The following is a 243,793-nucleotide window of genomic DNA, read 5'->3' on the forward strand; positions in this document are numbered from 1 at the left end:
CCAATGGCTTTTCATGGCCACAACATGAAATGGTCCTTCGAACCGGATGTAGAAGCCGGTACCTTCCGACGGAATACCTCCGTCTTTGAGAGAGCGGATCGGGAAGCAACGTGATGTGAGCGAGGCATGGAGGAAGCAAAAAGCGAACAAGAGAGGATGAAACCGAATTCAGCGAGTGAATACCAGAGGCTTGAAGCGCTTATTTACCTCCGTGGATTGGCGCAGCGCAACATCCAGCGAGTAAATATGGTTCTGAAACGAGCCAACCAGGAGAAAATTGGTCTAACTGCAGCTCAATTGAGAGTGTATCAACGAACTGTCGAGTGCTCTAAGGCTGAGTACTCCAAGCACCACCAAGATATCATCGCACTGTCGTCACCAGCCGAACGAGAGCAACAGGATGACAGTTTCTTCGAGTTCGCGGCTCTTTATGAAGAGGTGTCCATGGCAATCGAGAGTTGGCTTGAATGGATTCGAGCACTGCCAATACAACAGCCACAGCCTGATAGTTGCCAGCAACAATTGGTCCCCCCAGAAGAGGCGAGTCTTCCACCGCAGGATCGCAACAAGGTCGAGCGATCCAAGCAAGCGGATCCAGCAGAAGCAAAATTCATGCCAGGTTCAGCAGCTCGGGTTCGCATTCCAGCAAGCGAGCCACTGACAAGCGATGTGTCGCCGAACATTGCTGATTCGAACGTTCCAGATAGTTCGTCGAAGGTTCCAGAAAGTTCGTCGAAGGTTCCAGAAGGTTCGACGACAACCACCAACAGGGACTTTATGCCAGGTTCAGCAGCTCAGGTTCGCATTCCAGCAAGCGAGCCACTGACACGCGATGTGTTGCCGAACACTGCTGATTCGAAGGTTCCAGAAAGTTCGACGACAACCACCAACCAGGACAACTTCTCACTTTCCGGTGGGGAGTATGTTCAGTCCGACAAGCGGACTGAGAAGAGAGCGAGAGGGGATGAACGCGAGAGGAGCGCCAGCCAATCAGCGAGCAGCAGTCGACGGGGCGAAAATATAAAAACGCGCGCTCCCGCGCTTTGCGTCATCAGTTTTTATTCAACCACCATCGCGGCAGCATCGGTCCAGTGGAGTGGTCGACACAGGAGGAGGCGAACCAGCCAAGAATGGTCTAATCCTAGACCACCGGAAGCAGAGGCAAAAGTTGCGTGCCAGTAACAGTGCGAAACAAGTGTAAATAGTAAACCGAGAGAATAAAATGTTCCAGTACTAAATTGGTGTTGTTCCTCTGTGCTTCCTCCTCGCTTGCTTCCGATCCAATCGGCTCTTATCAGAGCCCCCCTTAGGAGAGTTTAGTTTGGGATCACTGCAAGCTAGTGATCAACCGGCCTTGGCCTCCAGGCAGCCAGTCCGAGGACCTGCCTCCACTGGTGAGACAACCACCAGGGGTTGTCTAGAAGAGGCTCGCTCCCGCAGGGGGAGTGAGTCCCACCAGTGGTCGTTTTGCCAAGCGCCGCACCCTACAGTCCAATGGCTTTTCATGGCCACAACAGCTAGTGTTCGCCTCATTAATGTCTGGGAATCAACCACTGCAACCCTGAGCCCTCGACACTAACCTCTCTCTCCGAGAAGCCGCAAATAAGCTGGGTGTATCGTCTACAACCGTGCATCGAGCCAAAACACGAGCCGGACTATCGACTTACAAGAAGGTAGTGACTCCAAATCGCGATGATGAACAAAATACGACGGCCAAAGCGCGATCCCGGAGGCTGTACACGACGATGCTGACGAAGTTTAATTGCGTGGTAAAGGACGACGAAACCTACGTCAAAGCCGACTACAAGCAGCTTCCGGGACAGGAGTTTTATACGGCAAAAGGAACGGCTGTCAACCAAGAAACTTACGTGAAAGAGTGTTTGAATAAACGTCTGCTGCCTTTCCTGAAGAAACACGGTTGTTCCGTACCGTTTTGGCCGGAGATGGCATCTTGCCATTACGGTATAAAGGCCATGGAGTGGTACGCCGCCAACAACGTGCAGGTGGTTCCCAAGGACAAGAACCCTCCCAACACGCCAGAGCTCCGCCCAATTTGGGAATACTGGGCTATTGTCGAGCGGAACCTAAGAAGACCAAAAAAACTGCTAAGGACGAGCAGCAGTTCAAGGCAAACTGGCTTTCTGCGGCGAAGAAAGTGAACAAGGTGGCTGTACAAAATCTGATGGTAGGGGTTAAGCGTAAGGCCCGGCAATTCGGATTTGGAAAAGCGAAAGTCTAGCTGAATATTTTGCCTGAATTTTATACTAATTAAACTTGAAAAAGAAATTTAATTTGATTTTTTAAATAAACGATTTCACCGATTTACACGCGTTTTCCCTTGACCAAATTTTGATCGTTTCACCCTTTAGTGTCAGATTATCACTTCTGATTGGATGAGGAGTATCAGTTCCTAAGACGAATTTGTACGTGTCGAAACCATGAAGTTTTTCAAAACTATCTTCGAATTTTAGACATGCAGCCTAATTGGCCTTAGTCTCTAGCCAGCATAAAAAATCCGAGTCTTAAAACTGAACATTCAGCCGTCATCTTCTATTAAGTTCCAGCTTCCAGAAGCAGATATGATAAAAAAAATTTGTTGTAAATGTTAATTTGGAAATCAGATTTCAGATCACTAAGATGCGCCTACATGCAGCGATCTTCCTAATAACCTGTGAAACTTATCTGTTCCCTACACCTCCTCTTGTGGTCAAATCACGAGGAGCGCTGTTGACATGTGCGCAATCTTGACCTCCGGCACGGTCCTCCGTAGGTAAAAGATCACCGAATTTCGTGTGTGTGAACTGAACTCACATGTCACGCACCACAATGTGTGCGGCCGGCAGCGGCATTTTCATTGCTTCGTTCGAAATCCGCGCACACCTGCAAGGTAACTGCTTCTTCTTCTGATTGATCAAAGTCGTTTGCTTTCCTCAGACCTCTTGTCGGAACCCGCGAGCTTGGGGAAACATCCTTGGTTGGTTTGTGTGTGATATGACGCCTCTTTTTTCGGGCAGTTCTTTTGTTTGGCTACCCACCACAACGGAATGAATCCGCGTACCCACACACAAACACATACGAACATAAATCCAGCTACGAAGATGAGCTGGAGTTGTTAAGTAGTTGCTCGATTTTGACTATGGGATGCTGCGCTCTGCGCCTAGGTAGAAATGCTCTTTCCATGGGACTATCCGATTGCTGCCTATGAGTTGGAAAAGCACCGCAAAACGATGATGAATATGATGATGCAGCTCGTTGTCGCCCATTCGTCGAAGTCTCCGTTGGGAGGACTGGTTTTTTTCATTCGTCTGTTATTTTTCGGGGGCTGCAGCCTCTCTTCGACGAAAGATCTCCTCCGGGTTGTTGTAGCGACGCGTCGTTACCGTGGCCGACCCTCGGCCGACACCCTGGCAGAAGAGTCTTGATGCTTTTTTTCGGTATTTTTTTTTTTTCGTTTCATCTCATGCTGCGACTGCCAAAGGGTGGGGATTTAACTATATATTTATCGATACTAACAATGGACTCAATGCGTCAGTCCGTCGTCTGATCTTGTCCCAGTGATTTCTAGTGATTTTTGGGCTTGGTTCTCCTGATTAGTTTGATCCTTACACAAGTGTTAACATGAAGATCCTAGTGGTAAGTGTGGTTGGGTTTAGTGATGATACAAAAGGACATTTGGCTGAGAGTGATGGACTTAGATGAAACATCCAAAAAAGGACTCTTGGAAAAAAAATCGAAAGTGCTCTACCTAGAAGTGAATCCAAAAAGTGCTAGCCTCCTAATCAATGTGCCTAATTTATCTCCCGCAAAGGTCCTGGCTTACGTGGCCGTTGCTTCGGCTCGACCGGAAGCTCCCCTGCATCATGGCAGCGGATACAACTATCCGGCCCCGCAACCGATTGCACATGCCGCGGCAGCGGGCTCAGCTGTAGCATTCGGCGGCGGTGGTGGTCATGGCCACGGCGGTTATGCCGGTGGGCATGGAGCTGCTCATGCCAGCTCCCATGGAGTCGCTCATGCTGCTGCTCCTGCTCCTATTTACCATCAGCCGGCTCCGGTCTATCAGCAACCTCAAGCTCAAGCTTTCAGCCAGTCGGGATCCTCGGCTAGCAGCTTCGGTCAGGGTGCCAGCTTCGGCCAGGCTGCCGGATTCGCTTCGTCCTTCTCGGCCGGATCGGCCCAGGCTTTCGGTGAGTGACATGTGATTCTAGAAGAGGGAAACTCAAGTGGTCGTGTTTGAGCCGTTCAAATGTCGATTCGAATGCTGACGCTTCATTCAGTGAAATTTCCGGATATATATTCGGTTTCTGCTGAGTTTTCTATGGATGTGCTATATTATCCTGCAAGTGGTTATGTTATTAAATCATCTTAAATCTAAGTTATACAGTTTAAAAACGTTTTAAACTGTCTATATTATTTTTTGTGATTTTTCCAAAATGTACAAAATTGTGAATGCAATCTAAGAAATTTCCGTAAATTTTCTTAAAAATTCCCCTGAAGAATGGGTTCGGAGATATCTTTAACTCAAAAAGTTATAAAATCTCGAAAATAGACTGAGATAAACAAATTTGCTTAAGCTTTTCTTTCGATATAATCTGATGAGTCCATAAAAAGTTTAATTTATGATTTTCGATTTTGTATAAGGATGTTGGAAAACTTAAACCAGAAACTCACTGCAATTTTTTAAGCAAAGTATAGCTTACACATTCTAAACGAGTTTTTTGGTTTAACAACTAAATGTGGCAATAGATTAATCCATGAATTGAAGGTTCGCGTTTTTATTCAAAAAAAATATAAATTTGAGCGTTTCATAGCTTGAGAACTTGCAGGGATTTTAGTGAGAACTTTTGTCCTGTACTCTCCCTATTTTTAGTTAATATTCATTTAGTGTCTGGTAGCGAAACGCTTATCGTTAGTTAGTAGTCAAATTTTGTTAGAAAATGTTAGGAAATTTATTTTCGCGACTTTTATTTGATAGATAAAAACTCCAGCTAAGGAATTAGTCAAGAAATTAGTCTGCCTTAAAAACTGATCACTAATTGGTCGGCTAATTTGTTAATAGTTAATTTATTTCTAACTAAATATTTGGTACACCAACGGAGGAACAAACTCCACCAAGTGCAAAAAATCAAACTAGAGTGCTTTTTTCTCACCAGGTGGTGGCTAGACTTACTAGCTCTTAGTTCACAGAAAATAGGAATTAAAAAAAATTGTTAGCAAAGATACGCGGACTAATTTACAGTTTTATTCTAGACACTGTTTTCTCTCGCATAAATTCACTTATCGATCAAGGAAAGAGTCAGTAGGCTATGCTAGTACATGCGAGTTGTGATTTGTTTAGCAGGATTGGTTTCTGTGTGAAAGTTGAAAATTTAGATAAGATAAGGTGAAAAATGAGGTAATGGTGAGTTCAATATTGTTAGTCGAAGAACTGAGCTAGCCGAAAATCAAAATTTTAAATATTTTACATATTTGTCAATTTTGACATACCTTCCATTTTTAATTTATTGAAGTATTCTATTTTAAAGTCATTTTTTTTTGTTCTCTTTTATGTTATCTTTGGGATAGTTGTTTTAAACTTTGTGTTGTTTTTTTTCAATACTTGATTCAGGTCATTGTACTAACAAGTCATTTTTTAACTAAAAAAGCAACCGAAAACGCTTAAAAGATGTTAAGTAGCTATCGGAATATTGGTACATATTTAAACTTTTCTTTTACAGTGGTTGAATAACAAAGAATCTAACAATTGCTTTGATTCAGAAATGTTCAACCAAGTAGGCTTACAACCAAGGTTGCCGAAAATATTTCTGTGTTTTTTCGAAAAAAAAAATCTGACTTTCTGTGATTTTACTCAGAAATTCTGTGATGGTTTTCTGTGATGGGAACAGTATTAATTTCTTTGAAAAGTGATGAAGAAATGAGTCTTTTTCACATTTTACTTAGGAAAATTCAGTTGACATTACCAATCTTAGCATGTTTTTTGCAAAACAAAGTAAGAAATAAAAAATTTTGGTGAAATGTGAAATCTGTAAATATTTCCAAAATTCTGTGTTCTGTGTCACAGATTTTGGGATAAAAATTTGCTGAAAATTCTGTGAAATTATAGATTTTTCTGTGATTTCTGCAACCTTGCTTTCAACACAGATTAGATTAAAAATACGTTTTTGTTATATTTGTCTTTCCGTTTTAATTACTTTTAAGGACCACACTCGTGGAATGTAAGTGAACCAAGTGAACATCCCATAAAACAGGTACAAAAACCGGGGAACTGAAATGAAGGGAAAAAACTCGCCAATGATCACACAAATTGTGCAGCCAATGATTGAATTTGTGGTGATTTGTGGCAATTTTTTAGAGAAAATTAGAAGGTTTGAGTTAAAATTAGAGAAACTAGTGCTCAGAGAGAGTGAAAATGTGCAAATTGTTGCAAATTGTTGCAATTTGTGAAGCAGTTGTGGAATTTTGATCATTACCACTCCAAATGCAAAGGATTCTCTCTTGATTTCAATCCCTTGACTAAAACGCTTACTCAGCGCCATCATTGATATGAAGTTTGTTCTACGCAACTCAAAATTTAAGTTCTTATTGATACTTTCAAGTTCCAAAACAAGTCTTAATGATCTTCTATTCAGCTTCCAGCGGCCTCTTAATTCAGATTGCAAAAAAAATGCAAAATGAGCAAAAAATCTCTCTCTATCTCAACTGAACCCTTGGCTTCGGTTTATATCACCTTCTTTTGATTATTAACTGTGTTCTGTACCGGTGCCGCCATGATGCCACGCGCTGGATTCAAAACTCGACTAATTGCTCAATTGCTTCTTTCCTACATTTCCTACATACACACACTCAATTGATAAATTACTTATTGAAAAAAAAACTTGCCGGCTTGGGGATCGAACTCCGCTCCGACCTTCGTGGTGAGAATCGAACTCGCTACCGCAAGACCAGGCCTAGATGTTGTTCTAACTGAAACTAAAACTCGAAGTGGTGATTAGATTTTTAAAGCACATCAATGCACTTTTTGTGACTTACCAAATCCCGTTTTTAGCACTTTTGTGCCCTTTATGTGACTTACCAAATCACGTCTAGAGCACTTTTGTGCCCTTTATGTGACTTAAGTCCCATATAACGTGAGTATAGATGCAACTTTTGCAACTTTCAAGTTCGTTAATGAGTACATATAGTTCACTCATGTGAATTGGGGAAAACAAGTCACATACAACGTACATATGAATCACTTTTGCAACTTTCAAGTTCATTATTGAGTACATGAAGTTCACTAAAGGGAATTGGGCAGTTGATTCTCTTCGTCAGCCAATATGTAACTTTCAATGCCTTCATTCAAGAAAATATGTTACTTTTGGTTGCTTGGGAATGATCTCACTGATGTTTCTGTGTTTTGTTTATCCCTTCATCCTTCACATTTGGGGAACACACTTTAGATTCATTTAACCTTATAAAAATACGAATGAGGATACTTGATTCCTCAGCTATATCTCTAAACTGAAATGTCTGATATAGATCAAATGTTCTAGAAAAAAATGCCAAACAGACCAAAACAACAAACCTTCTATCTAAAAAAAAAACTTGAAAAAAATATTTATTGAGTTACTGCACTTGGTATGAAAAATGTGAAAAAAATGTTATTTTAAGATCTTTTTTTATCATTTCAAAATGTTTCCTAAATACACGAAAAAATTATAATAAAAATATTTATTCCAATTTTTCGAACATTTGAGAATAATATGAATTCTTAATGCCATATTTTCAAAGCAATAGTAAACTCTCAATTTGTTTAAGAAAAAGTTTACCAAAATGTATGTTATGAGTTCAATTGAATTCCTCCAAATATATATATATTTGATGTTAATCGTTGATAAGCACAAAATTATGAATAATTGTCCAATGACTTATATTTATCCAATAATTTCCTGATGAGAAGGACTCGAAAAAGTGCTTTTATCAGAAAATTAGAAAATTGCACCTTTAAGTAAAGAATTTAGGGTAATAGACAAACTATTAGAATTCTTTTTGTTTGACACTTATAAACTGTGAAATCAAAACCAATATGGCCAAAAAAGTCAATAAAACTTTTATCTCCGGATTTTGCTTGATCTTTATCTTCTTTAATAAAGGATCAAATCTTCTTTAATGAAGGATCAAGTCTCACTTTTTAGTCCCACGAATCAATCTAACTATTACAGCATATAAACTTGAAATTACACGTTGTCAGAAAATGCAAAAGACTACGATCTGCAAATTTTTTTTAAAAAGATATGATGTAAATATAAAAAGGGATCAAGTATCCCCATTTTCCCCTACAGATGAATGGCAGGGGAAAAAAATCGATCGCTGCAAGCCGAGAACAGTAAAACTACATTTGTGCCAGGTGGTTTTGTAAAAAATCAGGACACCACAAAGAAAAAAAATCAGGATTTTTCCGGACATCTTTGAATTTATGGAAATAAAATGCAGCTCTGCTCAGATTGCATAAACAAAGACGAAAAACAAGTGCTTTCAACGCCTTAACTAATGCAACAGATGTGATTAGCTACTTGGCCTGCTCAATAGACTGAGTCGATTTGGGGTCATTTTTGAATTTCCCAAACCCTGGGGTCTTAAAAGCTTCGTCTTGGTCTAAAACTCATCCATGATTTTTTGCAGAATTTTTAAGTAACGTTTACATGAGTAAATTTGAACTTTTAGGTTTGTATGGGAAAATTGAATATTTTGTACTGAAAAATCAACATCGTTTTTGTTTCGTCTGTGGAACCGAGCCAGCTGATGGTTTTTGTGCCAATTTATAAAATTCCAAAGGGAAATTTTCCGCTGAACAACTTTGTCGAAGACCATAACTCCGTATCTTATTAGGCAAAAAAGTTATTAACAGTTTAATAGGGGTATGTCTTTTCGCATTGATTAACAGTAAATTCAATTGACATCACTGCTTGAGCCTCGCGAAGTATGGTATGAAAAGTAGTCATGCAATACCTCGATAGGCACCCTGCAGTGATGTCAATTGAATTTACTGTTTATCAATGCGAAAAGACATACCCCTATTAAACTGCTAATAACTTTTTTGCCTAATAAGATACGGAGTTATGGTCTTCGACAAAGTTGTTCAGCGGAAAATTTCCCTTTGGAATTTTATAAATTGGCACAAAAACCATCAGCTGGCTCGGTTCCACAGACGAAACAAAAACGATGTTGATTTTTCAGTACAAAATATTCAATTTTCCCATACAAACCTAAAAGTTCAAATTTACTCATGTAAACGTTACTTAAAAATTCTGCAAAAAATCATGGATGAGTTTTGGACCAAGACGAAGCTTTTAAGATCCCAGGGTTTGGGAAATTCGAAAATGACCCCAAATCGACTCAGTCTACTGCTCAATTCATATCGAAAAACACCCTTTAAATGTCATCTGAACCGACGATTACCATCGGCTAAACGAGTTTAGCTATTTTTTTGCAAATTTGTTCTAAGTTTTCATAGATTTATTAAAATTTTGATTAAATTTGAGATGTCTTTTGAAAATCAGGACAATTCAGGACATTTTAAAGGTCAATTTTTTAAAATCAGGACAATTCGAGAGTTTTTGAAATATCAGTACGGTCTCTCGAAACTCAGGACACCTGGCACCACTGATTTGTGTAGACCATATAAGGGCTTAAAAACATTAGAACTGATTTCTCCCTATTTGTTTTAGCGTTGCTAGACTACAAATCACTCAAATTTTTAACGTTTAACCTAAAATGTAGGGTAACATGCCCTATTATGCGCCACCTAAGAAAATCGCTGATTTTCTATGTATTCCTCGAACAAATTGTGTTAAAAATGGGTGTAATCGTTGAAGAAAAGTGTTTTCTACAAATGCCTATGATTTTTTGTTACTCAAATTGCTATAATTGCTTCAAAAACTTGATTTTTAAAAACCTTATTCGAAGCCACAGAACAAAACAGTGTTGCAAATACGCGCCGCTGTGTATTCAATACGCGCCTTGCAGCCGAACACTCCCGAGAGCAGCCGAAGACCGAAAACACACCAATACTTACAGACACTTTGACTGAAAAGAAAATCAAAATGGACTTATCAAAATTTACAAAAAAATTAAAAGTAGATTTTTTGGGCTGAATTAACGCTCAAAATATGGTTTTAGACTTTTTGTTCATTTTCAATGAAAATTGGCCTTTTTGAAAAATTAATGCTATTTTCAGCCTACTACGGTTGGCGCGTTATAACGAGCGCATAGGCCGTGATAGAACATACCCATAAAAAGCATACCTTAGCGAGTTCAGTATGATTTTTTAGCATAAAATCATAGTTTAGATTCTCCTCTATCGATGTGTCAGAAAATATTGTCTTATTCGTTTTTCTCTGCTTGATGACACCTTATTGAAAGTGTTTAAAAATTTAGATCGAAATTAAGAAAAACCTAAATTGTGAAATTATTACGACACAGGGGCATTTTAACACTAGAAGGACCGGCAAATTGAATATACCTATTCGGACCGTGACCAGTCAAAATGACTGGTAAAGGGGAAATTTTTTCTATCAAAATATTTTTAATTTTTTTCGTTTGAAATTATTTTGTTATTAATTCGATAACATTTTTGTTATAAAATTGAAATATTTTTTCACCATGGGTGCCCGGAATCACCTCAGTTTGGCATAGTTGACGAATGCGTGTATGTTATAAAATGAATATGTCGAATAATTATCAGAAAATTGAAACACATTATCAATCTTACAATAAAAACATGTTAGATGGCTATGGTTATTGACCATGGGTGCACGGTTTCACTTCAGTTTTGTTTTAGTAGATGTTTTCTAGCATCCATCGCTCTGAAGTTTTTCAACCCGATGCCTATAAATTATACCTGATACTGAAGGTTTTGAAGCATATTGTTTATATAAGTAGAGCAATTTACCATGGGTGCACGGATTCACCGCCATTCATCCAAAATCAATTTTTTTGCATGTTAAAGGTAAAGAATAAAGACTTTTAAAGATTCAAATGAAAATATGTGTTATATACATGGTTTTCCACTATGGGTGCACGGATTCACCGTGGGGTGCACGGATATTGGACTTTTTGTAATTTTTTAAAAAGCATTATTACAAATCTTAGCTAAACCAAAGTCGAAATCATGTCTTTCATGTTGAGACATAATTATTTAAAAAACGATTTTTATTTTAAGCTCCGTTTTTTCATTCCTTGAAAAGAAATATTTCAATTATATATTGAAATAATAAATTTTTTTATTTATTATTAAAAAACAGGTTTTTGCCATCGTGTATTTATCTGATAAGATCTGATCAACATCCAAGAAATTGGAAAACGGTTATCATGGATCGAGTGAATTTTAGGAATTATATGCATCAAGTTATGTCGTGCGACGAAAAACAGTGGAAATAAAAATAATGAATCGACATGGTCAAATGTACACATTGATTTGTTTTTCCTTAAAAGTTTTTCGATTGACTAATGTTGCATTTCAAATGCCTATCATATCTAACTCAAAAATATTTTGTGTTCTGAAGCAAGTTGAAAACTATTTATTTCTATATAATCAACAACGGCGAATTTACAGTCATTCCGTGCACCCATGTTGAAAAATCTTAGCGCCAATGTGGTCTATCAGATAGACTGGCGTGAGTCTAGTCTAGGTATGCCAGGTGTACTGGGTTCGATACCCGGTATCGGCAAGAAAACTCGAGGTTTCAAACCCCGTAAGTTGCCGACAGGTAAGATGTGTTTCCTCTTATAATAAGAATGTTCTATCAGTTGCCAGCTGGTCAGATATAAACACGGGTGCCGGAATACCTGTAAGGGAACTTGAATTTGAAATTTGTCGAACCTAATAATTTAAGAATGCATGTGAATACATACTTGGGCAGAAACTGCGGTGAATCCGTGCACCCATGGTGGATAACCAACGTATGAAGAATAATCAAATATAAAAAAAAAATCATTTAAATTGTTCAGTTTCATAGACATAAGGTCTTCTAATTTGAAAAATAAGTTCACAATTCATAATTATTTTACTCATACTAGTTCAGTATAAAACAAATTTATCACCTAAAATTACTCGATTACTCGAATGGACATGTATTAAAACTAACATAACTTTTACAAATCTTGATGAAATTTCGTCAAATTTTGATAGAAAGTTCGATTATAGTTGAGCAATAAAACAGAACAAAAAAAATTGGGAGTCAAGTGCTTGAAGCGCCACACAGCGGTCGATCCGAGAACTTTTTCTACAAATTTCCATGACTTCGCATCGAAAATCAATAATTTCATAGCGAATGACACACTCCTGCCCACCATAAATCAACTAAGGCTCTTTGTCTTGAATGTAGATTGCAAATAAAACCAAAAGCAAGCGAAAAAAAATTTTCTTGTTTGAGTTATAGGTTTGTGAATTTTACCAGTCATTTTGACTGGTCACGGTCCGAATGTCCATGGCGAAATTTTTTTCGCTTATTAAAAGAGCTAGAAAAATAAAAAATACACAGTTTTGTAGAGATTCAAAATTCATGAAAAGTCGTATTTTTTTGCGAATTTTTAGAGCGTAGTGTTGAAAAGATATTCAACAAACAAAGTGTCCCACCAGTCATTTTGACTGGTGCGGTCTTTCTAGTGTTAAGGAAAAATTCATACTTGCCATGACTAATCACAGTATTTAAAACAAATTGGTAATATTTTGCAGGCTTAAAATGTTTCAGATTCTTCGAAACAAGGGTGGCGCGTATTAGCCATATGGGGCGTTATATGAACTTTTTCCCTACTGAATTTGACAAAATGAAACTTGGTGACCTTTTTTTTGGTCGCCAGGTAGAATTTGCGTTTATCCGCAGAATTCCTATAATTTTTTTTTCGATAATCCGTAGGAAATGCTAAAAATCTGCTGATTTCGAGCATCGATCCGTAGATCTGTAGCAGTGCTTAAATTCCGTAGATCTACGGAGAAAGCCGTAGATCTGGGAACTTTGAGGCCTCCCTCAATTAATTTATGTATGTCATCTATAAGGGACAAAACTACTTCTAAACTTTCACACACTCCTCACAACAAGTGCTTTCCCCAACATCCCCAGACCTCCCAACGAGAATAAAATTTAAATTCAATGTGTAAACACTTCGTTTCCGCAGCCACCGGTTGCAACCGTTTTTATTCGGAACTCACTAAATTTTCGGAACTTCCGGTGGACACTTTTGCACTTTCTTCCAGCTTTCACTTAAAGCCACTTCTAGTTAATTATCGACTGATTTACGTACTGAAATCAAAAGTTTTGTTCAATTCTCACGGACGGAAAGAAAAACGCGTGCGATTAGCAAAAGTCATCGCCTACCTCTCTAATTTGGCTTCTTCAATCTGATGCATGAAAAATATAATGAAATGATCATTCAGTTGTAAGATTTGAAAGTGATTCTGTCTACATTTGAATGATCCGTCACTGTTTTTTTTTTCGGATCACAACACCATTTTTAAGCTTTTATCAGTTTAACATAGTGTTGTGTTGTACATAAAAAACATAAAATATTGTTTAGGATTGTTTTTTAACTATCATCAGACAAATTATTCGTGGTGTTAAAGTGCATTTGCATTAAGTTTTTTTTTTATTTTTACACCACAAGTGCTGCATTACAGGAAATTTAAAACGATTTTTGCACCAAAATGAATGACCCCACTTCACCAAATATGACTCCTTTGAATAAATTTTCTCGATCATTGATGATGATGAGAATAAACGAGTACCGAATTCCTAAACTGGTCACAAAAAAAATCTTATTTCTTTGTATTTAGCACGAAAGTCTAAAAAGCATACAATTCCCGATTTCTCCATGATTGGTAATATATAAACGGTTTTGCAAGATTTTTAACAAACTTTAAGGAAAACATAAAAAAAAATATGTGTCTTTATAGATAAAGGTAATTTTTTTTTCAAACAGTAGGTTCGAATGAATATCAATTCTGACGAGTTAATTCAAAGTTAACGTTGTTGTAATTTGTCTTCCAATTTATTGACCACTTTGTAGATTGGTTTTGCGAAAATAACTTCTTGCGATCTTGTAGAAACTCGTAGAATAGCCTCAAGATTATTATTCATTGCTTGAAACTTTATCGGTCAGTAAATTCTACATTTTTTTATCATGAAAATTTATCAACAACTAACTGGTAAAAATACCTAATTTATCTTCTCAAATTCTCACCAACAGCCGCCCCCCAACAGGCCATAGTCCAGAAGCACATCTACGTGCACGTCCCACCAGCAGAGCCCGAACTCCCTGCCTCGCCTCAGTTCATCAGCCAGGGCCCTCCGCGCAAGCACTACAAGATCATCTTCATCAAGACACCGAACGTGCAGCCATCGGCCGCCCAGATCGCCCTGCAGCAGGCCCAACAACAGGAGAAGACCATCGTTTACGTTCTGGTCAAGAAACCCGATGACCAGCAGGAGCTGAACATCCCACAGATCGCCGCCGCCCCACCAAGCAAACCGGAAGTCTACTTCATCAAGTACAAGGCCAACAAGGCCGCCGTCGGTGGAGCCGGTGGTCTTGCTTCCGGCATTGCCTCGGCCAGTTCCAGCTCGAGCGCCTCGGCCAGCAGTAGCGGCTTCGATGCCGCCATCGGATCGTCCGCCGCCTCGGCAGCCGCCCATTCCCACGGTAAGTGACGGCGACGCCTTTGTAGAGTGGGGTCAACGAACCTTCTCATCCCGACGAGACGCACTTGATCTTCTGATTATTGAGAGTTCCCCTCTCAAGAGAAGTTGATCTGTTTCGTCTGGAATTCGTTCTTACGCTTCGTACGACCGGCTTCCTAACTGTGGTTCAGGTCCCGATTACGGCATTGAAGAACCGGTTTGTCTTTGTTTTCCGTTTTCGCTTTTAAGCGAAGGAAAGCGAAATCATGATCAACAAAACAGAAGAAAAATGGGATCGCGTGTAGGAAACCGGCAAGAACGTTTCGATTGGTTAGTGGAACGGTGTGAGAATTCCACCTGAGCGATACCGTTAGAATCCATGGAAAGCCTTTTATGATTCCATTACGGTCGGGAGATTTATCGATTGATATTATACGGTATTGAAGGGTTCACGTTTTGAAGCACTTAATCCGTTACCTCGATAAAGTGAATTTCAATAGACGTTTTTCAAGAGTCAACAGTTTATTGCAACAAAACGAAAGCGCTCGAAAATTGACATTTCCAAATTTTGACACCTTAAAATCCCTCATCTCACTTACCTGTCAAACTTTAATCATAACCTTGGCAACGTTTTGTGTTTACCCGCCGCCATATGTTATTTGCGTGGTAGTGAAAGTTATGAAGTGTGTTATCCCCAACGATCCCAATGAGGGAGGTATTTTGTCACACCAACATATTTCTGTGATGTCTTAACGAGAGAAAAAACGGGTTGGTCCAGTTGGTTTTGTCATCGTTCTTTTGTTTAGCCATCCTTATGACATCACACGCAAAAGTCCAGGCAGGGGAGATGCGACGATTTGTTTTGTTTTCTTTCCGCTGAGGCTAGTTTACACGATTATGTAAACGAAACCGGCCTGGGAATCGAAGTCAATCGATGCGATAATACAGGCCCTCTTCCGCCTACAGAGAGACTCACCCGCGCTGGGTTACCGGGTTTTATGGGGTTTAACGGTAAACCTTTGTTGAGAGATTCGATTTCAAAGGTTTATGATTTTTTTAGTGGATCGTTTATCAACCTTTAGCACCTTTAGCGGGTTCAGGGCGTTGATGTCACTCGATGATCGACCTTTTTGGGATTAATCAACTCGAAAAACCGGTTAACCTCAGACGATTTTTTTGAAAATTTAAATATCCGCATGCATCAAGGTGACTCACCTTTGTTTCGGGAGGATTTGATTGCAAAATCTTTAGGAAGAGAAAGTGATCCTTCGAAGAATAAATCGAAACTCCTAACGAGTTGTTAGCTGTAGAAAAGCAATAATCGCTCAACTTTAGAAATTGAAAACTGAGTGAAGGTCGAACTACAGTGGTAAACTACAAAAAGATTCCAAATTGAACATTTTAATTTTAAAAGAAATATCGCGAAAGATCAAGGTGTTCGAAACAAATTTAGGATATTAATGCCAATTTAAGGTGATCTTCTTTGAGATTATTATATTAGCTTATGCTAATTTTGACATTTGCTCCTTCTGAGATCTAGATAAACTTGTGAGTTATAGGGGTTTTACGCCTGCGGCCAAAGTTTTGCGAATCTGAAATATGTTTATTTTAAAGAGAGGGTCCCCAAAACTTCTTCACTTGGAACGCATCCGAAGCCATCTGCATAATCTAGAAACACACTCCAAAAGACACGCTTTGGTGACAACAAATAAGCCTGCTACGATTTGTACCAGCTGTGTGTGTTTACCCATGGCCAACTATTCGCACCACTGCCATGAAAAATGTGCGGCAAATGACAAAAACTGTTGTTGGCTTAACTTTGTTATGACAATTTCACTCCTCACGCTTTGGAGTAACCTCTACAATTAGTCACCGGTCCTCTTCCTCATTATGATTTACACAGTATTTACACACCTTTGGTTCGACTTTTAAGCCATTCAAACTCTTATTGGTTTTCTTTCTTCCTTACATCTCTTTTCATGCAACCGGTGCAAACATCCAAACAAACAATCGCAGCTGGTAGCATCACGACGCAATACGGTGCCCCAGGTGGTCACCCCGGATATCCATAAGCGATCCCCGCTCGAAGCCGGGAGGAGATTGGCGAAGGTGCAAATTTTCCTGCACCCAACACATCTCCCCCTCACATCCACCCACTAGTTATTCTAGATGAGCGCGCTGTGTTTATCGATGATTTACGATGAAAATGATGATGACAACTCTGGATGAGAAGATATACCTCCGTATTCTGCTTTAAAACTAGTCTAAAAAAAATTAATAAAAACAAACAAATTCGACGTTACCGGTGCCGAGTAGACCCACCGCCAATCAGCTCTAAACGAACAGCGAAGCGGATCACACCGAAACAAATGACAGATGATGCGGTAAAGGTGACATTTGAATCTAATCAATTACTGCCTTCGGAAAACCCGGTAGCCATTTTCCTTTTCTTAACGGTGACAAGAGAAAGATGGCTCCAGGGTTTTTTTTTCAAACCCGCGGTGCTACCTGGAAGCGTGAAGACTAAAAACATAAACTGATTTATTTAACTACTCAGAAAAGACGCTGACATTTTTTCGCCTTTAAGTTATTGAAGGAAAGTTTGTGGAGTGAAAATTGACACACAAAAGTATGCAGATTGGGGCTCGAAGCATCCCTCCTCCCCCCAAATAGCTGTTAAGAGACTAGATGAAAACGATGAGAGAGAGAATGATACAAACTGTTGTTTATATTTAAGAAATTTGTGTAAGTAAACAAGAAAGTAAAAAATAAAAATAAATAAAAGAATGATTTTACAAAGACAATTTGAAAGAAGTTTTTATTTTTGCTCTGAATGACCGATTTTTCCTTTCATTGGTGTTTTAACCTTTTAATCGTTTTGCTTGGTATGTATGTCACGCATAGTCGCGGATTCTACTAAGCAGGTTGGCGTGAAAATTGGCGATGATAAGTTGTTCGGGCCGGGAATTGTTCCGATGAAGTTTGAATTCAGTGAAACTTTTGTGATTCGTGGAAAAGTTTAAAAAAAAAATGGTAGGTACATATGTGCGTACATGTTTTTTTATGAAAAGAGAAAAAAACATTTTGGTTGATGAAGCTTTCAAGAGCCACTGTTTGTCACATGAGAAATCAATCCTCCAGAAATCTACGTGGAGTCAACACTACAGCATTTCGTTTAGAACATTTTTATTCCATAAACTCTGGGGTAAAACTAATCACAAATATTTCCTCACTTTACTACGTAATCCAAAGATGATTTTGAGGCAACTTTTTTTTGAACTTATATGGTTTAGTTCAGGCATGTCAAACTGGGGGTTTGCGGGGCGCATGCGGCCCGCGGCCATGGTCAATGCGGCCCGCGTAGCCCCGTCTTAAATTGTCACATTAAAACACCACTGACACATTCGACCGTGACGTGAAATCGCTTTTCCGGACTTTCCTGCACTGTTTTCATTCTAGAAGTCAACCAATTTACTAGAAAATGAAAAAAATTTAGCAAACGGTCGCAAATTAAATTTCCTTCAAAATGAATATAATTTGGTCATTTTAAAATTTACTTTAAAAATTACTTTTGTGACGTGAATTCACGCTAGAATTAGCCATTTCGGACTTAAGTGCATACATCTTTGATTTCCTGTTCTCTCTGTGGAAATAGAATATTGGTGTCTTCGAATGAGTTGTGAAAAAAACAATTACCCACAATTTTATGTACGTAGCTTTTCAATTGAACAACAACGAACGAAGTTATGCTTATTTGAAGTTGTGACGTGAATTCATTCAGTTCAAATAGAACAGGGTAGTTGACTGAATTCACGTCACGAAATATAAAGTTATACTGAACCATTCCTTGTTGTCTTCAAATTTTATGCGCACTTTCAAAAACGATATTTTTTTGTTCTGACTTTTACAATCATAAATTTTCAGTACCTGCACCTAACTTTTTGCTTATTTTGATTGGCACTTGAATAGCAACATTTTTCAATCATTTTGTATTTTTATTTGAAAACAATGAACTTGTTAAAAAAATCAACTAAATAATGCTAGATTTGTAAAAATCCGACCATCTGGAGGGTCAAAACAGTTTTCAGAGCACATTTTTCAAATAAAATTTAACAAAAAATCAAATTGTGTGACGTGAATTCACTCATTCGCGCTGTTGTAACTCAGCTAGATTCCAACCGATTTCTATAAATTTTAGAGTTTTAGAATCGTCTTATAACTTTCAAAGAAAATTAAATTGAAAACTTCACATTTTCGTAGATGACGGAAAGAATTAAAGAAACATAAGCTATCAAAGAACGAAAGAACATAAGCCGTAAATATCATGAATTTTTCGAAAAAGATACAACGGCTCACCGACAGGACTTGAACCTGCAATCTCCGCTTCAGTACAACGGCGCGTTAGCCAATTCCACCACGGTGAACGTAACGTGCCTAACGCGCCGTTGTACTGAAGCGGAGATTGCAGGTTCAAGTCCTGTCGGTGAGCCGTTGTATCTTTTTCGAAAAATTCATGATATTTGCGGCTTATGTTCTTTCGTTCTTTGATAGCTTATGTTTCTTTAATTCTTTCCGTCATCTACGAAAATGTGATTATTTTCAGGTACAAAGATGTACCAAACGATTTCATAACATCAGTATTGATTAAAAACTTCCCTTTTTTGTGACTTGAATTCACCCATTTGCGACCGTTTTTGTTCGCTTTTCAAACCGACTACATTGGATATAAACAAATTCTTATTTCTGCAAAATGAAGCCGGGTTTTTTGGCTTTTGAACATACTGAAAATATTTCCAAAAAAAAATCATCTATATATTAAAATTAATGATTTTGTAAAAGATGTCAACACCACTTTTTTCAACAAAAAACTTATTTTCAAAATCATCTAAAACATGTGTAAAAAAAACTTTTTTCTCTTTTTTTGGTTGGTTTTGTGTGGTTTGAATTATCAAAATTATAGACAATTTTAAGATTTTTTGATACGCGAACGGATAAAAATCACTTTTGAGTGGTACAAGCGCGTGGAATGTTTCCACTGATTTTTATGTAAAATATGTAAGGATGATTTCGACAAACTACGAGATGTTATATTACAGTATAATTTACCTTTGGAAAAGCCAGCTAGTCTAGCAACGGATAGTGCACCAACTATGGTTGGGGCAGAAAATGGTGTTGGTGCAAAACTGCTTGCGAAAATAAGGGAGACCGATAGCATTTTCAAATTTGCTAATTTTCAATGTATTATTCACCAAGAGGCATTATGCGCAAAGCAATTAAAGTTCCAACATGTGCTTAAACCAGTTTCAGATACTATAAATTTTCTCCGTTCCTGGGGCTTGAATCATCGCCAATTTTCGACATTTTTGGAAGACATTGGACATGAATTCGATTGTGTTCCCTAGTACGCTAGCTTTTCTGCCACAAAATTTTAAAAAGATTTTTTTTGCTACGAGAGAAGTGCGATGCTTTATTAAAAGCGAAGTACATTGAAACAGCCACTTCAATGTATTTCGCTTTTAATTAAACCAAAATTTTTCCGCTATTTGCCTAAACGCTACGTTGAGTTACGAAAATTTGTTGCCAAAATTCTTGCTATGTTTGCAAGTACCTATCAATGTGAGCAGTTTTTTCCATAATGAAAGCTACAAAAACTCCTCATCGTTCGAGAATATCTGATACAAATTTATCATCAATAATGAAAGTGTCAGTGACAAATAAACTTCAACCTGATACTAATAAACTGGTATCTCAGTAAAGATTTCAAGCATCAGGACAATAGATATAATGCATTATAATATTAGAATGTTAAACATTAAAAGCTTTAATAAAAATTTATCGCAAAATCTCATTTCAAGTTAACTTATAACTATTTTCCATTGTATTGTACCTAATCTCCGCGAAAATAATATGTTATGTTTTCTAACTGCGGCCCTCTACGTCATAGAAAATTTTCAATGCGGCCCGCACACTTAAACGAGTTTGACATGCCTGGTTTAGTTGTATGAGCTCCCAATGAAGAAAGAAAAGAAAAATTATCAAGATGAGATATTTTGATGTTCAATTTTTTGGTATATTGATGAGTTAAAATTTTCTACTCGTAGGGTGTTAAAATATCTCAAATTTTATCAAAAAGTCTATGCAACTGTATCGTCAGGAAATAGATCACGGTCACAGCTTATAGAAAGTTCACTTCATTTGAATTTAGTCCAATAAATAATACTTTATTTTCAGGAATCCTTAGACTACAATTTTATTCTCAATTCACTTTATATTATAAACGTGCCTAGATGACAGGTTTGTTCGATAGTTGGTAGAGAAGAGAAAGGAATAAGAAAAAATTCTCTCTCATCGTAGGTGGGAAAACTGAATTTTCATGACAGGAGCTTAAATTGCAGTTGAAGAGATGGATTCTAAACTTAACTCTAAAATGTTGTACGCTAATTCAAATTGTGTACGTAACATAGAGCCGGCCACCTGAAATGTTACATTTTAATTCATTCTTATAACGATCACTGTATAAATTCATTCATCAATTTTATATCCTTGAAGTTAGTTGCATCGTCGCTCGATGAAAACTCTTCATCGAATGGTAGCGGACATATCATGGCTACCGAACGCTTGAAGTTTCCAGCTGCGAATCGTTGTAACTCGCGTGATTCTGTCTTCTCCATGATGAAGTGTTTCGATGCGGGCAAACGGCCAGCGTACGGGCGGCAACAATTGGTCACGAAGAATAACTATTCGACCAACCTTCAGGGTAATCTTTTTTATGTCCGTAGGAGTGTAGCGATGCAATTTTACCAGATGTTCGTTGGTCCAATGATTCCAGAAGAGTTGAGTCCTTTGTTGGATCAGCTCGTACCGCCCAAGTCGATTTTCAGGAACCTTCTTGTAGTCAGAATCAGGCAGAGTCATCATTGGAGCTCCTATCAGGTAATGTCTTGATGTCAAAGCAAAATCGTTCGGATCATCAGATAGAGGGCACAATGGTCGGGAATTCATACATGCCTCTATCTGAGCCAGCGTCGTTACCAGTCCAAGTAAAACTGATGGTTTTATAAAACTCCTCAAGCCCCTCATAAAACCAAAACTTTGTCTAGTAGCCTGCTATAAAACTTTAAATGTTACTTGGGCAGGTCTTTGTAATAGAGCGAAAAGCTGCCCACTTGTCGTAGAAGGTGTTTCTTGGCGAACTTAACCGCAGCCTCCCTAAGTCCGCCAAAGTTGGGAGCTCTGGGTGATATCAAATGCCAAACAATCCTAACTGCAGCGAGACTACTTTGAATGTTTTCGACGTCAGCACGGTTGTGGAACATTTTGAATAAAGCGTTTAATTCAGACTTTGGTTCATAGAAATTCGACGCATTATCAGAGTAAATGTGCTGAGGATAACCACGACGGGACATAAACCTTCGTAAGGATGGCAAAAAGGCGTCGGTGGTTAAGTTTCCCACTAGTTCTAATGCACCGCCTTGGTGCGGAAACATAAGAATAAAGCTACGTAGCCTTTAGTTTAAGATGCGCCCGCGTCGATCCCCAACCAATAAACCAACCTGTTGGTCAATTACCATCCCCTCGCATAACCCCTGGTCGTCCGTTTCTCGCTGTGGACCAGTCTATATCAAATCTTCAAACCGTCGCGTCGGGCCCGATGGTAATTGACCAACAGGTTGGTTTATTGGTTGGAGATCGACGCGGGCTCATCGAAAACAAGATCTTAGAACACTCCTTACTGCTCTCTTTCCATTCATTGGCCAATACTCAGATCGAATTGTGGCCAATGTGAATGAGACCCCTCCGTGGACTAAATTCGATGATAACTCAATTGGCTGAAGTGATGGAAACCAGATAGAAGAATGGAGTGTGTTTTCTCGAACGGTTCTTGAGAGTTCCTCAGCCGACCACCCACTCGAACAATGCCAAAAGGGTCGAGGAATGGGTTGAATAACTTGAGGCTGGATTTATTGGATTCCAATTCGAGCCATGAGAGAGCTGTTGGATTTCTGCTACTCGGTTAGCAATAAACGTTTTCCAATTGCTAGCGGGAGATCTAATCCAGCGGAGGGCAACCATCGAACCGGACCAGAATCTTGACGAGGAAATATTTAGTTTAATGGCAATCGTGAACTTTCTTGTGTAGTTTAGCAGCATCGTATGCAGCACATAGCTCAAGTCGGGGGATACTTCTTTTCTGAAGAGGAGCTACCCTAGATTAAGCTGCAAGTAACGAAACTTTCAACTCTCCATTAGGTCCGATTGATTTGCCGTAAAAGGCAGGCACCATAAGCAGTTTCTGATGCATCAGCGAAGCTATGCGGTTCAATATTTTGGTCGAAAAATGCAACTCGATCAATTCTTAAATAAAAAAGGCATATCTTCCAAATACCAAGTCCAGGAATTTTGAAATTCCAGTTGCACTTCATCATCCCAGTCTAAAGACAAAGTCCATATTTGATGTAGCATAACCTTTGCACGAACTATTATTGGGGCAACAAATCCTAGAGGGTCGTATAATCGAGCGATATTAGAGAGCATGTTCGTTTTTTTTATGAGTCCTTCTTTCATTTGAGGGCAAAAATCAAATCTGAATTTGTCAATCAGCGGTTCCCAGGATATCCCCAAAATTTTAATTGTTTTTTCCGGATCAAATTTGCGGATGGTTTGGGTAGCAAGATTTTCCGGCGCAATCCCTTCCAAGGCTTGATTTGCATTGGAACAACATTTTCGTAGCGGAAAACCTCCTCTCGGTGTTAACTCATCCATTTCTATACGCAGCTGTGTGGCCTGTGTGGCGGATGCTGCCCCACTGATGAAATCTTTCATATAGATGTCTTCAACGAGGGCTTGAGCAGCAAGTGGAAACGAGTGGCCTTCGTCGTCTGCAAGTTGCTTGAGAGTCCGGGTGGCAAGGAAAGAAGATGGGGCTAGACCATACGTAACAGTGGTCAACTCAAATTTGGATATGGGTTCTTGTTTATCAAAACGCCACACGATTCTTTGGAGAGCTCAGTCTTCGGGGTGAATATCTGTCGATACATCTTCTCAATATCAGCGAGGAGGGCAATCTTGTGTTTCCGAAATCGAATAAGTAGGCAAATGAGCTCGTTCTTGGAGCACAGATCCAAGCAAGAGCGTATCATTTAGAGAAAACCCTGTTCTGTCTTAGCGGAGGCATCGAATAAGCAGCGAAGTTTTGTTGCCGTACTTGATTCTTTCATTACAGCGTGATGAAGAAGATAGAAAGTTGTCGGTGGATCAACGTCGTCAGTTTCTTATTTGCACATGTGGCCCAATTGTAGAAATTCCTCCAGAAATGTGTGGTATTTAAGTTTAAGGTCAACATTCCGATCAATTTTTCTCTAAAGGCTCAAAAAACGACGTATAGCATTTCCAAACGAATTGCCTAACATTTGAGAAATGCCTTCTTTTTAAGGATATTTGACAACGTAGCGTCCCGAATCAATTCTGTTAACCGTATCGCTGTAGAAATTTTCACATCATTGTTGAGCTGGGGACAATTTTACTGAATCCAGACTTTCAATCTTCCAAAATTGTTGAAGGGTGTGATCAATAGATTCGAGGGTTGAAATGTGGCATATAATATTGGAATTTTCTTCTTGCGTTGTCGATTTTCTTGAAACTAACCAACCAACTACAGTCTTTAACACCGCGGATGGACTTCCGAGTTCTATCCGGCCACCTTTCAGGAACGAGTAAAAATATTCGTCTCCGATAATCAAATCGATCTTCTGCCTTACATTAAAGTTGGGATCTGCGAGATAAATATTGTTTGGGATCTTCCACGAGATTAGTGGTGAATGGGAGATGAGATGCTAGATTGCGTAAAACTGTACAGTCCAATGGAAACTAAAAATAATTTGATCTAAATTTGACCGTAGTTGAAACAGAACAAACTGCTCGAATTTGGGACTCACCTACACCGAATATGGGGGCCCCATAATGGTGCTATCGATAAGGTTTCGGGTAACCGAAGTTTGTTGCTTTTTTTCTGGGATTTTTATCCTGTTGGATGATTCATCCCTAATGAAGTTTGTTGCTCTGCTGTTCACGCATAATATTACATTGGAAGCCCGAATCCAAAAATGCCCGCGCAAAGTGCAAACCGCCATTTCCATCTATTACGTGAACTACTACCGTGGATAGGAGAACGTCTGCTGCTTGGGAAATTCCGACCGAGTTTAGGGACTCTGTTCCAGTTAGGCCACTAGAAGTTGAAGGAGATTGGATGCTGCTGTTTGTGTTCGATGTTCCAGGTGATTCGAATCCGGGGTGCAACAGTGCATGGTGTCACTTTCGACAAATACGACATGTGTATTTGGACGTGCATTTACGTGCAAAGTGATCATTGCGGAATCAGTTGCTGCAAATTTTCTTTTCTTTGACCAAGTTCAGACGATCAGAAAGCGACATTCTTCAAAAACTGGACATTGAAAGAGTGCATCATATTGCTTGCATGCCAAACAACCTGCATGAAAACCATCCGTACTAGCATAAGTGTTGATCCTTGAATTAGATATTTGTTTTTGAATTTTATCTACCGAAATAAATTTTGCATTTTTATCCACTGCTTGTTCTGAGTTAATCGACAATGATTCGAGTGTCCGAATTTTCCTCTTTGCCTCTGGTCATCAACTCGTGAACAAAGTAGTGGGACCAACGAACCACATCAGGATTCCGTAGGTTCATAAATTTGTTTTAGAATTCTACTACGGCTCGAAGATTTCCAGCATTCTTTCCGAAAGTTTTAGATTGCACAGTGATTGCTTGCAAATGCTTTTTCTTGAGCAAATATTTATTGGAGTGCCAATTAACAAGCGATTCCCAAGCCACGATATAGTTGTTGGCACTGATAGTGAGTGATTCGATAAGCTGCAGTGCATCCTCTTTCAATGCAGAACGTAAGTATTGCAACTTTTGAATGTTAGGAATCTCAGCTGATGTGTGAATGAGGGAAATGAATGAGTCATAAAAGGTCAGCCAATCGTTCAAGTCGCCATCAAAGCTCGGAAGCGAAATCGTTGGAAGTCTCATATTTGAAACATGGGGAATTGGTTGCATGGGAATTAAATTTTGGGAATCATCAACCGAAACAGGGAGTTTCTTATGCTTATGCTTATGATACATACACAGCCAGATCTTGTCAGCATCCCGGTGAGTAGTAAAAGTACATTTACTACTCATCTTAACATGGCCGGGCCCACTGTGCAGTATTGAACGCAGAGACAACTGGAACACAGGGAGGAAGAAACGTGGACAACAGTACCATACGTTTCCATGACTTTAACTAAGATTTTAACGTTGGAAGCACATATGCTAAATTTTATGTGCTCCTTGATGATGGTCCCTGTGGATTCGTCCTTCTATGGATGGAAATGAGGTTTTTCTGCACAGAAATCCAAAACCCCATTGTAAAGGTAATATTTTCTTTCAATTTCCTTATTTTTTTCGTTTGACTATTATTATTTTTAAACTATAATTTGAGTATTACTGTGAATAGCATCTAATAGTAAAAAATTGGAGTTTAGGATTTCGGTGCAGTATCATTTCTGGTCATTGACCTTGGATATAGCGCCTTTGCTCGCTCAAAAACTATTTTCCTTCACCTCTCACTTCTACACCACCTAAGATTGCCTAGTGCTAGTTTTTCTAAATATTGCGCTCCTATGCCAATCAAAATTCATTAATTTCACAATGGCTGGCAAATAGTTGTACTCTCATCCTCCTTAAATTCCCCCATTTCACAATGATCTTTTTCCAACCCCGTCACTTTAACCCTCCAAAGCCGTTCGGGTCAATATGACCCGAAGCGCACATTTCAAACATCTTTATCATCATCCCAATATACTGATTAACTGGTAGTTTTGACAGACCAAGTATGTTCTATGAAAATAATGATCAAATCAACGCCAAAAAACTAAAATTTGAGTTTTTAAAATCGGTTCATTGAGAAATGAAATACAGCTAAGCAAAGCCAAAACTGGATGTCGTTTTTTTAAAGTAAGACTTTTTCTACCGGAAGATCTGTCATAGCGGTAAAAACTTTCATTGAACCCCAACATATCTATACATTGTCGGATAGATGGATTCTTGACAATTTCAAACATCAATGAAATAATTAAATACAGAAAAGCTGTCAGAAGTTATGAGTATTTTAAAAATAAAATTGATTTTTCGGACTTTTAACTTTCTGAACCAGTTTCTGAAAACCTGGTAATACATATCGACTTTATTTTGAAATATTGAGTAATTAGAATAAATTACCTACACAATGAATATAATATCATCAAAATCGGTTAACATTAACAGCCAGGAGAACGAAATCAAATTACAACTCATATTTCCCCGAAACGGATATTTAGCGAACGGCTTTGGAAGGTTAACAGAACCCTTCCCACATAAATAACACATAAAAAGAAAGAATCTTCACTGGTTTCTTTTATTTATTGATAAAATTCAGAAATTTTGCGGACGGATGAAAGAACGCGTGCGTTGCGTAAAAAGCCGAAACAGGGAGCTTCGACACCAAACTACCTTTAACTCGAAAATATTGTTTTTCTACCTTTGTCCGTACAGCAGAGTTTGCCGAAATAAATTGTGGGGAATCATCTATTTCTTCATACTCGCCTTGAATTTCCTCGAAGGTTTCCATGAGTTTATCCAACTTGTCCAGACGTAGTTTAGACTCGTAAATATCTCGGTCCTCGCCGTAACGCTTCAGGAAGTCCTCAACACGGTTGATGGCATCCAGTAGGTTCTTCCGCTTCAGTTCCTCTTTGAGGAGTTTCTTCTCCGCGGTGCTCATGATGGCCGTACTTGTCGCAATTTGGATCTAAAACGGTTTAAGATCACCGGAAAGCACCTTTCGGAAAAATAGGAAAATAGTTGGACAGACACTCACCTGTGGCTGCCAAAGACAGGCCTTGTATTCATATAAGCAGGAACTATCGGGAAACCCGTTGAACTAAAATGACCTCCAGCGCTCGACAACAGTTGGGCATTGCGATTAAGTTAACCTTGATGAATGATGAATGATTTTGGGCTATGGGATTTCAGGTTTTCTACCGACGGCAACGGTACAGCTTCTCTAAGGAGGATGGATCCAGAAAGAATGAGGCGAACCAGGTATTTGAAACTCTTGATCACGATATCTTCCGGCAGTTGCCACGTGGAAATAACGAAGTTGAGTTTTGGTCTAAAATTTAAAAAAAAAATGACCCAGAAAGTAGCACAAATTTCGGAACAGTTTTGGAAACGTACTCACATGTACTTTTAGGAAATTATGCCTTGTAATATTCAATAAATCCGGATTCCAAAGGATTGGTCCCTCGGGTAGGCTTAGGTTCAACCGATGAAGTGAAGTTTCACAAGTGTCCAAGTTTCCGTGAACCTGGTCAAGGCACCAATTATGTATCGTCAGGAAATAGATCACGGTCACAGCTTAGAGAAACTTCACTTCACTTGGATTTAGTCCAATAAATAATACTTTATTTTCAGGAAACCTAGAACTACAATTTTATCCTTAATTCACTTTATAGTATAAACGTGGCTAGGTGACCGGTTTGCTCGATGGTTGGTAGAGAAGAGAAAGGAATAAAAAAATGCTCTATCATTGTAGGTGGGAAAACTGAATTTTCATGACAGGAGCTAAAATTGCCATTGCAGAGTTAGATTCTAAACTGAACTCTAAAATGTTGTGCGCTAATTCAAATTGTGTACGTTACAGCAACCATAATTAAATAAGATCGATCGTTGTTATAATTTCTAAAAAAAAATTATAACTCATCCAGATAGGAAACATGAACTAAAAATCTTATAGGAGTTGCATGCAAAACTAATTGTCGATGAGATTAGAGATTCGAATACTTCACTTTTCCAATCCTTTTCTATCTTACCAGCTGCTTGTCTTTGCCTACTGCTCTACCTATGCTTGTTAGGAAGTGAATGTTTATTTTCGTACTGATTCTGCATATGTCAATGCAGGCTGCTTGCTTATTATATTTTTATCAAGCGCACAAAGACAGGCAGCCGTTTGGATGCCATAAAATTGACCAATGGGAAATTATATAAGTTTACCTGATGTATTGTAATTTAGAAGGGTTTGAATTCGACTGTTAGAATTTGGAAAGGGATACCCATCAAACATTTTTGTAGGTATATTTCGCATTGGACAATTCCTCCAAAAACACCATTTGATTTTTAGCAATCTGGTTGCGCTGCAGGTCGTATCGCAGAGGGAACTACAAGGCAGTTTTCTCTCTTATAGTGTAGGAGAATAAATTTGGCGAAATAGTCTACAGAATCTGCGAACATCACGAACTTTTCACCATATTCGATTCAAACCGACTGATTAAAGTTTCTCAAATAAAAAAAGAAGCCGACTTCAAGTAACATTTTAAAGATCGTCTAGTATTTGGTAGAAATTGCGATTCACCGTAACGTTTTTAACGACTTTTCTAATGCGATTTTTTTCGGAATCTAATTTCGATTCTTACTATGAACCAACAAATGAATGTTCTTTTTACAAAAAAAAATTACAACACTAAGTTATAACAAATACGTATAATTTTCAACAATTTCCTAAATATGAATCACTAGCAGCTATTACACTATCTTACCTATCGAGTATTAAACAAACGGATTATCAACAAAACTCATCATTTCTTGGCACAGAGAAACAGACGTACACACTTGGAAAAAAATAACACCAATCAGGGAAGTGGTAGGTATTTTCACCCAAGTTATAGCAGCAGACCGCGCCCGTAAGCCCTATGCGATTGGCGTGTAAACTGTCATTTCATTTTCTATCAACACTAGGGGACCTTTGGGGGGTTATGAAAAGATGTGAACCTGTGTTTCAACCAAGGATCCCTGCCACAGCCCTCTACATCATCAACGGCTGCAGGGTGAACAGCTTCAGGAACCTGTGGTAGATGTAATCGGACAGGATCGATCTATAGCGGGACGCCGTAGCTATTGCTGGGCGCTTGGATCGAATTTGACCCATCGCCGGGAGGTCCGTACTGGTCGGCTGGAGGTCCTCCGAGGGAGAGGGAAGCACTTTCAGGATACGGGCCACCTGCATTCCCTTCTTGTTTCTGTTAATACAAAAAATTAAAAAAGAATACCCCATCATAAATTGTCAGTCTTCAAAGTTCTCTCAAAAGCATGAATACAGCATTCAAGCTGAATAAAACAAGTTTATCTGAAGAGCGGATTTTCGTCACCTGCGTTTTGTAGCGGATGAAGTAGACTTCGGGCTTGGATGGTGGAGTCGGGGCTGGCGTTGGAATGATGATCTCGGCCGGTTCGTCCTGCTTCTTAACCAACACGTAGACCAGGGTCTTTTCTTCGTTTTGAGGTAGCGGTGGAATCACAGGGGGAGGTGGTGTTGCCTGCACTGGAGCCTTGATGAATACAATCTTGTAGTGCTTTTGTGGGGGTGGAACGGAGATGGGTTTCCTGTTGGATGAAGGTTGAAATTGATGTCTCATCAGTAATTGTTATTTTACTGAGACTACTTATAAGAAGTAAATATAAAAATATGAACATGTGAATCTTTCGACATCTGTTCATCTCATTGCATTTCGACGCATGCCGCATTAGACTTTCATTATTGTAAGCAGGAGTAAGAGAAGGTACCTCTATCTGTGGTCTATTCTTGGGTCTGATTTATACAAGAATTGGACCAACGAAATTAGATTCAAGCCAGTAAAAAAAAACAGGCAACCCCACTACTATTTATTCCATTAACTGTCAAACGGTTTAGAACTGCCTCAAATTGGGTTAAAATCTCATCAGTTTTGGGAAAATCCTTATACCAGTTCCAAAAAGAAACAGTTTAAACTGGTATAATGGACCACGCATGCGGTTGCTTGGCATTAAATTCCTTATCGCTAATTAGTTCGCTACTGTTTTGTTAACAATTTTATTTGCTCACGAAATTTCTAGTGAAACAAGGAGTAGGGTGATTTGCCAATCGTTGCACAGCTAAGCACATGATTTTGGTATTTATGCTGTATTTTAGTCATTTCAACCAAATTCACTCGATTTTTTTTGTCGATGCACTCATACAGGATTGGTCAACAAGATCCCACGGTTCAAGCGTTTGAAAAAAGTGACATAAAAATTTAAAAAATCATTTAAAACAGCTTGTCTTTGCCCAATAGTTGCACAGGCAAATTTTGCGTCGTGCATAATGTTGTCCGATTTTTTCCAATGGTTGCACATTTCGAAAATCAGTCACCATGAGGTCGAATAGGCTGATTTTTTTTAACAGAAGCTTATTATGAGAACTTCTAGTTCAAATGCAATCTAATTTTTAGACGGCCCCTTATGAGGGGGAGGGGGGGGGGGGGGTGTTCCATATAAACAGTCCAATGCACTTTCCAATTCCAATTCGGGCCCAAAAAAAAACACAAAGCCGCCGGTTTGAGTGTCTGGAATAGCATCTATCACATGTGAAGTTTTCTCAGAAACTCAAACCCACCTCTTTATTTACCCAAAGCCATTTGAGTGGAGGTTAAATAACATAATTTGACCAGTGTTGAGCCTTTTTTTTAAATGTCCTACACATAAAATTTTATGTCTTTAAAATCCCATAGAATGAACTGAAAGGTATTTAATGCTTAATTTTTAAGTGGCTATTAACAGGTCAAAAGATTAGAGAACGTGATCTGTTTGGCGCTCTTTTACTCTTATGAAGAAGATGCGATTTTATAAAACAAATGTTTAAGGACTCACTTGGAAGTCGATCGATTTTTACATAATGAATCTCAAATTAAAACTTGAAAATGGACACAACCACGCCCAAAGTTTCAGATCGTTTGACTGATTTATGCTCATGATATACAATTTTGTATGAGAATTTTGTTTTCGAAAAGCTAATTGATTTAAATATCTTTTTAATATAAGTGAGTTTATTTGCAATTAATGTAACCTCTGTAGCATTTCATCAATCTTCAGGAAACAATCACATCACATAGAAATGCTTCCCAAGAGTTTTCCGGCTGAAAAACTGTTTTGAATTAAATTAAGTTTTACAAAAGCTATGACTGTTTATTTTTCTGGATGATAAGGGCCAAATAAAGCTTCACATAGATATCTCCAGTGACGGCAACTCGACAGCAGATTCGAATTCCTGAGAAAATTGCACGTCAGATAAGTAATATTTCGGGTCTTCCAACCTTCGACTTCTAGTTTTTGGGATTAAGGGTCGTAGTTTTCCTCCTGTGCAATATTCTGACAATATTCATAACAATATCAAGGGGATCGCTGATGACATGGAATAAAATTCTTTTTGATTTGTCGTCACGAGATAAGAGAAACAATTATTTTTCAGAACAGCTTTTAGATTCTTTACATAAAATGTTGAGTAAATGGTCTAAACTTCATTTTTAAGATTTGAAAAAATAGAAGAAATATACTTATGGATATATAAAGTGTCTTTGAATTATAGAATTAATTATTAAAAATCAAAATTGAGGCAAAAAATGTGAAAATTCTAAGTGGACGTAAATATCCACTTATTCAAAAAAAAAAAAAAAACATGCCATATCAATACACAATTTGAGTTGTTTTAGTTGCATGTAGTCAATGAACGTGTTCAGTTTTGTATGACAATTTGTATGCAAGAAGAACTTTTCGCATATACAAGAAATTCAAATAAGTTCGAAATGAATTTTGTTTCAAATTATTGGTTTTTCCCATTCTTAAGATTAATTGTTTGCCAGCATGAGAAGAAGCAAAATATTTCATGAAAAAAGTAATAAGCATTTCGAAATAAAAATTTGTGATCCATTGAAAAGTATTGTAAAATTGCAGGATTTGCTTTCTGAAGCTTTCAATAATTTCATGACATGTTTTTGCGAAAGTTTTAAATCATCAAACTTATTAGCTATGCAAAGCAGTATAATGCGATTCTTATTTTCAGCTAGTCAACCAGTTTTAAAATTAGCTGTCAAAACACTAAAATTTAAAAAAAATATTTACCTATTTTGAATTTCTTGTACTACAACGAATATCATTTCTAGGGTACAAGATAGGTTTAGTTTTTGTTCACATGCAATGCATTGCAAGAACCAAGAAATATTTTAAATCTAATATATAAAGATGAGTTGGACTATATATGTTTGTTTGTTTGTATGCACCTTATACAAATCCACACCGCTTAACCAATCAGTCTGAAATTTGGTACAGAAATGTAGTTGGACCAGGGTAAGGTTTTAGTAATAGTTTTGGGCCCCTCCCACTTAAGAAAAGGGACCCTCCCATACAACTTTCGTTTTTATTCCCAAGAACCAAAAGTCATGGCACCCATTTTGGCAAACATATTATTTTTCCTTTGGCGGGGTTATTTTCACCATCACCATGGGCCGGGCATTAGAAACGACCATCCAGAGCTCACGTGTACTGAGAGCAAATCAAAGCTTGCTGAGCATTTAGAATTTGGAAGGGAACATTTTGGCAGGTGTTTTTGTACATTCTACTGTTCAAAGCACGTGATACCGGTACGAGATATTTGGATGCAATAATATGCCTACATTTTGAATTTACAAATACAACTAGCCTGTTAGGAATAATTGACTGGAATTTTAGTAGCTTTCAAAGTGCTCTTCACCACCGCTGGGGGGCTTTGAGGGTCTACAAAAATATACAGTGAACTGAACAGTGAACAATGAATTGACTTTTTAAGCTGAACAACTATTTGGGCTGAGTGTTGAAAAGCTTATGAACCGATTTTCATAAATCCCAGCTTTTAAGATCCAGTCATTGTCATATTTTTGGGATTTTTCACTCAGCCTATTAGTTAGCCTTCGAGGAATTCAAACGGGGTTTAGAAAATTGATTAGGAAATTAAATCTCAGGTTTTGAGTTTTATACAATTCCATTCCATTGGCCAATTTCTAACTTTTGAGTCATTTTTGGTCATCAATGTGACTTGACAACATTGATCACTTTTCACAATAATTAATGGGATGATAGTGTCCAACAATGGAAACATTGAAATATAATTCAAATTAAATCTATTTCATAACATTAAAACGGTAACTTCGGTTCAGAGATTGTTTGTTTTCGATAACTTCAAAACACTGTTTGTGGAACTTTCAACATTTGAGAACAAACACTCATAAAGCAGTGTGATTCTAAAAAGCACACATACAATTGAAAACATGCAAAGTGAGTTTTCAACATGGTTCAACAAGATTCGAAAGTCTTTTTTAAAAATTTCTTAGTAAATAAAATTTGAATATACCATTGTACAGGGAAATCATCCAACTTGATCTCCAAAAGAGTCTTTTATTAAATGGGGGATGTGAAAATTAAAAAATAAATCAGTTTTATCAGCTGAAGATATCAAGTAAATGCTATTCAAGCTTCCTTAGAAATGGTGGGTGAAAAAATGTTTGTTATGATAGGATGAACAAGTATTCAAGGGAAATAGTTTTAAATTTCTTTAAACACAAACCTCATAACTAAAAATTTTTCGAAATTTTGAACACGAGGAGAACAATAAATAATCTCTATCAAAACCTAAAAAAGACTAACAAAACTAACAAAGCTATCATGATCTAAAATTGGCAAAATTTCTTATATCTAATGATCAATTCAAAGTTTCCAAAATTTCGGAAAGTCCAACGACTCATTTTGATTTACATTTTATGTGAACCCGAGCAAGGCCGGGTAAAATCAGCTAGTATACAAATAAATGTTTTTTTTAACTTTCAGTACATCTCTGATGGTTTTCGAATGAAAATTTGGATTTTCCGTACAAGCCTCCTTACTAATTCAAAACACGTTGTTATAATTCAGGACTTAATCAATCGCTTCCAAAATTTTTATTGCTATTTTTAGCTGTAAAAACAACCAAACAAAGTTATTGGAGGTTTACGAATTAATAAATTTGAAATTTCCAAACAAATTTTACAGCGGAATTATGTACAACAATGGGGCAGGAGGATATTGAGCGGACCAATTGTTGCACGATCCAACATATTTTCTGGTTAAGTATGAATCATAATTTTTTTTCAAAATCATGGTGTTAAAATTGTCCAACAAACGTTTCGTATAGAAAACTGATACGAAAAATGTTTTGTTCTGACGTAAAACCTTATTTGCCGTAGAAGGAATGTTAAGGTTTTTGTTAACAATTAGCACAAAAACCGCGCGAAAAAAACAAGAAAAATCAAAACTGTCATAAGATACACACTTACCAGCAGAAAATATCACAAAAGCCTCATTTCATCAGAAAACATTCCGAATTACACGATTCGGTATTATTTTTGAGGAAAAGTTGAAAAACAGCTGAAATATTGACAATTTAAGTCATGCTGTGCAACAATGGGTTAGGGGACAACGATTGGCAAATCACCCTATACAAACTTCACTAGGTGCAATTATTCAAGCAAGAATGCTGATGAATGTTCTTTCCCACAATGTTATGAAGTTTGTTTATCCGCATGTTCTCCATACATTAAGTTGAAAATATAATACATATACTATGTATTACATGCTGTCAAAAATGTAGTGGGAAGGAGCAGGGTTGGGGTGTCATTTAAAAAAAAACAGCGTTGATAAGAAAAAATCTCGTTTTTCAACTGCCCAAGTTAATTCCATTCACGATGTTCAATTATGAGACCTGAACCTGACATTGTCATAACTTTGTTTCAATACTAACCAATCAATTGAGTTGCGGATTTTCATAGGTGCCTAATTTAGAACTTATATTTAGCATTTCTAACTTTTTTTTGTCATTTTTTTGCAAAATAACTTCTAGTAAACGAAAAAAATGTACCGCTGACAATACGGACTGGAAGCAAAAATGTTTGAGAACATAACAAAAATTTTAGTGTTTTTTTAATCGTTGAAAAGTTGTAATACTTTTTCATTTGTTCAAGTTCCGAGTATTTGAAAAAATAGGGGTATAAGAGCGAACCAATGGATTCATAAGATAAGCCAATAATTAAAACACAAAAACCATACGACGTATTACAGGACACGATGACTAACTTAACGAATTAAATTTACCTTTTTTTTGTCGACCGGTTTCGGGCTCGATGTTGCCCATCGAAAAAATTCTGTGTTTTTGAGAATAAAAAAAACTGACTTTCTGTGATTTTACTCAAAAATTCTGTGATAGTTTTCTGTGATGATTCTGTGATTTCATTCAAAATTCATTGGGTCTTTTTACATTTTATTTAGGAAAAATAAATCATTACTGATTATCATACTTTGCTAATTCAAAGTAAGAAATCTAAATTTTATACTGACCACTCATTCTAAACTCAAATATTCTGTAAAATCTGTGAATATTTCAAAGTTTTGTGTTCTGTGACAAGGAATCTGTGATGAAAATTTGCTCAAAGTTCTGTGAAATTACAGATTTTTCTATGATTTCGGCAACCTTTCGTCGGACATTGTCCTGTAGATGGCAGGCGCGGTCCTATGGGGGGGGTGATCGGGGTGATCACCCCCCCCAAGCGGCAAAAAACCGTTACGAAAAACTCGCAAACGTTGGATTTTATATAAAAACTTAGAACTCTTCCTAGTAGGTGTACTTTCGATTTCTCAAATTTTTCCACTCCGTGGGGGTGTTTCTTCAAAAAAAAGAATTTATTAATCACTTAATAGCTTTAAATTGAAAAAAAAGTCGGTCCGCCCAACTAAAACAGCTGTAACTTGCAATTCCCTGGAACGGATTTCCCAAAATAACTTTCGTTAAGGTACTCAGCGTTGAAAAGAATTTGCTGACCATATACGCTACCGGCCATAAGCTTGGGATCATCCCCTCAAAAACAAGAAAATTTGTTTTTTTTTCCTGTAGGGGAGAGCCCACTGCGACCAGTAGTTGATCTATTGTGGTGTTTACTAAATTTGTTTGGTCATATCTCAGTCATCTTATGACATATTGCATTTCTTTTGATCTCATTCTAAAGTCGATGATCAAAACCTTTTTTGTATGTTTTTAGAAAAATGTATGTTAACTTATTATGACTTCAACTTGGGTTAAAGTTGGAAAATTTCCAAAATATCACACTTTATATTTCAACCCGATCAGTTCAGGGTTGGGTGGACCGAATTTAAAAATTCGAGTTGCATTTGAATCGTTTTTTTTTATAACCGTCAAAACACATTGTTTTTCAATTTTGTGCTATAAATTTGCATAATGTTTTAAACAGATAAAATAGCTACTTAAGTTATCGATCAAAAGTTTGGACTCACCCCTCAGTATGGTGTATCGGCAAAAAGTTTGGGATCATGCAAAACATGCAATTTAATTTCGTGCGTATCTCTGTCATCAAACAACGTATAGCTTATCTGAAAAGTTATATTTAATGCTCATGAGTTGTTTTCGCTTTTTGGATATTTAGTGAAAATGTTTTTTCAGACTAACTTCGTTGAAACTTTAGCTATAGTTTGATCATTTTTTTATAATGTTCACCAAATAAATGGTATGTTCAATAAATACCTGCATCTTATTTGGACCATAACTTTATTATCTTGCGAGTTATTGCAGATCGGTTTGGCTCCATGTTTGATGATCAACATATCTCGATCCTTGACTTGAGCATTTAAGTGTTGAATTGCCTTTGGGGCCGTTCAGATACCACGTAGACAGAAAAAAAATAAGATTTTTACCCCCATCTCCCTCTCCGTGCACAAGTGTGGAAATTTGGCAACCTCTACTCCCATCCCCCAAATGTTCACCTGGACAGATTCGATTTTTGTTGAATACATCTAATACTTCATTTCCATTTCATGTATGTATGTATGTATGTAGATAATCCACCATGGGTGCACGGATTCACCGCAGTTTCGTCAACACATGCGCTGAATTGCATAATTTAGATAACTAGTTCGGCAGACCTTCAATGCAAATCACCACATGCCCAACCCCATGGCTTCGTGTGAACTGTTATGGAATGAATGAGATATGTGTGAATGTAAGTATCATTTGGATGAACAAGTCAATCACTTACGCAACCGTTATAAGATTAATGACATTTTTAATGTTAATAATCTAGGACAGGTATTACGCATACGTTTAGATACCTGCCCAGTTGTCAAGTGATTGGTTGTTCTAATATTTTTATACAATAAAACAACAATCATTGAATTATACAATCTTACCTTTTTATGCATCCCAAATCTAACGTTTTACCTTATCTTACCAATATACAGCTTAATTCTTACCGCAGCTTTAACCTCAATTCTGTTTACCGGCCAAATCCATCTTTTCTTAAAAGCAGAATATTTTGAGAAAAACGTGAGACCTTAAAAACTAACTGGGACAATCTAGATGAAGTATTTGAAAAAAAAAATGCCTTTAACCAAATGTTGGTTGGAGAAAAAATACGTTAGGGGCCGTTCACATACCACAATAACTAATTTGGAAAAATGCATTTAAATGGGATGGGTACACCGTAACGTTATCAATAATAGAAGAAAAAAAATGCCATTGATTGGCTGGAGAATCCGTGAGGCACAACATGCACCCACACGCCACTGAACACTCTTCTGCTCCTCGGAACATTAGATTGTTCTAACACTGAATCAATCGAAATTATCAATTAATCCACTGTACGAACCCTACAACGATTCAAAGAACAGAAAAATATTCGGCAACACACACGCACACGGCACCTGTACACGAAACCTCGAAAACCACGAAAACTCATAATGGGACTTGCCAAAACAAAATCCCTCCGACCGGTAGCAAATTTAAAAAGTCAGCGATTGCTGCGATTAACCACTAAAAGAAATGACCGAAAGGACCGAAATGACCTGGTCGTTGGGAAGCAGATGAATTTTGAATATATGTACCTACAACACAACTATAAAGATTGGGATTGCTACGATCTACCAGTATGAAATTATTTTGTTGGAGGATAGAGAAAAACTACTAAGAAGAAAACAAATGGAACGCTCTCACCGATATTCTGCCCTCTTACTGCTTTCGCCCCCTTCCCTCGTATGTTACGATGCATTTCAAAGTGGGCGTTAACACATATTCCGCCAGCACCAGTCCGGTTCGCTTTGCACTAATCAATCAGGGGTCACATTTTCTCAGGTTTCATTAGTTTCTCACGTATTTTCCCCCTTTTCTTCCAACATCAATAACAACAATTTTTAAAGCGACGATTTTTCAAACAAACGAAACATTTTTTTTTGCTTTTGTTTCGAATCGCGAACCGAGCAAAATGTGTAAATCTCAACTTATTAACTTAAACAAAATCTAGCTTTCCTCTTCTCCTCTAATGGTTTATTGTAGACATTTTTCTACTCCTGATGTATTCGTCTCTTTTGAAAAAACATTAATACTGCAGTGTTAAAAAAAATACAACTACGACTCAATACAATTAATTTTAACCTATTCAAATAGGTTCGAATAGTTAAGACTCTTTAAGAGATTTTATGAGATTGTTTTCCTTGTCTGCATTGACCGAAACTTCAAAAATCATCCCTGTTATGTTCTACTGTAAAATATGAAATTTAATTGATGGTGTATATGTTTTCAAAGTAGTCGAAGATTCCTTTGAATTCAGCTACAGTAGGAAGGAAGGAAGGAATCTTCGACTACTTTGAAATCATAGTTTCATTCAGCTAAGAGGTTCTTCAAACCTTTGATTATTAGTTGTATATGTATTATGATGTATGATGTTTGTATACACAGCAAAAAAAAGTGTTTCTATATTACATCAAAAACGTGCACTTAACTTGAGTCGCTAAAGGTAACTAACTGTTTTGATGTACAAAGCTACTGCACGATTTTGATGTAAAAAAAATTACACTTAAAATATGTATCGCAGAAGACGAACTCGAGCACGGAGATAACGTTGCCGTTTCCGTTTTTTTTTTCTCTAAATTTGGCTAAATTTCATGCAGTTCGTTTTTTACAATATTATGTGACGTAAGAGTTCAACTAAGAATCAGTTTCAGGCTGTAATTTCTATGCGTATAATGGGATTGGAAAATTAAATCAGATTGAAAGACAGCAATAAAATTTAAAGAGATGATTTTATTTCTTTAATATAATGACAAATTTAAGAATCTCACAAAATTCATTGTTAGAGTTTGTGGTGTTTTTTTTTGTTTTTGTCTTCAGAAAAACATTTTCTTTTGTCAACTTTGTTTTTGAAACAGTACTTTTCTTCTTGAACTGTTTGAAAACGGGAAGCTTTTTTAGTTAGGTCTTAGAAAGAGAAACCGTACAAAACAGAGCCTAGCATAATCCTTTTGAAATGTTTCACAGTTTGATAATGGGCTGCCTTACTCGAACTGAAATTGCCAAGGTATTTGGGCATTCTTCATTCAACCTTGTTTCGTTTTTCTGGGATTTGAACGATCTCACGTTATATTTCCAGCTTTACGCACGCATCCCTGTTTAAACAAGGGATACGACACGTACTCTTTTAAGAGAACATGTATTTTTTTCGATCGAGTATCGAGCGTACTCTTCTTATTGAGAAAATTTACCAAATGTACTCTTTTTTTTTTAATTAAAAATCAATATAAAATGTGTTTACACGATTAAATAGAAAAATATAATCCAAGTAGGAAGATCTATGCGCCTGGATGATATGCAATACTAGAGCAAAAGGATAGGGGTTGTCGATATATTTCGTTTAATCCGACGCAACGGTTGAAAAGTTAGCAGTGTGTGGCAATTTCATCGAAGACACCTTTTGAAACCATATTGGGGGTTTCAGTTTATTTTATTTAAATTTGACTTTCGGATATCCAGGGTGGCCACTCAAAATCAATTTTTAATTTCCCGCATTTTTCCCGTTTTTTTCCCGCATGATCTCACGAAATTCCCGCTTTTAAACAACAGAAAACCAAACAAAATTCCGAATATTCATTTTTGAAGCCATATAAACGAAAATCGATTAAGCTTTCTTTTAATGGTAAATGATCTTTAAATGATTTTTGTTTCAGTTATGTTTACCAATTAAACTGCAAATCATTAGATTGAAAGCCGGGTTTTTTTTCAATTTTCTAAAACTATGTCACTCGATTCGAAAATGTTGATTATCATTTTTAAATTTTATTTGTATGTCATATATTTTTAAATATTTCAATTTTTTCGTCAATCAAGCTTGCCTCTCTCTGAGCGTCGAAAAGCACCTTCAATTTTTTCGCTTCCAGTTCCTTACTCTCCTTTTCTGCCTGTCGCTATAGTTATTTTTCAGGTTTTCCTCCATTTTTTTGCTTTTAGGGACTCGACATATCCCGAATGAGAATTGAGATCATGCATCCTGGCTTAAAGATTTCGTTATCGTTATATCTGTAACTCCCCCTGACCCCATGATAAGCCTCTTTCCGTATCGTCGCGTTGCCATGAGACAAAATTAGAAATTTTCTGCAATAAGGTCGTTAAATTGGAGAACTCCTTTTTTGATTCGCCCATAAGTTCCATCCAAAAAATGTCCAATCGTTGTGTTTTTCTTCGATATCCCGAAATGATGTTTTTATTGAAGATATTGCACACAATTGTCCGAATTCGTCCTTAATTTTATCAGCACAAGCTCTACTTAAGTGTTGCTTGTCAACAAGTACTTCTAGGCACAGCTCTAAACGTTTTTTGGCAATATCTGGATAATGTGCAATCACATCGGGATTGGATAGGATAAGTCAAGGGAGATCGTATTACCATTTTATTCAAAAATCCACTGTAAAACGAACTACAGCTATTTCTGAATACAAGGATATCCTTGTCGGAAACATGACCAGACTCTTTTGCTTTCTTAATTGCCGATTAAGTTGAGAATCCAATTTCTACGCTTCTAGGAGGTAGGAGATTTATTTTTGTGTTCTATAAGTGTTTTTGATTTTACGTTTAGTCGTTCAGGTCTGGCTTTACAACTTTCTCTATTAATGCTGTTACAAGCCCGGTTTATCCATCGAAGAGAAACGGAACCATCGGTGCGTCTGTCTGATACTCGCGTAAAAAGGACTCAACAGTCGAAGCGGCCGTAAAAAAAACTCAATTTTGGTCCCAGCGAATTATCATCTACAGCTTTAGCAACAATGTCGAATACCTTCGACCGGAAAATCGCTTAAAATTTGAATGATTTTCCTTAATATTTTTCTCCTCTTGTTTTTTTTACCTCGTCGACAAACCGTTTGAGGTACGGTAGCATTTTGGCAGCACGTTCTGCAACGCGTTCATTTTCCACCCAGCGAACGTCACAAAATTTTAACGGAAATATTTGAACCCGTTACTGCAGTATAATCTGCCCTTCTAAGTGGAATGTTTTTTAACAGCCTATACAACGTCTTCAAAAATTCATCGAAATTTCATTCACTTTTCCTCAGTCCCTCCTTGAACGCTTTATTTACAGTGTGAAGTCCACAGCTTCCCAAGGTCATTCGAGCGCGTCGACGATAAGAATGTAGAACCAATATACCTTGCTTCAACTAGGTTTGTGTTCCAGAAGCGCATACTAATATCCATTTGTTGCTTCTGCACAATCTTATTTAACGTTTCGTCAAATCCTAATACCAACTCGCTACAATTCTGTTGTAAATTGAAAACTTCATTCAAAAAATAGAGAGCAATACCGTGTGGAATCAAATAGCCTATTTTTGTTCTTCCCATTTCTATTCGATTAGCAATCTGGCTGTTCGGGAACATCCTTTTGTTGTTCAATGAAGCAAGTTCAAACTAATCGAAACAGTTCCAGTTCGGCAGGAGGATTCGTTTCGACCTGGTAGAAATCGGTCGAAGTCAATTGGAAAGCGACTGGTGATCAACTGTCAATCCATTTCCACTTGTTTCGACCTATTTCGACTGAACTTCATTGAACAGATTTTCACTGAGCCAAAAATTCCCGACTTTTTGAAAAAAATCCCGGCTTTTTCCCGCTTTTTTCCCGTTGGATTTCAAATCCCGTCTTTTCCCGGATGGGTGGCCACCCTGGATATCAATCGAACAGGGGCGCAACGAGCGAGGTGGTTAGACCAAGTGGAGCGTGATCTGGCGAACGTGGGGTGCCCGAGAAATTGGAGAACGGTTGCTATGAACCGAGTGAATTTTAGGAATTATGTTCGTCAAGTTATGTCGTGAGACCGAATACTATGTAAATAAATAAATAAATTTCGGATATCAATGAGATATTTGAATATTTATTTTATTTCAATGATTTTAACATCCCTTAGGACCCCTTAGCGGCGCCGGCCCTAATACTTCATTTCCATTTCATGGTTTAATTTTCATTGCAAGCTCCGATTTGTACAGAATGCATTCTCAAAAGCCCATATTTTTTTTTCTGAATTAAACACATCGAAACTGTCTTGACAATTTAAATTAAAAAGATACATTTAAATTTCAGAAAACTTTTTTTTAAATAATTTCTCATTTTGGAACGTTTTTGAAAAAAAATGAGCTTTGATTGTATTTGCTTTGACGTAGCAAAAATGATCGATTTTGATTTATTGATATTAAACGATTCTTCTTAATTCAAACTTAATTTGATAATTTTTTAGATATTTAGAATTTTAATTTACATACTTTTTCGTTTGAAAAAGAAATTAAAATTTTAGATAAAAAAATGGAAAATTGCCAAACACGTCAAATTAAAAAAGTTTCTTTTTTTTAAATAAATTATTAATTCTTCTTTCTAAGGCTTATTTGCTGTGATATTTTACGTTTTTCATAAGCTTTTATGCACTTATACCCTTTTGGCTCGAAGAGCCTCATACATTTTCAGCCGTTATCACAATTAAACAATTTTAATAATGATCAATAGTTTTTATAAAGTTAAAATTAAATTAATAATAAAAACTACATTTAAAATGTGAAATTAAGATTATTGGTTGAAACTTGATATCAGTTATACTTCAAATTCTATACAAAGCTCGAAAAAAATTTGTGTTTTCCACCAACTTTGATTAGTACTTTGACTCCAAAGCTGTAAGAGGCTCACGTTACCTGCGGATGTACATATGTGACTGCAGTTTTCACGCATTGTTTGTTTTCTTTGCAAAAAGTGATAAAATTTTTTTATCTATTCTATCATTACTTCAAAAATATTACTCACAGTGGTATTTTCGGCAGAATATTTGGTGATGCAAACAATACTTTTGAACACATTTTAAGCTAATTTACGATTTCTCATGTTCAGAATATTTGTTTCACTGAATACTTGAAAAAAGCCAATAGTCGGTATTCGGCTGTTCGCACTATTCGGTAAATCTCTAATGATATCTATTCAATTTTCGAAAAAATACTGAAAATACTACATCTGAAATAGAGGTCAGAAATTTATTTCCAAAATCAGTTTTAAAAGCATAGGCTCCAAAAACTAGCCTTTGGTTTAATTTTTCCCAGGGGAGATAAAACTAATCCGTCATTCCCGACTATTTTCTCGGAAACAAGGCCATCGCTCAAGTTAAACCTTCGAAAGATATTTTTCTAATTTGTGACCAACAAGGCTGGATTTCAGGATTCACACCAATAATATCGCCGATACTGTTTTTAGCTTATGTGCACAATAATATTTAAAACGTTGAGCAGAAATTTAGCTTGATGATTTAGGTTAAAAATCCACTCTGCATCTGAAAGTTCGGTTATTTTAATTGCAAATCATTATGTCTCAGAAATTAACTCTTTATTCAATTCAAACATTATAAAAAAAAGTTTGAAAATATTGACAGCATGAAGAAAACATACGACTTTTCACTTTTTTCATAAGTAATTCGTTGCAATTTAGTTACTTTTTCTGTGGAATCAGCTTCAACAAAATTAAAAATCTAGTATGAGAGCTTGAAATTCAAGAAAAAAAACAAATAAATATGGAGTTCCAAAAGCTGCATACCTAAGAATATGATTTTTATGATCTTATTTAAGAATTAAATTTAAATTGAAAAATTTAAGAATTTGAACAAGAACTAAAAAAAAATCGATACTTCAGAAAAATAATTAAATGTTCAGTCTTAAATTTATATTAATTATTAACAAACTTATCTAAAATAATTGTTTTGGAATCGTTGCAAAATGAGAATTATTAAAATTTTAGTGAAGGTCATAGCCTGATATGAAAATTCCCAGTAACAATATTGTGGATAACTTGGAGATTTTTTTTTTACATTTTCTTCTACGAAAATGTGTGTTCAATTTTCATTTGTGAAATGACATTGATATCAGAAAATTCTTTAAAGAATTCTTAAAGTTATGAAATTCCAAACTGCCAAATGTAAAAATTACTAAAATGATCTTTTTATCAAAACTTTTTCGCAGTGATCATCTAAGATTCGGAGAAAGGATATCAAAATAAGAATTTTGTAAAAAAAATGTTCACTATTTTTCTTTAATTTCCAATTTTGTCAAATAACAAACACACTACCGACCTTCTCCAACACCCCCCCCCCCCCCCCTCCTCCATCTCCTACTCTGTTTCTTAAAATACACGTATTTTCGCCAGATATTTACGATCCTTTTTATTGCCTGATTTTTAAAAATTTGGAAAATCACCCCCCCCAAGAGCCAACTCTAGGACCGCCCCTGGTAGATGGTCAACATCGTGCCAACTTTTTGTGATTGATTTTGACAGCAAAAGTTGAGAATTTTCATAACTTTGTTCTTGATTAAATTTATTGAAATAAAATAATTGTGCATCATATATTGTGCATCAACTGGAAGATAAGGACTAGTTAAACTTTGAATAGAAAGTGTCATTTTTCCATAACAATGTAGTTACTAGAAGAATATGATTGCGATCTAGATAACGTTGATTTAAATACTCTCAAAATAGTCAATAAAATGTTTCAATACTTCGAAAACACAAAATATTATGGAAGATTTGTTTCAAATACAGGAAGATCAACGCATTGTTTACATCGAACTGCATTCGAATGATGTGTGCTTAGTAAAGATGCATTCAAGGGAGTTTGAAAAAGCATTTTTTTTTAATTAAAAATTAAAAATCAAAGATAAATTAAAGGGTTTCTCCATTAAAATAAAAAAAAAAGCAATAAATGAACAAAAATTAAGCTTTCTTCATCTTCGCCTTTTTTTCGGTGAACTTTTTCTAAGATATCTGGTAGGTACCAAACACGAAAAATTAAATACCTAATTGAAAGTATTATATATTATATTTCATGTATTAGCATATTTCATGTATTAGCAAAGGCAACCTAGTTATTCACGAGTTTTGCCCTAACTGCTGTCATTGTGTTCGTTTATCGATTTAGAAGTTCACCACTTTTGCCCAAGGTTTGAACCTCAAGCAAGCGATTGCAACCCGTAGAAGTTTGCCCCCGTGCCAGTGAAGAAATCGCAAACGCTAATGAAGTAAACTAAATTTTTTTGATTTAATCATTTGTTGAAAAATTAACATCAACAGATCGCACTCCAGCAGAAAAAAAGAAAGTTATATTAGGACAAATTATTTTTTTTAACTGATAAGGTTTCGATGATATTATATTTATGTTTCGACTATCTGTTAACAATATTTCAAAATTTCAAAATTCTTCAATCTATATTTAGGTTCAAAAAATGTTTATGAAGTCTAAACAAAACTGGAACTGAATATCAAAATCACTGTTATAACAGCATAAATCGGTATAAGAAAGACCTGCATTGAATATACCTATTTGGACCGTAAATGGCTGGTAAAAAGGAAATTTTTTATAACATTTTTTTTTTACTTTTTTCTTTTGATATTATTTTGTTACTCATTCGACAATATTTTTGTTATAAAATGGAAAAATTTGTTCACCATGGGTGCTCAGAATCACCTCATTTTGGCATAGTTGACGATTGCGTGTATGTCATAAGTTGAATATTTAAAATAATTATCAAAAAATTAAAATACATTGCCAATCCTGTTAGAAATTTATGTTAAATGATTACAGGTTTTGACCATGGGTGCACGGTTGCACTTCAATTTTGTGGTTTTTCACTATGGGTGCACGGATTCACCGCATTTTCATCAAATATTGCATTTTTTTTTTTGAAAAAGTATTTTGACAAATCTTATAACTATAACGAACTGAAAATGCGGTGGATCCCGTGCACCCGTAGTGAAGAACCATGGATATTACACAAATTTTCTTTCTAATCTATTATTATATGCTAGTTTAATGGTATTGCGGTTAACGTTATAATGAAAAATTCTTGATAGAAGAATTACAGATATGAAAGAAATGACGGATAGATAAAGCAGATGCTTATTAGAAGAAAATTTATAGGTGTTGAAAATTGAGTCAAGAGCATATTTTTACGAAAAGCTTCAATGGTGCGTTTTAGACTCTTTGTCCCACATCAATTGAATGGCTGAGAGAAGTAATAGCGAGAGGCGCAATTACGTTCACCCATACATCCAACCCGATGGATTGGCGAAGCACGTGCTTCCCAATCGGACAAAAAAGTCTAGACCGCATGACGAGTGACTATTCGTTAAAAAAAGAATACAATCATTTCTAATCTATTAATGCCGTTATTCTTTACCTTTGGCATGTAAAAAAGTTGATTTTGGATGAATGGCAGTGAAACCTTGCATCAATGGTAAATTGCTCAACTTAAAGAAAAACAGAAGATAAAATGGAGGACGGTTGAATTTCAGGAATTGTGTTCGTCAAGTGTCATATCGTGAGACAGATTACTAGAAAATAAAATGAAAACTATACCAAATCTAAACATGTCAACCATGTCTCAATATGAATTTTAAATCAACCATTTTTATTTAAAGTTCCGTTTTATTCGTTTCCGGAAAAAAAGTTTCAATCATATCTTGACATTATATATTTATTTATTATAATAATTCAGGTATTTCCAATCGTATATTTATCTGATAAGATGGTAATTGAATCAACATCAAGGAAATTGGAGAACGGTTGGCATTGACCGAGTGAGTTTTAGGAATTATGTGCCTCAAGTTATGTCGTGTGACGGAAAACTGTGAAAACAAAAATAATGAATCAATATTGTTGAATTCCTATGTCGATTTGTTTCTTCAAAAAAAAATTCAAATGAATAATATTGATTTAGTCAAAATGCCGTCCAAGGAAGAAGAGCAGCGTATCAAAATTTTGCTCGCGCATCGCGAAAATCCGAGCTACTCGCACGCAAAGCTGGAGAAATCGCTAAAAGTTGCCAAATCAACCGTTACAAATGTAATTATCTAAAGTGTTTGGGGAACGTTTGTCGACAGCCAGGAAGTCTGGATCGGGGGGAAATCGAAAACCGGAAGCCGCTGAGACGACAAAGAGAGTTGCCGGTAGTTTCATGCGAAACCCTAATCTCTCTCTCCGACATGCCGCACATAAGCTGGGTGTATCGTCTACAATCGTGCATCGAGCCAAAAAACGAGCCAGACTATCGACTTAAAAAAAGTTAGTGACTCCAAATCGCGATGACAAACAAAATACGACGGCCAAAGCTCGATCCCGAAGTTAAATTTCGGATATCAATGAGATATTTGAATATTTATTTTATTTCAATGATTTTAACATCCCTTAGGACCCCTTAGCGGCGCCGGCCCTAATACTTCATTTCCATTTCATGGTTTAATTTTCATTGCAAGCTCCGATTTGTACAGAATGCATTCTCAAAAGCCCATATTTTTTTTTCTGAATTAAACACATCGAAACTGTCTTGACAATTTAAATTAAAAAGATACATTTAAATTTCAGAAAACTTTTTTTTAAATAATTTCTCATTTTGGAACGTTTTTGAAAAAAAATGAGCTTTGATTGTATTTGCTTTGACGTAGCAAAAATGATCGATTTTGATTTATTGATATTAAACGATTCTTCTTAATTCAAACTTAATTTGATAATTTTTTAGATATTTAGAATTTTAATTTACATACTTTTTCGTTTGAAAAAGAAATTAAAATTTTAGATAAAAAAATGGAAAATTGCCAAACACGTCAAATTAAAAAAGTTTCTTTTTTTTAAATAAATTATTAATTCTTCTTTCTAAGGCTTATTTGCTGTGATATTTTACGTTTTTCATAAGCTTTTATGCACTTATACCCTTTTGGCTCGAAGAGCCTCATACATTTTCAGCCGTTATCACAATTAAACAATTTTAATAATGATCAATAGTTTTTATAAAGTTAAAATTAAATTAATAATAAAAACTACATTTAAAATGTGAAATTAAGATTATTGGTTGAAACTTGATATCAGTTATACTTCAAATTCTATACAAAGCTCGAAAAAAATTTGTGTTTTCCACCAACTTTGATTAGTACTTTGACTCCAAAGCTGTAAGAGGCTCACGTTACCTGCGGATGTACATATGTGACTGCAGTTTTCACGCATTGTTTGTTTTCTTTGCAAAAAGTGATAAAATTTTTTTATCTATTCTATCATTACTTCAAAAATATTACTCACAGTGGTATTTTCGGCAGAATATTTGGTGATGCAAACAATACTTTTGAACACATTTTAAGCTAATTTACGATTTCTCATGTTCAGAATATTTGTTTCACTGAATACTTGAAAAAAGCCAATAGTCGGTATTCGGCTGTTCGCACTATTCGGTAAATCTCTAATGATATCTATTCAATTTTCGAAAAAATACTGAAAATACTACATCTGAAATAGAGGTCAGAAATTTATTTCCAAAATCAGTTTTAAAAGCATAGGCTCCAAAAACTAGCCTTTGGTTTAATTTTTCCCAGGGGAGATAAAACTAATCCGTCATTCCCGACTATTTTCTCGGAAACAAGGCCATCGCTCAAGTTAAACCTTCGAAAGATATTTTTCTAATTTGTGACCAACAAGGCTGGATTTCAGGATTCACACCAATAATATCGCCGATACTGTTTTTAGCTTATGTGCACAATAATATTTAAAACGTTGAGCAGAAATTTAGCTTGATGATTTAGGTTAAAAATCCACTCTGCATCTGAAAGTTCGGTTATTTTAATTGCAAATCATTATGTCTCAGAAATTAACTCTTTATTCAATTCAAACATTATAAAAAAAAGTTTGAAAATATTGACAGCATGAAGAAAACATACGACTTTTCACTTTTTTCATAAGTAATTCGTTGCAATTTAGTTACTTTTTCTGTGGAATCAGCTTCAACAAAATTAAAAATCTAGTATGAGAGCTTGAAATTCAAGAAAAAAAACAAATAAATATGGAGTTCCAAAAGCTGCATACCTAAGAATATGATTTTTATGATCTTATTTAAGAATTAAATTTAAATTGAAAAATTTAAGAATTTGAACAAGAACTAAAAAAAAATCGATACTTCAGAAAAATAATTAAATGTTCAGTCTTAAATTTATATTAATTATTAACAAACTTATCTAAAATAATTGTTTTGGAATCGTTGCAAAATGAGAATTATTAAAATTTTAGTGAAGGTCATAGCCTGATATGAAAATTCCCAGTAACAATATTGTGGATAACTTGGAGATTTTTTTTTTACATTTTCTTCTACGAAAATGTGTGTTCAATTTTCATTTGTGAAATGACATTGATATCAGAAAATTCTTTAAAGAATTCTTAAAGTTATGAAATTCCAAACTGCCAAATGTAAAAATTACTAAAATGATCTTTTTATCAAAACTTTTTCGCAGTGATCATCTAAGATTCGGAGAAAGGATATCAAAATAAGAATTTTGTAAAAAAAATGTTCACTATTTTTCTTTAATTTCCAATTTTGTCAAATAACAAACACACTACCGACCTTCTCCAACACCCCCCCCCCCCCCTCCTCCATCTCCTACTCTGTTTCTTAAAATACACGTATTTTCGCCAGATATTTACGATCCTTTTTATTGCCTGATTTTTAAAAATTTGGAAAATCACCCCCCCCAAGAGCCAACTCTAGGACCGCCCCTGGTAGATGGTCAACATCGTGCCAACTTTTTGTGATTGATTTTGACAGCAAAAGTTGAGAATTTTCATAACTTTGTTCTTGATTAAATTTATTGAAATAAAATAATTGTGCATCATATATTGTGCATCAACTGGAAGATAAGGACTAGTTAAACTTTGAATAGAAAGTGTCATTTTTCCATAACAATGTAGTTACTAGAAGAATATGATTGCGATCTAGATAACGTTGATTTAAATACTCTCAAAATAGTCAATAAAATGTTTCAATACTTCGAAAACACAAAATATTATGGAAGATTTGTTTCAAATACAGGAAGATCAACGCATTGTTTACATCGAACTGCATTCGAATGATGTGTGCTTAGTAAAGATGCATTCAAGGGAGTTTGAAAAAGCATTTTTTTTTAATTAAAAATTAAAAATCAAAGATAAATTAAAGGGTTTCTCCATTAAAATAAAAAAAAAAGCAATAAATGAACAAAAATTAAGCTTTCTTCATCTTCGCCTTTTTTTCGGTGAACTTTTTCTAAGATATCTGGTAGGTACCAAACACGAAAAATTAAATACCTAATTGAAAGTATTATATATTATATTTCATGTATTAGCATATTTCATGTATTAGCAAAGGCAACCTAGTTATTCACGAGTTTTGCCCTAACTGCTGTCATTGTGTTCGTTTATCGATTTAGAAGTTCACCACTTTTGCCCAAGGTTTGAACCTCAAGCAAGCGATTGCAACCCGTAGAAGTTTGCCCCCGTGCCAGTGAAGAAATCGCAAACGCTAATGAAGTAAACTAAATTTTTTTGATTTAATCATTTGTTGAAAAATTAACATCAACAGATCGCACTCCAGCAGAAAAAAAGAAAGTTATATTAGGACAAATTATTTTTTTTAACTGATAAGGTTTCGATGATATTATATTTATGTTTCGACTATCTGTTAACAATATTTCAAAATTTCAAAATTCTTCAATCTATATTTAGGTTCAAAAAATGTTTATGAAGTCTAAACAAAACTGGAACTGAATATCAAAATCACTGTTATAACAGCATAAATCGGTATAAGAAAGACCTGCATTGAATATACCTATTTGGACCGTAAATGGCTGGTAAAAAGGAAATTTTTTATAACATTTTTTTTTTACTTTTTTCTTTTGATATTATTTTGTTACTCATTCGACAATATTTTTGTTATAAAATGGAAAAATTTGTTCACCATGGGTGCTCAGAATCACCTCATTTTGGCATAGTTGACGATTGCGTGTATGTCATAAGTTGAATATTTAAAATAATTATCAAAAAATTAAAATACATTGCCAATCCTGTTAGAAATTTATGTTAAATGATTACAGGTTTTGACCATGGGTGCACGGTTGCACTTCAATTTTGTGGTTTTTCACTATGGGTGCACGGATTCACCGCATTTTCATCAAATATTGCATTTTTTTTTTTGAAAAAGTATTTTGACAAATCTTATAACTATAACGAACTGAAAATGCGGTGGATCCCGTGCACCCGTAGTGAAGAACCATGGATATTACACAAATTTTCTTTCTAATCTATTATTATATGCTAGTTTAATGGTATTGCGGTTAACGTTATAATGAAAAATTCTTGATAGAAGAATTACAGATATGAAAGAAATGACGGATAGATAAAGCAGATGCTTATTAGAAGAAAATTTATAGGTGTTGAAAATTGAGTCAAGAGCATATTTTTACGAAAAGCTTCAATGGTGCGTTTTAGACTCTTTGTCCCACATCAATTGAATGGCTGAGAGAAGTAATAGCGAGAGGCGCAATTACGTTCACCCATACATCCAACCCGATGGATTGGCGAAGCACGTGCTTCCCAATCGGACAAAAAAGTCTAGACCGCATGACGAGTGACTATTCGTTAAAAAAAGAATACAATCATTTCTAATCTATTAATGCCGTTATTCTTTACCTTTGGCATGTAAAAAAGTTGATTTTGGATGAATGGCAGTGAAACCTTGCATCAATGGTAAATTGCTCAACTTAAAGAAAAACAGAAGATAAAATGGAGGACGGTTGAATTTCAGGAATTGTGTTCGTCAAGTGTCATATCGTGAGACAGATTACTAGAAAATAAAATGAAAACTATACCAAATCTAAACATGTCAACCATGTCTCAATATGAATTTTAAATCAACCATTTTTATTTAAAGTTCCGTTTTATTCGTTTCCGGAAAAAAAGTTTCAATCATATCTTGACATTATATATTTATTTATTATAATAATTCAGGTATTTCCAATCGTATATTTATCTGATAAGATGGTAATTGAATCAACATCAAGGAAATTGGAGAACGGTTGGCATTGACCGAGTGAGTTTTAGGAATTATGTGCCTCAAGTTATGTCGTGTGACGGAAAACTGTGAAAACAAAAATAATGAATCAATATTGTTGAATTCCTATGTCGATTTGTTTCTTCAAAAAAAAATTCAAATGAATAATATTGATTTAGTCAAAATGCCGTCCAAGGAAGAAGAGCAGCGTATCAAAATTTTGCTCGCGCATCGCGAAAATCCGAGCTACTCGCACGCAAAGCTGGAGAAATCGCTAAAAGTTGCCAAATCAACCGTTACAAATGTAATTATCTAAAGTGTTTGGGGAACGTTTGTCGACAGCCAGGAAGTCTGGATCGGGGGGAAATCGAAAACCGGAAGCCGCTGAGACGACAAAGAGAGTTGCCGGTAGTTTCATGCGAAACCCTAATCTCTCTCTCCGACATGCCGCACATAAGCTGGGTGTATCGTCTACAATCGTGCATCGAGCCAAAAAACGAGCCAGACTATCGACTTAAAAAAAGTTAGTGACTCCAAATCGCGATGACAAACAAAATACGACGGCCAAAGCTCGATCCCGAAGGCTGTACACGACGATGCTGACAAAGTTTGACTGCGTGGTAATGGACGACGAAACCTACGTCAAAGCCGACTACAAGCAGCTTCCGGGACAGGAGTTTTATACGGCAAAAGGAAAGGGAAAGGTTGCAGATATTTTCAAGCACATGAAACTATCAAAGCTCGCGAAGAAATACCTGGTTTGGCAAGCCATCTGTACCTGTGGCTTGAAAAGCAGCATTTTAAAAGCTTCCGGGACTGTCAACCAAGAAAGTTACATGGAAGAGTGTTTGAATAAACGTCTGCTGCCTTTCCTGAAGAAACACGCTTGTTCCGTACTGATTTGGTCGGATTTGGCATCTTGCCATTACGGTAAAAAGGCCATGGAGTGGTACGCCGCCAACAACGTGCAGGTGGTTCCCAAGGACAAGAACCCTCCCAACACACCAGAGCTCCGCCTAATCGAGAAATACTGGGCTATTGTCAAGCGGAACCTAAAGAAGACCAAAAAAACAGCTAAGGACGAGCAGCTGTTCAAGGCAAACTGGCTTTCTGCGGCGAAGAAGGTGGACAAGGTGGCTGTACAAAATCTGATGGCAGGGGTTAAGCTTAAGGCCCGGCAATTCGGATTTGGAAAAGCGGAAGCCTAACTGAATATTTTTCCTAAATTTTATACTAATTAAACTTGAAAAAGAAATTTAATTTGATTTTTTAAATAAACGATTTCACCGATTTACACGCGTTTTCACTTGACCAAATTTTGACCGTATCACCCTTTACTAGTTTAGAATAAAAGATGTTTATAACCTAAAATTACTCAAATTACTCGAAGTGCATGTATTAAGTTTAACACAACTTTCACAAAATTCGAAGCAATGTTGACAGAAATTTTGACAGAAAGTTTAATTATAGTTCAGCAACAAAACTGAGCAATAAAATTGAAAGTCAAGTCCTTGAAGCGCCACACAGCGGTCAATCCGAGAACTTTTTTCACAAATATTCATGACTTCGCTTCGAAAATCAATAATTTTATAACGAATGAAACACTTCTGCCCTCCATAAAACAACTTGAGATCATTGTTTTGAATGAAGATTGCAAATAAAACTAAAAGAAAACGAAAAAATTATATCATGTTTGAGTTATATAGGGCTGTGAATTCTACCAGTCATTTTAACTGGTCATGGTGAAATTTATTCCGCTTATTAAAAGAGCTAGAGAAATAAAAAATACACAGATTTGTAGAGATTCATTTAATATTCATGAAAAGTCGTATTTTTGTGAATTTTTCAAACGAAGTATTTAAAAGATATTCAACAACCAAAGTGTCAAACCAGTCATTTTGACTGGTGCGGTCTTTGTTCTGTTAACCATCAATCAATCAATTCAAAACTTTGCTTAGAAGAGATTGCGGATTTCGCCGACAATTTGTTCATTAATATTCTACGTTGGCGCTATGGCAAGTACGCTTACATTAATTGAATTACAATTGAATGTTTAAAAATTAAAAAGCAAAGCGCCTATTGTTTTAGAACACGATGCGATCACAAACAAAGTTGCCTCTTAAAGTGAATAAACTGTCCGATGCACCCACCTTGCAAATGAGTGAACAAATTGAATTGTGCTTCCAATTAGTTTCGTCGGAACTGTGACAAAAAACATAACATAAGAATAAAAACAATACGCTGCTAAGTACTGTCGCCAATTTGTATAAGCTTATCTGCGGCAACTTCATCGTTGCAATTACTTGCACCTCCCACGCAGCTCATCCACTACACCTACTTCTACTTCTAATGTGCAGCTATTTTTTTTTATGAATGGACGCTAGCATAACTGAACGCTTTTGCGAGCTTTTGCTCTCCAGCGGCGATCGGAATTGAGTCATAGAAACATTCTTCAACAAACCGTCTCTACTCCGCACAAACCTGTGTGAAAAATCAATCTCTAGGCTCTTTTGTTGGTTCATTTTGTTCAACAAGTGGTAAATTTAGTTTGAATGCGTAAAAAAACCTGGTTTCTCCGAGAAGCTATTAACAATTCAAGATCATAAATGTCTTCCCCAACACCTATTGGAGTGCACCTATTTGTTCGTTCTCGGTGCATCATGGGTTTGGCAATCCACACCACACAGGTACCGCAGAGCTCTGAATTTGTATTCAAATTAGTCACTTAAAAGTGCAGTGACCACGCAATTCTAAGCTCGTAGTCTCCGGTTCAGGGTTTCGAAATTTCGTGAAGCCGTTTTTCGCTTCATCTTTAAACCAAATCTTGGTGGTGTGCATTTCTATCTTGGTGCAGCTCGAAACCTAAGCCGAGGTAGGTGTCGAGTTAGTCAGTGGGTTTTTATCTAATAAAGTTGAATTATTGCCACTGGATTGGTTTAGGAATAAAACTAAACTGGTTCTGGGAAAGATGGCATCATAGCAGAGCATCTTTAACGACTGAACACCAGCCACCAGCCGATCGGTGGCTGTCAAGGTTTTCTAGTTTGCCAACTCCCTGTAAGATCAAGATTTATAACATAACTGCTTTATAATGTACCTAATATGATAACATACAAAACGAAATTTTATTGAAATCGTTTTGCTAAAATTTTAAAATGATTGGTTTCCTTTTTACCATTTTCTAATTAAGCTATTACATTTCAATTTAGTCAATTCTAGAAATGATTAAAAAAAATTTTTTTTTTGCTTTTGTAGAATAGTTTCAAAACTTTGTAGAGCCAGGGTTAGTTGCCCTACTTTGAACTGTTTAACACGATTCAATTTTTTTTCATTCAGGCGATATCTGAATCGGGAGCAAACCTTCGCAACATAGGCCTCTAACATTAAAGCCCACGCCTTCGACATGGAAGCCTTCAGAGAATCAGCTTGAACCCCATATCAAATGATCGAGGGGGTTCCAATTCGGACTGTTCGAAGGCCAAAGATCCTTCGGTGAAAATTTCATATTCTTCTCCAGCCAGGTTTGGGTCCGTTTCGAGGTATGGTATGGGTTCCATCTGGTTAAAAAACAACATTCTAAATAGGGTTCACCAGAGTTTGGCCGAATCCACGGAAGCTCTTGATTCTTCAAAATGTCTATGTAAACTTCAGTTTTATTTTTAATTCCAGCTTTTATGAAATCAGAAGTTATTTTCAATCCTCCGGGCGCGGGATGCTTGGTAGTACACTTGAATTTCACATTTTCTGGAACATCCATTAGCCTTCAGGGGTGAAATATACCGATCCGATCCGTACGCTTTGACTTTCCCTTTGATGATGCATTTAACCCTTGAATGCACACCCGATCAGAAGAGCAAAACAAAATCATATCAAATGAGATTTTTTTTTAAAGATTTTTTTCACATCAAAATGAGATATAGTTTAGTAAATATCTCAAATTATAACAAAAAGTCTTAGCTAAACTAAACTAAAACTAAACTAAATTATATCACCCTTTGATAGCATTTTATCAAAATTATAACTCGATCAGCAGATAGGATATTGACCACCAAAAGGCAAAAAAAAGTCTTGAATAGAAGCTTTCATTCAATGTTCGCTTTCGGGTAAACCTGTATGTATTCCAATTCATCTGAATGACACTCGAAGTCGACAGCCTGTCCATCAGCACGAATCCCTTGTCAAATTCCAATAGTCCTATTCCAATTCTTCAAGTAAACCCATAGAAATTTCCGTTGTCCAGTTTTTTTCCACGTTAGATCGGCTTCCGATTGTTTTTTCCAGTTATTTTTAAATTTACAAAAACATGCGATTTTAACCCTACCAAGAAAAAGGGGTAAGTTGTTTTTAATCAAAAATCAAATGGAAACGTTCGAAAATTAAAAGTTTTTGATATATTTGCAATAATTCTTGGTTTTGTTTGGATTAAATTTTACAAAACTGTTTTTAAAGAAGAAGCACAAGAGTGCTGCAAACATTTTGGGGTTAAAAACACCAAAAAACTCTACTAGCTCGAATCATAAAAAATTTGTGTTGGATGGTTGAGATTTTGAAATTAACAAACGCCTGATGCAAAACAATCATAATCCAGCATATGCAAACGATAAGGTGAATCTTTGATTTGCATTTTGATGCATTTAGCTCAGATTGGTTATGAAATTAAAAAAATATTAATTTAAAAAAAATGATGATTTTCCGAAAAATATTTCACACCAACATTGTTGGTATAGGACAATAAAAGCAATATAAAGTTTGTCGGTGATATCGTTAAGCCAATCCGTCATACTGGGTAAAGATTTTAACGGCATCGAAAAATGTAAAAATTTGAACATCCATTGCTCGATTTTTTTGAATTTTCTATGAGAATCAGAAACTTAAAAAAAACATCTCACGATGTGAGAACATAGGTCATCATCATTTTGTTATCATTAAAATTTAATGATAACTTTGTTGCATTATATTAAAATGAAAATTGGAAAAGTGTTGCATCGAAGACTGCCGTAGCTTGATGCCCCGGTACTCAAACAGTGCACAACGGAAGATTTTGGTCCAGATGGATTCACAGCTTTAGTTGGATTAGAGCTTTGCGAATTTCCCAAAATCGACCATTGTTCAACTGTAAAAAGCTATTATTTTCGCTTTTGGAGCTACAGGGTCAAAAGTACCAGCCTGCCAAACTGACAGGTCTGTGCTGAAGAATCATCCCATTCAATCCATCTTGTAGGAAAAACCCCTCAGCTTTGCAATGTGGTACCGGAGATGACCTACGGGGTGTTCAATAAGTTCAAATACAGTTTTTAACCAAATGGTGTGGTAAAGCCGTGCGTAGCATATAAATTTAACTTTTTTTAGAGTCATTTTTTGCTATTATCAGACAAACTATTCCTGGTGTCGAAGAATTAATTTTCATTAAGTATTCGTTTTTTATCAGCCTTTTCACACCACAAGTACTGGTACAGGCAAAAAATCCAATTTATTGACCAAAATAAATAGTTTACAGGTCACCTAATCTGCCTCCTTTGGACAAATTCTCATGATCATTGATGATGTCGAGAATAAACAAGTACATACAGAATTCCTAAATTTGTCTCATATAAAATCTATTTTTTCGTATTATGTGTGAAATGTCGAAAAAGTAGCTACGTGCAAGCTGATTTTCATCACAAAGCTTATCAACGTGATGGAGCATAGAATAATTGCACATCATAAATATATTAAAACCATAAAATATGTGCTTGTGTAACTTTTATTAAGTTTACATTTGTCAATGATGGATATTTTGGCTAATTTTGCATGTAGTGTTTATTTTTATATGTCATTTTTCGCAGAATAATACAGGTTTTCAGAAATATTGGCTTAAAATGAAAAGTGCCTTGCCCTTTAAATATAGCCCTCTTGGGTTGGTTAGTTATATCATACATGTTGTCGAGAATAAACAAATACAGGAAACCTATTTTGACTCTCTATAAAAATCGTCAGCATTCTTATAGGGAACGAAATTTCAACAATAGATGAGCGTGCCGCTTACGGTGGACTCGAGAAACCGCTGAAGTTCATATAATTGGTTTAAGGTAAAAAATTTCCTAAACAAAAGGTGTGATTGAATTACCTTTCCAGTTGAGTAAAACAAAAATCTGGCCAGTGGATTTTGAATTACCGTTATTTTTATTTGTATTCGAACTTAGTGGCACTGATAGGGTCTAGACCATGGGTGGCCCACATTTTCAATAGGCAGGTCAAATCTTGGATATAAGATTTGGTCGCGGGCCAAACAAGTAATTTTTCTCAGATCTTCCAGGGAAAAACAGAATACCGTGTGTGACCCAGTGTGATGGATTGGCTTAATGATATCACTTACAAACTTTATATTGCTTTTATTATCCACCATACCAACACTGTTGATGTAAAAATATTTTTCCGACAATCACCATTTTTTTAATATTTTTATAATTCACTTACCTGTCTGGGGAAAATGCAACAAAATGAAAATCAGTACTAAATCTCCTAAATCTCGTTTCCATATGCTGGGATATGATTGTTTTGCATTATGTGTTTGTTATCATTCAAATTTCAGCCATCCTAAGATTTATTTTCATGATTTAAGCTAATAGAATATTTGTAGTATTTTTTACCGCTAAATGTATGCAGCAAATTTACACTTTCTCCTTAAAAACATTTTAGATAGAAAAATGTAAAATTTAATTCGAACAAAACAAAAAAAAATACTGCAATTGGGGCTTCATGCGTTATGACATCATAAATGTTACAAAAACTATAAATTTACAAACGCTTCCATTTGATTTTTCATGAATAACAGAGTTCGTTGCAATTTACCCCTTTTTCTTAGTAGGGTGAAAATCGCATGTTTTTGAAAATTTAAAATAACTGGTAACACCAATAATTTTTCTGACTACGTCAATTTGGTGTCCCATCAACCTTAAAACTTTTGACGTACAAGAGGTATGATTATCTGTAGGCATTAAGATTTTAGAAGCCATTGAAGTTGAAAAGTTTTGCATGTTGCCCCAGTGGACGGTACGCTATATAAATTTAAAGTTTCTGCATATGCCTGTTTGAAGTACAGATTAATCTAATTAAAAACTTTCGTTCCATGTATTTTTACGAGTTTTTTCAAGCGAATAGAAACCATCACTATAAATTCCATGAATGTCAAATCGCCGCTCATTTCCAAAGTTTACCGGTCTTCCTGAAAAATTTTGTAGGTGTTCCGAAGTAAATTTAAAAAAAACATTACATGGAATGCAAAATTGTTCCGTTCATAAGCTCTCGGCATTCAAAAGACTATTTACTAAAAGTACTTATAAGCACGGACTTCCTGAACTCTTTCGAGTTGAATCTAAAAATTTAGCCTTTTTTTGCACAGAAAAATAAATAAATTTCAGGGCGCGCTGCATTGGAGATTTGTCGAACATAATAATCTAAAGAATGCATGTGAGCACATACTTTGGCAGAAACTGCGGTGAATCCGTGCACCCATGGTGGATTACCAACATACAGAAAAAAAAATTAAATTTCAGTGAAATTTTTCACAATTGGAATGAAGAGTTAATCACAGTAAATTTATTTTACGAAATTATTTTATCGGCTATATCGGTGAAATTTCATATTCTTTGAGAAAGAATATTTAAGAATTTAAAGATTATAGACGGATAGAAGATTAGAATAAGGTGAAAGATGTTGAAAATGAGCGGAAGGGTAATTTTAATTTGAAAAACTTTTCATCACACTTCATCGTTTTGTTCCTCACGGGCCTACTAGGTACCTTGCAGTGGTAAGTACAGATAGAATTGTGCAGTTCGTTCGTACTGCAAGTCTACCTCTTGTGGGACGAACCACGCTAGGCCTACTATTGTGTGGTGAAAGAAAAATGCAAATTAGCAAAATTAGCTTTTATGCACCCTATACCCTTTTGGCTCCGAGGGCCTCACATATTGCTTCAAACTTCCAGAAAACTCTTAATTCATTGTTTAGTTTCCTGGACAAATACTTAAACTGATTGATGTGTTCATTTTGATATCAAATCATATATCTTAAATTTTGGTAAAGAAAATTCTAAATTCATCATTAATTTGCATTATGGACAGGGTTCAACACGCAGGAGTGCGTCCAATGAGAAAGAGCAAATAAAACGCAGCTCTTTCGTTCTCGGTTCACGGGCACATTTGATTGCTCGAAATTCTCTCGAGAAATTTGCGACCAAAACGCAGATTGAAAATTTTTGAGCAGAGCGAATTCGCGCGCGGCTATTCGAGAGCGCGAGCGGTTCGGAAACTGCGTTTGCGTTTTTCTGCCGCGTGCGTGTAGGAACACCGAGCATCTACCGAGAGGACACGGCGGCTCACCGGACGGCGCGCGCGGCTCTCTTTAGCACACGGTGTGTTCGCCGTGTTTTCGTTATTAAGGACCGACGGAATAATCTCTGCGAATAATTAAATCAATAGATATGGTAAAACAGATAGAAGCACGCAATAGCCTTGAGAGGAGGGTTATAACAATCAATGTTACAAGTTTTAAAATACATACTAGTAATAGTAACTAGCACTAGTAACTATGAAAATTTTACCATGCAATAGTGAAATTTCGCGAAAAATGCCAAATCAAAGAGCTTAACATAAGGAATGTTAAAATGAATGTCAAAAATATTCTAGCCACTAGTAATAGTTACCAGCACTAGTAACTATGAAAAATTTACCATGCAATAGTAAAATTTCGCGAAAAACGCCAAATCAAAGAGCTTAACATAAGGAATGTTAAAATGAATGTTAAAAATATTCTAGCCACTAGTTATAGTTACCAGCACTAGTAACTATGAAAATTTTACCATGCAATAGTAAAATTTCGCGTAAAATGCCAAATCAAAGAGCTTTACACAAGGAATGTTAAAATTAATGTTAAAAATATTCTAGCCACTAGTACTAGTTACCAGCACTAGTAACTATGAAAAATTTACCATCCAATAGTAAAATTTCGCGAAAAATGCCAGATCAAAGAGCTTAACATAAGGAATGTTAAAATGAATGTCAAAAATATTCTAGCCACTAGTAATAGTTACCAGCACTAGTAACTATGAAAATTTTACCATGCAATAGTAAAATTTCGCGAAAAATGCCAAATCAAAGAGCTTAACATAAGGAATGTTAAAATGAATGTTAAAAATATTCTAGCCACTAGTAATAGTTACCAGCACTAGTAACTATGAAAATTTTACCATGCAATAGTAAAATTTCGCGAAAAATGCCGAATCAAAGAGCTTTATACAAGGATTGTTAAAATTAATGTTAAAAATATTCTAGCCACTAGTAATAGTTACCAGCACTAGTAACTATGAAAATTTTACCATGCAATAGTAAAATTTCGCGTAAAATGCCAAATCAAAGAGCTTTACACAAGGAATGTTAAAATTAATGTTAAAAATATTCTAGCCACTAGTAATAGTTACCAGCACTAGTAACTATGAAAAATTTACCATCCAATAGTAAAATTTCGCGAAAAATGCCAGATCAAAGAGCTTAACATAAGGAATGTTAAAATGAATGTCAAAAATATTCTAGCCACTAGTAATAGTTACCAGCACTAGTAACTATGAAAATTTTACCATGCAATAGTAAAATTTCGCGAAAAATGCCAAATCAAAGAGCTTAACATAAGGAATGTTAAAATGAATGTTAAAAATATTCTAGCCACTAGTAATAGTTACCAGCACTAGTAACTATGAAAATTTTACCATGCAATAGTAAAATTTCGCGAAAAATGCCGAATCAAAGAGCTTTACACAAGGAATGTTAAAATGAATGTTAAAAATATTCTAGCCACTAGTAATAGTTACCAGCACTAGTAACTATGAAAATTTTACCATGCAATAGTAAAATTTCGCGAAAAATGCCGAATCAAAGAGCATTACACAAGGAATGTTAAAATTAATGTTAAAAATATTCTAGCCACTAGTAATAGTTACCAGCACTAGTAACTATGAAAATTTTACCATGCAATAGTAAAATTTCGCGAAAAATGCCGAAACAAAGAGCTTTACACAAGGAATGTTAAAATGAATGTTAAAAATATTCTAGCCGCAAAAAATAGTTACCAGCACTAGTAACTATGAAAAATTTACCATGCCATAGTAAAATTTCGCAAAATTCGCCAAATCAAACAGCCTTAAATAAGAATTGTTAAAATGCATGTTCAAAATAATCCAGCCACTAGTAATAGTTTCCAGCACTAGTAACTATGAAAAATTTACCATACAGTAGTAAAATATCGCAAAATTCGCCAAATCAAAAAGCTGAACATAAGGATTGTATATGCATATTGAAAATATACTAGCCACAAGTAATAGTTACCAGCACTAGTAACTATGAAAAAATACCATGCAAAAGTTAAATTTTGCAAAAAACGTCAAATGAAAGAGCCTTACACAAGGATTTTTAAAACGATTGTTGAATATATGCTAGCCACTAGTAATAGTTACCAGCACTAATAACTATGCAAAATTTACCATGCAATATTAAAATTTCGCGTTTTTTGCGAAATTTTACTTAGCAATTTTTCATAGTTACTAGTGCTGATAACTATAACTAGTTGCTAGGATATTCCAACATTCATTTCGACATTCTACGCGTAAGGCTCTTTGATTTGGCATTTTTCGCGAAATTTTACTCGTTCATGGTAAATTTTTCATAGTTACTAGTGGTGGTAACTATAACTAGTGGCGAGAAAATTTTTAACATTCACTTTAACAATCCTTGTGTAAAGCTCTTTGATTTGGCGTTTTTTGCGCAATTTTACTTTTCCATGGTAAATTTTTCGTAGTTACTAGTGCTGGTAACTATTACTAGTGGCTAGAATATTTTTAACATTCATTTTAACAATATTTGTGTGAAGCTCTTTGTTTTGGCGTTTTTTGCGAAATTTCACTATTGCATGGTAAACTTTTCATAGTTACTAGTGCTGGTAACTATTACTAGCGGCTAGAATATTTTTAACATTCATTTTAACATTCCTTGTGTTAAGCTCTTTGATTTGGCGTTTTTTGCGAAATTTCACTATTGCATGGTAAATTTTTCATAGTTACTAGTGCTGGTAACTATTACTAGTGGCTAGAATATTTTTAACATTCATTTTAACAATCCTTGTGTTAAGCTCTTTGATTTGGCGTTTTTTGCGAAATTTCACTATTGCATGGTAAATTTTTCATAGTTACTAGTGCTGGTAACTATTACTAGTGGCTAGAAAAAATTTTAACATTCATTTTAACAATCCTTGTGTAAAGCTCTTTGATTTGGCGTTTTTCGCGAAATTTTACTATTGCATGGTAAATTTTTCATAGTTACTAGTGCTGGTAACTATTACTAGTGGCTAGAATATTTTTAACATTCATTTTAACAACCCTTGTGTTAAGCTCTTTGATTTGGCGTTTTTTGCGAAATTTCACTATTGCATGGTAAATTTTTCATAGTTACTAGTGCTGGTAACTGTTACTAGTGGCTAGAAAAATTTTTAACATTCATTTTAACAATCCTTGTGTAAAGCTCTTTGATTTGGCGTTTTTTGCGAAATTTCACTATTGCATGGTAAATTTTTCATAGTTACTAGTGCTGGTAACTATTACTAGTGGCTAGAATACTTTAAACATTCATTTTAACAATCCTGATGTAAAGCTCTTTGATTTGGCGTTTTTCGCGAAATTTTAATAGTTCATGGTAAATTTTTCATAGTTACTAGTGCTGGTAACTATTACTAGCGGCTAGAATATTTTTAACATTCATTTTAACAATCCATGTGTGAAGCTCTGTGATTTGGCGTTTTTCGCGAAATTTTACTATTGCATGGTAAATTTTTCATAGTTACTAGTGCTGGTAACTATTACTAGCGGCTAGAATATTTTTAACATTCATTTTAACAATCCTTGTGTTAAGCTCTTTGATTTGGCGTTTTTTGCGAAATTTCACTATTGCATGGTAAATTTTTCATAGTTACTAGTGCTGGTAACTATTACTAGTGGCTAGAATACTTTTAACATTCATTTTAACAATCCTGATGTAAAGCTCTTTGATTTGGCGTTTTTCGCGAAATTTTAATAGTGTATGGTAAATTTTTCATAGTTACTAGTGCTGGTAACTATTACTAGCGGCTAGAATATTTTTAACATTCATTTTAACAATCCATGTGTAAAGCTCTGTGATTTGGCGTTTTTCGCGAAATTTTACTATTGCATGGTAAATTTTTCATAGTTACTAGTGCTGGTAACTATTACTAGCGGCTAGAATATTTTTAACATTCATTTTAACAATCCTTGTGTAAAGCTCTTTGGTTTGGCGTTTTTCTCGTAATTTTACTATTGCATGGTAAATTTTTCATAGTTACTAGTGCTGGTAATTATTACTAGCGGCTAGAATATTTTTAACATTCATTTTAACAATCCTTGTGTTAAGCTCTTTCATTAGGCATTTTTCGCGAAATTTTACAATTGCATGGTAAATTTTTCATAGTTACTAGTGCTGGTAACTATTACTAGTGGCTAGAATATTTTTAACATTCATTTTAACAATCCTTGTGTAAAGCTCTTTGATTTGGCGTTTTTCGCGGAATTTTACTATTGCATGGTAAATTTTTCATAGTTACTAGTGCTGGTAACTATTACTAGCGGCTAGAATATTTTTAACATTCATTTTAACAATCCTTGTGTAAAGCTCTTTGATTTGGCGTTTTTCGCGGAATTTTACTATTGCATGGTAAATTTTTCATAGTTACTAGTGCTGGTAACTATTACTAGCGGCTAGAATATTTTTAACATTCATTTTAACAATCCTTGTGTTAAGCTCTTTCATTAGGCATTTTTTGCGAAATTTTACAATTGCATGGTAAATTTTTCATAGTTACTAGTGCTGGTAACTATTACTAGTGGCTAGAAAAATTTTTACATTCATTTTAACAATCCTTGTGTAAAGCTCTTTGATTTGGCGTTTTTCGCGAAATTTTACTATTGCATGGTAAATTTTTCATAGTTACTAGTGCTGGTAACTATTACTAGTGGCTAGAACATTTTTAACATCCTACATTAATTCTTATAACCTTCCGCCAAATCCCATTGCGCGCTTACATATATTTTAACTATCCTGTTGATAAAATCATACACACAGATTTCTCAATCGGCACTGCAAACAGAAACACGAACGAAACACAAGGCCCTCACTCGAGCCCGTGCGCGCCGCCCGGTGACGAAAAGAGGGCCGCCTCGGACCATTCGGAGAGCCGCCGCGCGCTGCATTGTGAGCCGCTGCGTCCTGTTCTTTGAGCCAAAAGAGAGGCCTCACCCGCCGCTCGATTAGGACGCGCGAGAGCTAGCCGTGCCTGTTTGACTCGGCCGCTCGCGCAGATTTCGGATAGTGCATCTCGTCGACGAGAACGAGGGGAAAAGATTGAGCGCGCGTGTTTTTGTTTCGAGCGAGAGCGCGTCAACGGCCAGAACGCAAACGAAGAAGTGTTTCGCTCGAGAGGAATGGTTTGCGTGTGCCGCGCGCGTCTAAAAGAGTGCGTTTTGTTGAACCCTGATTATGGAATATAAATTAATTACTGTCAAGCCGCTCAAATAACGTAAATGTAGTATTATTTTTGGATATCTGAATTTTCCAAGTTATGCAGCATACACGGGCTTAAAGTATAAACTAAATTTTAATAACTGAATTCCGGCAAAGTTTATGATATGCGAATAGATTAAAAGTTGATCTATGGCAAATGTCACAACTGATTTATGGAATCGATTAAAATAAAAATGAACAATTAAGGACTTAAAATATACGATCTCTAACCTAAAAAAATTCTTTCATATTTTCAGTCCAAAAATTCTATCACTTAATCACAGATGACGCCTTTAACACTGATTTTACCGAGATTTTTTTCTTTTTAGTAGAATTTTTGAGAAAATACATTTCAAAGATTATCGAGCATTGCAATCTAGAATTAGTCTCCAGTAGAAGTGATAGATCAGGGGTTTTCAGATCGTGCTCCGCGGAGCACTTGGTGCTCCGCGAAGCTTTTGAAAGTGTTCCGCGACGTACGCAACGAAAATCATAAACCACCTTTGAAAAACTCTGATAATTTTTTATCGTTTCATTTTTATCGAAACATGAGAAAATAAATTTTACAAGGCATATAGTACGAACGAATAAATTTAGTTTACTTTGTTTTTACTGGCGGCTGAATCCCTGCAGGGATGTTGGCAAAGGAAGGTGGATTGTCAAAATGCACTGCTTTGATCGAACAACGTTGTGTTGAAGGACTGAGTGTGCAAAACACTTAATGAGCTGTTCTTGCGCCGTACTTGCCGAGCTACCGATTGGAAAAGCTGAAGAAGCGCATACTATTGCTGAAAACTTAATCAAATCTTGTATTCAAAAGTCGTCCGTATCATGGTTGATAATAAAATAGTGGAATTGGTAAATTCGATTCCCATTTCATGTCTGACAACACGGTTTCTTGGCGAATTTGTGACATGGCTGAAGCTGTTGAGAGCGATTGAGAACTTCAAAATTCGACATGCCGCTTGCCAAATCCACAGATGTAGCAGGACTAGCAATTCTGATGATATTTGTTCGCTATCAAGGTTCTGAATGTTTCGAAGAATATTTGTTCCTTTGCAAACCGTTGCCAACTTCCACGTCGGGGGCTGAAATTTTCAAGCTAAATAATTGATGATTATGTTACGGACAACAATATTCCATGGGAAAATTGCATAGATGTATGTATGGACGGTGCGAAAGCTATAGTTGGAAATACTGGCCAAGTCTTGAGCCGTTGCCAAGATCAAATAAAAGACCAAAAGTTGCGGTAGTATTCATTACATCATCGACATTGCACTCGCTATGAAGAAACTATCGTCATCTTTGAAGGAAGTCTTGGACGAAAGCATAAAAATAATCTACTTTATTAAGGCTCGACCGAATAATTCAGGGTTATTCAAGGCATAATGCGAAGAGATGGTTAGTCAACTTTCCACGCTACTTCTTCATACCGAAGATCGCTGATTATCTCGTAGAAAAACGTTGTCTCGCTTGTTTGAATTAAGAATGACTTTAGTCTTTCAATGCAAGGTAAAGAAATAATAATCTTCGATTAAAACGGCAAAATCATCATGACTATCAAGAGAAAAATCAAATTTTGGGCAGAATCACTCAAAAAGCGCAACCTGGACAGCTTTCCGGATTTAAGAAGCATTCAATCAGAAATAACCTTGAAGTCATCCTCCGAAAATTTCCAAGAATTATGACAATCACAAAACTTTTCGTTGATAAATTTATTTTTGTATTTCTTGGTGTAAAGTTAAACGAACAGGCCCACGTGTCTAATAAAGTCTTTTACAATTGCAATGTTTTGCCGCAGGATCTGTTGAACAGCTTCCAGCAAAATCCCCGAAGAATATCATTAAATAATAAAAAGATCAAAGACTTTAAATGAGTGGAACAGCCTATTTTTATGTTAAAGAAACCAGAATCATTAACATCGCAAGAATATGAATCCTTGATAGATATGACATCGGATTCAAAGCTTCAGGAAAGATTCGTATCCAAAAAGTAGTAGGAGGAGTATTGATGTCAACTGAAAAAATAAATTTAAAAAGCTGTACGACAAAGCAAAACTTATTTTTCTGCCGTTTCCCACAACTTATCTATGTGAGTCTGGATTTTTTACATATACCGCAACGAAGACAAAATACCGATCCCGACTAAGCGCGGAACCAGACGTCAGGCTACAATTGACATAAATTTAACCAAACTTGTTACAGCTTGAAAAATCCAAGAAAGCGTATTTGTTCTATTGAAATCATTAATTTTTGATGACACATATTTTGTTAATAAAAACAAGACTATTCAAAGAGTAGCCATTCATTACTGATTTTATTGACTACGATGACAAGGCACATCTTATTTGAACGATAAATACTATCAATTTTTCAAAACTTGGATTTTTCATTCTTTCAAAAATGTAGGTGCTCCGCCAAAAATTTTGGTTCTAAAAAGTGCTCCGCCGAGCAAATGATCTGAAAACCCCTTTGATAGATAGTAGTATAATCCAAAATAATCTTCCAAAACAAGATCAACACGTAGAGCGTATACAAAATCTGTGACAATTTAATAAAATCTGTTAGATATATTTTAAGAAAAAAACTATTGAGATACTGGAACAAAAATTTGCTAACGACTCTGTGAAATTATACGTGGTTTCGTGATTTGTGAATAACGACCTCACCGCCCCCTTGAGCTCTTCCAACGCCTCCCAAATTTCAAAATTGAGCTCACCGTCCCCTTGGAAGCTCTATATGCCCCCAAGGGGGCGGTAGGGCCCACTTTGAAAACCACTGGTCTAGACTCTAGAACGTTATTAAGGGAAAAAGAGCCAGCGAGCATCGTCGGAGGCATTTGCAACTGACTGAAGGAATGTATTGAGGTCGTAGGAGGGAATTTCGATCCAATCTTGAGCTTCTTTTTTCGTTTGATGTTGTTGCCAAGGTTCCATAGAAAGTTGCTTGTTATTCAGGGTTTTCGATTTGATTAATTATCAAGCAAAGTTACGATTTTGAAGCATTATGAAAAAGTACAGAAACTTTATTGTCACCCTGTATATTCATAATGATTTCTAATTTCCTTTATTTCATATTCGGAAAATTGATCTCTAAATACTGAAAATCCATATTAGTTTTGAAAATCATGAAACGAGCTTTGAATAAAAGGCAAAATCAATTTTGAAACAGGGTTTGTAAACAGATTTTTTTTCTAATGGAAAAGGGAATCGAAAATCTTCAATCTTAAACGGGATACAGTATGCGAAATAATAAAAAAAAACAATTTGATTTTGGTAATATGGAACCAGAACCTGCGAAAAGAGTATAATTTTAGCCTAAGATTCTTAGATACCTACTCAATATTGAATAAGCAGAACTGAATTTCTATCTCGGAAATACTAAAAAAAAACTGCAGCACAATTAGTTTTTAAGGTTTAAGCATCAGTTTTGAGTAAAAAATGTTACTCTTGCTTGAATAACCTTACTAAATCATGAAAATTTGATGAATAACTTTAATTTTTTATGTTAAGTTTCCCCCCGTTCCTACGGCCGTGGTGTCAGCTATAAGATACGTCACTAACTTAAACTCGAGTTTCAAAAACTGACAATTCAACAACTCAGGAATTATTTTTCCTTATTGTCTTATCATGAAATAACCTAGTTACAAGCTATGTTTATTAAAGTTGCATTTCAAATAACAGAATTGAAATTCCTAAGTGTTCGAATAAACCTTAAACCTCGTAGGTCATATGCTATATGTTCTTTCGAAGGTACTTGAAATTAGCTTCCAAAAGGACAACCGAAAGTCTTCTTGACAGATTTAAATGTCAAATCGGAACGATCTTATCGGCCGTTTGCTGTGGCTAATTGAATAATAAATTTTTCATCGATTCTCGTTCCAAAGATTTATCTATCTAGCGTCTGCTATCTTCACTGATCTGTCGATAGGCTGCAACACTTGTCTGATGACCAGCAGACCTATAGGCGACGACACCAGAGTGTACCAATAGTTCAATTTTAGCATTTAAGCATCATAGGTAGTTGGAAACTCACAGACACCGATATCGGGGGTCTTCCTCGACAACTAACTGCCAAACTCCAATCAATAAAAGCAGCCGAAGAAGGTCAAGTGGCCACCATACCATCTGCAAACCAACCATCATCCGCAGGGCGTCCACGGGTGACCCCCAGAGGTCATCCCACGTTCCTACCTACTGAAATGAACCGAAGCTCATCACGCCGCCACGCCGTCGTTCGATTACGTAATCCCGCGAGAGAAGAAGTATTTATTGCACTTACCGGGTGGTGGGAATCTCGTTATCCGGTGGTGGAACATGCACGTACACGTGTTTATGAATGATCGGTGCCGGAGCAGGAGGACCGTACTCGGAGCTGGACGATCCGAAGCTGTTGACGCCAATCGAGGGCGGTGGCTGCTGTTGGGGAAGCTGCGGGGGAGGAGCATAGTTGTAGCCTCCCTGATCCAGTGGTGGCCGAGGTGGGGGATATGGGCCAAAACTGCTGCTGCCCCCTCCGCTGGATGTGCCAATTCCACCGATCAGCGGAGGTTCTGGGCGGGCTGCGGTGCGGTGTGTTATGGCGAGGAATGTGACGGCCTGCAGAGAAAATTGAACAATAAACGTTTTTGTTTAATTCGCGTAAAATTAAGTCACAGTCACTAATAGCGAAGTTCGTTTAGAAATGGAACAGTTACCTATATAAGCGTGTAACTTAATTTGATTAAAATATTTTCAAAGAAGGAAATGATTGTATCCTTATGATAATTCATGTAAAAAATATTTGATGTTTTTGTAGGAAAAATTCCTTAATTACTCTTGCGATCTCCCTTCAGTAAGCGCACACTTTTTTTAGTCATGGTATTTTTTTTCTATTTATACGCACACTTTTTTCATATATGGTTTTTTTTATTTAACTGGTTTCAATAAAAAAAAATACCATGACTGAAAAAAGTGTGCGTTTAGCCGTTTACTGAAAGAGATCGCAAGAGTAAATAAGGAATACCTATTTCTTATAGAAACGTCAAATTACATTGAATTACATTTACAAATTACATTTTTTTTTAAAGACAGGATAATTCAAAACCAATTTTCAAAAATCAGGAGATTTCAAGAGTTTTTGAAAAATCAGGACGGCCTCTCGAAAAACCGGACAAATCTTGAAAAAATCAGGACACCTGTGGTTCGGAGAGTAACGTCTTTTCTCGTAAACGTACCAAGAAATAACTGTGATAGCTCCCAGATTTCTCCTCTACACAATGTTCAATTGATTTATCCGGAGAATGGAATTCTCTTCATCAGCGAATGTGAATGCTCTCGCTCACTCTTATGTGTTGACAACCCACACTTGATTGCAGTGCGATTTATCTCTGCCCGCACAGCTTGGGGGAGAAGACGGAAAAAATTACACTCTCTTATAATGAACAAGCCGATCTGAGGAGTTTTTCCATCCATGTGAATAATCATAAGGTTACTATCATTTCCTTCTTTGAAAAAATACCACTTAAAAACTTTATATGATTTTATTATCTTATACCACTGTTGGTGTAAAAATATTTTTCGGCCAATCATAAATTATTCTTTAAAATATTTATTTTTATAATTCAGTTACCGTTACCATTCTGGGCTAAAGCGCATCAAAATGCGTCTAAATACAAATCAAACATAAATTTTTATGATTTCAGCTAGTAATTTTCTTTTGGTGTGTTTTGTTGTACCTCTAAATTCACACCCTAATGTTTTTTTTAAACATTTTTGACAGAAAAAAAATTAATTCGAAAACAAAAATAGAAAATTACTGTAATTCATGCTTTATGCATTATGACATCAGAAATATATCATAAACTATAAATTGTCAAATGTTTCCATTTGATGTTTCATTGAAAAACAAGTTTTTTGCAACCTACCCCTTTTTCCTATTAGGGTGAAAATCGCATGTTTTTGTAAATTTAAAAAACTTGTGAAATTAATAATATTTCTGACTACGTCAATTTGACGACCCATTAACCTTAAAACTTTTGATATATAAGCAGTATGATTATCTGTGGATATCAAGTTTTTAGAAGCTGAAGATGAAGATTAAAAGTGTTGCATGATGCTCCAGTTGACGGTACCGTAATCCGGGGTATATTGTTCACTTTTTTTGATTGTTTTGTTTTTTCTGTGGAAGGAAATTTGGTATTTTCGTAGGTGATGGAAAGAATTAGAGAAACATGAGGTATCAAAGAACGAAAGAACATAAGCCGTAATAAGTATCATGAAATTTTCGAAAAAGATACAACGGCTCACCGGCAGGACTTGAACCTGCAATCTCCGCTTCAGTACAACGGCGCGTTAGCCAATTCCACCACGGTGAACGTGATGAAAAAGGCGAACCCGAGCAATCAAGCTCTGCCGATCAACTGCTGGACCGGAAGTTTTGCTAAAAGTGATGACCTTTTTTTTGGTCACCGCTCCTCATTTTCTTTCTAATATGTGTTATGAGCCTACTTGGTTTAATAGTTCTACTGAATCAAAGCAATCAAAAGATTCCCTTGAATTTCCTTTTTAAATAAGAATTCAAGGGAATCTTTTGATTGCTTTGATTCAGCCACATTTCCACTTTTTCACTCCTGCAATGGCACCTATCCAGTTCCTTACTACCCATTTTTCATGACATTCGCAAAAATCAGGCAAAATCAGGCATATTTTCAAAAATCAGGCAAATTCAATGGCTTATCAGGTTATCAGGCAGAGCCTCGAAAAATCAGGCAATACCTGAAAAATCAGGCACATTGGCATCTCTGCCGCATGCGATCTTTTCCACTATTGATCTCTCTTGTTTCTCTAACCCCACCCATCGACTCTGGATTTTAGCCGAGCGAGCACAAGGTCGATGGCTTCGGGTTTGCCGCAACTTATGGTCAGATGAAGAAGCAATCAGTGCTGCTCAAGGTTCCGAGCACACCAGCTACACAGGGAGGTGTTGCTCTGTTGAAATCAATACTGATGTTATGAAATCGCTTGGTACATCTTTGTACCTGAAAATAATCACATAGGTGATGGAAAGAATTAGAGAAACATGAGGAATCAAACTCATTTAAGAAATGTGAGCACGTCACGTTTTTGGCAAAATTGTAGACCATTGCCAGATTTTAAATTAAAGTTTTCAATTCAAAGATCAACTTTCCCGAAGACCGCGAATAGAAAAAAATGTTGTTGAGCTATTTTTTTTTTATTTTCAATTTACCCATTCTACAAAACACGAGATTTTTGACAAAATTTATAATATTTTTATTTAAATATCAAGGAATTAAAAAAAGATCAGTTATTCTCGGTACTCATATGATTTTTCATTTTGAAATTCTTTTACGTTAAAAGTTTATCGTATTATTTAGTTGCTAATAAAAATACGTCCTAGAATCTTAAAAATGTAGCTACCGTAAACTGGGGGAACTTTGATCAACATGAAATTTTTGCAGATAATCATCATTAACTAAGTCTTAAGTTATAATATCTAAAAACTGTTGACTACGTTTGAAAGCCTATAAATTGAGTTACAAATAAGCTAAATTTCGTTATTATTAGGAGATTTTTAATGTTACTTAAAATGTAATTTTAAAATCTTAAAATATCTGGTTTTTTGATGGCTCACAAACAAACATCTCTCCTGATCCAATCTAAGCATTTAAGAGCAAATGGGTTGTTTAATGTGAAATTCCAACGTTTTTCTTGGTTAAGGTTTAGTTTAAGTGTTATTTATAGGGTCATGATGGATGATATGGATGTTGAAAAAAACGGTCATTTTCCGTGAAAAAGCTCGTATATAAAAAATGGCTAAAAACCCTATCAAATGGTTCAATTTGAATAAAAAAAACCCGATTTAATACACTTAACAGTGGATTGGAGCCTTTCTAACAGAGTGTAAGTTATATTTGGAAATATATAAAATAATATAGAATACACATGATAGATTCCTTCCCTCTGCATCATATAAGTATGATTTCAGATATTCAAACAAGCAAAATTCCGATCTCAATATAAAAAAATGATGCATAGTACGTTTTTTGCGGAAAAGCGAACTGGTATGTAAGGAGTTCATTTTATGTATGGAAAGAATGGTATTTAAACAGTTGAATTTCCAAGTCTTATAACACGCTGAAATGGTGCCGTGGTAGCAACTAGAACTTTCACGATGCTGGTCACGGTTCGAATTTTACTGTTTTTTTATGCTTTTTTTACTGAATAAGTAAAACCAACTACAATATTGATGGATAGCCGTGACACGTGGCCTAGCATGATACCTTTTTTAGAGCTCAACCATGCATAAAAGAAAAAATTCTCACAAAAGCATGGGAAAGTAATATGACTATTAAATGATTAATCTCATTCTGAAAACTAAATCTGAAATCTTATTCTGATTCTAAAGTTTGAATTTTGAGTTACAGCACTTAGTCTAATATTTTAATATAATTTCCAATTTCAAATTCCAGGTTGATCTTTAATCCGAATTCTTAATCAGAATTCTAAATCTGAATTCTCAATCTGAATTCTGAATCTGAACTCAGAATTTGAATTATGAATCTGAATTCTGAATTCAAATTCAGAATTAAGATTTTAGAATTAAGAATTTAGAATTCAGAATTCAGAATTCAGAATTCAGAATTCAGAATTCAGAATTCTGGATTCTGAATTTTCAATTCAAAATTTTGAATTTTGAATTCTTAATTTTAATTCTGAATCTAAATTCTAAATCTGTATTCTGTATCTGAATTCTGTATCTGAATCTGGAATCTGGATTCTAAATCTGAATCTGAATTCTAATTCTGGGTTCTGAATCTGAATTCTGAATCTGATAAAGATGGATAGAAAAATGAAGAGAAAAGAGCAAAAGAACATTTTTGCAAGGAAAACTTATAAACGCACACCATACTTTACCACGCAACATCAATCATTATAAATTTTCAATTCCGATATTCTTTCTTCAAGAATCTAAATTTTCACCGATATGCTGAAAATAAATTTACAAAAATCTGAATTCTGAATCTGAATTCTAAATCTTAATTCTGATAGTGAATTCTGAATTTGAATTCTGAATCTGAATTCTGAATCTGAATCTAAATTCTGAATCTGAATTCTGAATCTGAATTCTGAATCTGAATTCTGAATCTGAATTCTGAATCTGAATTCTGAATCTGAATTCTGAATCCGAATTCTGAATCTGAATTCTGAATCTGAATTCTGAATCTGAATTCTGAATCTGAATCTGAATTCTGAATCTGAATTCTGAATCTGAATTCTGAATCTGAATTCTGAATCTGAATTCTGAATCTGAATTCTGAATCTGAATTCTGAATCTGAATTCTGAATCTGAATTCTGAATCTGAATTCTGAATCTGAATTCTGAATCTGAATTCTGAATCTGAATTCTGAATCTGAATTCTGAATCTGAATTCTGAATCTGAATTCTAAATCTGAATACTGAATCTGAATTCTGAATCTGAATTCTGAATCACGCGTTTATTAAAATTGAAATTCCTTTAATCCAAAATTTTTTTTTATGATTTCGGATTTTACAACTTTTAGTAGTATGGTTTTACCCCTAAAAGTATGCAGCACCCTTAATTTCAGAAAAATTGTGAAAAAAAGTTTTCACAATACAAAATCGTGTTTTCATGCGTAATGATCTTTAAGTCATCGTAAATTTATCAAAAACTGTGAAAATTAGTATTCTGGAAGAAACAATTTCAGAATTGAAAATTGATAAAGATGGGTAGAAAAGTGAGGAAAAAATTTACGTATGATGAAAAAAGTGAAAGAACATTTTTGCAAGGAAAACTTATTAACGTACACTATACTTTACTTCGCAACATCTTCATCAATTTTAAATTCTGATATTCTTTCTCCACGAATCTAAATTTTTCACCAATATGCCGAAAATACACTTACAAAAATTGAATTCTGAATCTAAATCCTGAATCTGAAATCTAAATCTGAATTCTGAATCTACATTATTTTGAATCTGAATTCTGAATCTAAATTTTGAATCTGAATCGAACTCTGAATTTGAATTCTGAATCTAAATTCTGAATTTGAATTCTGAATCTAAATTCTGAACTCTGAATCTGAATTCTGAATCTCAATCTGAATTCTGACTCTGAATTTTGAATCTGAATTCTGACTCTGAATTCTGAATTCTGAATCTGAATTCTGAATCTGAATCCTGAATCTGAATTCTGAATCTGAATTCTGAATCTGAATTCTGAATCTGAATTCTGAATCTGAATTCTGAATCTGAATTCTGAATCTGAATTCTGAATCTGAATTCTGAATCTGAATTCTGAATCTGAATTCTGAATCTGAATTCTGAATCTGAATTCTGAATCTGAATTCTGAATCTGAATTCTGAATCTGAATTCTGAATCTGAATTCTGAATCTGAATTCTGAATCTGAATTCTGAATCTGAATTCTGAATCTGAATTCTGAATCTGAATTCTGAATCTGAATTCTGAATCTGAATTCTGAATCTGAATTCTGAATCTGAATTCTGAATCTGAATTCTGAATCTGAATTCTGAATCTGAATTCTGAATCTGAATTCTGAATCTGAATTCTGAATCTGAATTCTGAATCTGAATTCTGAATCTGAATTCTGAATCTGAATTCTGAATCTGAATTCTGAATCTGAATTCTGAATCTGAATTCTGAATCTGAATTCTGAATCTGAATTCTGAATCTGAATTCTGAATCTGAATTCTGAATCTGAATTCTGAATCTGAATTCTGAATCTGAATTCTGAATCTGAATTCTGAATCTGAATTCTGAATCTGAATTCTGAATCTGAATTCTGAATCTGAATTCTGAATCTGAATTCTGAATCTGAATTCTGAATCTGAATTCTGAATCTGAATTCTGAATCTGAATTCTGAATCTGAATTCTGAATCTGAATTCTGAATCTGAATTCTGAATCTGAATTCTGAATCTGAATTCTGAATCTGAATTCTGAATCTGAATTCTGAATCTGAATTCTGAATCTGAATTCTGAATCTGAATTCTGAATCTGAATTCTGAATCTGAATTCTGAATCTGAATTCTGAATCTGAATTCTGAATCTGAATTCTGAATCTGAATTCTGAATCCGAATTCTGAATCTGAATTCTGAATCTGAATTCTGAATCTGAATTCTGAATCTGAATCTGAATTCTGAATCTGAATTCTGAATCTGAATTCTGAATCTGAATTCTGAATCTGAATTCTGAATCTGAATTCTGAATCTGAATTCTGAATCTGAATTCTGAATCTGAATTCTGAATCTGAATTCTGAATCTGAATTCTGAATCTGAATTCTGAATCTGAATTCTGAATCTGAATTCTGAATCTGAATTCTGAATCTGAATTCTGAATCTGAATTCTGAATCTGAATTCTGAATCTGAATTCTGAATCTGAATTCTGAATCTGAATTCTGAATCTGAATTCTGAATCTGAATTCTGAATCTGAATTCTGAATCCGAATTCTGAATCTGAATTCTGAATCTGAATTCTGAATCTGAATTCTGAATCTGAATTCTGAATTCTGAATCTGAATTCTGAATCTGAATTCTGAATATGAATTCTGAATCTGAATTCTGAATCTGAGTTCTGAATCTGAATTCTGAATCTGAATTCTGAATCTGAATTCTGAATCTGAATTCTGAATCTGAATTCTGAATCTGAATTCTGAATCTGAATTCTGAATCTGAATATGAGTTCTGAATCTGAATTTTGAATTCTGAATTCTGAATCCTGAATTTTGATTCCTAAACCTGTATTCATAAAATCTTCATATAAATTCCCCCCCAACGCAGTTTTCTGTACGGCTCTGCATTTTGTTGACACCCGGCATGGCTATAGACACTATAATTTCATATATGAAATTATAGTGTCTATAGGCATGGCGGACTCTGAAGGAAACGCCCATCCGCCATTTGCTGCATTGAAAAGCAAGAAGTGTAAGATATAAACACTGTTGCCGTATTTGCCCCAGCAGACTGAGAAACTGCCCAGACCACGGTGCGTCTTAGTAATGCCTTTTAGCTATTTGAGTTTGAGCCACTCTTAGTCAAGCGTGCCGATGGTTTATTGGATAGCGTTTGCAACTTGGGATCTGAAGGTTTTTGGTTCGATTCCCGAGTCAATAAATTTTAATTTTTTATTTTGATTATCTCTAATTAATAAATGATTGCTGGTGCTGCTGCTTCGAGGCGCCACTAGCAACTTTTTTTTATGCCATAATAAGTATGATATGTATTTGGTAAAGAAAACGGTTTCAACTATTTTTTTTTTTTCCCGTTTTTGAAAGGGTTGTGTAGAAAAAAAAATGCATTCTTTTGAGACTAAAATCATTTTAATTGTGCAGCCCAGTTTCGCAAAAACGTTCTTGACATTTTTAAAATGGCACATACAAATCTACGGACATCAACAGAACTCGTCGAGCTGAGTCGATAGGTACCTATAAAGGTATGTCTAAGACCCATAATTAATGATCTCTCAAATCGACCGATAACCAAACCTTTCTGTTAGAAAGGCAAAAAGGTACCAAACCATGACTAGTAAGTTTTTTTGAGAGAAAGCGAACTGGCATTTTAGGAGTTTGTTTTATAGAAGGAAGGACTGGTATTTAAAATGTTTAATTCTCTTTGAAATCGTAAGCTGACGTGGAGTTGTGGTAGCGTTCCAAACTCTCGCGCAGCTGGTCACAAGTTTGATTCTTGCTGATTTATTTTTAATTTTTTTAAACTCGATAGATCAAACCAACTACAGTGTTGATGGCTAGCGGTTACGCGTGGCTTGGATGATACCTTTTTTAGAGCTCAACCATGCGTAATACAAAATATTCCCACAAAACTTCCCCTACCCTATTCAGAATCTGAATTTTCAATCTGAATCTGAATTTTGGATATGAGTTCTTAATCTGAATTCTTATAGAGAATTCGTTTTCAAGTGGTGGTGCACCGGTGCACTACCGGTAGTGCACTTTTTATCGTTTTCATGCTCGTTTTCACGATAAGTAGTGCACTGGTAGTGCACCATAAAGTGGACGGTGGAACACTCTGAAAATATTTGGTGTTGCTTGCGCTCTCACCAATACTATCATGAATTTTGAAAACACGTGCTTCCCGATGTAAACAAATATCAGCTGGTTGGTTTATTTCTATACCGCAAAAATTGCGTTCGAGATGTTTTTTTCTCTTTTTATCCCGAAGAACGGAAACTTGTTCCGGATTCAATACCAGTGTCGTTTCCAACAGAGGCAGAGAATTTCACCTGGATGGCACGTTCCAAAGCAAACAACGCTCCCAAGAAGAAATGTGTCCAGAAGGCTTGCTGCAATCGGTTCCAGGCGATGCCGAAAAAGAGCAGCAAATCAGAGTGCAAAAAGGCCAACCCAAAGATCTGGTGGAATCGCCCAAACCGAAAAGTATTTTTGTTCGGGAGGGTTCTATAAGTTGGTCTTCACAGCAAGAAGCGTTCAGCTGCATCGAAGCTACTCTACTAGCAGCAAGCTTCGAGCTGTGCCTTAGAGTGACGATGCTCGGTTGCGCCAATTCCCGGATTCCCACCCGTTGCCCTCCAAAAACGGTAGTTCGATACTACACCCGCACCCAAGATTTTTTTTTTGTAATCTTAAATGGAAATAGGTACTCGAACGAAGGATTTGCGAGAAATAAACGTTCAAAATACCGGAACCTTCAAGCTGGGGTAACTGCAGTCTAGCAGCAGCAAACATAGACCGCCCAGAATCAGCCGGTATTGCAGTTCATCAGAGCCAGAGGCGAATCTACCAAGCAAAATAAATCTGAAATCTTAACAATTCAACATAATACATAAATTCATGCTAAAATTTTCATATTGTTTAAAAGACTAAAGTAAATTTCATTTCAATTTTCGAAGTAAAACGAAAACAAAATACCAGCTGTAATGGATTTTTGACAGCTTGATGTTTTTTGTTGACACTGCCGATTTCACGCACACCTACAAAGGAGAGTGCAAAACTCGATTCATGCTCGTTTTCAGCGTGGATGGTGCAAAACTTTCGGGTGGTGAAAACGAATACGGTATTAAGATATTTTAAGAAAAGTTAACCGCCGTTCATTGATTTTTGTAAATTTGTGTTTCGGCATACCGGTGAAAATTTATGTTCTTGGAGAAAAAAATGTCAGAATTGAAACTTGATAAAGATGAATATATAGTGAGGAGAAAATTTACAGATGTTCTGATGAATCTAAATTTTACATCTAAATTCAGAATTCTGAAATCTAAATTCTGAATCTCAATTATGTATGAGTATGCTGACATGATCAAGTATGGTTAAAAAAAAACAAGGTCTAAAATCTTCGAATGAATTCCCCCCAACGCAGTTTTCTGTACGGCTCTGCTTTTTGTTAATGCCCAAACATAGGTCTCTGAAGGGAAGGAAACGGTAAGCCGCCATTTGCTGCATTGAAAAGCTAAACGTGTTAATTATATTTTCCGCTGTTGCCGTATTTGCACCAGCAGACTGAGAATCTGCCCAGAAAACGGAGCGTCTTAGTAATACCTGTAACCCATTTCAGTTTTAGCGTTTCAATCTTAAGCGTACCAATAGCCTATTGGATAGCGTTGGTGTCTTATGAGATGAAGGTTTTGGAATCGATTCTCATGACAGAATTTTTATTTTTTTGTTATCATCAATATAATCGAATAATTGCTGGTGCTGCTGCTTCGAGGCGCCACTAGCAACTTTTTTTTATGCCATAATTTGTATAATATGCATTTCGTAAAAAACTTGTTTCAACTATTTATTTTGTTTTTTTTCCCGTTTTTGAAAGGGTTGTGTAGAAAAAAAAATGCATTCTTTTGAGACTAAAATCATTTTAATTGTGCAGCCCAGTTTCGCAAAAACGTTCTTGACATTTTTAAAATGGCACATACAAATCCACAGACATCAACAGAACTCGTCGAGCTGAGTCGATAGGTACCTATAAAGGTATGCCTAAGACCCATAATTAATGATCTCCCCAATCGACCGATAACCAAACCTTTCTGTAAGAAAGGCAAAAACGTGGGAACAGTGCGAGGACTTAGGGAATTGCATGAAGGTAAAATTTCATTTGTTTTTGAGGCCATAAAATATTGAAAAATGTTTATAATTTTTGCCCCTAAATGTATGCAGCAATATTGTCCTTCTTTTAAGTATACTTGTTCTTGAAAGAAAACGTGGAAAAATTCAATAAAGTTTGAACAAAAAATTACTGTTATCGATGTTTTAACCCGTTTTTGCTAAATGGCATCAAAACAATAAATTTGAAGATGTTAAGATACGTAAAAACCATGGTGATCAAAGTTACCCCGAAACTCGAAGTCTGGTTTTGTAACAAACATTTGATTATTATCACCAATGTCGTTTGAATTAACTGCAATCAATGTCATGTTCAATACTCCTCACTTACACTTACTGAGGGTGTTTTAAGGGGGTAGGGGAGGGCCTAACACTTTCAAAAAATCGATTTTTTTTATTTTTTTATTTTCTTAATGTAAAACATTTCAAGAATGTTGTGTCAAATTTTCAAGTCAATTGAAGCAAAACTGTAGAAGTTATAGGCCTTTATCTCCTCCTATCTAATACTGCAAGAAAGCAAGAGCAGAAACTTCAAACGCGTTTTTCTCGAAAGCACATTTTCAAAGTCCGTGGACATCGTCATTTGAAAACTACTTATCCGATTCTTTTCAAATTTGGAACATATTTTCCAGACCCCAACGTTTTTCTTTTTTTTTACTTTGGGGAGATTTTACAGATAAAAAATGGTGGATTTTTTCGTGAAAAATCGTAGTTTTTACTTCAAACAGCCACAAAAATTTCATAATTTTTTTTTAAGTTAAATAAAAACGTTGGGGTCCAGAAAAACATCTATTAAAAATATTTTACTCTGATTTTTTGAGTTCAGATGATTCTGTGCTGAGATACAGTGTCCACCGCAAATCCTGTTTTCTAAAAGGCATGCTCGAAAGTGCCCCGTCACCGGCTCATTTTTCATTATTTTTCTACAAAAAAATTACTAAATGTTCTTTTAACAATGCTTTGTATAATGCAAAAAATTGAATACATTTGTTTGAACGATAGCTCTAGAAAAAAAATCGTGAAAATGGTGTTAATAATCATTTAGATTTATTTTATCTCGATTGCATAACTCGTTCACAAGCTATTCTGAATCTAAATTTAGAATATAAAGTCTTGATCTGAATTTTGAAGCTGAATTCAAGTTTAAATTTTGAATCTGTTTTCGAATTTTAATATTGTCTCTTAATCTAAACTCCGGTTCAGAATTTAAAAATGAACCAAGAATTGAAATTTGCTTCCAAATGGACTCAATTATGATTGAGCATTCGATTAACATTTTTCGTTCATTAAAACAAAAATTTTTGTTTTGATAAGTTTTCATTTATACGTCCAAAAAAGTTTTTTTCCTTAAATTGGCTTAGATTCACTCGGATATTATCCGGGTTTTGAAATATTAAATTAAACTCAATTACCTGGTTTTTGCAAGGTTTAAAAAAATGCTCGGAATTTTACGGCCTAGCTTCGTGAGAAAATAAATCAGGGAAGCTCAAAATTTGATGTTTTGGTTTCAATCTGAACTTATTATTTTAATTATTTATTTTCAATCCGACTTGTGAATCTGAATTCAAACAAAATCGTTATTTTGAAGCTTGGTTTTGATTGAACCCTGCAAAAAAAAGTTTAAAAACTTCGAATCTGAATAAGAATTAAAAATTCAAGATGATTTTGTATATTATCTTATTCATATTCGGAAATTTTCATCCAAATATTAAAATGCATAACAGTTTCGAAAACCATGAATCTAATTTTGTGTGAATAGCAAATCCAAATTTAAACCAGGATTTCAATACAGTTTTACAATACGAACTGAAAATCAAGGATCCGAATTTTGGTACAGTATCCGAAATATGTAAACAAGTACAATTTTGATAGTTTGGAACCAGAACCTCTAAAAGAAGGTAAATTTCATTGAAAATTTAATATTCAGATTTAGAATTGAATTTCTAAAAAAAACGAATTTTTCAACTGTAGCAGAATTTTGACTTTAGGATTAATTTTCAAGTTTTTGAAATCAGTTCTGAGTCAAATGTGTTATGTACTATCAAATAACCTTGGTAAATCTCCCGTACCTGCATTTTTGAGCAATTATTTTTGAAAAGAGCATAATTTTTTTAAAAATTCTTCTGACATCGTTCTATTCCATAAATTGGAATCTAGTAGTTGTAAATAGATCAAAAAATTCATCTGCAAATAATCACTATGTAAACTAAAAACTTAAGTTCCTTTAAGTTAACCTTTTTTCAATTCATCTAAAGATTCAAGATTCTGAACTAAAAATTGTTTTTTAAAATAGAAAACATCAATGTTGAAATGTCATAACAGAATGATGTTTTCATTTGAAAACTAAGACAGTTCCTTTACTTTGCTTATCACGAGTTCATTTCAGTCACATGCATAAATTTAAATAAACTTCAATCGATATCCAATAAATATTTAAACCCGGCTGCCGTTTTTGGAAGTCAAACATTTCACTTTCATGTACGACCCGATAAGAAGTACATATGTACACTTTTTATTCCTAAAAAAATCACTTTATATTTGTAGCTAAGAGAAATTATCGTTCTTTACGAAATTTCAATAGATCTTCTCAGTTTGAAATCCTTTTCATTCACTTACCACTAATAATGTTGTGGGACTTCGAGTTATCATTTTCACGGTTTTGATTATCTTCACTGATATGTATTTTTTTGGATTTTTTCAATGCTTTAAATTGGTCCAGATTTTTCACTTAAAACTTTCTGAGATGCTTCTCTCGTAAGGCACAACACTTTGACTTTGTTCCTGTTCCCGAACAAACCACCCACGTGAACCACCGCCAGTACCGCACTAAACTACCGTGGAAAATAATGATCTGATTTATATATCGGCAAATAGAAACAAAATTGCGAGCGAGCACAATTCGTGTTTTGCGAGTGTACTCTACATTTTTTTTGCTTCTTCTTCCAATTCCTACAACACATCTGTATCAAACGTCCCCCATGTTTAAAGCTTGATCGTACTTAGCAAGAAAAAAAAGCTGCGCGGTTCACATCCAGAGTGAGAGAATCTGGCGGAAAATGGAAAATTCGCAGAAAGCAACATGAGCGCGTGTCAATTTTTAAATAATAAAAGAACGAATTGAAAACTTAAGCAAGTATGTAGAAATAATTGGTTTAAATAGTGGTTTTTCAATTTTTTTTTCAGAGCATTGATCAAGAAGAATAGCTTAAAACGGTGCTTTTAATGTCATTTCAGAATTTAAATTAACACGACAGCTTCCTACTCAATTTTATATTGGAACTTCAAGATTTCAACGAATCGATATTTTGAAAATTAATTACCTAATAAAATAAGGTGAAAAGTAAAAAGTGCCGAAAAAGTAGAAAAAGCAAAAGGAGCAAAAAGAACAAAAAGAGCAAAAAGAGCACAATGCGCAATAAAAGCAAAAAGAGCAAAAAAAAAACAAAAAGAGCAAAAAGAGCAAAAAAAAAGAGCAAAAAGAGCAAAAATTGCAAAAATTACAAAAATTTTAAAAATTACAAAAATAACTAAAATTACAAAAATGACAAAAATATCAAAAATAACAAAACAATCAAAAATTATAAAAACTACAAAAATTACAAGAATGACAAAAATGACAAAAATTACAGAAATGACAAAAGTGACAAAAATGCCAAAAATGCCAAAAATGCCAAAAATGACAAAAATGACAAAAATGACAAAAATGACAAAAATTAAAAAATTACAAAAATGACAAAAATGACAAAAATGACAAAAATGACAAAAATGACAAAAATGACAAAAATGACAAAAATGACAAAAATGGCAAAAATGACAAAAATGACAAAAATGACAAAAATGACACAAATGACAAAAATGACAAAAATGTCAAAAATGACAAAAATGACAACAATGACAATATTACAAAAAGGCAAAAATGAGAGAACACCTTTAAAAAAACAAAAAACACTACAAAAATTATTTTTAAGAAATGCAATCACAACATAATAATCAAAATCAACAAAAATGAAAGTAGAAAATGAAAAATAAAACATCGACTCGCCTCAAGATGATAACAAATTGGTACAAACACTGCGAGAGACAAAAAAAATAAGTGTTGGAAAATCTGCCACTGATCTCGAGAGCGAGTAAAACGAAATGCAAAACAAAAAATAAGCCGTAAATACTAAGTGGAAAACTTGCTCCAGCAATGTTAATGATGTTTGATGCCAAGTGACTCTAGTTCAAACTAATTCGGCAAGTACCATTCTCAGCGTTTAGCTTACGGGGAAAAGAAGACGAAGACGGCAGCGTAAAGCGCGTTGCATAAAATGCGAAAAATGGCATGAATCATTCCATTCGGTTTTAGAATTTAATTCATAGCTGGCTTAACTTCTTCTCCCATCAAGGCGGGGTGAACAAAATCGTGGTTCTAACTCTGAGACAGGGTGATCTCCGTAGCCCCTCTAAGCTATACTACTATTGGAATTTTGTTGAAGCAATTGCTGCTTCTTCTTCTTTTTCTTCTATGGCTAGCTACAGGTAAAATAACCATAATAATAGGAGGTGTTAGCATAGATAAGATGAATAACTAATTTGCTGCTGAATGCGTTCGTTCGGGAAAGATCGAGCAGTTGTGATTGCTTATCCATAAAGTGACCGTTTTGTAGCGCCTTTGAGGTAGCACTGAATTCAATGATTGTTTTAACGCGAGTGATGATGAGTAGGTATAATGTGGCAATTTTGAAAATTAAATATTTTATTAGCCTTTTTAAATTAATATTCAATTATTTCTTGAATGCAATTGGGTTTGATAAACATGATGAGAGCTGTAAATGAAATAGGCAAAACATAAGATCGGTTGGCTCAAGAATCGGCAACCAGAATTTACAGCATTTCGATAGGGTTGAGTTAAGGCTTGTACCACTTAGAATCGGGTCACTTACAATTTCCGATTTATCTCTGAGGAAAAAACCTACAAAATTCGTTAAAATATGTTTTTGTAGGGTTTTTATTGAACTTTAGGAAAAAAATACATAGGGTAAATATACCTAAGACAACGGCTTAAGGAAGCTGTTTTCATTAATTCAATAGAATTGCCTTCCATGTTGATTTGAAACTGATATTTATTCATTGAACTATATTTTGAATACTGTTTTATGAAACTATGTAGGAAATAGATCAATCCATTACGTACTTTTGAGTCAATTTATGATTTATTTTTCTCATTCAAGTTCCTCCATTGTCGTACCAGGTTCCTAATTCCGTCGTACAAGGAGACCGGAATTGTCTCAATTTATTCCACCCTCTTCTGAAATACATTTAAAATATTGCGGTTGCGGTTCATGCAATTAGCATCAGCTTACATCGAACGGATCAACCGCGCAGGATAACAGCAGAAGTTCTCTCGAGTAACCAGTCGCAATAAGCTATGAAACTAGGCTAGCTTTATTGTAAACAGGTCTACCATTGCTTGGCTAATGCATCTGCAGGCAGCAAAGTATTATAGGCCTTCTATTCAATTCTACCGAAATTGTCTCAAACTATTACTCCCTCATGAGGGATAGATTTGAAATTTTGCGGTTGCGGTTCATACAAATGCGATTATTTACTTCGCACGGATCAACCGCGCAGGATAACTGCAAAGTTCGAATGAGATCTAAGTCGCAATAAAATGGACTTGCCAAGAAATCCCAAGGTAGCGTTTTTGTAGCTAGGTACCATTGCTTGGCTAAGGCAATTGCAGGCAGCACAATATTAGACCTTACAAATTGAATCCACCCTGCAAATGTATTTTGTACCAACACACTCTCCAACGGACTGGGCTGCCATGATGCAGGATTTGTCTGTAAAATAAGATTTTATAACATTCATACAGACATTTTTCACAAATTACATGGCACAAATTTACACAGTAACTGCATATATTCAAAGAACATCAACATTTTTAATAGTACTATATGTTTTTCTACGCAATGAGACTGAATAGTAAGACATTTGAGGAGAGGCAGAATCACACTTGCGTTTTGTCAACATGTGTATTCTTATTCATGTGGGAACCCTGGCGAGGGATATCGACACAAAGCAACGCCACGTTGATGCGTGTAATGCGCATTAGACTGGTTCAGCTCATCTATTCGAGTTTTTTTGCGAGCGATAAAAGTTTTTGCAATTTTTTTTTTTCGGAAATTGACGCTTCGTTATTCTAACATTTTGTTGTTTGGGTTCAAATTTTTGGGAATATGTCAAAAACGACAAAACATCTTTTGTTGAAAATTCACTGAGAATTTATAAAAATGCAGCAAACATGAGTCAAGTATTAAAACTTATATGAGATCCAAACCAGAGACTCGTGAACTCTTATTTCAAAGTTTAAATGATCCATTCATCCAAATTCTCTTGTCATTTTGACCTTCAACGGGAATTTTTTGCATCGTTTTTTCATGCATCTTAAAGATTAAATAAAAATCGAGGTTTTCGGTCCAGGAATTGAAATTTTTTCCTCGAGTTGATACCCATTTAGAGAATTTCTGAAAACTGGAGAAGTTTTAGTTTTAGTTTTCAAGGATCTCTCAGTGACCATTCTGTAGAGCAAAGCGTTTGGTCGTATGTGAGATATTGCAGTTTGAATGCAAGAAGTTTAAAAAGTCTAATTTTCAAATAATTGATGTATCTCATGTTTCAAACACTTGAGAAAGGTTTAGTGTCATCAGATAATAGAACCAAAAATAGTCAAATCTTAAAATATGAAATAATTTTGAAGAAACAATGTCATTGGAGTTGAACGTTAGAAATGTGAAAGTTGGAGATATTCTTGCGTGCACCCAAACGTCTATTCAATATGCACGATACTGTTAGTAAATAACTTGTAAAACCCAACCACTAAGCTTAAAAATCCTTCAATTCTTTGTTCATTTGAAACCATGCATTATAAGCAATGCTGAATACATTCAAGTAATTTATTAATATAGTGGCTAGTGAAGTAGACAATGTGCAACTCGAGACCCCATACACCCAACCCTCGGGTAGTGGTCATATCACCTCTTGTCTGCAACTCCGATTCTCTACCTCCCCGTGGTACTAGCTGGGGTGCGAGCAACCTTAGCGGAGATCGGGTACCCAACCCCGGTGGATGCTTTGGTCGCATGCAGAATGAGTTAGGGGGCTTCGTACGCGTCTGTTCTCCATGTTAGGGGCGGCGTGCGGAGTGCAACAACGTCCTGGTGGTGTTCGGGACCCAAAACAGCAACATCACGACGGTCCTCCTGCGAGATAGTGGGGTTAGCTGCGGGCCTTGCGAGCCTGTGACTACTAAAAAAACATAAGCAACGAATAACGAACAACAAATTTCGGATGGAAATCGGCAAAGACCCACGCGACGAAAAGGGACTAGCGATTGGAAACTTGGAACATGGAACTGCCGATCTCTAAATTTTGTGGGCAGTACCCACGTGCTCTCCAACGAATTGAAGAGCCGCAAATTCGACATCGTAGCGCTGCAGGAGGTATGCTGGAAGGGCTCCACGGTACGAACGTATCCAGATGGTCGTGCCATCTACCAGAGCTGCGGCAACACACACGAGCTTGGAACAGCTTTTATAGTGATGGGAAAGATGCAAAAGCGCGTGATCGGGTGGTGGCCGATCAACTCACGAATGTGCCGGTTGAGAATCAAGGGCCGGTTCTTCAACATCAGCATCATCAACGTGCACAGCCCTCACCTCGGAAGTACCGGTGACGACAAAGACGAATTCTACGCGCAGCTGGAGCGTGAATACGACCGTTGCCCAAAACATGATATCAAGATCGTCATCGGGGATTTCAATGCTCAGGTCGGCCAGGAGGAGGAATTTAAACCGACAATTGGAAGGTTCAGCGCGCACCAGCTGACCAACGAAAACGGCCTCAGACTTATTGATTTCGCCGCCTCCAAACGAATGGCCGTACGTAGTACCTTTTTTCAGCACCGCCTCCCACACAAGTACACCTGGAGATCACCGTACCAAACGCAATCACAGATCGACCACGTTTTGATCGACAGCCGGCACTTTTCGGACATCATCGACGTCAGATCCTGTCGGGGCGCCAACATCGAGTCGGACCATTATCTGGTGATGGTGAAGATGCGCCCAAAACTCTCCGTAGTGAACAACAAGCGAAACCGGCGCCCGCCTCGGTTAAACATCGCGCGACTGAAGCAACCTGAGGTCGCGGCAGACTACGCGCAATCGGTTGAAGCAGCGCTGCCGGCAGAGGGCGAGCTTGACGAAGCCCCTCTCGAGGACTGTTGGGATACCATCAAAACAGCCATCAACAGTGCGGCGGAGAACGTCATCGGTTATGTGGAGCGATCTCGACGGAACGACTGGTTCGACGAGGAGTGTAGGAGGGTGATGGACGAAGAAAATGCCGCGCGGGCGGCAGTAGTGCAAAGAGGCACCCGTCGAAATGTGGAAAATCACCGACAGCGGAAGAGGCAGCGAGTCCGACTTTTCCAGGAGGAGGCCTGGAGGAGGAGGAGCTCGAGGAGCTGGAGCAGCTGCATCGTTCCCAAGAAACACGAAAGTTCTATCAGAAACTCAACGCATCCCGCAAAGGCTTTGTGCCGCAAGCTGAAATGTGCCGGGATAAGGACGGGGGTATCCTGACGGACAATCGTGAGGTGATCAAAAGGTGGAAGCAGCACTTCGATGAACACCTGAACGGCGCACATGCAGGAGATCAAGACGGTGGGGGAAGGTACATCGCCGGCGTAGCCAACGACGAAGAGGAGCCACTCCCAACGATGAGTGAAGTTAAGGAAGCCATTCGCCAGCTGAATAGAAACAAGTCGGCTGGGAAAGATGGCATCGCAGCTGAACTCATCAAAATGGGCCCGGACAGGTTGGCCGATTGCCTACATCGGTTGATAATCCGGATCTGGGACAAAGAACAGCTACCGGAGGAGTGGAAGGAGGGGGTAATATGCCCCATCTACAAGAAGGGCGACAAATTGGACTGTGAGAACTACCGAGCGATCACTGTCCTCAATGCCGCCTACAAAGTGTTGTCCCGAATCCTACTCCGCCGCCTAACGCCACAAGCAAACAGATTCGTGGGAAGTCATCAGGCCGGCTTCATGGAGGGACGGTCTACGACGGACCAGATATTCACATTGCGGCAAATCCTCCAAAAATGCCGTGAACACCAAGTCCCTACGCATCATCTATTCATCGACTTCAAAGCCGCATACGACACGATCGACCGTAACGAGCTATGGAAAATCATGGACGAGAACGGCTTTTCCGGGAAGCTGATCAGACTGATCAAGGCGACGATGGATGGAACGCAGTGCTGTGTGCGGATTTCGGGTGAATTGTCGAGTTCATTCGAATCGCGCAGGGGGCTTCGACAAGGTGATGGTCTATCCTGCATGATGTTCAACGTGGCGCTAGAAGGTGTTATTCGACGAGCGGTGGGCGAAATGCGGGGTACGATTTTCAACAGATCCAGTCAACTTATCTGCTTTGCCGATGACATTGATATAGTCGGCAGATCATCTGCGGCGGTGGAGGAGATCTACCGCAAACTGAAACGCGAAGCAGGAAGGATTGGGTTGATGATTAATACGTCCAAGACGAAGTACATGCTGGCCTGCGGATCCGAGACCGACCGAACCCGCTTGTCCAGTAATAACAAGGTCACGATCGACGGCGACGAGCTGGAGATAGTCGAAGACTTTGTCTATCTCGGCTCACTGGTGACCGCAGACAATGACACCAGCCGTGAGATCCGGAGGCGAATTATCAGCGGAAGTCGTGCCTACTATGGACTCCACAAGCAACTGCGGTCGAGAAGACTTAGCCCTCGCACGAAGTGTAACCTGTATATGACGCTCATTAGACCGGTTGTTCTCTACGGGCACGAGACATGGATATTGCTCGAGGAGGACCTGCGTACACTCGGAGTATTCGAGCGACGAGTGTTAAGAACCATCTTTGGCGGCGTACAGGAGAACGGAGTGTGGAGGCGAAGGATGAACCACGAGCTCGCGCGCCTCTACGGCGAACCCAGTATCCAGAAGGTGGTGAAGGCTGGCCGGATACGCTGGGCGGGACATGTTGCGAGAATGCCGGACGACTGTCCTGCAAAACAGGTGTTCGCTACGAATCCGGTAGGAACAAGACGAGCGGGGGCGCAACGAGCGAGGTGGTTAGACCAAGTGGAGCGTGATCTGGCGAACGTGGGGTGCCCGAGAAATTGGAGAACGGTTGCTATGAACCGAGTGAATTTTAGGAATTATGTTCGTCAAGTTATGTCGTGAGACGGAATACTATGTAAATAAATAATAATTAATATAAACAGACTTTTTGCACTTATCTCCCAGCGCATCAAGTTCCTAGCTATGAAAAAACAAAATTACTGGATTGTGTTGTGATTACTTGTAAATCCATTATGTTCATTCTCTATGAGTCCGACTGTGTTAAGCAAAAAATAGTAAAAATGAACCGGTCTAATTCCAATTCTTGCAAAACGGTTTCCTATACCTGTCGCAAAATTACGACGAATTATGGGGCCAGAGCGATTCGATTTCAATCGAATAGATATTGACAAATTTATATAGTTCAGATTAGTTTGAAATCATTTTTCTAATTTTATTTCAACACTTTTCTGTCGAATTTTATGATTTTAATTGTTATATGCATTGACAGGAAGCGATAAAACAAAGAAACACGTTGGGGGGATCACTAAGTTCGTTTTTCAATATGGCGGAGTGCGTCAATAATTCCATTCACTTCGCGATTTCATTATCAAATAAATTAAGAAATAGTTTTTAAAGTGACAAATTTGTGATAGAAAATAAATTTACAAGCTTAAGTTTATCATGTGAAGTAGCCAATTGAAGTGGAAAGTGATTTTTCGGCTCTAAAACATGCATTCATGAATTGCGACGAATCAGAGGGATACGACGGAGGAGGGTACACCTACCCTACCTGAAAATATTTTTTTGCTGTTTTCCTGAATTTTCAAACTTTTCGTCAAATACCTCCCATCAGTTTCTGCATAGTGTTAAGTAAACACTGTTAACGCTTTACGCTTGACTACTGCCCAATGTATTTCGATGGGACGAAGCTGTGGGCAGTTTTGTGGATTAAAACTTTACTCAAGAACATCAAAAATTGTTTTATGACTGGCAAAGCCATTTCTACTTGTAAATTTGTTCATACATGGTTTGTCTTCTTTCAACGGCCAGGTTTACAGTTTTTGTATGGCTTGCCAAATCATCAAATTGATTTTCTATGATATATCGTGAGTATCGGCTAATACATAATCGCACTAACTTGATCGCATCGCCACACAATAAGAATAACAAATAGAAAATTTGTGACCTTTCTTTCAACTTTTTGCAGATATTTGTTATAAAATAAGCTACAACTTTGCCTAGGAAACTTTCTATCTGTTATTCTCATTGTAAGACAATACGATCAAGTTAGTACTAATAATCCGCGTATACACCGTTCACGAAATATCGATGAAACGCGAACAAAATCACACATTCAATTGCAAATAACTCATCACAGTCAACTCGTATCGCGTCATAATCTTCTACAAACTTGTTCGTCATTGTTTGAACTACAATTCCTGAAATTCTGGGCATTCTAGCATGCTGGAAACATATTTTAGGAAACAAAGAGTGAAAGAACGTCGATTTTTCATACATTTTGCTGAAAATCTCCATACAAATTTCAAGTCCTTTCCGCCAGCTCGTTCTTCTTCCAAATGATCTGAAACTTTCAGAAAATCGTTTATTCATTTAAATGCACCAGTCTAAGGGGTGCCGCGTTGAAAAAAATGTTGTAAAAATCATCCCATACTAATTTGGGCCAGTCTAATGTACAAGCATGAATTATAAAATTCCGGAAACCAGTGTAAAATTTCAAATACTTTCATTTAAGCAAGCTGAATGAACTTTTGAAGTTCTGCATTCTTGGAAGAGTGCAATTGAATATGATCTCAAAAATAAATAAACTAATATCGAAGTACAATGGACGGCTTCAATATATTCACAACAAGGTAAATTTATCTGGTTCATTTGACCTTGATTTTTTTTTACTATAGAGACTAACTAACAACTTTGAACAAGCAAGACGAATCAGTTAAATGTTTTAACCAGTTTAGATTAAAATTAACCATTCAACGAAGCAATACCGATTAAAGGCTTTTCTGAGCGGGAATTTTCACGCATCATACCTGTTTCTATTAGGTGCTTCATGCTAGTTAGAAGCAATAAGAAAATCAGCTTTAAGCTAAAAGTTTCGATTACGCAAATCATAAATGTGTTACGAATCTTCAACATCAATTTGCTCGAAATTCTTCAAATAGTGATACGACCTTTTCATACCTGACTTGTAGTTCGTTATGTTTTTTTTTTGTTCACATTGCACTTTCTTCGTGACAGTTCTCTCTGGTGTCCTTGGAGACATCTGGTGGCTCAACCAGTAAGTCGCATAAATGGCGTCAACTCGGAAGCGCCCTCGCTGACTGAAATAGAAGCGGCAATAAAAAACATGAAGTCCAACACAGCGCCTGGAATCGATAGCATTCCTGCTGAGATGCTCAAAGCCGACACTGCCTTGTCAGCACAAATGTTGCACCATCTTTTCGCTGACATTTGGGATACTGCAACATTCCCGGCTGACTGGATGCAGGGTATCCTCGTAAAGGTCCCGAAGAAAGGAGACCTGACAGAGTGCGATAACTGGCGTGGCATAACTTTGATCTGTACAACCCTCAAAGTACTCTGCAAAGTGATCCTGAACAGGATCCAGAAGAAAATAGACGCAACACTCCGACGGCAACATGTTGGATTCCGATCCGGACGATCATGTGTGGACCACATCACAACGCTACGAATTATATTGGAACAAATCAACGAAATCTAGGACTCTCTTCTGCTGGTGTTCGTTGATTTCGAAAAAGCATTCGACCGACTTAACTATGAAAACATCTGGGCGGCTCTAAGGCGACGAGCAGTCCCAGAGAAACTATAGTCCATTTCATCGAAGCACAGTACGAGGCATTTTCGTGCAAGGTATTGCACGACGATGTCTTGTCCGATCCCATCCCGGTAACTGCTGAAGTGAGATAGGGATGTATCTTATCACCGCTACTTTTTCTTATAGTTATGGATGAGATTCTGACTGAATCGATCGACTGTGCACCGAACCGAGGATTGCCGTGGAAGTGGAGCAACTAAACGACCTTGACCTGGTTGACGATATTGTTTTGTTCGCCCAAACACACCCGGATATGCAGAGCAAACTTGACGACCTCACCGAAAGCTCCAAGGCAGCAGATCTCAAAGTCAATGTCGGAAAGACCAAGTCGATGGAGATCAACACAGGAAATCTTTCCAGTTTCATGGTAGCTGGGCAACAAGTTGAGAAAATGTGCTTCCAGTGCTTCCAGTATCTTGGTAGCCTGTTGGTGGTACCAAGTGTTAGGGCGTGAAACACCCTACAACAAAACCGCTGGGCTCACTGCTGGCAGCCTATTGTCAGCTGATCGACGCGCCAACCAGCGGGATGAAAACACAAACAAGTGTGCTTTTATTATTGTTGTCCAAGCGAGTCGCACGTCCCAATTTTACTTCGTCAATAAAAGTCTAGTTTAAGCATGTAAATCTCGCGTGTATTTTAATTTGTGTATCCGCATTTCCCGGTACATAACAGTGGCGACGAGTCGGTCGTGTAATTTACGCGAAATTCGTGAAATTTTCGCGAAATTACTTCCCCCACGCGGAAACGACGTCGGTGCGAGATGAATTCGAGTGATCATAACCACACTCCGGATCCAATCGCTGGATCGAATGGGACCATCAACGGGCTCCCAAGTGGACAGCAGTTCCACCCGGCTGGCATGCATCAAAGCTCTATTCGCCCCACACAGTTCGGTCAGCAGCCACCGACGGGACTTCTTCTACAGTTCCCTGGGCAACAGCAACAGCAGCAGCAGTCGGCGCAATCATCATCACACCACCTCTCAGCATCCGATGCACTTCTCACCCAGCTCCTCCAACAGCAACAAGCATTTGCCACACAAATGCTCAACCAGCAGCAGGAATTTATGCGACAGCAGCAGGAAATGTTCCTCCGTGCGATGTCATCGCTCAGCGTACAGGTACCGTCCAATCCTGAAGTGATTCTTGATTCGCTGTCAAATCACATCAAAGAATTCAGGTACGATCCGGACAACAACATCACTTTTGCTGCTTGGTACGCGAGATATAACGATCTGTTCGAGCAAGATGCTTCCCGTCTCGACAACGAAGCAAAAGTCCGTTTGCTTCTCAGGAAGCTGGGTGCTGCTGAACACGAACGGTACGTGAATTTTATTCTCCCCAAACTGCCGAAAGATTACCCATTCGACGAAACCGTGCGAAAATTGGGAATCTTGTTTGGTGCGGCTGAATCACTAATCAGCAAACGATATCGGTGCCTGCAAACAACAAAATTACCCTCCGAAGATTATGTCACGTTTTCGTGCAGGGTAAACAAAAACAGTGTCGATTTCGAGCTAAGCAAATTGACCGAGGAGCAATTTAAGTGCTTGCTGTTTGTTTGCGGGTTGAAGTCGGAGTGCGATGCTGATGTACGTACCAGACTGCTAGCAAAAATCGAAGACCGGGACGACGTTACCCTGGAGCAGCTTTCGGAAGACTGCCAGCGGCTGATGTGCCTCAAACGGGATACAGCCATGATCGAGGGAACTACCGGACCAGCAGTGCAGTTCGTGGAGCGAAATCAGCAGCGATTTTCAAAAACTTTTCCGAAAAGTGTGAAACATAGTGCAAACAAAAACATTCCCCCAACCCCTTGTTGGAAGTGCGGCGCAATGCACTACACTCGTGTGTGCCCCTACAAGGACCACAAGTGTAGTGATTGTGGCCAAAGTGGACACCGTGAAGGTTACTGCGTAACCGAAAAGAAAAGTGAGAAGCCCTATCGCAGGCATCAAAATAAAACTTTCCGCGCACAGACAGTTAAAGTGCAATCAGTGCAACAAAAAAGGAAATTTATGCAAGCGACTATCAACAGTGCTAAAGTGAAACTCCAGATAGACACTGGGTCAGACATAAGTTTTGTCTCGAGGCGTGTGTGGGAGAAAATTGGGAAGCCTTCCACCACCCCCGCACTAGGAAAAGCATCCACTGCTTCTGGTGCCCCCCTCCAACTGCTCTTCAAATTCGCGTGTGACGTCAACGTCAATGGCCAGCAGCGCCGTGGCACATTCTACGTGGTCGACAAATCACTCAACGTGCTTGGGATCGATTTGATCGACGCGTTTGGACTCTGGTCTGTGCCAATTTCGTCTTTTTGCGACCAGATCATCAAACCGTCCACATCATTGAAGCAGCATAAACCAGCATTTCACCGCAGCATCTTTCCACCCACAATCGAACGGTCTGGCCGAACGATGTGCGGACACTTCAGCGAGCCATTCGGGAATTACGAGAGGGGAGAAGTTCGGTACCAATAATACCTCCAGCGACACCGAACTATCTTGGTCAAGATCCAGAACAGTCTCCAGATTTTCTACCGATGTCCCGTTGCTCTCTACATCTCCTACTCCTCATCACCAAGCTCTGCTGATATGGTAGTGTTTCAGTCAGCCATCAATTCAACAGCTGTCCAGGTGCCTCGTCGTTCTTCTTGGACCAGAAGACCGTCGATTCGGATTAACCCGCACCAGCTGTATTAAGGGAGGAGATGTTAGGGCGTGAAACACCCTACAACAAAACCGCTGGGCTCACTGCTGGCAGCCTATTGTCAGCTGATCGACGCGCCAACCAGCGGGATGAAAACACAAACAAGTGTGCTTTTTATTATTGTTGTCCAAGCGAGTCGCACGTCCCTTTTAACTTCGTCAAATAAAAGTCTTAATTTTAGTATGTAAATCTCGCGTCTTTTTAATTCGTGTATCCGCATTTCCCGGTACATAACACCAAGAAAGACATCGAAACCCGGATCAGAAAAGCCCGATTTGTATTTTCGAGTCCCGGGACATCCAGCAAACATTTTTGTACGTATATTTCTCAACAAACTTTGTTATACGTTTCATATACATTATAGAATCTATTATATAAAATTCTCTTGTAACGGTGTTTGTAGTACTACTCCTCCGAAATTACCCAACCGATTTAAATGAAATTATTTTTAGAATATTCTGTAGGCATGCGAATCGGTTTATATCGAATAAAAACAACAAAAAGTCGCATCAATTGTCCGTAGTCATTGAATTTGTAATAAATTCAATCAAATTAAAGTCATGGCCTTCAATTTTTTCAAGATTTTCTTTCCTTTGGGCGCCGGGCGGGCGGTTTGTTTTTCATCTCCATGGTTGAGGCGTCGCCAGCAAACGTCGAGAAAGGACTGTAACCAAGGCATAGCATACTGATTAGTTGAAATATTTGGGCGCGCATTTATAAACCAAGCATAATTTCAGTGCATGTGGTGGCGATATGAAGCCTAGATGTGTTTTTATCTACTCGATTCCTACATCATTTGTACAGCACATAGTAATGCATGACGCCCAGATTGATATTTTGCCGATCAAATCAAAACCATTCAAACGATTTAAGAAAATGAAACTATTTTAAGTTCAGAAGAAATTGTTGTCTGAAAAATATGAATTTAGTACTGATGCATATAAAATAATGGTATGACTCTTTGCGGACATTTAAAAAAAATTAAAGTGCGAAAATTTACATACAATTTTATAATCCAATACCCCTAGAATCATTTTTCGAACATGTACAAATGTGCTCAACTGAAGATATATGAAGTGCTTTTAAATTTACAGAACAATAACAAAATCCGTTGAAAATGAACAGACACTTGAACTGAACAAGAGCCTTTCCTTCAAAAAGGATTATACACGATTGAAGTTTATTTTAAGGTCTAATGCAAAGATTTTTTTGATTTTTTGCAAGCTTTAGTGAAAGTTATCAATAAAATAAGAAGAATTTTCAGTTAAAACATACATTAGAGGCTTTAATTTAGAACAAATGCAAACGTTCAACATTTACAAAAAAATGTATACATTATTTCTTCATCTATAAATGAGCCCAAAAAAAAAATCGGACTAAAAAAACTCAACTTTTTTGTCAAATCATTCACCGAAAAACTGTTTACAGGTTCACTGTTTGTTTACACAGAATTCAAGTACGTACTTAACATAAACGTGTGATTTTGTTTACTATATTTTGGCTACAAAGACGAGACTTTAAATCCGCTTTTTTGTGATTGATATTCGAGAAACACTATTTTTTTGATAGCAGAAGCAGATTTTTTTTTGATAAGTTTTTATGATGACCTGAAAGTGCCGAAAATAACATTAACTTCTGTCATTTCACACGGTGAAACAAGTGACAACGCGCCCTTTAGCCATTAAACATTTTCTCGAAAAAGGTCAGAAAGGGTATCCCGAGTGTTGAATCTGAAGCGGATATTCAAAATTTTTAAATGTCTTTGTAAATGAAGGTCTTATGGTAAAACAGCATTCAGTGAAATTGAAGTACCAAGCATTATTTCATTCTGGAGAAAAACTGCAGATATATCAATGAAAGTTGATAAAAAAGACAAACAGGAACAAGTATTTAATTCATTTTGAAGTCTTTACACTGACGCATCTGAAAAGGAATAAAGTGTTTCCACTTGCATCAATAAATGGGACAATTGTATACTTAGATATTTCTTCTTGAAGGAATATGAAAGTTGAACTGTGATGATAGCCGAAAGTCATTTTAATGTTTTCAAAGATTTCGAGGTATATTTACATGAAAACTTCCAGAGAAAACGAATGAACTCATGAAATCATCGTAGCCTTAACAGGTTAACTCTTTTCGGTCTTTTTAATTTTTAAAAACCTGCATTTCAATCAAATGTTATTGAATCTTGAAAATATCACATAATCTTAAATAAAATAGCAGATCACCTCCAACACTGTTCAGGAAATTTTTAAATCAGAACATCCCAATGCTTCAGTAAAAATCTTTATAAACAATTGTTTAAATTGGCAGATATGTCCATTGGGATAAAAATCCAAATAAAAATGCTGTAATTCGGTTGAAGTAAAAAATCTAAACACATTTTCCCCCATTCAAAACTGATCGTTTTCTTGATTAAATGGGTAAATGCTCAAAGAAATTTTATGCTTGAACAAATAATAAAACGGCGAACTTTTTTATGGACATGGTTTTGATGAACATATGGATATTAATTTCCACTGCTGCTTGGAAATGGTCAGTAAAGAATAATCTCTAATGTTTTTTTTTTATTTCTGCAGTTTTAAAAAATATACCATCCAAAGTTACTCGGGAGCTGAAAGTGGTGCGATAGGTAGAATATTGGGCATATACTCCAAAAATGGTCCCGATATTCTAAATTCTTTTTCCATAAAGTATCATATACAATAAATTTCAATTATTGAGAAACTTTTGATTTCGATTTCAACCTTAAAGTGAACTCGAGCAAAGCGGAGTAAATCATCTAAATGGTATTCAATAAACGAAACATAGATATTATCAACATATAGTTACAAATGGAGCAAGTTACAAAGAGTGGATTTTTTTAGCATGAGTCTTGCCAAGTTTGATGGTTACGTTGAGTGCTGAAAAAATCAAATTTGCAACGGGAAGCTGATACCTAATACCATTCGGGAATATTCAAAGCATACGAATCAAAGAAAAGTAAATGAAAAGTACTCATGTACACTGAACAAAATCCGGCTATAAGGTTTATTAGGAATTTTAGTGTTTTCGCACTAAAAGAAAATCCAATACTTTTTATCAGAAGAAAAATGATTTATTTTATCAGAATTTTCAATGAATGTTAATAGAGAGCAGAATTATTACGATTTATTATTAAAACTAGTGTAATGAATGGTTCCATCATTGAAATCAAATATACCTGGAATTTAATTTCTATTTCTCATCTTATTTATTCAAATAAACAAATTTAACCAAAATTATTTTATTTAAACATTTATTAAAAAATCAAGATATTTGAAAAGTAACACTGCACTGCACTTCAAACACTTTTCATGGATGGTGGGACACAGTTTCATGCCTGATCCATGTTGATCCTGGCTGGTACATGAATCCAGATTCAGCGGATTGGGTGCTGTTGTTCTGGTGGATTGGAGTTTCCTGGAAAAAAAATCCGCATTAAGTTTCAAACGAATTATGTTTTAAAAAATGAACTACCTATGCATGGCGAAGAATGGAACCGTGCACGTTCTCGCTGAAGTCCGGATCTGTTTTCCTTCGCTGCTGTCCCTCATTTTAAGACCCGTGTTTTACCTGTTAGAATAAATATGAAAATATTAACACCAAGAAGTTCAGCCATTCCACTTTTCTAACTTACGCTTATAAATGATTGGCTTATATCACAGCGATGAAATTTAAGTTATTTTTGCTGCCACTCAACTGGTAAAATCCTCCGGCGAAAAATTACCACTGGCTAAAACACAAACAATCGTTCTTCTAGGATTATGTTTCCCAAACAAATTAACAGAGATTGATACGGATCACGACTCAGGCACGCCAGCATGTGTACTAACTTCAGAATGATGAAATGTATTAGAATTTTATATATGTTTTCCTAGGTATAACAGCTTTTGATATTCATTGGATTTGTCTATATTTCGTAATGGATTTATCGTTAACTTCTATCACACACTGAATGATAAGATTTATCAGATTGACCCTTTAAATTTTATAACCCTATTTAGTTTAATAATTATTGGATTGTCCTATACATTTCACCAAGTGAGTGAGCCAGATATAATTTATTGGATTTTCTTATATTTTTGAAAGGGTAATTTAGTAGCTAAAATTTGACTGTGAATAATAAGATTTATTAAAATGACACTATAAATTTAATCGCCCAATTCGGTTCAGTGTAAGATGCACGTAAGATTGACTGAAGGTATTGTTTTGATAATTTATGTAAAGACCCGTAGAATTGAGTTAAAATTCTTAGGTTTGATTTCGATAGAATTAAGCGGGAGAATTTTAGTAAACGGAAAAGAAGGATATGTAAAAAAAACTAGGACATGTTCACGAAAGCGAGACGATTAACAATCAAGATTTGATGCTTTTTTAAAGTCAAACAGCGAAGAAAAAAAATGAAAAATGGACGCCAAGTTTAACATGGTAAAACGAAGTTTACCGGGTCTGCTAGTCATCTTATAAAATTCCAAAAAAAACACCAGAGAGAACAACAAGGTTGTTTTCTCACTTGCACGCTAATTTTTTTATAACCATTTTTGATTCAAAAATAACCATTTTAAGCCTTTTGCCTCAAAACTGCCAATATGGTTATTTTACAACAATTTTTCTAGTTTCTATTTCACCCATATTTCTAGTTCCCAAGTGATAACCACAAAATGGTTCAAATTTTTGGTGTTTCATCGCCATTTTGGAAAAGCAGCCGAACGCGTTTTTTGAAATATTTTGTGAGTGAACAAAAAGGAACTGCTAAAAGGTATTAGATTTCATAAATTTTATAAATTTCATAAAGATTTCATATCTTCATAAATTAATCCAAACCTAACAGTTACCCAAATGTAATTTCAGTGCACCAAATGAGCTCTGTTTCCAGCTCAAAGATCCAGCCGGAAGATGCGAAATATTGTTAAGGAGAAGTCAAGAATGATGTTCCCGATTATTGATCCGGTAAAAAGGAATCGATTTCTTTTTCTAATGAACAAGATGATGGTCAAGAAGGATCGTATGAAAGTGCTACATTCAAAAGTTGAGTTCCTAGGATCAAAAAGGTTGGTAAATTTATGTGAATCTTAAATGTTGAATTCGAGGTGTAATAAAAAAAACTTTAACTTTTAGCAAATCCAACTTACCGTAACATTTGGCCGGAAGCTCGCACAAAAGCGATAATATACAAGCGAATGGTGGTTCATCGTATCGCTGACGCATCGCGTAGTCAAATTCCGGGTTTGACCGCTTCTGCTGGCGTTTTTTGTTGATAGAAGCAACCAAACATCTGCCTTTTTGGGCAAATCCGGAAACGTTCAAGGGGCGAGTTTTTCATCTACCTTAACAGCTGGTGCTAGTTGAAACTAGCGCTTCTCAAGCTAAGTCTTCCCAATCACGAAGTCGACGCACAAAGTTACATACGGAATAACTTAATTGAAATTATCAATCGGCCGTCATCTTATAGTTTTAACTTATTTTAGTATTAGAGCGAAATGATTGTGCTGCCTTTTTTCGCGATATACACGAATTTGTGAGCATGAAAAAAAGTATAATTGAGGTAAATTACTGAAAACCTTTATTTAAATCTTTGATTAATTGTCTATCATGATTTTGATTCTCCGAAACCTTAGGATTTGTTCATGAAAAACGTTAAAATAAGGTCTACAGTAAACATGCATGTTAAACAAAAAAGAAAATATAAAATAAAATTGAAAACTCGCATTTTTGCTGAATTTTTGTCGAAAATTATGAAAATTTCACATTTGCTATTCTGCTTTTCATATTACGGTTCAAAAATAACCATTTTTGAACATCTACGGTAATCTTCCTTGAGGTTGAAAAATAACCATATTTCTACTTCTCCCCGAAAAGTCATTTTATGGGTTCTCATGGAGAACTCATAAAATGGCATTTCCCGGGAAAAGGTCAAAAATGGTTATTTTTGAGTCGTAAATGGTTTAATAATTTCTAGCGTGTGAATCCCACGCGGGAGCAGTGATGTCAACCTTCCAGATTTTTTCTGGATCTTCCAGAGTTTTTGGACTTTCGCCAGACATTTTTTTAGGTTTCCCGACTTCCAGACTTTTGTCATTTCTTCCAGACATTTCCAGACTTTTGAGTTTCGACATGAATTTTCTGACAAAAGAGTAAAAATTGATACTTTTCGTTGCAAAATGGCAGGAAATGATTCGAATTAGTAATTGAAGAGTGAGGAATGCCACAAAGATGGTAGTAAAGCAGGAAGTAACAGGACGTAGTACCGCCGACATCACCACTCAGGCATTGATAGTGTATAGAATGCATGATAATGATTAAGTAATAAGTTTTATTCCCTAGACTGCAACATTGCGATCTGGTGACCAAAAAAAAGGGTCTTCACCTATAAAATTTGTCACCCAGACTTTTCCAGACATTTTTTCAAAATCTTCCAGACATTTCTGAAAAACAGTTGACATCACTGCGTGGGAGAACAAATTTGCAAACATGGCGAACTTTTTATCATATCCCAGTCGGTAGACTTTAAGTAACAATTTTTACGACCGTTTACTGATTTGGTAGGAATTGCGATTCGCATTAATATTGTTAACGAGTTGAGCTATCATTTCTAATGCGATTTTACGTTTGCTGGGCTTCTATCGCTCACGTCAGATATCTCTACGAACGAAGATTCGAATCTGGCCTGGCAATTGGATCTCTGATGAGGAACTATACATCGCCCATGTCATCCAAGGGCGCTAAACATCGAGATTCGGGAAAGTAAGTGGAGATGGATTGAGCACAGGTTGCGAGGAGATGAGAACGAGATTTGCAGAGAGGCACTCGAATGGAATCCGGAAGGACATCGAAGAAGAGGCAGACCCAGAAACTCGTAGCGGCGAAGCCTAGCCGCCAAAATCCGAACTATCGACGAGAATCTTGACTGGGACCAAGTGAAGACGCTGGCTCCGGATAGTCAACAGTGGAAGTCTTTTACCACGGCCCTATGCACCGGAGAATCGGCGCGGGAACATTAAGTAAGTAAATTGGTCGGCAACCTTTTGAGTTGGAAGAGCTTGAAATTTCAAATTTTCAAAATTTCAAAGTTGGAAAGGGCCTCCTTAGAGATTTATTGTATTTGTTTTTGATAAAAAAAATCTATGCATGATTAATGAACATTAGGTTTACGAAAATAACTTTAAACCCATTAGATTTTTTATCTAACTCTTGGATTTTTAGGGTATAGGGTTTTTTTTGGATCGTCATCTCTTCTAACATGGTTTGTTTTTTTTTTAAATTTATTTGATCCTTAAGATTTTAACATCTGGATGTCATTCATCCCTCCCTCACATGGTTTGATTGTATATCAATTTTAATAAGTGGGCAAATATCGAATCAAGAAAGTTTTAAATCCATATTCATCTTGAATGAATACTTTGCATGATGTTAAAGTAAAAAATTGAAACATATTTACAAAATCAGAGTATTTATAATTCCTTCGGCGAAGAAAAGCTTTAAAAATAACAATATAAAGCAAATTACATTTTCTTAAAATTATCAAGCTTTTGAACACATTCCCCAGATTTAGCTAATCCTTTTCTTAATCCGGAAGTATAAGGTAAAGTTCAACTAAAACGTGTAGTCGTAGTCGGAAATTTTTATCTCAGAAAAATATGCTCCTGACAACTGGTAGAATTTTCAAAATTCATGACATCAAGCGGACGAGTCTTCTGGAAAATTAAAAAAAATCTTATGTAATGTCACATGTGATTCTTCAATAATGTGCGTCCAATTGAATGAAAAATTAAATGCAATACATTGTATATTATTCTTCAAAGTTTGCTAAAGCTGCTGCTGCTTAACCGGTGTAAATCTGTAATAATGGGATTTTGTAGCATTCATAGAAAATTCGTGACAAGTAATAAAGAAACAGTACATTTTAACTGGCAAAAACAGTTCGAGGATACTTTTAAAGTTTCAAAACAAAAATTAATTAAAAAATAAATCAATGATGATAAACACTTAATCGAATATAAAAAATAAATAATGGCCCTTATTGAAATTTTGTTTGAAATTTGTGTGCTTTCGATGAATATTAGCTGCATGCATCACACTTGAAATTTGAAATGTGCTCCAAAACTCAAAGGTTTACCTTTTTTCAATTCATGCAATTTTAATTATAAAAAACTGCTTCGGGATGAAAAGGTCAATGATGTAATTGATAACAAGTATTTAGCCTTTTGAGTTTTGAGATTGAATTTTCAAATACATTTTCGAATTGAAGTTTTCATTCATTCTCAATGCTGATTCTAGTTTGAAAAGCTGTCAAACTTTTATTTGTAATTCTAAATTCTTAGTTTTGAAATTTTGTAGATGTTTGAATTTCATGTATCCATTCACTTTTTTAACTAATTTTTTTCATTGAGTTGGCTCTTCAGATTTTTTCTGAACGTATCGAGGCCGGCAAATCCGGGAATTGTGTTTGTAAATTTTAAACTTATAATCAGGTAGTATCCGGACAAATCCAGCCAAAATCTAGGTATTTTCCAAAAACAAAAGCAAGAGAAAAGCTAATAAATAAACACACGAAAAACGATTTTAACCAAGGCACTTCAGTGGCATTCAAAAATTATCTTCAATTTTTTTTCTTTGAAAATCTGGACAAGCCTTCGGGTGAACCGGGAAATATCGAATGCTTATAAGGTATCAATATTGAGATACATTAAAATTACCATTTTCAATTCAAATAAATATGATAGGATTGAGGTGGTTTTCCCAATATTATTATGTTTTACGCGACAAAGTTGTAAATATTTTTCGAAATGGTTGATTAATTCGAATAAGAGTTTGGAAATTTTTACTGATTAATTTTAATAGATGGCAAATAAAGTGATTGAGAGTGCTTATAACATAAAATTTGATGTGGATTACGTTGTTTCATAACAAAACAGAGCCTGTCTAAAACTACTTTGTAAATGATTAACTTTAAATTCCTGTGTTTGTGTTTGATTGATTCTATAAACACATACGTTTGGAAAATTTGATTTAAATTTTGTTGTTTTAAAACAACATTTATTCTTTGAATTTACGATTGATGATAAAATAAATCATGATCTCTATGCTGATGCTTCAAACACATTAAAAAGCAAAAATTTGTAAAATTATGCTTTGAAAAATGCTTTTTTCCATTAGGTCTTTTCTACTTGTTCATACAGCGGATGCAATTTTAAAAATTCTCTTCTGGACCTAAGAAAATCCGTGTGCCAGGTAACATGACTAAATTGTCAGTTTTAGCATTTTTTTATGAATATTTTTTTAAATAATATTTATAATATGAGCGCAGTGAACTACATAAAGAGCTACCTTTATTTCAAAAGCGCCAAATTATTAAACTGGAAAATTTTCAAAAAAAGATATCATAAAAATATATACAGAGCATGTTTTCTCTCTCTATGCGCTTATGAGCCCTTTCTTAAATCTCATGTGTAATACATTTTATCAGGAAAGAAAATTATTCTCTGACGAAGTGATGGTGTGATAATTTTTTTTTATTTGAGGCCCCCCGAGAAAAATTGCCCGGGCCCCCGCAGGCGAAATCCAACAATGCTAGTATTGATCCAAAACGAAGTTTTTAAGACCCCCGGGTTGGAGAAAATAAAAATGACCCAAAATCGACTCAGTTTAATGTAATATATCGTCCAGAAAAGCTCCCTATAATTCTGAAAGAATACATTTCTAGCGTAACATTTCATAAGGGCAAAACTAGCAGTTAGCTCGAAACGAGAAAAACACCTTTAGAATTTCGGAACATCTTATCAAATCCTATTTAAAAAATCAACCACTTCTGGTTCATCAAATTAAAAAAATATGCATTATATGATTATATTCACCTATTGTTCGTTGGTTATCCAGATCATTAATTTTTTTCACTAAATTTTAGATATTTTCGAGTTTCGCCTTTTTTTGTTTTCGATTTCAGTTACGCCTGCAAGTTTCGCCCAATTGATCGGCCGTTTTTGTTTTGGTTTTGAAGTTTCTATTTAAGCCGTTTTGTCACACACGGTCAATTCAGTTACGCCTATTGGCACACACGAATAGAAAAATTAACCCCATTTTGAATAGGCGTAACTTCACGTTCCAAAGAAAATGCATCAACAGGAAGTTTCGCCCAATAGAATTTTATCAATTTTTTTAAAGTTTTAGGTGATTTTAAGATGAAACCGCGTTAATTAGGTAAAGTACAACCACGTACATCCAGAATGACCGTTAACTCGATTTGTTTACATTTGGCAGTTTCGCCCTTTTGAAATGTTACGCTAGATTTGAGAAAAGATCCACATTTGGTCAACTGCATCGAGGTGATGGCGTCAGGTGATTGATGAAAATGCTTTTGAATAAACTTCTATAAGCTCATTTTCAAATTTTTTAGGGTTCAAAATTCAAGATTCAAGAGATTCAATTAATTTTTTGAAATATTTCATCTACCCTTCAGCAGCTGTCAACAAAATGCAGCAAAATTGCTCGATTTCCAGAGTGTTCGAGTGCTTCCAACGCATTATGCAATGATCGAAGTTTATTCTGGGAAAAGCGTTGCAGACTGGTGCGATTCGTCTATCTGGTGATTTCTCACAAATTGATCGCTTTTCCCACTGGAAACCATAATGCTGTCTAAGAGCAAGCGCACCAATACGGGAGTATACGCGGCCCGGTTTTGCTCATTTCAGCGGACCGGTTTTGCTATACACACTCTTTCGCGCACCGGGCGGTAGTATTTAAATTATACTTTTAGGACTGCACTGAGAAATAAGAGTTGCAGAAAATGCTGATAAAATATTGATTAATACGAGCAGAGTAAATTTTCTAAGTCGTGTGAGTTTTTCCGCTTATAAACTTCGTTTGATTTTGGCGACTGGTTAGCAGACTGAGGAACAACCGCCGCCATTATCAGAAAGTCAGCGAAACCTGCGGGAAATTAAGCACCATTAAACAGCAGATCTTCCGTCACTTTAGTATAACTAACTGTAAGTCGAAACCACCCACTCTGGTGCAGCTATATCAAAGACCTTTTTTTCTAAATTGTTTGTTCCGATGTGTGATGTAGTCTTGTACATTTGTACAGTACACGATTTGGAAAACCACTTAATGCAGCAATGTGTAGAACTGTGATTGAAATACGATTCTATTAACAAATATAAATGGCTGATGATTTTTATTTAGAAATTTGTTTTAATATTTTAATACACTACACGATAATAACAATTAATGCACAATATTTACAATCATAAATTTGGTCGCTAGAACGATTTCTATAACTTAATTTCCTCGATGAGCCGTGGTTGAACTAAGGCTGTAAATTTCACCAAACATTCGTAAAATTCGTCATACAATAATTGAGGTCAATGGCTTCTCCGACTTTGGCCTATTTGGTTCCGCAAACGTTCTTCATATGGTTTTTGCGTTGCTTGTGCAACTTTCTGGACATGTTCTTCACGTACAATCCATGTGTATTCAACACCGTCGAAAGTCAACGTTCGAATGATTTACCAACAATCTTGTTCGAAGAAAGCACCGTATGTTGGTCCAAACTTTCGGAAGATTGTATGTTTTTGAACAGCTGATAAAGTTTTTCCGCATTTCACTTAGAATGCTGGAATGAATGCTGATACTGTACCGGTCGATTGCAGAAAATATTACGCAAGACTAAGTTGAGCTTTCCATCCTGGGCAAGCAGGTCGATTTCGATTGTAAAAGACCTCCCGATCCAGTTTAATGTACAGCAAGTGTAGGCAAACTAATACGTTCCCTGGTTCAAATCGCGTTGCTCGATTAGGTGAGTTGCATAGAAAACGGTCCAATGAATCAGATAGATTAGCTCGCAGTGTTGATCCGCGGACTCTGTAAGAAATAATGAAACAATTGAAATAGATTCTTAGATTGATGATTTTTAGTGTTTGATGCCGGTACTGGTTTACCGTTCTTTGGTTCAGTTTCGAATAGTTAGCTAGAAGTTCCACTGGATAAGCAAATCTACCAGACGCAACGGACCTGCTTGGTAGAATTGCAAAATACACAATATCGATCCCTTCCGGAGTGCCATTCCGACGCACAGGGTGCTGAGGCGATCCAGCTTTCCAATCACAGAATAGAAGAAAAACGATCCCTCCAAATCGTCGTGATTGATCTTACGGCCGACGTCATCCGGTTTGGCTAGGCCCTCTGAGCCGGAGATGATTTTTGTTTCGGTGGGTTTAGATTGGTTTTCCCGTTCGAATCCCGATGTATCTGTATCAGTCGGCAGAGGAAGCACAGAAATATTTATAGAATTTCGTATAGATGATTCGAAAATTCGCACGCAATGAAATGTAAACAAACTCTACACGCTGAACGTAGTTTGTTTAATTTATCATTAAACGAATGATTTTTTTTCAGTGCATGTTTGCTCTCGCCCCTTTCTAGTGAGCAAATTTGGTGATTTTGTCGGTCCCGACGGCAACGGCCCTATTTTGCTCACCTTCATACTAACCCCCGGTGCGGTATAAAAGTGATTAAACTCGTGAGCATTTTCACTTTGCTCGCGATTGCTGCGGATGCTCTAAACTTTCCTTAATTGGTGCCTAATTCGCAAAGCGTCGAACGTATACGTTAAGGTGGTTCGAGCGCTGGACTTGAAGAACACGCTTAAATTCGTACGGCAAGTGTCATCGAAGCAACCTGATGAGCTTTTTGTTGTATCGAATAGCCAAAAAATGGTTCAATGCGACCTGCTTACAAAAAAAAATCTGCGAAGACGCCCGACGACAGATCACAGATAGCCATGGATTTGCACACCAACGGGTGAAAAAAAGAAAACCTGTGAAAACTGTAAGCTGGGAAATAAAAAGGGGGAGGGGGAACTTTTGAGTCCCATGTAAACGAAGGGGTTGAGGAAAAAACCATTCAAATGTCAACGCCAACTTCGCGAATGCACAAACTGCGACTGCTTGGGAATTCTATTTGGATTAACAGCTATCGATCCCCGATCATCAATTCCCAAATCGTTCGCATTCGCAAGAAATTGGAGCACAAATCAAGGGGAAATGATCAGTCTGATGTGGAGCTAGAAATGTCTGCGTGACACTTTTGGATAGCTCAACTCGAAATTGACAAGACTTGAGTTGTTGATCGATTCCAGATGTACGTTTGTAGGCAAACCTCCAAAGAGTGGTATCCAAATAATGATTAAATTATGTAATTGAAAGCTTTCGGAGAAGCTTGAGATTCTTGTTGCAGTGAAATTGATTCACGGTTTGGGACACGCGAAATTCATAACCAGGGCTGTAATTATAGCTATTCTTTAGCCAAATTAGTATGTAGCTAAACGAACTCTGCCGCGCCAGTTTGTAACCATACATCATGATCTCTCTAGATTGGCCATCAAAACATACATATCTTCTGTTGTGTCGGCACCGAGACGTTAGAAGCAGCAATTTTCCCAACCCAGCAAGGCAAATGAATCAGCCCCCAGAAGCTAGGGGGAAGCATCTCAAGATGATGACGAGCAGAGGTCGTAGAGCGCATATTTGGAATCGACCGATGAACCTGCTACCTGTATGCGCATGTTAATGTCTTATTCCATTACCATATTTATTAAATTAAGCAATGCAAGTTTTGACGAAACCACACATGCGGATGGATTCGGAATGTGGGCTGAATTCTCAATCACGCAAGTATCTGTCACGATGATCTACTACCATCATGCGTCCGTCGTGCGATTCTGCCTTGATCGAGACTATTGATCCAGATAGGAGTCACTAATTAGTTACTTTTGCATTTGATCTGTATTTTTAATCGTAATAATCATTGTTTATTGCACCCAAGGGCGACACGAAGATTTTTTTAAATATAAACCATTCGAAGATTGATCGAATTGCGTAAAACAAAAATGTTGGTTCTTTTCAAAAACGCTTTTTTTCTAACATTCTTTCAAATTAGACGGTTAAGAAGGTTTCTGCCTGTAACCAAAAACTCCATGCTTGCCAGCCAATGTCCTATAAAAATGTTAAGCCTTTTCATCAGTTTTGAGTCTTGAATCTGCATTCTTGAGTTTTTAATCTTGAAATCTTGATTATTGACTCTCGAATCTGTAATTTATATTTGAAATGTGAAAATTGACCTGATTTGAATGATTGGAGTTACCAGAAGGCACAAAAAGACTCAAACTGTAGCATTGGAAGCTTGTATTTGGCTGAGTAAAGGTTACCTGAAAAAGTTGAAAATATGTTCCCTTTTCAAGTAGTCTTGAACTTGAAACATCAAATTGGAAATTTATGTGATTTTCAATAAACCGTTATTCAACTTTCAAGTTCCATACAGCACCCATTTGGAACTTCTATGCACCTTGGGTGATTCAGATTCTGCTTTTGCATTTTGACTCATCTGCTTTTTAAATTCGTTTCTTGGAACAGGAGGAAAAATTAAACGAATAAGTCATGAGGGATTGAAGAAATCTGAACATGTATTCAGCTAAAACTTTCAATTTTTACGATATTCAAAGTCTGAATAAAAATCCGAAAAAACATATGTACTTCGGGGAAAACTCAAAAAAGATTTTATTTAGTATCGAAGAAAGCTGAAGTTAGAAGATAAACGTTGCGCACAAGGAAATTTTTTTTTGAAATTTGTTAAAATCAAAATAAAACCACAAAAAATGTGAAAGAGTGGTGAAAACCCTTTTTTTTCAATCAATGAACCGTAAAAATTGTTGAAGTCACACCAGATAAATTTTGAAAAGTGAATTGGAAAGTTGAAGTAATTTGACACATTTTGGCACTTTTAGATTCTCAAAATACGAAACGCAGAAGCGTTGTCGAATTTTCAAATGTTTTTAACTTTTTATCAATGTTGAAGATGGATAACCTTTTTGAAAAAGAGTTTTTGGTAACTTTAAGTATGAGGACACTTGATCCCTTTTTCTTATTTCATCATATCTTTTTGGAAAAATTTTGCAGATCGCCGTCTTTTGCATTCTTTGACAGCTTTTAACTTCAAGTTTATAAGCTGCAAAAGATATATCGAGGCATGAACCCATATATGAATAAGAAGCGTTTTAGTGGGACTAAAAAAATTGTGATATTTCGAAAGTTAAAGTAGACTTGATCCTTTATTAAAGAAAACTTGATCATTTAATCAGGGTATGCTAAGCTTTGGTGAAAAGCATGCAGAATCTAAAAAAAAAGTTTCATTGACTTTTTTGGTCCTATTTATTTCCTTGCCTTCTACTCTACATTCATTGCATACAGCAAGGCGCATTTTTTCTAAAATCTTGAATCTTGAATCTTGCATCTTGAATCTTTATTTTTCAACTTAGAGTTAGACTTAATCTTGAATCTTGAATCTTGAATCTTGAATCTTCAAACTTGAATTTTGATTCTTGAATCTTCAATTTTGAATTTCGAATCCTGAATCTTGAATCTTTAATTGTTGCGGTAGCTACGACCGATCTTCCAAACCCACCAGCTAACTGAGAAGATCTACGCCAATGCTCAAGCTTGACATTTGTCAAAAGCGCAAGAACAGTCACCGAGAGTAAATTTGCGAAGTCATCCTGTAGAATCCGTGCCGAGTTTATTTTTCATGCTAGTAGCTTTTATCGGAATTAAAGTGAATTCTTTATTTGAGAATAGTAAGTAGTTCATAATATAATTCGATGATTTACTAAATATTAAGCTGCAACACCTTTGTTCAGATTTATTCCGAGATAAGAATTGGCCAAGGTTTTTTAAGGTTAGGACGTGTTAATTTGGACACCATAAATTGTAAGTTGAATTATCTAAGTACGATAACGTACAATCTTTAATAAACGATGTTTGTAGTTTTAGCTTTATCATTCACCCACAAATACGGTGTTCATTGATCCGCTCAAAAAGGTGCCGAAACTTCTTCAACAAACTAAAAAATTTATGTTCGACATGCCGTCTGAACGAAAAACGGATGATAAGCGTACCCAGGAAGATGACACGGTGCTGGATGCCCCGGCAGGGACCGTAAGCAGCTGTCAAGCCTGTGAGAAACCGGACACGGCTAGGATGGTGATGTGCAATGCTTGCGACGCCTGGTATCATTACCAGTTGTAACCGTTTGGACCAATCTAACTATTTGTGAATTCGCCACAAAATCCTACCACTCCTGTACTCCGTTGAGAGTAATACCACAGTAGATCCAATTCCTCTTTCCTAAACGCCTAAATGCAGGCACTTTTCTCTGAGGGATATCCATGGGCGTCGGGTTTAGGCAGGGTTCATGCCGGGGAAGTGTGATCACCCGGAGAGCGAACACACCCGCGTAAAAATTACATTCTCCTTCGTATGTGTGTCGGTCAAATGTAACGTAGATTTTTGCACATGCGGGGCTAGTTCTTTCTGCCTGTGACCGTTTCAGAGAACGGAAGTGCGCGTCGTTTTAAGTTCGTTCGAATTGTGAAAATTGTGGTGTAAATATTTTAAAAGTATTTTTCATATTTACAGATAAAAAGTAGCCAAGTAAAAGTGGCTTACATCGGTTAAAAAAAACTAGTTAAAATCTTATAAACTGAATGTTAAAAGTAGTACGGTTAGTAAAAGTTATGTTTGTTAAAAATTGTAAAACTTATTTAATGTATATATTAAATAGATTAAAAGGGTGGTTAAAAACACAAAAAACCACATTCAGTGTGAAACCGAAGTCGACGGAACACAACATTAAAAAGGTAAATTGTAAAACGAGAAACAAACAAAAATATAAATTGTAAACCACGTGTAAACTAAAAGACGTCACAGATATATACTATAACCCATTTGGCAGGTCCAAGAGGGCCTTTTTTGTGTTTCCACCAAATTTGCTCAACAGCACGACGCAGCTGACACCAAAGCGGGCAGAAAAGAAGCGGTCGGGAAGCCAAAATCCGACGGACCATCGAGCCTACCAAGAAGCACGTCCCCTCGTGGTGAAAAACCTAACTACGCCGGTGACATCTTGGAGAGGATCGTGGGCTCTTCCGGGACGCCGGTAAAGAGCCTGTGATACCCTGGGCGGTGCTGTTACAATCAGCCGTCCCACCTTGGCCTACAAGTACTCGACCAACATCAGCCGTAAAACACAACAAGGTTCAGCGGAAGGCGAAATTTCGATCGGCTAGCCAAAAGTATTAGAACCGCAAGTATAAATCCATGTGACGTCATGAGGGAACCAAATTTATTAATAAACACCCCCCAAATAATGTGAAACAGATTAGGATTTCTGTTCTTTATGGGAGAATTTTTGATCCACTTACACCATTTGCTCGGTAACGTTACTGGCTGAAAGCCGCCCCCAAGGCTTCACTCTTGAACGGTCCAGGTTGGGACGTGCTATCTCCGAATTATCTTGATTTATTAAAGATTTTGACCCGGTTGATAGCATGCGAGGTACCACCCGGTACGTCCCTGTCTAACTTGGTTCTTTTTGGATATCCCTTCTGTGAGTTCCCCGGAGGAAAGTGTCTCGGGTTGAAAAGAAAGCAATCTTGCATACGATCCTGAGTTCCATCATAATTTCTTTTCCCATGTTCCCCACCCACTGAGTGTAGCAGCTGTCAAGTTACACAGTGTGTCGACGTTGGTGATAGTGTGTGCGACAAAAGTTTTGTTTGCCCTAAGTGCAAGTCTATTGTTGCACTCACTGGCGCGGAGAAAACCAGAACGGAATTGCCAGAACCGTCGTTGGCCAGTTCGACTAGTTCAAGATTATCTACCGCGCGATCCCGTCTAAAGTTGAATGTAGAGAAGCTCGAGGCCGAACGAGTTTTGCTGCAGAAGCAACTCGATTTGGAACGTCGAGCAAAGCAAGTGGAGACCGAGATCGAATTCGATCGTCGGCAACTTGAGTTGGATCAGGCCTTTCACCGGGAGAAGTTTTTACGTTTGGAGGAAGAAGAAAAGGCTGAGAACGATGCTAGAAGCCAGAAGTCGGTACTCAGCAGCATTCGGAAGGTATAACACAATTTTACAATTCGTAAAAAATAGAAATGCTATGAAATTTGCAGAGAAGTTTCCTGCAGCAACAGAGGCCATAATCAAACACCATTATGTGGACGACTGGTTGGATAGTGTGGATACAGTGACCGAGGCATGCGAGTTGGCGGCAAACGTCGAATATGTTCACGCACAAGGAGTTTTCAAGATCCATAATTGGCTCTCCAATTCTACTAAGTTCCTTGAGCAGATCGGAGTTCGAGATTTGGCTGAGATTAAAAATTTGAATTTGGATTGCAGTACAGAACGTGTTCTGGGCATGTTGTGGCGTCCGATAGAGGATGTGTTCGTATTCTCACTAAACCAAACTTTGACAGTTGTACATCCTACGAAACGAGAAGTCCTAGGGTGATTTGCCAATCGTAGTCCCCTAACCCATTGTTGCACAGTATGACTTAAATTGTCAATATTTCAGCTGTTTTTCGACTTTTCCTCAAAAATAATACTGAATCACGTAATTCGGAATGTTTTCTGATGAAATGAGGCTTTTGTGATATCTTCTGCTGGTAAGTGTGTATCTTACAACAGTTTTATTTTTTCTTGTTTTTTTCGCGCGGTTTTTGTGCTAATTGTTAACAAAAACCTTAACATTCCTTCTACGGCAAATAAGGTTTTACGTCAGAAATAAACATTTTTCGTATCAGTTTTCTATACGAAACGTTTGTTGGACAATTTTAACACCATGATTTCGAAAAAAAATTATGATTCATACTTAACCAGAAAATATGTTGGATCGTGCAACAATTGGTCCGCTCAAACTCCTCCTGCCCCATTGTTGTACATAATTCCGCTGCAAAATTTGTTTGGAAATTTCAAATTTATATACCTCCAATAACTTTGTTTGGTTGTTGTTACAGCTAAAAATAGCAATAAAAATTTCGGAAGCGATTGATTAAGTCCTGATTTATAATAACGTGTTTTGAATTAGTGAAAAGGCTTGTACGGAAAAATCCAAATTTTCATTCAAAAACCACACTACGAGCTGTAATGTCAGTGTTCGATCCTCTCGGGCTGATTGCGTTTTTCGTCGTTCATAGTGAACCTTCATATAAGAGAAGCGACATCTGATCCCTCTTTAAATAAAACATGTGGCAACATCGCCGAAATCTTGTACAAAAAAATTCCCAGCACTGTTTTCTGGCTCCATGTTCAAGCTCTAAAGTGAACGCTCCTTCAATCCAACAAAACAACATTGAACTCGATGCCCGAAGGATCGCGATAAAGGGTATGAATGACTTGAATTTCGTTAATAATCAGTTAGTTTTCTAACTAGAAACACGATTCACCAAAGCATTGAAAAAATTGCACCTAATCATAAATTCATATGACCAGCTAAAAAAAATATTTGTTTGAACTATAACAACAATCACAATACCTTCCTTGGTTGAGTTTTCAATAAGAAAGGTAAAGCTCTGCGACAAAATGCTCGGATCGATTGGAATCGATTTTAACAGTTCTTTTGCTCGATTGGAATTTTGTGTTTCAGATGTCACTTCTCTTATATATAGGTTCACTAGTCGTTCATGGCAAGATCTTCATTCAGCACATCTGGAGGTCAAAAACGAACTGGGATGAGAAGATTGCGGATAAGCTGAAAGATCGGTGGCAGCAGTGGACACTTCGAAAAATTGTCAGAGGCAAGAATCTCACGGTGTTATTTCCCAAATTGTCAGAAAGACGACGTCAAAGACATACAGCTTCACATTTTCTGCACCTCTGAAAACAGTATCAATTCCCAGATTGGAGCTGCAGGCAGCTGTGCTCGGGGTTCGGTTGCGAAAATTAATTACGAAATTCCATCGATTGACTATCAATAAAACGCGGTATTGGACTGACTCACAGACGGTGCTTTCGAGGATACAATCCAGCCACCGCAGATATCGACAATACGTTGCTTGCCGAATTGGGGAAATTTTGACTGAATCCAGCGAGGAAGATTGGAGATGGACGCCTTCGAAAGAAAATGTTGCTGACGATGCCACGAAATGGGGCCGAGGGCAAACGTTTTCATGCGACGCTAGATGGTTTCAAGGTTCACCGTTTTTATATTTACCGGAGAGTGAATGGCCGATAAGTCAAAGGACTAATGCTGAAACCGCAGAAGAACTAGCAGAGTGCCTGCTACATGTTGCGGAACATGGAATTCCTCAGCTGATCGAGTGGGAACGCTTTTCTTCTTGGCAATTGTTGTGCCGGGCGGTAGCAACTATCCACAAATATTTCGATTTTTTGCGCGGTAAAGTTAAAAGCGATTCGCCTTTAACCAAGGAGCAGCTTATAAGAGCTGAAAGAACTATCATCAAATTAGTTCAAAGAGAAGTGTATTATCGAGAATTGCCCGCATTGGTAGAAAATAGAGAAAAGGGAGGCGCTACCCGAAGTCCTCTGACTAGTAAAAGCAAGTTGTTTAAGCTCTCACCGTTCGTAGACGAATTTGGAATTATTCGATTGAAGAGCCGCATCATCGCGGCGTCTTACGTGTCATTTGATACTAGGTTTCCCATAATCTTACCCAAAGACCACCTCGTTACCCGCTTGATCATTCTGGCGTTACATAAACGGTATCTTCACGCAAATGGAGAAACTATCGTCAACGAAATAAGACAGCGTTATCACATCGCGAATCTCCGTAATATCGTTCGAAAGGTGTCAAAAACATGCCAACAGTGCAAAATGAGATTCGCAAAACCCCTTATTCCATTCCTAGAATGGCGGCTCTACCTGAAGCGAGATTACAAGTTTTCACCAGACCGTTTACTTACATTGGACTACTTTGGCCCACTGACCGTGCGAATCGGTAGAAGTGCAGTGAAACGATGGGTGGCACTCTTCACCTGCTTAACGATACGCGCCATTCATCTGGAAGTGGTTCATTCGTTATCCACGGAATACTGCAAAATGGCCATACGACGCTTTATTGTTTGCCATGGTTTCCCGCTGGAAATATATAGCGATAACGGAACCAATTTCGTCGGAGCAAACAACGACATCAAATATTCTGTGAAACAGTTAGCTGAATGCTTTACGAACGCGAATACGAAATGGATTTTTAATACACCATCGGCGCCGCATATGGGCGGCTCATGGGAGCGCTTGGTCCGCTCCGTTAAAGTGGCTATGGCAGCGATGCAGACATCGAGGAACCCGGATGAAGAAACATTTGCGACGATCGTTCGAGATGCTCAAGGAGTTGTGAACTCGCGTCCCTTAACGTTTATCCCCATTGAAAGTGAGTCTCAGGAAGCTCTCACTCCGAACCACTTCATCCTGCTCAGTTCGAATGGAGTCTCTCAAACTCCGAAACCGCTGTCTGATGATAGCTCGGCGCATCGGAACAATTGGAACCTGCTCAACGGAATGGTAGACCATTTTTGGCGAAGATGGATCAGAGAATACTTGCCGACCATTGCACGGCGAACAAAATGGTTTAGTGACGTAAAACCGATTGAACAAGGTGACCTGGTGATCATCGTCAACGAAACGAGAAGAAATGGTTGGATGCGTGGGCGGATTTTAAGTTTCATCGAAGCGAAAGATGGTCGACGACGACAAGCAGTGGTCCAGACCACTCATGGTGTTTTGAGAAGACCGGTCGCTAAATTGGCACGACTGGATATAGTATCTGGTAACACAGGATCGGCGAAACGATCCACCGACCTTTTTTACGAGCAGGGGGATGTTACGGTAGCTACGACCGATCTTCCAAACCCACCAGCTAACTGAGAAGATCTACGCCAATTCTCAAGCTTGGCATTTGTCAAAAGCGCAAGAACAGTCACCGAGAGCAAATTTGCGAAGTCATCCTGTAGAATCCGTGCCGAGTGCCGAGTTTATTTTTCATGCTAGTAGCTTTTATCGGAATTAAAATGAATTCTTTATTTAAGAATAGTAAGTAGTTCATAATATAATTCGATGATTTACTAAATATTAAGCTGCAACACCTTTGTTCAGATTTATTCCGAGATAAGAATTGGCCAAGGTTTTTTAAGGTTAGGACGTGTTAATTTGGACACCATAAATTGTAAGTTGAACTATCTAAGTACGGTAACGTACAATCTTTAATAAACGATGTTTGTAGTTTTAGCTTTATCATTCACCCACAAATACGGTGTTCATTGATCCGCTCAAAAAGGTGCCGAAACTTCTTCAACACTTTAATCTTGAACCTTGAATCTTAAATCTTGAATCTCGAATCTTGAATCTTGAATCGTGAATCTTTAATCTTAAATCTTAAACCTTGAATCTTGAATCTTGAATCTTGAATTTTGAATCTTGAATCTTGAATCTTGAATCTTGAATCTCGAATCTTGAATCTTGAATCTTGAATGTTGAATCTTGAATCTTGAATCTTGAATCTTGAAGCTTGAATCTTGAAACATGAATCTTCAATCTTGAATCTTCAATCTTCAAACTTAAATCTTCAAACTTAAAGCTTGAATGTTGAATATTGGATCTTAAATCTAGAATCTTAAATTTTGAATCCTGAATTCTGAATCTTGAATTTTGAATTTCGGATCTTGAATCTTGAATCTTGAATCTTGAAACTTCAATTTTTTTTATCTATAATCTTGAATCTGGAATCATGAATCTTGAATCTTGGATCTTGAATCTATAATCTTGAATCTTGAATCTTGAATCTAAAATCTTAAATCTTTAATCTTGAATCTTGAATCTTGAATCTTGAATCTTGAATCTTGAATCTTGGATCTTGAATCTTGAATCTATAATCTTGGATTTTGAATCTTGAATCATGAATCTTGAAACTTGAATCTAAAATCTTGAATCTTGAATCTTGTATCTTGTATCTTGAATCTTGGATCTTGAATCTTGAATCTTGAATCTATATTCTTGAATCTATAATCTTGAATCTATAACCTTGAATCTTGAATCTTGGATCTTAAATCTTGAATCTAGAATCTTGGATTTTGAATCTTGAATCTTGAAACTTGAATCTAAACTCATGAATCTTGAATGTTGAATCTTAAATCTTTAATCGTGAATCTTGAATCATGAATCTTGAATCTTGAATCTAGAATTTTGAATCTTGAATCTTAAATCATGAATCTTGAATCTGGAATCTTGAATCTTGAATCTTGAATCTTGAATGTTGAATCTTGAATCTTGAATCTTGAATCTTCAATCTTCAATCTTCAATCTTCAATCTTTAAACTTAAATCTTGAATGTTGAATATTGGATCTTGAATCTTGAATCTATAACCTTGAATCTTGAATCTTGAATCTTAAATCATGAATCTTGAATCTGGAATCTTTAATCTTAAATTTTGAATTCTGAATTCTGAATCTTGAATCTTGAATTTTGAATTTCGGATCTTGAATCTTGAATCTTGAAACTTGATTTTTTTTTATCTATAATCTTGAATCTGGAATCATGAATCTTGAATCTTGAATCTATAATCTTGAATCTATAATCTTGAATCTTGAATCTTGAATCTTGAATCTTAAATCTTAAATCTTAAATCTTAAATCTTGAATCTTGAATCTTGAATCTTGGATCTTGAATCTTGAATCTATAATCTTGGATTTTGAATCTTGAATCATGTATCTTGAAACTTGAATCTAAAATCTTGAATCTTGTATCTTGTATCTTGGATCTTGAATCTTGAATCTTGAATCTTGAATCTGGAATCTTGAATCTTGAATCTTGAATCTTGAATGTTGAATCTTGAATCTTGAATCTTGAATCTTCAATCTTCAATCTTCAATCTTCAATCTTTAAACTTAAATCTTGAATGTTGAATATTGGATCTTGAATCTTGAATCTATAACCTTGAATCTTGAATCTTGAATCTTAAATCATGAATCTTGAATCTGGAATCTTTAATCTTAAATTTTGAATTCTGAATTCTGAATCTTGAATCTTGAATTTTGAATTTCGGATCTTGAATCTTGAATCTTGAAACTTGATTTTTTTTTATCTATAATCTTGAATCTGGAATCATGAATCTTGAATCTTGAATCTATAATCTTGAATCTATAATCTTGAATCTTGAATCTTGAATCTTGAATCTTAAATCTTAAATCTTAAATCTTAAATCTTGAATCTTGAATCTTGAATCTTGGATCTTGAATCTTGAATCTATAATCTTGGATTTTGAATCTTGAATCATGTATCTTGAAACTTGAATCTAAAATCTTGAATCTTGTATCTTGTATCTTGGATCTTGAATCTTGAATCTTGAATCTTGAATCTATAATCTTGAATCTTGGATCTTAAATCTTGAATCTGAATCTTGGATTTTGAATCTTGAATCTTGAAACTTGAATCTAAACTCATGAATCTTGAATCTTAAATCTTTAATCGTGAATCTTGAATATTTAATCTTGAATTTTTAATCTTGAAACTGGAATCTTGAATCTTGAGCCAGGAATCTTGAATCCTAAATCTTGAACTTTGAATTTTGCATCTATAAGACTCTTGAATCTTGAAATTTGAATCTTGAATATCTGGGCTTGAATCATGAATCCAGAATCTTGTACACCTGAATCTCGGATTTTCAAACTCCAAAATCCTTAATTTTTTTAAAAAATGGGTCTCTACATTTAGTTCTACAACTTTTGTAACAGTGCCAAAGCATAAAATTTTGTGCTTGACCGTCTCAAAATGAAAATGAATGAAATGTTCTATTATGAATGAGCTTCTCAAACAAATTAACATTAACATCTTTGAATTTGTAGAAACAGTCTTTCATTTATTTTACCACCATTTCAGAGGTAGCGCACGATTTGATAACAAATCGAAAGCAGCGCTATCTGTTATCAAATTTACAAACCAAAGTAAGGCCCGTTAACACTGGAAGGCGTTTCGAGAATCCTCCAGAACTTTCTAAAGCACATCAGTGCCAAAGCTGAACACCAGTCCACCCAAGGCACAGTTGGGTTGCGAATAGTGGATTGTTTTGATTGCTGTTCAGCTCCCGTCCGTGCAGTTCTTTTCTGTTTTCAAACTAGAGTGGAGCGGATTTGTTCGAAAGTTTAAAATTTTTCCCATAGTAGTGACCTCGATGTCGTGGGACCGATTGCCGTTGGAAATCTACGTGCATATCTTCCGGAACTTGGACTTTTGGGACCGGAAACCGCTGTCGCTGGTGTGCCGCCGCTGGAATGAGGCCATATTTTCGCGATCGCTGTGCAAGAATCTGTGCTTGGAGCTGAGCCGAGGTTACTGGTCCCTCGAAGAGTGTGGAATAGGATCGGACGAACAGGTGCGGATAGTTGACCATGGGGTGGTGGAGGCGAGCGACCGTGACTATCGGGTTGTTTACGTGAAGTGGTGTCGGGATTCGAGCCAGGGAGAGTTGCTGGCCATCGACAGGCTGCTGATGGAATTGGATGACAAATGCCAGCTGGAGGGAGTGATTCTGGATGCTCCTTTGGGACAGCATCTGAGTAACTTTTTCAACACACACAGCGAGCTGCTGGGTCGCGTCCGGAAGTTGCAGGTTTCGACCGAATGTTTGAACAATCGATTGCAGGCAGATCGGTGCAGGTTGAAGATGGGTCGGCTAGAGACCTTGGTTTGGAGGGAAGTTGTTAGCGGAGATCAACTGCAAAATCAGAAACCGTTGTTTTTGCTGGAGGCACCAAATTTAAAATCGGCAATTGTACGGTTTGGCGATTCGGATTCCGAACATGGATTATACTGGCACAGTTGTTTCCTTGAACTGGAACGAAGTATCAATCTGAAAGCCTTGAAAATACATCTTGACTCCAGGATGTGGAATCGATTCTTCGATCAGAAGTTGAGTGCTTTGGAGCACTTAACAATTTTTCATAAAGTTCATAACTTGCGAGAACGTGACTGGAACGTTCTGTTTTCGAATATGACCAATTTGAAATCACTGCAGATGTGGGAGGTCAACGATGCCGTTTTGGAGGCAATCAACTGCCACTGCCCCCTTTTAAAGGTTCTTTCGCTGGAAAACGTGGACCTAACTGGTGGTTTTCTTTCAGCTGACAGAATTTTTCCTCAACTGGAACACATCCGACTGGAGTTTGGAAAGATCGTTTCCAATAAAACGCTCTACTTCCCGATACTGAAACACCTAGAATGGTTCAATGTAAAAAATCAGGAACGAAATACCCTCAGCATCCACGCACCGATGTTGAAAACGCTACGCCAAGCCAAGTACGGTCAACCTGACTTCACCCTAGTCCAGGGGGAGCTTTCATTGGAGAAAATACAGCTGGATCTGTATGCATCCGATATTCCGGACCACTTCACCAGACGCTTCCCGCAACTAAAGGATTTAAGCGTTCGCATCAGCTCCTCAAGACCGGATTTGGACATAGTGTTTCCCAATTTTCGTAACATGACCGAGTTTGTACTGATCACTTACAACGCACCGCTACAATGTGACTCCATGATGAATCAAATGTTCAAAAACTGCGAACAAATAACTTCGCTAACGCTGTGTGGATTCAATCCGAATTTGGAATTATCTTTTCCGGTGTTTGCGCACATTTTTCGAATGCAAAAATTGAAGGTATGATGAGTATTATATGTGTTATGATAACAACGTTCTAACGTAAATTCTCTATTTTAGACTCTGAAAATGTTCGGCCTCAGCATTACCGGAAGCTCGTTCCCGATCCAATTTCCACCTGCGCTGGAACGGTTCGAGATTCGTTACCTCAAGCTGATGGACGTGGCTTTCGGGGCCTATGTCTTCCCACCGGATGGCCCGTTCCATGTGATATGCAACAAATCAGAGGAATTTTGCTGCTACTTCTCTAAGGACTGTGATTAATCATTTATGAGTGAGACACACTTTCACCTAGCATAGGATAAGAAGTGATCAGTTTTTCATCACATTAGACGTAGTTTTAAAAGTTTTTCAAAGCTACCGTTTCAAGGTGATTTGTGTTTTTGTTTACATTTTTAGTCGCGTACGCGTCACAGCTCGCCATTGGAAAGTGAAAGGAGGGTCAGGAATTACGTGACACGTAGTAAGATTCTTTTGGCGTTCGATCGGATTCGAAAATCGAATTTTGTTATATCAATAGAACACAGTAAATTAAGTCTCCACCTGACAGGCTTCACGTTATATGTGGATTCGGCCCATAATAGCATTCAACCTAAGTGAGAACGACGACTAGGACAGCTCTTCTGTGTCGATTATGATTTTTATTCATTTATCATTGAAAAGGTAAATCTAAAGTAGCATACAACTGTTATTCTATTGCATAGGTTATAAACCTATGATTTTTATTCCAATTTTAGTTTTTACGAAAACCGTTGTTAATTTTTTATATTTATGATCTTAATTCGAATTTTGAAAATTTTATATTCTATACCATGTTATATATTCTCTTGTTGGATAAATTGTACCAATCGTATTAAACTAATATTAAAATATTTATTTTCATCAGCTATTTGCAGCGAGTCGCCAGCGACCTTCATGATTTTTGATTTTTAAGCATCCACATCGTCACATACGATGGTTCCAAAACTCGCCACCAGTCTTGTGCTTAGCAGCATCGAAGGCATATGGATGAGCTTGGTAAATCGACCACTAGATGGCAAAGTGTGTTCTGGCTAACACTCATGCGCCTGAAATATCAGCTGTTTAGCAAAACCTCCTACAGTGTGCTTCGATAACTTATGATGATAGGAAATGTCTAATGAAAATAAATGCTATAATATATGAACTTCTAAAAAGACCTCTTTCATTTTTATCACAATTAAACATGCTTTCAAAATTGTTCCTTCCGCAGAAATCATATCCGAACCACGTCAAACCACCGGCGAGGGATCGTAGTGGTCCCACTCCTGCAAATCACCGTAGAGCGCCGTTCCCGGGCTGGCTGTGGCCGAAATCTGCCGGGCTCCGTACAGCATATAGTCCGGATGGAGTTCCCCGAGGCTGACGCCACACTCGAGCAGTTTGTTGACGGCTCGCAGAGCCCGGGCCGACGGAAGATCGTGGGTAAACTCCCCAATGAATGCGATCCCAAGCGATTTGCTATTGTAGCCTCGAGTGTGGGCACCAACCCGGTGCCAGCCGATGCCCTCGTACACCACTCCACCATTGCCGATGAGAAAACTGGGGATTGAGGGATTATTTCAAAAGGTTAGTAAGATTGTTTTTCGTATTTTCATGTTTTTAATTGCTTTTATACTTTTATTACATTTCTTATATACTTTTATTACATTTCAAAGTTTTAACAGTTTTTGAAAATTTTACAAGAGCACAAAAAATGTTTCAAGCGTGTGCAAGGTAGCAGTTTTCATTTCATAAAAAATATCGTTAAACGCAAGATCGATAGTAACTTTCATGATGATTACCAATGTTAAAAAGGCTGTCTATTTATTTTTTTCAATTTCTCTAATTACTCAAAGCAAAAAAATTGCCATTGTTCTGGAGTGCCAAGAATGAAAAGTTTACCTTGACTAATTTGAGCGGTGAACATTCATTTAAGAAACTCATACACTTTTTTGACAAAACTGTAGAAACTGTATTAAAAAGTTATTGCAAATTGAGGTTGTTAAATCAATCATCTTCTTTCTCGAAGGCCACTAGTAATTTCAACTTTAGGAGAAGTTCCGAGAAAAAGATAGATACGTTTTATTTTTGATTATTTTATCGCGTCCAGCAGTTTTAACAAAATTTCAAAGAAATTTTAACCAAAACAACCTCAGATAATTTTTAAACAAATACTTAAGTATTAACGTTTTGTAGTCTTTTAAAAATATATATATATATATATATATATATATATATATATATATATATATTTTTTTTTTTTTTTTTTTTTTTTTTTTTTTTTTTTTTTTTTATTCGAGTTTTAGCGTGTATGCGCATCGGATGTTTTTTTTCGTACGCGTGGATAATTCGAATTTTTGAAATCGATTTTAACCGGATATACGTTTTTTCTGGAAGTATCGAATATATAATCAGTGCCAGCAAAGTGCTGAAGTGTTTTTTTTTTCTCGTTTTTTGGTATCGGAGTAGAGATTGTGAACCAAAAAAGAAAGGCGAAAGGACGCCAGTGAAGAAGTGAGGTTATCGATAACGATGGCGGGCGGACAGGATCCCCCTGATCCGCCGGAAATGGGAAAGAACCCTGGAGAAAACCATGACCAACCAGCTGCAGGAAAAAGTTTTGAAGACATTTGGTATACGGCTGCCGACTCCGCTCCTTACCGTGTTTATTTTGAACCTGCCAAAAGTACAATCGGAAAAATTAATAAGTTCGCCCTGGGGAACACCCTTAAGAAAATGTATTTGTACAGAAATTTCATAATTGATATGAAATATGTAAGCCAAAGAAAGATCATCGTTTTTCTGAGCAGTTATGTGAAGGCTAACAAGCTGGTTGAGCAGTTTAAAACAGCAGGAATGGAATATAAAGCATACATTCCCAGTCATCTAGTCTGCATAACAGGTGTTCTAGCAGGAATTCCAACGGATATCGATCTGGAAGAAGTCAAAGGAGATATAGAGAGCGAAGTCCCCATCGTAAATATCGTTAGGATGAACAGAGGTAAAGAAAAAGAGCCTACAAATCGTCTGCGTATTACTTTTCGAGCGCAACAATTACCGGAATCTGTGAAACTTTTCTGTTGTTCAGCCAAAATCAGACCGTTCGTACCACCGATTTTTTTGTGTACTCAGTGTCTGAGATTCGGACACAAATCCTCCAACTGCAAAGGAGCTAGACGATGCGAGAATTGCACGGAACGCCACGAAGAGGACGAACTTTTTACCAACTGCCAAAAGCAACAAAAATGCGCACATTGCCGAAGTAACCAGCACTCATCCCTCGACAACAACTGTCCCGAAAGAAAGAGGCAACAAGACATTAAAAAACTAATGTCAAAGCGAAACTGGACGTACACTGAAGCCAAGGAACAGGTTTTTGCAACCAGTCGTAATCCTTACGCCCCACTACTGAATGCGGAAGAGTTCCCGACCCCGATGGAGAGTTTCGCCAATATAACGCGAGACGGTCTCACACGAAAAGATCCCATGAGAGAGGCTTGGATAAGGACCAACGAAGAACGACAGGGAATCCAGGCAGCAGTTAAAATTTACAAGGATCAACCGAATCAAGCTGTCAAACATGTCAAAAGAGCCAGGTTGGAGGACACCCGTACCAGATCTACCTTCGAAGAGCGGGAGGAAATCATCGCACCAGTTGCAGGTAGCAGCCGAGGAACAGCGCTGAACAATCCCAGCAAGGTTCAGGAAGACGAAAAATGGGAAAACGCGGTAAGACAAGCAAAAATGAATATGGATCGCAATTACCAAGAACGAATGATGTCCTTTTATTCAGAATTCATTAGTCTATTGGGACCTCGAGAAGAGGTCAAAATGTTATTTCAAGATTGTACCAAAAAACATTTCAACCTCGCTAATTCAGTTGTTCTTAACAAAAGATAAACTTTTTCGATTCACTATTTCGCTTCCTACATCTCACTTACAAGCTTTTACTATCAGAAATGGCTACTAACACTGAATTCAAAATACTACAAGCGAACGTGCAAAGCTATCAAAAAAATAAAGCAGAAATTCAAAGAGTTTTGTCTGGAGGCGGTTTCTCTGCAGCCGTACTATCGGAGACTTGGACAAACGAAGACGATGAGAATACGAACAAATACTCTTTTCCTAATTATCACTTTGTCCCTCATTCCCGAGATGACAATTACGGTGGAGCAGGAATTTTGCTTCTAAATACTTTGAGCTATTCAAAACTATCAGCACCCACATCCCTCTCCTCGCTAACGCAAACCGTGAGTATCCGTATTAGGTACTCAGCTAGATTTGATACTTTGTTCGGTGTATGTTAGTCCTTCGATCACTATAAGAGATTTCGAGGCAGATGTTCAAGCCATTTTTGCCAACCTAGAGCACAATTCCAAAATCATACTCGGTGGTGATTTTAATGCTCACCACACGAACTGGGGAGACGAAATATGCGACGCAAGAGGAGAAAAACTTTTGGAAGCAATAAATAACAGCGATCTTTTGATAGCCAATACTGGTAGTAAGACATATGTCCATCTGCAACTGAATAAACGCTCTTCTGCTATCGATGTAACTCTTTGCTCTGCAAATTTGATTGATATGGTCAGAGCATACAAAATTCACCGTCATCAGTCATAAAACTGTGACTGTGAAAAAGTTAAAGCAGTCGCATTCATAACAGACGCCTTCAAATGAGTAACCAAGCAAAAAAAACTCGCCTCAACCTTCAGTCAAATGAAGCGTCGGAATAATCATAGTCGCCTTCAGCCCGTCGTCGTCTTTTTGACTGTGACGGAATAATGTTTAGATAAAAAAAACATCGACGACGACGCCGAAAAACACAAGTTATGTTATGGTCGTGGCTGAAAAAAAATCTGAAAACAACGATCATCGTTTCCGTTTTTGGAGATCAGTCCAGGATAGATCGGGACCAGGACATTTTCAACTGTCACGACCGAGGAGAATTCGTTAGGGACTAGAAGGACAATATCGACTATGCGCAAAAAAATTGCCTTTCATAATTATCTTTATCAAAATTCCTTTACAATATTGTAATTCCGCAATTGGTAGTATTTTTTGAATCCGAATTTTATTTGTTTTTTACACTGGCAAATCGCCCAACAAGCAATCCAAATACACAAAACTTTTCGAATCATACATAAAATGCTTTGAACCGACGCCGTCAACTTGCTTGACTACCGTCGTTTGAAAAATAACATCCGTCACGTGAACAGAAATCCATGACGATAGTCAAGCTTTTCCAGTCCCTTGAAGCTTGACTAGTAGTCAAATGAGATTTGAAACGTGACGATGAAGGAAAATCAGCAACCATGTCAACTATGATGCTTGAAAAATGTCTGCTCTGGATATGGTTCACTGGAGTGTGCTTGACTATGGAATAGGAAGTCATCACATGTGCTTGGATATTTCATGGAAAACCAAGTCACATTTCAGGCAAACTTATTTCTTCAACAAAAAACAAATCCGTAAAGAAGTGTCCTCCTTAGAATATTTCGATTTTGACAATCTCTCCGAACTCTCTTCCAAAATGAAAAAGATACACAAGGAAAATAGAATGAAATGTAAGAACACTCCTAAGTTCTGGTGGTCTGAAGTAGTCGACGAGGCATGGAAAGATAAAACAGCTGCTAGGAAAAAATTCAATCAAGTTTCCTCAGTAGATAACCTCCTAAATTTCAAACGGAAAGCAGCCATCTTCCAAAGAAGAAAAAGAGAGGAAATTCGCAAAAAATTTGAAGATTTTTCCAACGAAGTTAATCCTTTTACGAGTTCGAAAGAACTATGGCTGAAAGTGGGTCGTTTGACAGGAAAAAGATTTTATAAGAAAGAAAACAGTTTGCTATATGAAGATGAAGCTATGGCAGAAGAATTTCTTGACACGCACTTCGGACAGAACAACCGTTTACCGAATGAAGAACCACACACTTTAATAACTGAAGGTTTGCTAGACAAAACATCCTGGTACAGAATACTAGCTTCGAAGAAGAAAACATCCGCTCCAGGTGAAGACAACCTCTCCTACGAGTTACTGGCTTTTCTGAACCCCGCGGTTACTGAAAAAATAATATTCCTAATCAACGACATGTGGAGAAAAGGAGCCCTGGAAGAAACTTTGAAGGTGATCAAAGTCATTGCTATACCTAAACCTGGACGTGACCAGAGCACCGTTGCAGGTAAGCGACCAATTTCTTTAGTGCCTACTATAACCAAAATAGCAAACTCAGCTGTATTAGAGCGCCTGCAGATTTTTCTCGACAGCCACAAAATTTTGCCTCAAACTTCCTTTGGTTTTCGTAAGCACACTTCAACAAACACCTGTGTATCTTATGTTATCAATTGGTTGAAACAAAATAAGAGAAATAAACTTTTAACTGCCATGATATGCGTTGATTTATCAAACGCTTTCAATGCGATAAATGTCGATAAATTGGAGGAAATTTTGAAACAAACAAGGGTTCCACATGAAGTTCTTCGATGGTTTATGTCTTTCTTGAGAAATAGAGTAATAAACTTCCATATGAAACAAAAGACGTTATCAAGAACAATCAACAATGGTCTTCCTCAGGGAGATGTTCTGTCGCCCACCCTGTTTAACGTCTATACTGTTAACCTGCACAAGATCGTACATCCAGACGTGACGCTTGTCCAATATGCTGACGACTTTGGGATTCTCTTTCGAGCAAAACACCTACACACTCTTAACGAAATCGGGGAATCGTACTTAGGAGAGTTTGCCGAAATCGCCAGGACCCTTAATTTCACAATCAACCCAGAAAAAACAAAAACTATTCTTTTCCAACATGGCAATAAACAGCTCAACATATCCCTCAATGGTGCTTTGTTGGAATCCGTAAGATCTCATAAGTATCTGGGTATAATTTTCGATCGTCATCTTAGTTTTGGAATACACATTAAGGAGGTCCGATCGAAGGTTCAAGAACGTTTAAATATGGTCAAGGTTCTAAATGGGGCAAAACAGGGTGCCCACCCTGAATCGATGATCAAAATATATAAGGGACTCTTCCGGAGCAAAATGGATTACGGCAGCTCAGTGTACAATAATTCCAGCAAAACCAATCGCAACATTTTATCAGTACTAAACAATCAATGCCTACGAAAGGTGACGGGAGCCACGAAAAGCACACCGAGGAACACGCTAGTGGCCCTAAGTGGGCAGCACCCAGTGGACTTTAGGCACACGTACATTGCTTCTAGAGAAATATGTCGACACATGTCAAGAAACAACCTGATTGCTCATCAACTAAGAACAATTCAATTACCAGAGGATGTTAGCAAATGGCATCAATTCTCTTACCTGGAAAGAACATACTGGCTTAACAAAGAATTGTTCGATCGCATCCAATCGATAGAACGCCCCGGCAATGTGCAAGGAGTCGAAATATTTCCAGATCTGGAAGGTCTGACGGTTGCTAAACAGAATTCGAATCCCATGAGGCTGAAACAACTAACACTCTTCGCCATGAATGGCAAGTACCGAGGCCGTGGTCGTATTTTCACGGATGCTTCCAAGGAAGGTAACGTTTGCGGCATAGGAGTCTTCGTAGAGCAAATGAGATTACGCTTATCACTAAGGCTCGAGGAGGAAACCAGCATCACATCTGCGGAGCTGATAGCTATCTACAAAGCAACGGAAATAGTTGAACAGCAGTGTCTCGAAAGACCCGTCATCTACACCGATTCGCAAGCATCGTGCACGATGCTTCTCAATGCACAAGAATCCTGTGAAGCAGAAAGTATCTTAGCGAAAATTCTTCGAAGCTGCTCTCATCATGGAATAACTATCCAATGGATACCCAGTCACGTATCCATTGGCGGAAACGATACAGCAGACGCATTAGCAAAACACGGGCTACAGTCGGAGCAGATAATTGAGAACACGTACCTTCTATCAGACGGGTTCAACGCACTGAAGAAATCGCTAGCTGAAAACACAACAGATTGGTACAAACATTATTCGACAGAAAAAGGGAAAACTTTTTACTACATACAACCGGAATTTTCCACAGTACCATGGTTCGTAGGAAAGAACCTAAAAGGAAGAGATGTTCGACTCCTGAACCGTTTGATGGCTGGTCATGACTTTTCCAAATATTGGCTAGCCAAAATGAAAATAAAAGATGATGCTGACTGCGAGCTATGCAAGGAACCTGAAACAGCGAATCACATAATTCTCACCTGTCCACGCTTTGCCTTAACGAGATTACAATACGATTTCAACGGCAAGTACACAAATTTGAAGGAACTATTTAAAGAAAAAAACCTAACGCACTACGAAGAGGTAGCCAAATTCACTAGCGAAATCAAAATTGATTTATAACCAACTCGGAACCAAAAACAGGGCATATAGTCAAAGTCACTGGCCCTTAACCCGAGCTGCCCGTGAAGCAGCTCAAGTAGAAGAAGAAGAAGAAGAAGAAAAATATTTTTAGATATTGATAGAAGTTTGAACCATTTTTTAAAATAAATATCATAAAAATGATCTTTTATATTCTGATTTCCAGAAACAGAATTTCAATCTAAATTTTGAAATTGAATTTAAATCTGAATCTTTTTGAATGATAAAACCTTAATTCTAATTTGAGTTCTATAATTTGAATCGAATTTGTTTTGCATCTGAAATTTGAATCCTGAATTCTTAATCTGTATTCCAAATCTGTGAATCCTGAATTCTAAATCTGATTTCTGAATATGAATTCTGAATCTGAATTCTAAATCTGGGTCTTAAATCGGAACTCTGAATCTGATTTTGTGTAGATTCCGAATTCTAAGTCTTCTTGGTTGAATTCCAATTCCAAATTGCTTAATCTGAATCTGAATTCTGCTTCGCAATTGTGAACCTAAATTCTAATATCTTTGAATCAGAATTCTTATTAATCCTGTATTTAGAATCGGAATTCCAGATTCCAAATTTGTCTCTGAATTAAAAATCAGATTTTAAAACTGAGCTCTTACTTGTATCCAATGTCGCTCCACCCGTTCATTTTCTGATGCTGGTCCTGTATGGATTTGACGGTCGCCTTACAGACTGGCATTTCGCTACAGATGGCAGTTGCCGTGTGATGAATGACCACGTAAACCACTGGCCGTATCTGGTATGTTACGTTAGTCGACTTCGAAGCTCCCCATTGGGCCCGTTTCACAATCGTTGGACATTCCTTCGCGTCCTGAGAATAAACTGGAAAAAATAAAACAGAACTTGTCCAAAATTCTTTCCCTTTAATGACAAGTTGATTTACCTCCATGGAATTGCACCAAAAATATCACAAATAAAGTTAGAAATTCAAACTTCACCTTTGCTTCTAAACGAAACATTGTGATTCGTACACAAATATTCTTATCAGCAGCTTCTTAATGTTTCCGAAATTCGAACAACGAATAAAACAACCGGTTTCGAGGGAGTTCAACGATAGAATAAAAACATGCATCTTCTTGGTCAGAAGAGTTCAAATAGCAAAACAGACATCGCCAGAATGAGGGGGTTCACCGTCTTGAGAAGTGCGAGCTCTTATATTATAGCGTGCGAGGGTATTTTGTTCAATTGAATGAATCCTCGTTCATTGTGATCGATCCGTAGACATAGCATAATTCGCGGTTCTGGGGAAGTACCTACTCTGATAGGATGTTTCATTAGATCTTTTGGAATTGGCCTTCAGAGTCTCGTAAAACACATCAATTAGCATCACAGAAAAAACGCTGTAGAAAAAAAACCTTTTAAACCGATTATTTTAAAACTTTCAGACCATAGATTTCTAACCATTGCAGTGCAATGCCATATTCGTATAATCGTAGATTTGGCCCAACTCTACATTAAAGATTTTGAGCAAGATCTGAAAACAGCATCTTCTATCCAGAAACACACTTTTCGTAAATTATTTCTCAAAATTGATCTTTGAGATCTCTTTGAGAATAGCACAGTATCTTTCAATGGGTCTTAAGCGAGCCATACATTACACAAATGGCGATTGTTTGATTCTATGCTCACCCGTACACGACACAAACATATTTCGCGCGAACACAAACGATTGAAGGCAATTCTATTAAAGTATAGATCATTTTAAACCTGGGCGCGTTAAAACGGGTCTATCTCGGAGCTATGTAAAAGGAATAAAAATATCTTGGGCTCAAAATGTAGGGTTTTTATTGGACTTTAAAGGAAAAATAATTTAAAAAAAAACAGTTCAATGTGGTTTTGATGAAATTTTGAACTTTTATCATAGTTTAGAAACCCTGTTCGCAGACCTAAGCGGCCATTTTGTTCCACCATGTTTGCATCTCTGTTGCATCCCGAGTCGTCCTACCATTGTTCTCCATCTTCTGCTTGACAATTGCCCAATATTTTTCGATAGGGCGGAATTGAGGGCAGTTGGGTGGGTTGATTTCCTTTTCGACAAAATTCACCCCGTTGTCCCGATACCATCGTAGTAAATCTTTGCTGTAGTGGCAGCTTGCCAAAACTTTACTGGTCCTTTGTGAGATCTAATGTACAGGAGAATATGTTTTCTCAGACACTCCTCCTTGTACATTTTGGAGCCTATGGTCTAGTTTGTCACAAAAATCGTTTTCGATAATTTTATTTATTGATTTGTCTTTGGTTGAAAATAACCGTACAGACTAATATCTTTAAAACTAAGGGAATCTGCTTACAGCTAATTTAAAACTACTAAAAATCGGTGCGGCGTTTTTCGAGTGTGGTTAAGTTTATCAATGCACATCTTCGCTCATGAGGAGGAAGCTGAAGTGGTTCATTCCAAGGGAGGCGTCGTAAAGCGTACCTAACGAAACTTCGCTGAACACGTTCGAGGCGGTAGCATTGTGTGCTCTGAGAGGGAGCCCACACCTGGGCAGCGTACTCTAAGATGCTACGTACTGAAGAGCAGTAGACAGCTTTCAGAGCATAAATTTCATCGAATTCGTAAGTGTTTCGACGCAGAAATCCGAGAGTATAGCGAATCCTTTAGCTGCAGTAAGTGCAATGTGCTCGGAAAATGTAAGCTTGTTATCAATTTTTACACCTAAGTCGAGAATAGACGTCACATTTTCAAGGCTCTCTCCGGAAAGTTGGTATTCGAAACTGATCACACGACGAGCACGGGAAAAATTAACAATCTTACATTTTTTAGCATTTGCTAGCATTCCGTTAGCATTCCGTTAGCATTCCGTGGCACACAAGTCATTCACTAAAAAGATGAACAGCAGTTTTCGTCCGCATCTGCCAATACCTTGCCAGATCAAACACTTTCTTGCAAACTTATCAGCGAAAACGAATTTGAACTTGCCGGGGACACATTCTGCTTCAATGTGCGGCTTGGTTGCTTACTGGCCCGATAAGATCGCATTCCTTCTCGCAGACGAATCCTTCTGGCGGTGCATCGGTCGGCATTGAATTTCTTGGCGATGTCGTAGTCCGACTGCCCTGGGTTTGCCTTGATCGTTCTCAAAACCTTCAAATGCAGTTTTCGATCCTTAGTTGTATTATGATGCTTGGTATGAACCTGCCAATCGACAGTATGCATCTCATGGGAACGTTTGAGAACGCTGCACACGGTCGATTTGACAATTTTTAACAATTTCGCGATTTTTGATCTAGACCATGTCGGGTTTTTAACGTGAGTTTCCAAAATTAATTTTCGTCTCCCGGCATCCATCATGTTGCGTGGGATTATAGCCCCCAGATTGGGTTTCCGGTTTGAGCGTGTAGGAAAAAAGCGGTAAACGTCAGTTGGAATAATAACGGTTTTTATTGTATTTCTGGATCTCGTCGCATCGTCTTTTGAAAACGTTTGATAAATTCTGTGCTTTACTTTTCGCGAATTTGTGGTAGATAATGTTAGGCTTCTGATTTCTCCAACTATTTGTTGCTTGAGGTTGACGTAGCGCGTTCTCAGCGAACATTCCGGTTTCTAGAGCAAATTATGCAGTGTAATTCAGCTCAAATTGCCCGTTTCTAAAACGCTAGGCAATCTGTATCCGGAACGCCGAAACGCAGCACTCGAATACAGACGAGTTGGGAAGGGGAACTATTTTTGAGTCCTGTCGAGGACAGTTTCCCGTCATTAAACGGCATTAATTCTGTCGGAGACAGACTACAGAAAAATCCAAACACATCATATGTAACTTTCTTGAGACAATACGAATCGTAAAGAAATTTTCAGCACTGATAGAGGAAACATTCCAAAACAAAATGCTGTCAAAACATTCCAGATCCGACAACTAGGAGCGCTATGGTATAATAAACAGTGCGTCCAGATTTCAGAAGATCTATGCTTAAGATACGCTAAATGTACTGAAAAAGTGATCACTTCAAGCTTGAAGCGCTATTTACTTACTGTTGTACAAATATCAAATTCTGCTTCTGTCACCCTATTTGTACCAATTTATTTGTTATTTGTTTGTTATTTTCTGTTAACCCCCTCATGATTCTTCAACCCCGATCTACAAAAGAAGACAAAGATCTACAAAAAATATTGATCGAAACGTTATTTTTATTAATGTCAAGTTGTTTGAATTTACAGTACATTTCTTTATTTATAGGGCTTTTGCTACACATACATACAAGAGATTTGTTGGGCACACATTAGAGATTTTTGTTCACAATTTCGCTGAAGTTCAACTGAAATGTTGACTTGTGTCTAAGAAACAGTAAGTGAGTGTGCCTATTTCTAAACATCTTCTTTCAAATAGAACTATTATCTTGATTTTTCATGGTCATCAGTGAGGAACCGAGCAAAACAAAGTTTTAAAAAATTAAATGTTTCCTTAGGGCACTTGAAATAAACCCTGTAAATACTTTGTAGGCGGATTCTGATCCACCTGTTACCAGTTTTTTCACTCGGAGGATTAAGTAAAACAGTGTCAATGTGGCGAAATTTGGCAAACCAAATTCCAACTGTTTGTTATGTTTCCATTGATAAGAGTCGAATTTATATCAAAATCTTCCATTTTGTTACAGGCAGCTAACTTGAAAGCTGGAAATAAATTTATACATTAGTGAACAAATAAACAGGCTTTTTAAAAATAATCCGTATTTTGAAAATTTTTCCATGATTTGGTCAAATTATCGCAAGAAATAACATTTTCCTTTCGATCCGCATTCATTTTACAAGCAGCTGTCACGTTTGTTTGCCCAACGGCTCTCTAGCACAAATGCACTGAGCAAAAGCCTTACTCCCGTTTGAGCTTATAATTATTTTTTTTCACAAATTCTGTATCAATATGATGTGTTTTTGTGAGAATTCATTTGATTTCGATTTTCAAAGCAATGATTTCAGTCTGTTTTTTTTTTTTAAACTAAGAATTATAATGAAAACTTTTCATATTAATATGAATTACTACTGATTAACCAAGAAACTGGGTTTCAGTCGGATTTCTGTCGAGCAATAATCAGTTTGTCGATTTCCATCATCCTTTGTACAATGTTTCATTCATAACTGTATATTTGGTCGGGATTCGACTAGACCGAACTGAACGTCATAAACTTGATTTTTAGATAATTGAGTTGAAAGTTCACAGCCCTACCATATGATGTCTTGTTTGGTATTTTTATCGTCAAATTTAGACTCTTATCAAGGTTTTGATGCTGTACTGGTTGATTTGTGATATCGCGTTTAGTGAGTTTTAATAATGATGTGTTTGCTTTGCTATCTATCCCCTCTGTTCGAACCAAAAATTTTTAAAAACTGCCATGCAGTAGCATTAGAATGGAGGCCCTCAGGATCAGAGGGGTGTTAGTCCCAAAATCATCAGTTTTGAGTTGTGTATAACTGACGATTCTTCATGTTTCCTTGTGCATCTGATGCAAAACTCGATTTTTTTATAACTTTTTTTGAACACTTTCGATTGAATTAAAACTGCTCGAATCCGAAAAATATATGAAAAATCGAGCACCTTCAAAACTTTGAAGCACGTTTTCTCAAAACTATCATTTAGGCCAGGGATGAGCAAGCCGCGGCCCGCGGGCCGCATGTGGCCCGCAAGACCCTTTTGTGCGGCCCGCGAAGCTTTTTTCAAATTTAATTTATTTTTTTTCTAAAATGAATTCAAAAGAAAATTTATTTGACTTGATCAAATATGCACTTTTCTGCATTTGCCTCACAATCATTCAGATTGATAACATTTTTCTGGCATTTTAAGCATTTATTATATTCCGTTCAAGGCATAAAGGCAATATTGTTTTTTGGCATAACGTAATATTGTAGTTTTCTTTTTATTCAGGATACATTTATCGAAATGACTCCTACCACTTTGAAAAGCCAAATCGATTAAAGTGAGTCGGAAGAGCAGCCAAAAATCGGATGCTATTCATGATCAAAGGAATTTCAAGTCCGTTAGTGAAGTCATTATTTTCGTTTCAAGCAAAAATAAAGTTGTATGATAAAAGATTAGCTCAGCAGGATTGTATGGCGAAATCCCGACAACATTTATCCAGAATGAACCATTTCCCAGATTTTGTTTTACCGGAATGCACAATTTACCAAAAAATTTTCCCCAGGATGGACCATATCCCAGATTTTTTTTCCCCAGAATGGAACATTTTCTAGAATGCCACAAAACCTATTTTTTCTGTATTTATGTTTTCCTTTCTAGTTTAATCTTATTTAATTTTGTTTTACAATTTTTTGAAAATTTCCAAGTTATTTAATTTTTGAACTAGTATTGTATTTTGTAAAGATTTGGGTACTTTGATTTTATGCCTACTAGTGTGCCTTTCAAAAATCATTCCAGTAGCCGACTTCTCACGCTGCGCGTTCGAATTTGAATACCATATTATGAATTTTAATGAAACTTTAAAAAGCTTGGGTGATCGATTTTAATTTTTTTCTACCAACATGAATCAGCTGGCATCAAAGTTGTAAAAAAAAAGTTCTTTATAAAACAATAGACTTCTGAAATTCGGTGGTTCTTTGGCGATTTTCTGTGATGCTGCTTTGTTCAGAAATTTTGATAGAAAATTTATAACAAACATTTATAACAAGTTATTTTAATTATAATTGTCATTCCACATTACCAAAGTCATAGTAGGTATAGCTTTGAAAATCCTATCCTATCCTTATGATATCTACATTAGATTAAAAATTATGAAAGTTTCGAAAAAAAAATTCGAGAATCAAGAATTTAATTTTGAAGATAGTTGTTTAAAAATATATGAAATTGAACATTTTTCTGTAATTTTGACAACCTTGCTCATCATCTCAATACAATGGTCTAATAGAGAACTTCAATTTAAAAAAAACGGGGTTTTCCCTTTTATAGAACAAAAAATCTAGGCTTAGAGATCAAGTTTTTATTGTGGAAAAAAATTAATTATCGATTCAACGTTCAACGCAGGGTGGCCAGCAAGTTTCCATTTTCAAATTCCCGGTTTTTTCCCGGTTTTTCGATCGAGATTTTATGATATTCCCAGTTTTGAAATACATGAATGTGATAAGCAGGGGTTTTTTTTTAAACCAAAATAAGCCCTTTTTTCATATCAAACGTAAGAATATCCTGTTGACGAAGATGTTTGTTGGGATTTCTACAGAAAATTGTTTAAACAAAGGATGGAAAAAGTAATTTCGTCTCGCAAGGCCCTTAGAATCAGATGGTGAGGTGCCAAAATCACAAACTTTCAGTTAAGTACATATACCAATCAATTCTTCATACCTCAATCTACATCTGCTGCAAAACTCTGATTTTTTTTGGTAATTTTGTCAACACTTTTTCGATCCAATTAAAACCATGATGTTCCAATTTGAATAAACTTTATCGCACACAGAATTTGAGTATTGAGCTCTGATTTCTGAATTATGAAATTTGAAATATAATCATCGACAATGAATTTCGGGTGAATTACGAATCTATAAGTCAAACCTAAGATAAGTTTGGTTTCATGGTTCGAATTTTAACTGATTAATACTGATTGATTTTCTAATTTAATATTTTTTCTCTGTAATTTTGAGAACAGAATCCACTTAATTCTATTCCTCCTGTTAATTTTAAATTTTGATTTGATTCTCGTCTTGAATACTGAGTGAGCCTGAGCCTGAGTTCTAAGAGCTTGACTTTGAACTTGGTATGTTAATCTAAACTCTGAGTCTGAATTTGCAATCCAACCAGAAAATTTGAATATCGTTATTCAAGTTCTAAATTTGAAGTTCTAACACAAATTTTAAAAATTATTCTAAGGCTTGAATTTGCTTTCAAATCAGCCTTTTTCATATGATAATATCTTAATGTGATTCTTATTTTTAAACAATATGTATTTTTCAAATTTTTAATCAATAAAGAATGCGATTACCAGTAAAAGCGCAAAATGTTACATAGAATCACGCTAGCATCTCGTTCTACCTTTTGGACATTTTATGAATGAACCATGTAACATGGTGGCAACTTATTTTGAATTTTTCTGTTTTTTCGCATTTTTCCCCGCAGAATTAATTGAATTCCCGGCTCAGAAAGGTTAAAAATGGAATTTATTTGTGGAAAACAATTTTTTTGAACATATGAAAGTTCTTCGCGCTTTTAATGCTTATAAAAAATTTGTAAAGTTTAAATTTCAAAAATTAGTAAATTAACAAAAGAAAATCTCAATATATTTTGGAACTCGCCCACTTCAGAGCACTAAAAGGTATGTGCTGAGCTAAAAAATCTCGATTTTTCAAGAAGTTATCGACTTTTGCCCACATTATTCCCATGGAATTTAGATCCCAATTTCGCTTTGAATTTATTTTAGAATTCAATTGTTTATAAAGGGGAAAAATGATCCATAAAGAATTTTCCCGGTTTTGATTTGTAATTCCCGGTTTTTTCCCGGTTTTCCCGGTCCCATTTTTAATTCCCGGTTTTTTCCCGGTTTTCCCGGTTTTCCCGGTTTTCCCGGTTCGCTGGCCACCCTGTCAACGCTAAGAAGACGGTGATTTATTAAAATATATGTTTTTCACATTCTCATTTATCACTGTGGTAAGCTTCAGAAGATTTTTAAATGAAAGTGATGACGAAAAGTACCATCGGATTTAACAAGACAGTTCGCCAAGTAGTTCAATTACTTAAAAAATTGATAAAATTTAAAAATGACAAAGATTAAGTGATGTACCTTTTCAATATCGGGTATTTAAAAAGTAAAAAGTCGTTTCGAATTTCTTTTTATAAACACGTGAATTCGATTTATTTTTCCTATTTGAGATTTGTATTTGTCAAAATTTGTAGTTATAAAAAATGACGTGAAACTCTCCTAATTATAAAAAAAGTGCTTATTTTAAGTGCGGCCCGCCGACAACATTTCAAATTTAAAGTGGCCCGTTGGTTCCAAAGGTTGCTCACCCCTGATTTAGGCACTTGCACCTCTCTGATCCCAAGCGCCTCAATGGGCAACTTGTTCTAAACATAGGAGCTTTAGGCGTTTTGTTCTGAAATTAAGCTTTTTAACCTCCAAATCAAAGAAACCACGCGGCGAGACGGCAGTTCCTTCTGATGCTGGGTTGGGTGGTAGATTTGGTGAGCAACAGAGAACTAAAGGATTTGTTTCTCCCGCGGCAACGTGAGGGGTGCGAGATTTGTACACCAACCTGTGGGCCAAACTGGTTGAAATCTGGCAGCTTTCAGTAAATTCGAAAAACGTTGCAACAAATTTTCAAACAACAAAGAGGAGATTCTAATGAATCTCTAGGTATATAAAAAGTGACCAATTTGAGTTCAAATTTTAGAGAAATCACGCTATCAAAATCCCGTAAACCCACCGACACGAGGGGAGTTTGAAAAATGACAATAAAGATGAGAGTTTCATTACCATATACTGAACAACTGAGATTTTTGAGGAACCAACTATGTTCTACGAAAATAATAATAAAGTTAACAAAAAAAAAAAAATAAAAATTTAAAGAATCGGTATATTGGTAAGCGAGATACGGCAATGCAAAGCCAAAATTGGGTGACTTTTTTGAAGTAAGAATTTTTTCTACCGGAAATTCCGGGATAGCGGCCAAAACTTACTTTGGACCACCAAAAACTTATACATCCATGAATAGGTTTATTCTTGACAATTCCAAATATTATAAATTCAGCGCAATATTTGAAACCTTTCACAAGTTTTAAGCATTCTAAAAAGAGCTCTTTTTCGGGACTTTTTTCATTCAGAATCAGCTACTGATGATCTAGTAAAATATTTCGACTTATTTTTTTTTCGATATTGAAAAACTAGAATAAATTATCTATACAATGAATTAAAATTCATCGAAATCGGTCAATATTTGCGGCCAGCGGAACATACGCAAACTCTCGGGTCATATATACCCAAACAGCCTAATTTTTGCGATTTTTTCTCGAAGAGTTATGATTATTTGAATGTGCGCTTCGGGTCACATTAACCCGAACGACTTTGGAAGGTTAATCAAAAAAGCTAAAAATCTTACCAATCCAAAAAAAAAGAAAAAAGATTTCAGTTCTTAAGAAGCCTGGAAACAGTTCTGAAATGGTAAAGTAAACAATCTAAAGATTAATCCGTTCAAAACTAATTTTCTTGAATTAAAACGTGCTTTTTATCTTTCCCTTTAACACCTTAAGGACCGTGTTAGCGAGATCTTACTCACATCTCACCAACTGCCCAGCAAACATTTTTGTAGGTATATTTCTCAACAACTTTATTATACGTTTCATATACATTATAGAATGATCGTATGAAACATGAAAAAACAGCATTTACATACCAAAGTGGAGGCAATATATATACAAATTTTCAACTTCTGACTAAAGCGATAAGAGTATACGATTTCGACACCATATTCATACATACTGAAAGAATGCAAGAGAGCACAAGTTTTTTCTCTCAACGCATGCGAACTGTTGCCAGCAACAATATTTGCTGCCTCTGTCATTGGGCAATTCTTGCAAATACACCATCTGATTTTTAGCAATCTGATTGCACTGCTGGTCGCAAAGAGAACAACAAAGCTGTTCTCTCTTTTGACCCACGCGGGAGAAAAAAAGGAACAAAATCGTCTTCAAAATTTGCAAACATGGCGGACTTTTTATCATATCCGATTTAAACCATTTAATACAACTTCGTGTAACGATTTTTACGACATTATACTTACTTTAGTTGGAATTACGAAATGAAAAACTATTTCTTAAGGGGGGGGGGGGGGAGTAGGGTCTAACATTTTCAAAAAATCGATTTTTTTATTTTTTTTATTTTCTTATTGTAAAACATTTCAAGAATGTTGTGTCAAATTTTCAAGTCAATTGAAGCAAAACTGTAGAAGTTATAGGCCTTTATCTCCTCCTATCTAATACTGCAAGAAAGCAAGAGCAGAAACTTCAAACGCGTTTTTCTCGAAAGCACATTTTTAAAGTCCGTGGACATCGTCATTTGAAAACTGCTCATCCGATCCTTTTCAAATTTGGAACATATTTTCTATATATAAAATACCAGACCCCAACGTTTTTCTTTTGTGATTTTTTTATTTTGGGGAGATTTTACAGGTGAAAAATGGCGGATTTTTAAGTGAAAAATCGTAGTTTTTACTTCAAACAGCCACAAAAATTTCTTAAAAATATTTTTAAGTTAAATAAAAACGTTGGGGTCCAGAAAAACATCTATTAAAAATATTTTGCTCTGATTTTTTGACTTCAGATGATTCTGTGCTTAGATACAGTGTCCACCGCAAATCCTGTTTTCTAAAAGGCATCCTCGAAAATGCTCCGTCACCGGCTCATTTTTCAATATTTTTCTACGAAAAAATTACTAAATGTTCTTTTAACAATGTTTTGTATAATGCAAAAAATTTGAATACATTTGTTTGAACGATAGCTCCAGAAAAAAATCGTGAAAATGGTACTTTTTTATACCCGTTAGACCCTACCCCTCCCTTAAAATAATTAGTTTCGAGACTTGATGTCTTCACAAAAGTTGAAGATCCTGTTGTTTTAAGCAACTTTGTTCAATACATTATCAAGTTCGCATGAAAATCATAAAAAACGAGCATTTTGAAAATAATACAAGTAATTTTGAGTTTTTATTTAATATCTTTTTAGTATACGATCTACAAACTTGGTATATTTGAGAAAGTTGTTCAAATTGCTAAAACACAATTTTGTGGACTATGTCAAATACATATTTCAACTAAGAAAGGAGATATACTTCAAAATATCCAAAATAATGCCTTTTTCAGTAAGTTATAACCTTAAGAGTTCGGACGAGTTCGTATAATTTTTTTAGCGGGTTTTGTTTGTCAAGTTTTTGGCTTTCTATTGATTTATAAATTTAATATTAGTTTTGGATAGATTTTTGGCAAACTAGCAACCTCAGTCCACGAACCAAGGGGACAACATTGCTCTCGAAGAATTCTAAGCTTCAAAACACCAAAAGTAGGCATTCTCTATCTAAGAAACCAATGGACCAAATTCTACAAATCCCGCGTGAGCTTTCATTACGTCGTATGAAACATCTTAAAAATTCACAGAAAACTGCTGCAAAAGTTATCAAAACAACTTTCAAATTTGTATTTCACACATAGAATATGTTGTCCAGGCTTCAAATATGTTAAATGGAAAGAAAGTCCCACTAATTTATGCCAGTTTTTGTATTTTTTTCGTTATAGGACTCTTTATTTACATTTTGTTTCATACGACGTAATGAAAGCTCACGCGAGAAATGAAGTTTCTTGAGTTATCGAAAGTGCTGTATACAATTTTGTATAATGAAGTTTTCTTGATAAAATGTATCCAATTTGAGTTACGCTTCTCAGTGAAGCGCACACGCGTCAAGCGAAAAAACGAGATATTTCGCATTTCTTCCGCAATGTGTTAAAGTTGAGTTGCTATTCGTCCCACTTTTTGTTGAATGTCCCGCTGTTCCGCATTTTCCTCAAAATGTCCCGCCTTTTCCATGGAACACTTTTCCCAAATTCACTGATTTTCACTGGAAAAAATGAAACTTTATTCTCAATTTCAATTTATTAGTTCAACACAAAAAATCATTCGAATACGTCTTTTATTTCTCAAAATAAGCATAAATTTTTCAAAGTTAGCATAAGATAATACTAAATAACTCAAAAGTGACAGTAAGATTCTAATTCAGTTAAGGGTTTTTTGGAGCACGTTCAATGCAATGTAAATAAATTTGGTATGAAGAAAATTAGAGATGTACCGAATATTCGGTCGGCCGGATACCGCCAAAAAACCGTTAAGCCGAATATTCGGCTCACCGAATAGTTGAGCTAGGTATTCGGCAGAATACGCCGAATAGGCTTAATATTTCTTTTTTCAAATCTATACAAAAACAGACTTGTCAATTTTTTTTATAAAATATCCAAAAGTAATGTTGAAAAAGCTTCAAAATCATCAACAACGTGTGGTTTCAGTAAAAAATTTAGGTGAATCCGTGTATGTTTCACTGTATATAGCTTTATACTTTGATTATCGCTTATTCCTCTTTTTTTATATATCCTTGCTTCTCCATCAACCAAATCAAGAATTCGAGACAAGTTAAATCTGGCCGGGATGGCCACATATTTTTTTAACTTTTTTTGATTTTACCCCAGTTAATTCAGATTTTTTGCTAAATCAAATAAAAAAACTCAAATGTCTAATTGAATTTTTTTTAATTTTTCTTTACAAAACGATTTTATAGAGTAAATTTATTAGTTAGATAAGAATAATAGTTTCGGTTCAGATTTTCCCTTGTTTTACAAGTTTTTCAAAACAACCGTTCAGATCCTCCTGTGTGGATACGTGTCGTAGAAATATTGTATGCTTAAGGTTAAAGATAATCGTTCCTTTTGGCTACTATTTTGAAGACATCTCGCAGAAATTAGACATTCATCTAACTCGATATAAAAAAAGCTATTTCAACTATCTTGGCACCTTTTTAGAAATGTTTTGTCCCTGTTTAACTGGAACCCAATTTTGTGATAAACGCCCTAGAAGTGACAAGTCATCTGATGTCCTTTCAGCTAACGGTAACATTTTGAAAATCAAAGAGACCATTACTTTAAAAAGTTCTGATTTATACATTTGATTGGAAATAATCGACTGAACAACATGAAGGGCATTAAAATGGCAGAAATAGAAGAAAAATGAAGTTTTCGTTTAGGATTTTTATTGAAAACTCAACAAAATATTAGACCGAATATTCGTTTGGCCGAATAGTTGAAAAGGTCAAATACCACTATTAGGTACATCTCTAAAGAAAATATTGTTTTAGATGCTTTCAAGTGATTATATATCTTAATTTTCGACAGAATCTTAGTTAAATGTCCTTTTATCATACACCATCTTTTTCGACTCAGACGTCCAAAGTATACAATAATAGAATTTTTCTTGGGTTTTCAAATTTTTAAAACAAATTTGGAATACATTTGTTATTCCACAAAGATTTTTTACGCGATATCAAATTCGCCGTTGACATGTAGGACTTGAAATAATTCTCTCATATACCTAATGTGTTAATTTGCGAGAACCGTAGAAAATAACCGTGTTTTGCAAAACACCGTGTAAATAGAAGTCATGTAAGAAAAATGAGCAAAATCAATCCGCGTTAAAAAAAACTTAATGTAGTTTCTATGAATAACTTTGGCTGATTGAATACGTATAAGTTTAGCAACACAATTAAGTTTTTTAAGAATTTCTTAAATGTCCCGCTTTTTCGGCTGTGTCCCGCAATTTTGTCGTTAAAAAAGGGAGATTTTTCTATAAGTATCTGAAAAGCCAGTTAAAGTGGCTCTAAGTTCACTTTGATGCACTGCATGTTTGCCATTTCCAGTGTCTGCAACATAGAGTTTTTTTTAATATAATAAAAAAATATCAGAAAAAACGTTCTGATTTTCATAGGGAAGGTTCCTATTGTCGTAATCGATGGTCTTCCATGACTCCATTTTTATCATGTTTCGCATCCGCTGCAATAACTCATTTTTTTTTCATTTGGCGTTCAGTTCGGTCTGGTCGAATTCCGATCATTTGAATGTCGACACAATTGTTGGCGAAATTACCGCAAAACTTTGAATAATTTTTATAGACCACCATGCCACCATTTAAGCTGGCCTATGACCAAAATGTTAATAAAAAAAATCCAATGTATAATACCGTCAATTCTGCTAAAACCATATTTGCTTTGTAGACGACCTTTTTAAAAACGTAACATTTTCAAAATTGAACACGTATTTCATTATTTCTAGTAAAAATGAGCATCCATGCCAAACTTCAGCTCACTAGGTCATAAGATATTCAGCTGCGCTCCTAATGAAGAAACTACGTCACTTCGTCGGATAATCGTTAAATGAAAATCAACGCTTTTATTGGCGGAAACGAACATTAGATGTACGTCACTTCAGCATATCACGGTGGATATTGTTTATTGTGTTCAATCCGATGCAAAATAAACTGGTTAATTTCACCTTACTCAAACTTGCAGGAGCATTGCCAAACGTGAAGATTTATACGAATTTTATTCTTTATTAACTGATTTTTATATGAACTGATCTGTAAAGTCACTAAAAAACTGTATTGTGAGAAGTTAATATCTCAACCACCAAAAAACATAAAGCTGATTAAAGGATGCCAAAAAGGTTTTACAAAACCTTGCATTTTTCTTCAGTGGATAATGCGAAAAGAAGTGCTGAAAGAGAGAAAAAATGACCGAAATTATTAAACCTTTTCTCTGACTTCAGTACGCATTCCTCCACTGAGACCATTAAAAGTGATTTTTTTTCCTGGATCGCATATTACGGTCAAAATGATACCCAATATCACCTTAACTTGATAACCAGAACAACAAAAGGTATATTCTATCAGTAAAAATTCGCGAGATTGATACAAACATATAAAGCAGTAAGCGTACTTCAATTAGCGGAACAAAAAGTAGCTCAGGTTCAGGTTCAGAAACTCAAAATTTCGGAATTTTCCATTACCAATTATTCTATTTAAACTGTAACCTTGTCAAATATAGAGATCTCGGTTCAAACTTGCAAACGTATTTAAACCACAGTGTAGAATGTTGTTTGACTTTTTTTTCAGAATTCTGGTACTCATTCCCCCGAAATTAGTTTTTACCATTTATCATTTGAATAAATTGAAAGAAAATTACTTGTGGCTGTACTGAAATGATTTAAAATAGTATTAAATTCAGAATATGAATAGAAAAAGGAATACAGAGTGGATTTTAAAACCAAGGATGTAATTTAAACACTGGTTTGTATATCGTATTTTTATGCTGCTTGATTAATAATCACATTATTGGTTCCCCAAATTAGAATGATCCGATTTTTTTAGAGGGACAAATTTCTGTTCCCTCACACGACGAAACCTAACCTGACTGGAGAAAATGAATTGTGAACTTCCCTTAAAATTGCCACCGAAAACGGTTGATACCTGCCTTGATACCTGTAAGCTCGCGCTCTGCCTGATGGCAATAACGGCGCGGCTGAGTTCACTCAACCGGAAATGGTAGTTTTTCCAGTTGAATAGTTTCGTTCCTTCGATTGGAAACCTTAGCACACCTATACTAGCTTGGTTAAAGACCTGTGGGAGGGTAGTAAAATAGTTTGAATGTATACTGAAAGAAGGGCAAATGTTCAATAGATGGCACTTCGAGGAAGGTACAAAGTTGGGTCAGTCGGTGGAAAATTTTGCCTGTTTCTTTCTTCGTATTTGTGACTCTATGTTTACATAGTCGGTTTTTGTAGTTACACTTGGCGTTTTTTATTCTTCGATGCAAATTGTATGGAAAGGAGCTACCGGGGTCCTGTATCCTTTTTTGGGTGCTCGGTTCTCGTAGTCTCGCGCAGACATTCGTCGGTATCGGTTGAGATTGCTTTTAGGAGGTTGTCCCTCGTGAAAATTGGAGGCCTCTGCAATTTTTCTTGGATTTTTATCTAGTCAAAGCATTTAGAAGATTAAATTACAAAATGAGTGAAATTATGATAGGAGGAATTTAAAAAAGTGCCATAGTCTAGGATAAGGTTTAATTCGGGATCGAAAATTAATCGATTTCTCGGAGGAAAATTGGGCGGCCATTTTGGATTTCCATTCGGGTCAAGAAGGCGATATAATTCTTCTTGCGAGGTGACTGCCGAAGAGTTGTCGCATTGAAGCCAAAAGATGGTGGAGTAGAGCGATAGATGTGTATCTGCTGGGATCCGAGTGCACATGGTGCTTTAAAATTTGGGCATTCGATCAAAGGTGGCGCGTCGCGTAGCATGTCAAACTATCGTTCGGGAGCACTTTTGAATGTTTAAAGTTTTGGTTTGAATTTGTGAAGTGTAGTGTTTTTGTGATTGTGTTATGAGAAGAAAATCTACGATATTTCCCAATATGGCAAGCGGAAGTAACGCTGCAACGGTTATTACTTCCAATGAACATTACGAGGACCATGGGGACCAAAACTCGTTGGTCATTCGTCAGTTGAAGCGAAAGCACAGTGAGGAAAGCTTTCAAGGGTATCACTATCATGATCCGAATCAATCGATCCAAAAAATTCGCAAGGACAACCACCTGGTGCAGTTGCAATCGTCGCCGCCAGAAGTTCAAGACCACGAGTTTCACGGGTTTGGCCAAGCTTTTCATGAGCCTCAGGAATTTCACGTGATTTCCGCAAGCGATGGCAATAATAATCAAAATCACGCGCATCAGGAGCAACAACAACTGGAATATATCTACGAAGTATCCAGTGAAGGAAACGTGATTCCTGTACCACATTCTCAACTTATCGAGCATTCGCACGAGATTTCCTCTTCCGGTAATGGGATAGTGCTCACCGATATCAGCTCGTCGACTTGGACCAGCACCCAAGAGCTGATAGAATTGGACCGGAAGGCAGCTCTCACCATCCAGACGGACACCCACAACAGCTTCCCTATCGCTAGTGCCGATCTACATCATCATCATCATCAACTCCAACAACAAACCCCACATCATCATCATCAACAAAATCATCACCAGCAACATCATCATGCTCACCATAGTCAACACGAGCAAAATTTTCATGTGGTCCATCAACATCTACAGCCACAATACTCCAACAATCACCACATCCATCAGCATCCAAACTCGCACCACTCCAAGGCCCAAGAGCTATCAATAGTAACTTCCGGTAGCTGTCAAAGGATCCAAACCATCACCTGTGCCGCTGCTGCCCATTCAACCCCTTCCAGCAGCAATGTCCTTAATGGAGCAGGAGGATCATCAGCCAGCGGGAACGGTGCCGTCGGCAATTCAACGCGTAGGGGTGAGTCCAGTTTTAATTTTTTTTCCTAGGTCCCTCAAAGGGGCATTTAAATTTCTACTTCCTGTTTCTGTTCACTGTAGGTACCTACTAATGTTAAAGTTTAACCGATTTAATAGCTGGGAATAATTTAGGGGAGGGTTGTTGTACGTGTAGCACGTGTTGACGTGATCATTGGTGGTCATTGTCGCCGTTGTTTATGGGTGCGTGTTTGCTGATACTTACCCGGCAATTCGTAATCCTACGGTCATTTGAAAGCATGACGATCTTGGACAGTGAGAGTCGGGTGCAGCCAGCCGTGAAATTGGGGGATGAAATTTTAAAAGCGTTACACGTAGATGTGTTCCTCAGATATTGAAACTACAGGGAAATGTAAATTAAATTTCCGTGATCGTTTAAGATATTAATCTCATGTAGTAATAGGTTTCATCATTAACTAATCATTTTCACGTTAACATAAATTAATTAATTTTAAGCCAGTGTGAACTAAAAAAAAATTATTAATTTTTTAATATTAATCGGTCTCATAACCGAAATTTTCCCTTAAAATACCAATGTTTGGTCTACTTAGTGGGTTCTACTATGTTAATCAATATCTCTCTAAAGTCCTCCTTTTTCGAAATGTTGTTGGTTGTTAAATTTATTTTTACTTCCTCACATCTGATGCTGAAATTTTTTTCTTAAGGGGGGAGTAGGGTCTAACGGGTAAAAAAAGCACAATTTTTCACGATTTTTTTTCAAAGCTATCGTTCAAACAAATGTATTCAAATTTTTTGCATTATACAAAGCATTGTTAAAAGAACATTTAGTAATTTTTTCGTAGAAAAATATTGAAAAATGAGCCGGTGACGGAGCACTTTCGAGGATGCTTCTTAGAAAACAGGATTTGCGGTGGACACTGTATCTCAGCACAGAATCATCTGAAGTCAAAAAATCAGAACAAAATATTTTTAATAGATGTTTTTTCTGGACCCCAACGTTTTTATTTAACTTAAAATTTTTTTTATGAAATGTTTGTGGCTGTTTGAAGTAAAAACTACGATTTTTCACGAAAAAATCCGCCATTTTTCACCTGTAAAATCTTCCCAAAGTAAAAAAAAAAAACAAAAAAGAAAAACGTTGGGGTCTGGTATTTTGTATGTAGAAAATATATTCCAAATTTGAAAAGAATCGGATAAGTAGTTTTCAAATGACGATGTCCACGGACTTTAAAAATGTGCTTTCGAGAAAAACGCGTTTGAAGTTTCTGCTCTTGCTTTCTTGCAGTATAAGATAGGAGGAGATAAAGGCCTATAATTTCTACAGTTTTGCTTCAATTGACTTGAAAATTTGACACAACATTCTTTAAATGTTTTACAATAAGAAAATAAAAAAAAATCGATTTTTTGAAAGTATTAGACCCTACCCCCCCTTAAGTTAAGGGACACTCGATCCTTTACTAAAGGAGACTTGATCCTTAATTCAGGGTACCCTGACCCTTGGAAAAAATCTAGAAAAATTTAAAGATAAAAGATCGGTTGACTATTTTTGCCATATTCGTTCTTATTTCACAGTTTGTATGTATCAGACAACAAGAATTCTATAAGTTTGTCAACTACCCTAGAGCATAGGTCGGCAACCTGTGGCTCGCGAGCCGCATGCGGCTCTTTGGGTATAAAGCTGCGGCTCTTTAGCTTACTGCGCGAATAATATTTATTTAGGTATATACATATTTTTGAGCAAAATATTTCAAAAATCGTGCAAAATCAATAATTAAGTCTTGTGACCTGACACACGGTTTTTTCGTACCTACACAAAGGAGAAAATTTTAAAACTGCATCCTCTGTAGGAAAATGCGGAAAGGGCAAAATGAGAAAATGTGATTTTTTCGAAGCCTTGTTTCATTCTTTTTGCTTTTCACTGTTTTTGAACAACAGAGATCAAGATTTATTTTCTTATTAACCGTAGATGCAAAAAAATAAATGCTGTTTTCAAACAACAAAAACTAAAATCAAATTATTCATTCCAAATACGCGTGTATATTCTTGAATCAATCGAACACAAAAGTTGAGCTGTGCTTTAGCTAACAGTAAAATAAAAGTTTATCATTTACAAAAAATAGTTCTTCCCGAGCAGACTTTTATGGCAAAATTATAGCAAATTTTGCTATCACGCCCTGAGAGCCGAACTTGCTCTCATTTTGCTTGACATAAGGTGGTACACAGCAAAAATGAGAGCAAAGATTTTCATACTTGGTTACCAAAGTGATGCCTGATTTTGCTAAAACTGAGAGCCAAACTACACCTCATTTCCCGAGAGCTTGGAGAGCACAATGATGCCAGTATAAGGCATCACATAGTTTTGCCTGACATCAAAATGTGGCATTATTTTGCTTTCAAAATTTCAATAAAAAACTACAGCAAAACGAGGTATAATTTTGTTATCCCTGTTTAGAAATTGCGTTTTATTTCTGCTATGTTCTACCGTAAGTCAACCGAAATGAGAACGAATTTGCTGATCAAGGCGTGATAGCAAAATTCAATCTTACAATTTTTTTTGAGATGGATTCTGTCTCTGGATGAGTCGCCTTGAATTATGCAACGTGCGAGCAATTTACAACGTATCGATAGAGACAATGCTTAGTTTTTATTTGAAACGGTTAATCTGAAAAAAGTTTTTTAGACAATAGTCCCTATATTTTTTGATGGAAAATTTTCAAAACAATACAATACAATACAATACAATATCATGCCTTAAAAGTAAATTTAGGTATCATTTTGCCCGAATAAAGGTGGTACATTGCCAAAATTTGGGTCTCACGTTTCATATATGGATACCACTTTTGGGTATAAATCACAGCTAAAATTTGGCATCGTTGTGATATCAAATCCTTTTGTAAAACGCTGTCAAACGAGGCATCAATAAGCTTCCATTAAAACCAAAACTTGGTATCACTTTGTTATCTTTCTATCTAAAACGATACCCGAATTTTGGTATTGTACCACCTTTATTCGGGCAAAATGAAACCTAAATCTAAAACCAAATATCACATTTATAGCATGGTAGCCAAATAATGTATTATTTGACCATAAAATGAATGAATGATGAAAATCATCTAAAACTATCCAACAAAAATGAGGTTCAGATCTCGCGACAAATAACGAACATAAAAATTTTCGTTGCGTTATTTGTCTAATTTATGAATATGTATATCCACTTCGTTTTTGTTGCATAATTTAAGGCGATTTCATCACTCAATCATTTTATGGCAAATTAATATAACAATTTTCGTTATATGTCTGAACCATAAATATTACATTCACTTGTTTGCATAATTAAAGGCGATTTTCTATATATACTTTCTCATATTCTATGCATGTTTCATTAGAATATAATATGTGCTTCGAACGTTGCTACTTTTTTAAGTCAGTTTAATAAATTAATGATCGACTACAATTTAAAAACGGCCATCACCACACATTGGAATGAATTCGTTTAACTGCTTCATCCATTTAAACGCTTGAATTGATGTGAAATAATCATGCCAAAACTTAAGGAGGAAAACAACAAAGTGTTTTTATCATGTAATTTCCGTAATTAATCTCAACAAAGGCTTTTAAAATGAAAAATACATTAACTTATTGTAAAAACTTTAATTTTTCTTTACCGTTTGAGGACCTCAACATATTGAATCAAAAAATGTTCATACAAAATTTTTCGTGATAAATTTTGATTTCCTATATTGAGAGTTGTTTTTCAACGACAAGCAGCTTAAATTTCACACGCGACTCCATTTCAAATAAAACCTTTCTCCCTACATCTAGCTAAATGCCTTAATGAACATCAGTCATACTATGCTTATTATAAAAAACATAATCCGTTATTACTAATGCCTATACGCCGACAAAGTTTCGATCAATGATGAGAGAACACAATTTGTTTCCCTCATGTATATTATGGGTATTGCCTGCACAAAGGCGTTTAAAATCTGTAGTTAACAAAAATGCAAAATTTGTTCTTAGGATGAAGAGTGATGCTACATAAAATTGCTTCATTTGGAAAACCAATAACCTGGAATTTGCAACGCCATGGATGGAACACTGTCAGTGCCAATCATGGTCTACGTTTCGTTCTTTGGGTCTTTGATGGATTCGGCACCGCTGTTTTAGCTTCTAGCTCGACATCAACCACTTTTGGTTTGAATTTGATTTTTATCAGACGCTACGGCTTCCGTTCACTGCCCTAGAAAAATTGTTTGTTCCCCAGGTCGCCTTTGTTTTGCTTCTCATTCTGGTTTCGGGGTGTAGTTACTTCAAAAAAAAACCTCACACAAACAATCGCTGGTCCGGTCCGAAAGAAAACTTTACTTATAGTGACCTCAAGAGATTTTGTTAACCGCACAACCCTGAAAATGAGAACATTTACGTTTTTCACTGCGCCTTTAGATAAAAAAAACTGTCTTACCTTGAAATTTCAATGAGGAATACATCGGCAGCCAGAACAACAGCATGAGTATTTAGGTTTTCGTTGGAACTTTTTGATCATATCAGGCTTGGTTGCGATCAGTTTTTTTTCGAAAACGGTTCGAAGATTTTTTGTAGTATCGTAATAGCTTGTCATTCCTTTAAAAACAACCCTCACCGTTGACCATCCGAAATGATCTGGAATTAACGAGCCTCTCGTCTCTGTTGATGCCAGTTTAACAACCGCCATCTCGGGAATACCATCACTACTAAACAGTGGACAATCCGTTCCGACTGCAATAAAATATAATTATCAGTTGTCGAATGGTTAGGATATTGTTTTAATAAAAATCTTACATTGCTGCATCTGTTCTCGGGCATAATGGAACGGAACGATCAGAGAAACCGAACGAAGTTTCATATCGTTGGATGTTGTTGCCTGCGCCAGCTTGCGGGATAGCAACTTACGGAAGTTTTTCACAGCCACGTCTGCGGCTCGGAAGGTTGATAATTTTATTGTTCCTAAACCGGTGCTACTTCTGTCGATCCTTCGACAACGTTTACCGGATTTTCTTGTGCGATTGCCTATGAGGTGAAAAAAAACCGTACCGAACGAAACAACACAACGGCAAAAGAAAACAAACACTTTCTTTTGACGTTTTTCTTTAGTTGCAAAACAGGGATGCCAGGTGCACTTTAATTTATAAATTCGCATATGTAATTCAAAATCATAGGACGACTCGTAATTTGTTTTTCATCTGTAATACTTTTTATATATGTTTGGACAAATTGATTTAATATTTCGTGTTTTCTAATTAACAGGTTGTTTATTTTAAAGGAAATGTTTTATATGACTCTTAATAGTCTTTTTTGTATAGACTAAGTAGTTGAAATTTTTTGAAAAGAAACTTTAAAAAGAAGTTTTAAAAATATTGTCTTTTCAAAGGTTATACAAAAACAAACTCTCTTTGAAAAACAATTTCAATTCAGATTATTGATGAACAAGTTAGAAAACGTTTGATAAACTATATTTTTAAATAAAATTTACCAGGTTGGAAATTTCTGTATGTGGCTGCACCTTCCTGAAATGATACGTCTTTTTTTTCAAACTCAAAATTTTTTCGTTCCGATAATTGTTCCGGAACGTCAAAATTTTGCGGCGTGTTCGTTAGTTGCTGTTCCGGTTCAAAGAGAACTCGCTGAGATTTGTTGGTCCAACAAAGGAGTTCAATTTCAAATTCATAAGGTCGAGCTCAGTTTTGCTCCCTTATCGCAAGAAGGAAAAAGGAAACTTAACTTTAAGTTCATGGAATCGAACTATGTTTTGCACCTCGGTCAAACTTAATTTTGAGTTTGAAAAAAGGAGCCTTGAAGATCTGTTTTGTGAACCAAATTTGGCGTATTTTTGGCTTCTTAACAGTTATTTAAACCCTTTGAGATTGATTATTGAAATGTTTCAATTTTTTTCTGCAATCCATTTTTCTTCTGGACCGATCTCCTTTGCATTGAATGTTCTATACCAGCACTACTACCTTAAAAAGAATCCCATCTCATGTCCCAATGTGCAAGCCAATATAACAATAGCAGTGACTCAACTGTTAAAATTAGTCAAATAGAAGAGATGAAGAGGATTTCATAAGTAAGTAGGTGTAACTTCAGTTTTCAAAATAATGAAACCTTGATGATGCCTATTTTTACAGTAACTTTGAATAAACACTCAAAAATGCGCACACAATGCCGAAAAAAAAATAGCAGTTTGTTTTCAGTTCGATTAAATTCTAAACACCTCATCAAATCTCATTTTTCCTGGTACAAAATTTACTACCAAATAAATTGATCAAAAAGTTTTAAAAAGTTCTGGATGGCTTACTGATACATACTTTTGCTATTGTTTAAATTTTTATGTAAAAATAATAATTTTTTTACTAGGGAATGCTTAAAATAGGATTTCAGGTTTATGCTTCAATTCTCAAAATAAAGGATGCCTCAATAAGGACTAATTTTGCTATCGGGCCAGTAAATAGCAATTGATGTTATAATTTTGGCTTCAGGTTTGTATTTAACATTCAAATAAAATTGACACCTCATTTATGCCTAGTTTTGCTATCAATTCAAATTCTACACCAAATTTTGCTTCATGTTTGCTGTTGAAACCTAAATATGGTCTCGGTTTGCTCTCAAATAAGAATATATGACACCTTAATTATGCCTTATTTTGCTGTCGTATAAAATTGAACAGCAAAAAATGCTATCAGTTTGCTGTTGACACCTTATTATGGTCTCAGTTTGCTATCACTTTGGGCATCAAAGTCTGCTCGGGTTGGGTATCCTCTGTTTTGAATCAAAGCCTTTGATATTAAACAACTTAACCATCACTAAATTTAATATTTAAAGCACTTGCTTTTACTTTTTCACCCTCTATGAAAAATGTTCAGTTGTAATTTCTAAAATTGTATTTGAATTAATCAGTCATTTCGAAAAGTATTTAATATTTTGACGCTTAACAACATAGCAATATTGGAAAAACCACCTCAATCCAATCCTATTTACTTGAATTGAAAACGATAATTGAATGTATCTGGATATAGATACTTCATAAGCATTTCAGATTGCCCGGTTTCAACCAGTCTTACCCGGATTTTTAATGAAAAAAAACTGGAAAATACCCGGCCCGAAGGAAGAAGGTCCGGTTTTCTCCCGGATTTTTCACAACTTTTAAAAAATTCCAAATTTTCAACTTGTTTTAGCGAAATAAATTCTCATGCAATTTTTATAATAAAGAAATAAGATGTTTTCCATACAAAGCCAAGAGAAAAGCTGAAAACAAACCACACGGAAAATAATAATCCGCTGATGTGCTTTGGTAAAATAATGTTTCATGTGGTTAGTTTTCAGCTTTTCTCTTGCCTTTGTAACATCTAGATTTTGGCTGCATTTGTCTGGATATTAACCGGTATTGAGTGCAACATTTATGTTCAGGCATGGTAATTGAGCAGCGAGGTAGTCAGCAGGATTTCGACACGTCGCAGTAGGACGCGGCGCGCATGGCGCGCGAAATATTTCATCGCTATAGAAGTCTTGTTATGAAAGCCGCGAATTGTTTAAGCGGATGAAAAGGACGTTCTATTCAACAGCAGAAAAGAAGATCGGCTTGGGTTTTCCGAAACGCCATTCCAGCGATCACTTCACTACAGTTTGTTCCATCACGACGACAAGACGGCCAGGCCGCAATTTTCTTAGTTATACTGTCTCCATAATTGTTAAATGTTAGAAATAAATTAAATATAAGTCATTAAAGTTCGTTTGAAGGCCAAAATAAATGTTTAGTGATTAGTGCAAATAAATTGTTTGAACTACAAGTGCGAGTTGTCATCATTTGACCGTAAAAGTTAACTAAAGAACTTACCCGAAAATTTGGAGTTGGGATGCTAGGTGAGTTGAAGATCCAGAAGAAAATTTTCTTTTAGTTAATGGTAATGGGAAACCGAATAAAATTCCAATAGTTTTTAAGTTATTTTCAAAAAACTGATGTTCACTGATCATTCATATATTTTGTTTTTTTTTTAAATTAAAAACAAAAATTATAATTCTTTAATGTGGCTCTTCCCAACTCTGAAATTTTGAAAGTTTGAGGTTTTTGGCTCTTCCTACTCAAAAGGTTGCCGACCACTGCGCTAGAGTCATTGCATACTTTAAGGCACAATTTTCTAGTTTCAAGATCAATACAGTATTTTGAGTCCTAATTAACAAATAATTTCTCGATAAACATTAGTTATTGGAAAAATATTAGTAATTTCGTAATAAACAATGATCACGATCCATTCAGAAGAAAAATATATCTTTTTGGACTTTAGTGATCAATTAAACCCATAACTTACAGTGCGTTCGTAATTGTATAGAAATTGGAAGTACGCCTACTGTCACCAAGGTTGCCGAAAAAAATTCTGCGTTTTTGAGAAAAATAATTCTGACTTTCTGTGATTTTACCCAAAAATTCTGTGATGGATTTCTATGATGCTTTCACTAATCACTAATCACTAATCGTACTTCCATAGCCAGAACTTATGTCTGAGTCCCAAAGAATAATAAAAGTGTCTTATTATTCTTCTTGTCTTTGTTCATGTCTTTAATAATTTTAACATAAAAACATTAAAATGATCAAAAACACAAAGTGGTTGGGCCTACTATGGAGCAGAGAACGCAGAGACATCCGGAACACAGGAACAGGAAGAAACGTGGATCACCAGTACCATACGTTTCAAATGGGCAATATCGTTGGAAGCATGCTAAGAAGAATGCTCCTTGATGAAGTAACCATGCATATTGTGAAGAAACTCATCCGATCACTAGGACCATTCTGAAAGGGCTGGAAATGATTTATTTTGTACACAGAAATCCTAAGCCTTAAATTAAAAGAATGTTGAAGAATATATGTTATAAATGAAAGTATCTTAAGTTTTATTTTCATTGCTAAACAGTTGAGGATTTCAGTGTACAATCATTTCTGGTCATCGACCAAGGATAAAGCGCCTTTACTCGCTCTTGAAAATACAAAAAAGAGAAACGGAAAATATCAGTAGATCATGAAAGTAGATTTAGATATAGATATAGATCATGATAGTAGATTTTTTCATAAAAAATATTCCCCCTCACATTTATTCTACATGATATATGCACAAAAAAAAAATAGAAAAAATCCTGGAAATGTACTCCGTATGCCTTATAAATATCGGAAATTTAAACATTATAATGCAATCTTCTTGTGCATACAGTAGTCATAAATAGAACGGGCTCACCCCAAACGCTTCATATGCTTTATGTACCAAAACTATATAAAATCATACAATACAGAAGATTAAAATTCTAATAAGGTTGGATCTCACCAAATAGGTCCACAGCAAACATTCTTCGCTGATTTGGAACCATACATCCAAAAGCCACGATTTCTCAATTTTTACTATTATCCGGTGATCACATAATATTAGGAAAAACCACATCACATTGTGGAAATCATGTTATTTCACTATCATATGAACCTAAAGCACTTTCTTTGAAACCCAGCTTATATTCCACCTTGATTTCCTGAGTTTTCTGCGCTTTTGCTTTTATCCGACGTCGTTTGAGTTTGTCTTAATTCAAATTTTCTTTTTCACTTCATTTCATGGACAGAATGGTATGCTTTTAACACTTCGGTCTGCTCATAATTCACACTGGAACCCATTGCGATGAGCTTTGCACATTTAAGCAAGCGTTGAGAACTAATATTCGAGCTTGTTTTAGAGCTTATCAATGCCGTACAACTCTTTTCTCCACACGAACGCAGACATTACCCAACTGCTGATTTGTCACATTTTTCATCCCAAGTATCTTTATCTTAAATTCCTTTAACTTTTCCTCAAACTTTATGTTATTCTTCACCGGTAAGGTAAAACTTAAAACCAATTCGAAATTAGGAGGTTTCATTTTTCGAACACTACATTTTTGGCCTGAAATTCCACTGTTTCTGAATACGCTGTAAACTGTAACTGGTAAGCACATCCAGTTTAAACTCCAGGTTGAAAATAGAAGCTATTTTATCGCCTTTTCACGATTTCAAGTTAAAATTTGGAAATTTTTCGCGACGGACGAAATAAAAACACGTGCGCTTCGATTCAGCCAACGCCTACTCCTCCTGACACGTTCATGTATGCCGACGATCTAAAACCACTCTGATGGATTTCTATGATGCTTTATTCTTGAAATTCATAGAAAATTCAGGATAAATTAGGTCTTTTTCACATTTAATTTTTTTTTTTATTTTATTTATTTCTTTATTTCATTCTTGCAACGTAAGATTACAATCTTTTTTATTGTTACAATGTGGTAGGTATTTTTTTCATAACTAATAACTCATCGTTCCTAATTTGTTACGTTTTAAATGCCGTTCTACTCCACGAATTCCTCTAGCAAACACCTTTTGAACTCTGATTTGTTTAGAATTGTTTTTAAATTGAGAGGAAGATTATTCCAACTAACAATACCTCTAACGAAAAAGGATCTACCGTAATAAGTCGAACTATGCGGAGGGATAACAATATTCCAGTTCGAGAATTTCTTAATGGGATTAGTAAAGTTTTCAAATAAAGCGGTTTTCCTGTTTTTAAAATCCTATGCATTATCACACATGAGCGATATTTCTGAAAGTTATCGAAAGAACAACCGATGAGTAATTTTTGCAATTGTGACACTCGAGAGGAACGCGACAAATTGAAAACGTATCTTACGCAGGGATTAAAAGCAATGCGCATTCTGTTTACGGATCTTTCTAAAGCATTAGAATAAAGAAAATCTCCATAAATGAACAAGGGGAAAACATAAGTCTTGAAAAGTTTAAGTTTAGTAGAAACGTCCAGGTGATTTGTCGTTAGGTTTAATCTTTTGAGTGCACCATAGATTTTACAGCATTGAGCATTGATCTGACGGTTCCAAGAAAGATCCCGATCGAAAATGACTCCGAGGTTTTCAGCGTGGTCAACAAATTGAATAATAGTGTCGTTGAGAACTAATGGAGGAAAAACTGGCGAGGATATATACCTACTACCGAAACAAAGAGCGGTCTTGAAAAATTGTATTTAGTTTTCAGTTTAAGGATGAGTATAGAATGCGATACGCGATCGAAAGCTTTTGCAAAATCAATCAAAAGCAAAGCTGCAATACCTTTTTTATCCAAGGTGAGCGCTATATCGTTATGAACTTTCATAAGAGCAGTTTCAGTACTGTGGGAAGAACGAAAGCCAGACTGAAATTGGAATAGTATGTTATTTTGGTTCAGGTAATCTGTTATCTGATTTAAATGGGGCAAAATCAATCACCATTGCCGATCTTATCATACTTTTCTAATTTAAAGTTAGAAACCTAAATTTAATGCTGTCCAAAAAAATATAATTTCGGAAATACTTTCCAAATTTAAAAATTCTGTGAAATCTGTGAAAATTTCAAAATTCTGTGTTCTGTGACACAGATTCTGTGATGAAAATTTGCTCAAAATTCTGTGAAATTACATATTTTTCTGTGATTTCGGCAACCTTGACTGTCACTTCGACTTTAAACTTCCATAAGTTTTTACTCTGATGATATTTTTGATCAAATTTCTGCGTAAAAAAGATCAACTATCACACTATTATCACACAAAATTTGAGCTTTCTTAAATTTGTTTGGCCTAAGATACAGTCATTCTACGAAAACCGGACTTTTTGGTCTTTTACCATTCAAACTGCAATATCTCAGAAACTACGCTACGCTTTCTATTGAAATTTTGCAGAATGATTGTTGAAATATAAAGTTAGCATGCCTGGAAGTTTTGAAAAGTTCTAGCTATGGGATCAAAAGTTACGCGAGATACAATACTTTAGGCACGAACCGAAATATGCGATTTCTATAGAATTTTGGACGACTCCTTAGAACAATATTTTTTCCATCTACAACATTCTTAAGTGATTTAAAAAGATCTTCAAAACACATTATGTTAAATCTTTCAAACAAAGTTCAGTAACTCGAAAAATTTTATATTTTTTAAATTTTTTGAGATAACAGAATTGTTGTTTTGTTCTGTTTGGAACATTTTTTCTAGAATATTTGATACATACTTGTAAGACATTCCGGTTTCGAGATATAGAGAGGCAATCAAGTATCCCCAGGGATTAAGTATCCTCATTCTCCCCTACTCATAAAGCCAATAACGTCTACTCTTCTCATCTGACTCATAAGCTCTTTTAGATCTTTTGAAGATGAAAGAAAACCTAGGGGATGTAGGTTTTTGTTTGCTTATTTAAATTTCTATCGATACAAACGGCATTTTTAACTACTAGGTATTTGTATGTTTCTTCTTTAAATATTTTAGTATTTATTAATTCTATCAAGAAGCCAACGATTTGAATCTAATTTTGATTTTCATCTATTAAAGTTGCCAAAGATCACGAAGATAAATATTTTCAACATAGTTTTGTTTATTTTTTTTTTTAATTCTAGCTCCTCAATCAGGAACCCCGGAAACACCGGAAGACATCGAGGACAAAAACCTGTCCTGGCTGTTCAACTTCAAGCTGGAAGATCTTCCCCATCTGTCTCCGGAGGCAAAGCGGAAGCAAGCTCCCCGGAACAGCGTTCCTGTCGGGTCAGCCTCAGCCTCAAGCTCCACGGCTGGCAACGTCAGCTTAACACCCGCTGCGGCCGCAATGGGAATTCAATCCCTGGATCATCACCCGGTCGAAGTAGCGGCCGAACATCCCTCCTTGCCGGTTTTGATTGAGGAGGATGAAATGAGTGCGGTCGCCGAGAATGTTACCATCGAAAATACCAGCACGACCAAAGTGTAAGTTTCGTTAAATGTTTTCAATACGAAGAAATTTTAAAAATTGGTTTTGGTATTAATTCGTTTTGAATATTTGCTCTATTTTTCACAGGACTAAGAAACCTCCCTTCACGTATACCGAATTGATTGAGTACGCTCTGGAAGACAAAGGAGAGCTGACGGTTTCCGGAATCTATCAATGGATATCGTGAGTATTTTCATGTTAAATACTTCCTTGAGTATCTACATACACTTCAAAAGCATATCGATCAACGGGGCAAGTCATCAATCAATGAGTTCATTAACCCGTACCTTGCAAACGAATACGTCTGGCATATTTTCTGGTACATAAAAATTGCCTTGATTGGAGGTCAAGGCCGTTTCCTTGGAGCATCCAGTCTCGCCTGAATGATCAACTCCAATGGAATAAATAGTTCCAGGTGTCGCTAGCCAACCGAATCGGGTCTATACTTGAGTATGTTTATTTTGATAAAATAACAAAATAATACCGGCTCAACAATCAACAATTAGATATGCAATCTCATGTTCACCCGACCAGACCTCCCGGTTGCTTCCGGGTTGCCTCGAGACTTTCTCCGTTGGCATTTTTACCGCAAATTTCAATCCGTGCTCCATCAGCTGTTGTCGAAGTTGTTGCTTCGTGGTTGATACAGATGTATGATTTTAGCCACCTTTGGCTGTCTGTGAAAGTGGCACGCGTGTTTTTTTCGTATCGCCGTTCATTCACAAACTGACTTCCGGCTTCCAATTTAGGTTCTCATGTGCCCGAAGTCGACATACCGACGGATTTTGTTTACCGACGCTAAACAGATTACCCATCCTTGCCCAGAAGTGGCTTCAATTACAGCAACAAGAGGGTAGAAACAACAACAACTGCTACTCCTAGTTCATAATCAGCTGATTTCCCAGGTCCTTTCGTGCTTCTGTGTCGACGGCACCTTGCGAATATTGTTTATTGTTAGTAAATACTCTCAGTTCCGCCGGCTCGAGGTTGGCCCTTCAGTTCCGAAAGGGGTAAGGATGGTGATCCTATTTAAAAACAACCATCAACACGCCCGACGCCGGTGACTTTTGTCTGCCTTGACTTTTCATGTATGCGGGGGAAGTGCTCTCGGCAACCGCTAGATGCCGGCGGAGGTCGCGGAAAGTACAAACAAAGTTTGGCCAAGTTTTGCAATAATGTTTTCCGCAGATAAACAATGTTGGGAATAAAATGTATCAACACCTCAGACGGGGCCTCAATCTCGCGTAAACAAATATCAACATGTGAAACGGAAAGTTCGGTTTTTGTGTTGCCTATTTAGTTTAGACACGAAACAAACTCATTTTTTGGGCAAACTACGTCTTTGACAAAGTTGATCAGCCGGAAATTCCCTAGAGGCACAAAAACGATTAAATGGCTCGGTTTCAAAAACAAAAGGAAAATCATGTTCATTTTTCAGAAAAATATGTTAATTTTTTCTATACAAACCTAAAAGTTTAAACTTATTCATGTAGATAAACGTTACTTAGAAATTCTGCAAAACATCATGGATGAGTTTTGAATAAAAACCTCACCCCAAATCGATTCAATTTATTGATCGAGGCTTTCTTTTTTTTTTTTTTTTGTTTCGATTATAGTCGTTTTACCACCTTTATGGCATTCGCGACTTTATCAACGGTGCAGTTGGTGGATCGTTATTGAAAAACTTATCCGGTACAACTATGTTCGATGTTTGCTCTTGGGCTCGAGGCTTTCGATTTTCCCAATTTGCTTTACAACTGGATGATCAATTGATGTTTAAAAGGCCGAGCTGCTTTTGTAAACTCAACATCATTTAATAACACATCCGATGTTCTCCAAGAGAGTAACTTTGGACCTCTGATCTTTATTCTTATACTGCAACCTAATATAATCCGACGATCTAAAAAATTAGAATAATTTCTTCGTTAGTGGGTTATTGTGCACTTTAAAAGCACATCGAGCACTATCTTCTGTCTAAAGTCTGTTTCACATAGAATCTGGTCGAATAAAATAGATCTTTTCTCCGCAAAGAAATAACGCACAACAAAAGTAAAAATGTCATTTTGTAAAGTTTTTATTGCACTTTAAGGGAAAAAATACATAAAAATCTTTCGTCACCTTTTCGGATGAATTTTCGAACTTTTTTTGTGATACCACGCATCATTTTCTGCACAGTACTGCTGGTAACCTCATTCGCCATCTTGTTCCACCACTTTTCCATTTGAGCGGGTTTTTTTCATGGTTCTGCCACATTTCTTCAGTTTGCCATTAACTATTGCCCAATATTTCTCGGTGGGACGAAAATCCGGACAGTTTGGTGGATTGATACTTTTTTCAACAAAACTGATCTTGTTCTCCTTATACCACTTAACGACATCCCGGCTGTAGAGGCAGCTTGCCAGGTCCGGCCAGAACTTCACCGGACCTTTGTGGGACCGAATGAATGGCAAAACCCTCTTCTGGAGACATTCTTCTTTGTAAACATTTCCATTCATTGTGTCCCCAGTGATGGAAATGTTAGTCTTTTTCCCACAACTACAGATCCCTTGCCAAATCATCAACTTACGAGCAAATTTATCTGCGAAAACAAACTTGAATCTACCCGCAAGATTCCCTTTACGCTTCCCAAGGTAAAATTTGTTACCGGGTATTTGTCCAAAATCCATTTTGACGTAAATTTCGTCGTCCATCAAAATGCATCCGTTGTACTTGGTCAATACTTTCTCTTACAACTTCCTTGCCCTGGTTTTGGCAACCAGGTTTTGTTTCAGCGTCCTGTTAGGGTGTTTGCTTGCATGATGCTACCGCAAGCCTTCTCGCAAACAAATTCGTCGAGCTGTACTGTGGTTTGTCTTGAACTTTTTCGCCAAATCACGTAAGGAGATTCATGGATTATTGTGAGGTGATCGAATTACCTTTGCTCGCAGCTTCCGGTCATATGTTCCACTTTTACGCCTGGTTTGTTTTGCTCGATCCACCGTAAGGGTCTCCCGGTAACGTTGCAGCACCGAATTTGCAGTCGATTTTGGATATTTCAGAAATTTCGCGATCTTTACCCCTGACCACGTCGGTTTCTCTACGTGAGTGTGCAGAATTTTCTCTCGCCTTTCGCGTTCTATCGTCGATAACTTTTGACTGACTGCTTCAATCTTGATGAAATTTTCACCACTAAGTAAACAAGCCATCCGGATCAAAATACTGCCAATAGATTGGCGATGTGACAACTAGAGGCGCTACAGTAAATGAAAAGATGCGGCCAGATTCTATGTGAAACAGACTTTAGAGCTGCTGTTTCACGAACCCAGTTCGTCCAAAACAGCCCTTTAGATCAATGGAGTTTGCGTGGATGAGCAAAAACTGCACGTCTCGGAGGTCGAGTGCACTCGAGTGGTTAGCGTGGTAAGACGGTAATCGCTAGGTCCACTGATGGCATGGGTTCGATTCCCATCTCGGTACTGGGTATTAAATGTTAATCTTAAGTTGTCTACGTCATTTATTCAGTCTGTTAAGCCTAAAATCGGTTGAGACGGTGTATGTCTTTTCTTTTCAAAACTGCTTGAGCGAGAAACTTCTATAAGCGAGAGTTTATATTCGGTTAAGCCTATGAAATTTAAGGAGATAAACCATACCGATCTGGAGCTTTGATACATTCGTTTTATTCGATTAAAGTCATTTTAACATCTTAGTGTCATTCGTGCGCGACTATTGCAGTTATTGAAAAACTTATTCAGTACAACTGTGTTCGATGTTTACCCTTTGCCTCGAACTCATTGACATCGGCTCAGCAAGCAAGTGTTCTGCCAATTGAGCTACATCAAGACCCACGACTTAAATATTAAACTAGCTTTTTGATACTTAAAAAAATGCACTTTGTTTTGTGAATTACTTTTGAATGCATGGATGGAAATTTATGAAATTTCCAGCAAAGCTGCATAATAATGTAATATTTACATGTGTAAATTTTTGTGACGTTTTGTCAAGTGGTTTTTGAGATATCGTCCTATACACAAGTTTTTAGACTTTTATTTTTGGCCACCACTCGATCCATCTATAATGTATACTATGACCCCTTTTCCCAAATCAAAGCTTTTTTTATTACGTTTTTTTTATTTTCTGAAGCTTATTCTTTAAAATTACACGAAATTTCTAATTTTGTCGAAGTTATTATCAATCTAGCCGATTGTCCTACTTCGACACAAAAACAATATATTTGATTTTCTATCACTCCACCACAGTTTTTGCTTAATGATTCGTTTTCAGATCCAACCGAAACAGATTATCAATTTTATGGGACCTATTGAAGTGCTATGAAGGAAAAACGGTCGCATTTGGAGGCAGTCTTATTAGTATATTTAGCCATTCATCGTGTTAATTGCTTTGAAACACTGACTGATTTGCCGCTTCCACAGTTCATCAGCCTTTCAAGTACCTACTAGACATCAATATTTTTTTAAATTTTTCCCCTTGTATCTCCGGAACATCTAGGTGTGACTTGTCGACGAAAAATTTCTGGCTGGATACCTGCCAGGTGTCCATTAAGATTTATTTTTTTCATAAAATCTTCCAACTAGCATTTCAAATATTTTTCGCATGATTTTGTTTATTTCACCGTTGGGCGATTTTTTAAATACCTTCTAGAAATAAAATCAGGCCTGTTTATTAGTCAGCTAGATAAACCAGTCTCAGTAAAATCTACCTTTATTATCACTTCTCCCAATGAAATTTTCAGATTGCGCTCGATAAACCCTCTCACATTCCTTAACTTCATGGAATGAATAATTTTCACTTTTATTTACATTTTATCTCACTGTTAGAATCTCTAGGACTCCTGAAACGATTCACCATTTGAACTTTTGTCAGTAAGTTTCTGAAATAATCGCTATATCAAAAACCACTTGATAGATTGTCACTAAATTTTGCACATTTACACTACACAGTAAACGAAAATTACCGAGTTCGGTAATTTTTTTACCGAAATCCTAACATGTGTAAATCGTTAAACTGTTCGGTAGTTTTTTCGGTAAAAAATAAAAGATCATCGGTAAATCGATTCTTCATTTACCGATGTTCGTTTATTTTTTTACCGAAAAAATTACCGACCAGTTTAACGATTTACACATGTTAGGATTTCGGTAAAAAAATTACCGAACTCGGTAATTTTCGTTTACTGTGTAGAGTGCCCCAAATGACCCGACATTTGAAAAGATTATGCGCTGCAGGATCAATTGACCCTAGGCCTAGTACAAGGTCTCATGCGAAATTTGGGAAAGATCGGATCACGGGAAAGGCTCGCTCAACGAGCGTAAAGTTTGTATGGGATTTTGGGACATTTTATTCGGCAGGAACACGAAAATCCAGTTTTTCATCAATAACTTTGGTCCCCTTCGGCCGTTTTTTTTTGAAAAAGGTTTTTCTTAAAGCAAAAAATGACAAATATTTCATCCTAAATGGTATTCTCGTCGACGATGCAGCTATCTTAAAAGCAACCGCCAAACTCAAAAACTCTACTTCTTATGGCCCGGATGGAATACCAGCTACTTTTTTGAAACGGTTTATGCCGCATCTGCTAACACCTATCAGGCATATATTTCAAGCATCGCTGGACGGCGCAATCTTCCCCGCTTTGTGGAAAGAATCATATATGTTTCCTGTTTACAAAAAGGGATATAATAAAGATATTAACAATTACCGTGGTATCTCAGCTCTGTGTGCTATTGCAAAACTGTTTGAGCTGGTTGTGTTGGATACCATTTTTTCATTCTGCAAGCACCACTTTTCAAACGATCAGCACGGTTTCATGCCTAACGATCAACTACCACTAATTTACTGACGTTCACATCTTTTGTACAAGAAAGCTTTACCAGGAAGACCCAAACCGATGCTATTTATACAGATCTTTCTGCTGCATTTGATAAAGTAAACCACGAGATTACTTTCGCAAAGCTAGGTCGCTTGGGCTTCTGTGGATCTTTACTGGAGTGGTTTCGGAGTTACCTAAGGGGGAGAGTAGGGTCTAACACTTTCAAAAAATCGTTTTTTTTGTTTTTTATTTTCTTATTGTAAAACATTTCAAGAATGTTGTGTCAAATTTTCAAGTCAATCGAAGCAAAACTGTAGAAATTATAGGCCTTTATCTCCTCTTATCTAATACTGCAAGAGAGAGAGAGCAGAAACTTCAAACGCGTTTTTCTCGAAAGCACATTTTTAAAGTCAGTGAACATCGTAATTTGAAAACTACTTCACCGATTCTTTTCAAATTTGGATCATATTTTCTACATATAATATACCAAACCCCAAAGATTTTCTTTTTTTTTTTTACTTTGGGGAGATTTTACAGATAAAAAATGGCGGATTTTTTCGTGAAAAATCGTAGTTTTTACTTCAAACAGCCACAAAAATTTCATAAAAAAAATTTTTAAGTTAAATAAAATCGTTGGAGTCCAGAAAAACATCTATTAAAAATATTTTGCTCTGATTTTTTGATTTCAGACGATTCTGTGCTGAGATACAGGTTGGTCTTCGCGGTGGAAGTTCAAGTTGTTGTTCTTCAAACGCAGTTACAAATTTGCTAATTTCTAGTGAAATATATCGAGTTAATTTCCAACAACTGCCCGTTTGGTTGCGCGATTAATGATTGTAGTGGGATATCGTGAAGTTTCTTACACGCTAACTTTTGGCTACCCCTTAACGAATACTTTTGACCCGTTATTCAATAAGACAGGGAGAACTCCTTTTTAAGGATAAAGCCGCTGTACCCTTTAAGGGGTACTCAGCTTGATAACGCTTCTAGCGGATGAAAATTACCCCTTATTTGAAACGCTCGTAGCGGATGAAAATTACCCCTTATTTCAAACGCATGCGTATGCTGGTTTTAGGTTCTATTAAGGAAAATTTGATTCTTGAAATAAATTTAAACCAAATGTTATGTGTCATTTCGTTTATTGTCATTTATTTAAGGTTGATTTTTTGTAGAATTACTTTTTCACATAACAATAAAATGCAATCCTCCGTTTCCCCGCTTGGATACTTGAATCCGATTCGGCATTTGAATTGCATTTGTCCGTGTTTGGCTCCTCCGGAACATTATTCTTCTGAAAAATAAAATAAATGAATTAAATTCTGCAGGAATACTATTTTAATTTTAAATAAAACACTTACCATAATCTTGCTTATAACCAATTTGGAGGACGAATAACAACGATGTTAATGTAACGCATCAGAAACTGCCCTTTTTGAAGGGAATCGAGCTGTTCCAAATAAGGGCACTGATGAACTGATGTACAAGCTAAGCCTTGAAAAGTGTGTAAAGTCCCAACGACTGTTTTGAATCAATTTATGTTTTTTGGTTGAGCCACCAGATGTCTCCAAGGACACCAGAGAGAACTGTCAAGAAGAAAATTAAATGTAAACAAAACAAAATAACAAATTTTTAGTCAATTATGAAAAGGTCGTATCTATTTAACGAGTTTCGAGCAAATTGATTTTGAAGATTTATTACACATTTATGATTTGCGTTATCAAAGTTTTACGCTTAAAGCTGTTTTCCGAATTGCTTCAAACTAGCATGAAGCACTTAATATAAACAGATATGATGCGTGAAAATGCCCGCTCAGAGTAGCTTAGAATCTGCATTTCTTCGTTGGATTGTTAATTTTAAGCTCAACTTAATAAAATAACTGATTCGTCTGGCTTGTTCAAAGTTGTTAGTTAGTCCTTTTTAGTAAAAAGAATCAAGGTAAAATTTGTTTACGACGTTAGTTTATAAATTTTTGAGATCATATACAGTTGCGCGCTTCCAAGAATAAGGTACTTCGAAAGTTGGTTCGGCTTGTTTGAATGATAGCATTTGAAATTTAGAATACGTATCTGGAATTTAATAATTACAGCTTGTATATTTGTCATTTCGTCAGTCTCTCTAGTAACAACATTATAATGATGCTATTTTTCTAAGCTGAAATTGATTCGTAGTTCATCTAATTATGTAGAGCAATTCATGTATTCAAATTTATTTATTAATGAGTTTAAATACCATTGCGCCCTTTCGAAAAATTCTTACTTTCAAAAGAGCTATCTAGAAACAGTGCCATCTATTGCGCCGTTCAAAAGTTACAAATCAAGCAATAGATGGCACTGTTTTTCGTCACTTTTTAACGGCTTCTTTAAAAGAGAGCACTGGAAATTTTACACACGTTTCTGAAGATTTTTTGTTCGAGCTTGTACATCAGTTATCAGTGATAAGGGGTAATATTGATCCGATAAAATGACCCGTTATTTGACAGATCATGGGGGTTCTCAATAACGGGTCAATTTTACGCCTTTAAGGGGTAGCCAAAAGTTAGCGTGTATAAAGAAAGTGTTAAATTGTGTTTTTTTTATGTGAAATGTTGGTGTTGGATTGAAAGAAAAATATTTGACATGGCGGTGCTGTGAAAAAAACTTCTATTCAACGTGCTCCAACGGTAACGGGTGTAACGTGTAACGTGTTTAAAGTTGCGTTATGTTATTGAATGCAACATTGCATATGGCTAGCCAGATGACAGTGGGCCCCATATGGATTTTTGGAAAAAATGTGAATAATTTGAACATTATATCAACGATGCTAAGCTAAGTATACACTTGTCTTTTCATACTAATTATGTTTACTTTAACACGTTCGTCGCCACGTCACCCATATTTGGCAGACGGGTGTATTTCCTGGGGGGCCCCGTCACATCAAAAAGCAGGTGACGCTCTCTTACTGGAGTTTACCGCTCAGCTTCGCCACACGTTTCAAATATGGGAGTTCTCCCTCTTTGCTTTCTCTCTCTGAAAATTTCTTTGGGCCCGGCTAGCAAAACTACCAAAATGAGCGTGGCGACGAACGTGTTAAGTCATATTTGCGAATGGACGTGATCGGTTGCTTCGGTCGTCGGTGTTTATAAATAAAGTGTCTTAATGCTGCTGGGAAGCAGCAAGAGAGTTGCATAGGAAAACAGTACATCAGGCAAGCGAGGCGCGATCGGATGCGTTTTTTTTCCTTTTTCTCTTTCTCTACCGTTCGTTAAGCGGGCCATAGACTACACAAATTGGCCTGTACAAATTCGATGATTCCGCGTCGATTGTTTGATCTATGCTCGCCCACACACTATACAAACATATTTCACGCGAACACAAATGATTGCTGGCGAAAAGAGCAACAGCAACAAAAAAAAACCATCTCCACCCCGGCTGGGAGAATGTTTTGTACAAAATATTTCGATCCCGACCGATTTTACTCCAACCGTTTGGGCGCTCATTCAAGCAGTGCCATACACTATGCAAATCGTGCTCACAGCGACAAAATTTCATCGAATTTCATCGCATTTGTACAAATGTTGTGTAGTCTGTGGCCCGCTTTAGGTCGTTCTTACTCTTCTCGTTTTAAACGCGTGACAAAATTCGGTGAGTTGCACCGGTACAAAGTGCAATGTACGTGTATGACAGTGGCACGTTAGGACGCTTTGCTCTTTTCGACTTGAGCGCGCGGTAAAATTCGGTGAGTTCCACCGGTGCTAAGTACATTGTACGTGTATGACAATGCTACGTTAGGGCGTATTTGCTCTGAATAAAAAGCCGATGTACTCGAGAGTGTGCGACGCGACGATCATTGGATATTTAACTTTGCTTTGATCACATCCCTTCCCAATGGGAATCCAGATCTTATTCACCTTCCCCACTAACAACCACCCTTCCTGTGACGACCGTGGAGATTTAGAGGTGTATTCGGTCTCTAGTAGCAACGGAAGTCGAACTAACAATCCTTTCCTTTCCCCGATGAACCGTAAGGACGTGGCCGGCGCCGTTATTGACCATATAAGATAAGGAACCTTCAAAACGTGTACACAGAAAATGGTAAGCTAATCCCAAGCCCCATTTATTTGGATCTATGTACAATTTTGATGGTTCTTGTCAATCACGGAGTAGCAACTACTGAAATGTACGGTTTATCTAAGCTCAAGCTCAAGCTCAAGCTCAGACGATTCTGTGCTGAGATACAGTGTCCACCGCAAATCCTGTTTTCTGAAAGGCATCCTCGAAAGTACTTCGTCACCGGCTCATTTTTCAATATTTTTCTACGAAAAAATTACTAAATGTTCTTTAAACAATGCTTCGTATAATGCAAAAAATGTTGATACATTTGTTTGAACGATAGCTCTAAAAAAAAATCGTGAAAATGGTTAGACCCTACTCCCCCCTTAACGGGACGAACCTTGTCCGTTCATACTGGAGAATCCTTCTCGAGACAGTTTCTTGGCTATTCCGGAGTGCCGCATGGAAGCCATTTGGGACCAATAATTTTTGTCATCTATTTTAATGATGTTCTGTCGCTTCTCGATGGCCCAAAACTCGCTTATGTCGATGATTTGAAACTGTATCACACCATCAATGGTAAAGACGACATCGATTACCTGCAACGGCAGTTCAACATTTTTGCTGACTGGTGCGACAACAACTGAATGCCGTTAAATCGCAGTAAATGTTCCATCATAACTTTTTCTCGCAAGCGACACCCTCTTTATGCTGAATACATTTTCAGGGATGAAATAATCTCCCGGGTTGACCAAATCAATGATCTGGGTATTATTCTCGATCAACGGCTTGAGTTTAAGACTCACACGAACTACGTTGTAGATAAAGCCTCCAGAAATCTTGGTTTCTTCGCGTGGCTAAAGAATTTAAAGATTTAAAACTGCTTAAAAAGCTTATATTGTAGCATAGTCCGTTCCGTTCTTGAGTACGCTTCCGCTGTCTGGTGCCCTTTCTACCAGAATGGAGTTGAACGAATCGAGGCTATCCAGCGGCGCTTCATGCGATATGCCCTTCGACACCTGAACTGGCAAGATCCTTTTCATTTGCCCAGTTATGAGAATCGTTGCCGCCTGATAGACTTAGACACGCTTCAAGTCCGAAGAAATTCTACACGTGCTTTGGTCGTTGCGGATCTACTTACATCGAGGATTGACTGTCCTCGCTGCTGAAAGCTATGTCTCTCAACGTGCGACCGCGAGGATTGAGAAACCAGAATCTGCAACTCTATGTTCCCGTTCGGCTGAATAACTATGGGGCTAACAGCGCTCTTATAGGCATCCTAAAATCCTCAATATGTTTTCCGTAGAAAAATATTGGACAAGTCAAGAAAAACGTAGATTTATGTCAATTAAGTTATCATTAGGATCTTTTTTTTTTTTTTTATTGAGCAGGGAAAAGCCCCCGGGAGTTGGTCACCTTTTAAGACCATTCTCCCGAAGGCATAAAACCTCCTCACTTTTATTCATATTTTTTCCATTTTTTCTAATTTTGATTGAAATTTTACACTATTTCTTTTCATCACAATTCTGTTATTTGATTTGTTGTTTGAATGGTGGTGGTGGTTGGCGGCTTGTGGCGGTGGTGGGTGGCGGTTTGTGGCGGAGGTGGCTGGCGGTAGTGGCTGGCGGAGAGGGAGAAAAAATATTGTATGGCGGCAGTTAGTGGCAGTTACATTTCAAGTGAGGAACTATGAATTTTCCGAGCCTCCAGTGAGAATAATCTCTGTTAAGGAGGCTCTGTTGGACTAATCTACTGCTAGTTCATCGATCTAGTTTGCCCTCGTTTTATGTTAGAAAGTTGGCTACATGGGTCTTAAGGTGGACTTTAACTTTGCGTTTGAAAGTGGTTCTGTTACTTATGAGTTTCAAGTTTACTGGTAAACTGTTGTATTTCGTTTTCCCGAAATATTCTGGGGACCTTTTCATATTTTTGGTGTTAGCCCTTCTTTGCAGTAGATTTTCTCTTGATCGTGTGGGAAACCTGTGGTTTTGATGTTGAACTTGTTGGTTATGGTGAAAAAGCGGGTTGTGCAGCATGCTGTGGATCCGAACGACACTCTGAAGTTCCCTGAGTGCGGCTACCGGTAGAATTGACTCTGAGGCTTCTTGGAACAGGGTTTGCGTTGAGAAAAGTTTGGGTTTTTTATAAACTGCTTTGAGACATCGGTTTTGTATGGCCTGTAGTGGTTTTATGACGCTTTTCCTAGCAGCTCCCCAGATGGAGACCATATATTGCAATTTCGATTGTACAAATGAATGGTACATACTTATGAGGTTTTTGGTGGGAATAGACCTGGATATCTTCCACATTATGCTGTGTATAGCACTAAACTCTTTCCTCAAACGGCCTATATGGGTATCCCATTTGATCAGCTCGTCGAAGGTCAGCCCAAGATACTTAAAACTTTTGACTTTCTCAATCACTGTTTGACCAACTTGTAGTTGATAGGGAAAGTCGAGATGCCGGTTAGTTGATTTAAAAATGACATATTTGGTCTTTTCAAGGTTTAACGACAAAAGGTTTGCATCGAAGTAACTTTGAAGTGTATCCAGATCTTTCGACATTTGGGATATTATTACGCTTGCGTCAGAGTGTTCATATGACAACGAGGTATCATCGGCAAATAGTCTGGGTTTTCCATGTAAACGAAGTTTGTTCAAGTCGTTTACATACAAGATGAACAGAAGGGGACCCAAATTACTACCTTGAGGAACTCCAACAGGCAGGTGTCCTAAATCGCTTGTAGTTTGGTTAATTCGTACAAACTGTTTCCTATCTGCAAGATAGCTGGCAAATAGAGAATTCGCTGTACCCCTGATTCCAAGCGCATCCAGTTTTTTAAGCAGTATTGTGTGATCGATCGTGTCGAAGGCCTTCTTTAAATCCAGGAACAAAACTCCCATGAGTTTGCGGTTGTCAAGGGCGTTGTGAATATCGTTAACTAGTTCGGTTGCAGCTGTAAGAGTACTTGAACCTTCTCGGAAGCCGTATTGGTAGTTGTATAATAGATTGTACTGTTTGAGGAACTGCGAAACCCTAGCTGCTAAGAGCTGCTCTAAGATTTTACTGAAGACCGGCAAGATCGATATAGGGCGATAGTTACTACAGATCGATTTTTTTCCTGCTTTGTAGATTGGAACGACGCGTGCGATTTTAAGGAATTCTGAAAATTCTCCTGTTCGAACAGCGTCGTTGAAAACGTCTCTGATCAACGGTGCTAAGATGTTATGATGAACTTTTACGAACTGCGCAGAAATTCCGTCTGGGCCTGGACTTTTCGAGGAATCGAGTTTGTTCATTAAAACAATGACTTCTTGCTCTGTTGCTGGTCGGAGGTATATGCTGCTATGGTGACTGGCTGTTAGAGTTTGATTTCCGTGAATATTTCTTGGGATTGTGGCAGCTAGTTGAGTTCCAACGTTACAGAAATAACCGTTGAAAGCATTTGCTACGAGTTTTTCTTCTGATGTGAGGACTCCATCCAGTTCTAATTTTATTGTTTCGGTTTGAGGCTGATTTCGTCCTACCAGTTCGTTTAAATTCTTCCACATCGTTTTCTGATTTGATTTGTTGGAAAGTTTGTGATAATAGCTTTGTTTAGCTTCCGCTTTAGCACGTTGAAGTTTTTTTGAGACATGCAGTAAGAGGTCCTTCAAGTCATCGTTCAGAGGGTGTTTTTTACATCGGGCTAGAATGCGATCTTTGATTTTCATCAGCTTCCATACATCTAGTGAAATCCACGGGCAGTATCCCCTTACCTTCACTTCTACATATACTGTTTTCGAGTATCTTTTTTTCAATACATTGTATAACTCGATAAGTTTGTTTAATTTTTCTGAAGGATTGGACGCTTGTATATTTTCAAATTCTATTCGAAATGCGGCATTTATTTTATCGTGTTGAGTAATTATTTTTTCTAGTTTTTTGTGCATTATGGTTTTGTCCCGCTTTTTTGATGAATGTCCCGCTGTCCCGCTTTTTTCTCAAAATGACCCGCTTTTTTTTTTGGAGAACTTTTAGAAAGTTTACTGACTTCCACTGGAAAAAATCAAACACTATCCTCAATTTCAATTCGTTGGTTCAACACAAAAAATGTTTCGAATACGTGTATTTTCTCAAAATAAGCATCAATTTTTCAGAGTTTACAGTAAGATTCAGTAACAGTAAGATTCTGATAACTAGTCACCTTTGTCAATCCAATACCCCTATAATCCTTCAGTTTTTAACTACAGCTCATCAAATAATTTGGGGTACCACCAAAATTTTAACAGCAGCCCAAAAAGGATCCAAACCCGATCCTATTTGGGCCGGACTTTTATTTGAATAAATTTCTTCAATCGGTTTCCCTTATCACAAACTGAGAATAAGACTCCATTTTGCGTTTGATATGCAGCAGTATAAGTCCAGCCCGAAGCTTCATTCGGTGTCTAACTCACCCCACCCTATTTGTTCAGCTCTACGGTTGGGTTCGAGTGCGCATGTCCAGATTTTCTATACCTCACCCCTAGACGCAATTTCAGTATTTCCCTGCTATTACTGATGCGGTGGATGTCCGCCACGAAGTGGGCTGGGTTGAACAACCATTATTGCAGAGATATATTTACGGAGGTCAGGATACGGCGCGGTTTCACCAGTGTCCACGCCATTGTGACGACATTCTTCTCAAACCCCCACCACTTGAGTTTCCATCAAATATGAAAAAAAAATGCAAGAAAACGAAGACCTAAGCACTCAGGGCGGGTGGCAATGGTCTATGAATGGAACATTAGCTCGATATGGATGGTGGGGAGAAATGAAATTTTATTAGCTTCATAAAGGGGACCCGAAACGATAAAATTCATGAAATGGTTCAAGAATCTGAACAATGAGGAAAAGACGACTTTGGCGGTGACTTTAGTTATAAAAAGGTTTGATTTATGAGGTAGGCCTCGGCAATGTGCACCACCCTGCTGGAGTTTGGCTATTCGAGTGGAATTTTTCCGTCCCTTATATTGCAATCGATGGACTGTAAATCCAAAAACTTCTTTGACTAGATTATGGCTTTGGTCATTTTGAACTAAGTGGGGATGTCTTACAGTTTTATTTTTAGGCCTGCCTTATCGATTTTGTAATTCTCAAATGAAATGAAAGTGTGAACAATTTAAGTACTGATTTTGAATATTTTGGAAGTGCTGAATCCAAATTTGCAAATAGTTCTGGGCTAACCGAGATGACTATTGAAAATAGTTTAAAATTAATTTAGGAAATATGTGCACTTTTAAAAAGCACTGATGAATGTTGCAAAAATATTGAAAATAAAGGTTTAAAATTTTTCAACTTTCCCGAAGACAGCATGTAATTTTAACTTTTGAGAAGCCGAATATTTGACTTTCCGAATATTTGAGCTTATATTAATTTTTAAAATTTAATCAACTAATTTGTCTAATTTTTCAAACGATGTTGGATGATTGTAGAACATCCAAAAGTAATGTTGAGAAAGCATCACCAAAAATTAAGGTTTCAAAAAATATTTTTGGTTCCGTAAACTGGGGGAACTTTGATCAGCATGACATTTTTGCAGATATTTATCATTATCTGTCAACATCAATTAACTGTTTTCTATGCTTTTTAATGAAGTTTCAAATAGGCTAAATTTGGTTTGTAGTTGAAAATTATTATATTACTTAAAATGTTATTTTAAGGTTTTAAAATATCTGTTTTTTTGGAAAGCTCACACACAAACACCTCTCCCGATAATATGATAGCATTTAGAAGAAAATGGGTTGTTTTATGAGAAAGTTTGATTAGTCCTTTGTATATGTATAGTTTTAGGGTTATTTTTATGGTCATTCTGGGATAATTTATAGATGTTTAAAAAACCGGACATTTTTTATGAGAAAGTCTGTATAGAACAAATGGATAAAAACCAAATGGTTAAGTTTGAAGAAAAAAAAGAACATGGGAACAGTGGGAGGACCTAGGGAATTGCATGAAGGTAAAATTTTATTTGTTTTTGAGGCCAAAAATATTGAAAAATGTTTATAATTTTTGCCCCTAAATGTATGCTGCAACATTGTCCATCTTTTGAGTATATTTGTATTTGAAAGAAAACGTTGAAAAATTCAATTGAGTCCAAACAAAAAATTTCTGTTATTGATTTTTAAAGCCTTTTGCGCTGAATAGTATCAAAACAATAATTTTGAAGATGTTGAGATACGTTAAAACCATAGTGATTTCTTTTCAAAGTAGGTAGCACTTAATATATTAGAATGTTTTTTGGATAATTACCTACTTGTTATTTGTTCGCTGTACACTGAAAGATCCTTTGCAAAGTGATGGTTTAATATCAACCTTATCGGTGAGGGTTACTCTTGAGCGATATTGAAAAGTACTTAGAATAATGGTCAAGAGCTGGAAAGAAGCTTAAGAACAAAATATCATTTCTATCCGATAAAGTCTATAAAGTATGTCTTGTTTGTTAAGTAGTTTTTATTAAAAGGCAATAAAACAGAATTTATTTTCAATTGAAGAATTTAAATATTTAATAACTAGCTGACCCGTTAAGTTCGTTAAATTTTTTTTCACTTAAATAAACTTCTTTATTTGATTATTTGAATTTCAACATTATTCAAAAGCGAACTATTTTTCATGTTATCTGAACTTCTAGATTGTTTTGATTCTCAACGTAACTTGAAGCTTTTAAGGTTGAAGGAGCCACCCTTTAGAAAAAAGGAGGGATATTCAATACAATAAATAAACCCCTTTAATCAATACAAAATATCATCTAACTTTGTAAAAAGTTATTTGTGAATTCAGTAAATCATCTCATTATGTCGAAACGCTTACGTTCATCAATTTTTAATAAAAGTCTTTCGAAGATTGTTAAAATTTTGCCAATTTTTTTTATTAATTTAAATTTCTATGGGAGGTCCCCCTTTTCGGATTTGGAGGGGTATAGAAACCATTCTCGGTCATAAAAACGTCATCAAATCAAATTTCACGTTGATCGGTTCAGTAGTTTCCGAAAATTATTCGAATTGTGTAAAATTTTTGATAATTTTATCTAAACGCTCCCCATCCCCTCCTTTTGGGTTTGGAGGGGTTGAAAATTATTAGGGGAGAATGAGGATACTTGATCCCTGGGGATACTTGATTCCTTAGCTATATCTCGAAACTGGAATGTCTTACAAAGATCAAATGTTCAAGAAAAATGTGCCAAATTGAGCAAAATAACAATGCTTGTAGTTTAAATTTTTTTAACAAAATAATTGTTTGAGTAATTGAACATTGTTTGAAAAATTTCACAAAATGTAACTTGAAGATCTTTTTTCATCACTTTAAAATGTTCCTTACATGGGAAAATTATGAAAAAAATATTTGTTCCAATGTATCAATCGTTCGAGCGTAAAATGAACTTCATAATGCCATATTTTCAAAGCAATGGAAAACTCTCAACTTTTTTCAGAATTTTTTTTTCTAAATTGTTAATTATGGGTACAATTGATCCCCCTTCCAAACGGCATATTCTTCTTCTGAATTGATCGTTATGATTGCTGATAACGAAATTACTAATATTTATCCAAAAACTAATATTTATCATACAATTGTCTGAAGAAAAGAGCAAAAATAATTAATTTTCTCTTTATTATAAAAAATAGCGCCTTTAAGTATGCAATGTTATTAGCGTTGAGACAAAGTTATAGAATTTTCTTCTTATGTCTGCTATAAATTGTGAAATGAGAACAAACTTGACCAAAATAGTCAATTAACATTCTATTTTGGGATTTTGTTTGATTTAATACAAGGATTAGGGCTTCCTGAATAAAAGATCAAGTCTCCTTCAATAGGGGATCAAGTCTCCCCTAACTTCAGAAAAATCGCATTTTTTTTACTCCCTCGAAAATGCTTCTAGTTCATCAACGGGTTCAAGTATCGTTCTAATTTTTGGAGCATAGAAACTTGAAGTTACAAGCTGTCAGAAAATGTAAAAGACGGCGAGTTGCTAAGTTTTTCCAAAAAGATATGGTGAAAATAAGAAAAGGGGATCAAGTATCCCCTCTCTCCCCTATAGATACCATTCCCGGTCTTGAATTGAATTCAACAAATCATCTCATCTTTCGATACGCTTACTGTTCAGTCCGACAAGCGGACTGAGAATAGAAGCGAGATGTTTGCGCCTGGAATGTTCTAGGCGGTTCCATCTGGCGCGAGCACGTGTTTGTGTGTTTGCTCGTCAGCCTATTTAAGGGCGCATTCTTCGATGCGCCTGGAGTCATTCGTATTCAAACCGTCAGACCGCCAAGATGGGTGAAAAGTGTATATAAGTGTAAATAATAGTAAATAAGTTAAGAGAGAAATAAATAGTATGTAAGCCGAGCTAGCTTCTTTCTTCTGGTGCTTCGCTCCGACGCCTTGCTCCCGGGTCCAGCTGCCACAATCGGCTCTTTTCAGAGCCCTCCATCCAGAAAGAGTTTTGGATCTCGGTCAACCAGGCGATCAAGATCCCTCTGAGCCTCGGCCGCCAGGCAGCGTCATGAGGACCTGCCTCCACTGATGGGACAACCATGCGTGGTTGTCTCTTCAGGTCCAATCCCACGATGGGAGCGAACCATCAGTGGTAGTTTTCCCGAGCGCTCACATTGTCCCGGCCTTGGCCCCCAGGCAGACAGTCTGCGGACCTGCCTCCACTGTTTGGCAACCATCAGGGGTTGTCTAAGCCTTATCCCTGAGGGGGAAAGGGCTGGCAGTGGTAGTTTTGCCAAGCGCCGCACCCACAGTCCACCAATGGCTTTTCATGGCCACAACACTTACGTTCAACAATTTTTTTTACAAAAGTCCTTGAAACTTTTATTGAAACCGTTTCCGGTCTTGAAAATGGCTTCAAACCAAATTTCACGTTGATTAGTTCAGTAGTTTGGGAAAATAGTCCGGATTTTGTCATATTTTTATTAATTTGGTATGGGAGCTTCCCCATCCCCCAGTCCCCCCAGTCGGAGCGGGTTGAAAGTATTTTAGAAACCATTTCCGACCCCAAAAACTCCCACAAACCAAATTTCACACTAAGCGGTTAAGTAGTTTTGAAGGGGGAATAGACAACCATTCATTCTTATATACACGCAGCGAAAAGTAGTACCATTGAGATAAAAAAAATACATCTTCGATTCAAAAACCACGTGTACATTGAAACAAAATCCATTTCCCTTGATTCAAGTAAATTTTATATTGAACCGAAATTTTTTTCCATTAAACCAATGTTCCAAATTTTTGAATCAAAGTATTTAATTTGAATTTAAAGAATTTTTTTTTGACTCAGAATCAATGTGAAAATTCATTGATTTAGATGAATTTTCTTTTGAATCAAAGTATTTTTTCGTCAAACAGTCGACACATCTTCATTAGCTTCTGTTTGGTGAACGGGACGGCAAGAAGGTTTGCCGCGCACCAGCCAGACAGCACCGGAAACACAAGATCCGGCGTAGGAAAGTCTTGACAGCTTTAAGAGGGCAGACGATAGTGACTCCTAGGTAAGTCTTTCAAAATCAATTTAATTTCAAATAAACAAACCTAACAAACTTTTTCAGGGCAACCATTCATCCAACTAATTCCTTCCGATCCGGTCCAAGGAGAAATCTGGCGCCGAAACCCTTCATGAGTTGTTCGAAAGGAACTGTCGCCAACAAACATCGTTCAGTAAGTACTTTCCATGCAATTTTAATTTTTAATTGTTAGCATTATTTAGCTTAATATCGTTTTTTGTGAGCTTCATAACAAGAGAAGCATTTTTGTCATAACTTCGTATTACACGCAGCGAAAAGATTTTTTATTTCAAAGGAAAGTGCCGCAAAAACAAAGGATTTTTTCCTTTGATTTTGGGATAAATAAAAATTCCTTTGGTTCAAATGAATTTTTCTTTGTTTCAAAGAATTTTTCTTTTGAAAAATCTTTGAATCAAAATTCTAATCCTTTGAAACAAAAAACAGTTTCATTCGATACAGAGTCGTTTTCGTTTGCTACAATGTAACAAAGATTTAGATTTAAAAGCATTTATTCATTGAACTCTTTCTCTTTATTCCAATTGGAAGAAATATTTTCAGTTGTTCCGAAGTTCCTATTAGGAATTTTAAATAATAAAAAGAAAAATATAAAATTTTTAATTCTTTTTTATTCACGAACTTAAGAAAAACACTTGTTCACTATGTAAATAATTGAATGGTCCGATCCTAAATTTCGGTGACACCAGTCTGGCGTAGAGGCATTTCTTCGTGAGCTGACTTCCGGAAGCAAGTCTCGTTGCTGGCTTTCCTTGCCATCCGACTGGTAGTTGCCGCTGAAGATCGGGCTGAAGATAAACTAACCGCTGAATTTAGGGTGGAATCAGCAGTGGTCCTGTAACAATGCAAGCGCTTATAGAAATTCTTAAATATTCCCTTTTTTATTAACGGATACACTTACCATTCTTCATCCTGAATTCTCCTTAGCTAACTCTGATTAACTGGTTTAGATTTTTAACACAACCGGCCAAACTCAATTCTATTTTTATGATTTATTCTTCTCGCTCAATCCAAAATAACTCTAAGTTTGAAGTTTTTATTTAAAGAAATTATTCCTTTCCTTCGAAAGCATTTTTCTTTGGTTAAAAGAAAATTTACTTTGTTTCAAAAGAAATATGCAATTGAACAAATGTCTTTTAAATCAAAGAATTTCTTTCAAATCAAAGCCCAAAATTATTCGATTCAAAAAATTTATTCTTTCTTTCAAAAATTATTCATTTGAATCAAAACCATAATTCATAGATTCAAAGAAAACAAGAGTTTGATTATAAAAAATGAATTTTTTGATTCAAAGTCAGTTTTGTTTTGTATCAAAAACCAAGTTTTCTCTGCGTGTATGTGCGCTATGTAAAAATTTCATGTGTACATTTTGTTCTCCTCTTTATTTACAGATGTACCGGTTCAAAACTTAAATCATAGGGAAAATCGATAATGTGAATGTGATAATGTAATCTAAATAAATAAAATGTTGTAAACCATAATTGATTTCTTTTTTTTCCAATTGGAAGAAAATTAATATGTAGTACTAGAATTATTAAAACAAAAAGTAGAATTGAAGAACAAATGCTTTTAAATTGAAACCCAAATACCGTTGGAACAAACGAAAAGTTCATAAAATTAAACGAAAAGACTTTTGAATCAAAAGCATTTTGTTTTTCGAATCAAAGAAAAAGTTTTGATTCAAAGGAAAGCATTTCTTCGAAACAAAAGAAAATGTTTTTGAATCGAAGGAATTTTTATTTGTCCCAAAATCAAAGGAAAAAATCCTTTGTTTTTGCGGCACTTTCCTTTGAAACTAATTTCTATTTTTCTGCGTGTATGACCCATTCCAAGCACCCCTCAACTGAAGCATCGATTTTTATTTTTCATTATTTCAAAATTAATTGCACACCATTAGAAAGGTTATTTCTTGAGCTTCATTCTCCATCAAAAGATTTTCTGTTAACTTTTTCAAAAATTAATATGTTATCGTTGAAATATAAAAATTTTAGAAGGTACATTGATTTTAACAATTATTTATTATTTGAAACATAACTTTGTCAAAAATGTAGCTATGTAATAAAAATATTCCAATACGATGTTATAAAAGCCATATTTTTAGCATGATATGAGACGAACAATAATCCCTGTAAGTTTTCGCTCTAGAATCGGTTATAAAGATACCGTAAAACGGGGTAACTTTAACACCGGGGTAAATTTGACCAACAATAAATTTTTGCATATTATCATCAATAACTCAGTCTATAGTTTGAATTTTCGAAAACTGTTTTCTTCGTTTGGAAGCCTATTAATCGAGTATCGAATAGGCATAATTTAGTTTGTTTTTTAATTTTTTTCTGTTAGTAAAATGATATTTCAAAATATTAAAATATCTTTTTTTTCCAAGGCTCGCAAACAAACAGCGCTCCTGATGAAACCAAAAAGCATCAAGAAGCAAACGGGTTGTTAGATGTGAAAGAACTAATTTTTTTTTGTATATTTATAGTTATAGTACTATTGTTATAGTCATTTAGTGATAAATTTTTGATATTTAAAAAATAAGGACATTTTCCAAGAGTAAGCCCGTATTGGACATATGGATAGGAACCATCAAATGGTTAAATTTGAAGATAAAATGAAAATGGAAATAGTGGAAGGGCCTAGAGGAATGTGTGAAGGTAAAATTTCATTTGTATTTTGTAGCTCAAACTAATTAGCAACTATTTTAAATTTTGCCCCTAAATGTATGCACCATAATATTTCTTTTTTCGATTATAAATGTTTTCAAAAGAAAACGTTAAAAGGCAAGGTAAAATTGATAATCGAGCATTTGTAAATATTATGAAGGTGTTTTATATCCTTTATGATCAAGAAAACTCGTTAAAAACGTCAAAATAGAGACTGATCAATGTTATCTCAAAGCACCAAATTCTAAACTGTGACGAAATCGATTTTTAAATCGAATTTAAAATAGTCTCATGAATTTCTGCAACCGTGTTTTACGTTCATAGTAGTCCAGTACTGGTTTTCAAAATATGAAACAGACGTTTGCAGAAAAAATAATCGAAAAATATTCAAAAAAGTGATGAATATTACCCCGGATTACGGTATCTATTTTTAAGCGTTGTGACGCAACGAAAATTTTACTGGTTTTCAATTCATGCTTTCTTTAGATGGCCCTTTTATACTACGGAAAGTGGTAGCGCAACAAACCTGAAGTTTGTATGAAATTATATGGATTTTGTACGGAAGGAACAAAAAAACACAATTTTTCACCGATAATGTTGGTCTTTATCAAACGTTTTTTCCTTTAATTTGAGCATGTTTGAAGCTTTATTTATGACAATATTTCATCTGAAGGAAGCATTTCAATTTGAGTTATCATAAAACAATGTTTAAGCTTCAAAAACAGGCTCCTAAGCGTCGATTAATGACCATTCGTTAACTGACCCTTCAGAAGCTTATTTTTGGAACTTTATATCTTTTTTTATCGTACGTTTATCGAAATGGGACCTTGAGATGAAATATTTTCCATAATTGAAGCTTCGTGAAAAACTATAATGAAAAGAAATCGTTCAATAGAGATTTAAGAACTTAGTGCAAAACTGGGGTTTCATGTTCCTTCCAAAAAAGCATCCTCATACCTAATTCCATACAAATTTCTGGCTCATTGAGCCATCTCTTGCCGTGGTCAGATTCCCCAAATTTTGCATTGGATTTTGTACTAGGCACTTTAAACGCTTTCACGAATAAATTTCCCCTAATACAGTAATACCTCGATATAAAGCAACTTCTTTTTAAAGCAACCTCGATATAACGTAACCCAATATAAAGCAACTTTTGCCTCTATATTATGTAACTTTGAAAAAATGTTTCTAATTTAAATAAATATGTTTAATTTCAATACTTTTTTGTTATAAAAATATAATAATGTTGTTTATGAGCCATGCGGTAAATTCTCAGAGGCATAAAGAGCGAGCGTTGAAAAACATTAAAGAGCTGCCAGTATACTACAGGTCCTCCAAGAACGCCTGGATGACCAGAACTTTATTTAAAGAACGATTTTTTGAGCAGTTTGTGCCAAAAATCACTAAGTTTCTTAAAGAATCTGGTTTATCTATCAAAGCAGCTCTTGTTTTAGACAATTGTTTTGCGCATTTTAATGCAGATGAGCTGAAAACCGAAGATGGGTCGATCTTTACCATATTTTTACCACCGAATACCACTGCAGCAATACTGCCAATGGACCAGAACATAATTCAAATGATTAAGTCACATAAAGTCACATAAAAAAACATTATCTTTTGGGTTGCACAATCATGGGATTCAGTTCCCTGGAAGTCTTAGAACTTGTTGTATAACCCTTCTGAAATTGAGAACGAGTTACCACACAGTAAACGAAAATTACCGAGTTCGGTAATTTTTTTACCGAAATCCTAACATGTGTAAATCGTTAAACTGTTCGGTAATTTTTTCGGTAAAAAATAAACGAACATCGGTAAATGAAGAGTCGATTTACCGATGTTCGTTTATTTTTTACCGAAAAAATTACCGAACAGTTTAACGATTTACACATGTTAGGAATCGGTAATTTTCGTGTACTGTGCACTGTCTGTTCTAAGAGAAAGGTGGAACGGAATTGCAGCGAAACTTGCTCAGACGGAGGAGATCGCCGAAGAAGATGCTGAATACGCGACGTTAAATGATGAAGAAATGGTTTCAAGTATCCTGCATCCAATCATCCAGACGAGGAGAACAATGTGGAGGGTTCGCAGTCAACAATAGACGATCCACCGCAGTCTGTAAGTTTCTAAAAATCTATTTTTTTTTTATCATTGATGTTATTATTAATAATAATGGTAATTTACATCTTTAGACACAATCGAGTTTACAAGAAGATGACGATTATTCACGAGAGTCAGAGCAGTCTGCTTTAAACGGTTTTGATGTGGCTATCAAATATGCAGAGGAGAACGGTTGGCCGCTTAATATGCAATTTTCATTGCGGCAGATGCGGTCAAAAGTTATGGACAAAATAGTAGAAGGACAGATTTAACTAAATTGTAAAATTGTGAAAAATATGTATGTTTGTTGGAATCTTCACTTTATTTGTTCTGAAAATGTTTGTTGAAATAAACATAATAATAAACAAAATTGTTGAGTTTGTGACAAAAATATTATTTTTTTTTACGTTCCTTAAATCCGTACAAACTGAATTTAGAATCAACTTTTTCACATTTATGATCACTATCGATGCTTCAAAGGACCATTTTAAGTAGTGTTTCGATATAACGTAACTTCGATATAAAGTAACAAAAAAAAATTCGTTGCTTTATATCGAGGTATTACTGTATTGTTTTTTTTAAATAATATTCACGAGATCGCACAAATAAATTTGGAATTAAATTTATGTGCCCAGTGTTGCAAACCTTAAGTGCGTCTTTTTGGATTCAATGCACTTAATGTTTTGGGAGTAAATATTTCATCATCAAATCACATTATTTGTTGACTTTCTAAGCTCTTGAAGTAAATTAAGCATTAAATTCAAGATTAAACTTTGATTTATTTCATGTAGCTGAACATAAAATTTCGTGACGTCACAATGCTTTACAATCAAAATTGAAAAAAATCAATAAACATTGATTTTTTGGTTGTAAGAGCATCGGCAGCAGATAGGTGCTATCTAAGGTGTTAACCCGGGACACATTGCAGGTTTTTTTTTTAAATTTAGCAGCTCATTTGACCACCGCTAAGTGTTAAACCTGTTTCCATTTTGGCGCACCGACAGGTTTTGTTGTTGTTTGTTGGTATTCTGTTTTGTAAATTACCCCTAGACACTTAAGCACCTGTCAAATGAGCTGTTCAGTATTCAAATTTAGCTCCTGGTTCGCTTATTCAACACCTGGGAGCAAGATAACACCTGGTTTGAAACCTTGCGATTCGCCGTTGTGACGTCGCGATTTCTATTGCTTCTATTTTTATAACTATTCATTCAATAAAAATACTTTGGATTTCACATTGAAGCAATTTAAATTCTGAACTTAGAGGTATAATTTTTTTCAATGTGCACAATGAACCTTAAGATTTACATACAATGTACCAGAAAATTGATTTGCAAACGTTGTGACGTCACGCTGAAATGGGTCATAAATATATTTAAATCAAATTGACGCACAATAATACACACCCTTAACACGACTGAAACGTTTTTTATTCCAAACATCGTTTCTTGTAAAAATCCTGAAAAATTACAGCAATTTTTCTGAATGATATTTTAAGGCTGCGATATAATACAGCAAGTCGTACAGCACATTTCACCGAATTTTACATTATTACCAATTTTACATGAAATGTAAATCTTAGATTTTTTTCGCTGTGAGGTACAGGATTTGCACATATCAATATTTAATTTTCTACCAAACTGTAACTGTTATTCATGAAATAAATTGCAAAATTATTTTATAAGAATGAGTCGTACATTTGAATGATTAAAGCTTAGTTGTTTTAGAAATGAGACACTTTCTTTTGCTTATAGCTCATTTACTATTAATCGGACATTCAAAATCTTGACAACATTTTGATGCCTGTGGAAAGTACTATCAGTTACCTTCAAAATCCCTTATTATCAAATTGATGATAGCTGACCGTTGGTTATTCAAAGAATTACTGTGAGTGAGTTGTGGAAAAGTATGCAAACACTGTCAAAAGTGTCCACAAATTTCGAATCAAGCATTTGAGTGAAGCAGATGATCGGCAACTACGGAATAGGAAAGTCAAGTCTCATACTAGCATTTTTAATTTAGGATAAGCGAAAAACAAGTGTAGATCGTTTAAATGTCCCAAATATTTTCTCCGATAAGCTGAAAGTGTTGTCTGCCTAACTATGAGTCATTCAAAGGAACCTAGCCTCAAACAACAATTTTTCGCTGGTAGCCAGTACCGAGGCTATGAGACAGATGATCTCTGATGAACGACAAAACTTATGAAAAATCCTTTTTCAAACAAATGCTAGCTTTTGAATCATATACCATGTCGCTAGTGGCAAGGTCCCTAGCTTATAAAAGTATGAATTAGCTGGTTGTTTTGTATATAATAAAATGATTTGCCAAGATTCTGCTCCTTTAGAAAACAACAACAAGTTTCAAAACGAAATCTTTGGTTTTCGTTGTTTTTAAAAGCCTAAAAAGAGTAATCATGAATGTACCCTTCGCAACCTACGATCTATACTAAACGGTTATAGTTAAGTTCAATCTCATGGTGGTTTTACTTCGTTATTATCAGATTTTGCCAGCAGAAATTTCATCAAAAATGCTTCAAATCGACTCATAAATACCTAAAAAAAGAGAAGTATTGAACCGAAAAGTAGCAGAAATTGAAGGAGGAGGATGCAGCCACCTAAAATACAGATTAGTTTGCAAAACTGATAAATATCATAAACGAAAAAAGTGTGCGCCGGCCGATGGGAGGTACCTAGAATAAATTTAAAAAAAAATCTTACAAAAAATCATTCATCTATCATTTAATTGATAGAAAGTATTTCGATGAAACGAATGTTTTTTTTTTAAATTTACGCATCCGTAACTGTCCCATTTTTAAAAGAACTGAGCTTTACGACATGTGATGTTAGAACCAGGGGACTGAGATAAACGGAGAATCATCGTCAATAATCAAACAAATTTTGCAGTCAATGATTGAATTTGTTATAATTTATGCGATTTGTTAGAGAGAATTAGAAGGTTTCAGTTAAAATGAGAGAAACCGGTGCTCAGAGAGATTGGAAATGTGCTTATTGTTGCAAATTGTTTCGATTTGTTAAGCAGTTGTGGAATTTAGATCATTACCATTCCAAATGCAAAGAATTCTCTCTCCACTGCAATCCCTTGGTTACAACCGAGTTTTGCATCGTTGAACTAAAAATGCTTCTTCATTGGCGTTATCACCTTAAATGTCATCTGTGTCTTATGTCATACGTTCATATATCACTCATAAATATGTTGATATCCCAGGATGACTATCATCAAAACGTTCAACTCATGCATTACCGAGGCACTATATTCGTGTCATTGCCAGATTCATAACTTTGTGGTTTTTACGGCCAAAATTTGTCTCCTTTTCTGACATCAATCGACAACCTTCCCTCTGCTATCTTTATCCTTATCCTACCCCATAACTTGGAGAACCCCCGAGAAAGATGCACCCTCGATTTTCCTGGCTGCCATGTCTAGAGTCAATTACACTTGATTGGCTTGGACTAAAGACTTTTTTCACTGCATTCTCTGCTTTCTGATGGTCTGTCGTGTTTTGGGGGGTTCCTTTTATTGTGGCCATACGGGTTAGTTGGAAAAGTTTTCCCTTCCGAAAGAAAATGTAGCAGAAGCTTTTACTTTGTATAAGCAGGGACAAGCCATTGTCATTTATCGTAGTTTGTCTAAGAACAAAATGGACACGCGCCTGTGCACAGATCGCTTGTTTCCACCCCTCTTGGCGTAGCTTTTTTCCCTCTTTTACTGGTTCAATTTGTGATATGCCCAAAAGTAGAAAAGATACTGAAGGAATGGTTGTCGCTCTCGACCAAGAACATGAGCCCAACGAAGTCGAAAATGTTGGCTAGATTTCCAAAATAGATTTTCAACTCAAATCACATGTCACTCTAAGGACGTCTAAAGGAACCACGACATGAAATATAAACTGCCCGTTGATGGCGTTTCTGAATTGCGGCACAGATACAATTCGATTTCGCCACATTTTAAACACCACAAGGCAAAGTAGGGTAAAACTGTACAAAACGCACCAGCTAAGCATAATTGCTATTTATAGCGATAACAATCATTTAAGAACAAAATTAAGAGTTGACAACGATTCAAGGATGAAATCTACGTATTATCGAAAAGAAAAAATATGATAAAAACTCGATTTTGACTATATTTTTGTAAAAAGACTAAACAGCCAGAAAACAAACCGCGGGGTAGAACGCCAAAACTAGTGGACAGAACGCACCAAACAGGAAGGGTGGTAAGAAATAGAACAATGATTATACGGAATGTAATTATTGAAACACCAAATGTTTAATTACATGTTCATCGTAGTTTTGTAAACTACCATTTTTTGGCTAAAAATCATTTAGTATTGCTAAACTGATCGAAAATTTCGCTTTTCAAAATACACTTTTTAATATCCTTATATGTAAAACGCCTTCAAGTAGGCAACGAAATTCAATTTTTTCGACTGATATAGTGATATCGCGGCAAACATGGCGGCCGAAATTTTTTTCGAATCGAATATTGGTGCACCGTTTTAACTCGAACAAGGACGAAATTTGTTATAATTATGCAATGTTATCGTCATTTGGGAGTCAGCAAATAAAAAGAAAGGCATTTTGTTTTGATATTCGGGTTTTGTCAAAAGTTAACAGCATTCAAAATTTGAGCGTAAAACACGTGGTCTTGTGGGCATTCTGCCCCAATTTTCATATGTTTGATTTTGGATAAAATTTGTAGGAAGTTAATAAAATACAACAAAATATTTATAGTCTTCCGAAAAAGCACATGAGTGGTAAAAAGATAAGCTGTAGTTTGATCAGATTGCGCAAGCTGTTTTACCATAAAACCTTATATGTAACTTATGAAAAATTACAAGTTTCACGCCGATTCCATTAATTCCTCTGTTTCTAAGAACTTAAGTAGATTTTGTGAACTTTTTATCTATTGAATGATGAAAAAGCTTGTTTACTACAATAAAAATGAAGAAAAACATCATTCGAAGCCATAGGTTAGTGTATATTTGAGAAAGAATGACATGGGCCATTTTACCCCGCTGGTGCGTCTTGTACAGTTTTCCCCTAATATTCTGTCTTTCCCGCTTTCAACCAAATCGCTCTTCCACTGTACTCAACAGGCCTAATGGAATGGGGCGGAGTACTGATTTGGGCCGGAAGATTTTTCGCAAGGATTTACTCCACGACAAGAACGATATGAGAAAATCAATCACGTTGCGGGAAATTTGTCGTAATATTTGTTTCCTGGCAAATCACACGGAAGAAAGTCATTCGTCAAAAACGGTGCCATAAATACCGCGCGTGATGGCTCTGGAGCCACCACAGCCATAGGTTGGATTTAGGTGGGCATACTATTTTTCCATCACAGACCGCGTCATCAAGCATTTGTTCGAGTCATTCGGTCGGCCGACCGGTAATGATATGCATGCTACTAAATTATGTAGGAAATAGAAAGAGAAGATGCCTTCGATGGTGTATGGGAAGCCTAATGTATCATGTGAATATCGTTCCAAAATGATAGATTGATTTTATTTTTTAATATCCAAGAAAAACGTCAGTCTTTAACCATGTAACATTTGATGTCGTTATTACTAAGAATATCCAAGTTAATAAAAATCTTTGCGCGCGTTATGTTGACTGTGAGCGCGAGGTTTCTTTAAAAAAAACTGAGTGCCCTAGAGGAGCTGAAGAAATTCTCTATAGAAGTTATTTAAAATTCAATAAATAGGTATATTTCCTACAAAGCTCAAGCAAGTTTCTATGAAACTCGAAAAATGTCGATCATGAAATCAACAATTTTATAAGATATTGAGGGTAATCTATCAGACACAAATGACCTCTAAGGTTAAGAAGTCTTAAATGAATATCATTATCATTATCAAGAGAACCTAATCAAGTTCTCAAGAGAATCTCATCAGGAGCTCGAGTCTTTGAAGGAACTCAATCAAGAGGTCAAGAGAGCCACTGAGAAAATTAATTCTCTGAAAGAACTTTCTTAAAAATTCCGATGGGTTACTCAATAGAATCTGATTTAAATATCAAGAGTCCCCCATAGATAATTACTATCAGATACTGAAGAGATCTATCTAAACTTTAGAAAGTCGATTCTGGAACTCTTAAGAAAGTCCTCTCAGGAACTCAAAGGATCCCTTCAGGAATTCAAGTGAACCCCTTCTAAACTCAAGGCAGACCTTTCAGGGTCTCAAGATTGTCCAGTCAGTAGCCAGGATTCTACTCAGGAACTCAAGAAACTTTATCGGGGCCCTAGATTACAAAGAGTAACAAGAGATTTCGAGCAGGAACTTGTGCGACTTCCACTTCAAAGAATCCTATTATGAACTCACCCAATTATCATGGATTATCATCGTTTAGGAATCCCATTAGGAACTCGAAAGAGAATCCAAAGAATCCACTCAAGATCTCAAAGAGTTTCCATAGAAACTAAAGAAAATCTATTTGGAATCTCAAGACCTATCTTAGCTTATATAACTTCCTTAAAACCATGGTGTGGTAGGATGAAGTTGATATTGTAAAAATATTTAAATTTTGAATTATTAATAGAGATGTACCGAATATTCGGTCGGCCGAATACCGTCGAAAAACCGTTAAGCCGAATATTCGGCTCACCGAATAGTTGACCTAAGTATTCGGCCGAATAAACCGAATAGGCCGAATATCTACTACAAACTTTAAAATTTTTCAAATAATTTTGGATAATTTATAAAATAACCAAAAGTAATGTTGTAAAAGCTACACAGTCATTAAAAACTTATGGTTTAAGCAAAACATCTAAGGTGTATCCGCGTATCTTTCACTGTAGATCGTACAGGAGAATATACTTGAACTTTGCCCTTTTTTCATTTTGTTTTCAAAAATCGTGTTGAATGCCTGACCGTGTGAATACGTGTGGTTGAAAGTATGATATGCTTAAGGTTGAAGATCATCTATCTTTTCAACAACTATTTTGAAGATATCCTGCTCAAATTCGACCTTCATCTAATTCAATATCAGAGAAGCATTTTCAAATACCTTGGCACCTGTTTTGACACCAGATTTCACATGAAAGCAATCTCTTTGGTGATAAACGCCTTAGAAGCGACTAGTCATCTGATATCTTTTCAGTTATTGGCGGCATTTTAAAAATCAGAAAGACCCCTACTCTAAAAAATCTTGTAATACATCATCCGATAATATCATCTAGTTAAAAATAATCGAATGGAAACATGAGGGGCAATAATATGGAAGAAATAGAAAGCATTGAATTAAGCGCTTAAGTATTTTTTTCATTAAAAACTCAATTGAATATTCGGCCGAATATTCGTTTGGCCGAATAGTTGAAAAGGTCAATATTCGGTATTCGGCCGTTCGCCGAATACCACTATTCGGTACATCTCTAATTATTAATAACGATTAAAATTGTAAGCCTTTTGAATGGCGAGTTGAACCATCCTAATAATAGCAAATCTGACATCTGGTTGTGTTAGTGGAACACATGCTGTGCAGTTTTGTGGCTGTTCGAGGAGTGTTGGAAAACATTCGTTAAAAAGCAACTGAACCAATACAGCAATACGAATGCTTTCGTTAAATTGGATCGTGGAGTCAGTTTTGCAACGAACTTTGGAGAATAAGCACGCGTTCTCAAGTCGTACCGCGTACTTATTACTTATTGAATGTGGAGTAATGGCTACGACACATGGTAAGAAGCCAAAGCGCCTATTCAAAATGGGGATAATTTTTGTATTCGTGTAGGGTCAAAAGGCGTTACTGAATTCACCTTGTCTGAACAAATGATACATATTGAGCATTTCCTACAAAAAAAAACAGTGATAAAAGTGTGGTACATTGAATAAACATCCATAAAACAATTTGGCCTTCGAATTAAAAATAAACTGTATTTAAAAAAAAATAAAACAATTTGAAGTCAATAAAGCCAAGTGGCTAAAAGTGTGTTATTTGAGCTCAGGAACTTCAGAAAATTCCGTCATTAACTCTTCAGGAAACCAAGAAAGTTTCTGTAAAAAAATGCCTCAATAGCTTTAAAGTTCCCAAGAGTAACTTAAGAATTTCAACTAAGAATGCAAGAGAATCTTAATAAGGACTCAGAAGAGTACTGCCTGGAGGCCTAAGAAAGTCTAACTAGGACTAACTAACTGCAGGTTAAACTGATCCCAGGCCTAGTACAAGATATCATGCCGAATTTGGGCCAGATTGGATCACGGGAAGGGGTCGCTCAACAAGCCTGAAATTAGTATTGTGAATTTAAATAAAATTTTTAGAAACGTCGCTGGTGAACTGGCAACAAAACACAGACTTTCGAAGATCTTCCACTTTTCTTTGTCGGAAGTCTTTTGGAAGTCGGAAGTCCGGACTTCCGAAGTAAAATGTAGTGCTGGCGCTATTATATAGGATTTTGAAACCTTTACTTCGGGAGGAACATAAAAAAACAGTTTTTCATTAATAACCTTGCCCCCTTTGGTCGATTTCTTTTGAATACGGTGTTCCCAAAGCCTAAATTATGCCAATATATATCATTCGAAGACTGCATTTAGATTTGAGTTAAGGCGTCAAAATGTTCGACCGCCCCGATCAGAACACTCAATTTGATAAGCATAAGGCATACCATATCGTCAAATGATGACCGATTTCAATCATGTGCTAAATTTAGGCTAGGGTTAGTTGCCGTATTTATGTTCAATAAAATATTATCATAAAAAAATATTTCAGCGAACTTTAAATTTCTGCAATGAATATCTCAAACACTTTCACTACTGGTAATAGCTGAATCTATTTGGTGTTTACTTACTTGTTGTTTATTTGCGTATAGCTGGCAAAAATATTAGAAATGTTCAATATTGGTTCTTAATTGGGTCACAATTAAAAATTCGCACTTTTAATGGTTTGTTAGTATTGAAGAAAAGTTTTGGTGATGTAAGGTTTAAAAATGGAACATCAAAGTCAAAAGCAGTGATGGTAAATTTCGCCCGTCACGCTTGACCCGACTAGTTTTGTTTCATCAAACGACTGGCACTGTTCTCAATTGACGGAGCCTCACTACTCGCATGACGGATAAAGCACGACAACAGTCAACATTTCTCCATCATCGACTGGCGAAGCTCCTACACATGGTCAAAATTTCTCCTGAGAGTGACTGGCAAATCTCTTCACACTTCGATCGGCTGCTGACGGCAGGTACAACTAATTGAACGACTTGCTGGCAGAGAGCAACAATAGCAATAAAAAACTGAAAACGAGCTTGCTGGCAGGAGTAACAATAATAATAAATGCGTTCCTTTTTCGTCATCGGTCGTTTGAATGCGATTGCTTGACTAGGTTATTATTTTAGCTTCAAATGAATGGGGAATGAATGACTGGCAAACGAAGTGACTGGTCGTTAAGGAACAGTCAATTGAGTTTGACGGACCAAGAGACTTCACAGTCACAGCTTCACGCCTCATGACGATGAATTTTGCCAAGCCTGGTCAAAAGTCTCTTTTTTTTGGACACATTACAAATTCTCCGGGTTTTCCATTGGTTCTCATTTATTTTAGGAAAAATAGGTAGTATATGGTTCATAATCTTCACAGTGAAAGTAATTTCCCTTTTATTTTTGACTTGGACAGTGAAAAAACGTTTCTCCTATTCACTCTAATTTCTCAACACACGCCCCACTAATTGAGCAGTCTGATTAACCACTGATAAAAAGGTACATTATTAAAAACGTTGAAAATTTTATGAGAATGATATTTGATGGCAAAAAGCGGTATACGGTTGGATTCAGGAAGAATTTGAGCAAATTATGTGCATAGGAGTATTTAGATAAAAGAATTTCAGTGAATCCCCGATTTTGTCTCGCACTGTCTGTTTCCGATTCTGTCTACCCCCGAATTGGTCACCTTTTTTGACCCGATTTTGTCACTTATTGATTCAATGTAAAAATACTGAGATTTAACTTTCTCCTTTTGGGATGGTTATAAATTGATATCGCTTAAATCGAAAACACTGTTAGAAAACATGATAACATCGATAGCGATAGTGAAGATGACTTATGAATGATACAAAAAAAAAAAGATGTTCGATTTTGAATAAGTATTTTATATATTTTATATATTATTTTATATAACGATACATGAAACCATAGATATGAACAACTAGCTTGTCTTTGGATCCTTGGAGCCAGGGTTCCGAATATCACTCATTTTAAATGAATGTTCCTGATTGCACTTCGCAACTGAACGAATAGCGATCGGGTTTTGTTATTGATTGCTACTGAACATATCCGATCATCGTTCGTTCCATTCATCGCTAACATATAGATCACCTCGCACGATGCTTGCTGTCAAAACAGTGCAGCACTATCATCAAATTGGAATCTCACCAAAGAGCGATGCATATGGCTAATCATGTTCGTCTAGGATCAGGAGTGAATGGTTCAGGCAGTGAGTGAGTGATACATTCAACCGATCATTAGCAAATGTTGTTTGTTTTTAAACATAGCCAATTAATAAATTTATTTGAATTTACAGCGTTTTTTTACACCAGTAAGAATAAAATCAAATTGTAGTTGTCTTTGTGAGGGAAAGATGTTCACTTCCGCCACATTTTGATTGATTTTCTGACCATTGCTTGGAGCCAAAGAGTTATAAATACGTTCAAGCTTATTTCGAGAAAACACGCTTTCAAGTGGTAGTGTTATTCCAATTTCCATATATTTTTCGAAAATTTGTATATTTCTTTCGAATGCAAAAGTATGCAAATAAAATTCTAAAAATTTGTATAAAAATTACCAAACAAAGTTTGAAAAATGAAACATCGGTTGGCATTATAAACTTAAAATCGATCATTTTTGCTCTTTGGCTCAGAGGGCCTCAATTGAGCTTTCTTCAAAACAATTTCCCTAAACCACCGCAAGAGGGTGACATCATTTATCAATTATGTTTTACAATATCCGTACAGCTTCATTCGAAATAAGCAGCATTAATGGTCCCTCAGTTGTCAGTTTAATGTTTTTTTTCTAAATTTTAAGTTGTTTGTAACAATACATATTTTGAATTTTATTTTAACAACTGGTTTTATATTAGGTTATTGGGATTTTAACCACTGGGGGTACTTCATTCTTCTTGATAATATTGGTCGAAACGGAGCATTTTTAGAAACATAGCAACCGAATTTTATGATATTTCGATGAAAAAGATACTCTTTGAGAAAATGAGCCTTTTGTAACAAAGGGCACAGTAAATGGCGAGATCTACAAATCTGTGCCTCGAAAAGCGCATTTTGCCATTCATGCCGCAGAACGACGAAGCTCCTCTATTTTGGTCAGATTTGGCATCATGCAACTATTCTAAAAGTGTCTTGGAGTGGTATGAGGCCAATTCTGTCCATTTTGTACCAAAGGACATGAACTCGCCAAACTGTCCAGAGCTGCGCCCGGTGGAGCAGTACTGGGCAATAACGAAGCGGGAACTTCGGAAGTAGAAAAAGACAGTTAAAGACTAGGGTGTCCCAAAATTGCATTAGTTCTGGGAATCTGGGGGCTCACCCTCCAAATGGTAGATTAGGATGTGCCGAACAAACTTTTGTATGGAGCTGACTAAAAAAAATCATGTTTAGAGGTTCCGCAAGCGCGATCTTTAAAAAAAGTCCACTTTCAAAAGATTTGATTTTAAATAAATTCTGGGTCCAAAAATTTTCATAAAATTTATATATTTTATATTTTTTTAATTTTCTTTGAGTTAAAAACTACACGTAAAAAATACAAAATGAACCAAATTTGTATCAAAATGTAAAACTAGCAAGCTATTTTCAAGGAAAAAAAATTTTTTGGTTCAAAAGTTTTGAAATCAACTGACCAAAATGTGTACCAAGCGTAGAATATTTTTGATACCAATGCCATCAAAAGATGCGGATTTTTGTGCACTTAAACTTTGCTGAACAAAACATGTGGTTTGTATCAACGTGTGAACAGCTATTCACGATGTAATGCTTAACAAAAATAACAATTTAGGATAATTTTTATTTAATTTATCAAATTTGTCTTAATAAATACCTACTTTAAAATCAAAATACTTGCAAAAAAAAGACTTTGATGGTTTAAAGGAGTCATCAGAAGGCCATATGCCGAATTTGAGCAGAATCGGACAACAGGAAGGGGTTGCACTGAATCTCAAGTGGGAAAGGGATTCTGAGACATAGTGTTCTAAAGAAGCATAAAAAACTGGTTTTTCATCATACATTTTTGTCTTTACCAATCAATTGCTTGATTATGTAAGTTTTATTAAAATTTCAATTAAGACTAACATTTCACTTGAAGACTGTAACTCGATTGGACTTAAAACAAAAAAGTTATGGCTGTTCCAAGATTGTATTTTTGTGGCAAATTGTCGTTTAACACACAATGAGTACTTTTTACTCATTGAGTTTTACAGGACAATTTGTAACCAAAATACAATCTTTGAACAGCCTTAACTTTTTTGTTTTAAGTCCAATCGAGTTGCAGTCTTCAGGTGAAATGTTAGTCTTAATTGAAATTTTAATAAAACTTACATAACCAAGCAATCGATTGGTAAAGACAAAAATGTATGATGAAAAACCAGTTTTTTATGCTTCTTTAGAACACTATGTCTCAGAATCCCTTTCCCACTTGAGATTCAGTGCAACCCCTTCCTGTTGTCCGATTCTGCTCAAATTCGGCATATGGCCTTCTGATGACTCCTTTAAACCATCAAAGTCTTTTTTGCAAGTATTTTGATTTTAAAGTAGGTATTTATTAAGACAAATTTGATAAATTAAATAAAAAATATCCTAAATTGTTATTTTTGTTAAGCATTACATCGTGAATAGCTGTTCACACGTTGATACAAACCACATGTTTTGTTCAGCAAAGTTTAAGTGCACAAAAATCCGCATCTTTTGATGGCATTGGTATCAAAAATATTCTACGCTTGGTACACATTTTGGTCAGTTGATTTCAAAACTTTTGAACCAAAAAATTTTTTTTCCTTGAAAATAGCTTGCTAGTTTTACATTTTGATACAAATTTGGTTCATTTTGTATTTTTTACGTGTAGTTTTTAACTCAAAGAAAATTAAAAAAATATAAAATATATAAATTTTATGAAAATTTTTGGACCCAGAATTTATTTAAAATCAAATCTTTTGAAAGTGGACTTTTTTTAAAGATCGCGCTTGCGGAACCTCTAAACATGATTTTTTTTAGTCAGCTCCATACAAAAGTTTGTTCGGCACATCCTAATCTACCATTTGGAGGGTGAGCCCCCAGATTCCCAGAACTAATGCAATTTTGGGACACCCTATTAAAGACGAGAAGAACATGTTGAGAAAATGAAGAAAAAAAAACTGAGAAACTGGTACCAGATTACACTGTAAAGACTATGATGGAGGACATCAAGCTAAAATGCGTTCAATTTTGCACTCAAGGCTCCATCGACTAACTTTTCTTTTGATTTTTGAAGTAAATCTATATATATAAAAATGGATTTCTGTCTGTCTGTCTGTCTGTCTGTCTGTCTGTTCCCTATAGACTCGGAAACTACTGAACCGATTTGCGTGAAACTTGGCAGGTGGGGGTATTGGAGGCAAGGGAAGGTTCCTATTGTGGTTTGAGACCCCTCCCTCTCTCATGAAGGGGGGGAGGGGCCTCCCAAACAAAAGACAATTTTTTGCATAACTCGAGAACCCATCAAGCAAATGGTATCATATTTGGCATGGGGTGGTATTTGGGAACGAGGAATATTTCTATGAATATTTGGTACCCCTCCTTCCTTTCAGTGGCGTGATAGGAAGGGGGGAGGGGGGCTACCTTACAATTTTTCATATAACTCGAGAACTAATCAAGATATTGGATCCAAATTTGGCATGTGAAGGTATTTGGATACGAAAAATATTTCAATGATTATTTGAGACCCCTCCCTCTTTCCAGTTGAAAGGGGGAGGGGCCTCTTTCATATTTTTTTATATAGTTCAAAATCTAATAAAGCAATTTGAACCAAATTTGGCATGGGAGGGTATTTGGATACGAAACATATTTCTATGATAATGTGAGACCCCTCCCTCTTTCCAGTAGGGAGAAATAAAGGGGGAGGGGCCTCTTTTATAGTTTTCAACATAACTAAGAAAGTAATTAAGCAAATGGAACCAAACTTGGCATGGGCGGGTATTTGGGAACGTGTCATCTTCTAATGATTGTTTGAGACCCCTTCCTTCTTACAGCGGGGAGGAAGGAAAGAGGGAGGGGAGTTTCATTCAATTTTTACTGCATAACTCAAGAACCACAACAGCAAATGGAACCAAATTTGGCATGGAACGATATTTAGGTACGAGAAATGCTTCTATGAATATTTGGTTTCCCTCACTCTTTCGAAGAGGTGGATGAAAAGGGGGAGGCGAGGTTTCCCTTACAATTTTCAGTATAACTGGAGAGCTGATCAAGCAAGAACCATATTTGACATGTGAGTGTATTTGGATACGAGAAATGTTTCTATTATAAATTGAAGCCGTACCTTTTAAGCGGTAAGATATATAGGAAGAAGGGGGGGTTCCCATTTTTTTCCATAACTCGAGAATTAATCGAGCAAATGAAACCAAATTTGGCATCAAAAAGTATTTGAGTACGAAAAATACTTTTATGAATATTAAGTTATCACCCCTCTGTTGAAAGAAGAGAACGGAAAGGGGGATGGTACTCCCTTTCAAGTTTATACAAAACTCAAAAATTTACTACGTAAATAAAACCAAATTTGGCATGGCATGGAATATAGGAAGGGAAGAGGGAAGCTTACATTTAACTTTTATTTTACAAAATCCGAGAAATGGACAATACTTAACATGGAAAATCATTTTGGTATGACTCTATGATTATTTGACACATCATCCTCCTTTCAGTGAGAAGGTACATGGGAGAAGGGAGGTGAGCCCAATACAATTTTGTTAGCATATGTTCTCAATTTATGCTTACAAAGCCAACAAATGGAAACAAATATGGCATGGAAAGGTACTTGGTTACGAGATATGTTTCTACGATTGTTATAGACTCTTATGCTTTACAGTGTAGAGAGGGAAAGAACGAAAGGGGCTCCATACAATTTTTGTTGTAAAGCTTAAATACTTATCAACCAATGGAACTATATTTGATCTTTAAAACAAATTTATAAATCAAGATTCAGAATTTAAGTTATGGTGTGTGTTGCAATTTGAAACTCCAGCTGAAGCTCTCATTTTATAGTGGTTGCTTATTAATTTAGTCATAATTTGATTTAAAATAATACCAAAAACAATAAAAATTTGAATGATTTCTGAAAATATCATTTGATTCTGAAAGGTGTAGCAAAGCGCACCGGGTCAGCTAGTGTATGTATAAAACTACCCTGAAATTTTGGTTTAATTCTAAACATTATAAGAAAATTAGCATGACATTTTCGGTGTCGCAATAAATTCGTGTACGCCCTTTAGATATTTAAATAAAATGTTTTTATTAAAGATTAAAAGGTTACAGATTTTTTTAAATTTTTTTTCTGTTTGGTAAAAATAAAATTTTGAAGTAATTTCAAAGGAATCTTTGTTTTTGTTTGAAGCATCAGTAAAATCGTTTTGCAATAATTTAACATCAAAAGTATTTTCTCTTAACTTTTCCAAAAATTCCAATTTCAATTCATTTAAAAAAATAAGCTCTTGCCTTAAAACCATTTTAAAGAAGTAAGATGTGAGCCTTAAAAAGGTTTAGGCGTGAAAAATTGAGCTGAAGAGGAAATACATGAAATGCAAGGAATATTTAAATAAGGTAGTGTCGAGAGCCATATCGGATTTTTTTTGTGACGTCACAAAAACGAATGTATCGAAAATTTATATGCTAACGGCAGAAATTTCAAAGAAAAACATGTTTTAGAACGAAAATGAATTCCAATCCAATCCAATCCATTTTTATTGTGTTGTAAGACCTCTATTTCACTATTTTATGAAATTTTCTGGTCCTTTGAAGATAGCATTATGTTTTTTTTATTATTTTAAAAATGAATGCAATGTCATCTTGAAGCTAAAACGTTCAAAAACGAAGATAAAATCCACTTTAAAAAGGTCTAGCTGGTAGTTATTGAGTGTTCAACTGATTGTCATGATTTTTATCCAATCGGTTTACCATATTCAATTCTTATGATAGAACAATTAACATCAATGGATTATTGTTAACTTGATTTACTAAAATGCGAATAAATAATTGTGGTTTTATATAAAAGTTTGTTTTTTGATAACTTTTTTGTAATAAAGATCTTAAACTGCACTGACTTGATCATTTTCATGGAAGACTTTCAACTAATTTTAAAGTTTTGCAAATTTGAATAGGGAAAATCCATCATTTTTTCGAACTTCGATGGTCTATTTCATACAAAAATTACTCGAAAATCCACCTTTTTTCGTACCTATCTTGAAGAGCAAGAATCCTTCTAGAATAACAGGTATTAAAAGTGGAACATTTCCAGCAAATTCTTCAAATTATCAACGAAAAAGGCAAATTTCCTAGTAAATTAACAGATTTTTCGTGATTGTGACGTCGCAGTGTGTACTAATACTAAAGCAGGGCTGCCTCGACACTACCTTCTTTAAATATTCCTTGCATGAAATGAGATACATGTGAGACGTGAGGAGGTGAGGTCAGACGGTAAACGTAAGTCTCAAGACGTGAGAAGATGAGACATGAGCCATGAGAAATTGGAATGTGAAAGTGAAAAGTGGGACAGTGAGAGAGTGAGGTTAGACGTATGATTCCAGATATGAGACGTGACTGAGAATTTGAGATTCATTTCATAGAAATGAAACATGATAACTGAGATATGATTTGTGAACCATTACACGATAGACATGAGTAAGCGAGATGTAAGGCGTGAGACGTAAGACTTCAGACGTGAAACTTGAGCAGTAAATTTGCTGATGAACTTTTTCACGAACCTCGTTATTCGACTTCTAACTTATGAGCTTTTCCGCCCAAGACGAATATTGTAGTCGAATTGGGATAATTTTTTAACTTTCTCAAACCCTGGAATCTTAAAAGCTTCCTTTTGGTCCAGAGCTTATCCATGATTTTTGGCAGAATTTTTAAGCAACGTTTTCATGAGTGAATTTGAAGGTTTGTATGAAAAAAAATATATTTTATTCTGAAAATAACTCTATTTTTGTCAAACCGAGTCAGCTGATGGTTTTTGTGCCAATTTAGAAATTATTTAAAAGAAATTTTCTGGTGAACAACTTTGTCGAAGAACGCAAAATTACCCCATATCGACTCGTTTTGATGGGCATGCCACTTATGGGAATTTACGGCTAATCGAACAGGTACACCATGAAAAAGTTCCAATCTAGAATTTTTCCATTTCCGTCGTTTACCAATGGAAAGGACTGATTTTCTCTCTGATACTGTGTCAATGACAAAATCTGTGCAGAAAACCGTAAAATGTAAACCGTTGTGTACTTATTCCGCAGTTGAAACCCTAAAGTTTGCGGGTTAAAATTTCAATTTCACATGAAAAATCTAAGCGTAATTTAGGCTCTAATTTTCATCTGCCGCCAACTGCGTTTTCATTTTAGAATATGGACGGAAACCTCCCGCTTTGAGATAATTTACGACTGAAACCTGTTCCAACTCCCACATTCTGGAACCTGTAAGGTACCTTGATGCTTTCCCCATCAGGTTAATAAACATTTGGTCGAAACGGCTTGTCCAAACCATTATAGGTATAGGTTTCCTTTTTGGATATGGAAACTGTTCTAGTCAGAGGGCACCACACCGAAGGAAAGGAGGAGCGGTTCCACATGAATAAACATAGGTCGCATTTTATGAACTATATACAGATATCGGTTCCATGTGGCCAGTTGAATCGCGCTAATAAAAATAAGCATTATATTCCATCGAATGTCCTGTGTGCTTGCGCTTTCAGGAAGGAAAAAAAGAATGAAAAAAAGGAAACTGACGTCTGATGCCCCTGCATGGTATAAAAGGAGGCGCAAATCGGGCTTGAATGTTTTCCGTTTCGGTTCCCGTTGTCTATATGCTTTATGGTGTATGATTAATGGTTTCAGCACAAACATTTAACGTGGCCTCGCGATGGAATTCAGGTGGCGGTGGAGTTGCGGGGAGAGTATTTCTAAGTCCGTGGAAAATTGCCCCCTCGAAGAACGGGGCACGTGCACGGGAACGATTCCACACCGAGCCTTACTTCCTGTAAGGCGGAAAGCACGGTGATATGAAAATGACGACATGCAGACACGCACACGTGATAACCTGGGAGTTTCGAATCGGACAGGTGTCTAGCATTTGCTCACCACCCCTTTGGATCGGGGTGGAAGTTAAGTTGGGCCTCTGTAGGGCAATAAGTGTACCTATTTCAAGGATCACTGAGCATCAGCGATAGAGGATGGTCAGAAAACGTCATGTGTTGATATAATTTTCTTTCAGATTCTGAACAGCCAGCGTGGTGTTTTATGCAATCATTGAAACAGGATAGTATCAACTGAATCAATAAATTCATAAGTTTTTTTTTAATTCCTCTTCTTCAATGTTTTGCAAGCCTTTTAGGTGTTTACTCCCGGATTGAGATGCTATTTTATATTTTTCTTTTCAGAGACCACTTCCCGTTCTACAAATCTAACGATGACCGGTGGAAAAACTCTGTCCGTCACAACTTGTCGATAAACCCGCACTTCCGGAAGGGGAACAAAGCACCCCAAGGAGCAGGTCACCTATGGACAATATCAAGCAGAGATTCAGAAGCCAACTACCTTGCCTGGGAACATGTGAGTATTTCTATCCATATTCCTTTTGTGTATATCATCCTTGTTTTTAACTTTCAGAAACGCCAACGGTTAGAGCTGTTTTTCAAAATGGAGGCGGCGAACAACTCGAAAAACCAAAGGGATCCGCCACCGGGATCTCCTAGTCAGGAGGAAATTGCTGCAGCGACCGCCAGTTTAGCGCAATACGAACCCCATTCTCCACCTAATGGCGCAGATGTAAGCAGATGAAACTTTAAAAAAAAAAGTCAGATAAATTTACAAAACCCAATCTTAAAACTATTTCCCTGCAGTCGGCGCAATCCGGTCACCACCATATGGGCGGAGCGGGTCAGCAACAGCACGGTCAACCACTCTATGCCAACAATAGTAGTCATCAGTTCGAGGTGATCCAAGGTGAGGAGTTGAAGCGATCGGCTGGGGAAATTTTGAACGGTATCCGACGGAACGTCGAGGTGCAGATTGTTCATCCGATCAATTCCGCTAACAACTTCCAGGCGTACGCGCTACTGGACTCAGGTTGGTTCTGCTGATCACCGCTAGTGTTGGGTTCGGGTTCAAAGGAGAATCTTTCTCAAATTTCACTTTCTCATGGAAAATATTTTGATCACTTGATTTCGAAAAAGTAGCTCGAAATTTGAATTCTTATTCATACTGTTACATTTTCTTGAAAGATTAAGAAAAAGAAAAAAACTTTAATTCATTTACTCACATCACGTTGAACGCATTTAAAAAACTCTTTCTCATCTTCCATCATAAGTGGGTATCCTAGAGTCTTTGAGATAAACACAAGGAAATTCGTCAGCAATTCCCCTTGGAAACATTTTTTCATTCAATATTAAACTAGGTGCTTTCTAACGCTTTTGAATACAAATGTATGGAACTTGAATATAAATGTGTGGAACATTTTATCGGAGCATTCGAGTCGATAATCATCCCACAAAAAAGGGGGGAACAAATCTAAAGTGTTCTTTTGACAAATGGATTTTTTTAAATATCGATCGATTTGCACCGGTTTTCTTCAGATTTTCCTATGAATTATGTATTTGGTTCGTTTTGACTGGTAAACGGTGCAACACGAGACCCCATAGTGGTCATATCACCTCTTATTCACAACTCCTATCTCTACCTCCCCGTGGTGCCGGCTGGGATGCGAGTAACCTAAGCGGAGATCGGGTACCCAACCCCGGTGGATGCTTTAGTCCCCAGGTCAGGGGCAGCGTGCAACAACAATCGAGCGTCTGTTCTCCAGGTCAGGGGTGGCTCAAACAGCGTCTGTCTTGCAGCAAGCGGCTGAATTTATGAAATGCGGCTCCCGCCAGCTAAGTCCAAGATGGCAGCCCCATCGCGGGATAGGGACTTTAGGCTAACAACCTACTGCTCCTGATATCTTGTATTGTTACAGAAACTGAGAGAAGAAATAACCGAATTGGAACTTTGGCAACGACTTTTAGCATGAAAACACGGACTAGAATTGGAACTTGGAATATTTTGACCCTTGCCCAGCCAGGAAAGCTGGCTCAACTTGCTAGAGAAGCTAGCCGCCTCAAGCTAGAGATATTGGGACTGAGCGAAGTCCGTTGGCCTAACACTGGAGAACACAAGACACAGTCCGGGCAAGTACTGCTTTACTCTGGCATACGAGGAGAACATGCTACTCGGGAACGAGGAGTTGGTTTCCTGTTAAGCCCGCAGGCCCATGCGGCCCTCATAAGATGGGAACCGATAAACGAAAGAATAATCGTAGCCAGATTCAGAACACGGGTTAGAAACCTTACAATGGTCCAGTGTTATGCGCCAACTGACGTTGCCGATTTGCAGGAGAAAGAGCAGTTTTACAGTCAATTGAACAGCGTGGTTGAGAGAATTCCGAAGGGTGACATTCAAATCCACTTAGGCGACTTCAACGCAAAGATTGGCTCCAATAATCAGGACTTTGAGCGCATCATGGGGCGCCATGGTCTAGGACAGATGAACGAAAACGGAGAGCTGTTTGTAGAATTTTGTGGAAACAACAACATGGTGATCGGTGGATCGCTCTTCCCCCATCGACCAGCACATAAGGTCACTTGGGTATCTCGAGATGGCCGAACAGAAAATCAAATTGACCACATCTGCATCAGTCGAAAATGGAGAAGGAGCCTTCTTGATGTCCGCAACAAACGAAGCGCAGACATTGCATCTGACCATCACCTCGTCCTTGGCGAGATACGACTAAGAGTTGCGCGTGTCCAACGGCGCGAGGAGAAAGTCGGGTGTCGATACGACGTTCGCCGGTTGGAGAATCCAGAGGTGAAAAGGGCATACGTTGAACAGCTTGAATCCCGAGCCTCGGAGTTGCCGACAGACGGAACAGTCGAAGAACAGTGGTGTGGAATCAAGAATGCCTTTATCACGACGAGCCATGGTACTCTCGGTAAAGTTTGTGGAAGACGAAGTGAATGGATGTCGGATGAAACCTGGAGGATGATCGATGATCGGAGAAAGGCGAAAGTCGGAAATGAGCAGGCATGTACCGGGTCAGCCAAAGCAGCCGCCCGCTTACGATATGCGGAGCTGGAAAAGGCAGTTAAACGAGCTTGTAGGCGAGACAAGAGAGCCTGGACAAACTCCCTAGCCGAAGAGGGAGAAAGAGCCGCCGCCATTGGAGATATCCGATTATCCTTAGTGGTGCAAGGACTAATGCAAGAATGCCGCTGAAAAACCGAGCAGGTCAGCTGCTGACAGATCGAACAGATCAGCTCAAGCGTTGGACTGAGCATTTTGATCAACTTTTCCGAGTTACAAATAGCAATGGCCAACAGAACCCGCAGCTCGAGGCGCCCACAGTAAGTCGCATTAATGGCGTCAACTCGGAAGCGCCCTCGCTGGCTGAAATAGAAGCGGCAATCAAGGACATGAAATCCAACAAAGCGCCTGGAATCGATTCCATTCCTGCTGAAATGCTCAAAGCCGACCCTACCTTGTCAGCACAAATGTTGCACCGTCTTTTCGCTGACATTTGGGATACTGCAACATTCCCGGCCGACTGGATGCAGGGTATCCTCATAAAGGTCCCAAAGAAAGGAGACCTAACAGAGTGCGGTAACTGGCGTGGCATAGCTTTGATCTGTACAACCCTCAAAGTACCCTGCAAAGTGATCCTGAACAGGATCCAGGAGAAAATCGACGCTACACTCCGACGGCAACAAGCTGAATTCCGATCCGGATGATCATGTGTGGACCACATCACAACGCTACGAATCATACTGGAACAAATCAACGAATTCCAGGACTCTCTTCTGCTGGTTTTCGTTGATTTCGAAAAAGCATTCGACCGACTTAATCATGAAATCATCTGGGCGGCTCTAAGGCGACGAGGGGTCCCAGAGAAACTAGTCCATCTCATCGAAGCACAGTACGAGGCATTTTCGTGCAAGGTCTTGCACGACGGTGTCTTGTCCGAACCAATCCCGGTAACTGCTGGAGTGAGACAAGGATGTATTTTGTCACCGCTACTTTTTCTCATCGTAATGGATGAGATCTTGACTGGATCGATTGACTGTAGACCAAACCGAGGATTGCCGTGGAATCCTTCAACCATGGAGCAACTGAACGACCTTGACCTGGCAGACGATATTGTTTTGCTCGCCCAAACACAACAAGACATGCAGAGCAAACTCGACGACCTCACCGAAAGCTCGAAGGCAGCAGGTCTCAAAATCAATGTCGGAAAGACTGGCTGGAATCCAGATGAGCATCGAAGAAGAGGCAGGCCCAAAAGCTCGTGGCGGCGAAGTCTAGCCGCTGAAATCCGCACAGTTGACGAGAACCTTGGCTGGCAGCAAGTGAAGACGCTGGCTCCGGATCGCCAGCAGTGGAGATCTTTTATCTCAGCCCTATGCGTCGGTCAATCGGCGCTGGACCCTTAGGTAGGTTAGGTTCGTTTTGACGACCTTAAACACAAGATGTTTTTTTTCGCATATCATTCCCAGAAATTTTTTTTATAATGTTTAGTATGGGTACAATTGATCCCTAGAGTTCAAAAAGGTATCTTCTTCTTCTGAATAGATCGTGATCATTCGTTTAGTTAGCTCGGGGAGCTTGAAACGTATCAATTAGTTAGGGCTGTGAAAAAGCTACTCTACGTTTTGATTGCCCGGCTGGGCGTTCACTAATGGTCTCCAGGAGTTAACGATTTTGGCGGGACTTTCTTCCCAAACTCTGCTGCACGAGTGGAACTATTGCGACTTGTAAATATACGAATAGAAAATTATGAACTTTGTGATTGTAATCTTATTATTTGAACTGAATACTGAAATTTACTTTAGGGGAACATCAATTTAGAAAATAGAACACAACAACTGGATTTTGATGGTGGACCATACATTATTAAAGTTTTATTGAAACGTTTTCCTTTTGCTTTTCAAGGGAAGCAATTATCCCATCACTTTCGGTTTTTGTTTTTAGGTTTCGAATTGGAGAACGAATTATTATAAAAAAGGTAAGTACTTGCGCATTTTGTTGATTTTATTTGCAGGTTGCTGGTACACTCGATGCGGCCGTGATGCTCGGTGGTCGACTCGTTGGGGGACTTGCAGTAGGCGGATGATGGCAGGTAAGGCTACGACGACGGTTGTTGACCAGGATGGTGTTTCTACGGTAGGTACGGTGCAATTCTTCGGGAATTGTACAGGTCTTTGTTGACGGAGACCTGGGTTGCTTTTTGTAGGCTGAACAGCACGAGGTCTATGTTGACGGAGACCTCTGTTGCTCGCTAAACGGATCTATGTTGACGGAGATCCGTGAAGTTTTTCTTGGATGTTAGGCACGAGGTCTTTGTTGACGGAGACCTGTGATCGTTCTTTCCGGTGCCAAGAAACAGGCCTGTGTTGACGGAGACCAATGATCCTCGGCACTGTTCGGGAGCGATATCCCAGCGCACTTTCACCACATGTGTGTTATAACCGATTTACGGTGGTTGCTTCTTCGGTCGGAATTGCGGGTCTTTGCACCCGACACTTCGCAAAGGCCTTCCTTCACAATATTCCCGATATATTTTGCATAGGGGATATCTCGACCTATTCACACACTCGCGGGCAAACTGGGGTAAACTTTTGGCGGTTTCTTTAGTCACCGAATTGGTGTTACGGACTAAATAGGAATTTTCGACGTCGCTTAAATCGCGCACCCGAACTGAACGATCGTTTTCCAAGAAGAGCCCTCATGTACCGTCAGGGGTCCTATATATATCCTTCGACCCATCTTCCATCTCCTTCATTTCCGCCCCAAATCTTGTCCCCATCGTTGACACGCCTTCCCGGTGACAGGAGCAGTACAATTTTTGTTTTATGGTTGGTGTCAATATGATTTTCAATTCTATGTTTTTATTTTTCAATTTTTATAGCACATTCAAATTTGAAATTTTGAATGGCGATGTTCCCTTCTTGCAATAGTAATTATATTTTTTTTTAATTTTTTATTTGACAAATAATTGAATAATTGTTTTTTTAGCCTAAGTAACTAATTTTTTTTTAAATAAATAAACATCTGAATATGAACAAAACTAACAAATATACAAATAAATAAATAAATAAATAACGGAAAACAAACTAACTAATGGTGACACCAACCCGAGGCTACTAAACGCAAAATACGACATAACTCAAACACTTAACAGTGAAGTATAATGTGGTAATCTGGGTTTAGGAATTTAAGGACAATTTACAAAAAAAAATATAACAATAGTTTTTGACATCAATCCAGTTGACCCAAGCAGCAGAGTTTTAATTGTAAACAGCAGAAGGCTGGTTACAAGCTGACGCTTGAAATAAAAACTAGGTGATAGTTTAGAGAAGAAATTAACAGTTTAGAGTAGGCAGCGATAGTAAGCGATCATGAGACGTAAGTTAAACCATCATGCACTGCATTAGATCCACATCGGCTGAATATGAACAGAATGCAGTTCAAGATAATAAACGAACCCCTCCTGATACTAGTTGGAGGAAGGACAAGGATGCCCGACCATCAGCTCCGCCTCACTTCAGTTCAAGTTTTGCTAGGTTCGTTGTGGCCTTGGGTGTGTTGACATTCATTCCAAGTCATCAGATGACTCAGAATTGTATACGCGATTGCACATGAAAAAAGGTATAAAAAGGGAAGAAAAAGGGGAGAAATACAAGAAAGAATTAGTTTTCGCACGGATTAAGTGAAATGTGATGTGCTTAATGCTATTTTCCCTAAATGTTGGAATAATCCTAGCTCAAACTTAGTTATCTTCTACCTATTATAGAATCAAACAATAGAGGTGAGTCTTACTAAATTATCTTTCACAAAACCATATTGAAATATGTAATGAGGGAAACAAACCTACTTTCATGACAGTGAACAGATCCGAAGTCCTCGATTTAACTCTATGCACACCACTGCTTCTAGGAAAAACAAAAAAACTGGAAGGTGTCGGATGGAGAATCTCTGTCTGATCACAGACATATTACATTTGACATAGTGGTGTCACGTCAGTTTTGCCACACTTACTAAGGGGTCAATCACCTTAGAACTGGGAGTGATATTCGAACGTCTCAGGTCAGAAGGGCCAAGAAAGACACAACCTGTTGCTTGGACTTTAAAAGTATATCGGTTGTTTATTTGGACTTCGGTGGTAAGCTTAACACTATTGTACAAAGGTACAAATGGAATTCTCTTCTCTCCAGTGGGAGGGGAAATAATTGGGGACTTTCCCTAATTTAGGGATCCCAGTTGGTATTTCTTGGATCTCTATAAATACACACTTGAAGCTCGTAAACCTATGTTGGATGCGAAAATAAGAACAACAAAGCAATTAGAAGAAGCTTCAAACAGTTTTACAAATAAGATTATATACGCTTCGGAAGCAAGCTGTCCACTGATTGAACGTGTTTCAAACAGAAGAGTTTCTTGGTGGAACAGACATCTAGAAAAGTTAGGGAAAAAACAAGGAGACTTTTCAACAAAACTAAAGCTGACTCAAACTGGGATGACTATCGTATCGTATTGAATACAATAAAAATATTCGAAAAACTAAGAGAAGTAGTTGGAGACACATGTGTGAATCCGTTCAATCTACGCCAGAAGCTGCCAGGCTCCAGAAAGTTCTATCTAAAGAACACTCAAATGGAATGGGTCAATTGCAAAAAAAAAAAACAATGGAGGGTTCACTACAGACCCAGAAGAAACGCTTCAATTAATACAAAAAACTCATCTTCAAGGATCCATCGAAGGGTTAGAGATTATGGACACTCCGGCTGGAAGACCCGTTCAGATTGTCAGACGTGAGGGAGCTCTCCGCCAATCACGCACAATCTTTACACCGTCAATGGTTAACTGGACAATCAGTACATTCGAGCCATTTAAAGCTGTTGGTGAAGATGGAATTATTCCAATCCAGATACAGCAAGCAAAAAAAAATGGTAACACCTTCCTTGGTAGAGATGTTCGTCGCTAGTATGACACTTTGCCATATTCACACACAGTGGAGAAAGATGCGAGTGATCTTCATCAAAAGTATGTCAACGGTTACGGCCTTACGTACATTCACAATATACTCAACAGAAATCGTCCAGCTAAGAGCTGTAGAGGCTGTAGAAGCGGTAGAGAGCTTGATGCTCTCCAAAAGTTTGCAGTTGGCTCACCACAAAACCGAGATGGTCCTGATATCAAACCTGATTTCACCGCAAACAGGCAGGATTACAGTTGGATCATGCACGAATCAAAACAATGAGCTTAAATATTTGGGTGAGATGATTGACGACTGGCTCAGCTTTAAAAACCACGGCAACAGCAATGGCCGCACTCACGAGGATAATGGCGAACAACTCGGGAATCAGAAATAGTCAGCGAAGGATAATTTCGAGTGTAGTTTCGTCAATCCTTCGGTATGGAGGGGCGGTCTGGAAATCTGGTCTTAACATCCAGTGTAACCAGCAGAAGCTGAACAGTGTACAGAGGCGAATGAATTTGCGGGTCATCGGTGCATATCGCACCATTTCATCGGAGGCTGCATGCGTTGTAGTGGAATTCTACATGACGCAATTCCTGACTGGTCATGGATGCTTCATGAAGTATCGCCACAGGTTCGAGCATGCGGCCTTGCCGGTCTACCTAGCATGCGGTGACGTGGACGAAACACCCAAACACTTGGTATTCTATTGTCCAAGATTTGAAGAGGAACGTGCCAACATATTCGCCGCCTGCGGACCAGACAAGACAGCGGACAACTAACTTCCCAAGCAACCAAAAGTTCCCTAAAGAGGTACCATAGAAGCTTAATCAGCTTCTTCAGATGTTCCTAGAGAATGTTGATCAGCCTTAAATTTAAGTTCTTAAAGAGACTTCAAAGTTCGTTTCAGCTGCTGAAGAGAATTCTATGCAGCTCTTAAGGGAATATCAAAGACCTTCTAGGCTATGAAAAAAAAATCACGGTTGACAGAGTGCTCTGACAACCAGATGACAGATGGCTAGATTGTCGGTCTAGCCGTTTATTTCGTTGATTTTATTATTATCACAATTATAGTATGTCTGTATGTCTGTATTATCCGCTGTCCTCTAGGTTGCAAAGAAATCTCCCTGTTAACCACTTGACCAAATCTGCTCATCCTCTACTCTACTGTTTAAAGTTATATTTAAATTAAACTACCAGAGAATATTCCATAGCTCGCTTAGGAATTGGTTTTCAGGATATTTCATTCATTTTGTTCTATTTTTATTAGACTTTCGGTGGGTTAAAAAATGTTAGAAAAGTTTTTCATCATCAGCTTTTCATTAAATCACATTAGGAAAATTAACAATCGTTTTTGAAACACACAAATGTCATCGGTCGGGGATCAAAATTAGCTTTCATGTCAACAACAGCTGGCTGGGCCTCCGGGAGAATGCGAGTGTAATCCGAATAGCCCCTGGCCGCGGTGATCGACTACGGAAATACTTGCCTCAGATTGTTCCCAGCTCGTTACTGACAACATCGTATTGGGGGGCACCGGTCTTGGTCAAAACTGTGCTCGATATCTGATTACCGTCCTTCGCAGTATTTTTCGTAAACGATGCTCCAACTAATAACTCTGCAGCGTAATTTCAGTGAAGACTTCCTGAAACACATTTAACTTCTCTAAGATCCCCTTCCATTTTGTCTTCTTCGGGGATTGTTATTCCTAATTCCTTACGTAAACATCACCATGAATTTGACAGAAAAATTTGACAAGTCGCTTAAAAGTCGCAAAAGTTTTTTTAAACTCCCTAGAAGAACCATCAATGGTCCATGAGAATGTGCTGAACGAACATAAAGGAACTTTTTGAAACCCAACAAGTTGCGTTAAATTCGCTTAGAAGTTCCTTTGGCCGATGACATAGTGAATGCGATGCTATGCGAATTGGCGGAAAATTTACGGACGCAGCCTACGCGAACTCGAGCGGCGGAACAAATTGACATCTGCTTCGCCGCGTTGAGTATGTCAGGTTTAAGCGATTCACATACATTTTCATCAAATGTGGTTCACCGCATTGAACCGCATTCACCGCATCGCATCGCATCGTATTCACTATGTCATCGGCCTTTGTCATTATCTTTTATCTTTCAAAAGGCGCTAAAGCAGGGAGATGGCATCCCTATCCTTTGTCATTGAATTTGACAACCATCAAAATTACGGGCCCACGATTTTGTGGGCCCATAACAAACCTGACATTTTGCTGTCAAAGACCCGAACTAAATGTCAAATGCTAGAGAAGTATGGTTGATAGCACACTAACACATCAATTATTCTGATTCCTCATTGGTTAAAATTTTGACTTTTGAGACTTCATACTGCTTTGAGAGGAAAACACCATAAACGTCTCTCCCGATGGATAGAAAAAAGAAAAAGATTCTTGTTCGAAAGAAGAACTAGATTGCCACCTCCCTGCGCTAAAGGCATTAAAAGTTCCTTTGCAACTTCAAAGGGGCATGGGTACCTAAAGGTCTCCTAGAGCTTTTGACTATCTCAGGCTAAGAACTTTGGGAAAAAAGCAAAAGTTCTTGGGAAAAGGTGAAAGCAGTTCAGGAGATCTGATAATAAGAATACTTCATATAACTACACGCCCTTCCAAGCAAGATTGTGCCATGTGGATAAACGAGCAAGTGAGAAAAACGCGATTAAAGTTTTGATCTGTTTTTTTTTTTATTTTCGTTAAATTTCTGACTCTCCGCATCTTTTATGAATGTTGTTATTTGAAGTTGGTCAATTTACAATAGAATATATACAGACCCTGTTCGTTTTTGGCAACATTCGATGGCGAATGGCTCCAAAACTTCACTTGTCGTTGAAAGTGGCTCCTCTACATCGTTGTCGATGTAGCTACTGTTGAACCACCCTAATGGTTCGACATACATCAACTGTTTCATCGACTGCCAACTGGCAGCACTAGTGTTTTATCGACAGACTTGAACAGTGCTATTTCTATTATACGACGATATAATACATTCTGCTTTTAAGCCTAGTCCACACTAGGCAACATGAACTGCGATTTTTGTTATGAGACGAACTTTGTTGTCTGTTGTTGTTGTTGGAAACCTGAGACGGTCTCAGTGTCTCCCGAAGAAAATAGGAGACGCTGAGACCGTCTCGAGACGAACCGTCTCCTAGTGTGGACTAGGCTTTACTTGTTACACGAGATAGTCGCGTATTTATTCTTATCCGATCGTTCCAACATCCGGTCTTCCACACCTCGCCACAGGTTATGTGCTCAGCACTGGGACCTTTCGGAACAGATTTTACCGTGTCACGCGTTTTTATTTGGAAAGTGGTGAGTTTTTCACGGTCAGCGTAAGTTTCGCGAGTGAAAATGGACTTTGCCAAAGTTGGTGTCACGCGGCTGAATAGCCGGAACTATCGTTCGTGGTCGTTTAAAGTTCAGATGTTGCTGCTGAGAGAAGGAACATGGTCATACGTCGAGCCAGGGATTCCACCTAACCCGGTCACCGCAGAGTGGACTGAAGGGGACGCTAAGGCGAGAGCAGCCATCGTATTGTTGGTGGAGGACAACCAGCATAACTTAATAATCGCCAAAACGACAGCAAAAAGCACGTGGGAAGCGCTAAAATCTCACCACCATAAGGCTACTCTTACGGGTAAAGTGGCACTGCTGAAGGAAATATGCAGCACGGATTACCAAGAGGGAGACAACATGGAGGAGTTTTTATACGGCATGGAAGATCTATTTTCACGTCTTGAAAACTCAGGTGAGAAGCTATCGGATTATATGCAAGTCGCCATGATCCTCCGCAGCCTTCCGAAAGCTTTCGACAGCCTCACTACAGCGTTGGAAAGCCGAGCGGATGTTGAGCTGACAATGGATCTCGTCAGGTCTAAATTGATAGACGAGAGCGAGAAACTCTTCGGCGGGAAATCCGTGGACGAACGGGTTCTAAAATCGGACAGTTCTGGACGTGGGCCAGCCACATGTTATTTCTGTGGAGTGGCCGGTCATAAGAAGAAGAACTGCAGGAAGTTTTTGTCCGAGAAGACGAACGAGAAGAAGAGTAAACCGAAGCTGAAAAAAGTGCGCGAAAACGATAAAAAATCGTTCACGTTTAAAGTTCGAGCAAACCAACACACTAGTGAATCTCGGTTGTGGTTGTTAGACTCGGGGGCAACATCACATATGTGTAGTGATGAACGTTTATTTGTTGAGCTTTCACGTAAATCTCGTTCGAGTGTAATTGTTGCCGACGGATCGGAAAAATCGGTTGAAGGTATAGGTAGTTGCCTAATCGATTGTGTGAACAGTATTGGTGAAGCTATCGAGCTTACGTTGAGTGATGTATTGTTTGTGCCCGAACTCGAAGGGAATATGATTTCGATCAGCAAGTTAGCTGCGAAAGGTGTCCAAACAACATTCAACAATACTGGATGTAAAATGATTTACGCGAACTCGATTATCGCGGTCGGTGATAAAATTGACAATATGTATTGGCTCAGGATTTGCCAAGATCGAGTGAATAAAGTGAATGAAAAAGCCCATCAGAAGAACTGCCAGCATATTTGGCATAGCCGTCTGGGGCATAGAGATGTGAATGTGTTAAATAAAATCCAGCAGAAGAAATTAGCAACTGGATTCGATGTTGTTAATTGTGGAAAAGTTTTAACATGCGAAAGTTGCATAAAGGGTAAAATGACCAGGCCGTCATTTCATCGGATTGCTGAAAAATCTTCTAGTGCTGTCCTGGATGTTGTTCACAGTGACGTATGTGGTCCAATTGATCCAGTTTCCCCAGGAGGATGCCGCTACTATGTAACGTTGATCGACGATTTTAGCCGATTTTGCTTTGTTTACTTTTTGAAGCGAAAATCGGAGGTGGCTCAGAAAATCCAGGAATATGTGAGGATGACCGAGAATCAGTTTGGCCGGAAGCCGCGAGCCATTCGGTCGGACCAAGGTGGAGAATATTCCGGAAAGTGCCTGCGACAGTTTTACTTGGCAGAAGGAATTCGTCCGCAATTCACCGCAGCATACTCTCCACAACAGAACGGAGTGTCCGAACGAAAAAACCGTTCATTGTGTGAGATGGCACGATGCATGTTGGAAGAGTCTGGGTTAGCGAAAAAGTTTTGGGCAGAAGCGATCAACACTGCCTGCTATGTGCAAAACCGTTTGCCAACATCAGCCGCTGCACGCACACCATTTGAGCTCTGGTTTGGCCGTGTGCCTGATTTAGCTCATCTCCGGATTTTTGGATGTAGTGCGTATGTCATGGTGCCGCCGACGAAACGAAAGAAGATGAGTGCAAAAGCTACCAAATTAGTGTTTGTGGAGTACTCAGACGAACACAAAGCGTATCGTTTGCTGAATCCTCGTACTGCAGCTATCACCATCAGTCGTGATGTTCGATTCATCGAAAATGATGGTAGTCCAGAAATAACAATAAGTGATACAAAAAGTGATATCCAAGAAATTGAAGTGAGTTTGGGAACGGGCGGTTCTCCTCCGATAATGGACAGTGAAAGTGTACAAAGCTCGGAAGAAGAATTCCACGGGTGGGATAGCACCCTCGAGCAAGAAGATTTCTGGAATAGTGAAGAAGCTGGTTGGTTGCGTGAAATTTGGGAAAATGATGACGAAAGTGAGCAAGCATCCAACGAAAATCAACAGCAGCCAGTGGTTCGCCGTACCACACGTTCGACGGCGGGTGTACCGCCAGTGCGGTATGATGAGGAAGTGTTTTCGGTAAAACAAGCTTACGTTGAGCCGAAGTCATACCAGGAAGCTATGTCTAGTCTTCAGCGAGCCGAGTGGATAGCAGCGATGGATGATGAGATGCAATCTCATTACGAAAACGGGACGTGGGAGTTGACGGAGTTGCCGAAAACTCACCGCGCTATCGGCTGCAAGTGGATTTACAAGTGTAAAACTAACGAAAACGGGAATTTGGTGCGATATAAAGCCCGTCTTGTCGCCCAAGGGTTTTGCCAAAAATACGGGACCGAATATGATTTGGTTTTTGCTCCCGTTGTGCGTCAAATAACATTTCGTTTGGTTTTATCTATAGCGAGCCGCAGGAGAATGTTAGCAAAACATCTAGACATCAAAACTGCTTACCTCTACGGGCAGCTTAAGGAGGAGATTTACATGCTGCAGCCTCCGGGATACGGCAGTAAAAATCCCAAAATGGTTTGCAGATTACGACGGAGCCTTTACGGTCTCAAACAGGCGGCGAGAATCTGGAACAAGGAAATCGACCATGTCCTTAAGTGTATGCGTTTTGTACCATCTAAAGCGGATCCTTGTTTGTATGTTCGCTTTGTAGATGGTAAGTACGAGTTTATACTCATCTACGTTGATGACGTCATAGTGATTAGCAATACCGAAGGCGAGTTTGCAGCAGTGGCCAACAACTTGGAAAAACATTTCAAACTGTCAGTTATGGGTGATTTGAAATTTTTCCTTGGTATCCAAATTCGATGCGAGAATGGCCGATTCCGTATAAACCAGCGGGCCTATTTGAGTCGGGTCCTAGAGCAGTTCGGAATGACGCAAGCTAAGCCATCCAAAGTACCAATGGATGTTGGCTTTCTACAACAAAAGGAGGAGTCAAGCAAGCCGCTAGAATCCGGTGATCAGTACCGCCGACTTGTTGGAATTTTGTTGTATGCAGCCGTGACAAGCCGTCCAGATATTTCGATCGCTACTTCAATTCTGGGGCGGCGTGTGCAGAATCCGACAGAGGCTGATTGGTGTGAAGCAAAACGTATTCTCCGTTACATTAAGGGTACGTTGAACGTCGAATTATGCTTAGGATACGATGAGCGGAATTTGGAATGTTCGGTGGACGCTGATTGGGCAGGTGACGTCAGCGACAGAAAATCAAACTCGGGATTTCTGTTTAAGTTTGGTGGTGGCGTTATTGGATGGGGGTGCCATAAGCAAACATGTGTGGCTCTATCCAGTACTGAAGCTGAGTATATTGCCCTGGCGGAGTGCCTTCAAGAAGTCAAATATGTATTCAAACTTCTCGAGGATCTCGGTGAACCAATCCGTTATCCCATCATCGTGAAAGAGGACAACCAGAGTTGTATCGCACTCACCCAGGAAGGCCGAACGGAAAAGAAATCCAAGCACATCGATACGAAATACAACTTCGTGAAGGACATGGTTCGAGACGGTAAGGTTCGACTGGAGTATTGCCCTACCGAGAACATGGAAGCTGACCTCTTAACCAAGCCGCTTCCAGCTGTTAAACTTCGACGACTCCGGGAGGCTATCGGCATCCATGAAATCAGCGCTGAGGAGGAGTGTTGAACCACCCTAATGGTTCGACATACATCAACTGTTTCATCGACTGCCAACTGGCAGCACTAGTGTTTTATCGACAGACTTGAACAGTGCTATTTCTATTATACGACGATATAATACATTCTGCTTTTACTTGTTACACGAGATAGTCGCGTATTTATTCTTATCCGATCGTTCCAACATCCGGTCTTCCACACCTCGCCACAGCTACCCCCACCGTCTTGGTCTCTTGCATGTGCGCTGTCCTCATCCCGTCAAATTTAACATTCAATATAATTTTAAATTCAAATTTAACCTTACAAATTACTAAACATTTGGCTATTGGTTTTCGTCTCTTAAGTTTTTATTCTTAAGTCTTAAAAAAAAGCAAAAATAGTTATATCGAATGAATGCCTCGAATCTACACAGTAAACGAAAATTACCGAGTTCGGTAATTTTTTTACCGAAATCCTAACATGTGTAAATCGGTAAACTGTTCGGTAATTTTTTCGGTAAAAAATAAACGAACATCGGTAAATCGATTCTTCATTTACCGATGTTCGTTTATTTTTTACCGAAAAAATTACCGAACAGTTTACCGATTTACACATGTTAGGATTTCGGTAAAAAAATTACCGAACTCGGTAATTTTCGTTTACTGTGTACTCTTTATAAAAAAAGTAAAAAAAAATCGTTGTAAAACAAAACGAAATAAAAAACGCTACGAACTTTATTCCCGATCTATTGTTTTTTATGAAATGAAATTCAACATAAATTAATAATGTTTCTTTAAAAAAGAAACACAGGACAAAACTTCCCCTTTAGACACTTTTTTTTTAAGCCAAAATGTATCACTCAAAGAGCATAAATGTAGAAGAAAAATGTTCATGCACGTTGCAATGATAAGAGCGTTGGTTTTACTCGTTTAATATCATATTTAATAGCTTATATGGCGCAACAACGCAGATAGGCAGGTGATAATGTAGTTGCGTTATAATAACCCTGTAGGGGAGATGGGGGCATAATGGCCACCTTAAGGAAAACGGTTATTTAACCATAGAAAATAGCTATAATATGGAGGTTACATTATTGTTTCGTGTTCAGACACTTGAAAAGCCTATTCCCTAACGGGCTGAAACGTGAAAAACTAGATGAAAACGTTAAAAAATGCATTTTAAAAAAATTTGCCAAAAGCTGAAAACCAGCCACTGTGGAGGCATAATGAGAACCCCCCCTGAGGCAGTATGAGCACCATTAATCAGAGCAAGATGTGCGTTTTTGCCGGGGAATCTAGCAGCGAATTCAATTCGATGAAGTCAGGTGAGTCGTAGATTCATCAAACAAAGCAATAACAAAATAATCTAGGTCTGTTTGTAGAATACAAACAATTCACGCACGCTCATACATTAAGTGCTTTGTTCGGAGGATGATGCTACTAGCCGTATAATGTAACAATAAAAAAATCGATCATGAATTGTGAATGGAAAAAAAATCACCTCGAACAGAAATCTAACTCTAGTCTTTTGATTACCTCTCCGACACCTTACCAATAGGCTAAATTGTCGGATGAAAACTAGTCAAGGTGTGGCGCTTTAAATCAATTTTAATTCGCTGCTAGATTCTACGGCAGAAAATGCTCATTATGCCTCGATAATATGGTGCTCTATATGCCCCTAGTCAACAAATTTAAGTAAAAACGTGTTTTTTTTTTTTTTTTTTTTTTTTCTTTATTTCGTTTGTTTAGTGGCAAAGAAGCTTAAAAAACTGTTGCAGCCACCACACTAGTGCATTATTACAAGTGCAAGTATCTTATACATTATTTCTATACAATTTAAATAACTAGCGAAATTCAATTTTCATTTTAACAAACTGTGCATCATAACAAAATTCAAAAAATATATTAGTTGCAATCAGAGAATGTTTCCACTATTCAATTATGATTTGGCAAATCTTGAATGTCAGTTATTTTTAAAGCTTTAGATTTTTCATCTTTTTTAAGAAACACAAATCCGTTTGAGAACCACACAAATTTGTAATGGTGATCTGTTTTAAATTTTCTCGCTATTCCTAGGAGACGTTGATTTAAGTGCGTCAGTCGGTGGTTGAAGTAAATCCGTTGATCGATGTTTAGTCCAATGTCAATGCAGCTCAGTGGTTTTTCCCGCGCCATTCTCATTATTTTATCCTTAAGTGCTATGTTCATGAAGCGGACCAGGATCGGAGATAGACCTCTGCCATTCGATGAAGACAGTCGCGTGATACCAATAATGTCATAAGAATTGCAGGATATTCCCAGGCTACTTAATATGTTGTTTAACAGATGAACAAGATCCTCGTTTATAAGCTGCACCACATTCGAAATGAGCAGGTGACCCTCCATTGAAGATTGTTTGATCATATTAACTTCGAAGTTCAATTCTTCAATGTACTGTCGATTTTCTGTTTGATCATTCTTAAGTTCAGCTATCTCATTTTTCATAGATGAAACAATAGATTTATGATCATCTAGTGAAACTTTCATTTGTTCGAATTCGTTCGAAATAAATTGTTGAGAAACTTTCACCTCCTCAACCTCATGTTGTAGCTTTTCAATTGATTTATTTATATTTTCCGCAATGTTATCTATTCTTATATTTGTTGAGCTGCTAGCATTTAAAATGTCGTTTTTGATCATTTGGTGCAATTCTAAAAGAGTGATTTCTGGACCACCCTGATCGGATGTTGACTCACGATCATCGTCATTGTTGATCTCGATAGCTGCTGCCACAATCTTTTGTTTTTTTAGATTATTATCATCAAGCTTGTCAGGTGACACTGTTTCATCAGTAGCACGGTTTTTGTTGCGTCGCGTCATTCTGTCACACAGCAACAATAGCCGCGATAATAAAAAACAAAATTCCACTCTTCGATGAATAAATCGGCAGAAAAGGCTTCAAAATTCACTATTGACGGCTTCCACCGGATAGCCTGCAGTTGTCCGGGATAATATCAAGGCTATTCTGGAGATCAGCACGAATTATACCGGCGTAAGTAAAGAAATACACTTTTTATTTTGAAGAGAATCTACGAATCAAAAAGCCGTACCGATACTTGCACTTTAGGGTATCAACTGATAACTGGTAATTGATAAAAGTGAAAAATCAAAAATTTTATGATGGTAAAAATTGAGAAACAATGTGTACATCATGTTGCAGTGCGTACATTATTGATCAAGGTTATTTTAAGATCATAAGAGCTTATTTCGTGGTGCTCAAAAATTATAATATTTTCGTAACTTTATAACCAAGCTAGTTTTTTTTAAATATCTCTGTAAAGATGATAAGGAGATTCCTTTTTTTGTGAAAAATTAATACTATAGGAAGTACGAAACAAATCCTCATGAAAATTTATTTAAGAAAATACGCACTTTCGTAGAAAAGCGTAGTTCTCATTATGCCTCGGGTGCTCGTTATGCCCTCATCTCCCCTAGTAGGGATTAATCATCCAACAGGATGAAAATCCCAGGAAAAAAAAAACCCTGCAGGACACTTTGAAACGTCGGTTTTATCCGTTTTAGGCGTTTTATAAGTTTTGTGAAAATTATTGCGCCCCGAGGGTTCAACAACTAAAAATATGCTCCTAATTTTTCAGGAAAAATACATGTGTGCGTGTTTAGGTCCTTAAAAAGTTCTATTCTAAGTCTAAAAACTATGAGATACTTAAAAAAAATATTTAACGTCGCCTTCTATTCAATTTGTTTTCACTAATTATTTAAGTGATATATTCAAAAGAAATCCCTTTCCATCGTTTCAGACTACTATCTTGCGGACTACCTGAATCCGGTATCCAAGGAAGAAATCGTGCAAGAGTGCGGGCTCCGGTCAGCAACTTCCGGGGGCGGACAGCGGCCAACGAGCGGACCGGATGGCGCTGCAACAGCCGATTACTACATCACCACGATCGACCCGATCGAGCTGGGCATTAACATGAGCTCAGGCCAGGACGAAGACCAGATACTGTTCGAGGATGATTTCAATCTCAACTACTTTGGCAACAACATTATGACATGACGTCGAGCGCTACAGCACCAGCAACAGTCGCACCTTCAACAGATTCAAATTCTTCCGGAACCGTCGGCACAAGCTTCCGGAGAAGAGCCATTGGTCGGAATGGCCTCCGGAGTAGAAGTTGAATTTCTCGCCATACCAAGTGACGAAACGGTATGCGGGTTAAAGAATTAGGTAGAATTTGAACGATGCAACGTGTTTTCTTACCGTCTCATCTAGTCCATTGCATGTATGAATGCATCAAAGCAATAATGAGAATTTTATTTTTGTTCGTGTGAATCGTGTTACTTATACGAATATTAATTTCTGTAGTGATAATCAAGTAAGGGCAAATGAATGATCCATTCAAAAGAAAAAAAAAATCATGTAAATACTGCTATAAACTTTAGTGTAGCCAATAAACTACGTAGCTGAAATATAAACCAAACAAAAAACAACATGAAAATGATGCTAGTCAATAGTAAAATAAATGTATTTTGCAAAAGATTTTTGCACCGAAAGACGAATGCGGGAATCGATAGAAGACTTCTTGTTATTACAACGGTAAAATGCAATCGAATACAGCAATATCATAATCCCAGTTTCCAACCAGCCAGTGTTGTATGATGTACAAAACAGTCTCTAAATAAATGGCCTTATTTAAATCCGTATTCGTTTGTGGTTGTTTAATTTCTTCACACTTCCAACTGCCACCAAATCTCTGTGGGTTTCGGTCTTTCTGAGTTTCTGGATTTGGTTTTAATTTGTGTTTTGAATTTCAATCCGCCTGAGGGCAAGGCTTATTTTTAATTTAAAAATTTCGGTGTGCAGCAATTTTACATTAACTTTAAATGCTTATTATGAAGATGTAAATGTTGATTTCGCAATCGTATCATTATTACACATTAAAAAAAAAATTATGATTTTAATTAAAGTTAATTTAATTTAAGTTAATAAATTACAAATTACAAATTACAAATGATTTATGATAAAAGTATTTCTCGCGTGAGCTTTCATTACGTCGAATGAAACAAAATTTGAAAAATAGAGATATTCACTAAAAAAGCTTCATTATAACATTATCTACCTATGTGATTGATAAAACAATCAATTTAAACCCTTTTAATATATAAAATTTAAGACTTCCAAAATGACGAATGAAACAAAACCTTGATTGCCAATTTCAATGTTGCTTACGTCCGTTCTTCCAAACGGCGAATGTACAGAGGAAAAAAACCTGGCACATTCGCTATGGATTCCATGAGGAAACAAGTGTGGTAGAGGTTATCAGAATATCAACCTGGCAATGAATATTATTTCAGATTCTTCTTTTCAAGCGTTCTTAAATCGATACTCAAGCAGGCTTTCGAACGCTGTAAAATAATGCAGCAAGGAAAAGAAACCGAACAGCAGCAGTAGCAGCAAACCTAACAACTAACTGCATCAGGCTGAGCGGCAGCAGCCTGCTGCTGTTAGTCACCCAATCACCCGATTCACACTTTTATTACGCATTCACTAATAAATTTACCGCTACACTCGACAACTTACTAAGTTAACGTTCACTATGCCGAGAAAATTGTAAATTTACCGGTAATTGCCTCAGAAACATTTGGGCGTAAGTGCAAGTTGAACGAATCAAAGGACGAAAGAAAAGAGACGAATGAAACAAATTTCCCCTCCAAACGACGAATGTGTTCAGACGTATGAACGATTTATGTTTGAATATGTCGTATGATCCTATATGATTAAAAAATAGCTCTAAAAATTGCAAAAAATTAAATTCATAATGTGGAATATCTGACACAATTAGTTTCCATGAATATTGCGTATTTTTTGAAGGGTTATCGGCGAAGGAATGAAAATAGGATTTGAAAAACACTCTTCAAATTTCAGAACCGTTTTTCTCGGTTCGGTGTTTCTGTTTCATTCGACGTAATGAAAGCTCACGCGAGATTTGAGTATTTTTGAGTGGAACTTTTGAGAGCCACTGACATGTCCTCAAACGTGATACCGCAGCGCTCTAAGCGGTGGGTTTCAAAACTACAATAATATTCCTGTGAGTAGTGCTGTCAGCATTCTGTCATCGTTTTTTTTGCTGGCTAATTTCCATCTCAGAGTGCCAGCGAAATCCTCCTGATTGGTTTCCAATAGGAAAAACTTGAAGCAAAACACATTCAACAAAGGGGCTGCGCTACTTGTTCCAGGGATAAAAAACACCAAAATATTGGTCATCACCTGCGGGGAAAGGAAAATAAAAGTTGTTTTCGGGGTCCCCACTCGGAACGGAAACAGTGAGTTTACAACAAGCAATGGTCCAAGTGTTTTAGGAAGCCAATTCTAGCAGCAAAAATCAAAAGTCAATATTTTTCCATGGTGCCCAAGGGGCGACGAACGACGTCAATTTTGTAGCGCTAGTTCTGCAGTTTCGAGAAAAATAGTCATTTCTGTTCAATTGCCCGAAGCAGGAAACCAGAAATGATTACACGATCGACTAGTCGGAGAAGTGAACTTATCGGTATCCGGATACTCTGGATCCTGGCACATCTGCTAGCAAATGTATCGATATCGCTGGCCTCGGAAGCACCAGTTTTGATAGTGGTATCGTACGATGCCTTCAGAACGGAATACCTGAGGCGCAATAGCACCGGATTCATGAACGAGCTACGTCGAAACGGGACGACGACCGAGTTCCTGCGAAATGTTTTCCCCACCAAGACGTTCCCCAATCATCACAGCATTGCGACCGGGGTTTATCCGAACGAGCACGGAGTGATGGCCAATGGGTTGTACGATCATGGCCAAGGCCAGCTGGAGTATTCCTACGAGCTGTTCCATTTCAACAATGACCTCGTCCCGATCTGGGTAAGTATCGTTTGTCGATGATAAGAAAACGTGATTTCAGCTAAATAAGTACGTCAGCTATTAAGTATACCTAATCAGTTGCCAAAGTAGCTTATAAGCTTCGAATAGTTTGTTCGACATTGATTAGTTGCGCACAGCGCTATAATATTAATGAAATCGCATTAGGAAAAGAAAAGCTGAAGTATGGACTGTATAAAGTTTATTATTGTTATTCAATACACATAATTTTCTGGTCAAAATTACCTTTTATATTAACCAGATTGAGATATGATACATAAGACTTGTGACCTGATACTTAATACTTGCGACATGATTTCTCTGACATAGAACCTTAGACCTGAGTTCTGAAACATGGGACATCAGACATGAGATCTTAGATAGAAAACATGAGACCTGAGACATGAAAAATGAGAAACTTAGACCTGAGTCTTGATAAAATGAAACCTGAGGCATGAGACCTGAGACGTGAATCCTGGGACAGGAGACACAAAAAATTGGACATTATACCTGAGAATTGAGAAGTTAATTGTAAAATGTGAAAAGTGAGAAGAAATAGGTGATAAGTGAGGACATGAGAAGTAAGAAGAAGGAAGCGATACATGAGAAGTGGGTTTTCGCGTCTCACTTCTGACTGTTCACGTCTTATTGCTTACCTCTCACGCCTCATAACTCACTCTCATGTTTCACTTCTCATGGTTCAATTTTATGTGTCATATCTCATGCCTTTATTCCCATGTTTCAGGTCACTCTCATTTCTTAGGTGTCATATCTCATTTGTGAGTTCTGAAGTCACAGGTTTTAGGTCTCAGGTCTTTCCTAGGTTTAAAGTCTCACGAGGTTCAAAGAATTAATCGTCTACTCAACTCAGAGTAACCGCCCTCAACGTTCATGAGGGCGGTTACTCTGCCATAGTTGCAGAATGTTGAAAAATCTTTAAACAATTCATTAATTACAAGGTATCTCTTTCCGATCACCTTTTCAGATACTCAATCAACAGGCTGGTGCTCACTCCGGTTGCATGATGTGGCCAGGTTCGGAATTCCCCTACACCAAGGCCAACATCACTTGTAGCCACGTGCAGCCCTACAATCTAACGATGCCGTGGAACGATCGTATCGATACCGTCATTCGGTGGATTCGAGACCCCCAGAAACCCGCCAGTCTGGTGATGCTGTACATCGAAGAACCAGACTACTACGGGCACATCTACAGCCCCGATTCGGATCGTGTAGCCCAGCTCATAGTGAAGCTGAATGATCTGACGCGATACCTGAACGATCGAATCCGCCAGTTTGGGTTGGAGAATAGAGTCAACGTCATCCACATCAGCGATCACGGCATGGACTCGTTGATGCCGAAGAATTTCATCAACCTCACCAATTACGTCCCGACCGACATGAAGTACGACACCTACGGATCGACACCGGTTCTGCAGATTGTACCAAAGGTGAAACAACAAACAGCGGATCTGTTTCGAGCGCTGAAAAACGGATCGGAACAAAGCGGAAAGTTTGATGTGTACACATTCGAGAATTTGCCCCCAAGATGGCACTTCAACAATGCTGCGAGGACCGGTCCCATCACAGCGGTGGCAAAACTTGGCTACGGTTTCGATGATATGTGGAAAACCGTAGAGTACTACCGGAAGACCTTCAACGTGACAAGTAAGGAGAGTTCAGCTTTTATTTTGAACAACAAATTTTATACAACTTATTTTTTGCTACAGTAACTCCCGAAACGAAGTATGGCGTACATGGGTACGACAACAACGAACCGATCATGCATCCCATCTTCTTTGGTTATGGGCCGCGCATTAGGGAACGCACCGTTGTGGAGCCATTCGATACGGTCGATTTGTATTATCTATTTTGTGAAATCTTGCATCTGGAGACGCCACGTTTCCTGGTTGGAAAACGGGAGCACATCGTGGACGTTTTGAGGAACGATTCACGCGACGACGATGACGATGGTGGAGCTCAACCGCTTCCGGAAACTTTGGCAAGTAAGTTTCACCATTGATGGTTATTTAACGGTGAAAGTTTTGCCTGTGGGTCATTTCATTTCAAGGGTTCACATCCAAGAAAAGTTTCATCCAAAACTCTCTTTACTTAACCGAAAGACTATCTACGATACTTATATGTACTTATAACCTAACTTATTAACTGATACAAATCCTCAAATTTTGGGAATGATCATTCCATTCCTTGTCTCTGATCTGGTCCTTCCCTTTATTTCTTCTTTGAGAGATATTCAGTGAAAAAATGATTCAAGAACAAACGACTTTTTACTTCTAGAGAGTGGAATTTCGATTAGAGATGGCGAGGTACTTATTTATGCTCATTCAAATTAAACGTTTTTAACAGAGTTTATTCATTCGTTGATTTTTTTGTTTATTTGTTTATCTAATCAACAGACCAAGTATAGGTCCAAATGACGACTTAAAATAAAAGGGTCCTACGCCGTTTGGCCTAAATCCATTTGGCTTCTCTTCACACGCCTTTATCGAGCTGTGCAATGAATCCCATCGATACGTCAAGGTCATTTAGAAATGCGAAAATGCTAGAGTGCGAAAATATCATGATAACCACGTTCGGTCTAGTAATAGCAGAATCAATTACTGGAAATTTGGCCATCACAAAAATAGCAAAGAGAAGAAATTCAGAGAAAATTCGCGCAATGCCGGTTTCGAAGATGAAGATTTTGATGCGATCGAGAGATGCTGCTAATAAGATAGGTAGCATGAATTCAAGCAATGAGGTTAGATTTTTTATACCTCAACGCACTGTGGTCCAAAAGGGCTAAAAGTGGAACTTTTTTCGTAGCGCCTCTCTCCTTCATCTTTTCTCTTAAGTGCCTTCAGAACATTTGCTTCTTCAAACATGCTTCATAACTTGAAAACATCAAAAGTTAGTCAAAGTCCACTATGAAAAAATTGAAAGTTCTAACTTTTTAGTTCAATAGATAGAGCTTTACTTTATACTACAAAGTTGTAGAATACGTGTAAATATGAAACTTTGTTGAATACATCAAAACTCTATCTCTTTTCAGAGCAGAGTTATAAAAGTTTTATTTGGAAAGTTATTTAAAAATTAGTTTTTTAAACTTAATTATAGTTAGTTGAGGATTTCCATGGATAAAAGGTTCTGAAAATTTGTTGAGGCATTCAAATCACACGTGTTGCACCAGATTTCAACATTCTACGAAGTTTCCTAGCCAACTTATTACAACTTTATTTATTTATTTATTGTTCACGGTCTTCGATAACTCAATATCATACAGACTGGTTACTTAAACTACGCTTAAAACTATCCTTACTTATATTAAAATCAAAATACACATACACTTGGTTGAACAGTCTACAAGAGATGTCAAATGGGTTATATTGTTATTATTGGAACTTTAAGTTTTATTTTTACTCAACTTTACGAGCGTTTATTGCAAAAACATGGAAGTGAATTTTTAAAACTGATGAACCACATTAAAGCTTCAACTAAGTGCAACAAATTGGTGTTGTCATTTGTCTCCACGCGCTTAATTTGAACACAACAAGCATATATTTGATGTGTTTTACGTGTGAATTGTTTGGGATCCCACCGATCTAACGACCACAAACTTTGTCCGAAAAATATTTAGAAAAAAAAATCGGATAAGGAACGTCAGAATACATTCTCATAAGGCCGTACCGATTGGTTCTGTGTCCCAAATTCACTTACTATAACCATCACCACTTGTACTCAACAACCGAAACCTGCAGTAGTCGAAGCAGCATGCCAAACCAATACTGTTCTAGCTGTTCCTTCTCAAAAGCGTCGTCTCGAGGTCGATTCGGAAGATGACCTCCCTAATCTCGAGGTAAATATTTCGAATAGGGTTCGCGAATCAATCCGATCGACAGTCGATTCATATTGTTGCTGATGCATTGGAAGTCGCCGATGATGATTTCGAGTCAAGGTTGAAAATACAACAGATGGTATTGGCTAAAATAACTGACGCGATAAACGTTAAAGTTCGGAGCTGTCTAGATAGCCTCCGTTTATGAAAACATCCACACCAAGCAATATAACAAACATGAACTCCCTGCAATTTTTGCAATGGAACTGCAGGGGCTTACTTACCAAAGGCTCTTGTTTGATACGACTCATGAATGAACATAAAATCAACATAGCTCTCCTGTGTGAAACCCACGTGGATCAAAATTTAAATTTTAGGCTGTCTCAACACCAAATTTTTCGCAAGAATCACCGAAGAAACTCGTTGGGAGCAGCAATAGCAATTCGTTCCGATCTTAACCCAGTAACTTTTCCTACCATTTATTCTGGTGAAATTCAACACGTTGTTTGTCCGATTCAAAGAAACTTTGGCACAATCACTATCATCACAACAACATTCATTCACAGGCCAACGTGTCTCGGAAAAATTTCGAATTATTTCTATCGTTTACTTCGAAACCGTGCATTATCGAAGGAGACTTCAACGCAAAACACTGTGGCGCAGCGAAGTTGAAAACAATCGTGGACAACGTCTCTATCACCAAAGATCTCCAAGTATCAAGATAGTCGGCGTGATGTTTTTTCGAACAAATCGTTGGCGTCACCTACACAATGTTTATGGTGCTGCCGCCCGCGAGATGGGATCCAAGCTTTGCAGGTTTCCACACAAGTATTGCAGCTTTGCATTCAAGCTTTGAGTGGAAGCACATCATCACACTAATACTTAGAAAATCAAGCGTAATTTCACTCGCACAATGTTTATGTTTATATTGTTTACAACAATGCAATTTGCACTCGTACATGTGTGTGTGTGAAAAAAGTTCAAACTCGAGCTTGGATGTCACCCCGTCAACCCTCATTTGGCGCTAGTGTTCTGTCGCCAGAATTCCGTGGAAGCCGAATCATATCTAGTAGCACTCAACCACGGTCAGCCAACTAGATTTGATGTAAACCGGACGTGGGGCGCACTTATATCAAGTGCTGGTTTCTTTGAATCTCAGTTTGTGCTTTGACTGGAAGGTATTGGACTCCCCGAACGGTGGCGATCATTTTCCAATTGTGTCACTCGGGTGTTACACTCGAGTATTAACCACTCGATGGAACTCTATCCCGGAATCATTGTTCGTAAAACCGATTGGAAACTTTTTTTCCGAACACCTGGAGGAAACACTCTCTGAACGAGAACAAACGAACGATTTTGAGACGTTTCTCGAAACAATTTGGCAGGCTTTGCTAATTCAACTCTATCCGGAAACACAGTGGTGAACAGTAATTGGATTCCTCAACTATACTGGGATGAAGAATTAACTGAAGCAAAAAAAAACGCAACAAGGCGTGTGTTTCGCTCTGGAGACAGGAGCTTAGTACAGAAGCTTACAAATGTTATGCTACAACAGAACGTTGGTTTAGGATTCTGGTACGTGAAAAGAAACAAAAGGGCTGGTAAAGTTTCTGTGACAGTTTTTTTTTTTTGTAAATTCTTTATTTGAAACGGCTCATACCTTTAGGCTTTAAGGAGCCAAACTCCTTTTGTTTTTTTTTACAATAGTTTGTTTACTTCTAGTTCACTTTTTTTACAGAAAAGAAAATAGATAGGGAAATATGAAAATAAAAAGAATTATAGACGAAGATCAATAGCTTTGAGGAAAAGATATATTTCGAACATGTAGTCCAAGTCTATCACTGCCAGCACATCTCTCACTGGAACATAGGGTGGTTTTCCTCGGGCCCGAAGGGAGTCTATCAAATTCGTTCTAGCGACAAGATGGACCTCGCACGACCAAACAATATGCTCGATGTCGTGGTAACCTTGGCCGCAACTACACAAATTGCTGCCAGCAATATCAAAACGATAGAGTACCGCGTCTAAGGAACAATGATTGGACATGAGACGGGAAAATATACGAATAAAATCCCGACTCAAGTTCAATCTATTAAACCATGGTTTAAGGCTTACCTTTGGGATAATCGAGTGGAACCACCGACCCTTGTCATCCTCGTCCCATTTGCGCTGCCAGTTGACAAGAGAGTTTTTTCGAACTAAAAAGTAAAATTCGTTGAAGGGCGATTTCACGCTGATACGTGTCGCCTTCCATCGCCCCCACCTTTGCCAGAGAGTCTGCCTTCTCATTACCCTCTATCGAGCAATGGGAGGGAACCCAAACAAAGGTGATGGTAAAGCGACGTTTTGATAAAGCACTCAAACTATCCCGTATCTTCTCGAAGAAGTATGGCGAGTGCTTTCCCGGTTTTATTGAGTGAATTGCTTGAACAGAACTCAGACTATCCGTTACAATAAAGTAGTGCCCAACTGGCCTTGAAGCGATACTGTCCAAAGCCCAATGAATTGCTGCTAACTCTGCTATATACACAGAGCATGGTGACTCGAGGCTGTAAGAGGCGCTAGATATTTCGTTGAACACTCCAAATCCTGTTGATTCCTCTATAAGTGATCCATCAGTAAAGTACATTTTATCAGCATCGACGTGTCTATATTTAGCTTCGAAAATCCTTGGAATCAAAAGTGGACGATGCGGATCCGGGATTCCACGAATTTCCTGCTGCATAGACAAATCAAACTGGACAGAAGAATTATCGTAGTCTGGGCTACAAACACGAGCGGGAGAATACGAAGAAGGGTTTACCTGCATTGACATGAGGACATGGTATATAGACATAAATCTTGTATGAAAATTTTGCTCAAGTAACCTTTCAAAATTATCGATCACCAATGGGTTCATGACCTCACACCTGATGAGGAACCGAAGTGATAGTAGATTGAATCGATCTTTCAAAGGGAGTATTCCTGCCAAAACTTCGAGACTCATGTTATGCGTTGAGGGCATACAGCCCAAAGCGATGCGGAGACAACAATATTGGATACGCTCGAGTTTGATGAGGTGAGTTTTGGCAGCTGACTGGAAACAGAAGCTACCATATTCTATCACTGAGAGAATAGTTGTTCGATACAATTTTAAAAGATCTTCTGGATGGGCTCCCCACCAGGTGCCAGTGATTGATCGGAGAAAATTGATTCTTTGTTGGCATTTTCCTTTCAGATACTCAATATGGGCCCTACAGGTACACTTGGAATCAAACCAAACCCCAAGATACTTAAAACACCTCGATTGAGTGATCGTTCTGCCCAGGAGTTGAAGCTTAGGTTGAACAGGTCTATGTTTCTTAGAGAAAACAACCATCTCCGTTTTCTGAGGGGAAAACTCAATCCCAAGCCCCAAAGCCCAGGAAGACAATCTGTTCAAAGTATCTTGTAAAGGTCTGTGCAGATGAGACTCGGAAGATCCTGTGACAGACACCACGCCGTCATCTGCAAGTTGTCTTAGAGTGCATCCTTCAGAGAGACAACTGTCGATGTCATTTACGTAAAAGTTGTACAAAAGTGGACTCAAACATGAACCCTGTGGAAGACCCATGTAAGAGGTTCTTCTAACTGTAATATCTCCGTGAGCAAAGTTCAGATGTTTCTCACAAAGCAAGCTGTACAAGATGTTGTTCAATAGTGGAGGCAGACCCCGAGAGTGCAACTTGTCTGACAACACCTCTATAGAGACTGCATCAAAAGCTCCTTTTATGTCTAGAAACACTGAAGCCATTTGCTCACGTTTTGCGAACGCCATTTGTATCTCTGAAGACAGCAAAGCAAGACAATCGTTTGTCCCTTTGCCCCTTCGAAACCCAAATTGAGTATCTGAAAGGAGACCATTTGCTTCTACCCATTTATCCAAACGAAACAAAATCATTTTCTCCATCAATTTGCGTATACAAGACAACATCGCTATTGGACGGTACGAATTCGCATCGGACGCTGGTTTTCCGGGCTTTTGGATAGCGATAACTCTCACTTCTCTCCACTCTTGGGGAACAATGTTGTTCTCCAAGAATTGATTAAATAAATTTAACAAGCGAAATTTAGCGGCGTCCGGAAGGTTTTTCAACAAGTTAAATTTGATTTTATCAATTCCCGGAGCTGAATTGTTGCAAGAGAGGAGGGCAAGTGAAAATTCGACCATCGAAAAGCTGGAATCCAAACCACACCTATCAGGAGGCACGTTCCGGATTATTTTTTGTACAGGTGTAGAATCTGGGCAGACTTTCCGTGCGAAGTTTAATATCCATCTATGTGTATATTCTTCACTTTCATTTGTAGATGATCGATTGCGCATACTTCGTGCCACTTTCCATAAGGTACTCAAGGATGTTTCCCTTGATAAACCACCCACAAAATTCCTCCAATACGCCTTTTTCTTCCCTCTGATCAATTTTTTGAACTGATTTTCAAGGGAAACGTATGATTCAAAAAGGACGAGGGTTCCATGTTTTCGAAAATCTTTGAATGCTTTTGATTTGTCCTTGTAAAACTTGGAACACTGGTTGTCCCACCATGGATTTGGGGGCCTTCGAAGAACAGATGAATCTGGGATGGGTTTTTTTTGAGCACAAAGTGCACTTCCATGGATCAAACGTGAAAGAAAGTGATACTCCTCCAAAGGAGGTAAAACATTCATAGAATTAATGGCATCTGTTATTTCGTCCGAGTATTTTTTCCAATCGATGTGTCTTGTAAGGTCATATGCCATATTTGTTGAATTTGAAGTGCTGGCCCCATTGGTGATTGTAATTTTGATTGGCAAGTGATCACTACCATTGGGATCAGGGATTACCTTCCACTGGCAATCCAATGATAGTGAATTTGAGCAGAGTGAGAGGTCAATTGCACTTGGTTTTGCAGGAGGTTTAGGTACCCGTGTTTTTTCACCCGTGTTCAAAATTGTTAAATTGAAACTGTCACAAATGTCATAAATAAGAGTAGAACGACAATCGTCAGTTTGTTCTCCCCAGACAGTTCCATGTGAATTGAAGTCACCCAGGATCAACCTTGGCTCAGGAAGCACTGAGCACAGGTCCTCTAGGTGATTTTGATCCACTGCAACTCTATGGGGCCAGTACAAACTGACAACGCATAAGTCCTTACCTCTTATAGTTATATGACATGCAACAGCTTCAATTCCTCCTGATAAAGGGAGGTGGATTCTATAAAAGGAGTGGCGCTTATTGATCCCCAAAAGCACCCCTCCATAAGAATCGCTGCGATCCAAACGGATAATGTTAAAATCGTGGAATGAGATGTTTGATTGAGAAGAAAGCCATGTTTCTGAAAGGGCAAAAATATCGCAACTAGTTTCATGAAGAAGAAATTTGAACGGATCCAGTTTAGGGACTAAACTACGACAATTCCACTGTATAACAGTGATATCTCCGACCTCTCGGCGTAAATTAGCCATCGAGAGAGATAAACATTGAAATGAGGGGCCAAGTTAGCATCAATTGCTTCAAAAATGTCTTTACTACAGGAAGCATTGTTGTTACAATGCTTTTGATGGATTCAGAAACGTTGAAAAACGAAAAAATTCCATTCAGAATGTCAGTCAACTTAAACAATCCTGGCTGGGAAGTTGATTCTGAAAAAACTGCATTCGTCAAAGGGGCCTTTGAGGTCCCTGCTGGTGTTGAATCATTCTGTGGTGAAAAAAATCGTGCGGAATCCAGGAGGATTTTGTTTTTGTTGTTCTGCAGCATTCGGCTTTTTAGGGACACTGGTTGGAGGGCTCATTGCAGGGATTTTCTTGGGTATTTTGGGTGTCTTGGGAGTTGTTTTAGCACGTTTCCGGGAGCTTGCAACAAAAACAAAAGGGTTTTCCTCATCCGTTGCTTCTTCGTTGTCAACTGGCAACACAGAAAAGATGTTACTTGAATAAGGTTGGGCCAGTGGAGAAGCGCTCTTTAAGATAGAGGCATAAGAACGTCTCGATCGTTCTTTTAAAGAGCGCTTCTGTTTATCCCAGCAACTCTTGAATGCCTCGCACGAAGAGATTTCATGAGGTGAGCCCCCGCAATAGACACATTTCTGCTCTATTGCTGAGCATGCTCCAGCCCCATGATTCTCCCCGCATTGGGGACAGCGTGGCTTATTGCAACAGTGCGACGCTGTGTGTCCCAACTTGATGCAATTTTTACAATGCATGGGTCGAGGCACGAAGAGTCGCACAGGAAGCCTTAAAACTCCGTCAATCAAGACGTAGTGAGGGAGAGCGGTACCCACGAAGGTCACACGAAATGAAGCTGAAGGCGAGTACTTCGTAACTCCATTTACGACGTTGGCAGTACTGAGTTGACGGCAATCCACGATTTCGACAGAAGTCGAATCGAGGCTCTTGAACTTGCCAACGCCGTTGGATTTAACGTACTTCGCATCCAGGCTCATTTCCGTGATCACGCCCTCAATCTCTACGTCTCGAGACGGGATGTAAACGTGATACTCTAGGTTCAGAAACTTACTGGCTACAATCTCGTTTGCAGCTTTCGAGCTAGCCACAACAACGCGCAGCTTGTTTAGACGCAATTTTGTAACACTGGTTACAGAGGTCCACCTCGCCAGATCTTTGGTGATCTGTACCACATTAAGAGGTTTACCATTCTTTTTGGGCCGGATGAAAACCACCCATGGCCCAGAGGAAGACGAGCCCTCTGCATATGCTCGGAGTCGGGTTGTTCTACTCTCAGCTGGGGATGATGAAGAGGCATCATCCATCTGAGAAAGACTAGCATTTGAGGGACCAGCAGCATCTGGGTCCTCCAGATGCTCCTCATTCTCGTAGGTTGGACTCTCATCATCCATAACTGAGGGGTTTAACCCCCCGCCTTCGTTCATATTTTTTCAACGGAGCCACTAATGCCTCCGTTTTAAAAATATGAGCAAAGCACTCAATGATCGAAATATAAAAAAAGAGAAACAAGATAGGGGAGAAACAGTGAAAAAAAATAAAAGATATTACAAACTTGATTGATTTTTTCGTAATCCACGACTAATCGGCCAATTGGAAAGTCGTATATTTGGTCCAGTGTCTAACGTTGGCTCCAACCACGTGGTCTTCTTTCGTTGATTGAAGATGGCTGCCACGAACGTCAATGAGCGGGGAACTAGTCTGACAAAGATGATTAGGCCGTTTGTCGAACGATGACGACGACCTTCACCCGCACCTCCAAACACTTCCAGCGGGGGCCAAATCCTTTTCACGGGGAACAACGGAATAAAAAACTGCAGGTCAACAGCACTCGACAGGCCAAGTTTCGGGGAAGTCAACGTATCACGTTTCCTATTCTAGCGAGGGCACTTCTCCACTTTGGTAGCTAGCGAGAATTTAATTGTCTTTTGTGTCACCATACGGCAAAAAAAAACACCGGATTGAACACGGCAACTCTCTCCTATCAACCGAACAAAGAACACTTTTTTCACACACGAGGCTCGCAAAACCACGACCGTGTTCACTGACTGATGGGAGACGCATGTTCTGTGACAGTTGTGACAGTGGAAAATGACCAAAAGATTTAAAAGCCGAGGTGGATCATCTTCTTTTCGAAGGATTCCGGATAACGGAGAAAATCAACTTCTTGATAAATTAGCGCCGCAATCTGTTAAAAACCTATCACCAGAATTTGCTAACTGTTCTTGTTGTGAACGAAATCAGCTAACTTTTTCATTAGTGGATATTCTTGCGGTGCTTAAGACTGGAAAAGATTCAGCTCTTGTCATCGATGCAGTTCTATATCCCGTCATCAACCATTTATCGACGGGTTGTTGTTGTTGTTTTCTTTTTTCCGGGATTTACCAACGAGTGCTTGAAACATATGCAAGATATTTTCTGCAGAATATTTAAATCTGAAAAAATACCCGAAAGCTGGAAAACATTCAAAATTGTTCCCATTCCAAAAGCGGGACATGAACCGAACTGTGTTGATTCAATTCGCCCCATTGCACTTGCATCTTGTTTCCGCAAAGGGTATGAAATGTTGATTAAAGATAGATTAGAACATTACATTGAAAGCAACCACATTTTCCCGGATGAAATCAATGGGTTCAGGAAAGGTCGAGGAACGATGGACGCATTATTTCCATTAATAAACGAACCATCTCTCGCAGTTAAACGAAATGAGCACGTGAAGATTTGTTCTGGATATTAAAACAGCATATGACAACGTGGATATAAGCATTCTAGTTCCAGAACCCCGCGATCACTGCGTGTACCAGAATGTATTACCAAAAGTATCCTTCATCTATTCGAAGAGAGGATTTTATGTTTGTCGAGCGGACAATGACCTACAGTGCGAACCACCTGGAAAGGACTCCCACAAGGAACTCCACTTAGCCCTCTATGTTTCAACATAGCGATTGTTGGGTTGATAAAACGTATTCGATACGACTATAGTCATTCGAGGAATAAACATCCAACGCAGTCACGAAAGACTTCAAAATACACTTGAAATTGTAGCTCAAAAAATCCATGAAATTGGATTACAACTCTCACCAACCAAATGTAAAAGCTTGCTGATCTCTAAAAGAAAATATGATGCACTTCCTGGATTGGAAATTGATGGATGTCTCATGGCTGTAAGTTAACTCTGAGGATCTTTTTAGGCAGTGTTTCGGTCAAGTTCGTTACCTTAATTTAGGATAGGTTTAATTTTTTTTTGCTGTGTGCACTTTCCATGGAATACCCACTATACGTATTCTGTGACATAAAATCCTTAAAATTTTTGAGTGCCAAATTTTCAAATCACTTCTTATGTGTTTCCTTATTTTCAGTAATCTTCGCCGGAAGTTTGCTAGCATCGTTTGTGCTCGTCAGTTTGCTGGCAACCCTGATCATTTGGCAGCGTCGCCGTCGGGAGAGCATGGTTCCGCACTATCTGTACGATGAAACGGAATCGTTCCTGGATGAGGGCAACAAGTTGTTACCTCAACAGCAGCAGTCGCAGCACCACAACGCGTCCATCCAACGCGTCTATCACTACAATCATCATCCGCACAATCACTATCACCACTACCATCACCATGCTAGCAGTGGTGGTCACGGATCATCGACCGGGACCAACGGGTCAATTAACGGGGACGTAGTTTCGATTGACGTTTGAAGCTGCTAATATTTGAACCGGTGTCAATTCGCTGTAAATAATCGTTGTTCATTCCTATTGTTCGGTGTTTCCTTCCACAAAACGCCTTCACCCGAATGATTGAGTATTGATTTTTAATAGTTTTTAGCCCGTAGCTCATAATACATGATCAATTTTCACAGAAAAAAATGATTACAGATTGCCATACCTACTCCAGAGTTTCAAAACCCACACATAGAAGCTACAAAACACATACAACCGAAATGAACACACAAACTTACACTAATACATATCATCAAAAGGTAGTTCCGATTTTATCCTTATGCGCACGTAACACGTTACCATGGATACGAAACCCCAACAACAAATACGAAACATGAAATTAATGGTTTTAACAATAGAAAATTAGCGACAAGTAACTTATTCCCCCCAGACAATATGGCCGCGAAACTGTCCAAAAGTGACGTCCTCGCCGGTCCAACCCAAACAGTAGTAGATCGAGAACGTTTTATACTTTAATGGCACCCCTTCGGAGCTGATGTTAGTTCCCGCTCGAGGGGCAGTTCAATTAGCATAATCCAATTTTAGCTGAACCATGCTTCCAAAAACAAAGAAACGAAACGAAATCTACAAAAACGAAAAACACATTATTGGAACAATTTTAAGAAAACAAATAACATAAAAAACATCGAAATTATCCTTCCCTGTTCCCGAAAACTACTTGAAACATTTGATTACCGGAGACTGTGAGCTAGAGACGACTAAAATAATCGGAGTGAGCAGATTAAGTCAAAATCATCGGTGTAGGTGTATTGAAAAACCGATCTAAGCCATAATAGTAACAGTAATTATACAATTCAAAGCAGTAATTTATTAAAATAAAGGAATATTTTAACATACATGCATAATACGATAATCAACTCTTGTAAATAATCAAGTAAGACAATTACTGAAACGAAAAAACAAACAAAACATTATATAAATTATATCTCGCACCTATCATAACTGCTAATATGAGACAAAGAACTATTGGAAACACTTTCGCAACAAAATGAAGAGTTAAAAAAAAAGAAAACATTACTAAAAATGCGATGTGGAAACGAAAAAAAATGAAATGTGAAACTTCTTGTGATATTTTTTATACATTCACTGCAAACTTCTATACATTAGAGAGAGAGAAATCAATAAAACAGACACTCAAGAAAAAAAACACACACACACTGACTCACTCGAAACACATACAACTAGACTACTTTCTATTGTGCTGTTGTTCGGGTAAATGTGCGCCCGTCAAGCCGTACTCTGTCAAACGGAACTTAGAATACATACAAGTATGGGACTGTGTTTGTGTGTGATAGTTGGGTGAAACGAATTCGGATGAACGTGTGTTTGTGTGCCTGTACGAAGTGCGCTAAACAGCTATTCAAACAAAAAACTACGTGAGTCTGTTTTTAGTTTCTTTTTTTTTTATAAGTGCTAAGCAAATCATTGTAACAAATAGGAAAAAAATAAGTAGAGCTAAACCTTGGAAAAAGATACCGTTAAAAATATGGAGGAAAACCCCGAGATGTGCTCTGCTCCCATATACATATACCTATTGTACCTTTCCCTTGTCTTAGATTTTGGGCATCATCATATGGCGAAGCAAACTTTGACATTACAAATCCCTCTGTAATGTGGTGGAAACACCCAACTGAAAGATGTCGTCATCGTCGCAATTCGCTAGTAAAAAAATTACCCAAATGTTGAAGCGAAAATAAAAATATCTACCAAAAAACCCCTAGAGATGAATTTCATATACCCTCCAGCCTGACGGACTATCTCCCTCTCAAGTGATTCTAATCCTAACTGGAAAAAAAATTAAGACAAAATAAATAATAAAGGATCCCGAGAAAAGGTTAATGGAAATAAGTTTGCTGCTTTCGTTAGTGTGTTTTAATGTATGATGGAAATATCACACCCATTGGTAAGAATATTATAGCAATTTACGACTCAACAGCTCAGAGGAGTTACCTAAATGAAAACTAGACCTTTATACATGAAAACAGTTAACGGAACTCTCAGCTGCCCAGTAAGCGCGTCCTCTCAGAAATCGACAGAGCATGCAAAAAATTGAGAGTTGAGTCACCGAACTTAGAATAAAACGGTTATATAATTTCGGCGACACTCCAAGAACGCAAATATTCTCATTCGGTTTGTCCTGCAGAGATACCTAGAGGCAACGAATACGAATGCGTACATGCGAAATCAGTTTGAATCGTACACTCCTACGGTGTGCTCGCATTTTGTCCCCGTGTCCCGTGTATGCTTTGAATCGTAGCAGTCGACTTCTCAGGCACGACGATTCGGATTGTGTTCGTGTGTTTCTCTGGAGGGCGTGTCTTAGATTATTTCGTGGCATTCACCCAAGGCACGCGTATTGTGTGTTCCTCTCTGCCGATTAGATGATGCAAAATCGCTAAAGAGATCGATACGATCCCTCTGTCGATTTGAGTTACCTCTCTGCCGATTCATGTTTACTGGGTGCCACCTATTGAATAAAGAGCGAACACGAAATTATTGCGACATATTCAACGGGTAAAAATCAACCAAATTTTGCAGACTTCCTCATTGATCTGTATTGTTTACATGCTGTCAAACTCGAAGTCGTGATTTTCGATTCAACGGAAATGGAGGTGAACCAAAGCGAGTCGAGAGAACAAATTCTTTCCTAACACCTGGAGTTTTCTGGACCTTTCGCACCGGCAGTTGGGAAAAATGTTGAACATTCACCATTCAACCGTCTCCACAGTGTTGAAGCGGTTCCAGGACCGATTGACGTTGGACCATGGCAGCGGAGCTGGAAGAAACCGGGACTGGAGAACAAAAATGAAGCGGATGATTAAAGCAATTTCCAACGTCTCAAGCCGTGATTTGGTTGAAAAGATCGGCATGTCACAGAGCTACGTCCAGAATGCGAAGAAGAGAGCTGGACTATAAGGTACAGAACTTCCCAAAACGCGATGAGCGGCAACAATCGACGACTAAATTCAGGCACGGAAGCTCTACGAGAAGATGCTGACCAAATGTGACTGCTGTGTGATGGACGACGAAACGTATATAAAAGCCGATTTTAAACAATTTCCGGAGTTTTTCACCGGCATTTGTTGTCCACATCGAACTTGCTCTGATGTGGACAAAAATTTGAGAAGAAAATGTCGAAGTTCGCCTCCAGGCCATCTGCTCTTGCGGACCAGTAACCAGCAACTATCAGTCCCATAAAAACAAGGACATGAACTGCGCCCGGTAGAGCAGTACTGGCAATAATGAAGTGGGAACTTCGGAAGACCAAGAAGACAGTCAAAGACGAGAAGGACATGTTAATAAAATGCAAAAAACTTAGAAACTGGTACCGAATGACACTGTAAAGACTTTGATGGAGGGCATCAAGCGAAAATGTGTTCAATTTTACACTCAAGGCTCCATCGATTAACTTTTATTTTGATTTTTGAAGTTATTATATGTATAAAACTACCCTAAAATGTTGGTTGGATTCTAAAC

General features: G+C 37.1%; 7 protein-coding genes across 9 annotated transcripts; 5 read left to right on the top strand and 2 right to left on the bottom strand.

The window, feature by feature from the left end:
- The first annotated feature begins 3,530 nt into the window (after positions 1-3,530).
- On the top strand, positions 3,531-17,458 carry LOC129740047 (RNA-binding protein fusilli-like). The gene is made up of 4 exons (XM_055731628.1): positions 3,531-3,633; positions 3,809-4,187; positions 14,224-14,676; positions 16,671-17,458. Exons 1-4 carry the CDS (start codon positions 3,619-3,621, stop codon positions 16,724-16,726), a joined length of 903 nt encoding a protein of 300 aa, XP_055587603.1. The 5' UTR covers positions 3,531-3,618; the 3' UTR covers positions 16,727-17,458.
- Positions 17,459-29,260: 11,802 nt separating this feature from the next.
- LOC129757232 (uncharacterized) lies at positions 29,261-84,308 on the bottom strand. Of its 2 annotated transcripts, none has more exons than XM_055754387.1 (4): positions 84,112-84,308; positions 70,661-70,977; positions 29,904-30,134; positions 29,261-29,770 (listed from the first exon to the last, which is right to left on the bottom strand). In XM_055754387.1, the coding sequence occupies exons 1-4, from the start codon at positions 84,142-84,144 to the stop codon at positions 29,557-29,559; spliced, it is 795 nt and encodes a 264-aa protein (XP_055610362.1). In that variant the 5' UTR covers positions 84,145-84,308; the 3' UTR covers positions 29,261-29,556. The 2 variants fall into 2 exon arrangements, with proteins under 2 accessions (XP_055610362.1, XP_055610370.1); XM_055754395.1 differs by having other exon boundaries at positions 29,900-30,134.
- A 10,966-nt stretch (positions 84,309-95,274) lies between these two features.
- LOC129761036 (uncharacterized protein K02A2.6-like) lies at positions 95,275-96,993 on the top strand. The gene has a single exon (XM_055758734.1). The coding sequence runs from the start codon at positions 95,275-95,277 to the stop codon at positions 96,991-96,993; it is 1,719 nt and encodes a 572-aa protein (XP_055614709.1).
- A 25,131-nt stretch (positions 96,994-122,124) lies between these two features.
- Positions 122,125-124,914, top strand: LOC129751772 (uncharacterized). The gene is made up of 2 exons (XM_055747478.1): positions 122,125-123,737; positions 123,798-124,914. The coding sequence occupies exons 1-2, from the start codon at positions 122,256-122,258 to the stop codon at positions 123,999-124,001; spliced, it is 1,686 nt and encodes a 561-aa protein (XP_055603453.1). The 5' UTR covers positions 122,125-122,255; the 3' UTR covers positions 124,002-124,914.
- LOC129751781 (peptidoglycan-recognition protein 2-like) lies at positions 124,899-133,195 on the bottom strand. Its single transcript, XM_055747491.1, has 3 exons — positions 133,001-133,195; positions 132,717-132,939; positions 124,899-125,297 (listed from the first exon to the last, which is right to left on the bottom strand). Exons 1-3 carry the CDS (start codon positions 133,074-133,076, stop codon positions 124,988-124,990), a joined length of 609 nt encoding a protein of 202 aa, XP_055603466.1. The 5' UTR covers positions 133,077-133,195; the 3' UTR covers positions 124,899-124,987.
- A 15,175-nt stretch (positions 133,196-148,370) lies between these two features.
- On the top strand, positions 148,371-225,095 carry LOC129751763 (uncharacterized). Of its 2 annotated transcripts, none has more exons than XM_055747469.1 (7): positions 148,371-149,955; positions 162,402-162,744; positions 162,836-162,931; positions 205,482-205,653; positions 205,711-205,869; positions 205,944-206,046; positions 224,200-225,095. In XM_055747469.1, the coding sequence occupies exons 1-7, from the start codon at positions 149,013-149,015 to the stop codon at positions 224,454-224,456; spliced, it is 2,073 nt and encodes a 690-aa protein (XP_055603444.1). In that variant the 5' UTR covers positions 148,371-149,012; the 3' UTR covers positions 224,457-225,095. The 2 variants fall into 2 exon arrangements, with proteins under 2 accessions (XP_055603444.1, XP_055603435.1); XM_055747460.1 differs by having other exon boundaries at positions 148,373-149,955; positions 205,944-206,169.
- A 1,462-nt stretch (positions 225,096-226,557) lies between these two features.
- On the top strand, positions 226,558-242,177 carry LOC129738908 (bis(5'-adenosyl)-triphosphatase ENPP4-like). Its single transcript, XM_055730243.1, has 4 exons — positions 226,558-227,294; positions 228,277-228,958; positions 229,021-229,296; positions 239,946-242,177. The coding sequence occupies exons 1-4, from the start codon at positions 226,908-226,910 to the stop codon at positions 240,272-240,274; spliced, it is 1,674 nt and encodes a 557-aa protein (XP_055586218.1). The 5' UTR covers positions 226,558-226,907; the 3' UTR covers positions 240,275-242,177.
- Positions 242,178-243,793: the final 1,616 nt, after the last annotated feature.

Source organism: Uranotaenia lowii, chromosome 1 (genome assembly GCF_029784155.1).
Source record: "Uranotaenia lowii strain MFRU-FL chromosome 1, ASM2978415v1, whole genome shotgun sequence".
Lineage (NCBI taxonomy): Eukaryota > Metazoa > Arthropoda > Insecta > Diptera > Culicidae > Uranotaenia > Uranotaenia lowii.

What these genes read in the sequence shown, in the direction of transcription:
- LOC129740047 (XM_055731628.1), top strand. An exon ending in CGGATCGGCCCAGGCTTTCG is followed by an intron (nt 4,188 to 14,223) that starts GTGAGTGACATG and finishes TCTCACCAACAG; the next exon opens with CCGCCCCCCAACAGGCCATA. An exon ending in GGCAGCCGCCCATTCCCACG is followed by an intron (nt 14,677 to 16,670) that starts GTAAGTGACGGC and finishes AAACAATCGCAG; the next exon opens with CTGGTAGCATCACGACGCAA.
- LOC129757232 (XM_055754387.1), bottom strand. Translation starts at nt 84,144, where the DNA reads ATGATAACTCGAAGTCCCACAACATTATTAGTG. An exon ending in GTCCCACAACATTATTAGTG is followed by an intron (nt 70,978 to 84,111) that starts GTAAGTGAATGA and finishes TTTTCTCTGCAG; the next exon opens with GCCGTCACATTCCTCGCCAT. An exon ending in AACGAGATTCCCACCACCCG is followed by an intron (nt 30,135 to 70,660) that starts GTAAGTGCAATA and finishes TTCATCCAACAG; the next exon opens with GAAACCCATCTCCGTTCCAC.
- LOC129761036 (XM_055758734.1), top strand. Translation starts at nt 95,275, where the DNA reads ATGAATTCGAGTGATCATAACCACACTCCGGATCCAATCGCTGGATCG.
- LOC129751772 (XM_055747478.1), top strand. Translation starts at nt 122,256, where the DNA reads ATGTCGTGGGACCGATTGCCGTTGGAAATCTACGTGCATATCTTCCGG. An exon ending in TTCGAATGCAAAAATTGAAG is followed by an intron (nt 123,738 to 123,797) that starts GTATGATGAGTA and finishes TCTCTATTTTAG; the next exon opens with ACTCTGAAAATGTTCGGCCT.
- LOC129751781 (XM_055747491.1), bottom strand. Translation starts at nt 133,076, where the DNA reads ATGTTTCGTTTAGAAGCAAAGGTGAAGTTTGAATTTCTAACTTTATTT. An exon ending in TTTGGTGCAATTCCATGGAG is followed by an intron (nt 132,940 to 133,000) that starts GTAAATCAACTT and finishes TATTTTTTCCAG; the next exon opens with TTTATTCTCAGGACGCGAAG. An exon ending in TGGAGCGACATTGGATACAA is followed by an intron (nt 125,298 to 132,716) that starts GTAAGAGCTCAG and finishes CTCAATCCCCAG; the next exon opens with TTTTCTCATCGGCAATGGTG.
- LOC129751763 (XM_055747460.1), top strand. Translation starts at nt 149,013, where the DNA reads ATGAGAAGAAAATCTACGATATTTCCCAATATGGCAAGCGGAAGTAAC. An exon ending in CGGCAATTCAACGCGTAGGG is followed by an intron (nt 149,956 to 162,401) that starts GTGAGTCCAGTT and finishes TTTTAATTCTAG; the next exon opens with CTCCTCAATCAGGAACCCCG. An exon ending in AATACCAGCACGACCAAAGT is followed by an intron (nt 162,745 to 162,835) that starts GTAAGTTTCGTT and finishes TATTTTTCACAG; the next exon opens with GACTAAGAAACCTCCCTTCA.
- LOC129738908 (XM_055730243.1), top strand. Translation starts at nt 226,908, where the DNA reads ATGATTACACGATCGACTAGTCGGAGAAGTGAACTTATCGGTATCCGG. An exon ending in ATGACCTCGTCCCGATCTGG is followed by an intron (nt 227,295 to 228,276) that starts GTAAGTATCGTT and finishes TCACCTTTTCAG; the next exon opens with ATACTCAATCAACAGGCTGG. An exon ending in GAAGACCTTCAACGTGACAA is followed by an intron (nt 228,959 to 229,020) that starts GTAAGGAGAGTT and finishes TTTTTGCTACAG; the next exon opens with TAACTCCCGAAACGAAGTAT.